The sequence below is a fragment of the Triticum urartu genome, chromosome 6A (assembly GCF_056163025.1).
Source record: "Triticum urartu cultivar PI428250 chromosome 6A, HENAU_Tu73, whole genome shotgun sequence".
In the NCBI taxonomy this organism is placed as follows: domain Eukaryota; kingdom Viridiplantae; phylum Streptophyta; class Magnoliopsida; order Poales; family Poaceae; genus Triticum; species Triticum urartu.
This window is the reverse complement of record NC_141878.1, coordinates 131,823,009-132,111,366: the sequence shown is the minus strand read 5'-3', so window position 1 is coordinate 132,111,366 and position 288,358 is coordinate 131,823,009. Positions and strand designations below refer to the sequence as shown.

Genomic DNA, 288,358 nt, shown 5'->3' with positions numbered 1-288,358 from the left:
TGGATGTCAAAACTGCATTCCTGAATGGATTTCTGGAAGAAGAGTTCTATATGATGCAACCAGAAGGTTTTGTCGATCCAAAGGGAGCTAACAAAGTGTGCAAGCTCCAGCGATCCATTTATGGACTGGTGCAAGCCTCTCGGAGTTGGAATAAACGCTTTGATAGTGTGATCAAAGCATTTGGTTTTATACAGACTTTTGGAGAAGCCTGTATTTACAAGAAAGTGAGTGGGAGCTCTGTAGCATTTCTGATATTATATGTGGATGACATATTACTAATTGGAAATGATATAGAATTTCTGGATAGCATAAAGGGATACTTGAATAAGAGTTTTTCAATGAAATACCTCGGTGAAGCTGCTTACATATTAGGCATTAAGATCTATAGAGATAGATCAAGACGGTTAATTGGACTTTCACAAAGCACATACCTTCACAAAGTTTTGAAGAAGTTCAAAATGGATCAAGCAAAGAAAGGGTTCTTGCCTGTGTTACAAGGTGTGAAGTTGAGTAAGACTCAATGCCCGACCACTGCAGAAGATAGAGAGAATATGAAAGATGTTCCCTATGCTTCAGCCATAGGCTCTATCATGTATGCAATGCTGTGTACCAGACCTGATGTGTGCCTTGCTATAAGTCTAGCAGGGAGGTACCAAAGTAATCCAGTTGTGGATCACTGGACAGCGGTCAAGAACATCCTGAAATACCTGAAAAGGACTAAGGATATGTTTCTCATATATGGAGGTGACAAAGAGCTAATCGTAAAAGGTTACGTTGATGCAAGCTTTGACACTGATCCGGACGATTCTAAATCGCAAACCGGATACATGTTTACATTAAACAGTGGAGCTGTCAGTTGGTGCAGTTCTAAACAAAGCGTTGTAGCGGGATCTACATGTGAAGCGGAGTACATAGCTACTTCGGAAGCAGGAAATGAAGGAGTCTGGATGAAGGAGTTCATATCCGATCTAGGTGTCATACCTAGTGCATCGGGTCCAATGAAAATCTTTTGTGACAATACTGGTGCAATTGCCTTGGCAAAGGAATCCAGATTTCACAAGAGAACCAAGCACATCAAAAGACGCTTCAATTCCATCCGGGATCTAGTCCAAGTGGGAGACATAGAGATTTTCCAGATACATACGGATCTGAATGTTGCAGACCCGTTGACTAAGCCTCTTCCACGAGCAAAACATGATCAGCACCGAGGCTCCATGGGTGTTAGAATCATTACTGTGAATCTAGATTATTAACTCTAGTGCAAGTGGGAGACTGAAGGAAATATTCCCTAGAGGCAATAATAAAGTTATTATTTATTTCCTTATATCATGATAAATGTTTATTATTCATGCTAGAATTGTATTAACCGGAAACATAATACATGTGTGAATACATAGACAAACAGAGTGTCACTAGTATGCCTCTACTTGACTAGCTCGTTAATCAAAGATGGTTATGTTTCCTAACCATGAACAAGGAGTTGTTATTTGATTAACGAGATCACATCACTAGGTGAATGATCTGATTGACATGACCCATTCCATTAGCTTAGCACCCGATCGTTTAGTATGTTGCTATTGCGTTCTTCATGACTTATACATGTTCCTCTGACTATGAGATTATGCAACTCCCGTTTGCCGGAGGAACACTTTGTGTGCTACCAAACGTCACAACGGAAATGGGTGATTATAAAGGTGCTCTACAGGTGTCTCCAAAGGTACATGTTGGGTTGGCGTATTTCGAGATTAGGATTTGTCACTCCGATTGTCGGAGAGGTATCTCTGGGCCCTCTCGGTAATGCACATCACATAAGCCTTGCAAGCATTGCAACTAATGAGTTAGTTGCGAGATGATGTATTACAAAACGAGTAAAGAGACTTGCTGGTAACGAGATTGAACTAGGTATTAAGATACCGACGATCGAATCTCGGGCAAGTAACATACCGATGACAAAGGGAACAACGTATGTTGTTATGCGGTCTGACCGATAAAGATCTTCGTAGAATATGTAGGAGCCAATATGAGCATCCAGGTTCCGCTATTGGTTATTGACCGGAGACGTGTCTCGGTCATGTCTACATTGTTCTCGAACCCGTAGGGTCCGCACGCTTAAGGTTTCGATGACAGTTATATTATGAGTTTATGAGTTTTGATGTACCGAAGTTAGTTCGGAGTCCCAGATGTGATCACGGACATGACGAGGAGTCTCGAAATGGTCGATACATAAAGATTGATATATTAGACGGCTATATTCGGACACCGGAAGTGTTCCGGGTGATTTCGGAGAAAACCGGAGAGCCGGAGGGTTACCGGAACCCCCCCGGGAGAAGTAATGGGCCATATGGGCCTTAGTGGAGAGAGAGAGGGGCTGCCAGAGGTGGGCCGCGTGCCTCCTCCCCCCTGGTCCGAATTGGACTAGGAGAGGGGGGCGGCGCCCCCCTTTCCCTCTCCCTCCCCACTTCTTTCCCCCTCCTAGTAGGAGTCCTACTCCTACTAGGAGGAGGACTCCTCCTGGCGCGCCTATAGGGGCCGGCCGACCTCCTCCCCTTGCTCCTTTATATACGGGGGCAAGGGGGCACCCCTAGACACAGAAGTTGATCTTCGTGATCGTTCCTTAGCCGTGTGCGGTGCCCCCTCCACCATATTCCACGTCGGTCATATTGTAGCGGTGCTTAGGCGAAGCCCTGCGACGGTAGAACATCAAGATCGTCACCACGCCGTCGTGCTGACGGAACTCCTCCCCGACGCTTTGCTGGATCGGAGCCCAGGGATCGTCATCGAGCTGAACATGTGCTAGAACTCGGAGGTCCCGTAGTTTCGGTGCTTGATCGGTCAGGCCGTGGAGACGTACGACTACATCAACCAAACGCTTTCGTTGTTGATCTAGAAGGGTACGTAGATCCCACTCTCCCCTCTCGTTGCTATGGATCACCATGATCTTGCGTGTGCGTAGGAATTTTTTTGAAATTACTACGTTCCCCAACACCTCCTATAGAAACCAGCATGACCAAGGAAACTTCTTATACCTTTGATATCTTTAGGACACGACATCTTTTCAATAGCATCTACTTTAGCTTTATCAACTTCAATACCTCTTTCAGAAATTTTATGCCCCAAGACAATACCTTCATTAACCATAAAGTGGCACTTCTCCCAATTCAAGACAAGATTAGTTTCTTCACATCTCTGCAAAACTCGAACAAGGTTGCTTAAGCAATCATCAAAAGAAGTTCTGTAAATAAAGAAATCATCCATGAAAACCTCAACAATCTTTTCACAAATCAAAGAATATAGCAGTCATACATCTTTGAAAGGTAACAGGTGCATTGCATAAGCCAAAAGGCATACGTCTATAATTAAAGGTACCGAAAGAGCAAGTAAAAGTGGTGTTTTCTTGGTCATCTTTTGACACAGGTATTTGAGAGAAACCAGAATAACCATCTAGAAAACAAAAATGTGTATGTTTGGATAGTCTTTCTAGCATTTGATCAATAAAAGGTAGAGGGTAATGATCTTTCTTAGTAGCTTTATTTAATTTGTGAAAATCAATTACCATTCTATAACCTGTAACAATTCTTTGTGGAATCAATTCATTCTTTTCATTAGGAACAACAGTAATACCTCCCTTCTTAGGGACACAATGAACAGGACTTACCCATTTACTATCAGCAATAGGATAAATTATACCTACCTCCAGAAGCTTTAGTATTTCATTTCTTACCACTTCTTTCATCTTAGGATTTAACCGTCGTTGGTGATCAACAAGTGGTTTAGCATCATGCTCCAAATTAATGTTGTGCTGACATAGAGTGAGACTAATGCCCTTAAGATCATCAAGAGTATATACAATAGCGGCACGGTGCTTTTTTTAGATTTTTCAATAATTTCTTTTCTTCATGCTCTGAAAGGTTAGCACTAATAATAAACAAGATATATCTTCTTTTCATCAATATAAGCATATTTCAAATTATCAGGTAATTGTTTGATCTCAAACACGGGATCACCCTTGGGTGGAGGGGGATCCCAAGGATTTCATTTGTGTTTCAAAACAGGCCCTTGATTAAAGAATATTTCATCTATTTCCCTTCTTTCATTCATAAACATATCATTTTCATGGTCTAGCAAATATTGTTCTAAAGGATCAGTAGGAGGCATGTCAATAGAATCAAGACCAATAATTTCGTCCTTACTAGGCAATTCTTTATCATGGGGTTGTCTACGGAATTTTGAGAAATTAAAATCATGAGACATATCCCCTAAACCAACAGTAACAATATCTTACTCGCAGTCTATCTTAGCATTAACAGTGTTCAAGAAAGGTCTACTAAATATAATGGGACAAAAATTATCTTGTGGGGAAACAAGAACAAGAAAATCAGTAGGGTATTTTATTTTCCCACACAAGACTTCAACATCTCTAACAATCCCAATTGGTGATATAGTATCTCTATTAGCAAGCTTAATAGTGACATCAATATCTTCTATCTCAGCAAGTGCAGTATCATTCATAATTTCTTTATATAAGGAATAAGGAATTGCACTCACACTAGCACCCACATCACATAAGCCATGATAACAATGATATCCTATTTTAACGGAAACAACAGGCATGCCAACAACAGGTCTATGTTTATCTTTCATATAGGGTTTGGCAATTCTAGCAGCTTCATCACAGAAATAAATAACATGCCCATCAATATTATCAATCAAGAGATCTTTAACCATAGCAATACTATGTTCAACTTTAATTTGTTCAGGGGGTGTAGGTGTTGTATTATAACTCTTACAAACCACAGTCGAAGCTTTAGTATGATCATTTATTCTAACAGGAAAAGGTGGTTTCTCAATATAAGCAGTAGGAACAATAGGATCAACATTATAAGTAATAGTTTCTTCTTCAACTTTAATAGGTTCTACTACTTTACCTTCAATGGGAGGATGGTATTTGAACCACTTCTCCTTAGGGAGATCAACATGAGTAGCAAATGATTCATAGAAAGAAGCTACTATTTTAGAGTCAAGTCCATATTTAGTGCTAAAATCACGAAAAGCAGCGGTATCCATAAAAGATTTAACACAATCAAACTTAAGGTTTATACCTGACTCCTTACCGTCGTCGAGTTCCCAATCTTCAGAGTTGTGTTTCATTCTTTCCAATAAATCCCACTTGAATTCAATATCCTTCTTCATAAAAGAACCAGTATAAGAAGTATCGAGCATGGATCGATCATTATGAGAAAGCCGAGCATAAAAGTTTTGAATAATAATTTCTCTTGAGAGCTCATGATTGGGGCATGAATATAACATTTGACTTAAGCCTCCCCCAAGCTTGAGCGATACTTTCTCCTTCATGAGGCCAAAAATTAGATATATAACTCCGATCACGATGAACCAAATGCATAGGATAAAACTTCTAATGAAATTCCAATTTCAATCGGTTGTAGTTCCATGATCCAATATCATCACATAGCCTATACCATGGCAATGCCTTTCCCGTCAATTATGAAGGGAAGACCTTCTTCTTGACAACATCCTCGGGCATACCTGCAAGCTTAAATAATCCACAAACTTCATCCACATAGATTAAGTGCATATCAGGATGTAATGTTCCATCTCCTGCATAAGGATTAGCTAGCAGTGTCTCTATCGTACCCGAAGGAATTTCAGAATAAATATTTTCAGTAGGTGCAGTAGGTTGAGGAGAAACTCTTTGATCTTCTCTCGAGGTGAAGATACCCCGAACAAGCCCCTCAAAGGATTATTTTCCATAGTAACAAGTGACAGTAAATTTCAGCACACTATATAAATGTTTCCTTACCAAATTCCACTTACCAAAGGCGCTTCCCTCCCCGGAAACGGCGCCAGAAAAGAGTCTCGATGACCCACAAGTATAGGGGGTCTATTGTAGTCCTTTCGATAAGTAAGAGTGTCGAACCCAACAAGGAGCAGAAGGAAATGGCAAGCAGTTTTCAGCAAGGTATTCTCTGCAAGCACTGGAATTATCAGTAACAGATAGTTGTGTGATAAGATAATTCGTAACGGGTAACAAGTAATAAAATTAAACAAGGTGCATCAAGGTGGCCCAATCCTTTTGTATCAAAGGACAAGCCTCGATGAACTCTTATATAAAGCAAAGCGCTCCCGAGGACACATGGGAATTGTTGTCAAGTTAGTTTTTATCATGCTCATATGATTCGCGTTCGTTACTTTGATAATTTGATATGTGGGTGGACCAGTGCTTGGGTGCTGCCCTTCCTTGGACAAGCCTCCCACTTATGATTAACCCCTCTTGAAAGCATCCGCAACTACGAAAGAAGAATTAAGATAAATCTAACCATAACATGAAACATATGGATCCAAATCAGCCCCTTACGAAGCAACACATAAACTAGGGTTTAAGATTCTGTCACTCTAGCAACCCATTATCTACTTATTACTACCCAATGCCTTCCCCTAGGCCCAAACAATGGTGAAGTGTCATGTAGTCGACGTTCACATAACACCACTAGAGGAAAGACAACGTACATCTCATCAAAATATCGAACGAATACCAAATTCACATGATTACTTATAACAAGACTTCTCCCATGTCCTCAGGAACAAACGTAACTAAACACAAAGCATATTAATGATCAAGATCATAGGAGTATTAATTATCATTAAGGATCTGAAAATATACTCTTCCACCGAATAAACCAACTAGCATCAACTACAAGGAGTAATCAACACTACTAGCAACCCACAGGTACCAATCTGAGGTTTTGAAACAAAGATCGGATACAAGAGATGAACTAGGGTTTGAGAGGAGATGGTGTTGGTGAAGATGTTGATGGAGATTGACCCCCTCCCGATGAGAGGGTCGTTGGTGATGATGATGGCTTCGATTTCCCCCTTCGGGAGGGATGTTTCCCTGGCAGAATAGCTCTACCGGAGCCCTAAATTGGTTCCGCCTAGGTTCCGCCTCGAGACGGCGACGCTTCATCCCGAAAGGTTCCTTCTAATTTCTTTTCAGGTCAAAATACACCATATTGCAGAAGATGGGCATCGGAGGCCTGCCAGTGGGCCCACAAGGACGGGGGGCGCGCCCTCCACCCTTGTGGCTGGCTGGTGGCCCCCCTCTAGTACTTTCTTCGCCCAATATTTTTTTATTCCAAAAATATTCTCCATGAAGTTTTAGGACTTTTGGAGTTGTGCAGAATAGGTCTCTAATATTTGCTCCGTTTCCAGTCCAGAATTCCAGCTGTCGGCATTCTCCCTCTTCATGTAAACCTTATAAAATATGAGAGAAAATGCATAAGTATTGCAATATAATGTTTAATAACAGACCATAATGCAATAAATATCAATATAAAAGCATGATGCAAAATGGACGTATCAGCCGCTACCTCCTGTTCTTCATTGGGAGGCCAGATCTGGAGCTCGTTCGGGGCTCTGGGGAGGGGATCTTCGGTATTTGTCATCATCAACCATCCTCCATCACCAATTTCATCATGCCACCGACGGGAGTGAGTAATTTATTCGTAGGCTTGCTGGATGGTGGTGGTTGGATGAGATTCATAATGTAATCGAGTTGGTTTTGTTAGGGCTTGATCCCTAGTATCCACTATGTTCTAAGATTGATGTTGTTATGACTTTGGTATGCTTAATGCTTGTCACTAGGGCCCGTTTTCCATGATTTCAGATATGAATGTTTATGTTTTCACCATTATATCTATGTTCTTGATTCGATCTTTCAAGTTATATGCACCTATTACGTGTTATGATCCGTAAACACCAAGATGACAATAATTGAGATACTTTCCGGTGTTGACCGTAGTTTGAGGAGTTCATGTATTCACTATGTGTTAATGCTTTGTTCCGGTTCTCTCCTAAAAGGAGGCCTTAATACCCCTTAGTTTCCTTATGGACCCCGCTACCATGGGAGGGTAGGATAAAAGATGTCATGGAAGTTCTTTTCCATAAGGACGTATGACTACTTACGGAATACATGCCTACATTATATTTATGAACTGGAGCTAGTTCTGTGTCACCCTAGGTTATGACTGTTACATGATTAATATTACCCAATGTTATCATCGATCCAATGCCCACGAGCTTTTCACATATTGATCTTTGTTGCATTACTATTGCTATTGCTACTGTTACAACTGCTACAAAACTGTTACTGTTGTTGCTCCAGATATTTAATCTCCAGGTGTGGTTGAATTGACAACTCAACTGCTAATAATACTTACAAATATTGTTTGGCTCACCTTGTGTCGAATCAATAAATTTGGGTTGAATACTCTACCCTCGAAAATTGTTGTGATCCCTTATACTTGTGGGTTATCACCATCTACCTCGTCACCGTCCGCCTCACCACTGTAATAACCATCGGCATTTCCTCCTACTACCTAACTACTCTGCCCTTGTTCATAACCATCATCTCCAGCATTTGACATAGATAACATCATCCTGTCACTGCTTTGGCCAGGGTCGCAACCACCCTCGCCTTCAAGTGCAATTACCTCCTTCACGACAGGAAGCACTAAGGCACAAGGGTTGCATCCCCTGCTTTCGCAACCTTATAACCAGCGCACCCACTGAGAGTCCCGCTCTATTGGCCTCAAATAGAAGGAAATGGTTGAACTTGACCGGGTCCACAATGCATGAACACCGACGGTGTGTGTTTCAGTATTAATCCCTAAACATGATGTCAACCATTCTTTCAATTGACCAACAAACCATGTTTGCAGGGCGGTCAGTGGCACCTCTATGTGCTCAAATTCACTCAGATCAAGTCCAATCTCATTTGTTTGGACAACACCAGGACCATAGTAAAATATGAACTTTATGATACGTCTCCAACGTATCTATAATTTTTTATTGCTCCATGCTATATTATCTACTGTTTTGGATGTTTATGGGATTTATTATACACTTTTATACCATTTTTGGGACTAACCTATTAACCCAGAGCCCAGTGCCAGTTTCTGTTTTTATCTTGTTTTAGAATATCGCAGAAAAGGGAAACCAAATGGAGTCCAATTGACCTGAAACTTCACGGAACTTATTTTTGGATCAGAAGCAACCAGGGAGACTTGGAGTCTATGTCAAGGAAGCTTCGAGGAGGCCACGAGGTAGGGGGCGCGCCCACCCCCCTAGGGCACGCCCTCCACCCTCGTGGGCCCCTCGTGGCCCCCCTAACATACTTCTTCCGCCTATATATATCTCCATATACCCTAAAAACATCCGAGAGCACAATAGATCGGGAGTTCCGCCGCCAGAAGCCTCCGTAGCCACCAAAAACCAATCTAGACCCGTTCCGGCACCCTGCCGGAGGGGGAATCCCTCTCTGGTGGACATCTTCATCATCCCGGTGCTCTCCATGACGAGGAGGGAGTAGTTCTCCCTCGGGGCTGAGGGTATGTACCAGTAGTTCTCCCCGGAAGGCATCCCCTCTTTCGTCTTCGTTCATCGGTAACTTTACTTGAAGCTATATTTTTATTCGCCACATGATATGTGTTTTTCTTGGAGCGTCATTTTATTTAGTTTTGCTTGCTATTTGAATAAAGTATCAAGATCTGAAAGTATTAAATGTTAGAGAGTCTTCACATAGTTGCATAATTATTCGACTACTCATTGAGCTTCACTTATATTTTTCGGAGTAGTTTGTCGTTTGCTCTAGTGCTTCACTTATATCTTCTTAGAGCATGGTGGTAGTTTTATTTTGAAGAAATAGATGAACTCTCATGCTTCACTCAGATTATTTTGAGAGTCTTAAATAGCATGGTAATTTTCTTAAATAATCCTAATATGCTAGGCATCCAAGAATAGTAAAAACTTTCATATAGAGTATTGAATACTAAGAGAAGTTTGATGCTTGATGATTGTTTTGAGATATGGAGGTAATAATATCAAAGTCGTGCTAGTTGAGTAGTTGTGAATTTGAGAAATGCTTGTGTTGAAGTTTGCAAGTCCCGTAGCATGCACGTATGGTAAACATTATGTAACAAATTTGAAACATGAGGTGTTATTTGATTGCCCTCCTTATGAGTGGCGGTCGGGGACGAGAGATGGTCTTTTCCTACCAATCTATCCCCCTAGGAGCATGCGCGTAGTGCCGAGGTTTTTGATGACTTGTAGATTTTTGCAATAAGTATGTGATTTCTTTATGACTAATGTTGAGTCCATGGATTATACGCGCTCTCACCCTTCCATCCTTGCTAGCCTCTTCGGTACCGTGCATTGTCCTTTCTCACATTGAGAGTTGGCGCAAACTTCGCCGGTGCATCCAAACCCCGTGATATGATATGCTCTTTCAAACATAAACCTCCTTATATCTTCCTCAAAATAGCCACCATACCTACCTATTATGGCATTTCCATAGCCATTCCGAGATATATTGCCATGAAACTTCCCACCACTCCATTCATCATGACACATTCATCATTGTCATATTTCTTAGCATGATCATGTAGTTGACATAGTATTTGTGGCAAAGCCAACATTCATAATTCTTTCATACATGTCACTCTTGATTCATTGCATATCCTGGTACACCGCCGGAGGCATTCATATAGAGTCATACTTTGTTCTAGTATCGAGTTGTATCATTGAGTTGCAAATAAATAGAAGTGTGATGATCATCATTTTCTAGAGCATTGTCCCAAGTGAGGAATATAAAAAAAAGAAAGGCCATAAAAAAGAGAAGGCCCCAAAAAAGAGAGAAAGGCCATAAAAAAAGGAAAAGGCCCAAATAAAAAAAATGAGAGAAAAAGAGAGAAGGGACAATGCTACTATCCTTTGCCACACTTGTGCTTCAAAGTAGCACCATAATCTTCATGATAGAGAGTCTCTTGTTTTGTCACTTCCATATACTAGTGGGAATTTTTCATTATAGAACTTGGCTTGTATATTCCAACAATGGGGCTCCTCAAGTGCCCTAGGTCTTCGTGAGCAAGCAAGTTGGATGCACACCCACTTAGTTTCTTTTCTTGAGCTTTCATACATTTATAGCTCTAGTGCATCCGTTGCATGGCAATCCCTACTCCTTGCATTAACATCAATCGATGGGCATCTCCATAGCCCATTGATTAGCCTCGTTGATGTGCGACTTTCTTCTTTTTTGTCTTCTCCACATAACCCCCTCATCATATTCTATTACACCCATAGTGCTATATCCACGGCTCGCGCTCATGTATTGCGTGAAGGTTTATGAGTTTGAGATTACTAAAGTATGAAACAATTGCTTGGCTTGTCATCGGGGTTGTGCATGATGAGAGCATTCTTGTGTGACAAAAATGGAGCATGACTAAACTATATGATTTTGTAGGGATGAACTTTCTTTGGCCATGTTATTTCGAGAGGACATAATTGCTTAGTTAGTATGCTTGAAGTATTATTATTTTTATGTCAATATGAACTTTTATCTTGAATCTTTCGGATCTGAATATTCATGCCACAATTAAGAAGAATCACACTGAAATTATGCCAAGTAGCACTCCGCATCAAAAATTCTGTTTTTATCATTTACCTACTCAAGGACGAGCAGGAGTTAAGCTTGGGGATGCTGATACGTCTCCAACGTATCTATAATTTTTGATTGCTACATGCTATATTATCAACTCTTTTGGATGTTTATGGGCTTTATTATACACTTTTATATCATTTTTGGGACTAACCTATTAACCCAGAGCCCAGTGCCAGTTTCTCTTTTTACCTTGTTTTAGAATATCACAGAAAAGGAAAACCAAACGAAGTCCAATTGACCTGAAACTTCACAGAACTTATTTTTGGATCAGAAGCAACCAGGGAGACTTGGAGTCTACGTCAAGGAAGCTTCGACGAGGCCACGAGGTAGGGGGTGTGCCCACCCCCTAGGGCGCGCCCTCCACCCTCGTGGGCCCCTTGTGCCCCCCCTGACGTACTTCTTCCGCCTATATATCTCCATATACCCTAAAAACATCCGAGAGCACAATAGATCGGGAGTTCCGCCGCCAAAAGCCTCTGTAGCCACCAAAAACCAATCTAGACCCGTTCCGGCACCCTGCCGGAGGGGGAATCCCTCTCCGGTGGCCATCTTCATCATCCCGGTGCTCTCCATGGCGACGAGGGAGTAGTTCTCCCTCGGGGATGATGGTATGTACCCGTAGCTATGTGTTTGATCTCTCTCTCTCTTGTGTTCTTGATTTGGCACGATCTTGATGTATCACGAGCTTTGCTATTATAGTTGGATCTTATGTTTCTCCTCCCCCTCATCTCTCTTGTAATGGATTGAGTTTCCCCTTTGAAGTTATCTTATCGAATTGAGTCTTTAAAGATTTGAGAACACTTGATGTATGTCTTGCCGTGCGTATCTGTGGTGACAATGGGATACCACGTGATTCACTTGATGTATGTTTTGGTGATCAACTTGTGGGTTCCGCCCATGAACCTATGCATAGGGGTTGGCACACGTTTTGGTCGTGATTCTCCGGTAGAAACTTTGGGGCACCATTTGAGGTTCTATGTGTTGGTTGAATAGATGAATCTGAGATTGTGTGATGCATATCGTATAATCATACCCACGGATACTTGAGGTGACATTGGAGTATCTAGGTGACATTAGGGTTTTGGTTGATTTGTCTCTTAAGGTGTTATTCTAGTACGAACTCTAGGGCTGTTTGTGACACTTATAGGAATACCCCAATGGATTGATTGGAAAGAATAACTTTGAGGTGGTTTCGTACCCTACCATAATCTCTTCGTTCGTTCTCCGCTATTAGTGACTTTGGAGTGACTCTTTGTTGCATGTTGAGGGATAGTTATGTGATCCAATTATGTTATTATTGTTGAGAGAACTTGTACTAGTTTAAGTATGAACACTAGGCCTTGTTTCAACGCATTGCAATACCGTTTACGCTCACTTTTATCATTAGTTACCTTGCTGTTTTTATAATTTCAGATTACAAATACCTTTATCTACCATCCATATACCACTTGTATCACCATCTCTTTGCCAAACTAGTGCACCTATACAATTTACCATTGTATTGGGTGTGTTGGGGACACAAGAGACTCTTTGTTATTTGGTTGCAGGGTTGCTTGAGAGAGACCATCTTCATCCTATGCCTCCTACGGATTGATAAACCTTAGGTCATCCACTTGAGGGAAATTTGCTACTGTCCTACAAACCTCTGCACTTGGAGGCCCAACAACGTCTACAAGAAGAAGGTTGTGTAGTAGACATCACTTCACTACATCAAACATCTCGGCTCACCTAAAAAATTATTCAACAGGGACAGATAACTGTTAAGCAGTGTGGCAAACTAAAAATATTCACACTCCTAAACATTTGACATCTAAATATATTACGGAATATTACTGGGGCAACTAAAAATATTCACACAACAAAATATATGACATCAAAATATATTATGGACTAGCAAGATGCCCGTGCATTGCACAGAACACCAAGATGCATTTATTTTACAAAACATCTGTTGTGATTGACCCATGCAGGAGTAATCCTATGTGTAAAAACTAACGATATCTCTACTCTTATAAAAAATCGAGTTGGTGATGATACCCGAGGTGGGGGAGACGTGAAAGAGAGATAAGGTGAGGAGGAGTGGGGCGTGGTGGTGGTTGATGGTCGGACTGAGCGGAGGCATGGGGATGGACGACGCCCGTAGCGGCCATCATGCCAGATTGTTCCAGAGGCTTTTTTTAAATTCTCAACAATGAGCTTGTGGGAGATAATTGTGAACGAGAGAAGGCCTTATCTGTAAATGTGGAGAGAGGTGCGGGTATATTTTTGTAAAATTGTCATAGTTTGTTTTCTATCCATCAGATATAGATCGGACGGTCTATATTGCATGATGGCAGGCACACCATCATCACCAACTCGATTTTTCATAAGAGTAGAGATATTACCAGAACAACTAAAAATATTCACACAACTTAATATTTCACATCTAAATACATTACGGATATTACTGGAGCAACTAAAAATATTCACACAACTAAATATTTGACATCTAAACATATTACCAAATACTATCGAAACAACTATGACACAGAAAATGTTTGTTGAATTTTACCCTTGATGCGTGCGAAGCAATGACGAACGACGGTCTTCAATCACCGGAGCCATAGCCGGAGGATCCACCTAGCTGCCGGAGCCTCTACCACCACCTCGACCACCATGACCTCCACCTCCACCACCCCCACGACTGTTAGGGCATTCCCCATACGTCTTTGTGTTTTGGTGATGATGACAACACTCTTTGTGGTCTAATCGTGTGCCAAGTTCTTCAGGTACTCTACGATTGGGTATAGGACGATTAGGCATTCCCTCCGGATGAAAAAGATCAAAGACGATGTACTCTGCATGTTTATTTCTTTGGTTGCAGGGAACCCGTACTATTAAGAGGGAATCCACATTGGAAGGTATTGGGTGAATCATTGCACGTACACATCTCTCTTCACCCACTGTTCCCTTCCGTTCGATTAGAGAGTGGTCCCCATTTCCTTCCTAACTAGTGGTTTAATCTCCAAGTAGTTTTACCGCCCATATGGGCGGTTGTACCACCTGTATAGTTAAACCGACACAACCACCACCCTAGGGGTGATACCCTGGGGTTGCCACTCCCAGGTACATGCGCAGCAGTTGTACCGCTGCCCCCGGGCAGTGGTACTGCCTCAGCTCTGAAAAACCTAGGGGGAGCTTCACGGGCGGTTGTATCGCTCCCCCGAGCGGTGGTACCACCTCAGCTCTGGAAAAACCTAGGGGAGCTTCACGGGCGGTGATGTATACTACACAACCTTCTTCTTGTAGACGCTGTTGGGCCTCCAAGTGCAGAGGTGTGTAGGACAGTAGCAAATTTCCCTCAAGTGGATGACCTAAGGTTTATCAATCCGTAGGAGGCGTAAGATGAAGATGGTCTCTCTCAAGCAACCCTACAACCAAATAACAAAGAGTCTCTTGTGTCCCCAACACACCCAATACAATGGTAAATTGTATAGGTGCACTAGTTCGGCGAAGAGATGGTGATACAAGTGCAATATGGATAGTAGATAATAGTTTTTGTAATCTGAAAATATAAAAACAGCAAGGTAACTAATGATAAAGTGAGCGTAAATGGTATTGCAATGATAGGAAATAAGGCCTAGGGTTCATACTTTCGCTAGTGTAAGTTCCCTCAACAATGATAACATAACTGGATCACATAACTATCCCTTAACATGCAACAAAGAGTCACTCCAAAGTCACTAATAGCGGAGAACGAACGAAGAGATTATGGTATGGTACGAAACCACCTCAAAGTTATTCTTTCCAATCAATCCGTTGGGCTATTCCTATAAGTGTCACAAACAGCCCTAGAGTTCGTACTAGAATAACACCTTAAGACACAAATCAACCAAAACCCTAATGTCACCTAGATACTCCAATGTCACCTCAAGTATCCGTGGGTATGATTATACGATATGCGTCACACAATCTCAGATTCATCTATTCAACCAACACAAAGGACCTCAAAGAGTGCCCCAAAGTTTCCACAGGAGAATCATGACGAAATCGTGTGCCAATCCCTATGCATAGGTCCCCAAGGTCACGGAACCCGCAAGTTGATCACCAAAACATACATCAAGTGAATCACGTGATATCCCATTGTCACCACAGATATCCATGGCAAGACATACATCAAGTGTTCTCAAATCTTTAAATACTCAATCCGATAGGATAACTTCAAAGGGGAAACTCAATTCATTACAAGAGAGTAGAGGGGGAAGAAACATCATAGGATCCAAATATAATAGCAAAGCTCGCGATACATCAAGATCGTATCACCTCAAGAACACGAGAGAGAGAGATCAAACACATAGCTACTGGTACATACCCTCAGTACCGAGGGAGAAATACTCCCTCCTCGTCATGGAGAGCACCGGGATGATGAAGATGGCCACCGGAGAGGGATTGCCCCCTCCGGCAGGGTGCTGGAACGGGTCTAGATTGGTTTTTGGTGGCTACGGAGGGTTCTGGCGGCGGAACTCCCGATCTATTGTGCTCACGGATGTTTTTAGGGTATATGGAGATATATAGGCGGAAGAAGTACGTCAGGGGGGCACGAGGGGCTCACGAGGGTGAAGGGCGCGCCTAGGGGGGTGGGCGCGCCCCCCTACCTCGTGACCTCCTCGCAGATCCCCCGACGTGCACTCCAAGTCTTCTGGGCTTCTTTCCTTCCAAAAATGAGTTCCGTGAAGTTTCAGGTCAATTAGACTCCGTTTGATTTTCCTTTTCTTTGAAACCCTAAAACAGGGTAAAAACAGAAACTGGCACTGGGCTCTGGGTTAATAGGTTAGTCCCAAAAATGATATAAAAGTGTATAATAAAGCCCATAAACATCCAAAACAGTAGATAATATAGCATGGAGCAATCAAAAATTATAGATACGTTGGAGATGTATCAGGCGGGTGTACCGCCCAACCACCGGACTTGGTTCTGTGATGGGGCGCTCCTTGGGCGGTGGTGGCCCAGTTGTCCCGGTTATGCTCTGCTAACCAGTACTACCAGTGTCCCGAGCAGTTCTACCGCTCTGGACTTAGTCACCTCCGGTTCTTGGGCTAGGCGGTAGTTTCTGTGCAACTACCGCTCGACCACCGCCAATAGGGGTGACTCCCTTATGTTTTAAGGTGGTAGGCAAGCGGTTAGTCTAGTTACTCGTTGTAAACCAGTACTACTGCTCATGCCTCCGGTTGTACCGCTTGTTAGGGTTTCTACAGCATACCCGTGAATCCTGGTTGTACCGAGATCATGAGCGGTTGTACCGCTACATCATAAAAACAGTTGTAACGGTTGGAAAATGGGGGTCCCTATATAAAGGGGGTTTCTTCCACCTACCTTCTTACCTCTTGCCTCTCTCTCTCCTCCATTAATGCCCTTCAAGCTTTCTTGCCCGATCTCTCCCCCTAGCCACTCAAACTTATTGATTTTCTAGGGATTAAAGGAGGAGACCTAGATCTACACTTCCACCAAAGGAAAGTTGATTCCCCCATACTTTCTTGTGTGGATTTTTATACTCTTGGGTGTTTGAGCACTCTAAACGGTTGATGTCACCTCGGAGCCACATCCCATTGTGGTGAAGCTTCATGGTATCGTCGGGAGCCTCCAATTCAGTTGTGGAGAGAGCCCCGACCTTGTTTGTAAAGGTCCGATTGCCACCTTCAAGGGTACCACTAGTGGAATCGTGGCTTCTCACATTGTGTGAGGGCGTGAGGAGAATACGGTGGCCCTAGTGGCTTCTTGGGGAGCATTGTGCTTCCACACCACTCCAACGGAGACGTACTTCCTCTCAAAGGGAAGGAACTTCGGTAACACATCCTCGTCTCCACCAGCTCCACTTGTGGTTATTTCTTACCTTTACTTTGTGCAAGCTTTACTTGTGTTTTATCTCCAGCTTTCCTTGTAGCCTATGTTGCTCGCATCATATAGGTAGCCCAACTAGTTGCATATCTAGACAACCTATTTGTTGCAAACCCTAATTTGTTAAGAAAGGCTAAAAATTGGTAGTTGCCTATCCACCCCCCTCTAGTCAACCATATCAATCCTTTCAATTGGTATCAGAGCCTATCTCTTTTTTAAGGGTTTCACCACCCGAAGAGTATGGTTGACACGGAGGAGGAAGTGCCCGAGGTCGTGGAGTTGACTTCGATCACAGGAGACAACTTAAATGAAGCCATGGATTCACTTAAGACGTCTATGATGAAGTCAAGTCCATGCTTAAAGAATTGCTTGAGGGGTTGAAAGCCACTCCCGATCCTTTGCTTGTGGTTAATCCCACCGCATCGGAGTCGGAGGCCAATTCTAGAAAGGAAGCGGCTAAAGGTAATCAAACTTGTTCCCCTCACAACAAGAATAGGACGGGAACCTTTGCCTCGGTTCCCCTCCCCCGGTCTATGGAGGACTGGTCCCCACGCCGCACATTAACGATCTTGGTCCTCCTCCTAAGCTTGTTAAGGGTGATTTCACTAATTGGGTTTTTCGCATCATGTCTCATTTGAACTCAACAAACCTGTGGAGAATCATTGAGCAAGGCTTCTACCCGCATGATCCAAACAACCTCACCCCAAGAGAAGAAGTGGACAATCAATACAATAACTCCGCCTTGTTCATCCTTTAAGATGCGGTCCCCCCTGAAGATCTATCTCACTTATGTCCCTTCACTCGTGTAAAGGATTGTTGGGAACACATCATATCTTTGTACAAGGGGAGCTCAAGCATCCAACGGTCCAACTTTGAAGTGGTCCTTGATGAGGTTGATGAATTCGTGATGCTAGAAGATGAGGATCCGCATGATCTCTACCGGAGGGTGACAACTCTTGCGGTTGCTCTCCAAGAGCATGGGAGCAAGGATATAGATGACAATTGGATCAAGCGCAAGTTTCTCAAGGCCATCATGCCATTCAACAAGGCCATGTCCTCCGTGATTCGTCAAAGGCCGGATTTCCACAATGCTCTTGCTCGTGTTCGGTCAAAGAAAAGCTCGCCCACTCTTGCCTTGAAGGCAAAGGCCATTTCAAAATAAGAATAGGATGAAGAAGAGGAGAGTTGCCCCGAGGACACCAAATATGCTTACCATGAGCACATGGCTCTTGCGTCAAGGAAATTTTGAGGCAACAAGAGGAACTCAAGGCCCAAATTCACCAAGAACAACTCAAGTGGCTCAAAGAACAAGAAACGAGTGAGGACTTGCTACAATTGCTGCAATGTGAGTCACTTTGTGGCAGAGTGCCCATATGAGAAGAGGGAAGACAATGATGGCAAACTCATTCGCAAAGACAAAGCCAAGTCTCTTCAAAGCAAGAACAACTTCACCAAGAAGATACCTCCAAAGGGCTTGGTGGCACATGAAGAGTAAGCCTCTGATGATGATGATGAAGACACAAGTGGTGAAGGAATGGCAATGGCAACCGTGGCCATTGCCACATCTTCCCCCGCCAAGGTGTCTCTCTTTGGCGCCCCCAACGAGGACACCTTCTCCAAGTGTCTCATGGCCAAAGGTATCAACAAGGTAACCTCAAACATCAAAACCACCATCACTAATACCCCTTCATTGTTAGATTGTGTTGATGATAGTGAGGTGGTGAATGTTGATGAAAATGGGTTTACCAAGTTCGTGAGTAAGCTCAAGGGTGAATCCAAGAAGCACTTTTGTTTCTATCTTGCAACAACTTAATGAGGCCAATGATATCATTGAGTCCCATGAGGATACTATCTACAAGTTGGAGGGGCATAGTCATGACTATGTCGATGAGATTGCAGATCTTTCCATTGCTCTAGAGGAAGAGCGTGGTCTTCGTTTGACTCTTGAGGAGTCACACAATGTTGATCATGCTAAATTGCAAAAAGATCTTGATCATGCTATTGTTCTTGCTCGTGTACTTAAATCTGAGAAAGTTGCACTTGGGTTTGGCCATGATAGACTCAAGTAAGAGTTTGATACACTTGACAAGGCTCACAAGGTCTTGAAGGGTGTTCATGCTTCTCTACAGGAGTCTCATGATCAACTCCAAGTGAAGCTAACCAAGGATATTTCCATGTGTCCTCTTTTCTTCCTAATTGATAATGCCCATGCTACTAACCCTTGTTGTGAGCATGTGCATCTTGTGAAGGAAAATGCCAAGTTGAAAGAGCAACTTGAGAAGGGCCTTGTGACTTGCATACAAGGAGAGAAGAACCTCAATGACCTTTTGAGTAATCAAATGGAAGTTGTCGGAAAAGAAGGACTTGGGTTTGTACCCAAGTCAAAGAAGAAGAAGCACAAGACCAAGCAACCTCTCCTGCTCAAGGAAACCTTTGTCAAGGCGGGTGAGGGTACTCATGAGAAGAAGAACAACAAGAATTCAGGTGGTAATGCCAAGATGGGCAAAACCGCCCTACCAACAAAGCCGGCGACTTTAACCCCTCTTATGTTTTGTGTCGTGCTAGTGATGGGCATGTTTATGCCAAATTTGTTGGTTCTTCTTATGAGTACATTGAATGGTATATTTGGGTTCCTAAGACCCTTGTTACAAACATCAAAGGACCCATTCAGAAATGGGTACCTAAATACAAGCATTGATCTCTTGTAGGAGTTTGCTTCCGGTGGGGTGTCATGGTTGCTTGATAGTGGAGCAACAAATCATATGACCGGGAGAAAGGACTTGGTGGTGGATGTGCATCCAATTCCATCTATGCCCAACCATGTCCAATTCGGCTATGCTTCAACATATAAGGTATTGGGACTTGGCAAGGTGGTCATTTCTCAAGATTTCTCTATTGAGAAGATCATGCTTGTTGAGTCCCTTGCATACAACTTGCTTTTCGTTCGTCAACTTGCACTTATGGGCTTTGTAACATTCTTTGATCTTGATACCGTGGCCCTCTTGTGGAGAAAGACTCTTAAAGTAGCCTTTGTTGGACATGTCGATAACAATCTCTATATGGTGAACTTTTCGGAGGAACCCACTAAAACCGTGGCGTGCCTAATGGCTAGAGTTGATGTGGATTGGCTTTGGCATCACTGACTAGCCCATGTCAATATGAGATCTTTGCAAAGTCTCCTCAAAGGGGATCACGTCCGTGGACTAAGAAATGTGAGTTTTGCCAAAGATCGTGCTTGCAGTGCTTGTATTGAAGGAAAGTTACATGAGACGGCTCACGGACCCTCCACTATCATCTACTCAAAGAGGCCCTTGGAGCTCCTTCAGATGGATCTCTTTGTTCCTCCACCCTTTGATAGTCTTGGTGGAAGAAATATTTCTTCGTGATTGTGGATGACTACTCAAGATATACATGGGTATACTTCTTCAAGAGGAAGAGTGAGACCCAACAAACTGTCATGAACTTTCCTAATGAAGCTCAACGTCAACATGAAGCAAAGATATTTATGATTAGAAGTGAGAAGGGAAATAGCTTCAATTTAACATTATCATTATCCACATCTTTTTTCTTTTGCATGTCACACAAATCAACAAAATTGTTTAGATGGGATGTGGCATCTTCACTAGGAAGGCTGGAAGATTGATCTTTCATAACAAGATTCAGCAAAGCGACATTAATTTCACAAGATTCCGCATTAGTACCGGGAGCAATTGGAGTACTAATAAAATCATTATTATTGGTGTTGGAAAAGTCACACAATTTGGTATTCTCTTGAGCCATCGTGACGACGCAAGCAATCCAACACACGAGCACACAAAAAGCAAACGAAGAAGACGAACAAAAGAGTGGCGAAGAAAAGGCAACTCTTTTCGAAAATCATTTTAGAGGTGGGCCAGAGGAAAACGAGAGGCGAATGGCGAATAATGTAATACAAGAGATGGGAGTTTATGATGTGTACTTGGTATGTCTTGACTTGGCATAGATCTCCCCGGCAATGGCGCCAGAAATTCTTCCTGCTACTTCTTGAGCTTGCGTTGGTTTTTCCCTTGAAGAGGAAAGGGTGATGTAGCAAAGTAGAGATAATATTTCCCTCAGTTTGAGAACCAAGGTATCAATCCAGTAGGAGACAACGCACAAGTCACCGAATACCTGCACAAACAATCAGACAACTTCCACCCAACGCAATAAAGGGGTTGTCAATCCCTTCACGGTTACATGCAAAAGTGAGATCTGATAGAGATAGATAAACGATAAAGTAAATATTTTTGGTATTTCTGGTTTATAGATCAGAGAGTGAAAGATTGCAAAAAGAGTAAATCGGAAACTAATATTGTAGATCGGAAACTTATATGATGGAAAATAGATCCTGGGGCCATAGGTTTCACTAGAGGCATCTCTCAAGATAGCAAATAATACGCTGGGTGAACAAATTATTACCGAGCAATTGATAGAAAAGCGCAAAGTTATGACGATATCTAAGGCAATGTAACATCCCAAATTTTCAATTTGGAATGTTATACACTAGATCATCATTGCATATCATATTTTATTGCATTCTGGTTGATCCTAGAAATTCTACGCAACTCAAGGACCCTTGGAGAGAGTTGGGGGTTTCGTTATTTTCATATTTGAGCTTTCTCAAATTTTGAAAATAGGATCATTTGATTTTATTTATTTTATCTTCAATTATTTCTATTACAAAAATATGAGAGAGGGAATAAAATGACTTCCCCAAAATAAATAAATATTGAGGATTTAATAAAAAAATCAAATAAGATTTTATTTTGGTTTTATTTGCTATTTTATTTTGTATTAGGAAAAAATGCGCGTTTTTTCAAAATTTCATTTAGGCCCCAAATAAATGTTCATCCTGTGCGGCTTGATTTTAGAAGCCGGGGAAAATTTATTTCGGGATTTTTGGAGTCCGTTTAGTATTCCTTTTGTTTTTTTCTAAGCGTAATTATTTTTTTTTTAAAAAGTCGAACCGCCTTACCGGGTCGTGTCCGACCTGGACTCCCGGCCCGGCCGGCTTTATAAGCCGGGGGAGCCCATCCCGAGACGCCCCAAACCCTAGCGCCGCCCCGCCCCTGACGCCGCCGCCGCCTCGCCTCGCGCGTCGCGCCGCCGCCCAGCCGCGCCGCCCCACGCCGCCGCCGAGCCGCCGCCCCACGCTGCCGCCAGAGCCGCCGCCTCGCCGGAGGTTGACCCCGCCCCGCCGGCGGTTTTCCTCGAGAAAACCGTTCGGTTTTCCGTCCATTTTTTTTTGGTTTTTTTAGATTCGTTTTTTTGATAGATCATTTTTTTCGGTTTAGTTATTTAGCGAGCGTTCGCTCGTTCGTTCGTTTTAATGAACGCGTTCATCATTTAGATCCAGATAACGAACGTTCGTTCGTTAATCTGTTCGTCGTTTTTCTTTTTCTCGGATTAAATCCGTGATTTTTCTGATCGCGATTCCTGATCTGATTTTCGTTTTAGTCTAACTTTTCGCTCGTTTATCGGAATCAGGCGATTCAAGAGCCTGGAGTTTCGTCTCGAAACCCTCTTTTCCGTTTAACCAACGCAAACAAGTTTTTGCCACTGTAAAAATTGCCCTAGATCCAGAATATTAATCGAAGCCTGTTTCTTTTGCCGTTTGTCTTTCGTTGTTTCGTTCGATTTGATTTCTTTTGCCAACCGGAGTTCTTAAGTTGAATTTTCCGGTTAGATCTCTTATTTGAGTTTTACCTGTGCATTAGTTTAGTACTTATTGTATGCTTGTTTGTTTGCAATAGAGTACCCAGAGTGCGTCGCTTGCTACTTCAAATCGCTAGGTTTTGCGGATCATCAGCAAGGCAAGTAACACTTTGATCATATCTCCTACTACCCAGTTTTATTGCATTAGACCAATCCTCACACATTGTATTGTTTAGGATCTAATTAAATTGTGGGTGGGAAGTAGTTGAGGTAGTACCTATTACCTGTTTATTTTCAAACCTTTGGGAGTTACTTCTACGTTTGCTTATTATGCCATGCTATGCTAGTAGACGTGGATTGGGTGAGTGTATCCATGACAGATGTGAGATTGTTAATTGATGGTTTATCTAAGGTGGCAACCTAAACACACATCTGGGTGGACTGAGGCACCTGGGTATTCCAGCGATTGCCTGTTTTCTTTTGGACAGCCACCCAGGCCCAATGGGATCATGAGATTATTCATGCTAGAAACTTCCGTGTGCAGCCACAAGCTACTATGGGCTCTAGCATAGTTGATTAAGTTGTGCGAACTCTTACAGTGTTAGACTAGCAGATGTAGGGGAAAATAGGTGTAACGGTCTACCCGATCATAAGGTGCTAGCGCTTCTGAAAGACTATGTCTCGGTCATCCGTTTCTCAAACACCATGTAGTGCGAGAAACCAAACGGAGGCGATCGAGTCTTGTGGGGAAAAGTGCGCAAACTTCTGCAGAGTGTATAAACCAATCATGGTTAGCCATGTCCCCGGTTATGGACATCTTGAGTATCTAGTACCTGGATTATCATGTGAATCTCATCATGTTACTCTAATTAATTTTGTTGGGTTTTGTTTAATGATGATGCTTAATTGGGATTGAGAATGCTGTCAACCGTTCTCAATGTTTAACAACTACCATGATAGTTAAATAAAATCTATTCCTTTGCAGTAGGGAAAAATTGGCTTTACGCAAAACTGTAACCATAGAGCTTCCGACCAGCCATACATGCATATAGTATAGACTATTTAATTCCATTACTCTCTATGTGTTACTTTGCCAGCATATTCCATGTGCTGACCAGTTTCGGGCTACAACGTTAATGTTGCAGATTTTTCAGACGACGATTAAGGTGCTTTTAGGTCGTGGTTCTATACTCAGTGATGCCGTTGGAGTTGATGGACTCACTTATCTTCCAAGCCTTCCGCTGTTATCGTTATTAGATGGCCTTAAGCCATATTTATTGTAATAAGTTCTCTTTTGAGACACTCGATGTAATAAGTGTGTGATTGCTACTCTGTTATAAATCCTTCAAGTACTGTGTGGTGTCAGCATTACTGATCCAGGGATGACACCTGAGCACAGAGATTGGACCGTTTGAGGTCTGGTCGCTATAGGCAATGATCATGAATACAGGCATCACGTCCGTGTCAAGTAGACCAAAATGATTCTGCATCTACTACTATTACTCCACACATCGACCGCTATCCAGCATGCATCTAGAGTATTAAGTTCATAAAGAACGGAGTAACGCATTAAGCAAGATGACATGATGTAGAGGAATTAACTCAAGCAATATGATGAAAACACCATCTTTTTATCCTGAATGGCCACAATACAATACGTTCCTTATTGCCCCTACTATCACTGGGAAAGGACACCACAAGATTGAACCCAAAGCTAAGCACTTCTCCCATTGCAAGAAAAACCAATCTAGTTGGCCAAACCAAACCGATAGTTCGAAAAGAATTACAAAGACACCAAATCATGCATATAAGAATTCAGAGGTGACTCAAATAATATTCATACATAAGCTGATCATAAATCCACAATACATCGGATCTCTACAAACACACCGCAAAAAGTATTACATCGAATAAATCTCCAAGAACATTGAGGAGAACATGGTATTGAGAATCAAAGAGAGAGAAGAAGCCATCTAGCTACTAGCTATGGACCTATAGGTCTGAGGTAAACTACTCATGCTTCATCGGAAGGGCAATAGAGTTGATGTAGAAGCCCTCCGTAATCGAATCCCCCTCTGGCAAGGTGCTGGAAAAGGTCCCTAGATGGGGTCTCATGGGTACAGAAGGTTGTGGCGGTGGAAACGTGTTTTCGTGGATGCCCTTGTTGGTTTGGGGATATATGGGAATATATAGGCACACGAATTAGGTCGGGAGGTGCACGAGGGGCCCACAAAGGTGGGGGGTGCGCCCTCCATCCTTGTGGCCGCCTCGTGGCTCCTCCGACTTCATCTCCAAGTCTCTTGGTTGTCTTCTGGTCCAAGAAAAATCATCGTGAAGGTTTTATTTTGTTTGGACTCCATTTGGTATTCCTTTTCTGTGAAACTCAAAAACAGGTAAAAAAATGAGGAACTGGCACTGGGCTCTAGGTTAATAGGTTAGTCCCAAAAATAATATAAAATAACACATTAATGCATATAAAACATCCAGAATAGATAATATAATAACATGGAACAATTAAAAATTATAGATACGTTGGAGACGTATCAAGCACCCCCAAGCTTAATTCCTGCCTGTCCTCGAGTAGGTAAATGATAAAAACTAAATTTTGATGTGGAATTCTACCTAACATATTTATCCATGTAATTTCTTTATTGTGGCATGAATGTTCAGATCCGTATGATTCAAAAAAAAGTTTAATATTGACATAAAAACAATATTCGAGCATACAAACAAGGTAATCATGTCTTCTAAAAATAACATGGCCAAATAAATCTTATCCCTACAAAATCATATAGTCTGGCTATGCTCCATCTTCAACACACAAAATATTTAAATCATGCACAACCCTGATGACAAGCCAGGCAATTGTTTCATACTTTTGATGTTCTCAAACTTTTTCAACTTTCACGCAATACATAAGCGTGAGCCATGGACATAGCACTATAGGTGGAATAGAAGGTGGTTGTGGAGAAGACAAAAAGAAGGAGGTAGTCTCACATCAACTAGGCGTATCAATGGCTATGGAGATGCCCATCAATAGATATCAATGTGAGTGAGTAGGGATTGCCATGCAATGGATGCACTAGAGCTATAAGTTTTTGGAAGCTCAAAACAAACTAAGTGGGTCTGCATCCAACTTGCTTGCTCATGAAGACCTAGGGCAATTTTAGGAAGCCCATCATTGGAATATACAAGACAAGTTCTATAATGAAAATCCCCACTAGTATATGAAAGTGACAATATAAGAGACTCTCTATCATGAAGATCATGGTGCTACACTGAATCACAAGTGTGGTAAAAAGATAGTAACATTGCCACTTCTCTCTTTTTCTCTCATTTTTTTATTTGGGCCTTCTCTCATTTTTTTGGCCTCTTTTTTTATCTTTTGTCCGGAGTCTCATCCCGACTTGTGGGGGAATCATAGTCTCCATCATCCTTTCCTCACATGGGACAATGCTCTAATAATGAAGATCATTACACTTTTATTTACTTACAGCTCAACAATTACAACTCGATACTTAGAACAAAATATGACTCTATATGAATGCCTCCGGTGGTGTACCGGGATGTGCATTGAATCAAGAGTGACATGTATGAAAGAATTATGAACGGGGGCTTTTCCACAAATACGATGTCAACTACATGATCATGCAAAGCAATATGAAAATGATGGAGCGTGTCATAATAAACGGAGCGGTGGAAGTTGCATGGAAATATATCTCGGAATGGCTATGGAAATGCCATAATAGGTAGTTATGGTGGCTGTTTTGAGGAAGGTATATGGTGGGTTTATGGCACCGCGAAAGTTGTGGGGTACTAGAGAGGCTAGCAATGGTGGAAGGGTGAGAGTGCGTATAATCCATGGACTCAACATTAGTCATAAATAACTCACATACTTATTACAAAAATCTATTAGTCATCGAAACGAAGTACTATGTGCATGATCCTAGGGGGATAGATTGGTAGGAAAATACCATCGCTTGTCCCCGACCGCCACTCATAAGGAAGCCAATCAATAAATAAATCATGCTCCGACTTCATCACATAACGATTCACCATACGTGCATGCTACTGGAAACACAAACTTTAACACAAGTATTTCTCAAATTCACAACTACTCACTAGCATGACTCTCATATCACTAGCTTTATATCTCAAAACAATCATAAGGAATCAAACATCTCATAGTATTCAATGCACTTTATATGTAAGTTTTTATTATATCCCTCTTGGATGCCTATCATGTTAGGACTAAATTTATAACCAAAGAAAATTACCATGTTGTTTAGAGACTCTCAAAATAATATAAGTGAAGCATGATAGCTCAACAATTTCTATAAAATAAAACCACCGCCGTGCTCTAAAAAGATATAAGTGAAGCACTAGAGCAAAATTGCCTAGTTCAAAAGATATAAGTGAAGCACATAGAGTATTCTAATAAATCACGATTCATGCGTGTCTCTCTCAAAAGGTGTGTACAGCAAGGATGATTGTGGAAAAACTAAAAAGCAAATACTCAAATCATACAAGACGCACCAAGCAAAACACATATCATGTGGTGAATAAAAATATAGCCTCAAGTAAAGTAACTAATAGACGAAGACGAAAGAGGGGATGCCTTCCGGGGCATCCCCAAGATTAGGCTCTTGGTTGTCCTTGAATATTACCTTGGGGTGCCTTGGGCATCCCCAAGCTTAGGCTCTTTCCACTCCTTATTACATAGTCCATCAAATCCTTGCCCAAAACTTGAAAACTTCACAACACAAAACTCAACGGAAAATCTCATAAGCTCCGTTAGTAAAAGAAAATAAATCACCACTTTTGGTACTGTTGTGAACTCATTATTTATTTATATTTGTGTAATATATACTGTATTCCAACTTTTCCATGGTTCATACCCCCCGATACTACCCATAGATTCATCAAAATAAGCAAACAACACATAGAGAACAAAATCTGTCAAAAACAGAACAGTCTGTAGTAATCTGGATATTTTGAATACTTATGTAACTCTAAAAATTCTGAAAAATAGGAAAACCTAGGAAATTTGTTTATTAATCTTATGCAAAAAGAATTGGTATTTTATCACGCTTCTGTTAAAAATGAGAATTGTTTTCCTGAGTGCAAAAGTTTCTGTTTTTCAGCAAGATCAAATCAACTATCACCGTAAGCTATCCCAAAGGTCTTACTTGGCGGAAACACTAATTAAAACATAAAAACACATCTAGCCAGAGGTTAGATGAATTATTTATTGCAAAACAGAACCTAAAAGCAAAAACAAAAATAAAATTGGGTTGCCTCCCAACAAGCGCTATTGTTTAACGCCCTTAGCTAGGCATAAAAACACGAATAGTGTTGGGATCTACGGTAGGGTGCATCGACTGCAAATTAAAATTTCCATGCGCAGAACAACCAAGAACATGCTACGGGAGATGGATCACAGTTCGTTACCACTAGACGCGCAGTGCCATGCAGCGGAAGAAGAGTTGGGGCAGCGCATCCGCGTGGATCGTCTCCTCCTCGTCTGATATCCCTCGTACAACCGGTGGTCGGTTCGCACGTACAGGTTCGCCGGAGCGGCACAAGTGCACCGCCTCTAACGGTATCTGTGCGTGTAGGAGGAACGTCGTGCGGCGGACTGCTAGGTCCGATCACACAACCGGCAGCGAGTGGATGTGTCTATTCGCAACACATGCAAACCCTAGTGACAGCGCCGAAGCGATCAACCTCGTGAGTGTGAGGCACCTCCACTATATATATAGGCGTCTGTCGCGGGCTCAACACTTGGGCCTCGCACGGACCCTAAAGCACATAAGTCTACTCGGCCACAATCCGAATACAGTTCGGATCACATCCGACCAGTGTCCTCGGATCCGACCTCGTAGGTTCCTTCCCATAAGCGCGCGACCCCTTAGGTTCAACTCGGCTTGGTCGTAGTTTGGATCAACTCTGAACTGCACGCTTGGTAGCGGCCTCTAGCAAGTGCTACCTCTTGAGCTTGCGTTGGTTTTCCCCGAAGAGGAAGGGATGATGCAGCAAAGTAGCGTAAGTATTTCCCTCAGTTTTTGAGAACCGGGGTATCAATCCAGTAGGAGGCCACGCTCAAGTCCCTTGTACCTGCACAAAATGATAGCTACTCGCAACCAACGCGATTAGGGGTTGTCAATCCCTTCACGGTCACTTACGAGAGTGAGATCTGATAGATATAATATTTTTGGTATTTTTGGTATAGAGATGCAAAGTAAAAAGTTAAAGCAAAGTAAAAAAGCAAAGCAAGATTAAAGTGATGGAGATTGATATGATGAGAATAGACCCGGGGGCCATAGGTTTCACTAGTGGCTTCTCTCAAGAGCATAAGTATTCTACGGTGGGTGAACAAATTACTGTTGAGCAATTGACAGAATTGAGCATAGTTATGAGAATATCTAGGCATGATCATGTATATAGGCATCACGTCCGTGACAAGTAGACCGAAACGATTCTGCATCTACTACTATTACTCCACTCATCGACCGCTATCCAGCATGCATCTAGAGTATTAAGTTAAAAACAGAGTAACGCCTTAAGCAAGATGACATGATGTAGAGAGATAAATTCATGCAATATGAAATAAACCCCATCTTGTTATCCTCGATGGCAACGATACAATACGTGCCTTGCTGCCCCTTCTATCACTGGGAAAGGACACCGCAAGATCGAACCCAAAGCTAAGCACTTCTCCCATGGCAAGAACTACCAATCTAGTTGGCCAAACCAAACGGATAATTCGAAGAGACTTGCAAAGATAACCAATCATACCTAAAAGAATTCAGAGAAGATTCAAACATTATTCATAGATAGACTTGATCATAAACCCACAATTCATCCGTCTCAATAAACACACCGCAAAAAGAAGATTACATCGAATAGATCTCCACAAGAGAGGGGGAGAACTTTGTATTGATATCCAAAAAGAGAGAAGAAGCCATCTAGCTACTAACTATGGACCCGAAGGTCTGAGGTAAAATACTCACACTTCATCGGAGGGGCTATGATGATGTAGAAGCCCTCCGTGATGACGGCCCTCCCGGCAGAGCTCCGGAACAGGCCCCAAGATGGGATCTCGTGGATACAGAAAGTTGCGGCGGTGGAATTAGGTTTTTGGCTCCGTCTCTGTTCGTTTGGGGGTACGTAGGTATATATAGGAGGAAGAAGTACGTCGGTGGAGCGTCGAGGGGCCCACGAGGCAGGGGGCGCACCCTAGGGGGGGTGCCCCCCACCCTCGTGACCGCCTCTCTGATGCCTTGGCGTAGGGTCCAAGTCTCATGGATCACGTTCGGTGAGAAAATCACGTTCCCGAAGGTCTTATTCCGTTTGGACTCCGTTTGATATTCCGTTTCTTCGAAACACTGAAATAGGCAAAAAACAGCAATTCTGGGCTGGGCCTCCGGTTAATAGGTTAGTCCCAAAAATTATATAAAAGTGGAAAAATAAAGCCCAATATAGTCCAAAATAGTAGATAATATAGCATGGAGCAATCAAAAATTATAGATACGTTGGAGACGTATCAGGCATCCCCAAGTTTAATTCCTGCTCGTCCTCGAGTAGGTAAATGATAAAAAGAGAATTTTTGATGCGGAGTGCTACTTGGCATAATTTCAATGCAAATATTCTTAATTGTGGTATGAATATTCAGATTAGGAAGATTCAAGACAAAAGTTCATATTGACATAAAGAAAAATAATACTTCAAGCAAACCAACAAAGCAATTATGTTTTCTCAAAGTAACATGGCCAAAGAAAGTTTATCCCTACAAAATCATATAGTTTAGTCATACTCCATTTTCTTCACACAAGAATGCTCTCATCATGCACAACCCCGGTGACAAGCCAAACAATTGTTTCATACCTTAATAATTTCAAACTCATAAACTTTCACGCAATACATGAGCGTGAGCCATGGATATAGCACTATGGGTGGAATAGAATATAATGGTGGGGGTTATGTGGAGAAGACAAAAAAGGAGAAAGTCTCACATCAACGAGGCTAATCAATGGGCTATGGAGATGCCCATCCATTGATGTTAATGCAAGGAGTAGGTATTGCCATGCAACGGATGCACTAGAGCTATAAATGTATGAAAGCTCAACAAAACAAACTAAGTGGGCGTGCATCCAACTTGCTTTCTCACGAAGACCTAGGGCACTTGAGTAGACACATTGTTGGAATATACAAGCCAAGTTCTTTAATGAATATTCCCACTAGTATATGAAAGTTATAACTCAAGAGACTCTCTATATGAAGAACATGGTGCTACTTTGAAGCACAAGTGTGGAAAAAGGAATAGTTGCATTGCCCCTTTTTATTTATTTTCTTTTTTTGGGCCTTCTTTTTTTTCTTTGGCCTTTCCTTTTTTGGGGACAATGCTCTATTAAATGATGATCATCACACTTTTATTTATTTACAACTCAATGATTATAACTCGATACTAGAACAAAGTATGACTCTATATGGATGCGTCCGGCGGTGTACTGGGATATGCAATGAATCAAGAGTGACAAGTATGAAAAAAATTATGAATGGTGGCTTTGCCACAAATACTATGTCAACTACATGATCATGCTAAGCAATATGACAATGATGGATGTTTCATGATAAACTGGATGGTGGAAAGTTGCATGGCAATATATCTCGGAATGGCTATGGAAATGCCATAATAGGTAGGTATGGTGGCTATTTTGAGGAAGATATAAGGAGGTTTATGTGTGAAAGAGCGTATCATATCATGGGGTTTGGATGCACCGGTGAAGTTTGCACCAACTCTCGATGTGAGAAAGGGCAATGCATGGTACCGTAGAGGCTAGCAATGATGGAAGGGTGAGAGTGCGTATAATCCATGGACTCAACATTAGTCATAAAGAACTCATATACTTATTGCAAAAATCTACAAGCCATCAAAAACAAAAGTATTACGCACATGCTCCTAGGGGATAGATTGGTAGGAAAAGACCATCGCTTGTCCCCGACCGCCACTCATAAGGAGGACAACCAAATAACACCTCATGTTTCAAATTTGTTGCATAACGTTTACCATACGTGCATGCTACGGGACTTGCAAACTTTAACTCAAGCACTTCTCAAATTCACAATTACTCTACTAGCATGACTTTGATGTTATTACCTCCATATCTCAAAACAATTATCAAGCATCCAAATTTTCTTAGTATTCAACACACTCAAAAGAAAGTTCCACAAATCTTGAATACCAAGCATGTCATTATTAAGCAAATTACCATGCTATTAAGACTCTCAAAATAATTTAAGTGAAGCATGAGAGATCAATATTTTCTTTAAAACAAATCCACCACCATTCTCGAAAAGATCTAAGTGAATCACATAGATCAAAATTATAATGCTCAAAAGATATAAGTGAAGCACATAGAGCAAAACTACTTAGCTCAAAAGATATAAGTGAAGCACATAGAGTATTCTATCAAATTTTAATTCATGTATGGCACTCTCAAAAGGTGTGTACAGCAAGGATGATTGTGGCATACTAAAAATGAAAGACACAAATAATACAAGACGCTCCAAGCAAAACACATATCATGTTGGTGAATAAAAATATAGCTCCAAGTAAATTACCGATGGAAGTGGACGAAAGAGGGGATGCCTTCCGGGGCATCCCCAAGCTTTGACTTTTTGGTGTCCTTGGATTATCTTGGGGGTGCCATGGGAATCCCCAAGATTAGGCTCTTGCCACTCCTTCTTCCATAATCCATCAAAAGAATTCACCCAAAACTTGAAAACTTCACAACACAAAACTTAAAGTAGAAAACTCGTGAGCTCCGTTAGCGAAAGAAAACAAAAGACCACTTCAAGGTACTGTATTTAACCCATCATTTATTTATATTGGTGTTAAACCTACTGTATTCCAACTTCTCTATGGATTATAAACTATTTTACTAACCATAGATTCATCAAAATAAGCAAACAACACACGAAAAACAGAATCTGTCAAAAACAGAACAGTCTGTAGTAATCTGTAGCTAGCACAAGATCTGGAACCCCAAAAATTATAAAATAAATTTCTGGACGTTAGGAATTTATCTATTAATCATCTTCAAAAAGAATTAACTAAATAGCACTCTTTAAATAAAAATGACAGCAGTTCTCGTGAGCGCTAAAGTTTCTGTTTTTTTACAGCAAGTTCAACGAGACTTTCCCCAAGTCTTCCCAACGGTTCTACTTGGCACAAACACTAATTAAACACAAAAAACACAACCAAAACAGAGGCTAGATAATTTATTTATTACTAAACAGGAGCAAAAAACAAGGAATAAAAATAAAATTGGGTTGCCTCCCAACAAGCGCTATCGTTTAACGCCCCTAGCTAAGCATAAAAGCGAGGATAGATCTAGGTATTGCCATCTTGATTCTTAATTTTTTTAGCGATGTTATGCTCGAATCCGGGAGGTTCCTTACATTTCCTTCATATTCAGAGATCTTGAGATCTAAAGAATCCAACCTCTTATTGCAAAGAGTAATCAACATATTCATGCGGTGAAGATTTCCGCTAACGCTCTTAAGAGGTTCAAGAGATTTTTGTAAAATCTTAGTTACTTTGCAAATTTTCTCAAAAACTTGCGTTTCCTCTTGGGTATGATGGGGCCCCTTTTGTTGAGGTAAAGCTCCTACTATACCTTCCATAATTTCATGTGCGATACTGGGATCAATTTCAATAAAATTGCCTTTGGCAACACAATCCAAAAGTTGTCTATGAGACATATTAAGTCCAACATAAAAATTGCGAAGCAAAATTCTGAAATTTACTTCTAGGGTGAATTTACGATAAGATTCCATCATTCTAAACCAAGCATCCTTTAAGTTTTCTCCTTGCTTTTTTTTGAAGTGAAGGACTTCAAATTCGGGGGACAAAGGAGCAGAAAGAGGACTAGCCATGACGACAAGCAAACAAACTAGCACACAAGCAGACAAGAGCAAACGGGCAAGAGAGGGAGGATAGAGAGAGAGAGGGCGAATAAAACGGCAAGGGTGAAGTGGGGGAGAGGAAAACGAGAGGAAAATGGCAAATAATGTAATGCGAGAGATAGGGATTGTCATGGGTACTTGGTATGTTGACTTTTTGCGTAGACTCCCCGGCAACGGCGCCAGAAATCCTTCTTGCTACCTCTTGAGCTTGCGTTGGTTTTCCCTGAAGAGGAAGGGATGATGCAGCAAAGTAGCGTAAGTATTTCCCTCAGTTTTTGAGAACCAAGGTATCAATCCAGTAGGAGGCCACACTCAAGTCCCTCGTACCTGCACAAAAAGATGGCTACTCACAACCAACGCGATTAGGGGTTGTCAATCCCTTCACGGTCACTTACGAGAGTGAGATCTGATAGATATAATATTTTTGGTATTTTTGGTATAGAGATGCAAAGTAAAAAGTTAAAGCAAAGTAAAAAGCAAAGCAAGATTAAAGTGATGGAGATTGATATGATGAGAATAGACCCGGGGGCCATAGGTTTCACTAGTGGCTTCTCTCAAGAGCATAAGTATTCTACGGTGGGTGAACAAATTACTGTTGAGCAATTGACAGAATTGAGCATAGTTATGAGAATATCTAGGCATGATCATGTATATAGGCATCACGTCCGTGACAAGTAGACCGAAACGATTCTGCATCTACTACTATTACTCCACTCATCGACCGCTATCCAGCATGCATCTAGAGTATTAAGTTAAAAACAGAGTAACGCCTTAAGCAAGATGACATGATGTAGAGAGATAAATTCATGCAATATGAAATAAACCCCATCTTGTTATCCTCGATGGCAACGATACAATACGTGCCTTGCTGCCCCTTCTATCACTGGGAAAGGACACCGCAAGATCGAACCCAAAGCTAAGCACTTCTCCCATGGCAAGAACTACCAATCTAGTTGGCCAAACCAAACGGATAATTTGAAGAGACTTGCAAAGATAAACAATCATACATAAAAGAATTCAGAGAAGATTCAAATATTATTCATAGATAGACTTGATCATAAACCCACAATTCATCGGTCTCAACAAACACACTGCAAAAAGAAGATTACATCGAATAGATCTCCACAAGAGAGGGGGAGAACTTTGTATTGATATCCAAAAAGAGAGAAGAAGCCATCTAGCTACTAACTATGGACCCGAAGGTCTGAGGTAAACTACTCACACTTCATCGGAGGGGCTATGATGATGTAGAAGCCCTCCGTGATGACGGCCCTCTCCGTCGGAGCTTCGGAACAGGCCCCAAGATGGGATCTCGTGGATACAGAAAGTTGCGGTGGTGGAATTAGGTTTTTGGCTCCGTCTCTGTTCGTTTGGGGGTACGTAGGTATATATAGGAGGAAGAAGTACGTCGGTGGAGCATCGAGGGGCCCACGAGGCAGGGGGCGCGCCCTGGGGGGGCGCCCCCCACCCTCGTGACCGCCTCTCTGATGCCTTGGCATAGGGTCCAAGTCTCCTGGATCACGTTCGGTGAGAAAATCACGTTCCCGAAGGTTTCATTCCGTTTGGACTCCGTTTGATATTCGTTTCTTTGAAACACTGAAATAGGCAAAAAAACAACAATTCTGGGCTGGGCCTCCGGTTAATAGGTTAGTCCCAAAAATAATATAAAAGTGGAAAATAAAGCCCAATATAGTCCAAAATAGTAGATAATAATGCATGGAGCAATCAAAAATTATAGATACGCTGGAGACGTATCAGCAAGGCATGCCGAACACCAAGCAGACTATGAAGCTGGTTAGCGAACCTATACATCATACTTCCATTCCTTTTGCCACACGATATATGTTGTCGAGCTCAAGGCGAGTCTGTCATCCTTGTGCTAGCCCAACCTCTTTCTCGTTCCAGTGATGCCGACCACTATCCGGATTATCTCATAATCCTTGTCGCATGGCCATGCTTATCCTGGTTGGATCACACGAGGGGCACAGAGTATATCTCTCCTGGTCGGAGGGGCAAATCCCATCTTGCTTGACCATGTCTCGTAGCATGGGTCTAGACAAGCCTGCAACCCACCTTTGTAACTACCCAGTCACGGAGTAGCGTTTGGTCGGCCCAAAGCAAGTCTGTCACCATCCCGAGTACATGCATCAGCTTAGGTCTTAGGACATAGAACATATGTTGTACTAGAGACTCACAGATGACATATCGCTGCGTCTCATAGTTGGGTCTGTCCGACTTGGACCTTATCTCGACTCGGATCTAACTACGTCGAATCCGACCAGATCCTTCCAAGTCCATATTATCCGGTTAGCATCCAATGCTCCATGGCTAGTGAGACCAAGCCATGGACCGTGTCATATGCTAGTCCAGTTGGCCGCGCGTCCACACAGCCCTTTTGACTAGGGACCTTTTAGGACAGTCATCATACAATGCATAGTCCCACAAACAAGTCACGTACTTGCTGATACACATCATTGATAATGTCCAAGGACTATCTTTATTCATAAACACATAGGAAATATCATCATACATGATTGCCTCTAGGGCATATCTCCAACAGTCTCCCACTTGCACTAGAGCCAATCAAATAGACATCGAATGCCCATAGCTCTAACGTGCCCCTCATGCTTGGGTTGTGGAAGCGGCTTAGTCAACGGATCCGCAACATTTGCATCCGTGTGAATTTTGCATAACTCTACATCACCACTCTTACGATTGTTCGTATCAGCTGATATTTTCGATCTATGTGTCTGACCTTGTGGTGATTCCTCGGCTCCTTGGCTTGTGCGATGGCACCAGAATTATCACAATAAAGGTCCAACAGTTTTACCGAGGCTGGGAAAATACCAAGATCATCCAGAAAGTTCCGAATCCAAACACCTTCCTTTGCAGCTTCACAAGCAGCAATGTATTCGGCTTCTGTAGTAGAATCGGCCACCGTATCTTGCTTGGAACTCATCCACCTCACTACTCCTCCGTTCATGACGTACAAGAATCCGGACTGTGATCGACAATCATCTCTGTCGGTTTGGAAACTAGCATCGGCGTAACCCCTTACGACGAGCTCTTCCTCACCTCCAGAAACTAGGAACATCGCTTTAGTCCTTTTCAGGTACTTCAAAATAGTCTTTACCGCTGCCCAGTGACTCCCACCTGGGTTGGCTTGGTATCTACTTGTTAGGCTTATTGCAAAAGCAACATTGGGCCGCGTACATATCATGGCATACATGATGGATCCGATTGCCGAGGCATATGGAATCCTACTCATCCTGCTTCGCTCATCAGATGTCGAAGGACTCTGAGTCTCACTTAGCCTTATACCATGTGAGAGTGGCAAGAACCCTATCTTTGCCTCACTTATGTTGAACCGCTTCAACACTTTATCTATGTACGTGCTCTGGCTTAAGCTGAGCAGCCTCCTTGATCTATTTATATAGATCTTAATGCCTAAAATGTACATTGCCTCACCAAGGTCCTTCATCGAAAACTTGCCATTCAATGACTCCTTGACCGAGTTCAGCATCGAAATATCATTTCCGATCAGTAGTATGTCATCCACATACAAGATCAAAAACACTATTGAGCTCCCACTTAACTTCTTGTATAAACAAGAGTCCTCTTCGCTTTTGATGAAGCCAAAACCAGTGACGACCTCATCAAAATGAATGTTCCAGCTCCGAGATGCTTGCCTCAACCCATAAATGGATCTCTTGAGCTTGCATACCTTACTAGTGCTAGTCGGATCGACAAAACCCTCGGGCTGTATCATATACATGTCCTCGATTAAATTTCCGTGAAGGAAGGCCATCTTGACATCCATCTACCATATCTCGTAATCGAAATATGCAGCTATAGCTAGTACGATCCTCACCTACTTTAGCATCGCTACCGGCGAGTAAGTCTCGTCGTAGTCAATTCCTTGAACTTGTCCATAACCCTTAGCGACAAGCCAAGCTTTGTGGATCTGAACATTTCCATCCACATCGGTTTTCTTCTTAAAGACCCATTTGCAACCAATGGTTGTTACGCCAGGCGGCGGATCAACCAAGTCCCAAACTTGATTCTCATCCATGGACTTTAACTCGGATCTCATGGCCTCCAGCCATGCCTCGGAATCTGGGCTCACCATCGCTTCCGCATATGTGGCCGGCTCGTCGCTTTCTAGCAACAATACATCACGCACTCTGCACAATCTTTCCGACCTCCGTGGTTCCGGTGCCGCTTCCACTACGGGTTCCCTGACTGACTCCGGTATGATCTCATCACTAGCCGAGCCATCCCCGAGTGGTCCTCGAATTTCTTCGAGTCGGACCGTCCTCCCACTGTCCTCCCGACTGAGAAACTCTTTCTCAAGGAAAACCTCGTTCCGAGCAACAAACACTTTGTTATCTTCCCGGTTGTAGAAGTTATATCCCAAGGTTTCCCTCGGATATCCCACGAATATGCATTTATTCGACTTGGGTGTAAGCTTGTCTGACATAAGTTTCTTGACAAATGCTTCACAACCCCAAATCTTTAGAAAAGACAAACTGGGACTCTTCCCGGTCCACATCTCATGTGGTGTCTTGTCTACGGATTTTGATGGTACCCTGTTAAGTGTGAAAGCTGCAGTTTCTAGAGCGTATCCCCAGAATGACAAGGGTAAATCTGACTTGCTCATCATAGATCGAACCATGTCCAACAAGGTGCGATTCCTCCGTTCTGATACACCATTTCTCTGTGGCGTACCCGGAGGTGTGAGCTGAGGTACTATACCTCTGCTTTTCAGATGATCATCAAACTCCTGGCTCATGTACTCACCTCCACGATCAGATCGTAGAAGTTTTATAGTCTTGCCGAGCTGATTCTCCACCTCGTTTTGAAACTCTTTGAACTTTTCAAAAGTCTCTGACTTGTGCCTCATCAAATAGATATATCCGTATCTACTCAAGTCGTCGGTAAAAGTCACAAAGTACTGATAGCCACCTCTGGCAGTTGTGCTCATTGGTCCACACACATCACTGTGTATCAGTTCCAACAACTCGGATGCCCTCTCACAACTCTTTGCGAAAGGAGACTTAGTCATCTTGCCGAGCAAGCATGATTCACATGTCTCGAACGACCCAAAGTCGGTCGAAGTTAGGAGTACATCATCATGGAGCTTCTTCATGCGTTTCAGACTAATGTGTCCAAGCCGGCAATGCCAGAAGTATGTCGGATTTATCTCATTGGGCTTATGCCTCTTGACATTCACGTTATAGACCGGTTCCTGTTCTAGATTCAATATAAATAACCCATCAACAATGGGTGCATAGCCGTGGAACATACCATTCAAATAAATCGAACAACCATTGTCCTTTAAATTGAATTCATAACCCTGACTCATCAAGCATGAGGCGGAAATAATGTTCCGACTAAGTGCAGGAATGTAATAACAATTATTCAATTCCAAAATAAATCCAGAAGGAAGCTGGAGATGCATCGTGCCGACCTCCAACGCAGCAACTCTTGCTTTGTTGCCGACCCTGATATCAATCTCCCCTTGTGCCACATGCCTAGTTCTTACCAGCCCCTACATCGAGTTGCAAATATGAACAACCGATCCGGTATCAAATACCCAAGAGCTACTAGGTATGTCAGCAAGGTAAACGTCTATAACATATGCAACAAGTGTACCTTTGCCTGAAGCAGCATTCCCGGCCTTCTTGCCATGCTCTGCAAGCCACTTGCTACAGTTCCTCTTCCAGTGACCAGTTTCCTTGCAATGATAGCAAATGGTCTTTGAGTCCGGTCCAGACTTCCGCGCAGCGGCGGAGGTTACCATCTCCGTGCCCTTTGCCTTAGCCTTCTTCTTAGACCAACTATTCTTGAACTTAGTCGATTTCTGCACCATCAACACTTGATGCGTGCCTTTCTTAATATCCTGCTCTACCACTTTGAGCATCCCATGCAATTCAGTGAGCTTCTTATCCATGCCATGCATATGATAGTTCGAGATGAACGTCCCATAGCTGGGCGGAAGAGAACCCAGAGCTGCATCAGTAGCCAGCTCATCCAAGAGCGGGAAGCCCAACCGATCCAAAGCTTGCACATATTCGATCATCTTGATCACATGCGGGCTCAATGGATCACCTTCCTTCAGCTTACAATCCATCAAGGATCCCCAGACGTTGAACCTTTCGGTCCTAGCCTGCACCTGAAACATGCTCTTGAGACTCTCGATCATATCGAAAGCCCCAACGTCTTTGAAATGATGCTGCAAATCGGGCTCCATACAAGCCAGCATGAGGCAGCTGATCTGGTTTGATTCATCAACGAGTTTCTCGTAGGAATTCTTGGTTGTGGTACTAGCATTATCGGCAGGTTCCTCTGGAAGCGGATCCTCTAGAACATGTTCCTTTTTATCATGCTTGAGAACAATTCTCAAATTTCTACACCAGGTAGTAAAGTTTGTTCCATTCAGTTTATCCTTTTCCAGAATTGATTTCAATGCAAAGTTGGGTTAAGCAGGTGGTGCCATTGATCTACAACAGAAAAATATGCAATCACTAAGCAATGGGTGTATGTAGAGTAATTCTAGCCTTAAACAGAAATACTCCCACTGAAGTCAGCATCCCTCTGCAAACTCCCAGTGATTCAGGATCCGACTAGCACATGCGACTAGTGAGCTTTAGCATCACTGCTAGACAGCATGCCTATCCGGTAAGCATCTTCTTGCTAATCGTATCTCTATACGACTCCTGTCGGTCAGGTAGGTATCTCATACCCCGGCTCCCGACCACTTTTGCCACAAGGCCCAAAACCGTTTTGATAGCCTTGTCATGTCAACCTAATGCAGTGCATGTCCGTGTCCGACAAGAACCCTTCAGTTCAAGGACACCTAGAAGCACCCCAATTTTATGAGCCCACTACTAGACGTACTTGACGTGCGAAGGTGCAACATCGGGGATGGCAATTCGCTTGATATTCATGAGTGATCTTTCTACCATTCTAACATGCATAGAAAACAAGGAAGCATAACAATCACAAATAAACACATATTGTGAAATAGTATGGCTTCTTCATGGATGTTCTTCCAGGTTGGCTCCGACTCTGATGACCATCTAGGAACTCCATCTTGTTTGTCACGCCGGGACGCCAAGCCACCAACCTGATCTCGATTATCCAACTACTACATCTAGTAATGAATTTTACATAGAGTCACAAGTCGACACGCAGGTCGTTATACAATATAATGACAACACTTTGGCTCCTGCCGGCTGACAAACATGACACACAGGTCATGTATAATTTACACACATGCATCACATACACATGAGCCACACTATTCACATCAAACCCTGCAAAATAAAGTTATGCACAGAATCGCACTCTACCGGTTTGAGTGATCGTGTACGAAATACAAGGCGCTACGCACACGGCGGTCCCAATCAACAGAAAACATAGCCACATTGATCCCGATGTGCAGTTGATCTCATCAACCGTGCACACAGCCAATCTTATAGTGACAACAGATCTCATCTATTGCCTCCACATATCTAATATGCATACGATCTGAATCCAAATCCTATAGCAGAGGCTCTGATACCACTGTTGGGATCTACGGTAGGGTGCGTCGACTGCAAATTAAAATTTCCTACACGTAGAACAACCAAGAACAAGCTACGGGAGATGGATCACGGTTCGTTACCACTAGATGCACAGTGCCGTGCAGCGGAAGAAGAGTTGGGGCAGCGCGTCCGCGTGGATCATCTCCTCCTCGTCCGATCTCCCTCGTACAACCAGTGGTCGGTTACCACATACAGGTTTGCCAGAGCGGCACAAGTGCACCGCCTCTAACAGTATCCGCGCGTCTAGGAGGAACGTCGTGCGGCGGAGTGCTAGGTCCGATCACACAACTGGCGGCGAGTGGAGGTGTCTATTCGCAACACATGCAAACCCTAGTGACAGCGCCAAAGCGATCAACCCCGTGAGTGTGCGGCACCTCCACTATATATATAGGCGTCCGTCGCGGGCTCAACACTTGGGCCTCGCACGGACCCTAAAGCCCATAAGTCTACTCGGCTACAATCCGAATATAGTTCGGATCACATCCGACCAGTTTCCTCGGATCCGACCTCGTAGGTTCCTTCCCTTAAGCGCGTGACCCCTTAGGTTCAACTCGGCTTGGTCGCAGTTCGGATCAACTCCGAACTGCACGGTTGGTAACGGCCTCTAGCAAGGCATGCCGAACACCAAGCAGACTATGAAGCTGGTTAGCGAACCTGTACATCATACTTCCATTACTTTTGCCACACGATATATGTTGTCGAGCTCAAGGCGAGTCTGTCATCCTTGTGCTAGCCCAACCTCTTTCTCGTTCCAGTGATGCCGACCACTATCTGGATTATCTCATAATCCTTGTCACATGGCCATGCTTATCCTGGTCAGATCACACGAGGGGCCTAGAGTATATCTCTCCTGGTCAGAGGGGCAAATCCCATCTTGCTCGACCATGTCTCGCAGCATGGGTCTGGACAAGGCTGAAACCTACCTTTGTAACTACCCAGTCACGGAGTAGCATTTGGTCGGCCCAAAGCAAGTCTGTCACCATCGCGAGTACATGTGTCAGCTCAGGTCTTAGGACATAGAACATATGTTGAGACTCACAGATGACATATCGCTGCGTCTCATAGTTGGGTCTATCCGACTTGGACCTTATCTCGACTCGGATCCGACTACGTCGAATCCGACCAGATCCTTCCAAGTCCATATTATCCGGTTAGCATCCAATGCTCCATGGCTAGTGAGACCAAGCCATCGACCGTGTCATATGCTAGTCTAGTTGGCTGCGCGTCCACACAGCCCTTTCGACTAGGGACCTTTTAGGACAGTCATCATACAATGCATAGTCCCACAAACAAGTCACGTACTTGCTGATACACATCATTGATAATGTCCAAGGACTATCTTTATTCATAAACACATAGGAAATATCATCATACATGATTGCCTCTAGGGCATATCTCCAACAAACAGATCTAGGTATTTTCATCTTTGGTATGCAATCCATAAGTAGCTCTCATAATAGATTCATAAGGAAATTTAATTTTGTTTATAGGAAAGTGTTCCATGCCCTTCCTTAACGGAAATTGAAATCTAATGTTTCCTTCTTTTATATCAATAATTGCACCAATCATTCTAAGGAAAGGTCTACCAAGAATAATTGGACATGTAGGATTGCAATCTATATCAAGAATAATAAAATCTATGGGCATATAATTCCTATTTGAAACAATAAGAACATCATTAATCCTTCCCGTAGGTTTCTTAATAGTGGGATCCGCAAGATGCAAATTTGAAGAACAATCATCAAATTCACGGAAACCTAACACATCACATAAAGCTTTTGGAATCATGGAAATGCTAGCACCCAAATCACACAAAGCATGACACTCATAATATTTAATTTTAATCTTAATAGTAGGTTCCACTCATCATAAAGTTTTCTAGGGATAGAAATTTCCAATTCAAGCATTTCTTCAAAAGATTGCATCATAATCAACGATATGTTTAGTAAAAGCTTTGTTTTGATTGTAAGCATGAGGAGAATTCAACATGGATTGCAACAAGGAAATACAATCTATTAAAGAACAATTATCATAATTAAATTCCTTGAAATCCAAAATAGTGGGTTCATTGCTACTTAAAGTTTTGACCTCTCCAATCCCACTTTTATCAATTTTTGCATCAAGATCTAAAAACTCCGAATCATTGGGACGCCTTTTAACTAAAGTTGACTCATCTCTAGTCCTATCTTTATCAAGATTTATATTGGAAAACAAAGATTCAATAGGAGTCACATCTATCACTTTAAGATCTTCATCATCATTTTCACGGAAACTAGAATAACATGTTTTTACAAACCAATCTCGCTTAGCACACGCATCTTAGCGGTTCTTTCTTTGCACTCATCAATGGAAATTCTCATAGATTTGAGAGACTCACTGATCTCATGCTTGGGTGGAATAGATCTAAGTTTCAAAGAATCAACATCAAGAGAAATTCTATCCACATTCCTAGCAAAATCATCAATCTTATGCAATTTTTCTTGAATCAAAGCATTGAAATTCTTTTGCGAACTCATAAAATATTTAACACTATTCTCAAAATCAGAGGGCATTTTATTATAATTTCCATAAGAATTATTGTAGAAATTACCATAATTTTTAAGGAGTTACTAGGAAACTGATGACCCACAAGTATAGGCGATCAATTGTAGCTCTTTTCGATAGTTAAGAGTGTCGAAACCAACGAGGAGCAGAAGGAAATGATAAGTAGTTTTCAGTAATATAATGTCTACAACTGCTGAAATTTGTAAGTAGCGAGTAGTTTGATAGCAAGATAATTTGTAACGAGCAAGTAACGATAATAGTAACAAGTATGCAGAAAGGTATCCCAATCCTTTTGGGGCAAATGACAAGCCAAAATGGTCTCTTATGATAAGCAAAGGTTCTTGAGGGTACACAGGAATTTCATCTAGTCACTTTCATCATGTTGGTTTGATTTGTGTTCACTACTTTGATAATTTGATATGTGGGTGGACCAGTGCTTAGGTGCTGTTCTTACTTGAACAAACCTCCTACTTATGATTAACCCCCCCCCCCCCCCCCGCGCAAGCATCCACAACTATGAGAAAAGTATTAAGAATAAATTCTAACCATAGCATTAAACTCTAGGATCCAATCGATCCCTTATGGAATAGCGCATAAACTGGGGTTTAAGTTTCTGTCACTCTCGCAACCCGCCATCTAATTACTACTACACAATGCATTCCCTTAGGCCCAAATATGGTGCAGTTTCATGTAGTCGACGTTCACATGACACCACTATGGGAATCACAACATACATACTATTAAAATATCGAACACATATCAAATTCACATGATTACTTGCAACATTATTTCTCCTGTGACCTCAAGAACAAAGGTAACTACTCACAAATAATAAACATGCTCATGATCAGAGGAGTATTAAATAGCATATTGGATCTGAACATATAATCTTCCACCAAATAAACCATATAGTAATCAACTACAAGATGTAATCAACACTACTAGTCACCCACAAGTGCCAATCAATAGTTCCGGTAACAAGATTGAACACAAGACATGAACTAGCGTTTGAGAGGAGATGGTGCTATTGAAGATGTTGATGGAGATTGTCCTCCCCAAGATGGGAGAGTTGTTGGTGATGATGATGACGATGATTTCCCCCTCCGGGAGGGAAGTTCCCCCGGCGGAATCGCTCCACCGGAGGGCAAAAGTGCTCCTGCCTAAGTTCCTCCTCAAGGCGGCAACGCTTCATCCCGAAATTCCTCCTCTTATTTTTTCTAGGTCAAAATGACTTATATACCAAAAGATGGGCATTGGAGGTGGGCCGAGGAGGACACAACCCACCAGGGCACGCTTGGGGGGCCTGGCGCGCCCAGGTGGGTTGTGCCCACCTGGTGGCCCCCTCTGGTAGTTATTGGCTCCAATATTTCTTATATATTCCATAAAAAATCTTCGTCAAGTTTCAGCCCATTTGGAGTTGTACAGAATAGGTAGCCTGACGTAGCTTTTCCAGGTCTAGATTTCCAGCTGCTGGAATTCTCCCTCTGTGTGTGCTTGCAAATTATGAGAGAAAAGGCATTAGAATTACTCCAAAAAGCATTATTATGGATAAAAACATTATAAATAACAGTAAGAAAACATGATGCAAAATGGACGTATCAACTCCCCCAAGCTTAGACCTCGCTTGTCCGCAAGCGAAAACCGAAATCGAAAAACATGTCCACATGCTTTGAGAGAGAGGTGTCGATAAAAACAAAATACGGACACAGAAGCATCATGTTGATTATCATAACAACAACAAAATTAAACATAGGACTTTATCACAGATCTTACATCATATACTTCCTATGAATAAGTAACAGTTCATCACATAATCAAAGTATAAAGCAAAAACTCTATTAAAAACCAACAAACTATGTTCTTAGTCAACTTTGCACCTACAATTCATCATCTTTTCAGGAAGAGTCACGTGCCGGAGCCTTTTAAGCAAGTCCACATACTCAACCATCATATAGTCTTCTATGATTGCTAACACTCACCTCGTACCCATGAGCAAAACGTCTGAACCAGACACATAGAAAGATAGGGGCTTATAGTTTCGCCTCCCAACATACTCACCTCAAGGGTGATGTCAACAATAATAACTCATGCCAACTATATTCAACTAGACATATGTGCCTAGATCTTACCTCACCACATGATGCCTGCCAAAAGAGAAAATAAAAAGGAATAGAGGGAAAACTTTGACTCTTTGCATAAAAATAAATACATAAAAGTAAATGATAGGCCCTTCGAAGAGGGAAGCAAAGGTTTCCATGCGCTTATTTGTTTGCATGCTCAATCCCTTAGTGCAAGAGAATGTCATGTTGTATTGCCCCTTAAGATGACAACCTTTATTATGCAGTCTGTCACTTTTATTCTTTGTCATCCAATTTCGTACAACGCTTAATTTTCACTTACACTAAATGATCTCACATATTTAGAAGAAATTTTTATTGCCTTTTTGCACCGATGACAACTTACTTGAGGGATCTTGCTCAATCCCTAGGTAGGTATGGTGGACACTTGAAAAAGATTTGGGTTCAAGGGTTTTTGGATGCACAAGTAGTATCTTTACTTAGTGTGGAATTTTTGGCTAGCAAAATAGGGGGCAAGCACCACATGTTGAAGGATCTATGACAATATGACTTCTATATGAATATAAACAAACATAAACAATTAAGTTGTCTTCCTTGTCCAACGTCAAATTTTTTGGCATATAATATTTTGATGAGGGGTCACAATCACAAAGGATTTCTAGGATAGTATATTTATATGTGAATCTTCTCTTCCCTTATTAATTCTTTCATGAGTTGCATCATTGACTAATGCTATGTTTGTCAATCTCTAATAAATTTTCTTACTTATACTTTTCCTTATGTGGTGCTATCACCTACCATAGGATTAGTATATAATCTTATTGATTTATTTCCTTTCTTTTATTTCCTTTCTTCCTTATTTCTTTTCTTTTCTTTATTTGCAACATAAAAGTAAAGAAATCAAAAACTCAAACTAAACTTTATTATATAACTTGCACACAATTACAATGATAGATAACTAAGCAAACTCTCAAATAAGAAAGGATCGAACTAAACTTTATTTCATCTAAAGCAAAAAGATCGAACTATGATAAGTAAAAGTAAAAAGACAGTGGGATGATACGATATCGGGGCACCTCCCCCAAGCTTGGCGGAAGCCAAGGGGAGTGCCCATACCCCCCGATACTCAGTTCTCCTTTGGTGGTGAAGAAGATGGTGGTGGTGATGAAGAAGAGTCCTCGTCCTCAGATTCCCATGGCAGTGATCCACCATCATAAGAGGAAGAGTGAGTCTCATGGGTCCTACAACTAGCAGCCAAACTCATACCTTTAAACATCGCCTCATATTCAAAGACTTGGTTTTGGAGGTCATGGATCTGGCTTTGGAGGAAGTTGATTTGCTCGTTGAAGGTGAAGATGATGTCCTTCATGGACTTGCCATCCACCTTGCGATCACGGGAGAGGTCTGTGATCATGAGGTGATTGGCATGGAGTCCACGCTCCACCATCCCCTTGCACCAGAAGACATCTTGCTCCAAAACTTCAATCCTAGCTTCCACAGTTCCCGTCCCCTTGGGGCAGGGCACATTGCGAAGGTGGAGCACCCCCTCATGCATCTCAATGACCTGAGGGTGCTGCACCACCTCCCGCAAATATGGGTTGATGACGTTCTTGAAGAACTTGTCCTTGGAGAGCTTGAAGCAGCCATGGTAGATGGGATCTGACAAAAAACAACAAGGAAAAAGAGAATATAGGATTTTCTTCGCGATATCGTGGTTAACAGGTTCGGGAAGTATATACAGATTTTTTTATCTTGGAGGACAAGTACATGGTAGAAAAACGGAGTACGGAAGGTGTCCCAGGTGGGCACAACCCACCTGGGCACGCCAAGCCCTAGTGTCTTGTGCCCACCAGGGGACATTTCCTGGAAGTTTCTTTATTTCCAAAATTCTGAAATATTCCAAAACTGATAAAAAATATTTTTGTGGATTTTTCAAAGTCCGTTTACTTACCGTATCACGTACCTCCTTATTTTCACGATTCTTGAGTGTTCTAGAAGGACTCTTTTATGTGTTCTTCCGGTGTCAAAGTTTGGATAATATTACTTTCAACATTAATGGGCGTACCTTAGATATAATGCTTTATTTGTTGTCCATTGACAACCTTCGGGTTAGTACCTTCGGAATTATTTATTTTGATGTCACCAAACCGGTAAACCTCCTCGATGACATATGGGCCTTCCCATTTTGAGAGGAGCTTTCCTACAAAAAATCTAAAACGAGAGTTGTACAAAAGAACATATTCTCCGACTTTAAACTCACGCTTTTGAATTCTTTTGTCAAGCCATCTTTTAACTTTCTCTTTGAATAACTTTGCATTTTCATATGCTTGGGTTCTCCATTCATCTAATGAGATTATATCAAATAACCTCTTTTCACCAGCAAGTTTGTAATCATAATTGAGTTCTTTAACTGCCCAATATGCTTTATGTTCTAACTCAAGAGGCAAATGACAAGCTTTTCCATAAACCATTTTATAAGGAGACATACCCATAGTATTTTTATATGCTGTTCTATAAGCCCAAAGTGCATCATCTAATTTCTTAGACCAATTCTTCCTAGACCTATTAACAGTCTTTTGCAAAATTAATTTGATTTCTCTATTGCTAAGTTCAACTTGACCACTAGACCGGGGATGATAGGGTGATGCAGTTCTATGATTAACATCATACTTAGCAAGCATTTTACGGAAAGCACCATGAATAAAGTGTGAACCACCATCAGTCATTAAATATCTAGGGACTCCAAACCTTGGGAAAATAACTTCCTTAAGCATTTTAATAGAGGTGTTGTGATCAGCACTACTGGTTGGGATAGCTTCTACCCATTTAGTAACTTCATCAACAACAACCAAAATATGTCTATACCCATTAGAGGAAGGAAAATGTCCCATGTAATCAAATCCCCAAACATCAAATGGTTCAACGGCAAGTGAATAATTCATAGGCATTTCTTGACACTTACCGATATTACCTATTCTTTGACATTCATCACACGATGAGACAAACTTATCGGAATCCTTGAAGAGAGTAGGCTAATAAAATCGAGATTGCAATACCTTGTGAGAAGTTCTATCTCCAGCATGATGCCCTCCATAAGCCTCGGAGTGACATTTCCGTAGGATTTATCCCTGTTTATGCTCAGGTACACAACGTCTAATAATACCATCTACTCCTTTATAAAGATGTGGGTCATCCCAAAAGTAATGCCTTAAATCATAGAAGAATTTTTTTCTTTTGTTGGTATGCAAATCTAGGAGGTAAATATTTAGCAACAATGTAATTAGCATAGTCAGCATACCAAGGAGTACCATTAGCAACATTTATTGCAGCTAACTGCTCATCAGGAAAACTATCATCAATAGGTAGTGGGTCATCAAGCACATTTTCAAGCCTACACAAGTTATCAGCTATGGGGTTCTCAGCTCCTTTTCTATCAATGATATGTAAATCAAATTCTTGTGACAAGAGAACCCAACGAATAAGTCTAGGCTTAGCATCTTTCTTTTCCATAAGATATTTAATAGCAACATGGTCTGTGTGAACAGCTACTTTGGAATCAACAATATAAGGTCTAAATTTATCACAAGCAAACACCACTACTAAGAATTCCTTTTCACTAGTAGCATAATTTCTTTGAGCACTATCTAGAGTTTTACTAGCATAATGAATAACATTCAATTTCTTGTCAACTCTTTGCCCTAGAACAACACCAACAACATAATCACTAGCATCACACATAATTTCAAAAGGCAAGTTCCAATCAGGTGGTTGAACAATAGGTGCAGAAATTAAGGCTTTCTTGAGTGTTTCAAATGCTTCAAGACAACCATCATCAAAAACAAAAGGAATATCCTTTTGCAAAATATTAGTAAGAGGCCTGGAAATTTTTGAAAAGTCTTTGATAAATATCCTATAGAAACCAGCATGACCTAGGAAACTACGAATACCTTTGATGTCCTTAGGACATGGCATTTTCTCAATTTCATCAACCTTAGCTTGATCCACTTCAATACCTCTTTCAGAAATTTTATGACCCAAGACAATGCCTTCATTAACCATAAGGTGACACTTCTCCCAATTCAAAACAAGATTTGTTTGTTCACATCTCTGCAAAACTCGGTCAAGATTGCTTAAACAATCATCAAAAGACTTCCCATAAATAGAAAATTCATCCATGAAAACCTCAATAATCTTTTCACAAAAGTCAAAGAATATAGCCAACATGCATCGTTGAAAGGTAGCAGGTGCATTACATAAACCGAAAGGCATACGTCTATAAGCATATGTTCCAAAAGGACAAGTAAAAGTAGTATTTTCTTGATCAGGTTGAGAAATAGGTATTTTTGAAAAGTCGGAATATCCATCAAGGAAGCAAAAGTGTGTGTTCTTAGATAATCTTTCAAGCATTTGATCAATAAAAGGCAAAGGGTAATGATCTTTTCTAGTTGCTTTGTTTAGTTTTCTATAGCCTGTAACAATTCTTTGTGGAATGAGTTCATTCTTATCATTAGGAACAATAGTTATACCTCCTTTCTTAGGGACACAATGAACATGACTTACCCATCTACTATCAGCTATAGGATAGATTATACATGCTTCCAGAAGTTTTAATATTTCCGTTCTTACCACCTCTTTCATCTTCGGATTTAACTGATGTTGGTGATCAACAACTGGTTTAGCATCAGGTTCCATATTAATTTTGTGCTGACATAGAGTGGGACTAATGCCATTTAAATCATCAAGAGTATATCCAATAGCATCCCGATGCTTCCTTAGAACTTTCAATAATCTTTCTTCTTCATGTTCTGAAAGGTTAGCACTGATAATAACATGATATATTTTCTTTTCATCAATATAAGCGTATTTCAAAGTGTCTGGCAATTGTTTTAACTCAACACAGGATCACCTTTAGGTGGAGGAGGGCTTCCAAGAGTTTCAATAGGCAAATTGTGTTTAAGCAGAGAAAATCTTATCTATTTCATTTCTTTCATGCATATGTAAATCATTTTCATGGTCTAGCAAATATTGCTCTAAAGGATCAATAGGTGGCACAACAATATAAGCAATACCAATTAATTCATCCTTACTAGGCAATTCTTTTTCATGAAGATTTCTACTAAACTTGGAAAAATTAAACTCATGAGACTCATCACCAAAGCTGACACCAACAGTTTGTTTCTTACAATCTATCTTAGCATTAACTGTATTCAAGAAAGGTCTACCAAAGAGAATGGGAAAAAGGTCATCTTGTGGGGAACCAAGAACAATAAAATCAGTAGGGTATTTTATTTTCCCACACAAGACTCCAACATCTCTAACAATCCCAATTGGTCATATGGTGTCTCTATTAGCAAGTTTAATAGTAACATTTATTTCTTCTAACTCAGCAGGTGCTATGTCTTTCATAATTTCTTGATATAAAGTGTAAGGGATAGAACTCACACTAGCACCCATGTCACATAAACCATGATAACCGTGATCTCCTATTTTAATTGAAATAACAGGCATGCCCACAATAGGTGTATGTTTATCTTTTCTATTAGGTTTAGCAGTTCTAGTAGCTTCTTCGCAGAAGTAAATAACATGCCCATCAATATCTTCTTCCAAGAGATATTTAACCATAGCAATGCTAGGTTCTACTTTGATTTGTTCATCAGGTTTAGGTGTTCTAACATAGCTTTTGTTAACCACAGTTGAAACTTTAGCATGTTCCTTTATCCTAACAGGAAAAGGTGGTTTTTCAATATAAGCAGAAGGAACAACTGGATCAACATTATAAAGTATAGTTTCTTCTTTAACTAGCACCGGTTCTTTAATTTCTTATTTAATAGGTGGGTGACATTTAAACCACTTCTCTTTAGGGAGTTCAACATGAGTAGCAAATGATTCACGAAAGGAGGCTACTATCTCAGAGTCAAGTCCATATTTAGTGCTAAACTTTTGAAAACAATCGATATCCATAAAAGATTTAACACAATCGTATTTAAGTTTAATACTTGACTCTTTACCTTCGTCAAGTTCCCAATCTTCAGAGTTGCATTTAATTCTTTCCAAAAGATTCCACCGGAATTCAATAGTCTTCTTCATAAAAGAACCAGCACAAGAAGTATCAAGCATGGTTTGATCATTACGAGAAAGCCGAGCATAAAAGTTCTGCATAATAATTTCTCTTGAGAGCTCATGATTGGGGCATGAATATAACATTGACTTAAGCCTCCCCCAAGCAAGAGCGATACTTTCTCCTTCACAAGGCCAAAAATTATATATATAATTCCGATCACGATGAACTAGATGCATAGGATAAATTTTTTGGTAGAACTCCAATTTCAAATGATTCCAATTCCATGATCCAATATCATCGCATAGCCTATACCATGCCAATGCTTTTCCCTTCAAAGATAAAGGGAAAACCTTTTCATAACTTTATCTTCGGGTAAACTTGCAAGCTTAAACATTCCACAAATTTGTTCTACATATATCAAGTGCATATCAGGATGTTCTGTTCCAGCTCTTGCATAAGGATTAGCTAGCAGTTGTTCTATCATACCCGAAGGAATTTCATATTCAATATTTTCAGTAGGTGCGTGGTTCCGGACGAGGTTAAGATACCCCAAACAAACCCCTCAAAGGATTGTTTTCCATAGTAACAAGTGACAATAAATTTCAGCACACTATATAAATGTTTCCTTACAGATTTCCACTTACCAAAGGTGCTTCACTCCCCGGCAACGGCGCCAAAAAATAGCCTTGATGACCCAAAAGTATAGGGGATCAATTGTAGCTCTTTTCGATAAGTAAGAGTGTCGAACCCAACAAGGAGCAGAAGGAAATGATAAGTAGTTTTTAGTAAGGTAATGTCTGCAAGTGCTGAAATTTGTAAGTAGCGAGTAGTTTGATAGCAAGATAATTTGTAACGAGCAAGTAAGGATATTAGTAAAAAGTATGCACCATGGTAGCCCAATTCTTTTGAGGCAAAGGAGAGGCCAAAACGGTCTCTTATGATAAGCAAAGCGTTCTTGAGGGTACACAGGAATTTCATCTAGTCACTTTCATCATGTTGGTTTGATTTGTGTTCACTACTTTGATAATTTGTTATGTGGGTGGACCGGTGCTTAGGTGTTGTTCTTACATGAACAAACCTCCTACTTATGATTAACCCTCTCGCAAGCATACGCAACAACGAGAAAAGTATTAAGAATAAATTCTAACCATAGAATTGAACTTTAGGATCCAATCGGTCCCTTACGGAATAGCGCATAAACTGGGGTTTAAGTTTCTTTCACTCTCACAACCTGGCATCTAATTGCTACTCCACAATGCGTTCCCTTAGGCTCAAATGTGGTGAAGTGTCATGTAGTCGATGTTCACATGACACCACTAAGGGAATCACAACATACATACTATCAAAATATTGAACACATATCAAATTCACATGATTACTTGCAACATGATTTCTCCCGTGACCTCCTGAACAAAGGTAACTACTCACAAATAATAAACATACTCATGATCAGAGGAGTATTAAATAGCATATTGGATCTGAACATATAATCTTCCACCAAATAAACCATATAGTAATCAACTACAAGATGTAATCAACACTACTAGTCACCCACAAGTACCAATCTATAGTTCTGGTTACAAGATTGAACACAAGAGATGAACTAGGGTTTGAGAGGAGATGGAGTTATTGAAGATGTTGATGGAGATTTCCCTCCCCAATATGGGAGAGTTGTTGGTGATGATGACGACGACGATTTCCCCCTCTGGGAGGGAAGTTCCCTCGGCGGAATCGCTCCGCCGGAGGGCAAAAGTGCTCCTACCCATGTTCCTCCTCGTGGCGGCGGCGCTTCATCCCGAAAGTCTTCCTCTTATTTTTGTTCTAGGTCAACATAACTTATATACCAAAAGATGGGCATCAGAGGTGGGCCGAGGAGGCCACAACCCACCAGGGCGCGCTTGGGGGGCCTGGCGCGCCCAGGTGGGTTGTGCCCACCTGGTGGCCCCCTCCGGTAGTTATTGGCTCCAAAATTTCTTATATATTCCATAAAAAATCTCCGTCAAGTTTCAGCTCATTTGGAGTTGTGCAGAATAGGTAGCCTGACGTAGCTTTTCCTGGTCCAGATTTTCAGCTGCCGGAATTCTCCCTCTTTTTGTGTTCCTTGCAAATTATGAGAGAAAAGGCATTAGAATTACTCCAAAAATCATTATTATGGATAAAAACATTATAAATAACGGTAAGAAAACATGATGCAAAATGGATGTATTAGAAACGACCTAGGATTAAAATTACCTCTATACACGATATTACCAAAATTGTTCCTACCAACAAAATTCACATCCAAAGATTCATTATTATTCTCAATCAAAGTAGACAAAGGCATATCATTAGGATCAATAGGAGCACTCTTGCTAGCAAATAATTTCATAAGCTCATCCATCATTCCACTCAAAACACTAATCTCTTCAATTGCATGCACTTTTTTACTAGTGGAAGATCTTTCGGTATGCCATTGAGAATAATTAACCTAATATTATCTAGGAGTTTAGTAGCTTCTTCTCAAGTAATTTCCATAAAAGTACCTCCCGCGGCTGAATCTAAAAGATTTCTAGAAGCAAAATTCAATCCAGCATAATTTTTTTGTATAATCATCCACAAATTCAAACCATGAGTAGGGCAATTTAGTATCATCAATTTCATCCTCTCCCAAGATTATGCAACATGATCATGATCAAGTTACTTAAAAGCCATAATATCGTTCCTAAGGGAGATGATCTTAGTGGGAGGAAAATACTTGGAAATAAAAGCATCTTTACACTTATTCCATGAATCAATACTATTTTTGGGCAAAGATGAAAACCAAGTTTTAGCATGATCTCGAAGCGAGAATGGAAATAGCTACAATTTAACAATATCATTATCCATATCTTTTTTCTTCTGCATGTCACACAAATCAACGAAATTGTTTAGATGGGATGCGACATCTTCACTAGGAAGGCCAGAAATTGATCTTTCATAACAAGATTCAGCAAAGCGACATTAATTTCACAAGATTCCGTATTAGTAGCGGGAGCAATCAGAGTACTAATAAAATCATTATTATTGGTGTTGGAAAAGTCACACAATTTGGTATTCTCTTGAGTAATCATGATGAAGCAAGCAATGCAACACACGAGCACACAAAAAGCAAACAAAGAAGACAAACGGAAGAGGGGCGAAGAAAAAGGAAAATCTTTCAGAAAATCGTTTTAGAAGTGAGGGAGAGGAAAACGAGAGGCGAATGGTGAATAATGTAATACAAGAGATGAGAGTTTGTGATGGGTACTTGGTATGTCTTGACTTGGTGTAGATCTTCCCGGCAACGGCGCTAGAAATTCTTCCTGCTGCTTCTTGAGCTTGTGTTGGTTTTTCCCTTGAAAAGGAAAGGGTGATTGTAGTGACCCGACCTCAAACGATCAAGTCTCTGTGCTTCAGTGTCATCCCTAGATCGGTAATGCTGACACACACAATACTCGAGGATTTATAACAGAGTAGCAATCACACACTTATTACATCAAATGTCTCAAAAGAGAACTTATTACAATAAATATGGCATAAGGCAATCTAATACGATAACAACGGAAGGCTTGGAAGATAAAGTGAGTCCATCAACTCCAATGGCATAGCTGAGCTGCACGGCAACGACCTAACGAACCTTACTCCTCGTCTGAAAAGTCTGCAACATAATACATTGCATCCCGAAAACGGGTCAACACATGGAATATGCTGGCAAAGTAACACAGTAGAGCGAGAACAGAATAATGCTATCACTACATGCATATTTGGCTGGTGGAAGCTCTATGGTTATGGTTTTTTGCGAAAAGCCAATTTTTCCCTACAACAAAGGAAAAGATTTTATTTAACTATCATGGTAGTTGAAACATCATTGAGAAGGTTCCTCCAACTCAATCCCTATTAAAGTAATTAACAACCCAACAATATTATTTTAGAGCGATGAGATACTTATGATACTCCAAGTACTAGATACTCAAAATGTCCATAACCGGGGACACGGCTAGCCATGATTAGTTTATACACTCTGTAGAGGTTTGCGCACTTTTCCCCACAAGACGCGATCTCCTCCATTGGATTTCTCACACTACATGGTGTTTGAGAAACGGATGACCGAGACACAGTCTTTCAGAAGCATTAACCCCTTACTCCGGGCAGACCATACCAACCTACATTCCTCTACCTACTGATCCACCTCTTCGGGAGCTTCACCCAACTTACTCAACTATGCTAGAGCCCATAATAGCTTGTGGCTGCACATGGAAGTTTCTAGCATGAAAATATCTCAGTTCCCTTTGAGCCTGGGTGGCGGACCATAGGATTATCACACGGGTACTCCAGGATATCCTAGGAAAACACTGGATTCCCCAGGTGCCCAACAAACAATCCACCCAGATGTGTATTCAAGTTGCCACCTTAAGTTGAACCATTAATTAACAATCTCACATCTGTCATGGATTTCACTCACCCAAACCATGTCTACAAGCATAGCATAGCAATATAAGCAATACATAGAAGTAACTCCCAAGGTTTGAATATAACAGGGCAATAGGTTCTACCTCATCAACTACTTCCCAACCCACATGTTAATCACATCTTAACCATGCAATGTTTGAGGATTGGATCTAATGCATAAAAACTGGGTGATAAAGGGATATGATCAAAGTGTTACTTGCCTTGCTGATGATCCGCAAAACCTAGGGACTCGTAGTAGCACGCTTCGCACTCCGGGTGTTCTATCGCAAAAAAACAATAGCATACATAAGCAATCAAGCAAAGAAGCATGGGTAAATCTCAAATAAGAAGAGCTAACCAGAAAGTTCAACTTAAGAACTCCGGTTTGCGAAAAGAATCAAATCAAACGGAGCAACGAAACTCAAACTATGAAAGAAACAAGATCCGTTAACTAGTCTGGACTAAGATCAAATTTTACGGTAGAAAAAGCTTGTTCAAGTTGGTTAAACAGAAAGAGGGTTTTGAGACGAAGATCTAGGCGCTTGAATCGCCTGATTCCGACAAACGAGCGAAAAGATAAACTAAAACAAAAATCGGATCAGAAATCGCAATTAAAATAATCACAGAAAAATCCGAGAAAAAGAAAATTGAAGAACAGGCTAACGAACGAGCGTTCGTTATCTATGGCTAACGAGTGAACAAGTTCGTTAGAACGAACGTACGGACGAACGTCCGCAAAGTAACTGAACCGAGAAAAATCGGCGAACCGATCTGTAAAAAAACGAACTAGGGTTTCTAACAAAAAAGGGATCGGTTTTCTAGAGAAAACCGGTGGCGGCAGCTACCTCGTCAGATCCGGCGAGGCGCGGGGCTCCGGCGGGGCTGGGTGGCATCAGCGGCGACGGCGGAGGGCGGTGACGCGGCAAGCGACGGCGCGAGGCAGCAAGCGGCGGCGGCGACGGCATGCGGCGGGCGAGACGGAGTGGTGGCAGTGGGGCGGGGCGGCATATAAAGGGGGGGTGGCGGGGCCGGCTTGGGGAAGGGCTAACTGGGGCGGCGGCGGACTCCCGGACTCCGGCGGAGTCTGGTGCGGGCACGGGCGCGCGAGGGAAGGCAGCGCGGCGCGGCGGGCCGGCCTGGCTCGGCTAGGCTTCGGCCGAGTCGAGCGCGGGAGTTTTTTTTATAAATAATTTTGCCGGAACCAAATAAATCCTAGAAAATAAAAAAAAATCTAAAAATGGCAAATCAAATTTTCACCGTCTAAATAAAATATTTAGAACAAGATGAACATTTTCTTGGCCCCTAAATGCAACTTTGAAAAATGTGCAATTTTTCTAATTCAAATAAAATAGCAATAAACTCCGGATAAAAATCAAATATTTGATTTTAATCTTTTCCCACCAATATTTCATTTCTTTTGGAGAAGTCATATTATCTCCTCTCGTATATTTTAATATGAAATATTTTCAGAGAGAAAAATAATTAAAACCAAAAATCTTCGTTTCAATATTTGATAAAACTCAAATATGAAAACATGGAAATCCCCAACTCTCTCCAAGGGTCCTTGAGTTGCTTAGGATTTTGAGGATCGCGGAGCGAGATGCAACAAAATATGATATGCAATGAATGATCTATGTATAACATTCCAAATTGAAAATTTGGGACGTTACAAACCTACCCCCCTTAAAATGAATCTCGCCCTCGAGATTCGGGTTGGCTAGAGAATAGGTGTGGGTGGTCTTTGCGAAGATCATCCTCTCGTTCCCAGGTGGCTTCGTCCTCGGTATGGTGGCTCCACTAAACTTCTTCAGCTGTGAAACCTTGCTGTGGGTGACTTGGCTGGCAAATTCAAGGATCCTGACGGGCTTCTCCTCATAGGTCAAATCACTGTCCAACTGAATCGCCTCCAAGGGTACTGTATCTCTTAACGGTATATCGGCCATCTCAGCATGACACTTCTTCAGCTGTGAAACATGAAATACATCATGAACTCCTGACAGTCCTTCAGGTAACTCCAACTTGAAAGCAACTTCCCCATACATTCCAAAATTCGATACGGTCCTACAAATCTCGGGGCTAACTTTCCCTTAACTCCAAAACGTTTCACTCCTCGCAGGGGTGACACTCGCAGATATGCTCTATCTCCAATTTCATAGGTTATTTCCTTGCGTTTCGAATCTGCATAAATCTTCTGCCTGGACTGAGCTATCTCTAGTCTATCTCTGATCAACTTAACTTTCTCTTCAGACTCTTTGATCAAATCTGGTCCAAACAATTGTCGGTCTCCGACTTCATCCCACATCAATGGTGTTCTGCACCTTTGTCCGTACAGGGCTTCGAACGGTGCCATCTTTAAACTGGCTTGGTAGCTATTGTTGTATGAGAACTCCGCATAGGGCAAATTTTCATCCCAACTAGATCCATAATCTAGCGCACAGGCCCTCAACATATCCTCCAGAATCTGGTTGACTCTCTCGGTCTGTCCATCTGTCTGCGGGTGGAATGCTGTACTGAACTCCAACGTTGTCCCCAAAGTTTGGTGCAGCCGATGCCAAAACTTTGAAGTAAATTGTGTCCCTCTATCTGATACGATGGTCCTCGGAACTCCATGCAGACATACGATCCTGGTCATATATATCTTGGCCAACTTTGCACTTGTATAGGTGGTTTTCACTGGGATAAAGTGAGCTACTTTGGTCAAGCGATCAACTACTACCCATATAGAATCATATCCTGATTTGGTTCTAGGTAATCCGGTGACAAAATCCATGCCAAGTTTATCCCACTTCCATTCGGGTATCGGCATAGGTTGTAACAATCCTGCTGGCTTTTGATGCTCAGCCTTCCCTCTCTGACATACATCACATACAACTACATACTCGGCAATATCCTTCTTCATACCAGTCCACCAGAAACGTTCCTTCAAATCCAAATACATCTTGGTGTTTCCGGGGTGTATCGAGTATGGTGATTCATGAGCCTCCTGAAGTATTAACTTCCTGATCTCTGTGTTATTGGGCACATAAACACGGTCCTCGAACCATAAGGTGTCGTGCTCATCCTCACGAAAACCTTTGGCCTTTCCTTCGTTCATTCTCTCTTTTATCTCGGAAACCTCTTTGTCATCCTTCTGAGCTTCTCGAATCTTTCCTAACAATGTAGACTGAACCTCCATTGTTGCAACAAAACCTCTAGGAACAATCTCCAATCGAAGTTCCCTGAGATCCTCTGCTAACTCCTTTGGCAATCCCGTGCTCACTAGGGTATTAGCATAACTCTTCTGGCTCAAGGCATCTGCTACGACATTGGCCTTGCTTGTATGATAGTGAAGCTTCATGTCATAATCCTTTATAAGCTCCAACCATCTCCTCTGCCTAAGGTTCAGCTCCTTCTGTGTGAAAATGTACTTCAAACTCTTATGATCCGTATACACATCACAATGATTTCCAATAAGGTAATGTCTCCATGTCTTCAACGCATGCACTATGCCAGCCAACTCCAAATCATCTGTAGCATAATTTAACTCGTGCGGTTTCAGTTGTCGCGAGGCATACGAAACAACTCTTCCGTCCTGCATAAGCACACTTCCAAGTCCTAGGCGAGAGGCGTCACAATACACTTGAAACTTCTTGCGTATATCTGGCAGAATCAGCATTGGGGCTGTAGTCAAACGTTTCTTTAACTCTTGAAAACTTGCTTCACATTGTTCTGTCCATTTAAATTTGGTATCCTTCTTCAATAACTCCGTCATTGGCTTCGCAATTTTGGAAAAATTCTCAATGAATCTACGATAGTATCCTGCGAGTCCAAGAAAACTGCGGATCTCGCTAACTGAAGTGGGTGCCAACCATTCAGTGACTGACTGAACCTTGGTAGGATCTACTACTACACCTTCTCCTGATATAACATGTCCAAGGAATCCAACTTCCTTCAGCCAAAACTCACATTTGCTGAACTTGGCATACAACTGATGTTCCCTGAGTTTCTCGAGAACTAAACGCAAATGCTCTTCGTGCTCCTCCTCGTTCTTCGAGTATACCATTATATCATCAATGAACACCACAATGAACTTATCCAAATATTCCATGAACACTTTGTTCATCATGCTCATGAAGTAGGCAGGGGCGTTAGTCAGTCCAAACGACATGACCGTATATTCATACAACCCATACTGTGTGGTGAATGCTGTCTTTGGTATGTCCTTCTCTCGTATCTTCAGCTGGTGATATCCAGATCGCAGATTGATCTTTGAAAACACCTTAGCTCCTTGCAGCTGATCGAACAAATCATTGATCATCGGCAGTGGGTATTTGTTCTTGATCGTCACCTCATTTAACGCTCAATAATCAACAGCCATTCTTAGAGACTTATCATTCTTCTCGACCAAAAGCACTGGGGCTCCCCATGGTGATGAGCTCCATCGAATGTAACCTTTCTCCAATAACTCCTTGATCTGTTTCTTAATCTCCTCCAGATCATTTGTGGGCATTCGGTATGGTCTCTTCGAGATAGGCCCGGTGCCTGGCAATAACTCTATCAAAAACTCGATGTCTCGATCCGGTAGCATGCCTGGTAACTCCTCTGGAAAAACATCCGGGTAATCCTTCACTACAGGCACTTCCTCCTGAACAACTCCCGTGAGGGTATTTAATTGGCTACTTCTTGGTGCATGCCTAGATACATACTTGATCCTTTTTCCCTCAGGGGTGGTGAGCCAAATGAACTTACTAACACACTCAATGCTTCCTCCATACTTTGACATCCAGTCCATTCCTAATATCACATCCAATCCTTGTGACTCCAAGATTATTAGGTCGGACGGAAAAACATGGCTACCAATGGTTAAGGGTATCTGGTCACACCATCGACTAGCCATATACTCTGCTCCAGGTGAACTCACTAACAGATGGGTCCTAAGGGTTTGGGTTGGTAGTTTTAAACTTATCCACGAATTCCCTTGATATGTATGAATGCGATGCACCAGTATCAAAAAGAACAAGGGCGGTAAAAGACTTAACCAAAAACTTACCAATAACCGCGTCTGGCTGCTCTTCAACCTCCTCCACGTTGACGTGGTTCACTTGTCCTTTGTTGAATGGATTGGGATTCTTTCCAGTGCTCCCATTGCCATTTCCATTCTTTGCTTCAGGGCACTCTGTGGCATAGTGTCCAGTCTTCTCATACTTGAAACAAGTAACGTGGCTTAGGTCTCTCTTCGCGGGTGTGGCTGGATTGGAGCGGTTCTGATTGTTGCTTGCTCCATTCCCATTCCCATTCCTTGGGCCATTATGATTATGGTTACTTCCTCCATTATGGGTGTGGCCTCCATGGTTATGAACAAGTCCTACCAAGTTCGGGGTTAGGCGAGGCTTCTGCTGAGCTCCTGAATTATACCTTCCTTGTCCATACTTCCTCTTACGGCTCTCAATTTGCTGCTGCTTCCCTTCAATCATAAGAGCCTTATCTACCAACTCTTGGTAGTTGTTGAATGTTGCCACCATCAACTGCATGCTCATCTCATCATTCAGCCCTTACATAAACTTCTCCTGCTTTGCAGCATCTGTGGCCACATCATCAGGGGCATAATGAGATAACTTGCTAAACTCATCCGCGTACTGAGCCACAGTATGGCTCCCCTAGCGTAAGTTGCGAAACTCATGCTTCTTCATACTCATAGATCCAGTTGAGACATGGGTTGTACGGAAAGCTTGCTGAAACTGATCCCATGTAACAGTGGCTATAGGGTAGGTGACAGTGTAATTCTCCCACCATGAGGCTGCTGGTCCATCCAACTGATGTGCGGCAAAATGCACCTTCTCAGCATCGGTACATCCTGCAGTGGTTAACTCCCTTCCAATCCTGCGGAGCCAATCATATGCTACTATGGGCTCGGTGCTACTGGAAAACACCGGCGGCTGCAACCTCAGAAAACGGGCTAAGTTATCAATTGGTGGTGGTGGCGGTGGATTGTTGTTGTTGTTATTGTTGTTGCCTTGGTTCTGAACTTACAACTGCATCAGGGTATTCTGCTGCTGGATCAACTGAGTGAGCTCCGGTGGGAAGGTAAATCCGGGGTCACGTCTCGGAGGCATCTGATGGGTTTAGAGGGGAGAGATTAGAATAGAATGAGGTCTAATGAGAAAACACTACCCATATGCACATGAGACAAACACAAACATTTCACTCAATCAATCAAGCAAGGGCATACAACCGATCTAACTATCGTTACAAAAGTGCTCGGACTATACTATTTACATGGTGCAATACTACTATTGATGTGGTGGTCTACTAAAAATATTCTTCGGTTGAATACTCCATGATGTCTGCTCCAGCTTTGTCTTGATAGTCATCATCGCTATTGTTGGGGTCTGAGTCGGTGTCGTCGATGATAATGTAGTCCTCCAGGCGAATCTCCTTGGGTTCTTCGTCTTCTCCTCCTGGTGCGGGGTCTCCCATGAATACTCCTAGCTTCCTTTCCAGATCGTCATTCTTATCCACTAGTATGACTATTTCCTCCTCATAATCTTCGCATGTAGCCTTGAATTCTTCCTCCAGTTCCATGATCCTTGTCATCGCCTTCTTCACATCTATCATTCCTGCGCACATCTGGTTCTCCTGGCGACGGATATGCTGGTTTAACTCCTGGATGAAAGCTGAAATTGATCTATCCTTTCTGGTACTGATCATTTCCCATTGCTCGTCTTGGCGCCCACAAATTTGATAGATAGTATCCTTAAGCTCCTTGTGATAAACTTCTCCAATGTGTCCCATGGTGATGTGAGCTGCCATACCCTTTCCAAGACTCCAGGTTGGTGCATCAAAGGAAAACTCTATGGGCTTAGTGACTGGCGTGAATGTCCTTCCTGGAACTTGAACTTGAATCATCCATCGCTCCTCTTCTGGTAAAGTGGCGTTGTAATTCCCGGTGAAGCTTGGTATTCCAATGTTCAGGTACCTAGTGACTTCCTTCAAGTGTTGTCCAAAAGGTGCTTCTTCATCCGGTTGTGCAAACTTGTTCCTTGCGTCTGCCATCCTAAAGAGTAGAAAATGGAGAGGAGTCAGAAATGAGAAGAAATAGTGATCTAGGGCTTTAGCTTAGTGGTCGTGTCCTACACTCAGCGTTTGCTCTGATACCATCTTGTAGCGACCCGACATCAAACGGTCACGTCTCTGTGCTTCAGTGTCATCCCTGGATCGGTATTGCTGACACACACAGTACTCAAGGATTTATAACAGAGTAGCAGTCACATACTTATTACATCGAATGTCTCAAAAGAGAACTTATTACAATAAATATGGCTTAAGGCCATCTAATACTATAACAGCGAAAGGCTTGGAAGATAAAGTGAGTCCATCAACTCCAACGGCATAGCTAAGCTGCACGGCAACGACCTAACAAACCTTACTCCTCGTCTAGAAAGTCTGCAACATAATACATTGTAGCCTGAAAACGGGTCAGCACATGGAATATGCTGGCAAAGTAACACAGTAGAGCGAGAACAGAATAATGCTATCACTACATGCATATTTGGCTGGTGGAAAGCTCTATGGTTATGGTTTTTGCAAAAATCCAATTTTTCCCTACAACAAAGGAAAATATTTTATTTAACTATCATGGTAGTTGAAACATCATTGAGAAGGTTCCTCCAACTCAATCCCTATTAAAGTAATTAACAACCCAACAATATTATTTTAGAGTGATGAGATACTTATGATACTCCAAGTACTAGATACTCAAAATGTCCATAACCGGGGACACGGCTAGCCATGATTAGTTTATACACTCTATAAAGGTTTGCGCATTTTTCCCCACAAGACCCGATCTCCTCCATTGGATTTCTCACACTACATGGTGTTTGAGAAACGGATGACCGAGACACAGTCTTTCAGAAGCATTAACCCCTTACTCCGGGAAGACCATACCAACCTACATCCCTCTACCTACCGATCCACCTCTTCGGGAGCTTCACGCAACTTACTCAACTATGCTAGAGCCCATAATAGCTTGTGGCTGCACATGGAAGTTTCTAGCATGAAAATATCTCAGTTCCCTTTGAGCCTGGGTGGCGGACCATAGGATTATCACACGGGTACTCCGGGATATCCTAGGAAAACACTGGATTCCCCAGGTGCCCAACAAATAATCCACCCAGATGTGTATTCAAGTTGCCACCTTAAGTTGAACCATTAATTAACAATCTCACATCTGTCATGGATTTCACTCACCCAAACCACGTCTACAAGCATAGCATAGCAATATAAGCAATACATAGAAGTAACTCCCAAGGTTTGAATATAACAGGGCAATATGTTCTACCTCATCAACTACTTCCCAACCCACATGTTAATCACATCTTAACCATGCAATGTTTGAGGATTGGATCTAATGCATAAAAATTGGGTGATAAAGGGATATGATCAAAGTGTTACTTGCCTTGCCGATGATCCGCAAAACCTAGGGACTCGTAGTAGCACGCTTCGCACTCCGGGTGTTCTATCGCAAACAAACAATAGCATACATAAGCAATCAAGCAAAGAAACATGGGTAAATCTCAAATAAGAAGAGCTAACCAGAATGTTCAACTTAAGAACTCCGGTTTGCGAAAAGAATCAAATCAAACGGAGCAACGAAACTCAAACTGTGAAAGAAACAAGATCCGTTTACTAGTCTAGACTAAGATCAAATTTTACACTAGCAAAAGCTTGTTCAAGTTGGTTAAACAGAAAGAGGGTTTCGAGAGAAGATCTAGGCGCTTGAATCGCCTGATTCCGACAAACGAGCGAAAAGATAAACTAAAACAAAAATCGGATCAGAAATCGCAATTGAAAATAATCACAGAAAAATCCGAGAAAAAGAAAACTGACGAATAGGCTAACGAACGAGCGTTCGTTGTCTGCGGCTAACGAGTGAACAAGTTCGTTAGAACGAACGTACGGACGAACATCCGCAAAGTAACTGAACCGAGAAAAATCGGCGAACCGATCTGTAAAAAAAATGAACTAGGGTTTCTAACAAAAAGGGATCGGTTTTCTAGAGAAAACCGGCGGCAGCAGCTATCTCGTCGGATCCAGCAGGGCGCGGGGCTCTGGCGGGGCTGGGTGGCATCAGCGGCGACGGTGGAGGGCGGCGGCGCTGGGCGGTGACGTGGCAGGCGGCGGCGGCGACGGCATGCGGCGGGCAGGACGGGGTGGTGGCAGCGGGGCGGGGCGGCATATAAAGGGGGGTGGCGGGGCCAGCTTGGGGAAGGGGTAACCGGGGCGGCGGCGGACTCCCGGATTCTGGCGGAGTCCGGTGCGGGCACGGGCACGCGAGGGAAGGTGGCGCGGCGCGGTGGGCCGGCCTGGCTCGGCTGGGCTTCGGCCGAGTCGGGCGCGGGAGTTCTTTTTATAAATAATTTCGCCGGAACCAAATAAATCCTAGAAAATAAAAAATCTAAAAATGGCAAATCAAATTTTCACCGTCTAAATAAAATATTTAGAACAAGATGAACATTTTCTTGGCCCCTAAATGCAACTTTGATTAAACGGAAAGCTTGTTCAAATTTTACAGTAGCAAAAGCTTGTTCAAGTTGGTTAAATGGAAAGAGGGTTTCGAGACGAAGATCTAGACGCTTGAATCGCCTAATTCCGACAAACGAGTGAAAAGATAAACTAAAACGAAAATCGGATCAGAAATTGCGATTGAAAATAATTGTGGAAAAATCCGAGAAAAAGAAAACTGACGAATAGGCTAACGAACGAGCGTTCGTTGTCTGCGGCTAACGAGTGAACATGTTCATTAGAACGAATGTACGGACGAACATCCGCAAAGTAATTGAACCGACAAAAACCGGCGAACCGATCTCTAAAAAAAACGAACTTGGGTTTCTAACAAAAAACCGGATCGGTTTCCTAGAGAAAACCGGCGGCAGCGGCTACCTTGTCGGATCCGGCGGGGCGTGGGGATCCGCTGGGGCTGGGTTGCAACGGCGGAGGGCGGCGACGCGGCAGGCGGCGGCGCGGGGCGGCAAGCGTCGGCAGGCGGCGTGGCAAGCGGCGCGGCTGCTGCTGCTGCGGCTGCGGGCGGCGGGCGGTACGGGGTGGTGGCGGCGAGGCGGGGCGGCATATAAAGGGGGGGCAGTGCCGGCTTGGGGAAGGGGTAACCAGGGCGGTGGCGGACTCCCGGACTCCGGCGGAGTCCGGTGCGGGCACGGGCGAGCGAGGGAAGGCGGCGCGGCGCGGCGAGCCGGCCTCGCTTGGCTGGGCTTCGGCCCAGTCGGGCGTGGGAGTTTTTTTATAAATAATTTTGCCGGAAGCAAATAAATCCTAGAAAATAAAATAAATATCTAAAAATGCCAAAACAAATTTTCACCGTCTAAATAAAATATTTAGAACAAGATGAACATTTTCTTGGCCCCTAAATGCAACTTTGAAAACCGTGCAATTTTTCTAATTCAAAGAAAATAGCAATAAACTCCGGATAAAACTCAAATGTTTGGTTTTAATCTTTGCCCACCAATATTTCATTTCTTTTGGAGAAGTCATATTATCTCCTCTCGTATATTTTTATATGAAATGTTTTCGGAGAGAAAAATAATTGAAACCAAAAATCCTCGTTTCAATATTTGATAAAACTCAAATATGAAAACAGGGAAATCGCCAACTCTCTCCGAGGGTCCTTGAGTTGCTTAGGATTTCGAGGATCGCAGAACGAGATGCAACAAAATATGATATGCAATGAATGATCTATGTATAACATTCCAAATTGAAAATTTGAGATGTTACAGTGATGCAGCAAAGTAGAGATATGTATTTCCCTCAGTTTGAGAACCAAGGTATCAATCCAGTAGGAGACAACACACAAGTCACCGAATACCTGCACAAACAATCAAACAACTTGCACCCAACACGATAAAGGGGTTGTCAATCCCTTCACGGTTTCTTGCAAAAGTGAGATCTAATAGAGATAGATAAATGATAAAGTAAATATTTTTGGTATTTTTGGTTTATAGATCGGAGAGTAAAAGATTGCAAAAATAGTAAATCGGAAACTAATATTGTAGATCGGAAACTTATATGATGGAAAATAGACCCGGGGCCATAGGTTTCACTAGAGGCTTCTCTCAAGATAGCAAATAATACGCTGAGTGAACAAATTATTGCCGAGCAATTGATAAAAAAGCGCAAAGTTATGACGATATCTAAGGCAATGATCATGAATATAGGCATCACGTCCATTTCAAGTAGACCGAAACGATTCTGCATCTACTACTATTACTCCACACATCGACCGCTATCCAGCATGCATCTAGAGTATTAAGTTCATAAAGAACTGAGTAACGCATTAAGCAAGATGACATGATGTAGAGGAATTAAGTCAAGCAATATGATGAAAACCCCATCTTTTATCCTCGATGGCAACAATACAATATGTGCCTTGCTGCCCCTACTGTCGTTGGGAAAGGACACCACATGATTGAACCCAAAGATAAGCACTTCTCCCATTGCAAGAAAAACCAATCTAGTTGGCCAAACCAAACCGATAGTTCGAAGAGAATTACAAAGATATCAAATCATGCATATAAGAATTTAGAGGAGACTCAAATAATATTCATAGATAAGCTGATCATAAATCCACAATTCCTCGGATCTCGAAAACACTCTGCAAAAAGTATTACATGGAATAGATCTCGAAGATTATCGAGGAGAACATGGTATTCAGAATCAAAGATAGAGAAGAAGCCATCTAGCTACTAGCTATGGACCAGTAGGTCTAAGGTAAACTACCCACGCTTCATCGGAAGGGCAATAGTGTTGATGTAGAAGCCCTCCGTGATCGAATCCCCCTCCGGCAAGGTGTCGGAAAAGGTCCCTAGATGGGATCTCACGGGTATAGAAGGTTGCGACGGTGGAAAAGTGTTTTCGTGGATGCCCCTATTGGTTTGGGGATATATGGGAATATATAGGCACAAGAATTAGGTTGGGAGGTGCACAAGGGGCTCACAAGGGTGGGGGCACGCCCTACCCCCTGGGCACACCCTCCATCCTTGTGGCCGCCTTGTGGCTCCTCTGACTTCATCTCCAAGTCTCCTGGTTGTCTTTTGGTCCAAGAAAAATCACCGTGAAGTTCTTATTTTTTTGGACTCTGTTTGGTATTCCTTTTCTGCGAAACTCAAAAATAAGGGGAAAATAGGAACTAGCACCGGGCTCTAGGTTAATAGGTTAGTCCCAAAAATAATAAAAATATCATATTAATGCAGGTAAAACATCCAAAACTGATAATATAATAGCATGGAACAACCAAAAATTATAGATACTTTGGAGACGTATCAACTGTGTCCTCAACAATTCCACCAGACTCATTGGGGACACATGTAACATGGAGTTTGATGAAAATAATGGCTCCCAAGTGGAGCAAAGTGGTCTTTGTGATATAGGTGATGAAACTCCTCCTCAAGCCATAAGAAGAATGGGGATTGGTCAAATACTCCCCATTGAGGAACACCTTGTGGCCGAAGGAGAAAGATAATTCTCTACTCAAGTGGAGCCATCACCAACACTAGACCCACACGCTTCTGAAGAAAAAAGTGAAGACCCTCAACCAAGTGAACAAGATCAAGGGCAATATCAACCTCATGATAATGGTGGTGCACCAAGTGATGCCCAAGATCAAGTTCATGATACCGAGCAAGCTCAAGATCAAGAGGCTTCTCAAGATCAAGGGCAAGCTCAAGATGGTGCTCAAGATGAACAAGATGATGATCCTAAAATGCCTATTGAGGAACTTCTGGAGCACTATGCTGCCAAGGTGGCTTCCAAGCTCGAGCATCAACAACATGTCATGGAGAAGGTGGTTGGAAGCTTGAGAAAAGGGGTAACTATTCATAAACAATTGTCAAACTTTTGTGAGCATCACGCGTTTGTTTCGTGTGTGTAACCACAAAAGGTACATGAAGTGCTCGATGATGAGGATTGGCTTGAAGCCATGCATGATGAACTCAACAACTTTGAGCGCGACCAAATTCGAGAATTAGTGCCAAGGCCAACGGAGGAACACAATGTCATTGGGACCAAATGGATCTTCAAGAACAAGCAAGATGCGTACGATGTGGTTGTTCGTAACAAGGCAAGATTAGTGGCACAAGGCTACTCCCAAGTCGAGGGTATCAACTAATGTGAAATATTTGCCCCTGGTGCACGTCTTCAATTGATTCACATGTTGCTTGCATATGCATCTCATCATGATTTTAAGTTGCAACAAATGGATGTGAAGAGTGCATTTCTTAATGGTCCTTTGAGTGAGTTGGTATATGTCAAACAACCTCTAGGATTTGAGGATCCCAAGCTCCCCAATCATGTATACAAGCTCAAAAAGGCGATCTATGGCCTTAAGCAAGCCCCACGTGCATGGTATGAGCTCCTTATCGAGTTGTTGCAAGATCGTGGGTTTGAAATTGGGAAAATTGATCCCACTCTTTTTACTAAGAGGGTCAAAGGGGATTTGTTCCTATGCCAACTATATGTTGATGATATTATTTTTGGTTCTCCTAACAAATATTTCAATGATGATTTCGCCGCACTAATGACCGTGAAGTTTGAGATGTCCATGATGGGAGAGTTGAAGTTCTTTCTTGGGTTCGAAGGAAAGCAAAGGAGAGAAGGAGCATTCATCAACCAAGCCAAGTATACCCAAGACATGCTCAAGCTATTCAAGCTAGATGATGTCAAGTCGGTCAAGTTTCCCATGCCCACCAAATGCAAGCTTGACAATGATCCCAATGGTAAAGGAGTGGATCAAAAGGTATATCGCTCCATGATTGGATCCTTGATTTACCTTTGTGCATCTAGACCGGATATCATGTTGACTGTGGGAATTTGTGCATGGTTTCAAGCCGCACCTAAGGAAAGCCACTATGTGGTGGTCTAGCAAATCTTTCGGTATTTGGCTCATACCCCAAACTTTGGCTTATGGTACCCCAAAGGAGCAAGCTTTGATTTCATGGGTTATTCGGACTCGGATTGGGCTGGAGATTCCATGGAGAGGAAGTCAACTTTCGGGGTGTGCCAATTGCTTGGTCGCTCTTTGGTGAGTTGGTCTTCGAAGAAGCAAAATTGTGTGTCTCTCTTCCACCGAGGCCGAGTATGTAGCCACCGCAAGTTACTGTGCACAATTGCTATGGATGAGGAAGACTTTAAAGGATTACGATGACTCTTGTGACAAAGTGCCTCTTCTATGTGACAATGAAAGTGCTATCAAAATATCTCACAATCCGGTGCAACATAGCAAGACGAAGCACATTGAGATTCGTCATCATTTCATTCGGGATCACATCAAGCGTGGAGATATTGAGATCATCTACATCAACACTCAAGAGCAACTAGCGGATATTTTCACCAAGCCTCTAGATGAAGCAAGATTTCATGAGTTAAGGCATGAGCTAAATATCATTGATTCGAGCAATGTGGCTTGAATCTAAGCACGTCCCACTACACTCATCTTTTTATCTTGTTCTAGATGTAGGCATGGACATAGGGGGAGTGCTGTTCTCTCAATGAACTCTTCCTCCCCCCCCCCCATCATGCATAAATTGATCAAATCTTCCACATTAGCCATTTTTATGGTACTTGTGCTTCAAAGATGAGTTTTGGTCATGGGTCAAGGTCAAAATCTTCGCAGTGTGATGTCAGTTGAACTACGTCGGTATGGGAAGGGATGGTGCAGCACATCTATGGTAGGTATTTCCCTTAGTTATGAAACCAAGGTATCAATCCAGTAGGAGAACCAAGCAACACTATGTAAGCGGTACCTACACACAAAGAACAAATACTTGCAACCCGACACGTATAAGGGGTTGTCAATCCCTTCTTCGGGTAACGGCACCATAAATTGTCAAGTTGACGGGATAAAATTGTGATAGATTGGATAAATAGATCTTGAATAAAATATGCAAATAAAATATATTTTTTGGGTTTTTGGAAAAATAGATCTAAAAATAAAGGCTAATAAAAATAGATCTCAAAGGCAAATAATAGATCGGAAAGAAAATATGATAAAGAATAGACCCGGGGGTCGTAGATTTCACTAGTGGCTTCTCTCGAGAAAAATAGCATACGGTGGGTAAACAAATTACTGTTGGGCAATTGATAGAACTTCAAATAATTACGATGATATCCAGGCAATGATCATTATATAGGCATCACGTCCAAGAATAGTAAACCGACTCCTACCTACATATATGATACGTCTCCGTCGTATCTACTTTTCCTAATGCTTTTCCGCTTGTTTTGGACTCTAATTTGTATGATTTGAATGAAACTAACCCGGACAGACGCTGTTTTCACCAGAACTACCATGGTGTTGTTTTTATGCAGAAAGAAAAGTTCTCGGATTGGAATGAAACTTTGTGAGGATTTTTTATACAATAAAAGAGAATTTCTGGAGGCAAGAACCACCAGAGTGGGGGCACCTTGGTGGGCACAACCCACCAGGGCACCCCCCTCCAAGCACGCCCAGGTGGTTGTCCCCACCTAGTGGCCCCGCAGACCTCAACCTTGATACTATAAAATCACATATTCGGAGAAAAAAATCAGGGAGAAAGAATTGTCGGGTTTCACAAGACGGAGCCGCCGCCACCTCCTGTTCTTCATCGGGAGGCCAGATCTGGAGTCCGTTTGGGGCTCCGAAGAGGGGGATCTTTGATCTTCGTCATCACCAACCCTTCTCCATTGCCAATTCCATGATGCTCCCCACCGAGAGTGAGTAATTCCTTCATAGGATCGCTGGCCGGTCAGGAGTTGGATGAGATTCCTCATGTAATCTAGTTAGATTTGTTAGGACTTGATCCCTAGTATCCATTATGTTCAGAGATTGATGTTGCTATGACTTTGCCATGCTTAATGCTTGTCACTTTGGGCCCAGGTGCCATGATTTCAGATCTGAAACTTTTATGTTATCACCATTATATCTATGTTCTAGATCCAATATTGCAAGTTATAGTCACCTACTACATGTTATGATCTGGCAACTCCGGAGTGATAGAAGTCGGGACACTTCCCGGTGATGACCGTAGTTTGAGGAGTTCATGTATTCGCTATATGTTAATGCTTTGTTTTGTTTCTCTATTAAAAGGAGGTCTTAATATCCGTTAGTTTCCAATAGGACCCCGCTGCCATGGGAGGGTAGGACAAAAGATGTCATGCAAGTTCTTTCCATAAGCATTTATGACTATTTACGGAATACATGCCTACATTATATTTATGAATTGGACCTAGTGCTGTATCGCCCTAGGTTATGACTGTTATATGATGAATATCATCCAACGAGTTCACTGATCCAATGCTTACGAATTTCTCTCATATTGTTCTTGCTAAGTTACTACTGCTATTGTTACTATTGCACTTGCTACAAAATCATTGCTATCACTGTTACGTTACTCTTGCTGTTGCTACTACTATCAAAACTATCATATTACTTTGCTACTGATTGAAGGAAATATGCCCTAGAGGCAATAATAAAGTTATTATTTATATTTCTTTATATCATGATAAATGTTTATTATTCATGCTAGAACTGTATTAACCGGAAACTTGATACATGTGTGGATACATAGACAAAACACAGTGTCCCTAGTAAGGCTCTACTAGACTAGCTCGTTAATCAAAGATGGTTAAGTTTCCTAACCATAGACATGTTTTGTCATTTGATGAACATGATCACATCATGAGGAGAATGATGTGATGGACAAGACCCATTCGTTAGCATAGCACAATGATCGTTAAGTTTTATTGCTATTGCTTTCTTCATGTCATATACATATTCCTTTGACTATGAGATTATGCGACTCCCGGATACCGGAGGAATACCTTGTGTGCTATCAAACATCACAACGTAACTGGGTGATTACAAAGATGCTCTACAGATATCTCCGAAGGTGTTTGTTGGGTTGGCATAGATCGAGATTAGGATTTGTCACTCCGAGTATCGGAGAGGTATCTCTGGGCCCTCTCGGTAATACACATCATGATAAGCCTTGCAAGCATTGTGACTAATGAGTTTGTTACGGGATGATGTATTACAGAACGAGTAAAGAGACTTGCCAGTAGCGAGATTGAACTAGGTATGAAGATATCGATGATCGGATCTCGGGCAAGTAACACACCGATAAATGATAACACACAAGTATAGGGGATCACAACAATTTTCGAGGGTAGAGTATTCAACCCAAATTTATAGATTCAACACAAGGGGAGCCAAAGAATATTTTAATGTATTAGCAGCTGAGTTGTCAATTCAACCGCACCTGGAGATTAATTATCTGCAGCAACGTGATCAGTACCAAAGTAATATGATAGTTTTGATAATAGTGACAGCAGTAACAGTAACGGTAACAGTGATAGCATTAGTTTTGTAGTAAGTGCAACAGTAACAATAGCAGTAGTAAGTTAGCAAGAACAATATAAGATAAATTTGTAGGCATTGGATCGGTGACTTGTTGGATGATATTCATCATGAGATAGTTATAACCTAGGGCGATACGACACTAGCTCCAGTTCATCAATATAATGTAGGCATGTATTCCGTAAATAGTCACACGTGCTTATGGAAAGAACTTGCATGACATCTTTTGTCCTACCCTCCCGTGGCAGCGGGGTCCATATTGGAAACTAAGGGATATTAAGGCCCCTTTTAACAAAGAACTGGAACAAAGCATTAACACACAGTGAATACATGAACTCCTCAAACTACGGTCATCACCGCGAGTGGTCCCGACTATTGTCACTTCGGGGTTGCCGGGTCATAACACGTAGTAGGTTACTATAACTTGTAAGATCAGATCTAGAACATGGATATAATGGTGATAACATAAACGGTTCAGATCTGAGATCATGGCACCCGGGCCCAAAGTGACAAGCATTAAGCTGGCAAAGTCATAGCAACATCAATCTTAGAACATAGTGGATACTAAGGATCAAGCTCTAACAAAACTAACTCGATTACATGATGAATCTCATCCAACTCCTCACCGACCAGCGAGCCTACCAAGGAATTACTCACTCCCGGTTGGTAGCATCATGCAATTGGCGATGGAGATGGGTTGGTGATGACGAAGAACGAAGACCCCCCTCTCCAAAGCCCCAAACGGACTCCAGATCTGGCCTCCCGGTGAAGAACAAGAGGTGACGGCGGCTCCGTCTCGTGGATCACAATAATTCTCTTCTCTCTCTTTCTCTCTTATTTTTTTTCTGGAAAAATAGGTATTTATGGAGTTGGAATCAAGGTCTGTAGGGCCACCAGGTGGTGTAACGCCCCGAGACCGTTGCGCCAGGTGTCTTCCAGTTTCCAGTTATTTGTTGTTGTTGCCTTGTCATTTGTTTGCATGTCATGCATTTCATATCATGTCACCATGTGCATCGCATTTGCATACATGTTCGTCTCATGCATCCGAGCATTTTCCCCGTTGTCCGTTTTGCAATCCGGCGCTCCTACGACCTTCGGCGCCTCCCGTTTGCCTCTTTTCGTGTGTGGGTGTTAAACATTCTCGGATTGGACCGAGATTTGCCAAGAGGCCTTGGTATACTACCGGTAGACCACCTGTCAAGTTTCGTGCCATTTGGACTTCATTTGATACTCCAACGGTTAACCAGGGTACCGTAAAAGCCTCGTGTGTGTTGCAGCCCAACATCCCTCCAAAGTGGCCCAAAACCTATCCAAACCTCCTCCTTCCTCTTGGTCGTTCGATCACGATCGCGTGGCCGAAAACCGCACCTCATTCGGACTCTTCCAGCTCCCTCTACCTATATATATGTGTCTCCCTTCGAATTTCTCGCGCGGATCAAACCCTAGTCTCCCTCCTCCTCGCGCCACCGGACATGTCCACTCCACCGCCGGACGCGTCCACCCCGCCGCCACATCACCCGGACCAATTGCGTGCTGCCACCTCAGCCTCGCCGTCGCTCTCCTCCAACCCGCGGCCGCCACCTGTCCTAGCCGGCACCCCCGTCACACCGGCCCACCGCGGCCTAGATCTAGCCCGCCGGGCCCGGATCCCACGCCGCCAACCACCCGCGCGCCGACCGGCTCCCTGCCGCGACTCGCCGATGATTCCCGTCACCGGCCGCCACCGTTGACTGCACGCCACCGCCACCCGTTCTTGCTTCGCCGCCCCGCTATGCCGCCGCCCTCGCCGGCGTCGCCCCACCTCACCGCACCAGGGCTGGGTCCCGCCGCCGCTTGGTTCGCCCTGGAGCCGCGCCGCCCCGTAGGTCCCCGCCGGCCTCCTCGCCTTCCGACGCGCGTCGGAGTCCGCCGACCTCGCCGTAGTTCGTCACCGGATCTGCCACCCCGGATCGGGACAAGATCCACCAGTCCTTCGAACCAAACGGCTCCTCCCCACGTCCCGGATATCCTCATCCCGCGTTGACTTTTCGCGGAGGTAAAATATCCACCATGTCCCCGAAGTTTCCAGATTCATGTGGCCATGTTCATCGCATCATAACTTCATCACCATTGCTCCGATTCGTGCGTGTGGCATATCAAATTGTTCGTCTCGATGTCTTCTTCATTTCATTCCATTGCGCCATGTTCATTTGAGTCCATCTTGATGCCCTAAATTCCGTTGCAAGAGTGCTATGTAATGTTAGTTCCTGATTCTTATCAGTTTATGAGCATTTGTCATTTTTGCCATGTTTAATGTGTGCCTCCTATGAGTATAAGCTCTACATATGTTTTGTTATATGCCATGCCATCTTATAGGGGTGTATGCCATGTATTTTTGTGATCAATGTGGTGACTAGCAAAAGCATGCAAAGTAGCTCTCGTGATGTTGCTGATTTCAGGGACTTAGAATTTCACTAAGTCCTTTTCCTACTGTTATTTTTATGCCATGTATTCATGTTGCTACAGAGTGATCCATGCCTCTTTTGAGCATGTTTAGTAAGGATGATTTTGAGATATTGTTATGTTCTTTCCATCCGTGTCTTTGTTTGCAATTATGGAGTGCCCTAGCATGACTCAATATTGCTCTACTTTTGCTATAAAATGTCCCTGGCAGATTGTTTACGTGTTAAGCAATTTTGCCGAGGTTGTTGTAGTTGTTCCTTGCATGCTATGAGAGTGTTCTTGCCATGGTTAGCTTATTAATCATGTCTTCTTGCTGGGTGTATGATTAGTTTGCCATGCAATGCCTTGTGGTGAGTGCATCGAGCTCGTTAACATGCCTACGTAACTCCCATTTTGCCATGTCCAGTTTTCTGCTAAGTCTGAGTCTGTTAACGAAACTTGCTATGTTTACATGGGTGCCATCATATCTTCTGATCCTTTTTGACTTATGGTCAGTAAGGGACTTTTGTTATATGCTTTGAGTACTATCATGCCATGCCTTGCTTTTCCATGATATGTTCCTGTAGCATGTTGTTATCTTGCTCTAAACATTGCTTCCTGATGTTAATTCCTGACATGTTAGTATTTTCACTAAGTCTGAGATGCTGTTATCTTTTGCGCTTTTGCCATGCTTGTTTGAACCTGCTATTGTGTGAATTAGCCGTAGCTCAGTGTTCATCTTTTGTCAAGCATCTTGAGTGGATCACTGCCATGTGCCTTGTTGCTATGTTAGAATGCATTAGCTTATTTTTCTTGATGCATTTAGATGGCATTGTGTTGTTAATCGCAGCTTTGTGCCATTATCGTTTTGCTTGCCATTTCCAAACCGTGCATCCGATTCCGGAGATCTTTATATCGATTTCGACCGAAATCAACTCATATTTCCAGCGGCACTCTTGGTTTGCCAAGTTGAGACCTGATTCAATCTTTTCCTTCCGGAGGTCGCATATGCATTGCATTTCACATCCCACATATCATGCCATGATTATGTGTTGGTTGTTTACTATGTTGTTTGCTTCTTTCCGGTGTTGCTTCTTCGGGTTGGTTCCGATAACGTCGCGTTTTTGAGGATTCGTTCGACTACGTCCATTTGTCTTCTTCATGGACTCGTTCTTCTTCCTTGCGGGATCTCAGGCAAGATGACCATACCCTCGAAATCACTGCTATCTTTGCTTGCTAGTTGCTCGCTCTATTGCTATGCCTATGCCGCGATACCTACCACATGCTTAATCATGCCTCCCATATTGCCATGTCAAACCTCTAACCCACCTTGTCCTAGCAAACCGTTGTTTGGCTATGTTACTGCTTTGCTCAGCCCCTCTTATAGCGTTGCTAGTTGCAGGTGAATATTGGAGTTTGTTCCATGTTGGAACATGATTATTGTTGGGATATCACAATATCTCTTATTTAATTAATGCATCTATATACTTGGTAAAGGGTGGAAGGCTCGGCCTTATGCCTGGTGTTTTGGTCCACTCTTGCCGCCCTAGTTTCCGTCATACCGGTGTTATGTTCCTTGATTTTGCGTTCCTTACGCGGTTGGGTTATAATGGGAACCCCTTGACAGTTCGCTTTGAATAAAACTCCTCCAGTAAGTCCCAACCTTGGTTTCACCATTTGCCACCTAGCCTTTTTCCCTAGGGTTCTGCAGACTCAAGGGTCATCTTTATTTTAACCCTCCCGGGCCAGTGCTTCTCTAAGTGTTGGTCCAACCTGAGCGATGTCCGGCGCCCCCTGGGAAACCAGGGTTTATGCCAACCTGACGTCTTGCTCATCCGGTGTGCCCTGAGAACGAGATATGTGCAGCTCCTATCGCTATTTGTCGGCACATATGGGTGGCTTTGCTGGTATTGTTTTACCATTGTCGAAATGTCTTATAACCGGGATTCCGAGCCTGATCGGGTCTTCCTGGGAGAAGGAATATCCTTCGTTGACCGTGAGAGCTTGTGATGGGCTAAGTTGGGACACTCCTGCAGGGATTTGAAATTTCGAAAGCCATGCCCGCGGTTATGGGCAGATGGTAATTCGTTAATGTCCGGTTGTAGAGAACCTGAAACTTAACTTAATTAAAATGGATCAACCGCGTGTGTAGCCATGATGGTCTCTTCTCGGCGGAGTCCGGGAAGTGAACACGGTGTTGGAGTTATGCTTTAACGTAAGTAGTTTCAGGATCACTTCTTGATCACTTCTAGTTCACAACCGTGCTATGTCTTCTCTTCTCACTCTCATTTACGTAAGTTAGCCACCATATATGCTAGTGCTTGCTGCAGCTCCACCTCACTACCTTTTCCTACCCATAAGCTAAATAGTCTTGATCACGAGGGTGTGAGATTGCTGAGTCCCCGTGACTCACAGGTTACTTCCAAAACCAGTTGCAGGTGCCGTTGATACCGTGCAGGTGACGCAACCGAGCTCAAGGAGGAGCCCGATGAAGATCGTGTTCATTGTGTTGTTTCGTTTCCAGTTGATTAGTAGTGGAGCCCAGTTGGGACGATCGGGGATCTGTAGCATTAGGGGTAGTCTTCTTTTATTTTGGTTCCATAGTCGGACCTTGATTGTATCTAGATGATGTAATGCTATATTTATGTATTGTGTGAAGTGGCGATTGTAAGCCAACTATGTACCTCTTTCTTATTCAGTACATGGGATGTGTAAAGATTACCCCTCTTGCGACATGCCTACTATGCGGTTATGCCTCTAAGTCGTGCTCCGACACGTGGGAGATATAGCCGCATCTTGGGTATTACAGGTGGGGACAACCCACCTGGGCGTGCCAGGAGGGGGCATGCCCTGGTGGGTTGTGCCCACCCAGGTGCCCCCCTCCGGTGGATCTTGGCTCCAGAAATTCTCTTTGTTTATATAAAAATTCCTCGCAAAGTTTCGTTCCGTTCCGAGAACTTTTATTTCTGCACAAAAACAACACCATGGTAGTTCTGCTGAAAACAGCGCCAGTCCGGGGTTAGTTTCATTCAAATCATGCAAATTAGAGTCCGAAACAAGAGGAAAAGCGTTAGGAAAAGTAGATACATTGGAGAAGTATCAACTCCCCCAAGCGTAAACCTTTGCTTGTCCTCAAGCAATTCAGTTGATAAACTGAAAGTGAAAAAGAAAAACTTTTACGAACTCTTTTGCTCTTGTTTGCATAAATAAGCTTAAACAGCACCCAGGTTTTCAACCAACATTATAACTAAGCATGCCGAAAATAACTCTTAAAAATTATATTAACTCATATCAATGACATAATCAGCTAGCGGGCAATAATAAGATATCTCAAACAGCAACATGTTGTCAAAACAACCATGATATAATTTGATAATAGTGGTATCTTGCTAGCCCTTTCTGAGACCGCAAAACATAAATGCAGAGCACCTCCAACGTTCAAGCAGCGACTAAACATTGTAATTCATGGTAGAAAAGATTCAGTCATGATGCACCCAACATTAGCTACACACAATGCATAAGCATGACAGCAGTGCTCTCAGGTTCTGGCGCTTATTTTAGAAGGTGACGACAAAACATAAAAGTAAATAGATAATCCCTTCGCAGAGGGAAGCAGTGATTTGTAGATGTGCCAGAGCTCAAGTTTTAAAACAGAGGTAAATGATATTTTGAGACATGCACCATTCTCATTTACTTCACGACCAACAGTTATGAATATCTTCCATGCTAAGCACGCTAGTGGCAGTTCCCAAGCGATAAAAGTAAAGGTTTTGACTCCATTGGGAGTCTTTGTTTGATTATTTGTAAGATTTTTCTCTTTGCAGTTTGGGACTAGGCATCCCTATTACCGCCCTTTTCTCGGGCGATGGCGAATGAATAAACACTCGACCTGAGAATTACCCGCTTAGCATGGAAGATAGCGACCACCTCCTGTCGTTCCATGAACAATCCAGGCACACAAAAATGATATTTATTAGAAGTTTTTAGAGGTGGCACATGCAAATTTACTTAGGACGGCAGGGTAATACCGCATATAGGTAGGTATGGTAGACTCATCTGTAATAACTTGGGTTCAAGGTTTTTGATGTACAAGGAGAATTCCCACTTAGTACAGGTGAATGCTAGCAATTAGATTTAGAAGCGGCCATCTAGAGAGCAACAACGGTCATGAACATGCATTATGCATAAGTAACATTGGATACTAGCATGAGTAAGATATGAGCACCATGAACATAAATATCATAGAGGCTATGTTGGTTTTGATTCAACTACATGCATGAACATGTGCCAAGTCAAGCCACTCGAACATTCAGAGGAGGATACCATATCATCAAACTACATCACAATCATTTTAACACAATGTTGATATTCAAGATAAATCATTATCCACTCCTAGCTACTTATGCATGGCATGAGAAACTATAATCTCTAATTGTCATTGCAAACATGTTTAATCATAGTGGGCTGAATCATGGATACTGGGTTAAACATATTTACACAAACATAACAAGTCGAGTTCATACTCGTTTCTCTCTGACACAGCCAGTTCATCGAATATCGTCATTATTGCCTTTCACTTGCACAACTGAACGATATGAAAATAATAATAGTGCAAGAGTGTCGTGGACTAAGCTGGAATCTGCAAATATTTCATTCAATAGGAGAAGACAAGGTAAAATGGGCTCTTTATTAGATCAACAATTATTCATATGAGAGCCACTCAACATTTTCATTGTGGTCTTCTCCTTGGTACAACTTGAATAAAAATAAAATAAATTCAGAGGAACACGCTGAAATATTTTTGGAGTTTTTGGTTTTCTTGAACAAGCAAATAAAAGGGAAAAACAAAAACGAGAAAACTATTTACACGGGAAAGCTCCCAACAAGCAAAAGAAGAACAAGGAAATCTTTTTGGGTTTTCTTTTTAATATTAACTAGCAGGGTGACCCGCACATTTGCGCGAGTAGATTTTTTGACATATATTTACAAATCTTTTTTAGACATTGAGAGTGTCTAATATTAAAGGTTTGATCAATATAATCATATAAAATACCATATCAAATGTTATATATAAATTAAATTATTGAAAAATATGTACTATTTCAAATGGAAAATCTAAAATATTTTAAATACTAAGAACTAATTTTGTGCAATTTGATACATTTATCTCAATCTATTTTTATCATACATCATTGGGTGACAATAACATCATTTGAGAACAAACACTTTCTGATATTTTTAGTGTTCTGTAAAGAAATTTTGATCAAGAACTAAATTTTAATATTATTGTTTTAAATATGATCTTAACTTTTTATAATTATATTTATGGTATAATTAATGGTATTTAGTTCAACATACTACTCTGTCAATATTGTTATCATACTCGTACTAATATTTCTACTGTGGTATGTACTCCTCTTTTACGTTGACATCATCTTTTACCGAACATTTGTTTTGGAAAATAATTGATCTTCATAGATTAGAAACACTTCTTGCATTCTTACTCCCGTGGAAGCCAACTTGGGTTTGATGTAGTTATTTTATGGTCATCTATCATATATTGATAATCCGGTGGCATAAATAATGACTGTGTTGAACTGCATTGCATACAAACATATTGTTTTGATATTGATCACCATCAAAGTTGATTTAATTAGCTGCCAATACACATCCATTTTTTTCTTTTGAACCTTTGTAATTAGGACTCATCGTATACTCAACATAGCAGATTATTTAAAAGATGTCAACAAATTTGATGGCTAGTATTTTCTCTATTCTCTCCACCCTGAGCTCATCGACCTCATTAGCTCCTTCATAACATATCTCATCGAGCTAATTGCTCCAGATAAACATGATATATGTCACCAGTGGGATTATATAGATGTGCCTACTATTTCTGGTGATAAACTTTGTATTTTATTTTGCATTTGAGTATGCACATGTGAAAATACATATATGTCTCTCTAACATACTTTCCTTATTTTTCTATAAAGAGAGATACAAACAATCAGGAGAGAGATACTTGCCTTTTTATACAGGGATAAAAAAGGGATTATGGGGAATTAGATGAAATACACCTTACATTGTGGAATTTTATCAAAAAACAAATACACCTTATATAAAGGAACGGAGGGAGTACTTACATAATTATATTGACATATTTAACATCCTAGTTTTATTGCATTCTCTCATATCCCTAATTTAGAAATAAAATCTAACTCAATTACCTTGCTCATCACTACATGCATGCATTGGTCTCCTTTAACAAAATAACTACTATGAATCAAATTTAGCTACCATCGGATAGTCACATTTTCTCTAGAGTCCCGCAGCTTTTCCCTGATGGTTGTATGGGTCACCCTCTCACTATCCTGGTTTTCCATAAATAAATTGCTAGATTGTTCGCTTGTCATTCCATTAACCTCCTTCTACTCATTTACTATTGCAAATTGCACACATCGAGCATACATGGTTCGGATAATATTCCCCAAGAGTTGAGGGACTTTTCCATTTTGGCTTATGTGTCCTTCTAGTATAATTATACAGTGTATGGTACACTTCATTATTTGCACTTTTCCCATTCGCAAAACATAATACATAAAAAAATAGTAACATGACAGGGTAAAGAGGGTATTTTGTAGTCAATATGATGCTGCTATTCATACATGTCCTACTTAGATATAGTGAATATGTTAGTGCTCAAAAGGTTTTAAACACTGACTGCATATTTAGGATGTGGTATTTTCTTATGCACCTTTATATATGCGTTCATGTGATCCATCACATTACTATTTTTTCATGAAGATACCTATTTTTAGAATCTATTAGTTTTTTTGTGAGAATGAAATATAAATTGTTGGTACCTAGATGTTCACACCCATGATTTATTATAACGTAGCATGCTATTGTATGCTACAGCAAAAGAATATATTATAGGGATACTTTTTTGTTAAACAAAGTATTTTGCTAATCTCTTTGTCCCACTCTTTATATATGTAAGTACGTACACATCTATTTTCAATCTGGGTAGAATGTTTTTTATAGTAATGGGTAGAGAAAGTTAGTTATCTCACGTGAAGCACTATTTTTGTTGGGAATCTCGTGTACGTTGAAGCACTACAGAAACAGGAGTCCGGACTACTTTCATTTTCACAGAAAAAGGAGTCATCAGGCTAGTCACCAGACTTCAGCACACACGTAGTCTAATTGCTATTTCCCCGAAAATAAATATCCTTTCTCTACAGTGCACGTGATTTAGGGCAGTTACATAGCTGCTTGTACGCTGATAGTAGAAGCAGAACACTGAGATTGATACTTAGATCTTTGATGCATACAATTTTTTTCTTGCAAGTTGATCGCGCCATAAACTTGAAAATTGTTCCGATAAAAACTTAATGCATACTTCTACTGCTGTTAAAAATTCAGCAACTTAACAATTCTTCAAATACCTAGACTGCATCGCGGCACAACAGAACATAGGGAGCAAGCTGATTGCTTGACAATAATTTGAATATAGATAAGGTGCATAGGGCTTCGACAACCACATACCTATGTTGAATACATCGGTGATGAAGGTGATGGGGTTGAGGACGAACTTATGCTGCTTTCGGGGCAAACAAATGGTGGATGTCTACATTTGGGTAATCTTCCGCGTTCCTTCCCCTAATGGACCATGGCTCAGATTTGCAAGCTAGCTCTCACACTGTCCGTAGTCCAGACAACAACATCTACTTCCTTGACTGTTATCCCGCACTCCCGCCTGTTATTCTTTCGCGTCTTAACAATGTCTATCATAAAGAGAGGTGTGCAATCCTTGCTTTACTGTCTCTTCTTTCCTTCTTTTTGCAAATTGATCTCAATTTTACCAAATTCTTATATTATAAGGTGAGCAGATCGCTCCAGTTCAATTGCATAAGAGATGTCAACTACATTTGATCGAAAAGCAAGTAAAATGTAAGAAACTAAAATTCCAAGTAGTGTAATATATATATATATGTGTGTGTGTGTGTGTGTGTGTGTGTGTGTGTGTGTGTGTGTGTGTGTGTGTGTGTGTGTGTGTGTGTGTGTGTGTGTGTGTGTGTGTGTGCTAACGGGCAAGAAGACTTGGATGTTTACACAGTGTGATTATTTGTACAACAATGTTCGAATTAACATGTCCAAAACCCTGCAGAACAAAAAACATTGAAAATTTGAACCCCTACAAATATCAATGGAGCATGAGAAAAGTAAATCAATTAACATGGTATCTTCAGAGTTAGGGCCATTCTCTGTAATCTGTAGCACTATAATAAAAGGAAGAAACCAATCCTCTGATGAATTATTTATGTTGGTCAAGATAGAGGTAAACTACTAAAATCAAATCCTTTGAATTAAAATCTATCTTTGGCTGGATATATTCAACAAAGAAAGGTATTTTACAGAAAAAACTGACCAGAGAGAGGATCAAAATTTCAGAATACATTGACCTTCCAGCTTTAGCGAGAGAACTAATAACTAAAAGAAAGAAGACATAGGAGAATTAGAGCCAAACAAATAAAGAGTGCAATACCTGCCTAGCCTCCTTCTATTCTTAGCACTTCGTCCTGACATCACAGATTGGTCTGGCCTATTACGGAAGGAAAACCAAGTCGACTTAGGGATTAATTAAGGGCTAACCTGCAACAGATTATACATTGTCGACTGCCTGGTTCACCACGTCGCTGATTACTGCAGTTCCTTCTTTCTCCATGTGCACTAATCTGTCAAGGAAGTGTTCGTTATGCCGTTATGGTCTGACCTGAGAATTTGTTGACGGCATGGAAATAGGAAACGTACTTGAGCGGCTGGACAGCAAGAGAACGGACATGCGGCAGCAACGTGCTTGACGGGAAGATGGAGCAATGGATGATATCGCCACGGCCATGTGACGTGAGGGAGAACTACATCCACATGGTTGACGAGGATATGTACAATGGATGAGATCGTGATGCGACAGAGAACTGCAAGGACGCCGCTAACTGGAAGAGGTAGCCATAAATTCGATCGTGGGAGGATCTTCTATTCAATCGTGGGAAGATCTGATTTCCTTTTCTTTGCAACGTTGGCTTGGTTTCCTGATTAATAAAGTAAAAAACGTGTTTATCCTGGACTCCTTCGAGTCGTACAAAGCACATGATGTGCGTGTGGACGTGCACATGAATAAATCGATATGCTTTGAACCTTTTCCATGATAATACATGTACGTGACAGACTTTCTATGTTCCCTTTTTTCCCTTATACTTCTCCTTGTCCTATACAGTAATACGGATTGTGCTTTGACCTTTTCCATCCTAGCACATGAACGTGACAGGCTTCCTATGTTCCCAAAAAAGGCATATACGCAATATTTGTATTTAACGTTGACATCTTTAAATCTTAGCCTTTAATCTTGGAAATTAATGGTTGACATAATGTAATAGATGTGGATGAACGTGAGGGCTTATTTGCCTTCTGTCTTAATTATGTAATATATATTACAACTAAGCATGCATAGAAAGTAAACTAACTAATTTTTTTGATTTTTCTAAAGTTTTTCAAACACACAATAAAGAAAGCAAGAAAAATAAAATTTAAACATGGATAATACAATGAAAAAGTATGAACACCGACAATGGGAATAAGTGGATATGAATGTAATGTCGGTGAGAAGCACGTACTCCCCCAAGCTTAGGATTTTGGACTAGCTTGGTAATCAATCAGTAGTCTAGATAGTAGTTGGCGTGGTAGCTCACGGAGGCTCTCGGTGCGGATGCCTCAGCTTGCCGTGCTGCCTCCACCGCCGCGTTGTGAGCTCGGGCCTCGCTCTCAAGAATAAAATATCTTCCCTTGCTGTGATAGTCAAAAAAAGTAAGCGCAGGCAAATATGTGTGCACAACAGATATTTGGTTAAACAACAGATTGTAAGTGAAGTTATGAATTTTTCCTTTGAGGATCTTATGACTTTTCAAAGCATTAAAGTCTAAATACTGTGTGGCTGGGATAGGGTCAAAGGGAAAAGGTGAAACATCCAACCATCGTGCTAAATGTGTGGCATATATTCCACCATAGAAATAGCCACTATTAGCGTTATGCTGCAGTCTGCGTGCAATAATCGCTCCAAGGTTATAACTCCTTTCACCGGTGAGAGAGGTGCGTATGACGCTCAAGTCTGGAGCACAAAGTGTACTACAGTCTTGTTTGCCTACTTTACATTTCCCATTAAATAATGCAAACTAGTAAATTGCAGGAAAATGAATGCTCTTTATTCTACCTTGTGTCACTCCCCTCGTCTCACCATAGCAAAGACTAGTCAAGAATGATTGGTACTCAGCCCTTGGCGGTTCGTCAAGCAAACCCCAGAATGGGAGTTTGCAGTGGTGAGCAAAACTCTCTAGTGAAATGGTAAATGGATTTTCATAGAGCGGGGATGGAACTTAAATCCTTTGACAAATGATTAAGTGAGAGTGTGGTGTTGTTCGCACTTATCTGAAATGTGGGGACCGAGACCGGCATTGTGAACATATTGCTCAAATTCCTCCTTAATGCCTACACGCATCATATAATCATTGCAAGGCCATAAGCATGTTTTGGTGGCTGCATCTCAAATGGAACTTTCACTTGGTTGGACATAAGACAAGCGAGCGGAGTTGTCACTTGAAGACGCCCCGAGGATCTCCTCCTCGAAGAACTCCTTCCAAATAGGTTCATCATGTTCGCGTACAATTTTCTGAAAAAAATTTAATGACAAAAATTTATCAACAAAACTTTATAAGATTGATAGCAACTTCTCATAGGGATACTTAGAGGCCATAGCAAGCATTCAAACTACTTAGAACTCTAAGAATTCAACATGCAAGCTCATCTACAGCAGCACCAAGAGTAGCTAATTATTCAAAATATAAACCACTAAAACAAAAACTAATTGGATAAACGGTGGAGTCACATACCAAGCAACAATCCTCCGAAACAGTTTCGGAAACGGAGCTTCGAGCAAAGAGATCGAAATCCGCGGGTTTGAGAGCAAGAACACGAGAGAGAGAGAGAGAGAGAGAGATAGCAATGGAGATTTTTTCTGGAGGTAAGTGATGATGTGGTGTGAAGGGATAAGTGAGGGGGCCCACATGGGGTCCACAACCCACTAGGGCGCACCTAGGGGTCCTGGTGCACCTAGGTGAGTTGTGCCCACCTGGTGCACCTCCCTCTGATGTTATTTGCACCAAAAATTCTTAAATATTCAGAAAAAATCGTATTAAATTTTCAGGGCATTCTGAGAACTTTTATTTTTTGGTCATTTTTTATTGCAGGGAAAATTCAGAAAACAGACAAAACATGGCATTTTGTTTTACTTAACTAATAAAAACAGGAAGCAAAGGGTAGGGACAGAAGGTAATGCTTACTAAATTCATCAACTTCATACCTCTCAAAAATGATCCATTAATAAGGTTGATCAGGTCTTATTAACAACCACTTTCGATTAGCATGAAACCGAAGAACTTTCGTATATCACTAAGTTACCACAACGGGGATATGAATGTCCCCAACAATAAGCATTTCATATTTCTTTTTGGAAGTACATAGAGGTATTTGAAAAATTCTAATAGTGATTGTCGGAGATTTTCAATAACATTAATACCATTCACTTGGAATTTTTTCTTCGGAAAGTGCACCGTATGCTCATTAGCATTGATATGAAATGTGACCTTGCTTTTATTGCCATCAATAACAACCCTTGCAGTATTCAAGAAGGGTCTACCAAGGATAAACGACATGTTGTCGTCCTCGGGCATCTCAAGTATAACAAAGTAAGTCAAAATAGTAACATTAGCAACAACAACGGGCACATCCTCACAAATACCGATAGGTATGGCAGTTGATTTGTCATCCACTTGCAAAGATATTTCAGTAGGTGTGAGTTTATTCAAATCAAGTCTTTTATATAAAGAGAAAGGCATAACACTAACACCAGCTCCTAAATCACATAAAGCAGTTTCACATAATTCTTTTTGATAGAGCAAGGTATAGTTGGTATTCCCGGATCTCCAAGTTTTTTAGGTACTCCATCCTTAAAAGTATAATTAGCAAGAATGGTGGAGATTTCAGCTTCCGGTATTTTTCTCTTATTAGTGATGATGTCTTTCATATACTTTGCATAAGGAGGCATTTTAAGGATATCAGTCAAGCGAGTATGCAAAAAGACTGGCCTCAGCATTTCAGCAAAGCATTCAAATTCTTCATCATCTTTCTTTTTAGTTAACTTAGGTGGAAAGGGCATAGGTTTTTGAACCCACAGTTCTCTTTCATTCCCGTGTTTTCTAGCAACGAAGTCTCTTTTATCATCTTTTATTTTTAGGTTTTGGGTTATCAAGATCAACTGGTGGTTCTATCTCACCATCATTGCCTAGTTCTTCATTATTTGTTTGACTAACCTCATCATTTAATTTTTCATTATCAGAAGGTGAGTGTTCACTACCAGGTTGAGTCTCAGCTTCAGATATAGAAACTTCGTTATCATTATCGGGAGGTTTCTCTACTTCAGGTTCACTAGAAGCATGCAAAGTCCTATCATTTTTCTTTTTCCTTTTCTTTCTAGAAGGACTAGGTGTAGTGTTGTTGTTCCTTTGTGAATCTTGTTCAATTCTTTTTGGGTGTCCCTTAGGATAAAGTGGTTCCTGGGTCATTTTACCTCCTCTAGTTGCAACTCTAACAGGAAAGTCATGTATATTATTATTCATTTCATCTAGCAACTCTCTTTGAGATTTAGCAACTTGTTCTAACTGAGTTTGTACCATAGAAGCATGCTTTCCAACACCTCTAACATCATTTGAGATTCTAAATAACAAGTCACTCAAGCGAGCAATCATATCAGAATTGTATTTCAATTGTTTCATAACATTTGCATTGAAGTGATCTTGTTTTCTAATATAGTTTTCAAACTCATAAAGGCATTGGCTAGGGTGCATATTATGAGGATTGTCATTTTCATTGAACTTCATTAGAGAATTTACATCTACCACCTTAGGAGGTGGTGGTGTATTAAGACCATGTATTTATTCAATAGGAGGTAAATTTTTATCATCCTCAGCTTTAATACATTTTTCCTTCATGGATTTGTTTGCCTCTTGCATATCTTCATGATTGAGATATAATATACCCCTCTTCTTCGGAGTGGATTTAGGCGGTGGTTCAGGAAGAGTCCAATCATCATAATTTTTCAATATGTTATTCAATAATTCTTCTACTTGACCAAGTGTTCGTTCCCTGAAAACACAACAAGCACAACTATCTAGGAAATCCCTAGAAGCATCGATTAGTCCATTATAGAAGATATCAAGTATTTCATTCTTCTTAAGAGGATGATTAGGCAAAGCATTAAGTAATTGGTAACGCCTCCCCCAAGCTTGTGGGAGACTCTCTTCTTTAATTTGCACAAAGTTAAATATTTCCTGCAAAGCGGCTTGTTTCTTATGAGCAGGGAAATATTTTTCAGAGAAGTAATAAATCATATTCTGGGAACTACACACACAACCAGGAGCGAGAGTATTTTACCAAGCTTTAGCATCACCCTTTAATGAGAAAGGAAATAATTTGAGAATAAAGTAATAACGAGTCTTCTCATCATGAGGTAAAAAGGGTGGCTATGCCATTCAACTTAGTAAGATGTGCCATAACAGTTTCAGTTTCGTAACCATGGAAAGGATCAGATTCAACCAAAGTAATTAACTCTGGGTCAACAGATAATTCATAATCCTTATCATCAATAAAGATAGGTCAAGTAGCAAACTTAGGATCATATTGCATTCTAGCATTCAGAGATTTTTCTTTATACTTGCATAGTAATTTCTCTAGATCATCTCTATCCTTACAAGCAAGAATATCTCTAGTTGTCTCCTCATTCATAACATAACCTTCCGGTACCTTAGGCAATTCATATCTAGGAAGGCTAGTTCTAGTAGCTGTTTTCGGAGGTTTAGTTACAAGTTCATCATCAGATTCAACAACATCATGTTGTGTTACTCTAGCAATTTGTTCATCAAGAAAATCACCAAATGGCACATAATTATCATCAAGCAAGGTACTAGCATCATCATAGGTATCATTCATAGCAGAAGTAGCATCATCAATAACTTGCGACATATCAGGATTAATAGCATGTGGTGGTATTGCAAGTTTAATTATAACCGAAGGTGAATCTAAAGCAGAACTGGATGGCAGTTCCTTACCTCCCCTCGTCTTCGAGGGATAAATCTTAGTCTTAGCATCGTTCAGATTCTTCATAGTGATAAATTGATAATAATCCCAAGTGACTCAACAAATATAGCTATGCTCCCCGGCAATGGCGCTAGAAAAAGGTCTGGATATCCCACAAGTATAGGGGATCGCAATAGTTTTTGAGGGTAGAGTATTCAACCCAAATTTATAGATTCGACACAAGGGGAGACAAAGAATATTTGAAGGTATTAGCAGCCGAGTTGTCAATTCAACCACACCTGGAGATTAATTATCTGCAGCAACGTGATTAGTAGCAAAGTAATATGATAGTTTTGTTAATAGTGACAACAATAATAGTAACGGTAATAGTGCTAGCAGTAGTTTTGTAGTAAGTGCAACAGTAACCGTAGCAGTAGTAACTTAGCAAGAACAATATAAGATAAATTCGTAGGCATTGTATCGGTGACTTGTTGGATGATATTCATCATGAGACAGTTATAACCTAGGGCGATATGGCACTAGCTCCAGTTCTTCAATATAATGTAGGCATGTATTCCGTAAATAGTCACACATGATTATGGAAAGAACTTGCATGAGATATTTTGTCCTATCCTCCCGTGGCAGCGGGGTCCATATTGGAAACTAAGGGATATTAAGGCCTCCTTTTAATAGAGAACTGGAACAAAGCTTTAACACACGATGAATACATGAACTCCTCAAACTACGGTCATCACCGGGAGTGGTCCCGACTATTGTCACTCCGGGGTTGCCGGATCATAACACGTAGTAGGTGACTATAAGTTGCAAGATCGAATCTAGAACATGGATATAATGGTGATAACATAAACAGTTAAGATCTGAAATCATGGCACCCGGGCCCAAAGTGACAAGCATTAAGCATGGCAAAGTCATAGCAACATCAATCTTAGAACATAGTGGATACTAGGGATCAAGCCCTAACAAAACTAACTCGATTACATGATGAATCTCATTCAACTCCTCACCGACCAGGAAGCTTACGAAGTAATTACTCACTCCCAGTGGGGAGCATCATGGAATTGGCGATGGAGAAGGATTGGTGATGACAAAGAACGAAGACCCGCCCCTCTCCGGAGCCCCAAAAGGACTCCAAATCTGGCCTCCCGATGAAGAAAAGGAGGTGAAGACGGTTACGTCTCGTGGATTGAGATAATTCTTTCTCTCTTTTTTCTGGAAAAATAGGCATTTATGGAGTTGGAATCAGGGCATGTGGGGCCACCAGGTGGGAACAACCCACCTGGGCGCGACAGGAGGGGGGCGCGCCCTAGTGGGTTGTGCCCACCCAGGTGCCCCCCTCCGGTGGATCTTGGCTCCAAAGATTCTCTTTATTTATATAAAAATTCCTCCCAAAGTTTCGTTCCAGTCCGAGAAATTTTATTTTTGCACAAAAACAACACCATGGTAGTTCTGCTGAAAACAACGTCAGTCCGGGGTTAATTTCATTCAAATCATGCAAACTAGAGTCCAAAACAAGAGGAAAAGTGTTAGGAAAAGTAGATACGTTGGAGACGTATCAATGACAAAGGGAATAACGTATGTTGTCATTACGGTACGACTGATAAAGATCTTCATAGAATATGTGGGAAACAATATGTGCATCCAGGTTTCACTGTTGGTTATTGACCGGAGAGGTGTCTCGATCATGTCTACATGGTTCTCGAACCCGTAGGGTCCGGACGCTTAACGTTCGATGACGATTTTGTATTATATGAGTTATGTGATTTGGTGACCGGATGTTATTCGGAGTCCCGAATGAGATCACGGACGTGACGAGGAGTCTCGAAATGGTTGAGAGGTAAAGATTCATATATAGGACGATAGTATTCGGACACCGGAAGTGTTCCGCGGGTACCGGGTACGTATCGGTTCACCGGAAGGCACTACAAAAAAAGACACATCCATGACATTTTGGGCCGAACGAATTTTTTCTGTCATGCTTATGACACTTCTATGACGATAATTGTGACAAAACCTGGTATCATCATAGACGTGGTGGGATCCTACTTCTATGACAAAAAACATGTCAGAAAAATGGGCTTTTCGTCCTGGCGGGCCGGAGACGCAACTACATGACATTCTTTGGGCTGTCCATGACGGAAAAAACCATGGTAGAAGCGAGGGCAAGGAAAATATCAGGGAGTTCCCGGTTATGGTGGGTGGTCGGGGGCCGAGCGATGCGCGTTTCTCTCGTACACATACGCGCGTGTGTGCGAGGCTTTGTGCTCTAACTAAACCCAAGCGAGGCGTTGGGCTCTAACTGCACCTGAGCGATTGCACTGGCTACGTTACTGAACCCTGATCGATCCTTGTTGTTAACTGAACCCGAGTGATTCCTTCGCTACTGCTGCTAACTGAAGCTGATCGATGCTGCCTCTGGATGAACAGTGAGCGTTGTTGGGGTGGGGGGCTTTGGATGAACAGTTGCCGGTGGGGGGTTTGATGAACAGGACCCCGTGGTAGTAGAGGCCGTTGCCGCTGGATGAACAGGACCCTGATCAAGCCGGTTGGGGGTGGATGAACAGGACCCCGTGGAGGGCTGGATGAACATGACCCGTGGAGGGCTGGTTGAACAGTAGCCGGTGGAGGGCTGGATGAACAGTAGCCCGTGGAGGGGTGGTTGAACAGGACCCCGTGGAGAGGGCTGGTTGAACAGTAGCCGGTAGTGGAGCGGTGGAGGCTGGATGAACAGGAGCCCGTGGATGAACAGTCGCAGGTGGAGGCTGGAGGAGGTCGACGGTGGATGAACAGTACCCCCGTGGAGGCTGGAGGAGGTCGACGGTGGAGATGAATAGTACCCCGTGGAGTCCCGTTTTGCGGTACGCCACACCCCTCCCGATGAACAGGACCCTCGTTTTGACAATAGCGCTCCAACACAAGTCCGTTTCCTCCGTTTTGCGATACGCCACACCTGTCCCGATCAACAGGACACCGTTTCGATGGTAGGAGGTCCAAGAGAAGTTTGTTTCCTCCGTTTTGCTGTACGCCAGACCCCTCCCGATGAACATGATCCCGTTTTGACCGTGGCCGGTCGAACACAAGGCCGTTTCCTCCGTGCGGTACGCCAGGCCTCGTTTCGATCAGCTGTTCCATCCAAGCCGGTTGGCTCCCGATGAACATGACGTATTCCGTTGCCTCCCAATGAACACGGCACATTACGTTGCCTCCCGATGAACACGATGACGCAGTTTCTCCGTTCCGACCTAGCCATGTACACGAGCCCTGGCCATACGTATGCGCGGGTAGGCGTTCGAGACCCCGCCCGTATGTACGTACATGGCCGTATTTACTTTCTTGCACCCTGGCCATTGTACGTATGTGTACACGATATTAACGGGACTGCGTGATATGCTACGTGCGCGCCTCTACTACGGCACATGCCCTTCCTGACACGGCCACGGTTCATCGCTGCAGCCTGCAGATAGACCGATCGACCAATATGTGCGTACACGTTCATGACCAGAATGACAACGCTACGTATGCTTCGACCAGGTGGGTCCCAACTATCAGGCACTTCCTTGTGTGCGAAGATGTAGCTAGTGAGTCCCAACAGTCAGGGGGCGAATCATTTTTTATGCCCATAATATGGACGCACTTCCTTGCGTGCGAAGATGTAGCTGGTGGGTCCCAGCAGTCAGGGGGAAATGTTTTTTTCATGAAATACGGTGGCCTGTCCGATGGGTCCCTGCTGTCAGGTGGAGGAATCATTATTTTCCGCGTAATAAGGATGAACTTCCTTGATGCGCCCGTCGACCCAGCTGTCAGCCTCTCCACTTCCAATGGAAGTCGTTCCTTGACCACATTAACCATGCCGCGTCGAGAGCACCAAGGTGGTGGACAACGGCGATGCCTAGGAAGGGGATGACACGGAGCCAGGGAAGACGCGACAGTGGATGCCCACGCAAAGAGGAGTACGAGGGTTCACTGGTTCGGCTTCGGTGTGTGGTTGTTGTCGCCACAGAATAACAGGGGATGTGGGTGAGTGGAGGGATGGCCTGGCCAGTGGTGGGAGTAGTAGGGGGTGGTGAGGCCTCCATGGCAGCACAACTGACCACAGGAGGCAGGAGCAGGCGACACGACCGGCGCTACTTTGGGCGGCTGGAGCAAGAAGACCAGAGGTTGAAGAAGCACTACGGCCGTTGGATGGACATCGTGCGATCACTCGAGCTAGAATCGTTCATATTGACTAAGTTGACAAAGCCGTCCATCCCCATCAACTTAGTAGGCCCACAAGTCAGCCTCCCACTATGCTGGGTCCCGGCTAGCAAGGAGAGTATTCATTTTTGTGCGTAATAAGGAGGAACTTCCTTGCGTGCGAAGATATAGCTGGTGGGTCCTAGATGTCAGCGGTGGGAACATTTTTTTGCGAAATACAGAGGCCCTTTCCGTGGGTCCCAGCTGTCAGGTGGATGAATCATTATTTTACGCGTAATAAGGATGCATTTCCTTGTGTGCGGCCGTGGACCCAGCTGTCAGCCTCTCCACGTACCGTCCACTTCCAATGGATGCCGTTCGTTGACCACATTGACCACGCTGCGCCGAGAGCACCAGGGAGGTGCACGATGGCGAGGCCTAGGAAGGGAACGACACGGAGCTGGGGAAGACGCGGCAGTGGATGCCCACACAAAGGGGAGTACGAGCGCTGACTGGTCGGCTGCGGGGTGAACCTGACGTCACTGGAAAAAAACAGGATGTGCGGGTGGGTAGAGGAATGGCCTGACGGTAGCACAACCGGCCAAGGGAGGAGGGAGTAGGCAGTCCCACCGGCATTGGTGTTGGCGGCTGGAGCAGGAAGATCAGAGATTGAAGAAGCACGGCGGCCGTTGGATGGACATCCAATAGTCACTGCTCTGTGTTGACTAAGTTGACAAAGCCTTGCGTATGCGTCAATTTTTTTAGGACAACGTCATCATGAACCTAGTAGGCCCAGAAGTCAGCCTCCAAATCTGTGGAAAACAGCATACAACCCATTAGCCATTATTTTCAATAGTTTACAACCCATTTTCTAATTCTTAAGGATATTTGAAGCCCATATTCTTTTTATTAACATTACAGACCATATATTCTCGGCACTGCTAAAAAATTCAACAAAATTTTTCATATTTCGGTGGGGTCCAAACTCTTTTAATCATGAAATTTTGAGTCACGTTAAAAATAATTTTTAAAAAATTATATCAAAATAAAATGCAAAAAACAATTCTCCGCAAAAAAATGAATGAAATTTAAAATCTTAACTAGCAAGATGCCCGTGCGTTGCACGAAACATGAAGATGCATTTGTATGAGTAGTTTATCTCGTGGGAGAAAAGACGACATTTTAATGTAATTGCCAGTTGGCTTTGGTTTTTATATGAGTAGAGAGTAGAGAAATCCAGAAAAAATGATATTTTAATGTAATTGCCGGTTGGCTTTGGTTTAAAAGTTTACAACCCATTTCTTACAACTTATAGCCCATTTTCTGGGGAAGCCCATTTCTTACTACTTACATCCCTCCCCGTATTGAAAGATTTGTAGCCCATCAGGGCTGAGAAAAGCAAGTAGGCCTCGGTTTTGGTATTCTCCAAAAAAAGAACTATGATAACCATTTTCAGAAAGAAAAAAGATATCAACTCGGCTCGTCATGTGCTTAAATAAAAGCGTAAGTGTGGGCTAGACGGGCCACAGCCCCCGAACAGCGTGCAGTTGAGCTCCGTCTCTGAAACTAAAACAACTGGGTGAGCTGCTGGGTCCCTGGTGTTATCCGCTCATTGTGTAATTTTCTTGTTTATTGACTACATTGACAATGGCGTGGGACCTAGTTGTCAAACAATTAGGAGGAAGTATTTTTTTGGCTTGTAATAACGAGGCACCTGCTTGCGTAATGCAATGACCCTGGTGGGTCCCTATTGTCAGCCTCTCCACGTACAGTCATCTCCCGATTCCTCTTGGTTGTTGACCATGTTGACAACGCCAGACGGCGGCGGGCACAGCGAGCAAACCAAGGCGGATAACAATGGCAAGGCCTCGGACGGGAACATACAGCGGCCGTGGAAGATGCGACAGTGTAGTGGCAGGTGGAGGGGAGTCCGAGGGCAACAACATGCAACTCAAGGTTACAAATGGTACAAAAAGCCCAAGGATTAATTGTTCATGAATATTTTAGATAAAACCCAGGTTGAACATGGCAGTAACATCTAACCCAACCACTCTTTTTCGCAGTCACAAACAAATGGATCGGTCTGATCTATAAAATCAACATCATGTGCAAAAAATATATTTCAGGATGACTACAACTTATTGTAAATAGAAGCCGAGCACGCTTAGAAGCCCATTTGTCCACCTGAAACTTCTTTTTTTGCTGTTCAATGTGTCTGTAACACACCGGGTGTAACTTGCCATATTTGTACTCCGACTCTTGCTATTTTCGGCTTTAAGTTATGAGATTCCCTTCGTGGTTGGGTTTTGTCTTTGTTTTGCATTTTGTTCATGTCATGCTTTTCATATCATGTCATCATGTGCATCGCATTTGCATATGTGCTCGTCTCATGCATCCGAGCATTTTCCCTGTTGTCCGTTTGTAATCTGACACTCTCACCCGCACCCGTTGCACCTCTCAGACCTTGTTTCGTAGGTGGCCAAAAAGTGTTCTCGAAATGTGTCGTGGAATTGTCAAACTGTCGTGGAATTGTCATGGCAGATGTCCTAGGGAAAGGACTTAGTCGTAGGGCCATCGCAACTAGGAAGCTTAAAGGGGTTAACCGGGACAAAGGACACGAGAGGTTTCATACTAGTTCGACCCCTTACGATGAAGGTAAAAGCCTACGTCTAGTTGTGTTGGTATTGCTAGAGGTTCGATCACCAAGAGGCTTAACTTGCCGGCATGGATATCGATCTCTTGTTTCTTGCCCTAAGCCACCACCGGGTCGTCCCCTTATATACACGGGTTGATGCCTGGTGGTCTACAGAGTCCCGACCGGCTCATAATCGTGTCCGGCTCGGTGACTTCTTTTACATGCCTTTATTTACAAGTCTTTCCTTACATATGGCGGTTCACAATACCGGGTCTTAATCCACCTCCAGGCCTTTGGGCCTTCTATAAGATTTGACAAACTATCGTCTTTAAGGTTTACTGGGCTTTTTGTGTAACCTGCCATTGGGGCTGACCCAGCCCCTCCTGGGCGGGTCATAACTAATAGTTATATCCCCAACATTAGGCCCCAGGCTGACTTTGAACTTCGTTCTTTGTCAATCTTCAACACTTAAACAAAATTCATCTTCTTATCCTCGCAGAAGTTCTTGTAACCCGCCATGACGTCATCTCTTGAAAACGCAAAGAACTTTTATGATGTCATCTCCCAACGGATCTTCATCTTTAATGTCTTCCGAGAATCGAGGCGTCTGTGTAGTTGGATAACCATTATTCGGCTATCCCTCGATTTTCACACCCGTCTGTTCACATTTTCCTTATAAATAGGCACGATTCGGGCTTCCTCATTCTTCTCTCTCTCTCTCTCCGTCCTATTCCTCTCGCAACCCTCCTGCTGCTCAAGCCTCACCGCCGTCGCACTTCTCCTTCGTCTCCGTCGACCTTGGCCGCTGCATCAACCCGAATTGGTCCAGAGAAACGGCGACGACCTCCGCAGAAGACCTGCGACGGTAAGTGTTCTTCCTTTCGTTTCTCAGATCTGCATTAGGGTTTCCAGGCTCTTGCGTGTTCTTCATGGTTCATCGTAGTTCTTCGCAATTCTTCCACCGCAGTTCTTCTTGATCCAAAAAGATATGTATGCTTGTGCGATAGTGGTTTTGTGCCTAATCTTGATACCCACAGATCTCTTTCTCTGGTTCAAAGTCCTCATTAGAACTTACGGACTCCTCTGCACCAAACTTTTTAGGTCTAGAATTTTTTTGGATTTTGAATAACCATTTGATCTGGAATAATACTAAGTAATTTAGGAAACTTGTTTGTCTCAACACTTAGCGAAATTTGTAGCTAAATTTGCTTTCTTCAAATATCTGCAGTCATGGCGGCTTACTGTGCCGACTTACTTTTCCTTATATGACATTAGCTCTTAATTAAGCCGCCATTACTTATTTGCATCATCATCACTTAACTATTAATATCACCATTGAATTGAACCGGCATGTTGTATTTCTTTTCAGTTCGTCTTTGAACATCATGTCGTCCAAAGCACCAACCATCTGTAACTGGGTTCCCTCAACCGTAACTGAGGAACATCTGAAAGAGTTCTTCACCATAGGATTTCTGCCAGGAAAAGACGTCATGTCTTACTGTGCCCCTAACCCGGACGAAGAACGACCCAATCCTAGGGCAGGTGAGGTGATTGTTTTTACTGACCATATGAACCGTGGCTTCTCACCGCCCGGCTCAAAGTTCTTCAGAGAGGTCCTCCACTTTTTCAAACTCCACCCTCAAGATATTGGGCCCAATTCCATATCTAACATCTGTAACTTCCAAGTGCTCTGTGAGGTGTATCTTCAACAAGAGCCGACCGCGGAGCTGTTTAGAGAATACTTTTATCTGAACTGGCAGAACGAGTGCACCAACGGCCTTAGCTAAGAGCTTGGAGTCATCTCAATTCAACGCCGGCAGGGCACTGTCTTCCCCCTCATAGTCTTGTTGAGTCATCCAAAAGACTAGAATCAGACTTGGTTTTACTGCCAAGACATTTCACCGGCGAATGAGAGGCCACTGCCGGGTTATCGCCCTGAACGTCTTGACTCCAAGTTCGCGCTTCTTGACATGCTCACTGCCGCTGAACGCAGAAGGCTGATACCATCCATCAAAAGGATTAATGCTCTGTTAGGGAACGGGTTAACTGGAGTTGATCTGACCCACTGCTGGATCTCATGGCGGGTCATCCCTCTAAGCCGTCGTCAAAGCTGATGTATGAGTATGGTGGAGGCCCGGATGACTCTCTTCGTCACAGCCCCGCTCAATTAATAGAAGAAGATATTGTTTCAATGTCAACACTTCTGGTGAACGGGAAATACGAAGATTGCAGTATTGTCAGGTTAAACCCCTTCTGCAAGCTTAACCCGGTGCCAGAAGTAAGAATATTCTGATCTCTTCTCCTTTATATTTTTCCCAGCCGTATTGTTTAATACTTGCCTGACCTTTTCATCGTGTTTTTACCTGTCTGCAGGCCAACTCTGACTTCTGGAAAGTTAAATATGACCACGAGGCTGCCAAGAAAGCGAGAGCCGCAGCCATAAACACCAAGAAGATGACCCGGAGGTCGAAAAAGAAGAAGAAGAACACTGCTGAAGATTGGATGAAGCTTGACGATACATCTGAGTCGGAGGTAGCCCTTGATTCCCTTGGCCAATTTTTTAATAATCTTATTAACACTAATCATTACCAGGATGACACTGGGCCAGTCAGGCCGTGGAAGAAGAGGTAACTATCATTTCCTCCGACTCCGAGCCCTTGCCAAGACAAAAAATTCGACGAGTGATCCGTAAAGTAAGGTTTTCTAACCCTTTAGCTCACTTGGATCCCAACTTTATTTTGAAAAAGCAACAACATGAGAGCAGCCGTCAAGCCCGGACCGAAGACGAACCGGTTGTTGTTCTTCAACAAACTCCTCAGAAGCGCCGGAATGAGGTTTACTTCTTTTGTCCTTAACTCTGTTTAATGGATCCTTTCCCTTGCATTACTTTAACTTTATTTTATCTTTTCAGGAGGTGTCTCGCTCTTCTGGCGACTCATCACAGACTCAATTTCCGGCCTTCAAGACTGCCCTTGGGTAATAAAAAATCCTCCTTCTTTCCGGGTTGTTCAAATTGTATTTTTATACTGACAGTCCTGCAACATTTCTCTTAGTGGCCAAGCTAAGTCCAAGAAGGCAAAGGCAGCTAAACCGGCGGAAGACCCGCCAATGCTTGCATCTGACCCGGCCAGGCCATCTTCTCCTCCATTAACTGACGCTCCAGAAGACCCGCCTGTCGATGCAGAAGCAAATCCTCCTGAGCCGTCGTTTGATGAAAGCACTATGAACCCTTCCGCAATTGGACCATCAAGCTCAGCCAACCCGCCATCACTGTCTGCACAAGATGTTTTGATCACCAGGAGCCATTTTTATTGAACCGGGGAATCCAACCGTGCTGGCTCGCCACATGGTGAAACAAGAGGCATTGGAGAGGCAGAAAGTGCGCTTTGACGTTGCCAATTATGATCATCTAAATGCCAATGATATTTTATCCGGCTATCTCATCCATGTGCACTCCAGTCGCGACTCTGAGATCGAAATGGTCAAACAGTTGTAGTTGAAATACGAGGTATGTTCTTCCAGCTTATCTATATTCCTCCAGCCCCAAGTCTTTAGATTATGAGAGAACCAGAATGATCTATAGACTTTATAATATAGGCCAAGACCTTTACCTTTGAAACTTTTCTTGAATTCACTAAAATAGAACAAAGCTTCACCCGTAGTCCCCAAGGGCCGGTTCCTTTTGATCATAAATGAGCCGGTACTTTAAATTATTTTGTACCATATTCAAAGGACTTAATACTCCGGCTTAACTTTGAGAAACTTGCTGAACTGCATACATTAGCCCCCAAGTGCCAAGTGATGTTACTTTGTAAAGTACTTGGGACTTAAAGTATGTCTTTAGAGTCATAAAAATTTGTTTTGGCATACATTAGCCCCCAAGTGTTAAGTGTTTTTTTGTAAAGTACTTGAGACTTGAATCTTGATTTTTGAACTTTAAGCAAAATCTTGACTCATCTGAATGTTTTTTGCAGAATGCCTTATCTGAACTGAACTCGCAATTGACTGATGCGAAGACCCGGCTAGCGAGTCAGGATGCAGAAATCAAATCTGGTAACTCCAAACTACAAATAAGTCTCTCTGAGACAGAAAATTTAAGGACCAGCTTCACCTCCAAGAAGAAAACCTGAGCAGAGGAAAAAACGCTTCTGACACAACGTGCCGAAAAGGCCGAAGCAACCCTTGAAGAGGTTTCAACAGAACTAAACAGTTTAAAGGGCCGGGTGTCTCAAATGGTGGCTGCCATCTTTGGTAAGCCGTCTGTCTTTAATCTTGTGCACTTTTTACTAATCCAGAATATAAGCCGCCAGCTGACTTTGTGTATAAAATACGTGCAGGCCCACGAAGCAAAAACCTGAGCCAAGATCCTTTAATTAAACTGAAGGCAATGTATACCTTAGTAGAACAACTGTATATTGGCGCACAACGGGCACTTGCCGCCATCTCTCCTGCCAATCAAGGACCCAACCGGCTCAGCGACGTCTTGAAGAAACTGTCAATCCTGCCTGCCAGATTTCAAGAAGTGAAGCGCTCCTGTGCGCGAGCCGGAGGTTTGACTGCCCTGAGCGCTCCAAGGCTTGGGTGCCAGATCTAGACCCGGCGGATGTGGCTAGAGGCTATCCCACCGTGAAGGAAGACAGATCTCCCTTTGACCAGGATGACTTCATGGCTTGCGTGCGCGGAGTCCGACCTCAGGCAACTACCCTTGGAGATGACACCAACATCGAAAAATACCAACCGGATTTTGATGTTGAAAATAAGAAGATGGCGACTCTCTCGTACAAGGTGACAGATTTGATCCCGCCTGTAAGAGAAAATACATTTGCCCCGGAAGTTGACCCGGCCGGCCTGATCGACGAAGAAGCCGAATTTGTCGCCGTGAATGGTTTTGACTGGTCAAAACCCAGTTTCCAGCCAACAGAGGGCGGTGAACCGGCGAGGGAGGAGCAATAATCATCTTCATGGGTTTATAAAAACCTTGTAATAGTTTAGCTGTGAGAACACTATGCTTTGCTTATGCCCTCGTGCATAAAACACTTATATGTGATTCTGTGTTTCCTGATGTCAATATGTGCATCATACTTATGGTTGTCCCTGTAATATTTCAGCTCTGTTCCTGTAGATACAAGGGAAAAGACTGGCTTGGCAGCTTAGTACCGAACGGGTTAGAACACCCGGCTTACAGCCAATATGTTTACCATAATAAAAAACAGAAACAGAAAAAAGAGAACAAGGCTGAAACTAACCCGTTGGTTAATGTAGCAGGCAATTGCGTATAAACAATAACCATACGTGTACCTTTGATCCTTAGACCACCGGTTTAAATGACCCGGGTAATGAAGTTGATAACTCAATTTTTTTGAGAAGTCAATGCTTCTGAGTACTCAATGATCATCATACCTTGGTGGCTTTGTTGTCAAATAGTCCAGCTGGCGAAGAAGACGAGGCTAATTATTTGTAATATTGAGACAACAAAAAATTAAAAGGCAAACAACAGATAATAATTATAATTTAACCTTGTATTGAAAAGGTTGGGGGATTCTGATTCGAATATGATCAGTAAACTAGACCAAAGGGGTTAAGCTAAGGTTCGAATATGACCATATAGCCCCCAGTGGCTTTGGCGTTGCGCCGATCAAGAGGGTACCGACAACTATGTTCTCTTTGGTTCGAATACGACCTATGTTTGAACAGGAAGCCCCCAAATGACCTTGAGAGGTTTTTAACGACCCTGATTCGAATACGATCCAAGTCGGACACAAAAGGGGTTAAGCTATGATTCGGATACGATCAAGAAGCCCCCAAGTGAGTTTGGCCTTGAGCCGATCAAGAGGGTTACGACAGTTATGTTCTCTTTGGTTCGAATACGACCTTTGTTTGAATAGGAAGCCCCCAAGTGACCATGATATTGCAGCTAGATTCGAATACGATCATAAGCTGGACCAAAAAAGGTTAGAATTGATTCAAATATGATCAGCTCCTTAATAGTCAGTTGATAATAAAACATAACAAAGATATGTAATCTTTTGAAAAGAAAAGAGACTAATGGTCCTGCTTTATTACTTTTCATGGTATATACAATGTTAAAGTATGTACATGATGAGAGCCGGTGGCTCAGGTGTAGTATGGCCGAAGTTGAGCAATGTTCCACGGCCGGCGGGTCTCCTCCTCCGACTTACGTGAGTCTTTGTGCTCTCGAATGTCAATGAGGTAATATGACCCGTTGTTTAAGTTCTTGCTGACCACAAAGGGTCCTTCCCAAGGTGGGGATAACTTGTGTGCATCTGATAGATCCTGGATGAGCCGGAGCACCAGGTCGCCTTCCTGAAAAGTTCTGGACTTAACCCGACGGCTGTGATAACGGCACATGTCATGTTGATAAATTGCTGATCGAGCCGCTGCTAAGTCTCTTTCTTCATCTAACAAGTCGAGTGCATCCTGTCTGGCTTGTTCATTATTAGCTTCAACATAAGCCACCACGCGCGGCGAGTCATGACGGATGTCACTAGGCAACACTGCTTCTGCTCCATACACCATGAAAAAAGGTGTGTAACCTGTAGACCTGTTAGGTGTGGTGTTGATAGTCCACAGTAGCGAGGGTAATTCCTCTACCCAACAACCTGGTGTTCGCTGTAAGGGAACCATAAGCCGGGGTTTGAGACCTTTTAAAATTTCCTGATTTGCTCTCTCAGCTTGACCATTAGATTGAGGATGAGCTACGGAATAAACATCAAGCCGAATATGTTCACGTTGACAAAACTCCTCCATAGCCCCTTGGGATAAATTAGTGCCATTGTCAGTGATAATGCTGTGTGGAAAACCAAAATGGAAGATCACCTTTTTCATGAACTGAATCGCCGTGGCCGCGTCACACTTACTTACTGGCCCTGCCTCAACCCACTTAGTGAATTTATCAACTGCCACCAAGAGATGTGTCTTTTTATCCTTAGACCTTTGAAAGGTCCCACCATGTCAAGCCCCCAGACCGCAAACGACCAAGTGATTGGAATCATCCGGAGCTCTTGAGCCGGCACATGTGCTCGTCGTGTGAACTTTTGACATCCATCACATCTGCTGACCAAATCCTCTGCATCAGCGTGAGCCGTCAACCAGAAAAAACCATGACGAAAAGCCTTGGCCACCAGAGATTTTGACCCGGCGTGATGACCACAATCGCCTTCATGGATCTCACGAAGTATTTCTTGGCCTTCTTCGAGGGAAACACACCGCTGAAACGCTCCAGAGACGCTGCGATGGTATAGTTCTCCATCTGAAATCATCATTGACTTAGACCGCCGGGTTATCTGTCGAGCCAGAGTCTCATTCGCTGGCAACTCTCCCCGGGTCATGTAAGCCAATAACGACACTGTCCAATCTGGGATGACATGAAGAGCCGCCACCAACTGCGCCTCCGGGTCAGGAATGGCTAAATCTTCTTCTGTGGGAAACTTGATAGACGGGTTATGAAAAACATCCAAAAAGGTGTTAGGTGGTACCGGCTTACGCTAAGAACCCAACCGGCTTAAAGCATCAGCCGCTTCATTCTTCCTACGGTCAATGTGCTCCACCTGATAACCTTTAAAATGCCCTGCAACATCATCAACCTCCTGGCGATAAGCCGCCATGAGAGGATCCTTGGAATCCCACTTGCCTGACACCTGTTGAGCCACTAAATCTAAGTCACCAAGACATCTGACCCAACTCAAACTCATCTCTTTTGCCACTCGAAGACCATGGAGCAAGGCTTCATAGTCCGCTGCATTGTTAGTGCAAGGAAACATCAGCCATAACACATAACAAAATTTGTCACCTCGAGGAGAGGTTAAAACAACTCCAACCCCCGAGCCTTCCAACTGTCTGGACCCATCAAAATGAATAGTCCAGTATGTGTTGTCTGGTTTCTCTTCTGGCATCTGCATCTCCGTCCAGTCATTAATGAAGTCAACCAGTGCTTGAGATTTGATCGCAGTACGTGGTACATACTTCAACCCATGAGACCCAAGCTCAATGGCCCACTTGGCGACTCGTCCCGTGGCTTCTCTGTTTTGAATGATGTCTCCCAAAGGAGCAGAGCTGACCACAGTGATTGGATGACCCTGAAAATAATGTTTAAGCTTCCGGCTTGCCATAAACACCCCATATACGAGCTTCTGCCAATGTGGATATCGTTGCTTGGATTCAATTAACACCTCACTGACGTAGTAAACCGGCCGTTGAACTGGATGTTCCTTGTCAGCCTCCTTGCGCTCCACCACAATAGCCACACTAACAGCTCGTGAGTTGGCGGCCACGTATAACAACAGCGACTCTTTCTCAACTGGAGCAGCAAGGATTGGCGGCTCGGCAAGCTGTGTCTTTAGATCTTCAAAAGCAGAGTTTGCAGCATCGCTCCAAACAAAATCATCTGTTTTCTTCATCATCTGATACAAAGGCATTGCCTTCTCTCCTAACCGGCTTATGAACCGGCTCAAAGCAGCAACACGACCTACCAGCCGTTGAACGTCATTGATGCATGTTGGTTTGGCTAGGGATGTAATTGCCTTGATTTTCTCCGGGTTAGCTTCAATATCTCGGTTGGACACCAAAAAAACCCAAGAGCTTGCTAGCTGTGACTCCAAAACACATTTAGCCGGGTTAAGCATCATTTTGTAGACCTAGAGATTATCAAAGGTATCTTTCAGATCCGCAACCAAGGTTTCCTCTTTCCTGGATTTTACCACTATATCATCCACATAGGCATGAACATTACGTCCAATCTGATTATGAAGACAATTCTGCACACACCGTTGATAAGTCGCCAGGGTACTCTTAAGCCCAAAAGGCGTAGATACATAGCAGAAAGCTCCAAAGGGAGTGATAAAAGTCGTCTTCTCCTGATCTTTGACCGCCATCTTGATCTAATGGTAACCTGAATAAGCATCCAAGAAACTCAAACATGCACAACCCGCCGTAGCATCGATGATCTGATCAATATGGGGGAGGGCAAAAGGATCAGCTGGACAAGCCTTGTTCAGATCGGTGTAATCCACACACATACGCCAGGTGCCATTCTTTTTTAGTACAAGCACTGGGTTGGCTAACCACTCTGGGTGAAAGACTTTTATGATGAACCCGGCCGCCAAGAGCCGGGCCACCTTTTCTCCAATGGCCTTGCGCCTTTCTTCATTGAACCGTTGGAGAAACTGTCTGACATGTTTAAACTTTGGATCAATATTGAGAGTGTGCTCAGCGAGTTCCCTTGGGACACCCGGCATGTCTGAAGGTTTCCATGAAAAGATGTCTCGGTTCTCACGGATGAACTCGATGAGCGCGTTTTCCTATTTTGGATCCAAGTTTGCACTGATGATGAACTGCTTGGATGAGTCGCCAGGCACAAAGTCAACCATCTTGGTGTCATCAGCTGATTTGAATTTCAACACCGGCTCATGCTCTATTGTTGGTTTCTTTAATGACGTCATGTCTGCCGGGTCAACATGATCCTTGTAAAACTTTAACTCCTCTGTTGCACAAACAGATTCAGCATAGGCAGCATCACCTTCTTCACACTCGAAAGCTATTTTCCGGCTCCCATGTACTGTGATGGTGCCCTTATAGCCCGGCATCTTGAGCTGCAAATATACATAACACGGCCGAGCCATGAACTTGGCATAAGCCGGCCGTCCAAACAGAGCATGATATGGACTTTTGATCTTCACCACCTCAAAGGTTAATTTTTCTGCTCTCAAATCATACTCATCCCCAAAGGCTACTTCCAGTTCAATCTTACCCACTGGGTACGCCGACTTGCCAGGAACCACACTGTGAAAAACAGTGTTGGATTGTTTAAGACTCTTATCAGTCAACCCCATCCGGTGGAACATCTCATAGTAGAGGATATTGATGCCGTTGCCTCCATCCATGAGTACCTTGGTGAATTTGTATCCACCAACCTGAGGCGTCACTACCAAAGCCAAGTGACACGGATTATCGACCCGGGGTGGGTGATCCTCTCTGCTCCACATAATAGGCTGCTCTGACCAATGTAAGTAACGTGGAATCGCCGGCTCAACGGCATTTAGGGCCCTCTTGTGAAGCTTCTGGTCCCTCTTACATAAACTAGTGGTGAATACATGGTATTGCCCACTATTTAGTTGTTTTGGGTTGCTCTGATATCCGGACTGTTGCTGCTGATTACCTTGGCCGGGTTGTGTATTGTATCCTCCTTGGTTACCAGGATGGCTCTGACCGTGAAATCCTCCTCCACCTGAACCGGCGCCCGGGCCTTGGAAACCGACTCCACCTGAACCGCCACCTGGGCCGTGTGTCGGTGTCAAAACCGGTGGATCTCGGGTAGGGGGTCCTGGACAGTGCGTCTAAGGCCGATGGTAACAGGAGGCAGGGGACACGATGTTTTACCCAGGTTCGGGCCCTCTTGATGGAGGTAAAACCCTACGTCCTGCTTGATTTATTCTTAATGATATGAGTATTACAAGAGTTGATCTACCATGAGATCGGAGAGGCTAAACCCTAGAAGCTAGCCTATGGTATGATTGTCTATTGTCCTACGGACTAAAACCCTCCAGTTTATATAGACACCGGAAAGGGCTAGGGTTACACAAGGTCGGTTACAAAGGAGGAGATATACATATTCGTATTGCCTAGCTTGCCTTCCACGCCAAGTAGAGTCCCATCCGGACATGAGACGAAGTCTTCAATCTTGTATCTTCATAGTCTAACAGTCCGGCCAAAGGATATAGTCCGGCTGTCCGCAGACCCCCTAATCCAGGACTCCCACAGTAGCCCCTGAACCAGGCTTCAATGACGATGAGTCCGGTGCGCAGTATTGTCTTCGGCATTGCAAGGCGGGTTCCTCCTCCGAATACACCATGGAAAAATTTGAATACAAGGATAGTGTCCGACCCTGCAAAATAAGTTCCGCATACCATCGTAGAGAGAATAATATTTCCACAAATCTAATCTGCTGACTTGTTTTGGCAACATGACATTATGCCATGGCCCGGTGATTATTCGAACCATTTCCTTTAACTAGCCCCGCACATAACGCGAGGCAGTTTTTTGACACGTCTTGTCAAAGCAGAGATCGTGTCCCCCTTATTATGGGATTCTCATCAATGCAGGCGTGGGTAACCCAACCGCGCCTAGGACTCCTAGATTTTAGGCAAGTCCCAAACGGCCACGAGGAGGACGCTTGATATTCACCCTCTTTATAAAGGTTCAAGATTTTTACTTTTTTTTCTCCCGTGATCAATCGAATCCTTCCCCACCTTGAGTTCTAACACCCAAAGCCCAGGTCAGGTGCTTCGGACCTTCAATCATGTCCGGATCCAGCCTCCAGGGCCGGTGGATGCCCTCCTCCGTCACGGAAGAGGATATCAAGAAGTTGAGGGAGGCAAGATACTTGACCGCCGAAGTCTCGCATCGGCTGCCCGCCCGAGGGCAGGTCGTCCCTACTCCCGAACCCAACGAAGACGTCATGTTCATCTCCCACTTCCTCCGAGGACTAGGCCTCACTCTGGATCCCTTCGTAAGGGGTTTGATGTTCTATGACGGGCTTGATTTGCACGATCTAGCCCCGGATTCCTTTCTCCACATCTCGACATTTATTGTCGTATGTGAGGCCTTCCTCCGCATTACCCCTCACTTCGGCCTGTGGCTCAAGACCTTTGATGTGAAGCCGAAGACGGTCGAAGGGCAGTATGTAGCATGCGGAGGTGCATTAATAAGCAAGATTGCCGGGGCTCCGTGGCCAAAAGGTTCCTTTCCAGAGGTGTCCGGATTATGGCAAAGGGAGTGGTTCTACATCACCGCTCCCAGAACTGCCAAGTGGGTAGCTCCCCCCGCCTTTCGCTCGGGCCCTCCACCACAACTAATGTCATGGATCAGCAGGGGGCTGAGCTGGGGTCCAGCCAAGGACGTGCCCATACTGCAGAGCCGCATCTAGGATCTCTTCGAGGGAGATTTTAGTTTGGTTATGGTAGTGCAAGTCATGCTGGTTCGTCAAGTCCAGCCTTGCAAACGCCATCCCCTTCGTTTATGGGAATTCAACCCAGAAGGACCACACGCTATTCAGAATTTCCTCGGCCTGACGCACGAGGAGATGTACAAGTCGTTCTTTGGACCCCAGATAGAGTGTCCGGACACCTCCGAGGATGTGGGCCTGAGCAGCAACCGTACCGCGGCCCAAGTAAGTAACCCTCTAGCCGAACACACTGTCTTTCTTTTATCAGGACATCATTCTAAAGGATCGCTCTTTGACCAGGACTGGATAGCAAAGGCGAAGATGATCCAGTGTTCGGCTCCCCTTCCCGAAGGCTTGGACAATCCGGTGCTGGAAAAGATGCTCGAGCCAGCACCTTGCCTGGTGCCCGCAAAGGAAGATGAAGGGGGGGAGCAAAGAGGGCCAAAGTGGGCCTCCACCGCTATATGTTCCAACCGAGGGAACGTGCGCCTCCGTGAGGGAGGATAGCCAAGAGAAGGATTCTGACATTCCTTCGCCCCGGGGGAGGAAGAGGACTACCTCTGATGATCCAGAAACCATGGTTTCCAAACAGGAGAAGAAAACTCCACCAGAGGATCTCGTCTCGGAGGGTGCTTTTGCCGCACAAAGTTCGTACGGGGATCGGCCCTCTAACGGGTCGTAAGTGATCAAAATTTACTTAATAGTAGAGATATTCTACCTTACTTCCGAGGAAAATAACCGAAGCATTTATCTTGCAGGTCGGATCTTAGCCCTTCTCAACAGAGCTCGTCTTCAGGGGACCTTCTTCTGGAGATGATGGAGAGCGAAATGCCTCCCCCGGACTCCCCCGCTCAAGAAGCGGACGACCTTGAAGTATCGTCACAGAGGGCCTCTCCGGATCCGGTGAGGCCAGAAGATAATCCCATAGTCACCCGAAGTCCCCAACATCCAGCTCTTGAAGAGGGTAGACAAAAGAGTCTGGCGCCGTCTGGTATGCGGCCGGACACACAGAGGGATCGGTTGAAGTGAGCGACCATCTCGGAAGAACACCGTATGTTAATGGGTACAGTGATGGAAAGGATCTCGTCCGCTGAAAGAGGGTTGCATGACGGCTTTATGAGTCTACTAACGGGCTTTGAGGTACGTAAAATGATATACCTTTGTGATGGTACCGCACATTTTTAGGTGTGCCCGGTGTAGATAGTAGCCCCTGAGACTCTGGTTGTCACCAAGAACGGTGGCAAATAGAGGATCGTAGTCCTAGGAAATAACCATACCGCCTTTATGTGCAGGTGGTGGAAGCTCCGGTGGCTAGCCGGACTCATGAGTTTGCCGAACTAAAGCGGCAACTGGATGCGGCGGATGCCGACATCGAGCTTGTTAACAAGTGGCTTGATGGGGCACAGGGTAAGTGATATTTTCTGGTGAATGTCACACAGTAAGAGCAGCGTGATGCCAGTATCTTTAATATGTTGTGACTGCAGATGGAGCTACCACCGTGGAGACCCTTCGGGCGGAACTTGCCCGAGCCAAAGAACAAGCAAGGAGTAGTAACACGGCTGCTTTGAAGGCGGCCGAAGAGTTAAGAGCCGAGAAGGCCGCGCATTGCGAGAGCAAAGAGAAAATGGCCAAGATGGCTATAGAGTTAAAAGATACTGCTGACCGTTGTCAGGTCCTTGAAGAAGAAAACCGAACGAAGGCGACAGACCTTGAAAAGGCCACGATGGCGACCAAAGACACCGGCTCTGCCATGAGAGCGAAGAAGGAGGAGCTGCGTGAAGCCAGTGATATTGTGGCTGGGAAGCCCTTTTTGCTGCGGAGGAAGTTCGGAGATCCGCGGTACACCCCTCTGGATCGGCTGTGGAGTTCGGCAGACGCATATCTGTATTTAACGGCGAGTGCTGTTGATGCGGCCGAATACTTCCAAGATCGAACAGATCGTGAAGTGGACAAGCTATTCTGGTCGTAGTTTAACGTTCCAGAGCGTCCGCTTCCACTAACTGATCAGCTTGCCGAATGGGCCGAACTCAATAGATTGTCCGGACTTGTCATGAGGTCCGTCGTAGATCATCTATGTCCGGAAAAACAGAAGCCAAACAGCTATTTCAGCTTAGTGCAGCAGTTCCTTGGTGCGGTACCTCGCATCAATGCGATGAAGAGGTCGGCGTCCATAGAAGGCTCGCGAATGGCCTTTGCCCGTGTCAAAGCATACTGGGCGGAAATGGATGCTACCACTGTTGCGGCGCAAGGTTCGGCCATAGGCCGAATGGCTGCCAAGCACTATTTTGAATAAGTTCTTGAGGATGCTCGTTTGATAGAGGCCCAGTGCTCGAAGAATATTATGTTTGAGTGACATGTATTCCCATTGTAAAAACAATGTTTTATTAATTTTATCAAGCCTGTATTTATACTTTTGCCCGAAAGTATTGTGATGCCTCCTGTGCGGCCGTTTTATGTATACATGTGTATAACCTGAAAGACTGCAGTCGTCGGCTTCAGCCCCCACGCATATAATGCGGGGGTGTTCGCAGATGGCGCGCATTCACACTTAATCCAACGTCTTGGTCCTACTAAGGAGGTGAGAGCGCAGCGAACTAGGCAACCGGACTATAATGCATTAGCACTTTCACTTAGCCATAGGAGTTTGACAGTGGGGCTACTATATAGCCCCTGGTGGCGCCGCACTCACCCGAGTTCGGGGTGCGTTCATGCCCGACAGGGAAACGACCCTTTGTTAAGGCGGAGGAATTCTAGGATTCCGATAGGTCATCGAGTGGTTGACCAGTCTCGCGCTATATCATGACAGTCAGTTTTCGGCTTTCTCTACTAAGGTGCTCGTCCGGATGAACCAGGGCACAATCGCAGTAGTTCTCCTGGTGCCACCTTAGCCGATAGAGCGGAATGTAAGGCAGCAAAACACAGGAGTCGGGCAAACCCAACATTTGACCCAAGACATGATTCAGAGCTGATGCATATAAGGCCAAACTCGCGACGCCGAACACTCCCTAAGGTATTCGGTCTTTATGGTGTAAACCGGGGCTAAATAGTGCCCTTTGTAAGAAGCCCCTAATGTCCAGGTACGTGCATTGTTCTGACGTGGCCACATGCCAAGACGTCAGCATCCTTCTCAATTGTACTGAGAATCCGAGGGATGTGTATCAACAAGAGACAGTAAAAAATGTTGACGCAGGGTCTTAATCTAAAAAGAATCCTTGGAACGGGTCCCTGCTGCACGTCTGCGCCTGTGTCTCCGTTGTGCCGTATCGTGGACAGGTGTAGCACGATTGTCATCTGTAAAAGAGAGGAACTTAGGTGAAAAGTTGTCGTGCAAAAAGGTAGGTTTAATGAAACCATCTACAGTTCAAGATGAGTAAAAATTGCCACTTGTCTGCGTGCGTTGAGCCCCTTGTATTTGTAATAGGGGTGTGGCAATCAAACCTGTATGAATTTCATATAGCTGCGCCAGACTCGTCTAACCGTGTCCGTGGTCTTGACAACCTATCGAATGCTTTATTTGGTGAGGCCGTTTTAGTGTGCGGCTGCCAAGGCAGCCGCACTCTCTTCGGTGCGCAGGGATCGCTCAATATTTCCATTTACTGTAATGATGCCACGTGGACCGGGCATCTTAAGTGTGAGGGAAGCGTAATGCGGTATTGCATCAAAGCGAGCGAAAGCTTCGCGTCCAAGTAGTGCTTGATAGCCACCTTGGAACGGAGCAATGTGGAAGGTTAAATTTTTGCTAGGAAGTTATCGGGGAAGCCGAATATAACCTCTAGTAGCAGGGAGCCCGTGCAATGAGCCCCTGGGCCTGGCATTACTCCTCTAAAGGTAGTATTGTTGTGGCGAATTTTCGTTGGGTCTATCCCCATTTTGCGGATTGTGTCCTGATATATTAGGTTTAAGCTGCTGCCGCCGTCCATCAGGACTCGTGTGAAGTGGTATCCGTCAATTATTGGATCTAATACCAAGGCAGCCCACCCTGCGTTCCGGATACTTGCTGAGTAATCCTGATGGTCGAAGGTGATCGGTTGAGACGGCCAGTGGCAGAACGCCGCAGTGATAGGCCCTTGGGCATGTTTGAGTGGGAGTGCCGCTTTGGTTCTCCCCTTTATCACGTGTAACACGTTTACTGTTTTGAGTTCTGGTGGAAATTTCTTCTGTTCCCCAGTGTTTTGCTTGCGAGGCTCATGCTCGTCTTCGCTTGGTGTATCCTGCCCCTTATGTTCGGCGTTGAGCTTGCCGGACAGCTTGAAGACCCAACATTCTCTGTGGGTATGATTTGCAGGTTTATCGGGGGTGCTATGGATCTGACATATTTGGTCCAGAATTTTGTTTAAGCTGGACAGTTCATCTCTGGCGCCCTTAGAGGGCGGCTTTTGCTGACCTGGCCGAGAGCTTCTGAACCCGGCGTTTACCTCCGTGCTCTTCGGGTTGTCTTCTTTATTTCGGCGCTTATTATTTTTGCTGCGTCGTGATTTCTCATTTACATCTCTAACTTCGGATGTACTTGGGTCGCTGGTGCTGCATCGGGCTAGCCAGCTGTCCTCGCCCACACAAAAGCGGGTCATGAGGCTTGTTAATGATGCCATTGTTCTCGGCTTTTCTTAGCCGAGGTGCCTGGCAAGCCATTCATCTCGGACGCTATGCTTAAAGGCTGCCAAGGCCTCAATGTCCAGACAGTCGACTATTTGGTTCTTTTTAGTAAGAAACCTGTTCCAAAGCTTTCGGGCTGACTCTCCGGGCTGTTGAGTTATATGACTTAGATCGTCTGCATCCGGTGGTCGGACATATGTCCCTTGAAAATTTTCCTGAAAGGCATCTTCGAGCTCTTCCCAGCTTCCAATGGAGCTTTTGGGGAGGCTTTTAAGCCAGTGCCGGGCTGGCCCTTTGAGCTTGAGGGGTAAATACTTGATGGCGTGGAGATCATCCCCTCGAGCCATATGGATATGGAGGATATAGTCCTCAATCCAGACCCCAGGGTCTGTTGTTCCATCGTATGCCTCTATGTTTACGGGTTTGAATCCCTCTGGAAATTCATGGTCCAGCACCTCATCGGTGAAACATAGGGGGTGTGCGGCACCCCTGTATCTGGGTGTACCGTGGTGTTCGGATGTTTGTTGTATTGCATCGTATGCTGGAGCGCGCTTGCGTGATCCATAAATGGATCTGGTTGCGCCGTCCTTTTGATGCGAGCCCTTGCGTGGGTCGCGCATTGGCTTATGTGCGGCGTTATTCGCCGCTTTATGTTGGCCGTGAGGTCGTCTATCTGGCCGGATGGCCATTTTAATTTTTGGTTGCGGGGGATCTAAGGCCTCCTCATCGAATTCAGGTAGCAACTTCCGCTTCGGGTAGCTCTTGGTGTGGCGATTACTGCCGTACTTCGCTGCTGTTTTGAGTACTTCACTCCATTTTATTTTGAGTGTGTCTTGTGCAGCCTTGAGCCTTTGCTTCTGTTTTTTCAGACTCCTTGCCGTGGCAACAAGCCTTTGATGGGCGTTATGTTGCTCCTGGCGCATGTCTGGTGTGATGTTGTCCGGACTGTTATCTTCGACGGGGTTGGGTTGTTCGGCTTGATTTTTCGTGTTACCATGGTCGGGCAATGGTTCACCCTGCTCTAACGCTGGGTCTATGTGATTGTTATTTCTGTCGAGGCGGTATTTGGGGCGGTGTTTACGCCGCCGCTTTGACTGCTGCTTGAGGGAACCACCCGTTGCTGCGTCCTTCCGTTCCTCGTCGTTATTTTCTTTGGGTGTGTCCACCATGTATACGTCATGTGATGAAGTGGGCGTCCAGTGCCCTATGGGCAGTGGTTCCTCTTCGACTCCTGCATCGTCGTCCATACCGTCGATGTCTTCAGAGTCGAAGTCGAGCATGTCGGTTAAATCATCGACGGTGGCTACTAAGTGGGTGGTGGGTGGGCGGCGAATTTCTTCGTCATCCGCATCCCAATCCTGCCAGACGTAGTTCGGCCAGGATCCTCCTGACAAGGAGAGAGATCTTAATGAGTTCAGTATGTCGCCAAAGGGCGAGTGCTGGAAAATATCCGCGGAGGTAGACTCCATGATCGGCGCCCAATCGGATCCGATAGGGACGGGCGCAGGCGGTTCGAAGTCCATGGCCAGAGAAGGATTCGGCAGTTTGGTAACACGGCTCTCGTGAAGGGTAAGGTCGATATTCGGCTCTACCGCCGCTGAGGGTACGGCCTCCGTGACGGGGTCTATCCACCCGTCCATGGATGGCGCAACTGGCTCCGAATTGAGGCTCGGAGCGGCTGCCAGTGCGATCTCCTGAATACGGTCCAATGGTAGAGCTAAATCGTACTCATCGTGACCGTGCGGCGCGCCAGGCAGGGGCTCGAATCCATCGAAGATCAAGTCTCCGCGGATATCGACCGTGTAGTTTAAGCTTCCAAACCTGACATGATGGCCAGGGGTGTAACTTTCGATCTGCTCCAGATGGCCAAGCAAGTTGGCCCGCAGTGCGAAGCCGCCGAACACAAAGGTCTGTCCTGGGAGAAAAGTCTCACCCTGGACTACATCGCTATTGATGATCGTAGGAGCCATCAAGCCTAACAGTGACGACACAAAGGAACTCTCAATGAAAGCACCAATGTCGGTGTCAAAACCATCGGATCTCGGGTAGGGGGTCCCGAACTGTGCGTCTAAGGCCGATGGTAACAGGAGGCAGGGGACATGATGTTTTATCCAGGTTCGGGCCCTCTTGATGGAGGTAAAACCCTATGTCTTGCTTGATTTATTCTTGATGATATGAGTATTACAAGAGTTGATCTACCACAAGATCGGAGAGGCTAAACCCTAGAAGCTAGCCTATGGTATGATTGTCTGTTGTCCTACGGACTAAAACCCTCCGGTTTATATAGACACCGGAAAGGGCTAGGGTTACACAAGGTCGGTTACAAAGGAGGAGATATACATATCCGTATTGCCTAGCTTGCCTTCCACGCCAAGTAGAGTCCCATCCGGAGAGGAGACGAAGTCTTCAACTTTGTATCTTCATAGTCTAACAGTCCAGCCAAAGGATATAGTCCGGCTGTCCGCAGACCCCCTAATCCAGGACTCCCACACCGTAACCTCCATCAAACGCGTTTGAATTTTTAAACACCTTCATGATCGTACAATCTTTCCACAGGTGGGTGGCTGGCTTCTCCCGGGTGCCGTACCTTGGACAAGGTTCATTCAATAGTTGCTCAAGGGTGGGACCTGACCCGCCCTACCGAGGGGGTTGTCTACCCTTGCACCGTTGATTTCCGCCCTATGCATTGGTGTTAGCAACAAACTCATCAGCCTTACGTTTATTACCTCCTTGATTTGTCGGGTTATGCTGGTGACCCTTGCCGTTGTCGTTCTTCTTTCCCTTGGCTATCTTTTCTTCGTCAGACACTGGGTCTTTGGTACTATCAAAATCAGCATACTTGACGAGAGCCGCCATCAACTGGCCCATGTCATTATAGTCATGCTTGAGCCGCCCCAACTTCTGCTTCAGAGGTTCAAAACGACAATTTTTCTCCAACATCAAAACTGCTGAGCTGGCATCCATCTTATCAGACGAATGTATTATCTCCTTGACCCCGCGCACCCAATGGGTTGTAGACTCATTGTCCTCTTGCTTACAATTAGTTAGGTCCATAATTGACATAGGCTACTTACACATGTCTTTGAAGTTCTGGATGAATCAGGCCTTTAACTCCGCCCATGAGCCGATAGAATTAGGCGGCAACCCCTTCAACCAAGTACAAGCTGTCCCATCCAACATCATAGTGAAATACTTGGCCATTGCTGCGTCGTTGACCTCCAACAACTCCATAGCCATCTCATAGCTCTCAATCCAAGCCCCGGGTTGTAAGTTAGCCGTGTAATTAGGCACCTTACGAGGCCTCTTAAAGTCCTTTGGCAAACGCTCATTACGTATGGTCGACACCAAGCAAGGGACGCCTACGGTTCTTGTGGCCACTCCTGCCTCGAACGAGGTTGCTGGATAAGCCAGAAAAGTTTGTTGAACCACCTGATCTGATGCCAGTTGAACTACTCGTTCCGCCTCTTGTCGAATCCTCTCCTGATCCACCAAGTTAAGGGCTCCGGCCCGCACCGACTCATGCTTGTGTGGCCGGTTGCGGCGTTGAACATTGCTTGACATGTCTGTGGATTCCATATGCCTACTGTAGCTCGGGCTCCGGCTTGCGCGAGGAGTTGAATGGATCACGTCTCGACTGTAGGAGTATGCATCCTGCTATGCTAGAGCTGTTTGAAGAAGTTCTCTTACCCTCCGCGTTTCGACCGCCGCCGGTGAGTCACCTTCCATTGGGAGAGCCGCCAAATGAGCCGACTCTGCGATGAGGTTTTCCAAGGGGTTGGAGAAGTGACCTGGCGGTGTTGGTACGTAGTGAGGCGGAGCGGTAACGATACGAGGTGGTTCCATGGCACGCGGATGGACCGGCGCGCCGGGTGTCGTGATCCGGTGTGCCTCCGGCGGGTTGCTTCCCCCAGCTCCGGGTGCATGGAATAGGTTCCTAGGATCAAGCGTCAGAGGTAGACGTGACTGAGTTTTCTGATGCCTTGTCCTCATGACCTCGTTTGACGCGTTCAGATCCACCGAGAGCCGGAAGGTCTCTGCTTGAAGCTGTTGAGCACACACGTCCAGAGCCGCCCGTTCCGCTGCCATCCTGACTTCCTCTATGGCCAGATTTTCCTTAGCTTGCACCATATCTTCACGTACGCGTGCCACCTCTGCGTCATGCTGGGCTTTATCCGCCGGCTCTACTACAGCAGTCAACAGAGTCGTTATTTTATCTGTGAGGTCCATTAGAATCTGAGCCGAGGGGCGCGTGGGGTCTCCTGACCCGGCTGCGGCCGACCCGGTAGCTGTCGCCGCCGCTCCGGTAGCTGTCGCCGCCGCTCCTGTGGAGTTCTGCCCGGGCTGTGTCCCTGCCATAAAGACTCCGGTCCAATTCAGCGGCTCAAGGGGGTCCGGAATACTGCTGCCATTGGAACAGCCCCCGAGCATGCCATCCTGCAGCTGGTACAAAGAGTCTGTCTCGCCCGTTGATGATGCAGTGTTAGAACAGATGGCCGTCTCACCGCCCTCCACCGATCCTTCAGAGTATTCACCGCCGTGGACGCAGCCTACAAAGGCATGCTTCATGACAGATTGAACACGGGTGGTCCTTGCGCGCTGAGCCATTTCGATGAGGTTGGTGTGGATGTCCGGCTCAGGGCCTGACTCGCCGATCCGGCCGATGAAGACGTGAATTCCGCTGAAGGGGACCCGGTACCCGTACTCAATCAAGACGGCCTCGGGGCCCCAGCCTTTGTCGTCGATGTAGAGCTTGCCACGACGACTCTTGGTCATCCGGCCCACAGCGTATCCCTTGAGCCCTTCGAAGTTGCCCTTCAAGAACTCAAATCCATCATGCGCTAGCCCCACGGTGGGCGCCAACTGTTGTGGAAATATCACGGCAGATGTCCTAGTGTGAGGGCTTAGTCGTGAGGCCAATGCATCTATGTGGTAGCTTGAGAGGGGTTGAGTGGAATCGAGAGATGCAACGCAAGACAAGGGTTTAGACAGCTTCGGGCCCCGGGAAACATCATTCGGTAACAACCCTACGTGCTGTTTGAGGCTATCTCTCATTATGATCATTAGGAAGTCGCCGTAAACTGGCTCTCCCAGTTAACCCTAACCCTTTAAGATTGTTTCTTCTTCCTTGTGCCTCTTTGGGGAGCCTTGCCCCTCCTTATATATGTTGAAGGGGCGGGTGACATGTAGAGTCCTACTCGGACTTAAGACTTAACTATTATGACTTCTCCACTTGGGCTTCTTAACATCTTGGGCTCCATAACGTCTCGGGCTTCATAACGTCTCGGGCTTCATAACTCCTGGCAACCCAGTTACCACTACCTGCCGGGAGTTAACTGGTGCCGGTTTAAGATGGTCTCCCGAGAGTTAACTGGTGCCGGTTTAAGATGGTCTGCCGGTTTAAGAATAGCTGCTGAGTTATCATCTGACTTAACTCATGTCTAAACTGTCAGCCGGTTTAACAACCTGCCGGTTTACCATATGGGTTAACACCAACCGGTTTACCACCTGCCGGTTTACCAAGTCCCAGTCGGGTTATAACTCCGGCCGGATCATATCGTGGGGTATATCCCCGACAGAATGAGATGAAACTTGGCGAGCGGTCTTATTAAAGTGTAGACAGAGCGCCTGTCAAGTTTCGTCGCATTCGAAGCTCGTTTGATAGCCCAACCGTTAAGCTTATAGCGGCATCGTCGCCCGTCTAACGTCGGACCTTTTCGGTCTCCGGAAACCGTACCGGGCTGCTTTTATCCCCTCTCCTCTCAGCCCACTAGCCCACATACCTAACCCCTCCTCTACAGACCGACCTCCACGTCATCCAGCGCCTCTCCCCACGCCCCAGCGTCGCCGCGGCCCGCCAGGCCCGTGGGAGGCCCGTCCCGGGCCGCAACGGGCCAGAGCCGTCCGCGCGCCTGCCCCGCTGCCCGTCTCCGCGCCTCCCGCACCGTGCCCCCACCGCCAGCGAGCTCCGCCGCCGCGCGCCGCCCCGCCTTCGCTCACCCGCGCCTCGCACGCCGCCACCCAGCGCCACCCCTGGCTCCCCGTCGTCTCCCCTCGGCCAGATCCGGCGCCAGGAGGTCAGATCCAGCCCCGCGTCGTGCCGCCTCCTCTCCGGCAGGAACCGGCGCCCTTCGCCAGATCCAACCTCCCCCCTCGTCCCCGGCGACTTCCCTGACCTCCTCCACAGCCGCACCTCACCGGAGAAGCCCCCCACGCCGGAGTTGACCTCGGTTCGTGCGCCATCGAAGAACCCTAGATCTCGGAGGGTATATTTCTGCAAACTCCCTAACTTTCTGGTGCCATGTTCATCCTGCCATAACTTCTTGTGTGTTGCTCCGTTTTGTGCGTGTAATATGTCGAAATGTTCATCATGAGATGATCTGCATTTTGTTCCATTGTGGCATGCTTGCTTGAGTCCATCTTGATGCCCAAATCATTGATGCAAGAGTGCTATAAAATGTTAGCTCCTGTTACTTAGCAGATTATGATGATTTGTCATTTTTGTCACATTTGTTGTGTGATTCATGTGGACATGAGCTCTACATGTGTTTTGATATATGCCATGCCATCTTTACAGGGGTGTTTTCCATGTATTTTAGTGATCTATGTGGTGACTATCACAGGCATGCAAAGTAGCCTTCGTGATATTGCTGATTTCAGGGACTTAGGACTTTGCTAAGTCCTTTTCCTGTTGTTATTTTCATGCCATGTAAACTAGATGCTACAGTGAGATACATGCTTGTTTTCAGTTGCTTCAGTAAGGATGATTTGGAAGTATGGTTATGCTCTATCCATCCATGCCCCGGTTTGCAATTATGGAGTGCGCTAGCATGTATTAATCTTGCTCTACTTTTGCTATAAAATGTTCCTGGCAGATTGTTTACATGTTAATCAATTTTGCCATGGTTGTTGTAGTTGACCCATGCATGCTATGAACTTGCTCTTGTCATGGTTAGCTTCATGAACATGTCTTCGTGCTGATTCTATGCTTATATTTTCATGCAATTCCTTGTGTGGAGTGAATCGAGCTCGCAAAGATGCCTTCATAATTCTGTTTATGCCATGCTCAGTTTTCTGCCAAGTCTGAATATGTATATAAAACTTGCTATGTTTACATGGGTGCCATCATATCTTCTGTGCCTTTTTGGCTCATGGTTAGTAAGGGACTTTTGTTCTATGCATTTAGTAGATTCATTCCATGACTTTGTTTGCTATGATATGTTCCTATAGCATGTTGTTTGCTTGCTCTAAACATTGCTTCCTGATGTTATTTTCTGGCATGTTAGTATTTTCACTAAGTCTGTGAAGCCGGTATCTTTTGCACTTTTGCCATGCTTGTTTGAACATGTTCTTGTGTAATTTAGCCATAGCTCACTGTTCATGTTTTGTCAAGCATCTGGAGTAGATCACTGCCATGTGCTTTGTTGTAATGTTGGAGTGCAGTAGCTTAGTTTCTTGTTGCATTCTAGATGGCATCGTGCTGTTAATCGCATAATTGTGCCATTCTTGTTTTGCTTGCCATTTGCAAACCGTGCATCCGTTTCCGGCGATCTTTATATCAATTTCGACCGAAATCATCTCATCTTTCCAGAGGCACACTTGGTTTGCCAAGTTGATGCCTTGTTCATCCTTTTCCTTCCGGAGCACGCATATGCATTACATATCACATCCCGCATGTCATGCCATGTTTTTGCATCATGTTGTTTGTGCATTGCACCGTGATTGATTGTTGGTCCTTTGCTTGTGTTCTTGCCTTGGGTAGAGCCGGGAGACGAGTACGTGATCGAGGAACCTGTTGACTACGCTTACGAGGATCAAGCTTTCGTCAACTCTGAGAACTTTGCATTCAAGATGACCATACCCTCGAAATCACTTCTATCTTTGCTTGCTAGTTGTTCGCTCTATTGTTATGCCATGATACCTACCACCTGCTATATCATGCCTCCCATATAGCCATGTCAAGCCTCTAACCCACCTTTCCTAGCAAACCGTTGTTTGGCTATGTTACCGCTTTGCTCAGCCCCTCTTATAGCGTTGCTAGTTGCAGGTGAAGATGAAGTTTGTTCCATGTTGGAACATGGATATTGTTGGGATATCATTATTATATCTTGTTACTTTAATGCATCTATATACTTGGTAAAGGGTGGAAGGCTCAGCCTTATGCCTGGTGTTTTGTTCCACTCTTGCCGCCCTAGTTTCCATCATACCGGTGTTATGTTCCTTGATTTTGCATTCCTTACGCGGTTGGGTGATAATGGGAACCCCTTGACAGTTTGCCTTGAATAAAACTCCTCCAGCAAGGCCCAACCTTGGTTTTACCATTTGTCACCTAAGCCTTTTCCCTTGGGTTCCATGGACTCAAGGGTCGTCTTTATTTTAAACCCCTGGGCCAGTGCTCCTCTGAGTGTTGGTCCAAACTAGAGCACCATGCGGGACCGTCCCTTGGCAACTTGGGTTATGTTGGTACCTGTACGCTTAGCTTATCCGGTGTGCCCTGAGAACGAGATATGTGCAGCTCCTATCGGGATTTGTCGGCACAGTCGGGTGGTCTTGATGGTCTTGTTTTACCATTGTCGAAATGTCTTGTAACCGGGATTTCGAGTCTGATCGGATTGTCATGGGAGAAGGAATATCCTTCATTGACCGTGAGAGCTTGTGATGGGCTAAGTTGGGACACCCCTGCAGGGTTTTGAACTTTCGAAGGCCGTGCCCACGGTTATGGGCATATGGGAATTTTTTTAATGTCCGGTTGTAGAGATATTGAAACTTTACTTAATTAAAATGAATCAACCGCGTGTGTAGCCGTGATGGTCTCTTTTCGGCGGAGTCCAGGAAGAGAACACGGTCTCGTGTTATGGTTGAACGTAAGTAGCTTCAGGATCACTTCTTGATCACTTTTAGCTTCTTGACCGTGCTTTGCTTCTCTTCTCGCTCTCTTTTGTGTAAGTTAGCCACCATATATGCTAGTGCTTGCTGCAGCTCCACCTCACTACCCTTTCCCCCCTTAAGCTTAAATAGTCTTAATCTCACGGGTATGAGATTATTGAGTCCCCGTGACTCACAGATAGTTCCAAACAGATGCAGGTGCCAATGATGCCAGTGCAGGGGATGCTACCGAACTTAAGTGGGAGTTCGACGAGGATTCGGGCCGTTACTATGTTTCGTTTTCCAGGTGATGAGTAGAGGAGCCCAGTTGGGGCGATCGGGGATCTAGAAACTGGGGTTGTCTTTCTTTATTTTGGTTCCGTAGTCGGACCTTGATTGTATTCTGGATGATGTATGATATATTATTGTATTGTGTGAAGTGGCGATTGTAAGCCGACTCTTTATCCCTTTCTTATTCAGTACATGGGATGTGTAAAGATTACCCCTCTTGCAACATGCCTACCATGCGGTTATGCCTCTAAGTCGTGCCCCGACACGTGGGAGATATAGCTGCATCGTGGGTGTTACAAGTTGGTAATCAGAGCCTTCCCCGACTTAGGAGCCCTCTGCTTGATTGAATTGCTGACGTTGTTGAGTCTAGGAGATAATGTTTTGAGTCATAGGATTATATATATCAAAGAGTAGGATTCTTTTTACTCCTCAGTCCCTTTGTCGCTCTGGTGAGGCCTCCTGATGTAGAGTTTTGACTCTTCTCTCCTCAGATTTCACGATTTTTTTAGGATCATGCGGGTATCTTGGAATCATTTCGATGGTTTTGTGACGAGAACATTGTTCTTGGTGCCTCCTGACATTTAGGGGTTGTGGTAGTGTCCCGGGGAGTTGAGCTCCAAGGTGTTGTCGTCACAATTTTATTGTTGCAGTTCTGGAATACCCGAGTTCGCTAACATCGAAAATCTCCTTTATGCAGTTGTAGGTGAGATAACCTCGATGCCACCCAGTACTGGAGCAGGAGTTCGGGAGTATTGTCATAACTCGTATAACGGATCCTTTTCGAAGGTTGAGGTAAATGATTTCCGAAGGTTTCTTGGTTATGTGTTGAAGGATGGATACAGCTGGATGTAGGATTTGCTAGTTTTGGGTGAGATATTATGCTTCCCCTGTATCCCCAACACCTGATTGCATAACCAGAAAGTTTCAGGAGTTTTATAGATGGGAATTCAAGTAGCTCTAGTATTTATTCCCGCATATATTTGGTTTGTAATTGGGTAATCCTTACCACTTATTTCTTCATATCCGTACCTTGTTGATTTATTCATCTACCTTATCTAAGTGGCTTCTCAACTTTATGGAAGTGTGATGATTTACTTTGGAATTCATTCGTTCATTCTTGTTTGAATGTTAAGGCTATATGTTGCAATTTTGATTCATTGATTAAGCTTGAATATATGTCTTTCAAGATTCTAACGGATGTCAACCTCTTCAGGATGGCTCCTCCAACGCGTCAGAATCCGGACCACAATGATGGGGAACAGTCGAACCCTCCGCCACCACCTCCACCTCCGGAGGCATGGCAAGCTATCATGGCAACCACCAACGCCAACACTCAGATGCTTTTGCAACTCTTGCAAGAGCGCAACCAAGGGAAAGGCAACCAAGGAAATCAAGGCCAAGGCAACAACCAACCTCAGTTTGCTACCCTCAATCAGTTCCTCACAAACCAGCCGAAGTCCTTCAGTAACTGTGTCGAGGCCACAGACGCCGATGACTGGCTCATGGATATCTGCAAACATTTTGAGTGTGGCAATGTCAGGCCTGAGGACTTTGTCAAGTTTGCTTCATTTCAACACAAGGATCAAGCTGCTAAGTGGTATCAACAATACAAAGATTCCAGGGGAGGTCGTGTGATTACCTGGGATGATTTCCGCTGAGACTTCAAAGCTCACCACATTCCACAAAGTGTTGCTGAGAGTAAGCGTGAGGAGTTCGGCAATCTCAAGCAAGGCAGCATGTATGTGTATCAATACAATATCTTGTTTCAGAGGCTCTCTCGCTTCGCTAAACAAGACGTCCCTGATGAGAAGATCATGATTTATCAATTCAGAGGTGGCCTCAGAGAAGATCTGCAATTAGCTCTCGTGCTTTTTGAGCCGACTAAGTATGATGAATTTCTACAACATGGCACTAAAGCAAGAAGCTGCTCAGCTCAAGTGTGATGCATCTAAGAAGAGAGTCAGGGATGCAGTTCAATCTTCTTCTTCATCTCAAGTTGCAGCTAAGCAATAGAAGTTTTGGTTGCCTCCTCCTCCTCCGTTTCGTCAGCCCTACCAGCAAAAGAGTAAAGGTGGAAATGGATCTTCCCACCCACCCAACCCAGGCTATCAGAACAAAGCTCAGTCTCATACTCCAAGATCAAGTGCTCCTTATCACCGTCCGCTCTCAGAGGTTACTTGCAACCAGTGTCAGCAGAAAGGGCACTATGCAAACAAATGCTTCAATCAAAGGCGCCTTCTGCCTCCTCCTCTTGTGAGATCTGCTAGCAATGTTGTGCTCAAGCATAATCCCCAGCATGCCAAGGTCAACATGATGAACGCAGCTCAGGCAGAGGATTCTTCAAAAGTGATCATGGGTAACTTTCCAGTTAACTCTATTCCTGCAAAAGTTCTTTTTGACACTGGTGCATCGCATTATTTCTTGTCAAGATCATTTGTTTCAAACCATGACTTCATTTCGGAAATGTTGGGTAAATCCATGGGAGTGGTTTCTTCGGGCAAGTCTATGAGTGCTACGACGATGATCCCGGATGCTTCCATCAAGATGGGTGACTATAAGTTTCTGTCTTCTCCAATGGTTCTTGGTGACTCGGATATTGATCTAATTCTCGGCATGGACTGGCTTTCTAAGAACAAGGCTCAACTTAATTGTGCTGCCAGGTAGATTAAATTGACACACTCGTATGAGGATGTGATCATCTATGACGCTCGTGATGATACCATTCGACTGTTTTCTCTCAATGAGAAGGGCGAGTTCAATGCCATCTCTCAGATTCCAGTCGTTTGTGAATATCAAGATGTCTTTCCAGAAGAGCTTCTGGGAGTGCCTCCTCACCGGCTAGTGGAATTCGTTATCGATCTTGAGCCTGGCACGGAACCAGTTTGCAAACGTCCTTACAAGCTTGGACTAGAAGAGTTGAAGGAATTGAAGAAACAACTCGATGAACAAGAGCACTTGGGTCTGATCAGATTGAGTTCATCTCCATGGGGTTGTGGTGTTCTTTTTGCCAAGAAGAAGGATGGAACGGAACGACTCTGCATCGACTACCGTCCATTGAACAAGAAGACAATAAAGAACAAGTACCCACTTCCCAACATCAATGAGCTTTTCGAGCAACTTAAAAGTGCCCAAGTATTCTCCAAGCTTGACCTCCGTATGGGTTATCGTCAGATTCGCATTCATGAACAAGATATCCCCAAAAGAACATTCAGAACAAGCTATGGTTCTTATGAATATATTGTCATGACTTTCAGCCTTGTCAATGCTCCTCCAATGTTCTCTCGCATGATGAACTTCATCTTCAACCCTTACACAAATGATTTCGTCCTGGTGTATCTCGATGATATTTTGGTCTTTTCCAAGAATAAGGAGGATCATGCCAAGCATTTGAGATTGGTACTCGACAAACACAGAGAGCATCAATTCTATGAGAAGTTTTCAAAGTGCGAGTTCTGGCTTGATGAGGTTCTCTACCTTGGCCATATCATCTCATCCAAGGGCATTGCTGTTAATCCTGAGAAGGTGTCTACAATTGTGAATTGGGAACCGCCTCAGAATGTCAAGCAGCTCCGCAGTTTTCTTGGGCTTGCAAGCTATTGTCGAAGATTCGTTGAGAATTTCTCTAAGATTGCAAAGCCTCTCTCCAACCTCCTCTAGAAGCACGTCAAGTATGTCTGGATGCCTGAATGTGACATCGCTTTCAACACCCTCAAAGAGAAGTTAGTCACAGCTCCTGTCTTGACTCCTCCTGATGAATCCAAACTATTCGAAGTTTTCTGTGATGCCTCCCTGCAAGGTCTCGGTGCTGTGTTAATGCAAGAGAAGAAAGTTGTGGCTTATACCTTTTGCCATTTGAAGCCCAACGAAAATAACTACCCCACTCATGACCTCGAGTTGGCGACAGTTGTCCATGCTCTATTAACATGGAGACATCTCTTGTTCGGAAGGAAAGTGGACATCTTCACTGATCATAAGAGCCTCATGTACATCTTCACTCAGCCCAATCTCAACCTCTGGCAGACTAGTTGGGTCGAAATGATTTAAGAATACCATCCGAGTATCGAATATACTCTAGGCAAGGCCAATGTCATTGCAGAAACTTTGAGCAGGAAGGCTTACTACAACAGTTTGATTCTCAAGCCCTTCCAACCGGACCTTTGTGAAGCTTTCCGCAAACTGAACCTCCAAGTTGTTCCTCAAGGCTTTCTTGCCAATCTCCAAGTCTCTCCTACTTTGGAAGATCAAATTCGAGAGGCACAACTTCTTGATGCCATGGTGAAGAATGTGAAAAATGGGATTTCCAAGAGCCAACCCAGGTACAAGTGATATCGCATTGATGACAAAGATACTCTTTCCTTCGAGGATCGAATTGTGGTTCCTAGAGGCAATCTAAGGAAAGTCATTATGAACTAGGCTCACAATTCCCTCCTATCCATTCATCCTGGAAGTACGAAGATGTACCATGACCTCAAGCAGTCATATTGGTGGACTCGAATGAAGCGAGAAATTGCTCAGTTCGTGAACGAATGTGATGTCTGCAGAAGAGTGAAGGCAGAACACCAATGGCCAGCTGGTCTCCTCCAACCTCTTGCCATTCCAGAATGGAAGTTTGACCATATTGAGATGGACTTTGTGACTGGATTTCCCAAGTCCAAGCGTGGAAATGATGCTATCTTTGTTGTCATCGACAAGCTTACAAAAGTGGCTCATTTCCTTCCAATCAAAGAATCTATCACAGCAGCTCAGTTGGCAGAACTATACACCTCCAGGATTATCTCTTTGCACGGCATTCGATAGTTGACATCTTCAGATCGTGGAAGCATATTTACTTCTAAGTTCTGGGATTCTTTTCAGAAGGCCATGGGCACTAGCATTCGCTTTAGCACAGCCTTCCATCCTCAAACTAGTGGCCAAGTCGAGCGAGTCAATCAAATCCTTGAAGATATGCTTAGGGCTTGTGTCATTTCCTTCGGTATGATGTGGGAAGATTGTCTTCCATATGCCGAGTTCTCCTACAACAATAGTTTCCAAGCGAGTTCGGGCAAGGCCCCATTCGAGTTTCTCTATGGCAGAAAGTGCCGTACTCCTCTTAATTGGCAGAGACTGGTGAACGCCAACTTCTTGGCAATGACTTAATCACAGAAGCTGGAGAAATGTGTAAAGTCATCCGTGAAAATCTCAAAGCCGCGCAATCGCGCCAGAAGAGTTACTATGATAGCAAGCATCGTGACTTGGCTTTCGAGATCAGAGACCATGTCTACCTCCATGTCTCTCCAACGAAAGGTACTCGTCTCTTCGGTATCAAAGGGAAGCTTGCCCCTAGATACGTGGGTCCTTTCAAGATCATTGGCAAAAGAGGCGATCTCACCTATCAACTTGAGCTTCCATCCAACTTCGCAAACGTGCACGACGTGTTTCACGTGTCTCAGCTTCGCAAGTGCTTCAAGACTCCTGAGCGCACCATCAACTTCGAAGAGATTGATATCCAAGAATACCTGTCTTATCATGAGCATCCCGTTGCTATTCTTGAAGAAACCGAGCGCAAGACTCGCAACAAGTCTATCAAATTCCTGAAAGTGAAGTGGTCACACCATTCCGACCGAGAAGCCACCTGGGAACGCGAGGACCACCTCCATTCCGAATATTCGGAGTTCTTTCAGTCCTAGATCTCGGGACGAGATCCTTTCATAGTGGTGGAGTGTTGTAACACCCTGGGTGTAACTTGCCATATTTGTACTCCGACTCTTGCCATTTTCGGCTTTAAGTTATGAGATTCCCTTCATGGTTGGGTTTTGTCTTCGTTTTGCATTTTGTTCATGTCATGCTTTTCATATCAAGTCATCATGTGCATCGCATTTGCATATGTGTTCGTCTCATGCATTCGAGCATTTTCCCCGTTGTCCGTTTTGTAATCCGACACTCTCACCCGCACCCGTTGCAACTCTCAGACCTCGTTTCGTAGGTGGCCGAAAAGTGTTCTCGGAATGAGATGAAACTTGGCGATCGGTCTTATTATAGTGTAGACAGAGCGCCTGTCAAGTTTCGTCGCATTCGGAGCTCGTTTGATAGCCCAACCGTTAAGCTTATAGAGGCATTGTCGCCCGTCTAACGTCGGACATTTTCGGTCTCCGGAAACCATACCGGGCTGCTTTTCTCCCCTCTCCTCTCAGCCCACTAGCCCACCTACCTAACCCCCTCCGCTCCGGACCGTCCGATCGAGATTGAACATCTCCGAAACGGAGCTAATTCCCTAACCCTAGCCCCCCTTTCCTATTTAAGCACCTCCCCTTGCTAGATTTGGAAGGCTAGCTTCTCCTACCTCTAGCCTCCCACCTTCCTCCTCGGAATCTGCGCGTAGCGGCTCCACCTCCGCCACTTGGTGCCGCCCGAGCGGGTAGCCGCCACCTGCACTGCCGCCCGTGGCCAATCCGTGGCCTCCACGTTGCCCAACGCCTCCCTCCACGCCCCAGCGCCGCCGCGGCCCGCCAGGCCCGCGAGAGGTCCGCCCCAGGCCCGAGCCACCCGTGCACCTGCCCCGCCGCCCGTCTCCACGCCCCCGCCGCCGCGCACCGCCCCGCCTTCCCTCGCCCGCGCCTCTCACGCCGCAGCCCAACGCCACCCCTGGCTCCCCGCCATCTCCGCTCGGCCAGATCCGGCGCCAGGAGGCCGGATCCAGCCCCGCGCCGCACCGCCTCCTCTCTCCGGCGAGAACCGGCGCCCCTCGCCGGATCCAACCTCCCCCATCGTCCCCGGCGACTTTCCCGACCTCCTCCGCAGCCGCACCTCGCCGGAGAAGCCCCCCCTCTCACCGGAGTTGACCTCGGTTCGTGCGCCACCGAAGAACCCTAGATCTCGGAGGGTATATTTCCGCTAAGTCCCTAACTTTCTGGTGCCATGTTCATCCTGCCATAACTTCTTGTGTGTTGCTCCATTTTGCGCGTGTAATATCTTGTAATGTTCATCATGAGATACTCTGAATTTTGTTCCATTGTGGCATGCTTGTTTGAGTCCATCTTGTTGCCCAAATCATTGATGCAAGAGTGCTATAAAATGTTAGCTCCTGTTACTTAGCAGATTATGATGATTTGTCATTTTTGTCACATTTGTTGTGTGATTCATGTGGACATGAGCTCTACATGTGTTTTGATATATGCCATGCCATCTTTACAGGGGTGTTTGCCATGTATTTTAGTGATCTATGTGGTGACTAGCACATGCATGCAAAGTAGCCTTCGTGATATTGCTGATTTCAGGGACTTAGGGTTTTGCTAAGTCATTTTCCTGTTGTTATTTTTATGCCATGTAAACTAGATGCTACAGTGAGATACATGCTTGTTTTGAGTTGCTTCAGTAAGGATGATTTGGACATATGGTTATGCTCTATCCATCCATGCCCCTGTTTGCAATTACGGAGTGACCTAGCATGTCTAAATCTTGCTCTACTTTTTCTATAAAATGTTCCTGGCAGATTGTTTACATGTTAATCAATTTTGCCATGGTTGTTGTAGTTGACCCATGCATGCTATGAACTTGCTCTTGCCATGGTTAGCTTCATGAACATGTCTTCTTGCTGATGCTATGCTTATCTTTTCATGCAATGCCTTGTGTTGAGTGAATCGAGCTCGCAAAGATGCCTTCATAATCTGTGTATAAAACTTGCTATGTTTACATGGGTGCCATCATATCTTCTGTGCCTTTTTGGCTCATGGTCACTAAGGGACTTTTGTTCTATGCATTTAGTAGATTCATGCCATGCCTTTGTTTGCTATGATATGTTCCTGTAGCATGTTGTTTACTTGCTCTAAACATTGCTTCCTGGTGTTATTTTCTGGCATGTTCGTATTTTCACCAAGTCTGTGAAGCTTATATCTTTTGCACTTTGGCCATGCTTGTTTGAACATGTTCTTTTGTGATTTAGCCGTAGCTCAGTGTTCATGTTTTGTCAAGCATCTAGAGTAGATCACTTCCATGTGCTTTGTTGTTATGTTGGAGTGCAGTAGCTTAGTTGCTTGTTGCATTCTAGATGGCATCGTGTTGTTAATCGCATAATTGTGCCATTCTTGTTTTGCTTGCCATTTGCAAACCGTGCATCCGTTTCCAACGATCTTTATATCGATTTCGACCAAAATCATCTCATCTTTCCAATGGGACACTTGGTTTGCCAAGTTGATGCATTGTTCATCATTTTCCTTCCGGAGCACACATATGCATTGCATATCACATCCCGCATGTCATGCCATGTTTTTGCATCATGTTGTTTGTGCATTGCACCGTGATTGATTGTTGGTCCTTTGCTTGTGTACTTGCCTTGGGTAGAGCCAGGAGACGAGTACGTGATTGAGGGACCTGTTGAGTTTGCTTACGAGGATCAACCTTTCGTTAACTCTGAGAACTTTGCAGGCAAGATGACCATACCCTGGAAATCACTTCTATCTTTGCTTGTTAGTTGTTCGCCCTATTGCTATGCCGCGATACCTACCACTTGCTATATCATTCCTCCCATATTGCCATGTCAAGCCTCTAACCCACCTTTCCTAGCAAACCATTGTTTGGCTATGTTACCGCTTTGCTTAGCCCCTCTTATAGCGTTGCTAGTTGCAGGTGAAAATGAAGTTTGTTCCATGTTGGAACATGGATATTGTTGGGATATCATTATTATATCTTGTTTCCTTTAATGCATCTATATACTTGGTAAAGGGTGGAAGGCCCGGCGTTATGCCTGGTGTTTTGTTCCACTCTCGCCGCCCTAGTTTCCGTCATACCGGTGTTATGTTCCTTGATTTTGCGTTCCTTACGCGGTTGGGTGATAATGGGAACCCCTTGACAGTTCGCCTTGGATAAAACTCCTCCAGCAAGGCCCAACCTTGGTTTTACCATTTGCCACCTAAGCCTTTCCCTTGGGTTCCGCGGACTCAAGGGTCATTGAGGGAGTCCTGGATTAGGGGGTCTCCGGACAGCCAGACTATATCCTTTGGCCGGACTGTTGGACCATGAAGATACAAGATTGAAGACTTCATCTCGTGTCCGGATGGGACTTTACTTGGCGTGGAAGGCAAGCTAGGCAATACGGATATGTATATCTCCTCCTTTGTAACCGACATTGTGTAACCCTAGCCCCCTCCGGTGTCTAGATAAACCGGAGGGTTTTAGTCCGTAGGACAACAGACAATCATACCATAGGCTAACTTCTAGGGTTTAGCCTCTCTGATCTCGTGGTAGATCTACTCTTGTAATACTCATATCATCAAGAACAATCAAGCAGGACGTAGGGTTTTACCTCTATCAAGAGGGCCCGAACCTGGGTAAAACATCATGTCCCCTGCCTCTTGTTACCATCCGCCTTAGACGCATAGTTCGGGACCCCCTACCCGAGATCCGCCGGTTTTGACACCGACATTGGTGCTTTCATTGAGAGTTCCACTATGTCGCCAGCATAATGCTTGATGGCTCCTTTGATCATCGCTAGCGATGCGGTCCAGGGTGAGGCTTTCCTCCCCGGACAGATCTTCATATTCGGCGGCTTTGCACTGTGGGCCAATTCGCTTGGCCAGCTGGAGCAGATTGAGAGCTACGCCCCTGGCCATCAGGTCAGATTTGGAAACTTGAACTACATGGCCGACATCCGCGGAGACTTGATCTTTGACGGATTCGAACCCATGTCGGACGCGCCGTATAGTCTTGACGAGCATGACGTAACTCTGACGTTGGACAGTATTCGGGAGATCGCATCCGCGGCAACTCCGTCCATCAATCCAGAGCAAGTCACACCATCCGAGAGCGGAGGGATGGACCCCGCTATGGAGGCCGCACTCTCAGTGGCGATAGAGCCGAATACTGACTTCACCCCCTATGAGAGCCGTGTCGCCAAACCACTGGATTCATCTATGGCCATGGACTCCGAGCCGCTTATATCCGTGCCCGTCGAATCCGACCGGGCGCCGATCATGGAGTTCACCTCCGCGGACATCTTTCAGCACTCACCATTCGGGGATGTGCTAAATTCTTTAAGGTCTCTCTCCCTGTCAGGAGAACCTTGGCCGAACTATGTCCGGCTAGAATGGGATGCGGGCGACGAGGAAATTCACTGCCCACCCACCACCTACTTAGTAGCCACTGTCGACGACTTAACCGACATGCTCAACTTCGGCTCTGAAGACTTCGATGGTATGGACGACGAAGCCGGAGACGAACAGGATCCACCACCCTCAGGGCACTGGACCACCACCTCATCATATGATATATACATGGTGGACACCCCCAAAGAAGCAAATGGCGATGAGAAGACGGAGGATGACCCCTCCAAGAAGCAACCCAAGCGCTGACGTCAGCGGCGCCACTCTAAGCCCCGCCATAGCAAGAACAGCGATAATAATAGTCCACGCGACTCTGTAAGAGACGACAACTGCACCACCCCGGTGGTAGAAAACGATCAAGATGCAAACTGCAAACATAGTGCGGATCTGGCATCTGAACACGATGACGCCAAAGATAAGCCTCATGAATCCCTGTCTAGGGAAGAAAGTAGTCCGGAAGAAGATGCACCCATCATCCCAGAAACACACTTGGAACAAGAGAACCTCCGCAGAAGGCTTACTGCCACAGTGAGAAGCCTGAAGAAATAGAAGCAAAGGCTCAAGGTCGCACAAGATACGCTCAACAGCAAGTGGAACAAAATAACAAAGTATGGTGGAAGTTACCACCCAAAAAGCTACCCAAAGCGCAAGCTATTACCGGAATTCGATGATGAGGCCTTAGAGCCCATACAGCCGAAAAATGATACGGCCAACCGGCCGGATCCACCACCCCGCGAATGCGATAGAGCGGCTAACAAAGTCACGCATAAGTCAACACACGATCTACGTGAAAACTTCCGTCAAAAATCCGGTGCGACCAGATCTATCTACGGATCTAGGAAGCGCGCTACGGTACACAACCAACACCGAATACTACAACCGTCTGAACACCATGGTGCATCCCAATACAGGGGTGCCGCACACCCCTTATGTTTCACTGATGAGGTGCTGGATCATGAATTCCCAGAAGGATTCAAACCGGTGAACATAGAGGCGTACGACAGAACCACAGACCCTGGAGTCTGGATAGAGGACTTCATCCTCCACATCCATATGGCTCGTGGAGACGATCTCCATGCCATTAAATACTTGCCCCTCAAGCTTAAAGGGCCAGCTAGGCACTGGCTGAAAAGCCTCCCCGAAAACTCAATCGGAAGTTGGGAGGAGCTCGAGGACGCTTTCTGGGCCAATTTTCAAGGGACTTATGTCCGACCTCCGGATGCAGACTATTTAAGTCATATAATCCAACAGTCCGGAGTGTCTGCTCGAAAGCTTTGGAATAGGTTTCTCACTAAGAAGAACCAAATTGTTGACTGTCCGGACGCTGAAGCCTTAGCAGCTTTCAAACACAGCGTCTGAGATGAATGGCTCGCCAGACACCTCGGTCAAGAAAAACTGAGAACAATGGCAGCCTTAACAAGCCTCATGACCCGCTTTTGTGCGGGTGAGGATAGCTGGTTGGCCCATAGCAGCACCAGCGACCCAAGCACATCCGAAGTCAGGGATGGCAATGGTAAACCACGACGCAACAAAAACAAGCATCGAAATAAAGAAGGTAGCCCAGATAACACGGCGGTAAACGCCGGATTGAGGGGCTCTCGACCAGGTCAGTGGAAAAAGCCTTTCAAAGGCAGCTGAGAAGGACAGTCTGGCCTAAACAAAATTCTTGACAAACTCTGTCAGATTCACGGCACCCTAGACAAACCTGCAAATTATACTGACAGAGAATGTTGGGTCTTCAAGTAGGCCGGTAAGCTAAACGCCGAACACAAAGGGGAAGAGACACCAAGCGAAGATGAGGATGAACCTCGCCAGCAAAGCATCGGAGGACAGAAAAAGTTCCCACCAGAGGTCAAAATAATAAATGTGATCCAGGTGACACAGGGGAGAAGCAATCATGCATCCCGATGCACACGCGCCATAAAGCCCGTCACCCCTAGGCTCAACCCCTGGTTGGCCTGCCCGATCACTTTTGATCGTAGGGATCACAATACAAATATCGGGCACGAAGGACTGATGGCCTTGGTGTTAGACCCAATAATAAACGGGTACCATTTCACAAGGGTCCTAATGGACGGTGGCAGTGATCTAAATCTGATATATCAGGACACAGTTCGCAAAATGGGGATAGACCCGACACAAATAAGACGCAGTAATACTACCTTCAAGGGAGTAATACCAGGCCAAAAGGCCCACTTCACGGGCTCTCTACTACTAGAGGTGGTATTCGGTTCTCCCGATAACTTCCGAAGTGAAACGTTAACTTTTCACATCGCTCCATTTCGAAGTGATTTTCAAGCACTACTCGGAAGGGCGGCTTTCACTCCTTTTAACGCAATATCGCATTATGCTTTTCTCAAGCTCAAGAGCCCGGTCCACGAGGCGTCATTACAATTAGCGGAAATACCAACCGTTCTTCATGTATGAAAGAGGACGCGACGGCTTTAACAGCCGCACACTAGACGGCCTCACCGACCAGAAAAATGGCAGGTCATCACGACCACGGACACGGTTAGACGAGTCCGGCGTTCCATCATACATGCGTGAGATCGGTTTTCGAACCCTCATAACACGATACCAGGGGCTTCCCACGTGTAATCAGGGCCAGCCCAGCTCAACTAGGCTTCTCTGGAATTCTGATAATTCATTATTCTTTTCGGCATGACAACTTTCACCTAAGTTCTTTCTTTTTGTAGGTTACAATTGTGCTACACCCGTCCAGGACTCGGCACAACAGAGACACAGGCGCAGACGTGCAGCAGGGACCCACCCAAAGGTTTCTTTTTAGATTAAGGCCCTGCATAAACTTTTTTTACTGTCTCTTGTTGCTCACATCCTCCAGATACTCCACACAACCGAGAAGGATGTCGGCGTTATTGGCATGTGGCCACGCCAGGATTTTGCACATACCCAGACACATGGTGTTTCTTATAAAGGGCATTGTTTAGCCCGGTATATGTTATAAATACCAAACACCTTAGGGAGTGTTCGGCGTCGCGAGTTTGGACCTATATGCATCAGCTCCGAATCATGTCTTTGGTCAAATGTTGGGTTTGCCCGGCTCTCACGTTTTGGTACCTTACGTTCCATTATATCGGCTAAGGTAGCACTGGGAGAACTACTGCGATTGTGCCATGGTTCATCCGGATGAGCACCTCAGTAGAGAAAGCCGAAAACTGACTGTCATGATATAGCGAGAGACTGGTCAACCACTCGATGACTAATCGGAATCTCCGAGATTCCTCCGCATTAACGAAGGGCCGTGATACGTCTCCAACGTATCTATAATTTTTGATTGCTCCATGCTATGTTATATACTGTTTTGGGCAATATTGGGCTTTATTATCCACTTTTATATTATTTTTGGGACTAACCTATTTACCGCAGGCCCAGCCTAGATTTGTTGTTTTTTTTGCCTATTTCAGTGTTTCGAAGAAAAGGAATATCAAACGGAGTTGAAATTGAACGAAATCAACAGGAGAAGTTTTTTAGGAAGGAAAGGTACCAGATGGACTTGGACCCCACGTCAGGAGAGAAGGGAGGTGCCCACGAGGGTGGGGAACGCGCCCACCCCCCTAGGGCGCGCCCCCTGCCTCGTGGGGCCCCCGAAGCTCTACCGACGTACTTCCTGCACCCATATATACCTACATGTCCTAAAACTTCCAGAACAGACAATAGATCGGGAGTTCCCCCGCCAGAAGCCTCCGTAGCCACCGAAAACCAATCTAGACCCGTTCTGGCACCCTGCCGGAGGGGGCAATCCCTCTCTGGTGGCCATCTTCATCATCCCGGTGCTCTCCATGACGAGGAGGGAGTAGTTCTCCATCGGGGATGAGGGTATGTACCAGGAGCTATGTGTGTGATCTCTCTCTCTCTCTCTCTCGTGTTCTTGAGGTGGTACGATCTTGATGTATCGTGAGCTTTGCTATTATAGTTGGATCCTATGATGTTTTCTCCCGCATCTACTCTCTTGTAATGGATTGAGTTTCCCCTTTGAAGTTATCTTATCGGATTGAGTCTTTAAAGATTTGAGAACACTTGATGTATGTCTTGCCGTGCATATCTGTGGTGACAATGGGATACCACGTGATTCACTTGATGTATGTTTTGGTGATCAACATGCGGGTTCCGCCCATGAACCTATGCATAGGGGTTGGCACACGTTTTCGTCATGATTCTCCGGTAGGAACTTTGGGGCACTCTTTGAGGTTCTATGTGTTGGTTGAATAGATGAATCTGAGATTGTGTGATGCATATCGTATAATCATACCCACGGATACTTGAGGTGACATTGGAGTATCTAGGTGACATTAGGGTTTTGGTTGATTTGTGTCTTAAGGTGTTATTCTAGTACAAACTCTAGGGCTGTTTGTGACACTTATAGGAATAGCCCAACGGATTGATTGGAAAGAATAACTTTGAGGTGGTTTCGTAACCTACCATAATCTCTTCGTTCATTCTCCGCTATTAGTGACTTTGGAGTGACTCTTTGTTGCATGTTGAGGGATAGTTACGTGATCCAATTATGTTAGTATTGTTGAGGGAACTTGCACTAGCGAAAGTATGAACCCTAGGCCTTGTTTCAACGCATTGCAATACCATTTACGCTCACTTTTATCAATAGTTACCTTGCTGTTTTTATAATTTCAGATTACAAATACCTCTATCTACTATCCATATTGCACTTGTATCACCAGCTCTTCGCCGAACTAGTGCACCTATACAATTTACCATTGTATTGGGTGTGTTGGGGACACAAGAGACTCTTTGTTATTTGGTTGCAGGGTTGCTTGAGAGAGACCATCTTCATCCTACGCCTCCTACGGATTGATAAACCTTAGGTTATCCACTTGAGGGAAATTTGCTACTGTCCTACAAACCTCTGCACTTGGAGGCCCAACAACGTCTACAAGAAGAAGGTTGTGTAGTAGACATCAAGCTCTTTTGTGGCGCCGTTGCCGGGGAGGTGAGTGCTTGAAGGTATATCTTTAGATCTTTCAATCGAGTCTTTTAGTTTCTTTTTTATCACTAGTTTAGTATATAAAATAAAACTACAAAAAGATGGAATTAAGTTTGCCTCATACGCTTCATCTTTTTAATATCTTTCGTGAGTATGATGGAAAGGAAAATTGTGCCAAAGTGTTAGAAGAAGAATGCATTAAAATGTTTGGCACTAAATATTTGAATGATGAGCATGATTGCAATGTTGTTAGTATGAATTCCTCGAATATCCATGATGCTAATGATATGCAAAGCCACAAGCTTGGGGAAGCTATGTTTGATGAAGATGATATTTTTTTTGTCCCCCAAGTTTTGATGAGCAAATTTATTATGATGAAAGCATGCCTCCTATCTATGATGATTATTGTGATGACACGTATGCTTTAAATAGTAATGATAACCATGAAACTTGTCATCTTGATCTTAATTTTCAATCACATGATAATTATTTTGTTGAGTTTGATCCCACTATTATTCATGAGAAGAATTTTGCTTGTGTGGAGAGTAATAAAATTTCTATTCTTGTAGATCATGAAAAGAATGCTTTATGTGATAACTATATTGTTGAATTCATTCATGATGCTACTGAAAATTATTATGAGGGAGGAATATATGCTTGTAGGAATTGCAATAATATCAAGTTTCCTCTCTATGTGCTTAAAGTTTTGAAGTTATGCTTGTTTTACCTGCCTATGCTAGTTGATTATTGTTCCCACAAGTTGTTTGCTCACAAAATCCCTATGCATAGGAAGTATGTTAGACTTAAATGTGCTAGTCATATTCTTCATGATGCTCTCTTTATGTTTCAATTCTTATCTTTTATGTGAGCATCATTGAAATCATCATGCCTAGCTAGGGGCATTAAACGATAGCGCTGGTTGGGAGGCAACCCAATTTTATTTTTATTCCTTGCTTTTGCTCCTGTTTAGTAATAAATAATTCATCTAGCCTCGGTTTAGATATAGTTTTATGCTTTTAATTAGTGTTTGTGCCAAGTAGATCCGTTGGGAAGACTTGGGGAAAGTCTTTGCGTCATGCTGTAAAAAACAGAAACTTTAGCGCTCATGAGAATTGCTGCTATTTTTATTTGGAGAGTGCTATTTATTTAATTATTTTTTAAGATGATTAATAGATAAATTACTCAGGTCCATCAATTTATTTGAGAATTTTATGAGTTCCAGAAGTATATGTTTGATCCAGATTACTACATACTGTTCTGTTTTTGGCAGATTCTGTTTTTCATGTGTTGTTTACTTATTTTGATGAATCTACGGCTAGTAAAATAGTTTATAAACCATAGATAAGTTGGAATACAGTAGGTTTAACACCAATATAAATCAATAATGAGTTCATTACAGTACCTTGAAGTGGTGTTTTGTTTTCTTTTGCTAACAGAGCTCACGAGTTTTCTACTTTAAGTTTTGTGTTGTGAAGTTTTCAAGTTTTGGGTAAGGATTCGATGGAATATGGAACACATCCCGACCTTGTGTCAGATTAATCAAATTCAGACGGGATAAAATATTTTGCCATGACAAAAGTCGGGCGCCAATCAAATCCCGCCTGAACGAAATATTCGGCGGGGATGAACTAAGCACTTGCGCAATAGTATTACTCTTATCGCGAGCAATGGCGTATAAGGCTGGGTATTGATCTCGGAGACTGGCATTGCCTAGCCATATGTCTTCCTAGAAACGAACCTCTGACCCATCCTTTATCGCGAAAGACCCAAAGCGAAAAAGATGTTTATTTGTCACCATTAGGCCAGCCCAAAAGTGTGAGTCACCAGGTTTCCAATAAGCCTGAGACACCGCCTTTTGGCCTACATACTTGTTGCACAATATGGTTTGCCAAACACCATCCTCAGTAAGAAGTTTGAACAACCATTTACTAAGTAGGGCCTCATTCTTGACCTGCAGGTCATGAATTCCAAGGCCACCTTGGTCTTTCGGCCTACAAACCACGCTCCATTTTGCTAGCCTATATTTTTTATATTCACCGTCTCCCTGCCAAAAGAATCTGGATCTAAAATAGTCCAATCTTTGGAGGACCCCTTTTGGGAGTTGGAAGAAAGAAAGCATATAGAGAACCATATTTGTGAGGACAGAGTTAACTAAAACCAACCGTCCTCCAACTGAGAGCAACTTGCCTTTCCAACTGCTCAGTCGTTTCCCTAGATGCTCCTCAACATGCTTCCACTCCGCAATGGTGAGACGCCGATAGTGAGCTGTTATTCCCAGATATTTAATTGGGAATTGACCATGTGCACAACCAAACAGGTCAGCGTAATCTGCAGCCGCCTCAACGGCTTCTCCAAAGTAGAATAGTTCACTTTTATGGAAGTTAATTTTGAGACCCGACATTTGATCAAATTCTCAAAGCAAGAGTTTCAGGTTTCGAGCCTTGTCCAGGTCATGTTCCATAAAAAGAATTGTGTCATCGGCATACTGCAGAATAGAGAGACCACCATCCACAAGGTGTGGCAGTACTCCTGCAATCTGGTCATCCTGCTTGGCGCGCTCAATTAGAATAGCCAACATGTCAACAACAATGTTAAATAACATTGGGGACATGGGGTCACCCTGCCGTAGTCCTTTTTTATCTGAAAGTAATGGCCTAAATCATCATTGACTTTGATGGCCACACTACCTCCAGTTACAAAATTTTGGATCCATTGGCGCCATTTATCAGAGAAACCTTTCATTCTTAGGGCCTGTTGGAGGAAAGACCATTTGACCTTGTCATAGGCCTTTTCAAAGTCGATTTTAAATACTACTCCACTCATGTTTTTCCGGTGCATCTCATGAATGGTCTCATGCAAAATTACTATACCATCGAGTATATTCCTTCCTTGCATGAACGCCGTTTGAGATGGCCAGATAACATGGTCAACTACCAAGTTTAACCTATTCGTAGCCACTTTGGTAAAGATCTTCAAGCTAACATTAAGGAGGCATATGGGTCTGAACTGCTGGATCTGTTCGGCCTCCTTAATCTTTGTCAACAAGACAATCTCGCCAAAGTTAAGTCTAAATAGGTCTATTCGGTCGGCATGAAGACAATTAAACAACTCCAAAAGGTCAGTCTTGATGATATCCTAGAAATTCTGATACAATTCTGCAGGGAAACCATCTGGGCCTGGAGCTTTGTTATGTTCCATTTGGAACACCGCCGCTCTCACCTCCTCTTCTGAGAATGGTGCCGTTAGGATATCATTTTCTTCTGCCGTGACTTGTGGAATATCATCTGTTCGGGTCTCGTCAAGGGTGAAGTTCCCCTCAGCTGGCGCGCCGAACAAAGATTTATAGTATTGGTGATATACTTTTTGAGCTCCTCCTGACCTTCGATCAGCCCCTCATCTTGTTGGAGACTGTAAATACATTTCTTCCTATGTCGCCCATTGGAGATCAATTGGAAGTATCTTGTATTACTATCACCCATCAATATTAGATCAGCTTTGGATCTCTGGTAGTATTTGATCTCCTCTTCTCGCAAAAGACGGGCGACCTTTCTCATTATATTGATTTTTTAATTCAATCTCTTGTTGAGATAAGGTGCGTGTCTCTGCAATCTTGTCGAGGTCGTCTATAATGGTAGAGAGCCGTTGTTTTTCTTTTTTATATATCCCATTGGTGTGTTTCGCCCATCCAGTGAGGTGTTGCCTCATGGCCCTTATTTTAAAGTTCCATCTATGAATAGGTGTGTGACCAATGGCGGGCTTCTCCCAAACATTCTTGATTATGTCTACAAATCCATCCCGATGCAGCCATACCAATTCAAATTTGAAAGGGCGGCGGGCTGCTGGGTTCGTAGAGTTAGAATCCAGAATGATGGGTGCATGATCCGATAATGCCTCGATACGCTCTAGGGCTCGCACGGTTACCATAGGAAATTTTAGTTCCCATTCGGTGTCCACGAGTACCCTATCGAGCTTCTCGTCTGTCAGCACAGATCGGTTATTAGCTCAGGTGAACTGCCGCCCGACACACTGACCTCCCGAAGATCCAAACTGTCTATCACATCATTGAATAGGAAGGGCCAATGAGTGTCGAAGCAGTCATTATTTTTCTCTTGTTGGTACCTAAGGATATTAAACTCCCCTCCAATAATCACTGGATACAGGTTATCCTTATCCAGGTTCACCAATTCACGAAGGAAAGCCGATTTGTGTTCATCTTGGGCAGCCCCATAGACTGCGACCAGGCTCCATGTAAGATTATCAGCTCTGTTTCGTAAGTGAAATTTGATATGCAATTCACCTGTCGAAAAAGCCAACAAGTCCATGGTCGTGGTTTGTATCCCAAGAAGGATTCCTCCAGACCTTCCATGAGCTGGTAGACTATGCGATGTGTAGTCGAAACCACCTGATAGGTTGTCGAGGACATTTGGCCGGAAGTCACATTTACCAGCCTCGGAAATTGCCACAAAGTCCAACCCATGTTCACGTACACAATCAATGACGTGTTTATGTTTCGCCAAGTCTGAGAGACCTCTGCTATTCCAAAACATGCCTCTCATGTGGAAACTCGGGTCGATGTGGAACATTTTGCCTTCTTGGGCGGTTTTTGTTTCTTTTTCAAGGAATGCAATTCAGATTTCCGCGAAGACGCCGTGAAGTCACAAAACATGGACCCAGGTCTTGCATCATCTAAACCAACATCGGTAACCTCACCAACCAAGTGGGAGATAAGCGAAGCATCATATTTGGCATCCGTTTCATCTTCCTCCTCGGTTTCAGGGTTAGGTGGGGTGCTATTACACTTTGGAGAAACCTTTAAACGGTCAATCTCCATATGTTTAAGTGCCCCAACCGACATATTAATTTCATTGTCATTTCTCCCCATAGATATACCAACATTATTTAAGCTAGAGGAAATGCGAGTATTCAAAAATGAAAGAAAAGATTGAGGAGACGAGGTACCTGGTGAGGGGTCCAAATTCCTCGAGGCCTGTCGACGCATTGCCTTTACAAATGAATGTTCATCGGTCGGAGAGGAACCATCCGCGGAGACGGTGTGACGGTAACTACGTCGAAGGGGTGAAGCTGCCCTCCAGACATAGTACACATCGGTGTCTTATGTTGAGATGTTGGTGTTGATTGTTGCGAGCTCGACGGCATCTGAACTGTCCCAAAGGTCGGTGAAGAGGGATGCGCCGCAAGTCCCACTGAAACGACCGCAAGGGGTGTCGTGGCTGATCCACTCGGACGATCCGCAGCTAGGCCAAGGGGGACCATGGTAACCGGAGCAGGAGCTGAATAAGTCTGGATGGATGGCGTCGTTGAACATTGTGCATGCACCGAAGCAGCTGCTGTAGCTTGCACGGGTGACGGCGCACCCGCACCCACGCCCGGCTGCACAAGCACCGAGGCAGGAGCAGCCGCATGCACAGCATGCAGTACCCCACCTCCCACGGCAGGGTGCACAGGTGAGGCGTGCACATGATTAGCAGGAGCCTCTGCATAAGACTGCTTGGGCGCACATGCAGCCACGGGCCCCGCATCAGCCCTATCCACGGCTTGCTGTCCGGGCGCCATAGGAGCCACTGCATGGCCAAGTGTAGGCATAGCTTCTGTCCTTTGCATGGGCGCAATAGAAGCCGTTGCATGGCCCGGTGCGGACATATTTGAGGCCCTGTGCATGGACACAATATTTGCACAGTCAACTGACGCCTGCACCTGAAGCGAAGAAGGCCTCAGATCATTATGCACCAAACTTCCTTTGGTTGGAACTGTAGCATTCTGAAAGCCCGCATGAGTAGTCTGCATGGGAACATTGGAACCTGTGTGAGCTCCAGACACTGCATTTTCACCAACGGACTGGACACTTTTTGTTCTCTTGTTCGCATCCCTATCTGGCATATCTTCATCCCCGTTAGCACCGTCATTATGTCCATCATCATGGTTTTCCCAAATCCGCGGCATGAAGTCAGCATCGGGGACAAAATCATCCTCCAGTACAAACCGAAACGCATATCCATTAAGCATGACGTAAACATCAGAGGAGACCGAGGCTTCATCCGACCCATGCTTTTTGCTAAAAATATCCAAGGAATGAACAACCACCTGGAAAGTTTATGAGTTTGAGATTACTAAAGTATGAAACAATTGCTTGGCTTGTCATCAGGGTTGTGCATGATGAGAGCATTCTTGTGTGATGAAAATGAAACATGACTAAACTATATGATTTTGTAGGGATGAACTTTCTTTGGCCATGTAATTTTGAGAAGACATAATTGCTTAGTTAGTATGCTTGAAGTATTATCATTTTGATGTCAATATGAACTTTTGTCTTGAATCTTTCGGATCTGAATATTCATACCACAATTAAGAAGAATTGCATTGAAATTATGCCAATTAGCATTCCACATCAAAAATTCTTTCTTTTATCATTTACCTACTCGAGGACGAGCAGGAATTAAGCTTTGGGATGCTTGATACGTCTCCAACGTATCTATAATTTTTGATTGCTCCATGCTATGTTATCTACTATTTTGGGCAATATTGGGCTTTATTATCCAATTTTATATTATTTTTGGGACTAACCTATTAACCAGAGGCCCAGCCCAGATCTGCCTTTTTTGCCTATTTCAGTGTTTCGAAGAAAAGGAATATCAAACGGAGTCGAAACGGAACGAAATCAACTGGAGAAGTTATTTTTGGAAGGAAAGCTACCGGATGGACTTGGACCCCACGTCTGGAGAGAAGGGAGGTGCCCACGACGGTGGGGGCGCGCCCACCCCCTTAGGGTGCGCCCCTGCCTCGTGGGCCCCCCGAAGCTCCACCGATGTACTTCCTACACCCATCTATACCTAGGTATCCTAAAACTTCCAGAACAGACAATAGATCGGGAGTTCCGCCGCCAGAAGCCTCTGTAGCCACCGAAAACCAATCTAGACCCGTTCCGGCACCCTGCCGGAGGGGGCAATCCCTCTCCGGTGGCCATCTTCATCATCCCGGTGCTCTCCATGACGAGGAGGGAGTAGTTCTCCCTCGGGGCTGAGGGTATGTACCAGTAACTATGTGTTTGATCTCTCTCTCTCTCTCGTGTTCTTGAGGTGGTACGGTCTTGATGTATCGCGAACTTTGCTATTATAGTTGGATCCTCTGATGTTTTCTCCCGCCTCTACTCTCTTGTAATGGATTGAGTTTCCCCTTTGAAGTTATCTTATCTGATTGAGTCTTTAAAGATTTGAGAACACTTGATGTATGTCTTGCCGTGCGCATCCGTGGTGAACATGGGATACCACGTGATTCACCTGATGTATGTTTTGGTGATCAACTTGCGGGTTCCGCCCATGAACCTATGCATAGGGGTTGGCACACGTTTTCGTCGTGATTCTCCGGTAGGAACTTTGGGGCACTCTTTGAGGTTCTATGTGTTGGTTGAATAGATGAATCTGAGATTGTGTGATGCATATCGTATAATCATACCCACGGATACTTGAGGTGACATTGGAGTATCTAGGTGACATTAGGGTTTTGGTTGATTTGTGTCTTAAGGTGTTATTCTAGTACGAACTCTAGGGCTGTTTGTGACACTTATAGGAATAGCCCAACGGATTGATTGGAAAGAATAACTTTGAGGTGGTTTCGTACCCTACCATAATCTCTTTGTTCGTTCTACGCTATTAGTGACTTGGGAGTGACTCTTTGTTGCATGTTGAGGGATAGTTACGTGATCCAATTATGTTAGTGTTGTTGAGGGAACTTGCACTAGCGGAAGTATGAACCCTAGGCCTTGTTTCAACGCATTGCAATACCGTTTACGCTCACTTTTATCAATAGTTACCTTGCTGTTTTTATGATTTCAGATTACAAATACCTTTATCTACTATCCATATTGCACTTCTATCACCATCTCTTCGTCGAACTAGTGCACCTATACAATTTACCATTGTATTGGGTGTGTTGGGGACACAAGGGACTCTTTGTTATTTGGTTGTAGGGTTGCTTGAGAGAGACCATCTTCATCCTATGCCTCCTACGGATTGATAAACCTTAGGTCATCCACTTAGGGAAATTTTCTACTGTCCTACAAACCTCTGCACTTTGAGGCCCAACAACGTCTACAAGAAGAAGGTTGTGTAGTAGACATCAGGCCGTTTCCCGGTCATGTACGTACGCGCACCGTATTTGGATGAGTGCAGAAGTACCAGGGGCTATATAGTAGCCCCACTGTCAAACTCCTATGGCTAAGTGAAAGTGTTAAAGCAATATAGTCCGATTGCCTCGTTAGCTACGCTATCACCTCCTTAACGTACCAAGACGTTGGATCAAGTGTGGATATGCATCTTTTGCAAACACCTCCGCATTATATGCGTGGGGGCGGAAGCTGACGACTGCAAACTTTCAGGTTATATACATATATACATAAACGTCCGCACATGAGGCATCATAGTACTTTCGGGCAAAATTATAAATACAACCTTGATTAATTCAGAGAAACATTGTTTGTACAATGGACTACATGTCACTAGAAAATAATATTCTTCGAGCACTGGGCCTCTATCAAACGAGCACCTTCAAGGAGTTCTTCAAAGTAGTGCTTGGCAGCAACTCGGCCTATAGCCGAACCCTATGCCGCAACAGTGGTGGCGTCCATCTCCGCCAAGTATGTTTTGACACGGGCAAGGGCCATCCGTGCACCTTCTATGCACGTTGATCTCTTTACAGCATCGATGCATGGCACAGCCTCAAGGAATTGTTGCACTAAGCTAAAGTAGCTACCCGTCCTTGGCCCTCCCGGCCACAGGTGATCCACAATGGACCTCATGGCAAGGACAAACAACCTACGGAGCTTGGCCCAACCGGTCAATAGCTCATTCAGCAGCAACGGACGGACTAGAGCGTGAAACTGCGACCAGAACAGCTTTTCCACTTCGGGACCTTTCTGATCCTTGAAGTACTCGGCCGCGTCAGCAGCATTTGCAGCCAAATCCATGTACGCGTCCGCAGAACTACATAGCCAGACCAGAGGAGCATATTTCGGATCTCCGAACTTAATCCGCAACAAGAAGGGCTTCCCAGACACGATATCTGCAGCCTGATTCAGCTCCTCCTTCGTCACTCTAATTTTGGAGCGGGCTTCCTTGGCGGCCACCCGGGCCTTTGTAACGCCCCGAGACCGATGTGCCAGGTGTCGTTCAGTTATTCGCTGGTGTTGCCTTGTCATTACTTGCGTGTCATGCATTGCATATCATGTCATCATGTGCATTCCATTCGCATACGTGTTCGTCTCATGGCCCGAGCATTTTCCCCGTTGTCCGTTTTGCAATCCGGCGTTCCGTTCTCCTCCGGTGGTCATTTCTACCTTTATTTCTTGTGTGGGGATTAAACATTTCCGGATTGGACCGAGACTTGTCAAGCGGCCTTGGTTTACTACCGGTAGACCGCCTGTCAAGTTCCGTATCATTTGGACTTCGTTTGATACTCCAACGGTTAACCGAGGGACCGAGAAGGCCTCGTGTGTGTTGCAGCCCAACACCCTTCCATTTTGGCCCAAAACCCACCTAACTCTGCTCCATCATCTCGGTCATTTGATCACGATCGCGTGGCCGAAAACCGGACCTCATTTGGAGCTTCCTAGCTCCCTCTACCTCTATAAATAGACCCCTTCATTTTCGTTTTCGGATCTTTTCCCTGAAACCCTAAAACTCCTCCCTCAGCACTGCCGGACATGTCCACTCCGCTGCCGGACGCGTCCGCCGCCTCCCGCCACGTCGCTCCGGCTAATAGCAGGCCGCCACATCATCACATCGCCTCCCTCACCCAATCGGCGCCCGCCACCTCAGCCTGCGCGCCGCCCCACTTTGCCGTGGCCCGCCGAGCCCATCTGAGACCCGCGCAGGCCCGGATCCCCGCCACCTCGCTCGCTTCAGGTTCCGCTCGAGGGGAGGAGCCCCTCGATGATGCAGCTCGTCGCCGGGGCCCGCTGTGTCGCCGCCGCTGATCTCTCAGGCGAGAGCCTCGCCGTCTGGCCTTCTTCCCGTCCTCCCCGTGCTCTCTCTCATGTCCTCTCTGTCTCTTCTTCGCAGGGCAACCCCGCCATGTAGCCTCGGGTCGCCTAGTACACCGTCCTCCGCCGCCGAGGGCCGGATCCACCAGTTCCCGGCCTGATCTGCCCGTTCCGTCGTCCCTGACCTCCACCCTCGCCGGCCCTGTCGTGCGCCGCCGCCATGACCGCTCGGGAGCGAGCAGAGGAGCCGCTCGCTCCCCTTGCCCGTTGACCTCACCCCCGCGCGGGCCAGCGCCCCGCCTTCGGCCCAGCTCCAGCCGGCCTCCCTCGGCCTGCCTCTCCCTTCCTTCCTGGGCTGAGCCCACTTGGGTGAGGCCACCGCCCCCTCCTTTTTTTTCTCTCTCTCGTTGGGCCAGCCAGTTTCGGCCCAGCTCTATATTTTTTTCTGCCTGAACGCTTTTCCTATTTATCCAGAGATCGCCAGTTTTGCAGAATAGTCCCCCTAGTTCATGCATTTAATAACTCACTAACCGTGCATCGGATTAAAGTGTTTTACATATGAAACTTGCTCATAATTTTGTGTAGATTAATAATATCCAACTTTCATCTATGTTTGAAATGTTAAAAAATGTTGTTTGAATTAATTTGCTCCTATGCCATGTTAAAATGATTTAATTCATAACTAAATAACCGTAACTCCGATTTTAATAATATTTATATGTAATTGGGGTAGAAAAATGCCTAGTTTAACATGGTGCACTCATCTTGCATGTTTAACAACTCTAAAATAATGTTTAGGGCAGAACAGTACCAAACCTAATATATGCATATGAGGAGTTTCCGGAATTGTTGTTCGTTGCTTCCGGCCTCATTTAACCTTGACTAGATAGGTAGTTTACATTTGCTTCACCCTCTTGCCATGTTAATCAACATTTAATATTGTTGGGGTACATAAACGAGAGAGAACTAAATAATTGATGTGGTGTTTTGTCAATATGCATCCCGATGCATATTGAGCTCCACTTAATTTGTAGGATTGTTTGTGCACTTTGCCATGCCATGCATACTTAAACCGGACATGCATCATACTTGATTGTGCATCCTGCCATGTTCATGTCGTGGTTGTTTACTATGTTGTTTGCTTCTTTCCGGTGTTGCTTCTTCGGGTTGGTTCCCTTAACGTCGAGTTTGTGAGGATCCGTTCGTCTACGTCCGTTTATCTTCTTCATCGACTCGTTCTTCTTCCTTGCGGGATTTCAGGCAAGATGATCATACCCTCGAAATCACTACTATCTTTGCTATGCTAGTTTGCTCGCTCTTTTGCTATGCCAATGCTATGATGCCTACCATTCGCTTGTCAACCTCCCAAATTTCCATGTCAAACCCTTAGCCCCCCATGTCCTAGCAAACCATTGATTGGCTATGTTACCGCTTTGCTCAGCCCCTCTTATAGCGTTACTAGTTGCAGGTGAAGATTGGAGGCGTTCCTTGTTGGGAAATTTATTTACTTGTTGGGATATCACAATATATCTTATTTAATTAATGCATCTATATACTTGGTAAAGGGTGGAAGGCTCGGCCTTATGCCTGGTGTTTTGTTCCACTCTTGCCGTCCTAGTTTCCGTCATATCGGTGTTATGTTCCCGGATTTTGCGTCCCTTACACGGTTGGGCTATAATGGGAACCCCTTCACAGTTCGCCTTAAGTAAAGCTTCTCCAGCAATGCCCAACATTGGTTTTACCATTTGCCACCTAGCCTTTTTCTTTTCCCTTGGGGGTCGCGCGCCCAAGGGTCATCATTATTTTACCCCCCCCCCCGGGCCAGTGCTCCTCTGAGTGTTGCTCCAACCTGTCAGCTGCCGGTGGCCACCAGGGGCAACTCTGGGCTGGCTTGCCCGTACGTAGGACAATCTGAGTGTGCCCTGAGAAAGAGATATGTGCAGCTCCTATTGGGATTTGTCGGCACATTCGGGCGGTGTTGCTGGTTTAGTTTTACCCTGTAGAAATGTCCTGTTGTACCGGGATACCGAGTCTGATCGGAATGTCTCGGGTGGAGGTCTATTCCTTCGTTGACCGTGAGAGCTTGTGATGGGATAAGTTGGGACAGCCCTGCAGGGATTGGAACTTTCGAAAGCCGTGCCCGCGGTTATGGGCAGATGGGAATTTGTTAATATCCGGTTGTAGATAACTTGAACCTTAACTTAATTAAATTGAATCAACAGCGTGTGTTACCGTGATGGTCTCTTTCCGGCGGAGTCCGGGAAGTGAACACGGTGTTGGAGTTATGCTTGACGTAGGTTGTTTAGGATCACTTCTTGATCATACTTTCTCGATCGTGCTTTGCCTTCTCTTCTCGCTCTCATTTGCGTATGTTAGCCACCATATATGCTAGTCGCTTGCTGCAACTCCACCTCATACCTTTACCTTACCCATACGCTTAAATAGTCTTGATCGCGAGGGTGCGAGATTGCTGAGTCCCTGTGGCTCACAGATACTTCCAAAACCATCTTGCAGGTGTCGATGAGACTGTGCAGATGACGCAACCAAGCTCAGGAGGAGCTCGATGAAGATCTTGTCCTTTGTGTTGTTTCGTTCTAGTTGATCACTAGTGGAGCCCAGTTGGGGTCGATCGGGGACCTTTGTCGCATTTGGGGTTCTTCTTTTATTTTGGCTCCGTAGTCGGGCCTTGATTGTATTTGGATGATGTAATGCTTTATTCATGTAATTGTGTGAAGTGGCGATTGTAAGCCAACTATGTATCTCTTTCCCTTATGTATTACATGGGATGTGTGAAGATTACCTCACTTGCGACATTGCTTTCAATGCGGTTATGCCTCTAAGTCGTGCTTCGACACGTGGGAGATATAGCCGCATCGAGGGTGTTATAAGTTGGTATCAGAGCCTTCCCCGACCTTAGGAGCCCCATTGCTTGATCGTTATTAGCGGCCGAGTTGTGTGTAGAAAAATGTTTTGAGTCATTTAGGAATTATATATCGGAGAGTTTAGGAATTCTTTTTACTTCCCAGTCTCCTCATCGCTCCGGTAAGGCATCCTGACGTAGAGTTTTGACTCTTCTCTTCTCAAATTTCACTAATTTTTTTTAGGATCACGCGGGTATCTTGGAATCGTTCCGATGGTTTTATGATGAGAACATTGTCTTGGTGCCTCCTGTCAGGGGTTTTGTGGAAGTGTCCCGGGGAGTTGAGCTCTGAGGTGTTGTCGTCATAATTTTATCGTTGCAGTTCTGGAATACCTGAGTTTAGTACGCCGACATCGAAAATCTCTTTTATGCAGTTCGTTGGTGAGATAACCTCAACGCCACCCAGTACTGGGGCGGGAGTTCGGGAGTATCGCCATAACTTGTATAACGGATGCTTTTCGAAGGTTGAGGTAGATGATTTCCAAAGGTTTCTTGGTTATGTGTTGAAGGATGGATACAGCTGGATGTAGGATTTGCTAGTTTGGGTGAGATATTATGCTTCCCCTGTATCCCCAACACCTGATTGCATAACCGGAAAATTTCGGGAGTTTCATAGGTGGGAATTCAAGTAGCTCTTAGGATATCTTTCCGACAGATGTATGGTATGAAATTGGGGTTCGACGTCTAGTGGTCCGCCTATTCACGGTCGGTTTTACAGTGGTCTCGTTGTGTCTTAAAGAGTCCTTGGCTATGCCGACTCGGGGACGCTTCGTATGTCATGTGCACTGCCTTGTACATGATGGTGCTGTACGATCGAGCCCGTGTAGGCCCCACCACGAAAACTTCGGGCGAAATCTTTATCATATGTTTGTTCTGGCTGATTCTGCAAGCCAATCCTTTGTTTTGTTTTGAGTTGTGGTATTCGAGTTGCTTCGAAGTCAAATGTTGATTCCATACCTTTTCCAAGTGGTGTTCTCATACTTCTATGTGAATACTAATCCGTCATGATAATGGAGATTGTCATGTCAATCCTTTTCACCGATGTGCTTCTCCTCAAGTGGATCCGTTCACTTCAACATTCACAAGTTCAAGTATCAGTTCTTCTCAACGGTGTTCATTTCATCCATTTCAAGTTGCATTTGTTTTTCCCACCCTCCCACCCTTTTTATTCAAGGACTCAGATTTCGTAATCAAGTGTCCATCCTATTCATGTGAAGTCTCTCCATTCTTTCCGTCAATATTCTTATCCGGGGATTCTCATGAAGATTCTAACGGAGCATCTAGTTCGTCATTCTTCATTCTTTTCATCTCCGGTGGTTTCAAGTCAAGTTTTGTTGATCATATTCTTTTTCCTCGTTTCAAATACCTTCTCATACCGGTGCACCTCTTAATCATCCACTCCTTGCTATTCATTTGTTTCGGAGTGCTGAAGATATCTCGAGGTTGTTATCTCATTCAAGTCATTTAATTCAACCGGTGCTTTCTCTCTTTTAAATCTTTTCAACGGTGCTTATTTTGAGTGGGCCCTAACCCACAGGTCTTTTCCCAGGATCTTACCTCACTCTTCTATTTTCCCGGAGCTATCCTCAGAAATTTCCTTTCGAAGTTTGACGTAAGAATGAGTTATCATCAGTCAAATGCCATCTCCTAGATCGTTCAAATTATTTTCATCATGGACTCAATCTCTTCACTTTTGATTCTTCCGGAGTGCCTAAATAAGTCATGATGGCATTTCTCGTCGTCATTCTCAGTTTGGAAGACCGAAGAAGATTCTTCTTTCAACCTTGCTCCATTCTCTTCAAGTTTCATCATTCGAGATTGTTGCAATCCTCTCATAATTGTTTTCGATTGTCAGAATTCTTTCTCACCCATCCGGAGTAATTCAAGTGTCTTCTTAGTTTGATTATCCGGAGTTCATCAAATAAGATTTATCCATTCCAGTTTTCACTTATCTTTCTCCAAATCTTACTGGCGCATCATTCAAGTATTCTCTTATCAGCTCGTGATCGCTACATTCTCATATATCTAAATTCTCTCAAGCACCTTCGTTCATTTGCTAATTCTTACCGGTGATGCACCCCTACTTCGATCGTTTTCAATTCTTACGGTGGGTTCGTTCAAGATTTCTTCTTCTTTCTTATCATATCAATTTATTCGTTGTTTCTATCCTACTGATGGTTCGTTGAAGATTTTCTCGAGTTTATGCGATATCTCTCTTAATCCTTTCTACGAGAATGAGTAGTGTGCCAAATCCGTTGATTGTCATCAATTTAAATTGGTGATGGATAAGCATAATGTAATTCTTATTCTTGTTTCATCCTAATGATTCCGGAGGCTCATCAAAATTCTTGGTCTCAATTGTTTATCTTATTTTTTTTCCCGGAGTTCCTACCTCTCGCAATTATATCACCACGGAGATTCATCTAAATCTTTGCAAGTCTTCACCTTGTGTTGCCATCTTCTCTTGCCTTTCGTTTGAGCATCCTTTTGTTTACCGGAGTACTTCATCAAGGTTCTACATGTTGGTTCATCAAGGATTTAATTCCTTCTCAAAGTTTTCATCGAGATTCTTTTAAGAAGCTCAAGCATTCTTCATCGTGCAATCTGGAGTGCAATTCTTTAACCGTTCCATTCGAGGTCGTATTATGTCATTCTTGATAATTTGAATTCATGTTTCATGATTCACATGTTGTCATGAATGAGATATTTTAAATCCATCAATCTCGTCATTGGAATTATCTCGGGTTATATTTCACCTAAAGCCTTCCCTAAGGATTGTTGCTACTTATGGTGCTCATATATGATCCAAGTTTTTCATCTACCCTCCTGGTGAAATAAGTTTCTCGTCTCCTTGTCGATATCAATCCAATATATCGTTTCCGTTAGTGGCAGATTTTCACCTCTTGGTTTTGAGATGTTTTCCATAAGCCCACTTCAAGCCTATCTTTTCGTTGTTGGTGTTCCAACAACTCAGTTCGACCCTTCTCCTAAGGATGCCTTCTCAACCTCTTTTGGCAGTAGTTGGAATTTTCTCCTCATTTCTCCTATTCCAATTATCTTTATTCTATTCTTTCGTTCCGGAGGCATTGTGATGTCGCTCTTTCAAACCTATCAACTCGTTTCTCTAAGATCATGTTCTTTTCATGATTGTCCATTTAACCGGAGTGTCGTGCCCTCTTTTCAAGTTCTATCTCCTTATCAAGTTCTTATTCAATTATTTTCATTTCAACCGGAGTGCTGCCCGAATTTGGACTTCCTTGATCCCCTTCTTTAACCGGAGTGTTTTCAATATATATCTTGCCCTTCAACCCCAAGGTTTTTTCGCAATGTTCTTTGTCCCTCTTTTCTAACGGAGTGTTTTCAACTTCGTTCATCTTCGTTGTATTCTTTTCTCGAAATGGCTTAACCTTTTTCAAGGTTCTTTGGTTTCACTCGTTTGTCAAAGAAGCAATTTGTTTTACCTCTTCTCTTTCTCTTCCATTTTTCCCTCCGGTGCCATTCTAGATCTCGGGACGAGATCCTCTCGTAGTGGTGGAGTGTTGTAACGCCCCGAGACCGATGTGCCAGGTGTCGTTCAGTTATTCGCTGGTGTTGCCTTGTCGTTGCTTGTGTGTCATGCATTGCATATCATGTCATCATGTGCATTCCATTCGCATACGTGTTCGTCTCATGGCCCGAGCATTTTCCCCGTTGTCCATTTTGCAATCCGGCGTTCCGTTCTCCTCCGGTGGTCATTTCTACCTTTCTTTCTTGTGTGGGGATTAAACATTTCCGGATTGGACCGAGACTTGTCAAGTGGCCTTGGTTTACTACCGGTAGACCGCCTGTCAAGTTCCGTATCATTTGGACTTCGTTTGATACTCCAACGGTTAACCGAGGGACCGAGAAGGTCTCGTGTGTGTTGCAGCCCAACACCCTTCCATTTTGGCCCAAAACCCACCTAACTCTGCTCCATCATCTCGGTCGTTCAATCACGATCGCGTGGCCTAAAACCGCACCTCATTTGGAGCTTCCTAGCTCCCTCTACCTCTATAAATAGACCCCTTCATTTTTGTTTTCGGATCTTTTCCCTGAAACCCTAAAACTCCTCCCTCAGCGCCGCCGGACATGTCCACTCCGCCGCCGGACGCGTCCGCCGCCTCCCGCCACGTCGCTCCGGCCAATAGCAGGCCGCCACATCATCACATCGCCGCCCTCACCCAATCGGCGCCTGCCACCTCAGCCTGCGTGCCGCCCCACTTCGCCGTGGCCCGCCGAACCCATCTGAGACCCGCGCAGGCCCGGATCCCCGCCACCGCGCTCGCTTCAGGTTCCGCTCGAGGGGAGGATCCCCTCGATGATGCAGCTCGTCGCCGGGTCCCGCTGTGTCGCCGCCGCTGATCTCTCAGGCGAGAGCCTCGCCGTCTGGCCTTCTTCCCGTCCTCCCCGTGCTCTCTCTCATGTCCTTTCTCTCTCTTCTTCGCAGGGCAACCCCGCCATGTAGCCTCGGGTCGCCTAGTACACCGTCCTCCGCCGCCGAGGGCCGGATCCACCAGTTCCCGGCCTGATCTGCCCGTTCCGTCGTCCCTGACCTCCACCCTAGCCGGCCCTGTCGTGCGCCGCCGCCATGACCGCTCGGGAGCGAGCAGAGGAGCCGCTCGCTCCCCTTGCCCGTTGACCTCACCCCCGCGTGGGCCAGCGCCCCGCCTTCGGCCTAGCTCCAGCCGGCCTCCCTCGGCCTGCCTCTCCCTCCCTTCCTGGGCCGAGCCCACTTGGGTGAGGCCACCGCCCCTCCTTTTTTTTCTCTCTCTCGTTGGGCCGGCCAGTTTCGGCCCAGCTCTATATTTTTTTCTGCCTGAACGTTTTTCCTATTTATCCAGAGATCGCCAGTTTTGCAGAATAGTCCCCCTAGTTCATGCATTTAATAACTCACTAACCGTGCATCGGATTAAAATGTTTTACATATGAAACTTGCTCAGAATTTTGTGTAGATTAATAATATCCAACTTTCATCTATGTTTGAAATGTTAAAAAATGTTGTTTGCATTAATTTGCTCCTATGCCATGTTAAAATGATTTAATTCATAACTAAATAACCGTAACTCCGATTTTAATAATCTTTATATGTAATTGGGGTAGAAAATGCCTAGTTTAATATGGTGCACTCATCTTGCATGTTTAACAACTCTAAAATAATGTTTAGGGCAGAACAGTACCAAACCTAATATATGCATATGAGGAGTTTCCGAAATTGTTGTTCGTTGCTTCCGACCTCATTTAACCTTGACTAGATAGGTAGTTTACATTTGCTTCACCCTCTTGCCATGTTAATCAACATTTAATATTGTTGGGGTACATAAACGAGAGAGAACTAAATAATTGATGTGGTGTTTTGTCAATATGCATCCCGATGCATATTGAGCTCCACTTAATTTGTAGGATTGTTTGTGCACTTTGCCATGCCATGCATACTTAAACCGGACATGCATCATACTTGATTGTGCATCCTGCCATGTTCATGTCATGGTTGTTTACTATGTTGTTTGCTTCTTTCCGGTGTTGCTTCTTCGGGTTGGTTCCGTTAACGTCGAGTTTGTGAGGATCCGTTCGTCTACGTCCGTTTATCTTCTTCATGGACTCGTTCTTCTTCCTTGCGGGATTTCAGGCAAGATGATCATACCGTCGAAATCACTACTATCTTTGCTATGCTAGTTTGCTCGCTCTTTTGCTATGCCAATGCTACGATGCCTACCATTTGCTTGTCAGCCTCCCAAATTGCCATGTCAAACCCTTAACCCCCCATGTCCTAGCAAACCGTTGATTGGCTATGTTACCGCTTTGCTCAGCCCCTCTTATAGTGTTACTAGTTGCAGGTGAAGATTGGAGGCGTTCCTTGTTGGGACATTTATTTACTTGTTGGGATATCACAATATATCTTATTTAATTAATGCACCTATATACTTGGTAAAGGGTGGAAGGCTCGGCCTTATGCCTGGTGTTTTGTTCCACTCTTTCCGCCCTAGTTTCCGTCATATCGGTGTTATGTTCCCGGATTTTGCGTCCCTTACGCGGTTGGGCTATAATGGGAACCCCTTGAGAGTTTGCCTTAAGTAAAGCTTCTCCAGCAATGCCCAACATTGGTTTTACCATTTGCCACCTAGCCTTTTTCTTTTCCCTTGGGGGTCGCGCGCCCAAGGGTCATCATTATTTTACCCCCCCCCCCCCGGGCCAGTGCTCCTCTGAGTGTTGGTCCAACCTGTCAGCTGTCGGTGGCCACCAGGGGCAACTCTGGGCTGGCTTGCCCGTACCTAGGACAATCTGAGTGTGCCTGAGAAAGAGATATGTGCAGCTCCTATCGGGATTTGTCGGCACATTCGGGCGGTGTTGCTGGTTTAGTTTTACCCTGTCGAAATGTCTTGTTGTACCGGGATACCGAGTCTGATCGGAATGTCTCGGGTGGAGGTCTATTCCTTCGTTGACCGTGAGAGCTTGTGATGGGCTAAGTTGGGACACCCCTGCAGGGATTGGAACTTTCGAAAGCCGTGCCCGCGGTTGTGGGCAGATGGGAATTTGTTAATATCCGGTTGTAGATAACTTGAACCTTAACTTAATTAAATTGAATCAACAGCATGTGTTACCGTGATGGTCTCTTTCCGGCGGAGTCCGGGAAGTGAACACGGTGTTGGAGTTATGCTTGACGTAGGTTGTTTAGGATCACTTCTTGATCATACTTTCTTGATCGTGCTTTGCCTTCTCTTCTTGCTCTCATTTGCGTATGTTAGCCACCATATATGCTAGTCGCTTGCTGCAACTCCACCTCATACCTTTACCTTACCCATACGCTTAAATAGTCTTGATCGCGAGGGTGCGAGATTGCTGAGTCCCTGTGGCTCACAGATACTTCCAAAACCAGCTTGCAGGTGTCGATGAGACCGTGCAGATGACGCAACCAAGCTCAGGAGGAGCTCGATGAAGATCTTGTCCTTTGTGTTGTTTCGTTCTAGTTGATCACTAGTGGAGCCCAGTTGGGGTCGATCGGGGACCTTTGTCGCATTTGGGGTTCTTCTTTTATTTTGGCTCCGTAGTCGGGCCTTGATTGTATTTGGATGATGTAATGCTTTATTCATGTAATTGTGTGAAGTGGCGATTGTAAGCCAACTATGTATCTCTTTCCCTTATGTATTACATGGGATGTGTGAAGATTACCTCACTTGCGACATTGCTTTCAATGCGGTTATGCCTCTAAGTCGTGCTTCGACACGTGGGAGATATAGCCGCATCGAGGGTGTTATAGCCTTCTCCTGGTCCGTCGCCTTCGCCCGGTCTTCTTCTTCTAGAAGCCGGTAACGGTCAGCAGCATCTTTTAACTCTACACATCCATCTTGGCTATTTTTTTCCTTGCTCTCGCAATGCACGGCCTGTTCGGCCCTTAACTCTTCGGCCGCCTTTAAAGCGGCCGCATTGCTACTCCTTACTTGCTCCTTGGCTCGGGCAAGCTCCGCCCGAAGGGTCTCTGTCGGTGTCAAAACCGGCGGATCTCGGGTAGGGGGTCCCGAACTGTGCGTCTAGGCCGGATCGTAACAGGAGGCAGGGGACACGAAGTTTTACCTAGGTTCGGGCCCTCTCGATGGAGGTAAAACCCTACGTCCTGCTTGATTAATATTGATGGTATGGGTATTACAAGAGTTGATCTACCACGAGATCAGAGAGGCTAAACCCTAAAAGCTAGCCTATGGTATGATTGTTGATGTGTATGTTGTCCTATGGACTAAAACCCTCTGGTTTATATAGACACCGGATAGGGTTAGGGTTACATAGAGTCGGTTACAATGGTAGGAGATCTGAACATCCGTATCACCAAGCTTGCCTTCCACGCCAAGGAAAGTCCCTTCCGGACATGGGACGGAGTCTTCAATCTTGTATCTTCATAGTCCAGGAGTCTGGCTTGAAGGTATAGTTCGGCTATCCGAACACCCCCTAATCCAGGACTCCCTCAGTAGCCCCTGAACCAGGCTTCAATGACGACGAGTCCGGCGCGCAAATTGTCTTCGGCATTGCAAGGCGGGTTCCTCCTCCAAATACTTCATAGAAGATCTTGAACACAAAGATAGTGTCTGGCTCTGCAAAATAAGTTTCCACATATTGCCATAGAGAGGATAATAATATTGACACAAATCTAATCTACTGACGTATTCCGTGGTGCGACACGCCACAGCCAAGCCTTTATCCATTTAATTATCCCACCTCAGTGCGTTGTGCGAGGCGGTTTCCTTGGCACGTCTTGTTTAAGCAGAGACCGTGCCCCCTCATTTCGGGATTCTCATCAATGCGGGCGTGGGTAACCCAACCGCGCCTTTGATTACGACGCTTGGAGATAAGCAAGTTTTATCAGGCTGGTGGGGACACATAATCGCGTACGCCCATATAAGGGGATAAGGATCCACCTTTTCACCCACGCCTTCTTCCTCCTCTGCCTATCCATTCTTGCGCACTCGAGCTCCAGCGCCCAAGTCCGCACTACCACCTCGACCTTCTCCAGTCATGTCCGGAGCGGGAGGCAAGTGGATGGTCTCCTCCGTCACGGAGGGACACATAAAAAAGCTGAGGAAGGCCGGATATCTGGCCAGCGACATCGCGCACCGACTCCCCGAAAAGGGGCAGCTCATACCCACTCCTAGGCCCCATGAGAGGGTGGTATTTCTCCCCCATTTCCTCCGCGGACTGGGCTTCCCTCTGCATCCATTTGTCCAGGGGCTCATGTTCTACTACGGCCTGGATTTCCACGATCTGGCCCCGAACTTCGTCCTCAACATCTCGGCATTTATCATCGTGTGCGAGGCTTTCCTCCGCATCCGCCCCCATTTCGGCTTATGGCTAAAGACCTTCAACGTCAAGCCGAAGGTGGTGCGCGACAGACAGGCGGAGTGCGACGGCGCCATGGTTGGCAAGATGGCCAACGTCCTGTGGCTCGAGGGCTCCTTTGTGGAGACCTTGAAGGGGTGGCAGTCGGGGTGGTTCTACATCACCGAGCCGTGCGACCCCGAATGGGTCGCACCCCCCGAGTTTCGGTCCGGACCCCCTACGCGGCTCACCTCCTGGAAGGAGACCGGCCTATCGTGGGGTAAAAAAGGAGAGCTGACCGGACTCCAAACATGCATCCAAACCCTGGTGGACAAGAAGCTCAAGCTTGTCAATGTAGTCCAGGTTATGCTCATCCGCCTGATCCTCCCGTGTCAACGACGGGCCTTCAACCTTTAGGAGTTCGACCCAGCGCAGCATCAAACTCTTAACAGGCTCTTCGACACGATGTACGAAGATGCCTAGAGGATGCTTTTCAAGGGCGCCGAGGCTCCTGCATCCGCTGCCGAGGATCGCGGATTCAGTGCTCAGCACCACGCTCTGGCGGTAAGCTGTTTTTGTCTTTTTACAAGGTACTAGTTTTTCACAGTTTGACTCTATGCGGGGTCTAAGCTCCCTTATCTTTGATAGGATTGGGAGGTGCGTCCGGATAGATCAACTATCCAGCTCCTTCGCCCGAAGGCCCGGCGGACGCTCGCTTGGCGAAGTTGCTAGTTCCGGCGCCCTATGTGGTGCCGGAGAAGAAGGCCACGAAAAGGGCCACGGGGACTCGAAAGAGTGCCCGACACCAGGAGGTGTCGGACTCGTCACCCGACAGTCCCTAAGCGCCTTCCTCTCGTGAAGACGAGGAGGAAGAAGAAGAGACCTCTCCCCCTCCAGCGGGAGGAGAGAAGAAAAGGAAGGCCGCCCTCTTTGAGGAGGCCGGAGGGTCCAAGAAGGGGAAAACCCTTCCTCCGGACTGCTCCACCGACGTCGACAACGACGAAGAGGAGTGGCAACCCAGGGCCAAGCCCCTGGCGAAATCGTAAGTATCCGGATACCGGAGCGACTCATAGTATTTGTTTATTGCACAGCTTTCCCTTACGTCGAATGTGTTTATGCAGCCCACCTAAAGACCGGCTTGACACATCGTCGAGCGGCTCACTGGATCCGTCGGAGGTAAACTCGCTTCTGACGGCTTCATCCACCCGCCCTGTGGACGACACCGAAGTGTTGTCCCAACAGGTTCCAAGCCGGGAGGAGGTGGTCCTGGAGGTGCCGCAATGCGACCTCCCAGACTCCAGGAGTAAAGGGGATGAAACCCCCCAGGGCTCCAAGTCCGGCTTAAGGCCAGACACAGCTCCGGAATCTTCAAGGGTTCCAGAGTCCGGCGGGCGACCTCCTTCCAAGAGGAGCAAGCCTGCCGTGCCGGTGACCTCCGTCCAACCGGAGGCGCCGGACAATATGTTGGAGGCGCTCCAAGGTGCCTCCATCGACGAGGGGCACCGCACTATTATGAGTGCGGTGATCCAGAAGGTTCAGTCCGCCAAAACCGGACTGACTGAAGCTTGTACAAGCCTTTTAACAGGCTTTGAGGTAAGTAAAGAATGTTCAAATAATGTTACCGCATAGACAGTAGCCCCTGATGCTCTGTTGGGCGTTCGGGAAGAAAAGCCGAATAGAGGATCAAAGAATTCATAGGAGTCTAACAAAAGGAGTCAATATGCGTATGCAGGCTTCTCTGCTAGCGTCCGCCGCACTGACTGCAGAAGTTGACGTGCTGAAGCAGAGTCCCAAGAAGTCCGAGCAAGAGCTCGGGCGTGCCAAGAAGCAGCTCGAGGAGAAGGAAGGTAAGAAATACCCTGTTTGAATATGTATATAAAAAAGGTGCAATTGCAAAAAATGATAGGATTGACATGCCTATTGTAGGGCCACGTCTGAGGTGGCGACCCTTAAGCAAGCGCTGCTTGAGGCCGAGAAGAGTGCGGCTGTGGAGCGCACCGAGCGGGAGAGGTACGAGGCTGAGGTTGGCAAGGTGCGACAAGAGCTCCAGGTTCTCATGAAGAAACATGAGAGTTTGGAGCTTGACTCGAACACGCGAGCGTCCGAGCTCGCGGCAGCTATAGAGAATGCCAAGTCTGCCAAGGCCGAGTCCCAGAGGACCCTCCAGGAGTTGGATGAGGTGAAGAAGATTGCGGCGGGTAAGGCATTCTTTATGCAAAGCAAACACATAAACGTTAGTTACCTGTTACTTACCCGAATCCGGAGCTCTCCAGGAGCATTCGCAGATCTTCCCCGGAGTGTTCTGATGCCACCGCATTCTATCGAGCCGAGGAGGGCGGCTCGACGGAGAAGGTGTTCTGGTCGCAGTACGTTGAGGCCGGACACCCCGTGCCACTGAGGGACGAGCTGAAGCAACTGGTCGAGCTCCACAAGGCGGCCGAACAGGCCACGAAGGGCCTCCTAGTTCGGCTGTGGCCTGGAGGGGCCCTGCCTGGGAGCTATTTTGGGCTGGTGCGGCGGCTGGTGGAGGCCTGTCTGAGGCTTGAAGACATCAAGCGCTCCGTCTGCATCGAAGGTGCCCGTAGGGCCCTTGCCCGTGCTAAGGTGCACTGGGGCAAGCTGGATGCGGAGAAGCTTGTGAAGGACGGGCCACCGCCGGGGAAAGAGCATCGCAAGCCCGAGAATTATTATAAGGATGTTCTGAAGGGTGCCCGCCTTGTTGCGGATGAATGTACCAAGGATGTATTTTTTGAATAAAACCCGCTCGTGTTATCCTGTGCGCTGAAAACTTATTCATATGCGCTAAGCAATGCTGCTTGAATTTAAAATATTACCTTATGTGCGGCTTTTTTTCAATACTGAGAGATGGCGAGTCGTCGGCTTCTGCCCCCTTGCCGCTAGTGCTGGGGTGTTCGGGGATAAACCTGGGCGCTCTTTTTCCCATATTTGGCTCCTTCGAGGGAGACGCTCAGCCCAACGAACGAGGCAATCAGACTATAATGCGTGAACACTCTCACTTAGCCATAGAATTCTATAGTTTTAAATTTCGGCGAAGCCCCTAGTATTCGGAAGACCGAGTTCGGGGCGCTATCCACGCCTTGGCCGGACAGAGCAGACTCCTTGCCCTAAGCGGCATAAGTCTTTAAGGACTCGAAAAGACCTCTTGAACAGCGACCAGCTCTCGCCTCATCATGACGGTCAGTTTTAGCTTTCTCCACTGAGGTGCTCGGCCCAGCTCAACTAGGGCACAATCGCAGTGGTTCTCCTAGTGCTACCTTAGCCGATATAGCGGAACGTAAGGCACCAAAACATAGGAGCCGGACAAACCCAACTATTGACCCAAGACATGATTCGGAGCCGGTGCATATAATGCTATAAGTTCGGGGTGCCGCACTTGTGAAAGTGTTCGGACTTCTTACACCATGTTGAGGGGTATTGAAGCCCCTGGCGTATTTTGGCCGTACCAAGGTGTACGGGTGCAACATGTCATTAAGGAAAAAAAGGTAATGCAAAAAATAGACAAAAGCTATGCATTGTTCATTAAAATGGCTGCGATCAAAGCAGAACGATACAAGTAATGTGATAAAAGAAAAGTTGGACTATTTAACATGTCTGCTCCAGGGGCAAGCTGCGAAATAGTATGCGAAACAGGTATACTGCTCGTGATAGAGACCACCTGTGATTTCTGTAATGCGGCATGGCTTGTCTGCTTCCTCGTTCTTGCATCGTTTGTGCAGTAGTTGAACTGCCGAACAGGCCATCCGGAGAGTAGAGTCCTGAAAGTAAGAGAAAAGTAAAAAATCGGCAGCCCCTGGTGCGGTTTAAGCCGTGTTTTGGGCGTGCCGTGATGGTGCCCCTCCCCCTATGCCCAGGGTATCTCCAGAGCGTAGTTATGGACGCGAAGTACTGGCGTCGCCTTTTTGCGAGGGTTGGGGTCGGGGCTGAATTGCTACGCTTGCTCGGAACGTGCCAGGCGGTCTTGTTGTAGGTTACTTCGGGCGTGCTTGACGGTGTCCGGTCGTTGAATGGCCGGACTGGAGAACTGCCTGGAAAGGCTGCTTTGTACTTCCGCTGCGAGGGCCGCCGTGTGCTCCTCCGTACGGAGGGAGCGTTCGGTGTTTCCATTGACCGTAATTACTCCTCTAGGGCCTGGCATCTTGAGCTTAAGGTATGCGTAGTGCGGGACCGCATTGAACTTGGCAAATGTGGTTCGCCCGAGCAGTGCATGATAACCACTGTGGAACGGGACTATGTCGAAGATTAACTCCTCGCTTCGGAAATTATCCGGAGATCCGAAGACCACTTCAAGTGTGACTGAGCCTGTGCAGCTGGCCTCTACACCTGGTATTACGCCTTTAAAGGTCGTTTTGGTGGGCTTAATCCTCGAGGGATCTATGCCCATTTTCCGCACTGTATCCTGGTAAAGCAGGTTCAGGCTACTGCCGCCGTCCATAAGGACTCTAGTGAGATGAAATCCGTCAATAATTGGGTTGAGAACCAGTGCAGCGAATCCGCCATGACGGATGCTAGTGGGATGGTCTCTTCGATCAAAGGTGATCGGGCAGGAGGACCATGGGTTGAACTTTGGAGCGACTGGCTCTACCGTGTATACGTCCCTTAACGCGCGCTTCCGCTCCCTCTTGGTGACGTGGGTGGCGTATATCATGTTCACCGTCCGCACTTGTGGGGGAAAACCCTTCTATCTATTGTTGTTCGGCGGCCGGGGCTCCTGGTCGTCATCGCTATGCAACCCCTTGTCTTCATTGTCGCCGCTTAATCTGCCTGCCTGCTTGAACACCCAACAGTCCCTGTTGGTGTGATTGGTTGGCTTTTCGGGGGTGCCATGTATTTGGCACAAGTGATCGAGTATTCGGTCCAAGCTGGACGGGCCCCTAGGATTCCTTTTGAATGACTTTTTCCATTAACCGGATTTAGAGCCTCTGAATCCAGCATTAACTATCATATCCTTAGCATTGTCGTCGTTGATGCGGCGCTTCTGGTGGTTACGACGCGACCTACCACTAATGTCCCTGGTGTCCGAACGACTAGGGTTCTTGGTCATGTTGTGGCTACGAGCAAGCCAGCTGTCTTCTCCCGCGCAAAAGCGGGTCATGAGTGCCATGAGTGCTGCCATACATTTCGGCTTCTCCTATCCTAGGTGCCGGGCAAGCCACTCATCGTGGATATTATGCTTGAAGGCTGCTAAGGCCTCTGCGTCCGGACAGTCGAGTATTTGATTTTTCTTTGTTAGGAACCATGTCCAGAATTGCCTGGCCGATTCGTCTGGCTGCCGAATTACGTGGCTTAGGTCGTCAGCGTATGGGGGTCGCACATAAGTGCCCTGGAAATTGTCGAGGAATGCGGCTTCCAGGCCCTCCCAACACCTGATTGACCCTGTTGGCAGGCTGTGAAGCCACTGTCGGGCTGGTCCTTTAAGCTTGAGTGGGAGGTATTTGATGGCGTGGAAATCATCGCTGCGGGCCATGTGGATATGAAGGAGATAATCCTCGACCATACCGCGGGGTCTGTTCATCCATCATATGATTCGATGTTTACGGGTTTGAAACCCTCGAGGATTTGATGATCCATTATTTCGTCTGTGAAGCACAATGGGTGTGCGGCGGCTCTGTATTGGGCGATATCATGACATAGCTCCAATGAGCTTTGTCTACTGTGTTCGGCCCTGCCGAATTTGTAGCCGGCGTGACGGTTGTTGTCTCGAGCCGTGGGGTGCCTACACGATCCGTAGATCGATCTTGTTTGTCTTGTCTTGTCCTCCAACATGTCTCGTAAGTCCGGCGCGTATTCCCGTGCCTTGGTATGGGGTGCGGCTTGGGTGGAGGGCCATGAGGCCTCTCTGTCGCGGCCACGAGGTGGCCTGTCGGCCGTGTCGAGTGCTTCCTCCTCTATCGGGGTAGTAACCTACGCTTTGGGTAGCACTTGGAGGGGCGTTCAGGTTTATGCTCTTCGGCCGCAAGGACTTCAGTCCATCTATTGACTAGCCGATCTTGATCAGCTTTAAGCTGTTGCTGTTTTTTCTTGAGGCTTCTTGCCGTGGCCATAAGCCTGCGTTGAAAACGCTCTTGTTCGACGGGATCCTCTGGCACGGCGAATTCGTCATCGTCGAGGCTTGCCTCGTCTTCGGAGGGAGGCATACAATTATCATCCTCGACCTCTCTGTCGGCCGCTCTTTCATGAGGGCTGGTTTCTCCATCCTCCTGTGCTAAATCTTGCTCGGGGGGATGTTCTTCGGCGCTTTCCGGGGTATTATTATCTCCCGTGCTGGAATTGCCGTTTTTGTGTTGGCGGGATTTTGCTGTTTCTTGGAGGGGTCATCCTCTGCTGTTCCGTCGCCCTCTCCCTCTTTTGGGGTGTCCACCATGTATATGTCATATGACGAGGTGGCTTTCCAGGGCCTAGTAGGTGCTGGTTCTTCATCATCCCCTTCATCGGCATCCATACCGTCGATGTCTTCGGAGTCAAAGTCGAGCATGTCGGTTAAGTTGTCAAAAGTGGCTACAAAGTGGGTGGTGGGTGGGCTTTGAATTTCTTCATCGTCCGAATCCCAACCTTGCTGACCGTAATCCGGCCAGGGATCTCCTGATAAAGAGAGAGACTTCAGTGACTTCAGGATATCGCCGAAAGGCGAGTGCTGAAAGACGTCTGCGGTCGTGAACTCCATGATCGGCGTCCAATTGGATTCGCTCGACAGGGGCGTGGAGAGTTCGGAGTCCGGAGAAGAATCCGGCTCCATGGAGTCATGAGTCTTGCAGGGTATGGGGCTGGTGTTCGGCTCAACCGCCGTTGGGATCTCAGACCCTGAGGCAGCGTCCAACCGCCCGTCCTCGATTGGCGCGGCCGGCTCCAAACTAGGGGTCGGAGCCGACGCGGGTGCAGCCTCCAGGGCACTGCTCGGCGGCAGAGCTAGATCATGCTCGTCGTGACAGTGCGGCGCACTCGGAAGTGGTTCGAATCCGTCAAAGATCAAGTCCCCGCGGATGTCTGCCGTGTAGTTTAAACTTCCGAATCTGACCTGACGGCCAGGGGCGTAGCTTTCGATCTACTCTAGATGGCCAAGTGAATCGGCCCGCAGTGCGAAGCCGCCAAAGACGAAGATCTGTCCGGGGAGAAAGGTCTCACCCTGGACTGCATCGCCATTGATGATCGTAGGAGCCATCGGGCCTGACGGCGACGGCACAGAGGAACTCTCAATGAAAGCACCAATGTCGGTGTCAAAACCGGCGGATCTCGGGTAGGGGGTCCCGAACTGTGCGTCTAGGCCGGATGGTAACAGGAGGCAGGGGACACGAAGTTTTACCCAGGTTCGGGCCCTCTCGATGGAGGTAAAACCCTACGTCCTGCTTGATTAATATTGATGGTATGTGTATTACAAGAGTTGATCTACCGCGAGATCAGAGAGGCTAAACCCTAGAAGCTAGCCTATGGTATGATTGTTGATGTGTATGTTGTCCTACGGACTAAAACCCTCCGGTTTATATAGACACCAGATAGGGTTAGGGTTACATAGAGTCGGTTACAATGGTAGGAGATCTGAACATCCGTATCGCCAAGCTTGCCTTCCACGCCAAGGAAAGTCCCTTCCGGACACGGGACGGAGTCTTCAATCTTGTATCTTCATAGTCCAAGAGTCCGGCTTGAAGGTATAGTTCGGCTATCCGAACACCCCCTAATCCAGGACTCCCTCGGTCTCCACGGTGGCAGCTCCATCTGTAGTCACAACATATTAACGATACTGGGATAATGCTACTCTTATTACGTGACGATCACCAAAAAAATCACTCACCCCGTGCCTTGTCAAGCCGCTTGTTAACAAGCACGAGGTTGGCATCTGCCACATCTAGTTGCCGCTTTAGTTCGGCAAAACCATCAGTCCGGCTAACCACCGGAGCTTCAACCACCTGCACATAAAGGCGATCTGGTTCTTACCTGGGACTATGATCCTCTGTTTGCCGCCGTTCCCGATGACAACCAGAGTCTCAGGGCCTACTATCTGCATGGGCATACCTAACATATGCGGTACTGTTAAAGGCATACATTGTTTCACGTACCTCGAAGCCTTTCGGCAGACTCATAAAAGCTTCGTGCAAACCGCTTTCAGCAGATGAAATCCTTTCAATCACCGTACCCATTAGCGTACAATGCGCTTCCGAGACGACAGCTTGCCCCAAAAGATCCTTCAGCGCGTACGACCGCACACTTTACGGACCCTTGTTGTCGCTCCCCTCGGGAGCCGGATACTGGGGATGCCGAGCAGCCAAAGGGTTATTCTCTGGCCCTAGTGGATCTAGAGATACCCTTCGCGACGACACTTCAAGGTCGCCCGCTTCTTGAGTTGGGGAGTCCGGGGGAGGCGTTTCGCTCTCCATGATCTCGGGAAGAAGATCCCCCGAAGATGAACTCTGTCGAGAAGGGCTGCGATCTGGACTACAATTTATAAGCATCGATTATTGTCTTTGGAAGTAAGATAGGATATCTTAAGTATTAAGTACTTTTTGATTACTTACAGCTCGGTAGAGGGCTGATCCCCATGCGGACATTGTGCGGCCAGAATACCCTCTGAGGCAGGACCCTCTGGCGGAGACTTCTTCTCCCGTTTGGAAACCTTAGCTTCCGGATCTTCAGAGGTATTCCTCTTCCTTCCCCGGGGAGAGAGAATGTTAGATTCTTCCCCTTGGTTATCCTCCCTCGCGGAGGCGCTCATTCCCTCGATTGGAATATATAGTGATGGAGGCCCACTTTCGCCCTCCTTATTCCCCCCCCTTCATCTTCCTTTGAGGGCACTAGACAAGGTGCCGGCTCGAGCATCTTTTCCAGCACCGGATTGTCCAATCCCTCAGGAAGGAGAGCCGAACACCGGATCAGCTTCGCCTTGGTTACCCAGTCCTGGTCAAAGAGCAATTCTTCAGAATGATGTCATGATAAATAAAAGGACAGTGTGTTTGGCCATGGGATTACTTACTTGGGCAGTGGGGCAGTTGTAGCTTAGGCCCACGTCCTCCTGGTGTCCGGACAATGTATTTGGGGTCCGAAGAACGATTTGTACATCTCCTCATGCGTCATGTCGAGGAAATGCTGAATAGCGCGTGGTCCTTCGGGGTTGAATTCCCACATACGGAGGGGTCGGCGTTTGCAAGGGTGGACTCGACGAACCAGCATAACTTGCATTACCATAAACAGACTGAAATCTCCCTCGAAGAGATCTCGGATACGGCTCTGCAGTATTGGCACGTCCTTGGCTGGACCCTAGCTCAGCCCCCTGCTGATCCATGACATCAGTTGTGGTGGGGGGCCCGAGCAAAAGGCGGGGGCAGCTACCCATTTGGCACTTCTGGGAGCTGTGATGTAGAACCACTCCCGCTGCCACAATCCGGACACCTCTTGAAAGGAACCCTTTGGCCATGGAGCGTCAGCAATTTTGCTTATTAAAGCACCTCCACACGCTGCATACTGCCCCTCGACCATCTTCGGCTTTACATCGAAGGTCTTGAGCCACAGGACGAAGTGAGGGGTAATGCGGAGGAAGGCCTCACATACAACGATAAATGACGAGATGTGAAGAAGGGAATCTGGGGCCAGATCATGAAAATCTAGCCCGTAATAGAACATAGGACCCCTAACAAAGGGATCCAGAGCGAGGCCTAGTCCTCGGAGGAAGTGGGAGACGAACACGACGCTCTCGTTGGGTTCGGGAGTAGGGACAACCTGCCCTCGGGCAGGCAGCCTATGCGAAATTTCGGCGGTCAGATATCTGGCCTCCCTCAACTTCTTGAGGTCCTCCTCTGTGACGGAGGAAGGCATCCACCAGCCTTGAAGGCTGGATCCGGACATGATTGAAGGTCTGAAGCGCCTGACCTGAGCTTTGGGTGTTAGAACTCGAGGCGGGGGAAAGATTCGATTGAGCGCGGGAGGGGAGAAGAAAAAGCCATGTTCCGTTATAAAGAGGGTGAATATCAGGCGTCCCCCAAGTGGCCGTTCGAGACTTACCTAAGATCTAGGAGTCATACCAACAGGCACGGTTGGGTTACCCACATTTGTATTGATGAGAATCCCGTGATAAGGGGAACACAATCTCTGCTTTGATAAGACGTGTCAAGAAACCGCCTCGCGTTATGTGCGGGGCTGGTTAAAGAAAAACGGTTCAAATAATGATCGGGCCGTGGCGTGATGTCATGCTGTCAAAACGTGTCAGCAGATTAGATTTGTGGAAATATTATTCTCTCTACGGTGGTGTCTGGAACTTATTTTGCAGGGTCGGACACTATCCTTGTATTCAAACTCTTCCGTGGTATATTCGGAGGAGGAAACCGCCTTGCAATGCCGAAGACAACACTGCGTGCCGGACTCGTCGTCATTGAAGCCTGGTTCAGGGGCTACTGAGGGAGTCCTGGATTAGGGGGTCTCCGGACAGCCGGAGTATATCCTTTGGCCGGACTGTTGGACCATGAAGATACAAGATTGAAGACCTCATCTCGTGTCCGGATGGGACTTTACTTGGCGTGGAAGGCAAGCTAGGCAATACGGATAAGTATATCTCGTCCTTTGTAACCGACCTTGTGTAACCCTAGCCCCCTCCGGTGTCTATATAAACCAAAGGGTTTTAGTCCGTAGGACAACAGACAATCATACCATAGGCTAACTTCTAGGGTTTAGCCTCTCTGATCTCATGGTAGATCTACTCTTGTAGTACTCATATCATCAAGAACAATCAAGCAGGATGTAGGGTTTTACCTCTATCAAGAGGGCCCGAGCCTGGGTAAAACATCGTGTCCCCTGCCTCCTGTTACCATCCGCCTTAGACGCACAGTTCGGGACCCCCTACCCGAGATCCACCGGTTTTGACACCTACAGTCATCTTTATTTTAAACCCCCGGGCCAGTGCTCCTCTGAGTGTTGGTCCAAACTAGAGCACCGTGTGGGACTGTCCCTTGGCAACTTGGGTTATGTTGGTACCTGTACGCTTAGCTTATCCGATGTGCCCTGAGAACGACATATGTGCAGCTCCTATCGGGATTTGTCGACATAGTCGGGTGGTCTTGCTGGGCTTGTTTTACCATTGTCGAAATGTCTTGCAACCGGGATTCTGAGTCTGATCGGATCGTCCTGGGAGAAGGAATATCCTTCGTTGACCGTGAGAGCTTGTGATGGGCTAAGTTGGGACACCCCTGGAGGGTTTTGAACTTTCGAAAGCCATGCCCGCGGCTATGGGCAGATGGGAATTTGTTAATGTCCGGTTGTAGAGAACTTGAAACTTAACTTAATTAAAATGAATCAACCGTGTGTGTAGCCATGATGGTCTCTTTTCGGCGGAGACCGGGAAGAGAACACGGTCTCCTGTTATGCTTGAACGTAAGTAGCTTCAGGATCACTTCTTGATCACTTTTATCTTCTCGACCGTGCTTTACTTCTCTTCTCGCTCTCTTTTGCATAAGTTAGCCACCATATATGCTAGTGCTTGCTGCAGCTCCACCTCACTACCCTTTCCCCCCCTTAAGCTTAAATACTCTTGATCTCGCGGTTGTGAGATTGATGAGTCCCCGCGACTTACAGATACTTCCAAACAGATGCAGGTGCCGATGATGCTAGTGCAGGGGACGCTACCGAACTCAAGTGGGAGTTCGATGAGGATTCGGGCCGTTACTATGTTTCGTTTCCGGATGATCAGTAGAGGAGCACAGTTGGGGCGATCGGGGATCTAGCAATTGGGGTTGTCTTTCTTTATTTTGGTTCCGTAGTCGGACCTTGATTGTATTCCAGATGATGTATGATATATTATTGTATTGTGTGAAGTGGCGATTGTTAGCCGACTCTTTATCCCTTTCTTATTCAGTACATGGGATGTGTAAAGATTACTCCTCTTGCGACATGCCTACCATGCGGCTATGCCTCTAAGTCATGCCCCGACACGTGGGAGATATAGCCGCAACGTGGGTGTTACAGTGTCCGTCCGTGAGAAATCTCCTGCGGTAAAACTTAAGCCTCATGGACAATAGTAACCTCACATTCAACAGGAATAATGTGACAGAGCTTCTATTTGCCTGGTTGGATGCATATCCTTCCATCGTTATTGTCCTCAAATGAATGTCATGAGAATTGAGAAAATCTTGGTGCTTATTACGCCACCAATTGGTTATACGTTTTTCTCCATGTGGTTGCAGTACCTAAGTAGACATGAAGATTTGAAAACAGTTAAGGTCTGAAAAACGAGTATGTCGAAAGAGCAACAGTTGAACGATTAATTCTAGTACAATATATACGGTCTTTCAATGTGCATGAAATCACCACCTTTATATATAAATTCTCCAGATCGTCTAGTAGATGGCACCGGGCGAAGGTGGCGGTGTGGAGAGAGGAGGAAAATTGCGAGATGGACAATGGTGGTGTGGGCACGAATTCTTGGTGTGTTCATGGTATGGAACTTTTGTGGTAATGGTAAAACTCAAGCTGCTGGAGTTTTCCGAATTCAGGGGATGTCAACCAAGTGTCCAGCGCGCCGGGTATGGATAGCAGGTAGCGTGTCGGGATGTAGAGGCGTTGAACGAGGCCCTGTTGGTGAGAGGAGACGATGGCTCTAAGGAGATCAAATTCAGGAAGGACAGATATCTGACGACAATCGAGATTGAGGAGCGATGTGCGCCATAGAGGGTGCCACCGAGTTGAGAGGACTTGTGTGCGGTAGCAATCCTTGGTGGGGAGAAGCGAGATGATTTCCTCAAGGATGACGTCTGGGAGCTCGCTGATGTGGTCCACTGGAGACTAGGGGCTCACCGCTTCTCCCCACGCTGCCAGGTGCGGGATCTACAACCGGCTTCGCTGAGGGCATCATGGATTATGGGGTCCTCAGATGTCCAGGCTGTGTAGCATGGGCCGAACTGATGGGCCATGAACATACAAGATAGAAGGCCTTCCCCCGTGTCTGGGTGGGACTCTCCTTTGCATGGATAGCAAGCTTGACGTTCAGATATGTAGTTTCCTTTCTTTGTAAACCGACTCTGTACAACCCAAGGCCCCTCCGGTGTCTATATAAAGTGGAGGGTTTAGTCCGTAGAGGCCAAGAAAAATCACATATGCTAGACAACTAGGGTTTAGCCATTACGATCTCGAGGTAGATCAACTCTTGTAAGCCCTTGCTACCTCTTGAGCTTGCGTTGGTTTTTCCCTTGAAGACCAAAGGGTGATGCAGCAAAGTAGTGTAAGTATTTCCCTTAGTTTTGAGAACCAAGGTATCAATCCAGTAGGAGGTAACACGCAAGTCTCTAGTACCTGCACAAACAAACAAGAACCTCGCAACCAACGTGATAAAGGGGTTGTCAATCCATTCACGAACACTTACGAAAGTGAGATCTGATAGAGATAATAAGATAAATATTTTTGGTATTTTTATTTTATAGATTGGGAAGTAAAAAACTATGGAAATAGCAAATAGATAGGAAAATAATACGATGGAAGATACACCCGGGGGCCATAGGTTTCACCAGTGGCTTCTCTCAAGATAGGGATAATCTACGGTGGATGAACGAATTACTCTCGAGCAATTGATAGAAAAGCAAATAATTATGAGAATGTCTAGGCATGATCATGTATATAGGCATCATGTCCGTGACAAGTAGACCGAAATGAGTCTGCATCTACTACTATTACTCCACACATCGACCGCTGCTACCTCTTGAGCACTGCGTTGGATTTCCTTGAAGAGGAAAGGATGATGCAGCAAAGTAACATAAGTATTTCCCTCAGTTTTTGAGAACCAAGGTATCAATCCAGTAGGAGGCTACACGCAAGTCCCTCGTACCTGCACAAAGCAAATAACTCCTCGCAACCAATGCAATAAGGGGTTGTCAACCCCTTCACGGTCACTTACGAGAGTGAGATCTAATAGATATGATAATATAATATTTTTGGTATTTTTGTGATAATGATGCAAAGTAAAATAAAAGCAAAGTAAAAAGCAAAGGAAATAACTAAATATTGGAAGATTAATATGATGAAGATAGACCCGGGGGCTATAGGTTTCACTAGTGGCTTCTCTCAAGAGCATAAGTATTTTACAGTGGGTGAACGAATTACTGTTGAGCAATTGACAGAATTGAGCATAGTTATGAGAATATCTAGGTATGATCATGTATATAGGCATCACGTCCGAGACAAGTAGACCGACTCCTGCCTGCATCTACTACTATTACTCCACTCATCGACCGCTATCTAGCATGCATCTAGAGTATTAAGTTCATGAAAATAGAGTAACGCCTTAAGCAAGATGACATGATGTAGAGGGATAAATTCATGCAATATGATAAAAACACCATCTTGTTATCCTCGATGGCAACAATACAATATGTGCCTTGCTGCCCCTACTGTCACTGGGAAAGGACACCGCAAGATTGAACCCAAAGCTAAGCACTTCTCCCATTGCAAGAAAGATCAATCTAGTAGGCCAAACCAAACTGATAATTCGAAGAGACTTGCAAAGATAACCAATCATACATAAAAGAATTCAGAGAAGATTCAAATATTGTCCATAGATAATCTTGATCATAAATGCACAATTCATCGGTCTCAACAAACACACCGCAAAAAGAAGATTACATCGAATGGATCTCCACAAGAGAGGGGGAGAACATTGTATTGAGATCCAAAAAGAGAGAAGAAGCCATCTAGCTAATAACTATGGACCCGAAGGTCTGAGGTAAACTACTCACACTTCATCGGAGAGGCTATGGTGTTGATGTAGAAGCCCTCCGTGATCGATGCCCCCTTCGGCGGAGCTCCGGAACAGGCCCCAAGATGGGATCTCGTGGATACAGAAAGTTATGGCGGATGAATTAGTGTTTTGGCTACGTATCCGATCGTTTAGGGGTACGTAGGTATATATAGGAGGAAGGAGTACGTCGGTGGAGCAACAGGGGGCCCACGAGGGTGGAGGGTGCGCCTAGGGGGGTAGGCGCGCCCCCTACCTCATGGCCTCCTCCTTTATTTCTTGACGTAGGGTCCAAGTCTCCTGGATCATGTTCGGTGAGAAAATCACGTTCCCGAAGGTTTCATTGCGTTTGGACTTCGTTTGATATTCCTTTTCTTCGAAACCCTAAAATAGGCAAAAAAAACAGCAATTCTGGACTGGGCCTCCGGTTAATAGGTTAGTCCCAAAAATAATATAAAAGTGGATAATAAGGCCCAATAATGTCCAAAACAGTAGATAATATAGCATGGAGCAATCAAAAATTATAGATACGTTGGAGACGTATCAAGCATCCCCAATCTTAATTCCTGCTCCTCCTCGAGTAGGTAAATGGTAAAAAGGATAATTTTTTAATGTGAAGTGCTACTTGGCATAATTTTAATTTAATTCTTCTTAATTGTGGTATGAATATTCAGATCCGAAAGACTCAAGATAAAAGTTTAATATTGACATAAAAATAATAATACTTCAAGCATACTAACAGAGCAATCATGTCTTCTCAAAATAACATTGTAACACCCCGGATGTAACTTTCCCTATTTGTACTCCAACTCTTGCCGTTTCCGGCGTTAAGTTATTTTATTTCCTCGGGTTCGGGTTTTTGTCTCCGTGTGTTGTTGTCGTTGTCATGCATCTCATATCATGTCATCATGCGCATTGCATTTGCATACGTGTTCGTCTCATACATTCGAGCATTTTTCCCCGTTGTCCGTTTTGCATTCCGGCGCTTCGTTCTCCTCCGGTGGTCATTTCTAGATTTCTTTCGTGTGTGGGGATTAAACATTTCCGGATTGGACCGAGACTTGCCAAGCGGCCTTGGTTTACTACCGGTAGACCGCCTGTCAAGTTTCGTACCATTTGGACTTCATTTGGTACTCCAACGGTTAACCGAGGGACCGAAAAGGCCTCGTGTGTGTTGCAGCCCAACACCCCTCCAATTTGGCCCAAAACCCACCAAACTCTGCTCCATGTCCTAGAGCGTTCGATCACGATCGCGTGGCCGAAAACCGCACCTCATTTGGACTCTCCTAGCCCCCTCTATGCCTATAAATAGCCACCCCTCCGTTTTCGGATCTTCTTCCTCCCCGAAACCCTAAAAAAAACTGCAGCTCCGCGCGCCGGACGTGTCCACGCCGCGCCGGACGTGTCCACCGCCCGCCGCCACCTCACTCCAGCCTATAGGAGCTCGCCATGTCATCCCCGCCGTCGCTCCAGGCCAATCGGGTGCCGCCAGCTCACCCGGCCGGCTCTCTCTCTCCGCCGCGGCCCGCGGGGCCCGAGGCCGGCCCGCGCGGGCCCATCTCCTCGCGCCGCCGCCCGGGAGGCACCGCCTTCGTCCTCCAGTGGCACCGACGCCCGCCGCCCTGCTCTGCCACCGCGCCGGCGCCGCCCGCCACCGATGCCGGCACCGGCCACCGTCGCGGCTGCCACCGGCGTCCGTCGCCCCGTCCACCGGCGCCGGCCACCGCCCTCGCCCGTGCCGCCCCGCGCCTTCGCCCCGGCCGCCGCACTCCACTGCCCTCCCCTCGTCGCCAGCCTTCGCTCCGGCCACCGTGCTCCTCTGTTCCGGCGAAGTCTCCGGCGTGCCTCGGTTTCCGTGCCGTGAACAGTAAACCCTAGATCCAGATCTGCGGTTGTTTTTTTTCACTAAGTCCCGGATATTTTTAGTTCATATGCTCATGTTCGCGGCCGCGTAACTTTGCATCCGTAGCTCCGATTTGGGCATATAGCATATCAAAATGTTCATCTCAGAGAGTACATCATTTCATACCTTTGCATCATTTTCATTTGAGTTCATCTTGATGCCCAAAATGATGTTAGAAGAGGGCTACTTGAGTTAATTGTCAGATCTGTTACTCCGTTTAGCACTTTTGTCATTTTTGCCATGATTATTGTGTGCATGATATTCCCGTGAGTTCTTCATATGTTTTGTTAAGGGTTTTGTCATCTATCCAGAGGTGCAACCCATGTATTTTTAGGATGTGTGTGGTGACTTGTGCAAGCTTGCAAAGTGGTGCACTTGCTAATTCTGTTTTCAGGGACTTAGTAATTTCACTAAGTCCTGGGATTGTTTATCTCATGATGCCATATGTTCGTGTTGTTTCCTAGTGATCCGTGCCTCTTTTGAGGATGATCAGTAAGGGAGTTTTGTTAATCTTGTAGTGCTCTATCCATCCATGTCTTTGTTTGCAATTATGGAGCACCCTAGCTTGAGTCAATCGGGCTCTACTTTTGCTTCGTTGTGCATCTGGGCAGATCTTCAACTTGTTTGCGATATTGCCGATGTTATTGTAGTTGATCCGTGCATGCTATGCCATTGTTATTGCCATTTCTATCTTGTATTTTGTGCCTTCTTTATGGATGTATACTTGTATTGCCATGACTTGCACCGTGGTGAGTGCATCGAGCTCGTAAACATGCCTTCGTGAGTTATGTTTCAGCATGTCCCAGTTTTCACCAAGTCTGAAAACTGATTATGTTTTTGCTATGTTCGTGTGCTTGTTAGTATATTTTGTGATCCCTTTTGGCTCAAGGTCACTAAGGGACTTTTGTTAAGATTGTTGAGTAGCTCCATGCCATGTCTTTGTTTGTCATGTTCAGGTCCTATAGCATGTTGTTTTGTTGCTCCGAAGAGGGCTATATGATCTGAAATTCCAGACAAGTGTTAATTTCACTAAGTATGAGATCTGTTTACCATTTGCGTTTTTTCCATGCTTGTTTGAACCTCCTAATGGATGAATTGGCCGTAGCTCAGTGATAGACTTTTGTTAAGCATATTGTGTGCATCCCTGCCATGCATTTTTTTGTCATGTTTGGGTGTTGTAGCATGTTCATCTCATTGCATTTAGATACCTACTTGCTGTAAATCGCATACCGGTGTCATTTTTGAATCGCTTGCCATTTCCAAACCGTAACTCCGATTCCGGCGTTCTTTATATCGTTTTCAAGTGATTTCATCTCATCTTTCCAGTGGCACCTTTGGAATTCCATGTTGAGGCCAGGTTCATGCATTTCCTGTCATATCTTGCATTTTGCATCCCGCATCGCATCCCGCATAGCATATCATCTTTGCATCGTGTTGATTGAGCTTGCACGTGGTTGATTGTGTCCTTGTTGCTTGTTTGTCTTGTTTGGGTAGAGCCGGGAGACGAGTTCGCTAACGAGGAGCCCGTTGAGTTTGCTCTTGAGGATCCAGTCAACTCTGACAACTGTGCAGGCAAGATGATCATACCCTCGAAATCACTACTATCTTTGCTATGCTAGTTTGCTCGCTCTTTAACTATGCCATTGCTATGATGCCTACCACTTGCTTGAAAGCCTCCTAAATTTCCATGTCTAACCTCTAACCCACCATTGTCCTAGCAAACCGTTGATTGGCTATGTTACCGCTTTGCTCAGCCCCTCTTATAGCGTTGTTAGTTGCAGGTGAAGATTGGAGGCCGTTCCTTGTTGGAACATCTTTTATTTACTTGTTGGGATATCATTATATTGCTATGTTATCTTAACTACATCTATATACTTGGTAAAGGGTGGAAGGCTCGGCCTCTCGCCTAGTGTTTTGTTCCACTCTTGCCTCCCTAGTTTCCGTCATATCGGTGTTATGTTCTCGGATTTTGCGTTCCTTACGCGGTTGGGTTATAATGGGAACCCCTTGATATTTCGCCTTGATTAAAGCTTTTCCAGCAATGCCCAACATTGGTTTTACCATTCGCCACCTAGCCTTTTCTTTCCCTTGGGTTCTGCAGACTCAAGGGTCATCTTATGTTAACCCCCCCGGGCCAGTGCTCCTCTGAGTGTTGGTCCACCTGTCAGCTACCGGTGGCCACCAGGGGCAACTCTGGGCTGGCCTACCCGTACCTAGGACAATCTGAGTGTGCCCTGAGAAAGAGATATGTGCAGCTCCTATCGGGATTTGTCGGCACATTCGGGCGGTGTTGCTGGTCTTGTTTTAACCTGTCGAAGTGTCTTGAGTTACAGAGATACCGAGTCTGATCGGAACGTCTTGTGAGGAGGTCTATTCCTTCGTTGACCGTGAGAGCTTGTCATGGGCTAAGTTGGGACTCCCCTGCAGGGATTGAACTTTCGAAAGCCGTGCCCGCGGTTATGGGCAGATGGGAATTTGTTAATGTCCGGTTATAGATAACTTGAACCTTAATTTAATTAAAATGAATCAACTGAGTGTGTTGCCGTGATGGCCTCTTCTCGGTGGAGTTCGGGAAGTGGACACGGTGTTGGAGTAATGTTTGCGCAGGTTGTTCTCTAGCTTCTCGCTCGTGCTTTGCCTCCTCTTCTCGCTCTCTTTTGCGAATAAGTTAGCCACCATACTTGCTAGTCGCTTGCTGCAGCTCCACTCATATTTTACCTTGCCATACCTATAAGCTTAAATAGTCTTGATCGCGAGGGTGCGGGATTGCTGAGTCCCTGTGGCTCACAGATTACTATTACACCAGATGCAGGGCCTGATGATTCCGCTCCAGGAGACACGTATGAGCTCAAGTGGGAGTTCGACGAAGACTCTCAACGATACTGTGTTTCCTTTCCCGATGATCAGTAGTGGTGCCCAGTTGGGGGTGATTGGGACCGAGTCGCATGTTGGGTTCTCTTTTATTTTGGCGCCGTAGTCGGGCCATGAGTGTTTGGATGATGTAATGTTATTTATGTACTTGATTGACGTGGTGAGTGTAATCCAACTATGTTATCTCCCCTTTTATTATTACATTACATGGGATGTTGTGAAGATTGCCTAACTTGCGACATATGCCTTCAATGCGATTATATCTCTAAGTCGTGCCTCGACACGTGGGAGCTATAGTCGCATCGAGGGTGTTATAAGTTGGTAATCAGAGCCTTCCCCGACCTTAGGAGCCCCATTGCTTGATCGTTTTTAGCGGCCGAGTTGTGTCTAGAAAAATGTTTTGAGTCTTTAGGAAATATATATGTAAGAGTTTAGGAATTCTTTTTACTTCCCAGTCTCCTCATCGCTCTGGTAAGGCATCCTGACGTAGAGTTTTGACTCTTCTCTTCTCAAATTTCACTAAAAAAAAATTTTAGGATCACGCGGGTATCTTGGAATCGTTCCGATGGTTTTATGATGAGAACATTGTCTTGGTGCCTCCTATCAGGGGTTTAGTGGAAGTGTCCTGGGGAGTTGAGCTTTGAGGTGTTGTCATCATAATTTTATCGTTGCAGTTCTGGAATACCTGAGTTTAGTACGCCGACATCGAATACCTCTTTTATGCAGTTCGTTGGTGAGATAACCTCGATGCCACCCAGTACTGGGGCGGGAGTTCGGGAGTATCGCCATAACTTGTATAACGGATGCTTTTTGAAGGTTGAGGTAGATGGTTTCCGAAGGTTTCTTGGTTATGTGTTGAAGGATGGATACAGCTGGATGTAGGATTTGCTAGTTTGGGTGAGATATTATGCTTCCCCTGTATCCCCAACACCTGATTGCATAACCGGAAAGGTTCGGAAGTTTCATAGGTGGGAATTCTAGTAGCTCTAGTTTTTCTTCCACGGATATTGGTTTGAGATTGGGATTTCTTACCGATTATTCGTTCTTGATCCGTACCTTGTTGATTTTTTTCTCTACCTTAATTCTACGTGGCTTCTCAATTTATGGATATGTGACCATTTCAAGAGGAATGCATTCGTTCATTTTGTTCAGATGTGAAGACTATATGTTGCAATTTTCATTCCGTTGGATTCAGCTTCAATATTTATCTGTCAATGTGCTAATGGTGGTCAACCTCTTCAGGATGGCTCCTCCAACGCGCACGACTCCGAATCCTGATCCGCCACCACCCCCACCTCCTCCAGAGGCATGGCAAGCTGTGATGGCCGCAACCAATGCAAACACACAGCTGATCATGCAAATTCTCCAAGAGCGCAATCAAGGCATTCAAGGGAATCAAGGCAGCAATCAGAGTCACTTTGCTACACTCAACCAGTTCCTTGCTAATGGGCCAAAGACTTTCAGCAATTGTGTTGAGGCAACCGATGCTGACGATTGGCTTGTGGATCTGTGCAAGCATTTGGAGTGCAGTAACGTCAGGCCTGAGGACTTTGTCAAGTTCGCTTCCTTCCAACTCAAAGATCAAGCTGCAAAATGGTTCCAGCAGTACAAGGACTCCAGAGGTGGACGTGTTATCACTTGGGATGATTTCCGTCGAGATTTCTGAGCTCATCATATTTCGCAGAGCGTGGTTGAAAGCAAGCGTGAGGAATTCCGCAATCTGAAGAAAGGCTCTTTGTCTGTCTATGACTACAAGAAGTTGTTCCAAAAGCTTGCCCGCTTTGCCAAGCAGGACATCCCTGATGAGAAGAGCATGATATACCAGTTCAGGGGTGGTCTCAGAGAAGATATTCAGCTCACTCTTGTTCTCTTCGAGCCCTTGAGATATGACGAGTTCTACAACATGGCACTGAAGCAAGAGGCTGCTCAGTTGAGGTGTGATGCTTCCAAGAAGTGAGTCAGAGATGCTACTCCTTCTTCCTCTACTCAAGTGGCCAAGCAGCAGAAGTTTTGGCTTCCTCCTCCTCCGTTCCGTCAGCCGTATCAGCAGAAGAGCAAAGGTGGCAGTGGTTCTTCCCACCCACCCAACCCTGGCTTTCAGAACAAGACTTCGTCTCAAGCTCCAAGATCGAGTGCTCCGTATCACCGTCCACTTTCAGAGGTCACGTGCAACAAGTGCCAACAGAAGGGTCACTATGCCAACAAGTGTCTCAACCAGAGGCGTCTTCCTCCTCCTCCTCCTGTCAGATCGGCAAGTACAGCTGTGGTCAAGCATAACCCCAAGCATGCCAAGGTCAATTTGATGAATGCAGCTCAGGCAGAGGACTCGTCAGATGTGATCATGGGTAACCTTCCTGTTAATGATATTCCTGCAAAAGTTCTTTTTGACACTGGTGCATCACATTGCTTCATCTCGAGACCGTTTACAAATAGGCATGAATTGGTTTCACAAGTTTTGCCTAGTCCTTTAGCAGTTGTTTCTCCCGGTAAGCGCATGCATGCTAACTCCATCGTTCCGGATGTTTCTATCACTTTGGGTGACTACAAGTTTCTATCTTCTCCAACGGTTCTCGGTGACTCGAATATTGATCTTATTCTCGGGATGGATTGGCTTTCTAAGCACAAGGCTCAGCTTGATTGTGCAGCCAGGCAGATTTAATTGACTCATTCGTCTGAGGATGTTATTGTCTTTGCCGCTTGGGATAATACTATCCGTCTGTTTTCTCTCAATGAGAAGGGTGAATTGGATGCCATCTCGCAAATTCCATTCATTTGCGAATATCAAGACGTCTTTCCAGAAGAGCTTCCAGGAATGCCTCTGCACCGGCCAGTTGAATTCGTTATTGAACTTGAGCCCGGCACGGAACCTGTGTGCAAACGTCCTTACAAGCTCGGACCTGAAGAGTTGAAGGAGCTGAAGAAGCAACTCGATGAGCAAGAAAGAATGGGTCTCATCCGGCCTAGTTCTTCTCCGTGGGGTTGTGGTGTTCTTTTTGTGAAGAAGAAGGATGGAACAGACCGACTTTGTGTTGATTACCGTCCAGTGAACAAGAAGACCATCAAGAACAAATACCCACTTCCCAACATCAATGAGCTGTTTGAACAACTCAAAGGTGCCCAAGTATTCTCCAAGCTTGATCTCCGTATGGGTTATCACCAGATTCGCATTCGTGAAGCCAAGACAGCATTCAGAACAAGCTTTGGTTCATATGAATACTCTGTCATGTCTTTTGGCCTCGCCAACGCTCCTCCGACGTTCTCTCGCATGATGAACTTCATCTTCATCGCCTACACCAATGACTTCGTTTTGGTCTATCTCGACGACATTCTGGTTTTCTCCAAGAACAAGGAAGATCATGCCAAGCACTTGCGTTTGGTTCTCGATAAGCTCAGGGAACATCAGTTCTACGCCAAGTTCTCCAAGAGTGAATTTTGGCTCGATGAGGTTCTTTATCTTGGTCATATCATCTCTGCCAAGGGCATTGCCGTGAATCCTGAGAAGGTGTCTGCAATTGTGAATTGGGAACCTCCTCAGAACGTGAAGCAACTCCGCAGTTTTCTCGGTCTCGCAAGCTATTGCCGAAGATTCGTTGAAAACTTTTCTAAGATCGCGAAGCCTCTCTCAAATCTTCTACAGAAGCACGTCAAGTACGTTTGGTCTCCGAAGTGTGATCTTGCTTTCAACACTTTGAAAGAGAAATTGATCACTACTCCAGTTGTAACTCCACCTGATGAATCCAAGCCGTACGAGGTCTTTTGTGATGCCTCTCTCCAAGGTCTTGGCGCAGTATTGATGCAAGAGAAGAAAGTTGTTGCTTATACATCTCGCCAGTTGAAGCCTAATGAGAAGAACTACCCCACTCATGATCTCGAGTTGGCGGCAGTTGTGCGTGCTCTTTTGACTTGGAGACATCTTCTATTGGGAAGAAAAGTGGACATTTTCACTGATCACAAGAGTCTCAAGTACATCTTCACTCAGCCTAATCTCAACCTCAGGCAAACTCGTTTGGTCGAAATGATTCAAGAGTATAATCCGAGTATCGAGTATACTCCAGGCAACGCCAATGTGATTGCTGACGCTTTGAGCAGGAAGGCATACTGCAACAGTCTTATTCTTAAGCCTTATCAACCCGAGCTTTGTGAAGCTTTCCGCAAACTTAATCTGCAAGTTGTTCCTCAAGGTTTCCTCGCCAACCTTCAAGTCTCTCCTACCTTAGAAGACCAGATTCGCCAAGCCCGGCTTCTTGATGCTATGGTGAAAAAGGTGAAGATTGGGATTGCCAAGAGTCAGTCCAAGTACAAGTGCTACTGCCTTGATGACAAGGACACTCTCTTCTTCGAGGATCGTATTGTTGTGCCCAAAGGTGACCTCCGTAAAGTGATCATGAACGAGGCTCACAATTCTCTCCTCTCCATCCACCCTGGGAGCACGAAGATGTAGCAGGACCTTAAGCAAGCTTATTGGTGGACTCGAATGAAGCGCGAGATCGCTCAATTCGTGAATGAATGTGATGTCTGCAGAAGAGTGAAGGCAGAACACCAAAGGCCAGCAGGTCTCCTCCAACCTCTTGCCATTCTAGAATGGAAGTTTGACCACATTGAAATGGACTTCGTGACTGGGTTTCCAAAGTCCAAGCGTGGCAATGATGCTATATTCGTTGTCATCGACAAAATCACCAAAGTGGCTCATTTTCTGCCTATCAAAGAGTCGATCACTACAGCTCAATTGGCGGAACTCTATACCTCTCGTATTGTCTCTCTGCACGGTATTCCTCAAGTGATCTCTTCAGACCGTGGCAGCATCTTTACCTCGAAGTTTTGGGATTCTTTTCAGAAGGCCATGGGCACGAACATCCGCTTCAGCACAGCTTTCCATCCTCAAACAAGCGGTCAAGTCGAGCGTGTCAACCAGATTCTTGAAGATATGCTCAGGGCTTGTGTGATCTCCTTCGGCATGAAGTGGGAGGATTGTCTTCCTTATGCTGAATTCTCCTATAACAACAGTTTTCAAGCAAGTTCGGGCAAGGCCCCTTTTGAAATTTTGTATGGCAGGAAGTGCCGTACCCCTCTCAACTGGTTTGAAACCGGTGAACGTCAGCTTTTGGGTAATGACTTAATCACAGAAGCAGAAGAAATGTGCAAAGTCATTCGTGATAACCTCAAAGCAGCCCAATCCCGCCAGAAGAGCTACTATGATAGTAAGCACCGTGATTTGGCTTTCGAGATCGGAGATCATGTTTACCTCCGTGTCTCTCCTATGAAAGGTACTCATCACTTCCGTATCAAAGGGAAGCTTGCCCCTAGATACGTGGGACCTTTCAAGATTGTCAGCAAGAGAGGCGACCTCGCCTATCAACTCGAGCTTCCTTCAAACTTTGCAAATGTTCATGACGTGTTCCATGTCTCTCAGCTTCGAAAGTGCTTCAAGACTCCTGACCGCACCGTCAACTTCGAGGACATTGAGCTCCAAGAAGATCTCTCTTATCGTGACCACCCAGTTGCCATTCTTGAAGAGACTGAACGCAAGACTCGCAACAAGTCAATCAAATTTCTCAAAGTCAAGTGGTCACACCATTCCGACCGTGAAGCTACCTGGGAACGCGAGGATCACCTCCGTTCTGAGTACCCGACGTTCTTTCAGTCCTAGATCTCGGGACGAGATCCTTTCGTAGTGGTGGAGTGTTGTAACACCCCGGATGTAACTTTCCCTATTTGTACTCCAACTCTTGCCGTTTCCGGCGTTAAGTTATTTTATTTCCTCGGGTTCGGGTTTTTGTCTCCGTGTGTTGTTGTCGTTGTCATGCTAGTGTGCTCCATAATTGCAAACAAAGACATTTATGGATATAGAACTACAAGATTAACAAAACTCCCTTACTGATCAATCTCAAAAGAGGCACGGATCACCCCGGATGTAACTTTGCATCTGTAGCTCCGATTTGGGCATATAGCATATCAAAATGTTCATATCAGAGAGTACATCATTTCATACCTTTGCATCATTTTCATTTGAGTTCATCTTGATGCCCAAAATGATGTTAGAAGAGGGCTACTTGAGTTAATTGTCAGATCTGTTACTCCGTTTAGCACTTTTGTCATTTTTGCCATGATTATTGTGTGCATGATATTCCCGTGAGTTCTTCATATGTTTTGTTAAGGGTTTTGTCATCTATCCAGAGGTGCAACCCATGTATTTTTAGGATGTGTGTGGTGACTTGTGCAAGCTTGCAAAGTGGTGCACTTGCTAATTCTGTTTTCAGGGACTTAGTAATTTCACTAAGTCCTGGGATTGTTTATCTCATGATGCCATATGTTCGTGTTGTTTCCTAGTGATCCGTGCCTCTTTTGAGATTGATCAGTAAGGGAGTTTTGTTAATCTTGTAGTTCTATATCCATAAATGTCTTTGTTTGCAATTATGGAGCACACTAGCTTGAGTCAATCGAGCTCTACTTTTGCTTCGTTGTGAATCTGGGCAGATCGTCAACTTGTTTGCGATTTTGCCGATGTTATTGTAGTTGATCCGTGCATGCTATGCCATTGTTCTTGCCATTTATAGATTGTATTTTGTGCCTTCTTTATGGATGTATACTTGTCTTGCCATGACTTGCACCGTGGTGAGTGCATCAAGCTCGTCAACATGCCTTCGTGAGTTATGTTTCAGCCTGTCCCAGTTTTCACTAAGTCTGAAAACTGATTATGTTTTTGCTATGTTCGTGTGCTTGTTAGTATATTTTGTGATCCCTTTTGGCTCAAGGTCACTAAGGGACTTTTGTTAAGCTTGTTGAGTAGCTCCATGCCATGTCTTTATTTGTAATTTTCAGGTCCTGTAGCATGTTGTTTTGTTGCTCTGAAGAGGGCTATATGATCTGAAATTCCAGACAAGTGTTAATTTCACTAAGTCTGAGATCTGTTTACCATTTGCGTTTTTGCCATGCTTGTTTGGACCTCCTAATGGATGAATTGGCCGTAGCTCAGTGCTAGACTTTTGTTAAGCATCTTGTGTGAATCTCTTCCATGCATTTTGTTGTCATGTTTGGGTGCTGTAGCATGTTCATCTCGTTGCATTTAGATGCCTACTTGCTGTAAATCGCAGACCGGTGTCATTTTTGAATCGCTTGCCATTTCCAAACCGTAACTCCGATTCCGGCGTTCTTTATATCGTTTTCAAGCGATTTCATCTCATCTTTCCAGTAGCACCCTTGGAATTCCAAGTTGAGGCCAGGTTCATGCATTTCCTGTCATATATTGCATTTTGCATCCCGCGTCGCATCCCGCATAGCATATCATCTTTGCATCGTGTTGATTGAGTTTGCACGTGGTTGATTGTGTCCTTGTTGCTTGTTTGTCTTGTTTGGGTAGAGCCGGGAGACGAGTTCGCTAACGAGGAGCCCGTTGAGTTTGCTCTTGAGGATCAAGTCAAATCTCACAACTGTGCAGGCAAGATGATCATACCCTCGAAATCACTACTATCTTTGCTATGCTAGTCCGTTCGCTCTTTTGCTATGCCATTGCTACGATGCCTACCACTTGCTTGAAAGCCTCCTAAATTGCCATGTCTAACCTCTAACCCACCATTGTCCTAGAAAACCGTTGATTGGCTATGTTACCGCTTTGCTCAGCCCCTCTTATAACGTTGTTAGTTGCAGGTGAAGATTGGAGGTCGTTCCTTGTTGGAACATCTTTTATTTACTTGTTGGGATATCATTGTATTGCTATGTTATCTTAACTGCATCTATATACTTGGTAAAGGGTGGAAGGCTCGGCCTCTCGCCTAGTGTTTTGTTCCACTCTTGCCGCCCTAGTTTCCATCATATCGGTGTTATGTTCCCGGATTTTGCGTTCCTTACGCGGTTGGGTTATAATGGGAACCCCTTGATATTTCGCCTTGATTAAAGCTTTTCCAGCAATGCCCAACATTGGTTTTACCATTCGCCACCTAGCCTTTTCTTTCCCTTGGGTTCTGCAGACTCAAGGGTCATCTTATGTTAACCCCCGGGCCAGTGCTCCTCTGAGTGTTGGTCCACCTGTCAGCTACCGGTGGCCACCAGGGGCAACTCTGGGCTGGCCTACCCGTACCTAGGACAATCTGAGTGTGCCCTGAGAAAGAGATATGTGCAGCTCCTATCGGGATTTGTCGGCACATTCGGGCGGTGTTGCTGGTCTTGTTTTAACCTATCGAAGTGTCTTGAGTTACCGAGATACCGAGTCTGATCGGAACGTCTTGTGAGGAGGTCTATTCCTTCGTTGACCGTGAGAGCTTGTCATGGGCTAAGTTGGGACTCCCCTTCAGGGATTGAACTTTCGAAAGCCGTGCCCGCGGTTATGGGCAGATGGGAATTTGTTAATGTTCGGTTGTAGATAACTTGAACCTTAATTTAATTAAAATGAATCAACTGAGTGTGTTGCCATGATGGCCTCTTCTCGGCGGAGTCCGGGAAGTGGACACGGTGTTGGAGTAATGTTTGCACAGGTTGTTCTCTAGCTTCTCGCTCGTGCTTTGCCTCCTCTTCTCGCTCTCTTTTGCGAATAAGTTAGCCACCATACTTGCTAGTCGCTTGCTGCAGCTCCACTCATATTTTACCTTGCCATACCTATAAGCTTAAATAGTCTTGATCGCGAGGGTGCGAGATTGCTGAGTCCCTGTGGCTCACAGATTACTATTACACCAGATGCAGGGCCTAATGATTCCGCTCCAGGAGACGCGTATGAGCTCAAGTGGGAGTTCGACGAAGACTCTCAACGATACTATGTTTCCTTTCCCGATGATCAGTAGTGGTGCCCAGTTGGGGGTGATTGGGACCGAGTCGCATGTTAGGTTCTCTTTTATTTTGGCGCCGTAGTCGGGCCATGAGTGTTTGGATGATGTAATGTTATTTATGTACTTGATTGACGTGGCGAGTGTAAGCCAACTATGTTATCTCCCCTTTTATTATTACATTACATGGGATGTTGTGAAGATTGCCTAACTTGCGACATATGCCTTCAATGCGATTATATCTCTAAGTCGTGCCTCAACACGTGGGAGCTATAGTCTCATCGAGGGTGTTATAAACATGGCCAAAGAAAGTTATGCCTACAAAATCATATAGTCTGGCTATGCTCTATCTTCATCACACAAAGTATTTAAATCATGCACAACCCCGATGACAAGCCAAGCAATTGTTTCATACTTTTGACATTCTCAAACTTTTTTAATCTTCACGCAATACATGAGCATGAGCCATGGATATAGCACTATATGTGGAATATAATGGTGGTTGTGGAGAAGACAAAAAAGGAGAAGATAGTCTCACATCAACTAGGCATATCAACGGGCTATGGAGATGCCCATCAATAGATATCAATGTGAGTGAGTAGGGATTGGCATGCAACGGATGCACTCGAGTTATAAGTATATGAAAGCTCAACAAAAGGAACTAAGTGGGTGTGCATCCAACTCGCTTGCTCACAAAGACCTAGGGCATTTTCAGGAAGCCCATCATTGGAATATACAAGCCAAGTTCTACATTGTAAAATTCCCACTAGTATATGAAAGTGACGAAATGAGAGACTCTCTAATATGAAGATCATGGTGCTACTTTGAAGCACAAGTGTGGTAAAAGGGTAGTAACATTGTCCCTTATCTCTTTTTCTCTCATTTTTTGGGGGCCTTTTCTATTTTCTTTATGGCCTCTTTTCTTTCCCCTTTTTTATTTTATTTTTCGTCCGGAGTCTCATCCCGACTTGTGGGGGAATCATAGTCTCCATCATCCTTTCCTCACTGGGACAATGCTCTAATAATGATGATCATCACACTTGTATTTTCTTACAACTCAACAATTACAACTCGATACTTAGAACAAAATATGACTCTATATGAATGCCTCCGGCGGTGTACCGAGATATGCAATGAATCAAGAGTGACATGTATGAAAGAATTATGAATGGTGGCTTTGCCACAAATACGATGTCAACTACATGATCATGCTAAGCAATATGACAATGATGGAGTGTGTCATAATAAACGGAACGGTGGAAATTTGCATGGCAATATATCTCGTAATGGCTATGAAAATGCCATAATAGGTAGGTATGGTGGCTGTTTTGAGGAAGGTATATGGTGGGTGTATGATACGGCGAAAGGTGTGCGGTGTTTAGAGAGGCTAGCAATGGTGGAAGGAAGAAAAGTGCGTATAATCCATGGACTCAACATTAGTCATAAAGAACTCATATGCTTATTGAAAAAATCTACAAGTTATCAAAGCAAAGTATTATGCGCATGATCCTAGGGGGGTATATTGGTAGGAAAAGACCATCGCTCGTCCCCGACCGCCACTCATAAGGAAGACAATCAAAAAATAAATCATGCTCCTACTTCATCACATAGCAGTTCACCATATGTGCATGCTACGGGAATCACAAACTTTAACACAAGTATTTCTCAAATCCACAAGTACTCAACTAGCACAACTTTAATATCACCATCTTCATATCTCAAAACAATTATCAAGCATCAAACTTCTCATAGCATTCAACACACTCATAAGAAAGTTTTTACTATTCTTGAATACCAAGCATATTGGATTATCTAAGCAAATTACCATGCTATTTAAGACTCTCAAAATAATCTAAGTGAAGCATGAGATATCAATAGTTTCAATAAAACAATTCCACCACCGTGCTCTAAAAGACTTAAGTGGAGTACTAGAGCAAAACTATATAACTCAAATGATATAAGCGAAGCACATAGAGTATTCTAACAAATTCCAAATCATGTATGGCTCTCTCAAAAGGTGTGTACAGCAAGGATGATTGTGTTAAACTAAAAAATAAAGACTCAAATAATACAAGATGCTCCAAGCAAAACACATATCATGTGGTGAATAAAAATATAGCTCCAAGTAAAGTTACCGCTGGAAGTAGACCAAAGAGGGGATGCCTTCCGGGGCATCCCCAAGATTTGGATTTTAGGTGTCCTTAGATTATCTTGGGGGTGCCATGGACATCCCCAATATTAGTCTCTTGCCACTCCTTGTTCCATAATCCATCAAATCTTTACCCAAAACATGAAAACTTCATAACACAAGACTTAAAGTAGAAAATCTCGTGAGCTCCGTTAGCGAAAGAAAACAAAAGACAACTTCAAGGTACTGTAATGAACTCATTCTTTATTTATATTGGTGTTAAACCTACTGTATTCCAACTTCTCTATGGTTTATTAACTATTTTACTAGCCATAGATTCATCAAAATAAGCAAACGACACACGAAAAACAGAATCTGTCAAAAACAGAATAGTCTGTAGTAATCTGTAGCTAGCGCAAGATCTGGAGCCCAAACAATTCTAAAATAAATTGCTGGACGTGAGTAATTTATCTATTAATCATATTCAAAAAGAATTAACTAAATATCACTTTCCAAATAAAAATGGCAGCAGTTCTCGTGAGCGCTATAGTTTCTGTTTTTTACAGCAATATTAACAAGACTTTCCCCAAGTCTTCCCAACGGTTCTACTTGGCACAAACACTAATTAAACATAAAAAACACAACCAAAGATAGAGGATAGGTAAATTATTTATTACTAAACAGGAGCAAAAAGCAAGAAATAAAAATAAAATTGGGTTGCCTCCCAACAAGCGCTATCGTTTAACGCCCCTAGCTAGGCATAAAAAGCAAGGATAGATCTAGGTATTGCCATAATAGTAAGATAGATCATTAAAACTCATTTCATATTCTCTACGTTCAGCAGCAAGTTTTCTTTGAGGCAAGAAAAAGTAATCAAATGGGCTAAATTTAATGGGACAAAAGTCCCCAAGATCAACCTTGGGAGGTATAGGTTCCTCCTTTGGTCCTTCGTATTGCACAACCAATTCATCATCATAAGCATTCTTTTGACAGAACCTTGTGAGCCTATATTCAAGAGAATATCCTAGTTCATTATTTCGAATGGCCGAATCATCTTTAAGTTCAGAAATTCTATCAACTAAAACATTGGTAGGAACCCTTTTTGTAAGATTTTCATTGAAAGCAACATAGTCTAGAGATTGAAAACACATTATTTCTTCTTGATCAAAAAGGATAGCCTCTATGGGAGGACGGCAAGCGTCCACCCTATAATGTGCAAAGATTTCTTTGGCCTCTTTTATTATGAATCTAAACTCATGAGCCAAAAAGATAGTAGCGGCACGCTTAACAGAAGAATGCTCAATATTAGAAAATTCTAGGAAAATCCTTTGTATGCAAGGATGCATGTGCATGAATTGTCTTTCAAGTTCAACTACAAGAATGGCAATAGCATCCGCAAGACTACTAGTTCTATCAAGGATAGAACTACCAATAGAAGGTAAAGCACCGACACAAGTAAAGAAATCTTGAATAACCCCTTTTCCAATAATATTACCACTACCAACACGGAATTTTTTTTGTAGGTAAGATGGGGGGTTCTTTAGCAGGAGCATCAGAATTTTTCATGATATTATTATTGTCCATATCGACAATAATTTCCCCAATTTCAGGCATAATGGCAGAAAGTGCAAAATGCAAAAAGAGGCAAATAGAGAAAGACAGGGAGGATAGAGAGAGAAAGGGTGAATAAAACGGCAAGGGTGAAGTGGGGGAGAGGAAAACGAGAGGCAAATGGCAAATAATGTAATGTGGGAGATAAGGGTTGTGATGGGTACTTGGTATGTTGTCTTTTGCGTAGACTCTCCAGCAACAGTGCTAGAAATCTTCTTGCTATCTCTTGAGCACTGCGTTGGATTTCCTTGAAGACGAAAGGATGATGCAGCAAAGTAATGTAAGTATTTCCCTCAGTTTTTGAGAACCAAGGTATCAATCTAGTAGGAGGCTACGCGCAAGTCCCTCGTACCTGCACAAAGCAAATAACTCCTCGCAACCAACGCGATAAGGGGTTGTCAATCCCTTCACGGTCACTTACGAGAGTGAGATCTGATAGATATGATAAGATAATATTTTTGGTATTTTTGTGATAAAGATGCAAAGTAAAATAAAAGCAAAGGAAATAACTAAGTATTGAAAGATTAATATGATGAAGATAGACCGGGGGCCATATGTTTCACTAGTGGCTTATCTCAAGAGCATAAGTATTTTATGGTGGGTGAACAAATTACTGTTGAGCAATTGACAGAATTGAGCATAGTTATGAGAATATCTAGGTATGATCATGTATATAGGCATCATGTCCGAGACAAGTAGACCAACTCCTTCCTGCGTCTACTACTATTACTCCACTCATCGACCGCTATCCAGCATGCATCTAGAGTATTAAGTTCATGAAAACAAAGTAACGCCTTAAGCAAGATGGCATGATGTAGCGGGATAAATTCATGCAATATGATAAAAACCCCATCTTGTTATCCTCGATGGCAACAATACAATACGTGCCTTGCTGCCCCTACTGTCACTGGGAAAGGACACCGCAAGATTGAACCCAAAGCTAAGCACTTATCCCATTGCAAGAAAGATCAATCTAGTAGGCCAAACCAAACTGATAATTCGAAGAGACTGGCAAAGATAACCAATCATACATAAAAGAATTCAGAGAAGATTCAAATATTGTTCATAGATAATCTTGATCATAAACCCACAATTCATCGGTCTATACAAACACACCGCAAAAAGAAGATTACATCAAATAGATCTCCACAAGAGAGGGGGAGAACATTGTATTGAGATCCAAAAAGAGAGAAGAAGCCATCTAGCTAATAACTATGGACCTGAAGGTCTGAGGCAAACTACTCACACTTCATCGGAGAGGCTATGGTGTTGATGTAGAAGCCCTCCGTGATCGATGCCCCCTCCGGCGGAGCTCCGGAACAGGCCCCAAGATGGGATCTCGTGGATACAGAAAGTTACGGCGGTGGAATTAGGGTTTTGGCTCCGTATCTGATCGTTTGGGGGGTACGTAGGTATATATAGGAGGAAGGAGTACGTCGGTGGAGCAACAGGGGGCCCACGAGGGTGGAGGGCGCGCCTGGGAGGGTAGGCGCGCCCCCTACTTCGTGGCCTCCTCCTTTATTTCTTGACATAGGTTCCAAGTCTCCTGGATCATGTTCGGTGAGAAAATCACGTTCCCGAAGGTTTCATTCCGTTTGGACTCCGTTTGATATTCCTTTTCTTTGAAACCCTAAAATAGGCAAAAAAACAACAATTCTGGGCTGGGCCTCCGGTTAATAGGTTAGTCCCAAAAATAATATAAAAGTGGATAATAAAGCCCAATAATGTCCAAAACAGTAGATAATATAGCATGGAGCAATCAAAAATTATAGATACATTGGAGACGTATCAACCGCTATCCAGCATGCATCTAGAGTATTAGGTTCATAAGAACAGAGTAACGCATTAGGCAAGATGACATGATGTAGAGGGATAAACTCAAGCAATATGATATAAACCTCATCTTTTTATCCTCGATGGCAACAATACAATACGTGCCTTGCTGCCCCTGCTGTCACCGGGAAAGGACACTGCAAGATTGAACCCAAAGCTAAGTACTTCTCCCATTGCAATAAAGATCAATCTAGTAGGCCAAACCAAACTAATAATTCGAAGTGAATTGCAAAGATATTAAATCATGCATAAAAGAATTCAAAGGAGAATCAAATATTGTTCATAGATAATCCTGATCATAAACCCACAATTCATCAGATCTTGACAAACATACCGCAAAAAGAATTACATCTGATAGATCTCCAAGAGAATCGAGGAGAATGTTGTATTTAGATCCAAAGAGAGAGAAGAAGCCATCTAGATAATAACTATGGACCCGAAGGTCTATGTTAAACTACTCACACATCATCGGAGAGGCTGTGGTATTGATGTAGAAGCCCTCCGTGATCGATTCCCCCTCCGGAGGGGAAAATGCCCCAAGATGGGATCTCACCGGTACAGAAGGTTGCAGCGGTGGAAATAGGGTTTCGTGGTGCTCCTGGATGTTTTCGGGGTATATGGGTATATATAGGAGGAAGAAGTACGTTGGTGGAGTTGCGAGGGGCCCATGAGGGTGGGGGCATGCCCTCCTGCCTCGTGGCCTCCTCGCTTCTTTCTTGTCGTCCACTCCAAGTCTTCTGGATCATGTTTGTTCCAAAAATAACTCTCCCGAAGGTTTCATTCCATTTTTGGATTCTGTTTGATATTCCTTTTCTGCGGAACACTAAAATAGGCAAAAAATAACAATTTGCACTGGGCCTTCGGTTAGTAGGTTAGTCCCAAAAATAATAAAAAAGGTATATTAAAGCCCATTAGACATCCAAAACAGATAATATAATAGCATGGAACAATAAAAAATTATAGATATGTCGGAGACGTATCACCCCTATACTCATCAAATACAATCAAGCAGGACGTAGGGTTTTACCTCCATTAAGAGGGCCCGAACCTGGGTAAAGACCGTGCCTCCCTTATCTCCTGTTACCTTCTATCCTCAGACGCACAGTTCGGGACCCCCATTCCAAGATCAGCCGGTTTTGACACCGACATTGGTTCTTTCATTGAGAGTTCCACTATGTTGTCAATAGCAGAATCGATGGCTCGCCTTGTCATTAACGAAAACATTACCTCTGGAGAAACCCTAGTTCTGGGACAACTCCTCCAGCTCGGCGGTTTCACCATGGGCGCCTGTGCGGCCTTTAATCCAGGGGCGGCCCTTGAGATTGGCAAACATCATCTTCACATCGGCCTTGAACACCCCGAAAAGATGTATCCAACAGATGTCTCGTTCTTAAACAAGCTTCTCGATCGCATTGCGGCCCTAGGATTAGCAAATGACTACGATCGGATCAGGCTTAAACCCGATCAGAGGGAAATCGGGTCCCCGCCGGTCACCCATCTAGTAGGGGTCACAAGCCGATAACACTTCTCCCCCTAAGTTAAGAACAAGCTATGTTTGGATTTCCAAGTCCTACGAGCCGGAAACCCATCTTCGAGAAAAGACTTCATGTCCTCTGAACATAGAACCGGGCACTGAGCCCGAAGACCGCCAAAATGCTCCGGACACTAGACCGGTGACCTCGCAAATTCTTCAAACCCCTGATGCAATAATGGGCCAGGGTGGTCCGAATTTTTGCCCGCCCAACCACCACAAGCAATATTCCCCAAGAAACTCAGGTCCTCTAGACATATGCGGCCTAATGTACGTGCGTCAGCGACCCGAGGAAACAGTCCACCACTTTTGGGCCAGGTTCCTCCTTGTTAAAAACAAGATCAATGATTGCTGCGACGACAATGCGGTTTCAATATTTTGCCGCAATTGTACGGACAAGGGAATCCTTAACACTCTCAATCGCCGCCGCATACTGCGCTTTGCAGATCTGGCACACATCATACAGAAATACAGTGCAATGGAAAGCACCTGGAAGGCACACACAGCTCAATGGGAACCTCTTGCCTTCAAGCAACCCACCGGACGGACAAAAAGGATACACCCTTATGGGGCACCTGATCAACATCCCATCAACAAAAAAGTGAAGCCCTTTACGGGATGCAGAACTGTCCTTGACGGCCTGCTTGATACACCTTGTCAGATACACACAACGCCGAGTACCGAACCAACACATAGCCTTCGGGCATGTTGGGTACTCCAGCAGGTGGCTAAGAGCGATGAGGCCATCCTCACTAGCATTCCTTCAAAGAGGCACTCTTTGGAAGATGCTGATCTCGATGTTTTTATGTTCTTCAAGACCTTTTCTTCCAACAACCAGTGCATGAGGGCATTGCGCGACCTTGCCGAAGTCAACTAGGTAGCCGCAGTAAATCGTTGGAATGACACGGCTATAACCTTCACCGCCGATGATGAGCCAAGGTCCAGATCAGTCCGAGCACCAGCCGCTTTGGTCCTAAACCCAATAGTAGACGGCTTTCGGCTCACCAAAGTGCTCATGGACGGCGGTAGCGGATTAAACCTCATCTATGAAGATACGCTTCAAAAAATGCAGATGGACAAACGTCACATTGAGCAAAGTGGCACCACTTTTCGAGGCATCATCCCCAGTTGAGAAGCAATAAGCTCGGGGAGGATCAAACTCAACGTCGTATTCGGCACGCCAGAGAACTGTAGGTCCGAAGAGTTGCTCTTCCACGTGGCACCTTTCCACAGCAGATATCACGCCCTGTTAGGGCGAGAAGCATTCATACACTTTCTAGCCATACCCCATTACGGGTACATGAAGCTCAAAATGCCAGGGCCCAACGGAGTTATCACTATCGCCAGTGATCCGAATATAGCACTCCGCACCGAAAACAAGACCGCATCCCTAGCCCTCGAGGCGCTATCCGAGGCCCTCGCGGCTGAGGAATTGACCACTCTGCATTCTACAATGGACAAGGACGCCGTAATCCTCGACAAGAGGCCCAAATCCACTTCTTTTAAACCAGCAGATGAGATAGTCAAATTTGAAGTACACCCAACTGATCCTAATAAAACAACAGCCATTGGAGCACAGTTGGATCCAACGATCAACACCGCATTAAGAACGTTTCTGCGCGAAAATTGGGACATCTTCGCCTAGCATCCTTCAGACATGCCAGGAATCCCAACCAGACTGGCCGAACACAGCCTCAATATAATAAAAGGCTTTAAACCAGTCAAGCAAACATTGCGGCAATTTTCCGAACCCAAGCGACAAGCCATGGGGGAGGAACTAGCCAAATTACTTGACGCCGGGTTCATCAGAGAGATTAAGCACCCGGACTGGCTAGCAAACCTGGTCATGGTGCCAAAGAAGGACAAATCCTAGCGCCTTTGTGTTGATTTCAAAGACCTCAACAAAGCCTGCCCTAAGGACCCCTTCCCACTGCCCCACATCGACCAAATAATTGATGCAACTACAGGACACGATTCACTGTGCTTCCTTGATGCATACTCCGGATACCATCAAATTAAGATGAGGGAATCCGATCAAGGCGCAACGACATTCATCACTCCGTATGGGCCTTTCTGCTTCAATACTATGCCCTTTGGACTCAAGAACGCTGGTGCCACCTACCAACGCATGATTCAAACATGCCTGGAAAAACAAATTGGCAAAATGGAGGCATATGTAGATGATGTAGTCATCAAAACTAAACATGTCGAATCATTGGTGGACGACTTGTGCCTCACATTCGACAACCTCCGAACATATGACATATGGCTCAATCCGAAGAAATGAGTTTTCGGCGTCCCTGCCAGAAAGCTACTCGGGTTCTTTATTTCCAATAGAGGAATCGAAGCAAATCAAGCCAAAATTCGAGCCTTGTCACAATTGGCGACACCAACAGACCTAAAGCAGGTCCAAAAGCTAGCTGGGTGCATGGCAGCCTTGAGCCGCTTTATCTCCAGATTGGGAGAAAAGGCACTGCCGCTTTATCGCCTACTCTGATGTATCGATCACTTCGAGTGGACGGATGCGGCAACAGCCGGGTTGGAAGAAATAAAAACTTTGTTAGCAAACAACCCAATCCTGGCCGCACCAAACGTCGGTGAACCTATGCTACAGTGCATATTAGCAACTCACCAGGTGGTGAGCGTTGTGCTCGTTGTCGAACGGGAGGAAGAGGGACATAAATTTCCACTCCAAAAACCAGTATACTATGTATCGGCGGTCCTTACACCATGCAAATCCTGATACCCGCATTATCAAAAGATAGCGTATGCGGCCTTCATGGCATCTCAAAAGCTGCGACACTACTTTCAAGAATGCTCGATCAGGGTGGCCTCTGAAGTGCCACTCAATGACATAATAAACAATCAAGACACCACCGGCCGCATTGCCAAATGGGCTATTGAGCTCTTACCATTTGAAATAACATACAAGCCACGCCGAGCTATTAAATCTCAGGTATTGGCCAACTTTGTCGCCGAATGGACGGAAGCCGAACTCCCTAAGGAGTACACCACATACTCCAACTGGGTGATGTACTTCGACTGCTCCAAAATGTTAGTCGGATTGGGGGCCGGTGTCACCCTCACATCCCCTACAGGGGATACAGTCCGTTATGTATTACAAATCATGTATATGGACTCCAATAACACGGCCGAATATGAAGCGCCCCTACATGGACTCCGGATGGGCAATTCCATGGGCATACAACGCCTTGAGTTGTGCGGGGATTCGAACCTCACGATATCTCAGATAAATGGAGAAATTGACGTAAAAGATCCAAAGATGGCGGCCTACCGCAACGCCGTACTTCGAATATAAGCTCGGTTTGAGGGCCTCAAGTTTCATCACGTGGCTCGAGATAGTAATCAAGCAGCACACATCCTCACTCGAATGGCGCTAAACGCGACCCCGTCCCGCCTAACACCTTTTTGGAAAGGCTTTTTAAGGCATCTGTAGTATGGCAAGACGAGAGCGGAAATACCAGTCCGACGCCGATCACACCCCCAGACGCCGAACATGATTCGGATATCATCGGGAGCTCGGGCACTGAGCCAAGCCTTCCGCTCATGTAATCATGGTGGTTATTGCTCCATGGACCGAACCCTTATTGGCGTACCTTAATAAGAAGGAACTCCCTAATGATCAGAACGAGTCCCATCGCATAGTTCGATGCTCCAAGGCCTACAAAGTTCACGAAGGCGAGCTCTACATGAAAAGCACTACTGGAGTTCTCCAAAGATGAATCTCCGTAGAGGAGGGGCAGCAGCTCTTGGCTGAAATACACGTTGGCCTCGGCGGCCACCACGCCGCAGCTCGGGCCCCCGTAAGCAAAGCCTTCCATACAGGCTTCTTCTGGCCTATAGCCCGAGCAGATGCACAGGCCCTTGTGCAGCATTGTGTAGGATGACAGCTCTTCGCTAATCAAAGCCATATGCCGCCCACTGCCCTAAAAACTATCCCCATTACCTAGCCTTTTGCGGTCTGGGTGCTAGACATGGTCGGACCCCTCAAAGGGGGAAGCCATAAGAAGAAATACTTACTGGTCATGGTGGATAAATTCACTAAGTGGATAGAGGCCAAACCACTAAAAATAGCTGAAGCCGGACCGGTGATATATTTTATATCTGGCGTCGTACACCATTATGGTGTCCCGCATAGCATTATTACTAACAACGGCTCTAACTTCACAACCGATGGGGTAAAAAATTGGTGTGCTAACCTGGGCATCAAGCTCGATTATGCCTCCGTATATCACCCTCAAACAAACGGTCAAGTCGAGTGGGCCAATGGCCTGATAATGAGCAGCATCAAACCCAGACTAGCGCGATCCACAAAGGAGTCAGATAAACACTGGGTCGAGGAACTCAATTACGTACTCTGGGGGCTGCGAACCACGCCCAACCGCACGACCGGATACACACCATTCTTAATGGTGTACGTCGTAGAGGCTATCTTGCCCTGCAACATTATTCATGATTCGCCTCGAGTGCGTATGTATGAAGAGAGAGAGAGGCCGATCTCGATCGGTAGGACGACCTAGATGGCCTGGAGGAGGAGCGTGATGTTGCAAAAGCTCATTCCGCATTCTACCAACAACATGCTCGAAGATACCAAAGTAGAGAAGTGCGGGCAAAGACATACAACGTCGGTGAGCTTGTTTTATGCCTCCCAGAGAAGAAAAAGGACAAACTCAAACCAAAATGGGAAGTTCCCTTCATTATAGATGAAGTTCTGATGGGAGGAGCCTACCGCCTTCGCAACACATCGGATAATCGCTTAGAGCCAAACCCTTGCAACGCTGCCTGACTCTGAAGATTCTACGCATAAGTACATCCATGCTTTTTATTTCATTCCTTTTTTTCTTTCTTCTGTCAACTTTTCTCTTTTCCATTTTTATATGTTTCCCATGGTGAGTTCGGATAGGTGGAACACTTGCGGGGTACACATCCTTAAATGTATACACCCTCGCCACGACTGGCGGCTTCCATAAATAGAAACTTATTATTATACCAAGCATAAATCTCACAATATATGTGTCGTTTATGGATACATATCCTTTCTTGCCATTATATGCACCTCAATGACTTAAGTTTTTGCCAAGCTGGGTTGCCTCGCTCCTATGCTTATGCCCTATGTTCCCGATTGTTCGGCTAGGGCATAAAGGTAGCACCTCTGCAATTCTTACAACTGGGTCATCCGGACATGTACCTCAGACTGGTGAAGCCGAAAGCTAGCGTTCTTAAGGGAATAATTGGTCGGCACTAAAACGACAGATTGCAATCATCTTCAAGCACTTTGAGACGGTTTTTCCGTACTACAGACCACATGCCCCGACACGCGTCTTCATAATATGCCGACCCAAGGAAAGGAACCTTTAACGGAACTATTTTCCTTGGAAGATGTGTCTTACATATGTAATATAACATACATCCCGAACTCGAATTTTTTGTCTGTTTGAGCACAATGGCTGGGTTGCCTGGTTCCCGGAAGGATACTTCCTTCTGTCCTCCATACCCGAAAACACTCTGCCATTTTTGGTCTGGAGGGTAAAGCCGAAAGTCTGCGATGACAAAATCATTTCACATGTTCAGATCAAACCAAAGGTTGATCATAACTGTACATTGATACATTAAGTTAAAAAACCTATTCCTTCTCTATGTCATCTATAAGGTTGTCTAATCTACAGTCTTCCTATGAATATTTCGCGGCGATCATTACTTGATCATAAAAAAATAAAGGGATTTCCTTCCCATCTGGTCCCTGTGGTCCCACCCGAGCCATATGGTTTGGATCCAGTTTCGAGTAGTGTGTCTGCACCATGGCCTAGGCTTCTCGTGCACCCTCACGACAGGCAGACGTCTTCCATAGCTCGAACCGGCGTCGGGCACCTTTGAACAAGTTTTTCAGGCCATCCATGCATTCTGGAGGTGTATCAGATGGCCATAACGCCTTCACCATACTTTCATGGCTCTCCGGGCCCGAGCATGCACGGCGGACAACTCCTTTAGCATGTCGCCTTGAAAACCGGACACCTCCTCCTCCGGTCGACCAGTTAACAAACCTGGCGCAATAAATTCATGACATTCTGCATTATGGACCAAACATGAGTACCTCAGTTGGTTCCGAATAAGAGAGGATGACATACCGAACATGCCGCCCTTCAGCTTCTCATTTTCCTTCTGAGTGGCTAATAGCTGAGCCTTCAAGCTCTCTATCTCTTCGGATGGTTTGTCCTTTTACTCTGCAAGTTTTTTCTCCCTAGACGCACCCATTGTGGTGTTTTTCAATTCCACTAGTTCGGCGGTGACTGCACTCAATTGCGTCTGGCTTGTGTTCAGCTCCCGAGCCAGCATAGTGTTCTTTTCTTGCAAAACCGCCAAAATTCATTGATCCTTAAATTAGTTTGCTTCACTGTTTCAAGTCTCGGGGGCTACTGGGATATGACCATGCAAAATTGTGTCAAATTTTACCTGTATGCTCTTTGAGAACAACTGAATAACCCTGGCAAGGTCGTCTCGAGCGGCCCGGATATACGCATGTGTTCAACTCAGTGCTATGAATTCTTGTTCAGACAAGGCAGCAGCATGCATGGCTTCCCTTAATCGACAATGATTCATCACGCTCTCCACTTCGGAATTCGTGACTGACACATCATCTGAATCCTCTTGAGGAGGCAGAATGGGCGTTGCATCGGCCTGCGTCCTAGCCGACGAGTCCGGCATCAGATTGGTGGACATTTGGCTAATCGGGAGTTTTCCCACCGTTTGTCGCGTACTCCTCCTAAAAGATTAAAAGATAGAAAGGGAAGGCCCTTAACAATCTGGACTCATGTCTAGGCATGCATTAAAGTATGCATACCTCTTGGAAGACTGTGAGGTCTTCAAGGTCCCTTTGCGTTTTGAACGACGGCCTTGTACCGGGGCCGTCCTCGAGGAGATACGGTCCCTGGAGTGCCGATCCTGTTAAAATCCGGATCAGTACAACGGGCAAAGATACAGATAAAGATCTCTTCTTAGGAAGTCTCTAGATACTCATGATGCAAAATGGTAAAGGCGAGGTAGTCGGCGGTGATGGCCACTTTCGAACCGTCAAAACTCGCCTGATAGAATACCCCATCGTCGAATTCTATATATATCCGGATCCTTGCAAAAGCCAGGATCCTCATCACGATTATGATCCTCCGGCTGGGGAGCAGGACAGTGGACGTCCTCGATCATCCTCCTCCGTGACTAGTTGGTGGCAACAAAAAGTAAATTCATTTAGTATCTACAATGCAATAAAATAAGCACAGACGATCGAGATCTTACCCATTCAATACGGGTGTACATGGAATAAGCCTCCCGACAGTTTAACCGGAGAAAGTCTTCTTTTTCGCCCTTGTACAGATCGGCCAAAATTAAAGCCAGTTTGGCTGGGGTATCCAGACCCTGCCATCTGTAACGGGACGCGTCGTCTTCTCTGTTGTAACACCATAAGGGAGTTACTCTGGACTGGAGAGGCCGCACACACCTCTTTACTATAATCGCCATAAACTCAACTATTGAGAGTTCGTAATAGGCGAGCAGCCTGACCTTACTGACCAACCTCTGTATCTCCGCATGGTCCTCTTCTTTGGGACTTTGGGGACGCTAGTTCAGGCCCTTCTTTAGAGGAGCACTGGAAAATTCAGGGAGGCCGCGCCTGACTGGATCCGGCAGCGGAACATCGTCTATATATAACCACTCCGAAGACCACTGTGGGTATGCTTCCTTAGGTGTTCCTACAGGGTATCCGGACCCGGCATAACGCCATACTTCGGCGCCGCCCACTTCAAATATGGAACCCCCTTCGTGGCGGGGGATGAGGCAGAACAATTTCCTCCATGATCCAAAATGGGCCTCGATGCCTAGGAATAGCTCGCGGAGGGCAACAAAGCCTGAGATGTGTAGAATCAAACCTGGGGTGAGATTGTGCAGCTGGATGCCGTAAAACTCCAATAACCGCTGGAGGAAGGGATGGATTGGAAATCCCAGGCCCCACAATAGAAACGGGACAAAGCACACCCTCTCCTCCTTATTTGGGTTGGGGAAGTTCTCAGCCATAACGTCATTACCTATTGAATATAATCCCGCTCGAACAGGAACTAGATCTGCGACGGGGAGGTAGCCTTGTGTCTGGAGCCGGCTTAGTTGAAGATGAGGCACGGAGCAGCTCTGCCAATCACCCTCTTGAGGGCCATGGGGACGCGAGGAGGAGCCTGGGGCGCTGGTCATGATGGAAGGCTTTGTTTGTGGCTAGACTTGGACCGTTTCCCTACTGCGCGATGTGAGATGGCATTTGGATATATATATATCTCTCCTTATATAGATGCCATCCGAGCGTGGTGAAGGTCTTATTCACGAGAAAACATGGACCGTTTGTATTCACGCGGCGCACGAAAATCGAAGCGTCGATAGGGGGAAATCGTAAAATACATCAGGGTCATCGCCGGATTGTCACTGGTCCGGATTATAATGAAGAACCCGCCTTGCAAAGCCAAAGACATTGGCCAAAGTATTACATCTTCATTGAAGGGAAGTTCGGGGGCTACGGAGGGAGTCCTGGATTATGGGGTCATCAGATGTCCGGGCTGTGTAGCATGGGCCGGACTAATGAGCCATGAAGATACAAGATAGAAGGCCTTCCCCCGTGTCCGGGTGGGACTCTCCTTTGCGTGGATGGCAAGCTTGACGTTCGGATATGTAGTTACCTTTCTGTGTAAACCGACTCTGTACAACCCAAGGTCCCTTCGGTGTCTATATAAACCGAAGGGTTTAGTCCGTAGAGGCTAAAAATCACATAGGCTAGACATCTAGGGTTTAGCCATTATGATCTCGAGGTAGATCAACTCTTGTAACCCCTATACTCATCCAATACAATCAAGAAGGACGTAGGGTTTTACCTCCATTAAGAGGGCCCAAACCAGGGTAAACACCGTGCCTCCCTTATCTCCTATTACCTTTGATCCTCAGACGCACAGTTCGGGACCCCCTACCCGAGATCGGCCGGTTTTGACACCGACGGTGGCCGCTGGTGGGAGCCTCATCTTCTTGGCGCTGGGGCCAGCCGACTCCATTTTCCTTGTGGGTGTCGCGCCGAGCTCACGAGTTTGAGCAGAGTAGCCAGAGACGAGCCTAGTGGCAGTGCGAGTGGGGAAGAAGGACGGTCGGGGTTTTCTGTAAGAAGAGGAGCACACATTTTCTGTATGAGTGAGGAAGAAGGTGAGCGGGGGTTTTCTGGACAACTGAGGAAGATGGGGAGCGGGGGGAATTGGGGGCGACGGAAGCGGGAGAGTCAAGTGAGCTGCACTATAAGTGGAGGTCAAGAGGAAGGAGGGTTTTTCTGGGATCGCCCCCTCTTCAAGAAATATGGGCTTCTCCTCGCAAAAAAAACAAAAACAAATAGGCTTTAAGATGGATAGGCTTTTGTATTGGCCCAGTCGGTTGCCCGTGTTTCGTACTGGAGGGCCTTAACACTAGAGGCAGCCCATTAGAGACACTCTCCAGCTCTCCAGCTTATTGCCCATTCGAAAGAAAAAAAGAGACACCTCCAGCTTATGGCTACTCATCGGTAACCTTTTTCAACTTGGCATCCACCAAATTAGAGGATGTGGTACTAGATGCAGACACTCACACTGCTCGCGTAGCGCGGCAAAGTGAGGTGTCAAATAACAAGCCTACAATATACTTACTAGATTGTGAAGGTTCACAGGCTAGTCAACATTCACATTAAACTAAGCTTCAGAAGATACGGTATGCATACTAACATTCAGAAGAACAAAAGTTCAGCATGTTTATGCATCTCAATGATTCACCATACTATAACCAACACAAAGTTGTGAGAAGGTGTGGAAATAAAGAAAATCGGTCGATGCTTCTCTGAGCAAAGGGCCTCCCTGCGCACGCATTAATTTCCTATGCATGCCTGTTTCTTCTCAATGTTGCGAGCACTTTGAGCATATTGGCAACTCCACAGCTAGCTAGCTGCCTCATCTTGCAATTGATGCTGACACATTTGCAGCAAACACATGAGGCAATAGAGATGACTCAACATGAGTCCATATTGTGCAGTTCACCTGAAATCATCTTCATTGTCCTGAATCTGAAAAGATAGAAAAACAATAGCTATACTTAAACGGTGTTGCAAAACAGTAGCACATATCAATATCTCGGCATGAGAAAACACGATCATCTGGACGAAGGGGATACTGACCTGCCTGAGGAAGATTATATATAATTTCATAAGTCCTTAGTTGATTTCCACCTTCGGCTGGACTGGTTGTTTTCTCCTCCACACATGACAAGATCGTTCCGCACTGCAATCAGCAAGTCAATGTACGAATAAGGTTATTTCATCTTGAGGTGGTCATTGTACCTAGTTACGAATGTAGGATTACCTAGAGCACCATGAGGTTAGCTGACAGCAGGTAGATGCAGCCGTATAAATTTTGTGAGGTGCTACCAAAATTGAGGTTTGTATCCATTCCCATTATGAGAATTCTTCTTGAAGTTGTTAGAATGTGACGGCTTGTTCTTTGCATCAAACTTTCCTTTCCCCTGAGATTTGTTCTTGTTGTTTTGGGGCTGGTTGGGCTGGAAGTTCTTCTCGTGTACCATGTGGGCACTAAAAGCTCCCTCGGCGACCCGAGAACGTGTGTCTTTTGCTCTCGCCTTCTCTTCAAAATCAAGAGTGTTGATGAGATCCGAAACGGAAAACTCATGTATTTTGTTTTTCAGAGAAGTAGCAACATTATTCCACAAAGGTGGAAGCTTGGCAATGATGGTCCCAGCAACAAATTTGTCCGGCAACACACATAAAGTACTCAAGTTCCTTAGTGAGTGATTGTATCTCATGAGTCTGCTGAACAACACAGCGCTCATCAGTCATCTTGTAGTCACAGAATTGCTCCATGACGTACAACTCGTTGCCAGCGCCCGAGGCCCCAAACGTGGCCTCAAGCGTAGCCCACATGTATTTGCCGCTGTCAAACGACATATATGAATCCACAATGGAATCGTCAAGAACACTCAGCAGGGCGGCTCTGAAGCGGGTATCCATGTTCTCAAAAGCTTCCTGCTATGTAGGATTAAGATCACCCTCAGGCTTACCCTTAGTGGCGTCGTAACAGTACATGATCTGAAACCAATATACTTCTCTTGTGCGCCACCTTTTATATTGCACCCCCTTAAAGTAGGCGGCTTCAAAAGCGCAGCAAAACCACTCGGAGTAAATTGCCTATAATCAGGTTTTTGGATTGGATTGTTGAATATATGAGCAATTTACTATGAGATTTATTCCAAATCAACAATAAATAGATCATGACGATAATTGCAAAGATCAAAGTAATGATGCAGACTAAACTAGGAGGACAAAATCACATACTGTACAGCGGGAGAAGAACCGCTGTGGTTGATGTTGTCACTAATGTCGTTGATGAAGAGGTTACTGAGGTCGGGGAAGAAGGCTGTCGTTGACGAAGTCGTCACTGGCAGCAGTCACAGGAGTGTGCTCCCCAAAAACCTGATCGCTCCTCTCCCATACAGGATCATGAAAGGCGGGGTTCGGAGGACTGTTGTCCCTTCTCGCGGTGCATGCCAGAAGGAGGGATGGAGAAGAATTGTGTGGCGGCGCTAAGATCTGGAACGGTGTGAAACCATATGATACAGCGGCGGCTAGGGTAGAGCCTGTCAGGTCGGTCGTGCAAGTAAGACCAAGTACAATAGTACTCCCTCCGTCTCGGTTTACAGGGCATGCACTTTGTTCTAGGTTGAGAATTTAACTAGTTATATATGTAATATATGTGATGAAAAATATATGTTTAGAAACTTCATTCGCTTAAGAATCCAATGATATACTTTTGGTGACATATAACACATATTTAGTTAGTCAAATGGATGATATGGAATACGTGCACGCCCTCTAATCTGAGACGAAGGGAGTAGGCCTTTGGCCCAAACACCACGTCCAAGTCAATAATAGCCCCACTATCCAAAAGAATCAGAAACGGCTGAGTAATTTAGGCATCCGTTAATTATTAATTAATGACTTAATAAATTTTCCGACCAACAAAAATATAGACCACGTGCATAGCTTTTGTCCTTGGACAGGCTCATTCCCGAAGAGCGCCCGTGTAGGTTTTTTATTATCATTCTCATGCAAATGCTAGAATAGATCACATTATAAAGTGGTGCAACTCACACTCACCTAGCAGTATGGGACTAAACTTTAGTCCCACTCACACCACACTTAGAGCATGGTTAATAGTATAGCCAACATCTGGCTATATGAAGTTGACACATCATCTAGAACCAACCTAATAGCCTGCTAGTACAATAGTTAGTCCCTTTAGTATAATACTATATCATTAGTAATGGCCCCACCTTTTGTCTCACAAAGTATGTTGGAGCACCTGCTACAACCGGCTACAAGTTTACAACCCTCTTCTCTTCTCTCTCCTCTTCTCTCTCCTTCAACTAAGCACAAATACTATATTGAAATCCTTATAGCCTGCTTATGTCATCTAATTGTAGTACTTGCTATAAAGTTACTCTCCACTGTGTAGTCTGAAATGCTAGGCGTGGAGTGGGAGGTGCCCTCAGTCGGCGCGCTGCTTCAACGACGGAAGCAGTGAGAGGTCGTGTCGCCCTAACTTGCCATCCATGTGGAGCAACGGGCTCAGCTGGCGCCTCGCGGGAAGCGCGTGTGGGATGGGGAGGGGTTTTTGGTGGGCCAAGAAGGTGAGAAGCCAACTTGGGGTCGGTACGGGAGGGGAAATATCATGTGCTCCCATACTCACTAGTTTCATGCATATGACACTAGTCTACTTGTTCCTCGTAAGCAAGAAATATCATGAGCATGTTACCAGTTCTCATTAACTACTTGCCACATAAGAAAATTTTAAACATCTACCTCTAATAATGGGTTGGTCGTGTTTAAACATCTACCTCTACTAATAGTATAGCACATATCCGGACCAACCATTTTCTTGCCCGACACCACACTTAGAGCATGGTTAATAGTATGCAAGAAATATCATGAGCATGTTACCACTTCTCATTAACTACTTGCCACATAAGCAATTTTTTCTTGGAGTGCACTAAGTTACTCCCACTATAGCTAGATGTACAAAGTGCAGGCTATGTAGAGGGCGTAGTAAGCAAGCTTCTCATCATTCTGCGAGTTGACATGACACATCAAAGTAGTAGTTTTTTTTCAAAATGTACATCAAAGTACCAGTGTAGTAGTCTCCAAAAAGGGCCGACCATTTCCATGGCTACCATCCCATCCCGTGCTCCGTCATTGAGTATGTGCACGATTCATGTACCATTCAAGAAAAAAACTACGTACGTTCCATTGAAGAAAAAAAATTAAAAACAAACACGCCACCGCGTCATGGTCGAACTTTGATTTGTCCACGCGTGGTTCCCGACCCTCTTCTAAGTGAACAACTACCAAACGCATCAAATTATCACGTGAGCTGCCTCTTCATCCAGAAATGAGCTCCACCATGTAGCCCCGCGCGTGTGTTAGGGAATGAGGCACAGAGTATGTGCGTCCGTGCATGCAATTTTTCTCTTCGTGCATGTACTCCTTTTTTGTGGGTGATTTGTGCACGTACTCGGCCTACGTTGGTGACCGTTGGTGAGTCTCACCTTTCTCTACATCTCAACATGTACATCTGCATCTATGTCTACACTACATCTACATCTACATCTACCTCTACTGTAGTACACCAAGTTTTAAACATTAGACCAGCCATTTTCTTGCATGACACGACTAGCCCATATTGCTTCTTGCTCCTCGTCTCTCTCAAAGAGCGTCCGGCAGGCGATTTTGCTGTCGATTGAGGTTGGTTCGCTCACACTCGGTCCCACATGTTATAAATCTAAAAAGAATACTCTGACCAACGGACCATTGAAAGAAGTATATTTTTCACCCTCAAATGTAAGTTGATGGACAAATAACCCCTCAAAGTCAATTTTGGTATGGTTTTTACCCTCAAATCTCTAAAACCAGGTATATCACCACCTTGAGCGGTTTTAGTGTTCACATGTTAGAGTTTAGGCGGTTTTGATTGTTGACTAGGAATTGACTAATTATTTACACTAATGAAATGGCAACGACACCGTCGGAAGCCGTGAATGTCGTCGGAGATGTACCCAATGGACCGCGACCTTCCCTACGAGGAGAGAAGATCATGCGGGTGCCTTTCAAGCTCAAGGGGTCGTCAGGCTACCTCGTCGGCTCGTCGCCTGCCTACCTCTGGTCCTCCCAAAGCCTCTATCATTGTTGCGCAGCTCACGGTGGCGCTCATTTGCAGGTGGGCGCTGCTAGCTAGGAGACATAGTTGAGTTAATCAAGCCCTACTTGAAAATCAATTGTGTCCTTGGCCTAAGCTCCGCCACTACTAGAAGAAAACTCCTGCAGAGGAGGTCGATGAGAGGCAGCACCGTGCTACCTACATTGGTTGTTTGATTCATAGGATAGAATGCTATAAGATTTTTCCCCATGTAATCATGTGTTAATTGGCAATCTAGCATCCACCCAACTTTTTTATCACTTCCTTTGTTTTTCCTATATCAAACACTCTGGGTTTTTTAGGGGAACATTGTGTCAATGCTATGTGATTCAAGTGGACATGCCACTCCAATATTTATTTTTCTTTACAAAGAGAGTACTTGTTGCTGCTATTCATTTAGTAGTACTAGGTTAGTAGGTGACCTTGCGCTTGGCTCTTCTCCTCTTCCGGAAGTCAAAAAATAATGATGGTACTACAGTAGTACTTCTGGCAATCTGACACCAAATGAACTGTTGCACGTCCACCACTTGTAAGCAAAAGTTTCTCCTCGTGCTGCGAGCCACCGCGCATGCGTTAGCGAGGGAGCTCGTCGTTCTGCGAGTTGACGGAACACATCAAAGTTATATAGTACTCTCTCCAAAAAGGGCCGACCATGTCCATGGCTACCATCCCATGCTCCGTCATTGAGTACGTGCACTATTCACATGCCATCGAGGAGAAAAAATATTGCGGTGCACAACCAAAGATGACCTTATTCACCTCCTTCTTGGTCACGGTGCACAACCAAAGATGACATTATTCACCTGGACGGAGGGAGTAATATAAAATATTATGAGTGCAGACGCTCTACCGCGAGGTTCCTTGCTCCTTCTCGGTAGTCGAGAATCTATGAGGATAGAATCTATGAAGTGAGTGTTTGGTTCAAGCCACACCTTAGTCAAGCCACACTTGGACCCCACATGCCATACACACAAAAAATAAGGCAAGATTCCCTTAGGCTTGCCAACTTGTGGCTCTCATTTTGATGAACTAACCTTAGGCAAGCTTGGCAAAAATGTGTGGCAAAGTGTGGCAATGCTAGGCTTAGAACCAAACAGACCCTAACCTTAGGCAAGTGTGGCAACATTGTATGGCAAAGTGTAGCATGGTTAGGCCTAGAACCAAACAGCCCCTTAATGTTTATTTGCTAATTAATAGCATTGCATGCAATGAACTAACCACTGCATGTCATGTTTGGTAGTATCGAGTCATTGAAAACATGCACGCACACATCCCTTATTGGTTGATATGTCAAGAAACAAGAATGTTTATTTGCTAATTAATAGCATTACAGGCACGCCCGACGACAAAGAAGGAGCAAGGAACCTCATGGTTGAGCGTCTGCACTCATAATATTTTATATTATTCAGTGATATAAAATCAACCAATCATCTCCACGGTAGACCGGAAGAGTACGAAATGCGGCAGCCCAGTGTAGTTACATCATACTACATGGCTAACCCACGCTGCCACCATATTTCTTGGCCTCCGTGCGACACCTTGCTCTAGTAATCCAGCAGCCCGTATCGCTTCTCGCTCCTAGTCTCTCTCAAAGTGCGGCAGGCTGGTGTGTTTGTTGTCTATTGAAGTCGGTTAACTCAGCACATGTTAGCGACATGCCAAGCGCATTCTAAAAAAATATTGTACTCTATTTTTATGCCAAGAAGAGGAAGTGCTTTGACCGACAGACCAAACGAGACAGGCGTGTCGTGCCATGAGTGGGTCCAGTTTCTCGTTTTGAACTTGTTTGGTGTAGTAGTAACACTTGGTTTTGACTATTGATAAGATTTTATATAGGGCCTAATGTATTCTTCGAGGATGCCTTTGACTATTGATAAGATTTTATATAATTTGAAAATTATATCATTCGAAGATCCTTTCACGTTCCGTTTTCAAAAAAATATCCTTCACCTACAAATTTAACTGTATGCTTTGAGCAACTTGCATGTCCTATACTGCTCATGTTTGGATACTCTAACTTAGCTAGAGGTCAGACTAACTCATGACTAACCCTGAACTAACTGTAGCCAAAGAGGTGTTTGGGTGATAGGGTTAGATTGATAATAAATGCACTTGATGGAGAGAGAAAAGTGATTTTTCAGTGGGCCCAATGAGAACTATCTCCAATTAGCACCTCTTGGGTGGGATAGTTTTTTTGGTGGGTTCGGTGCAACTTGCCCCAATTTAACCCTCATGCTTGGATACTTTAGGGCTATTTGAGCCCCAACTAGCTCAAACTAACTCTAACCCACGGATCCAAATAGGGCCAAAGTTAGTCTCAGAAAACGCACTAAGCCCTATTTACATGGACAGACGGAGTACATGATACTAGCAAACGCTCACCATTAATAGTAGTTCATTGGTTGGTTTTGATTTTTGATTCAGTTGTTGTGTTGCTACCGTCCAATATTCGTGTGTGGTTGTTTCTAGAGTAAAAAAAGGAGGTACTAGTACTTACTGTGGGACAGGTGAAGTGATGGTTGCTTCGCCCGAGCAACTTATTACTCTAGGAATATGGGAGTACCAGCAGATTCAACAAACAGAGAAATGATGGTTGCTTCGTCCGAGAAACTTACTGTGGCGAAGGTGGGGCTCTGTGATTTGACTGCTCACTAGTCATTACTATGCGGCGCAACGACCGGGGTGAATCTTTCCCTACAGTTGTGCACTCAATATTGCTGCATGGCAAGTGGAGCCGGATGAAGGATGTCCCACATGTCGGCGAAATGAAGTTGAATTGTCTCTGGCATTGCTATCAATCCTTCAGGATTTGTTTATATGTACGCATAATTTTAATGAAATTGTACTGTGATGCTATGAAGGTTTCAACTTTGGTTCCCGCAGGAAAAAAAGGTTTCAACTTAGGATCCATGTGTCCTCTTGCCTCAAGATTATCTCGTTACAACATTCCATCAAGTACAAATGAAACTACCATGGCTGCTAATGCATCTCAATGGTTCGCAGATCAGCGCCAATATTCACATCACAACTGAAGACAAAGTTGGGAGAAGGTGTACAAATAAAGAAAAAAAATATAATTGATCGATGTTGTTAGTAGGCATGGCTCCATTTTCTGGGCACAGTGTTCATTGGTTGGCGGCTAGTTTCACCCAACTCTGTAGCCAAAAAAGAGGTGTATGGAGGACACCACAATCCGATCATTTTTTGCAGCTACACTAAAATCGAGCTGACCATCCCTGTTTGCAAAAATATCCAGTCAGTGTGAATTACAATAATACTGGAACTAAATGATGAAACATAACACACACAAATAGAAGCCGATCACCTCTTCGATCTCTCTTTAGGACTAACTACTTGTTGGAGAAGATTAGGCACGGAGTTGGATGAGGAGGATAGCAAAACCAACCTCCCTTTCTGCAGTCCCACAAAAATGTAAAAACGTTGCCCGTGTGACATTTTGGCGGAACTGCACAAAACACTCTTAAGAAAAAAGTGATTTGTGCAGTTCACCAAAAGGTCGCAATAGCAACGAGGTGAAATGGACAACCCTGTTTGCAAAAGTAGGTAGAAAGGAAACAATTACTGCACAATAACACGAGTTGAAGACACATATGCTGACAAAACAGAAGCATATTCCATGTAATAAGGGAAAGATAGCAGCATGGTGGTTTATCAAAAATGGTTTGAGGATGAGATTGCAAGATGGGAAGTACGCCAGCTGAGATACGTTTTAAGCAAACAACTAAAGAAGATCCACATGCAGGATTTTCCACATGCAGCAACGTGGGAAGATGGGCAGTGGAGCAAGGCTGGATGAAGCTGTACCTGAGGGTCCTTGGGATGAAACTAGGAGGGCGCCGGCGGCCGGGATCTGCCCATACTGCGGCAGCGAGCATGTGGCGAAGGCCCTGCCACGCCGGAGCTTGGTCAGAGAGAACAGCGGGTACCGCAGATCGGGAAGTGCTGCCTCAACACTATCGAACAGAGAAATGATGCACATCCTCCCTTTCCGCCGGTGGACGGGATGCGGCCGGATCACTGATCAACGGTGAGAGAGAGAGAGAGGCCGCCGCCGCCTTGTGTGAGATGGTGTGACGAGAGACAAACCCCGGCAGGCAGGCTCCGTTGTATATAGTGGAGCGTATATTTCCATTTTACCCACGACAATCGTTTTATATTATGTACGTGCCATTGAGGAATATATAACTTTATTTAATACTAACGCGTCAAGTCGAACTTTGTTCTGCCTACGCATGGTACACGACCCTCCTTCTAGTAAACAACCGCTACACGTCAAATTATCACGTGGGTTTCCTTTTCGTATAGAAACAAACTCCACCGTGTACCCGCGCGGGTGTGGCCGGGAACGAGACATGAGTACGTGCATCCTGCGTGCACCACATCTTTAGGTGCGGGTACGTACGTGGGTGGGTGTGAGAGAGATGGTTTGTGCGAAACAGAGGCAATGTGTCGATGATATCTCGAACAAAAAAACGTAACATATGCAATGTCTGTGAAACAGAGTCATGAATATACCATATATAGAGGGAGCGATCCACGAGAAGAGAGTGGAGGGATCATCGGCGTGAGATATCGATAGAATCGAAAACAGGGATGAAGTGTGTGGCTGCGCAATCGATAAAGAGTGCCATCGAATTTGTGTTTGCCCACATCAAAGATACAGGGCGGCTGGCCTACTGGACTTTGAGAGGGCAGAGGTGCAATTTTTCTCTGTGGCATGGATACCTACCTACAACGTCCGAATATCGGTGTGTGGGGGGAAGGGAGCAGAGACCTAACTATAGAGAGGTAGATCGACTAGTATATGTGTGGAGAAGGAGAGAGACCTAGCTATGTATTGAGGGAGATCAATCGACATCCATGCATATGTGTAGCGGAGGAATAAGGTTGGGAGAAAAACAAAGGTAGAGTGTCGAAGGTTTGGTGGTGGAGTGGCGTCTCACAAATAGTGGGAGAGGCCTGCTAGACAAACGGAGGGTACGAGTGCAATATCAATAAGACAGGGCCAGAGATGTCTGTCTGTCTATGCATGTGCGTGTGAGATACGGGTTGGGAGGTATGCAAGGATGATGAGAGGAGACGATATGGTTGTAAGCATACGTAGCTACATAGGAAGATCAACCGTCGTGTGTTCGAGAAAGGGAGAGACATAACTAGTGAGGTAAGTCTATCGCTGCGTGGGGAAAAAGAATTATAGTTGACCTAGCTATATGTAGGGAGATCAGTACATATACATGCATGCATGTGTTAGAAGCAAATAAGGTCCAGAGAGACAGATAGGGGGAGAGGGGTGCGGCTAGGAGGTGGTGCGAGAGGCCTACTATGTCGAGGGGGAGGAGTGTGCGAGTATGAGATCGGTGAAAAGAGGGGTGGGAGTGTGCACTTGCGTGGAACCGTATTGGACATAGGAGGGGCATGGACAGTGAGAAGAGAAGAGGGGAAGTATGTGTTTGTGGCAGGCACACTTGGCTAGAAAGGTATATCGACCGGTGTGTGCCGTAAAGAAGGAATCGGGGGGCCTACACACATCGCGGGTGAACGACCTAAAGAGAAATAACGAACGTGTGCGATGGAGGGGACGCTAAGGGAGGGTGAGAGGGGGCGGGCGTGTGCATGCACGATAGAAAGTTAGTGCCAGCTAGCTACAGAGAGAAGAGGATCATGAAGGTTTAAAAGACAAACAGAGATCATAATTCACTATAAAAAAGTGGATATGGATACTTGAAGAAGATATCATAATGAAGAACATTGATTATAATTTGGGCTAATGTGTGGCTTTTGCAGCTCAGGGCAAAATATACTTGTCCTAATGTAGGGGGCGGGGTACTATTCTTTGTATGATAAACACGGTGTACGTATGGAACATGGTTTAGATTATGAATAAATAGTTAGTACATCAAATGTACTATTATTTGGAATCAACATCAAGTGTATTCAAAAAATTGAATTCGAGTTCATATAGTACACATAGTTCATATCTATCTCAATAGTAATCATGTGGTGTGTTGTTAAGGTAATACACGAATGATGGTTGAAGTTGGCAACAATCATGATTGTAGATTCTTATTGAAATAGAGAAACGAATTCAAATTTAGTTCGAATTGCAGCGGTAGTATAGACATTTGGAATGCACTAAAATCTTGGTATGAGTAGGTTACATGCATTATACACCCAGCGAAAAAATTTAATTGGATATAACCTGGATTCATACTCTGTTTTGAATATCATCTGTATAGTAAAATGGGACAAGACTCTCTCTTTGTGTGGTGTGAATAGTTTAATTTTTTTTCGTTTTTTTCGTTGTGGGAAGTGTGAATTGATTTGGTACGTACAAGTACAATATTACACATTAGGCTTATCCCTAAAATTCAACCCGCGCCTTGTTATATCCTGAAAATTCAGATATTGTGCTCCCAAAACTGGCGCCTTCACAACCCGCGCCTAGCTATCCCGAAATTACAACACGCGCGAAAACTCCCTCCAGCTACCAAATCCCGACACGCGAAATCCCCCTTCTAACCCTGAGCCAAAAGCGCCGCTAGTTCAAATTAGTGGGGGTAATTTTGTAACACACCCTACATTTTGGACAAGCGCGTCCCTAAGTCATGGTTCCCCCTCCCATCGCCTCCTTTTCCCATTCGAAATCCCAGGCCGCCATAACCTCTCTGCTCCAGCCGCGAAACCCTACCCTCCTCCATCCGCCACCTCACCGCAGCCCAGCCGGAGCCTCTTCCCCGATGACGTCGTCCACGGCAACAGATCGACGTCCCTCATCCACCTCCTCGTATGAGGATCTGCCGTCCATCTCGTCGTCCCGCCGATTCAGCCGCCCCCATCCCCACAGCACCGCCTTAACCAGCTCCACCGGAACCGTAGCATCCTCACCGACTCCATGGATGAAGCCGAGGCCTACTCGGTGCCACCAAAGAGGTTGTACACTCATGGCATCACACTTTCTCCTTAACCCAACCTCCGGGCGCTGACGGTGCTCCATCCCGCACCCCCATGAGGCGGCTACCTCGAAGCCGGCGTCGTAGGCAACACATCCACGGCGGCTCTCCCCCAGTGCGAGGCCCCTTCGGTGGCGGCGGCCATACTAGCCAGATCTGCTGCTGCTACAGCTCTCGCTCGCTCACGCTACTGCTAGTGCTCTGGCTCTCGCTCGCTCGCGCAGCTGCTGCTGCTCTGGCTCTCTCTCGCTCGCTCATGCTGCCGCTGCTCCGGCTCTCTCCCGCTTGCTCGCGCTGCTGCTGCTCCGGCTCTCACTCGCTCGCACTGCTGCTCCTGCTCTCCCCCTCGCTCGTGCCGCTGCTCTACTCTGATTTAGCTACACTGCAGTTGATTGAATCGACTTGTGGGTCAGTCAATTTTCAGGGGGTGGGGGGCTCGTCGGAGTTAAGGAAGAACCACCCGCAACGGGGAGGGGGGCTCGCCGGAGAGGTACCTCACTATCTATCTTAGGGTTCAGGGTGGGGGCGGTGGTCGTCGGTGGTGGTGGGGCGCCGGCGTGTTGATCGCCGGAGAAAAAGCTTGGCGCGGGGGGGGGGGGGGCTAGAGGGATGGCGGCGGTGGCAGCGGACTGGCGGTGGGGAGTTGTTTCAGGGCGGTGAGGCGGCGACAGACCGGCGGTGGGGAGTTGTTTTGGGGCGGCGAGGCGGCACGGGGGGCGACGGTTCGGCCGGTGGTAGCTGGCGGCTCAGGGGGGTGCAAGTTGAAGATGAACTACAGGCCCTCCCTAAACTACATATGAAGTGCCTCTCTACTACCAATGCGTTCAGTTTCGACAGTAACATTCAGTTTCCATAGTAAATTTTAGTTTCGATAGTTAAGTTCAGACTCAACAATTTTTACCTCATCTGTTGTAGTCAGGTGGTTTTTGGTGGTAATGTATTTTACATCATCTATAGGAGATGCTATTAGAATCCCACTTGAGATTAACGATGTCTGTCTTGTGCTACTTCAGCCTCGACGTCTTACGGCTCACCGGAGCTGCTCCATCGACGTTACGATCCATCACAACAGAGTAGTGCCCTGGACACCGTCTACAGATTCCTCAGATCTTCCTCCACACCTCCGACAGCCACCTTTGCCTCAACTTCTTCAGCAACCAACCCAATGATGCTGAGCTCGACACGGCTACGGCAAAGAGGTTGTACACTTGTCGCATCACTTATTACTCTACATTCATGTCGATCCATTAGGGCTATTTTGGTTGAACAAAAAAGCATAGCAATAGGAAATTTTCCTATGGCACTCTACTATTCAATTATTCATTCATTTTGTTGAAATGAATGGAGCAAAACATCCACATGGACCTGCTTTTAAAAATTCTATGCATGAAAACAAGACCAAGTGCATTAGTGGCAGAATAACATTCTAACTATACACGCTGGTTTCACTTTATTTTGGCCATGTTTCTTTGCATTCCTCCGCTCCTCCAATTCCTGTGAACCAAACACCCAAGTTGACAGAAATCATGTGTTCACAAATGCTCTGTTTCCCATGTGCATTCCTAACCTATTCCGGTGTTTTTCCTCCTATCCCTGCATTTTTAGAATCATGCAAGACAAATGAGCCCTTACAGAATTATTTTAGTTACAGGTAGGTGTCGAAGAAAACTTTGTGTGGTTTGTCCTGCTCCTGCCGCGACGTCGTCCACCTCACCCGAGTTGCTGCATCGACAGAAGAATCCACCAAACAAGACATCACGACTCCTGACCATCTTTCGCCGCCTCAGATCTCCTTCCCAGCCGCCGGCACCCACCGCAATGACATCACCATCATCGACTCGGCAGATGAACCTGAGGAGTACATGGGTCCACAAGAGAGGTCGCACTCTTTTTTTTCTCCATTATGTTATGCATTGCTTAATATTATCTGCTACTTTATTGTCTTGTTCACCTCTTAGACTCCAAGTTAGGTCCAAATTGATGTTCAAACTTGAGTTCTAAATTAGTTGTGGGGCACATATCGAGGCAGCAATGAATAGTATCTCTGTCTAATATCTGGTTCACCTAGGGTATGCCTATGTTGTTCATCTTGGGTGGGAAACAAATAGTAAAACAATCATCATCTGTTTTTATTAAATTAAAGCAATCATCAGCCTGCTATCATTATTTTTGGATCCATCCACTAGTTGTTACCATTACTCTAGTTTTCTGCATGCTCTCCTTACATAATCTCACTATAATTTTTTGTATGCATGTCAGATATTGTACACAGTCATGCTGAAGATGTAGAGAAAATAGAAGAGTTTTGCACGGCAATACAATATCATGCAGACATCGCTCCATGGTGGGTTCAATGGCGAACCCTCCCCCCTCTCCAGATTGTAATCCACAGGAAGATATTTGTTCTGAGGCGGATTCAGACGGAGCTGACCACTCCTATTTACCCCCAAGGTGTTTTCTCTAACTTGGCATGATGATGTTAGTCATATCATGCATATGTTGCCTTGAAGTGCCTACTTTCGACATCATATATGTCATCTTCTTAGCTTAGATATGTTCTGTAATGCCAGATGTTTAGTTTCAATATCAGATATGGGAATTATGCAGTCTCATGTCTTTTAGCCAGCCATAATATATGTGAAATGTGCAATGCCATCTTGTTTAACCAGGAATCATATATTTGAATGATATCTTGCCCATCCTTTTCTTCATTACATTTCCATTTGTCAACAATGCTTGTACATTAAACTACCCTTCCAGTGAATCAGCCATTTGAGTGGGTGATGGAAAAATGTATAGTGAAAACAAGGCCTTCAGAGCAGACAGTGCTACCTGTCGTGGTTCTAAGTCTGACAGTAATGTAGGAGGTTAGGTATGGAGAGGCAAGATCTTAGCTATGGAGAAGTTGTAAGCACACGAGGTTTACGAGTTCAGGCCCTTCTCAGAGGAAGTAATAGCCCTATGTCTCGGAGCCAGGAGGCGGTCAACTGGATTATGCGTGTATGAATTACAGGGGTGCGAACCCTTTACACTGAGGAGGGGGGTGGCTTATATAGAGTTCGCCGGACCCCTCCGACCCTCAGTTGTGCAGGGCTTTAAATACATTAAGGTCGGGCGTTACTAGTAACGCCCCTAATAAAGTGCTATGATGACCATAAAAGCTACTTAATAACCGACCGTTAGCGTGCGGAGTGCCTGTAGGTCTCCTAGCCGTCGAGTGGTTTGGTCTTGGTCGAGTGATTGCTTCTTGGTCGAGTGTCTTCGAGTCTGTCGAGTGGAACACCTCCAAGTCGATTGAAAGGTGATTTCTTCTAGAGATGTCCTTGGGTAGGGCAATTGGGACAGGTCCATGACCCTACCCTAGGTACATAGCTTCATCATTAGCCCCCGAATGGATCGAGGTTTGAGTGGGGAAGGGGTTGAGCACTTCTCCGACTCATTTTTCATGTCATGAGCATATCTTGTTTCGGATCAATGAACCTGAGTGATGACAGTAACTTCCTTTTCAGTCGCCTTGATCCATTCTTAGTTTTTTGTCAAGTGAGTTTCTTTACTTGAAAGGCTCCGAGTGACGGTGCGGAGGAGATCTTCGGTCTGACAGGTTGTTCTGCTGCCCACAGATTTCGCGGGATCCGAATTTTGGGAAGCGCGCGGGACGGGGGAGGCCGCAGTAATCGGATGGGATAGGGCGGAGCCGCCTCGATCCCCGCACCACCTTTTTCGCCACGTATCGCACGCGCGATTGTTACGGGATTTGACAGGACCGCCCGGGCCTACCAGTCAGCCACTCGGAAGCGGCCTCATATAAGGTGTCGGACCGGGGTCTCTCGAACAGTGCGTCCCCATTATCTCTTCTCCTCTTCAGGCTCCTTTGCCGCGCTCGCTCTCGCCCCAGCGCCACCGCTCCGTACGAGTCTCACCGGCGACGATGGGGAAGGAGAAGACGGCGGCTCTGGAGCGGGCGAAGAAGGCGACGGCAAAGGCGAAGGGGAAGGCGACCAGTCGGGGTGGATCTTCCTCGCGAACCGGCCTGCCGAAGGGCTGGATCCAGGGCGACTGGATCCGCTCGACGATCACCCAAGAGGATCTTGACGACCTAGCCGAAGGAGGGCTGATCCCCCACGAATCGGCGCGGCTTCCGGGGAAGGAATCCGAGCCGCAACCTCGGGAGGGTGAGCGCGTTCTCCTTGCCACCCACGTCGACCATGGATTTTCCTTGCCTCCTCACCCTTTCTTTCGGGGATTTCTGAACTTCTTTGGGGCACAAGTCCACCACTTCACTCCCAACACAATCGTTTATCTCCCCGCTTTCGTTTCTTTGTGTGAGAATTACCTGGGTTGTCGGCCTCACTGGGGTCTTTTCAAGCACATTTTCACTTGTCGCTCTTAGACGGTGAAAAAGGCCAATCCGAGTGATGAGAGAACTCAAGTAATTCAGATGTGTGGGGGTCTTGGTGTTCTGATGAGAGGGAAAAGTTCCTTTCCGGCCATGATTCTTCCTGACTCGGTTCGCGGATGGCAGTCGACCTGGTTTTATTGCAAAGACCAGTCGCCGCCAGGTCAGTCGACTGGCCTCCCTCCTTTTACCATGGACCGAGTGAGGAAACCCTCCTCTTTGAAGGTGCTCCTGGAGGAGAAGGCGCAGGTGAGGGTGCTGGTCGAGCGAGTGGTCCAGCTTATCCATGACGGGGTCACCGGTATGGATCTCTTGGAGGTCTTCCTTCAGCAGCGCATTCAGCCTCTTCAAGCCCGAGACCATCCGATGTGGATGTATTCGGGTCTTGATGACTCCACTCGGATTCACCCAGAGGAGGTCGATGACGACACACTGGAGAAGTGGCTGTCGGGCATGATCGGAAACAAGGACAACCCCAGGGGAGCCAGGAGAGTTCCTCCATTCGACCAGTCCCACGTACCAGAGAAGGTCCGATTCCGAGCTTTTGATTGTAATCTGAATTCACTCACGCAGCTGTCTATACCGCGTCGACTGACTTTACTCTTCCTGCTATCTTTCAGGCCCTTATCGAAATGTATTCAATGCCCAACGGAGAGCAAGAGCAAGATCTGGAAGGAGAGGCGAGCGGCGGCGACAGTGGCGAATGGACTTCTGACGGCGAAGGCGACAAAGAAAGCGATGACTCAAGTGACGAAGAAGAACTCGAGTCGCCTCCTCGCAGGGAGAGGCGATCTAAGCTTGACCAAGAACGACCGAGCGCCCGCGAAAAGGCGACTGCTTAGGCCGGTCAGTCTTCAAAGCGTCCTCGGATCTCTTCACCAACCCCGACCGAAAAAACGCCAAAGCATCCCAAAGTTGCAGAGCCGAAGTCTCGGAAGGCGTTGCCAAAGATTAAGATTGACATCCCCATCGATTCTGCGTGAGTGTCTCCCTTTGTATTCACTCGACGCCCCGTGCTGTTTGTTTTTCTTGTTTTAACCAGACGAACTTTGGAACTGACAGCGCTGCTACTTCCGGGACCTCAGCTTACAGGGACGAGGATGAGGTAATGGAGGATGTGGTCACTTGCAATCTGGGTATGATTTCTGCCATTCTGTCTTTATTTGGTCGACTCAACTGCAATGTGCACCATTGGGTGATGTGATTTTGGCGATTGAACTTTGCACAGCTCCCAACATTATCGACCTCCCCGATGATGATGAAGAGCCCGAGAGGCCTTTGACGAGGAAGAATAGGCAAGCTCCTGCTAGCAAGGTGCCACAGTCGACACCGAGGGCAGAACCAGTCGTTCAGGACACTGGCGACGCCAATCGTGGTTCTGTTACCTTCGCCGTGCCACTGTCGAGTGCCTTGCCTTCTTCGTCGACTGCTCAGGCCCCTGTCGACCCACCTTTAGTTTTTGGGACACATCATGTCCCAGAGGACGAAGCAAATGCTGGCAAGGAAGCCATACGCCAGGCGGGCATCATGATGGAGAAGATGAAGACGGTGCGGGACGCCAGTCAGGCCGCCTATGATGCCAGCTCGGCTCTCCAAAGCAACGTTCAAGTTAGTTGGGCACCGCTTGTTCTGTTAGGATATGCTATCTGAAGACTCTTTCCGAAAATCTTTGCATCTGTACACCCACTAGGTGTGTCGATTGAATTTTGAACTAGTGGGGGCACGCTGAGTGCACCCACTGGGTGTAGTCTCCAAGACTACGGTGGACTGCTGGCAGTCAACTGTACTCTTTGTATTTTGTCGAGTGTAAACCGAACTCATAGTTTGTCTCTTCCACTCGGTCTGGTCGAGTGGGATCAGAACCGGTGGGGGCACACCAAGTGCACCCATAGGGTGTAGTCCCCGAGACCGCGGTTGACTGCTGGCAGTCGACTATGGTTTGAGTTCTTTCTCTCCCCCTTTTTTTTACTCCCTACACTCGACTCCGGCGGGCCGGTCGAGTGGGTGTAGTCCCCGAGACTATGGTGGACTGCGGGCAGTCGACCGTAGTCTTAGTGCTTATTGTCTTTGTCGTTTTTCGCTATAAAATAACTTCTCCTCTTTAATTGCAGAAATCTTGTGATCTTGGAGCTCGCTTTGCTGACTTGGAGAAACAGCAGATCCAACTGAACCTTGACTTGGAGATGGCCAAGACAGAGCTGCAAAAGGCCAAGGACGGCACCAATGGTAAGACGAGTTTGTCGACTGGTTTGTCTTAGGCTTGAGTACCCTTCTGCTCTTTCTGAATCAAGCATCATTTCTTTGCAGAAAAACTGAGAGAAGCTCTGGCGAAGAAGGATCAGGATTTGGCTGCTGCTCGAAAGGAAGCTGACGACAGAACCGCTCTGGCTGAATAGAAACTGGCTTCGGTCAGCCAGTTGGAAGAAGAGAATACCAAGATGAAATCTGCTCTGAACGAAGCCAACAAGGAGTGCACGCGCTTGAAGAAGGAAAATCTCAATCTGTACGAGAAGATGGAAGGCATCGCTCGCAGGAGGGACGATCTGGAGAGCTATCTGAGGAGCCTTGCCAAGAAGTTGTTCATCAAGCTTGAACGTACACATTTTGTTCCGACTGATTTTTTTGTCGACTCAGCGTACGAAAATTGACTTATCTTTGGATCGTGAATGCAGAGTTTTGCCAGAACTTCGAGGAGGAGACTGGGCGGATTGAGCTAGGTTTGGACCCAATCAATTCTCCCATGAAAGATGAAACTGCCATGAATCTGCTCCGACTGGAATCCCGCATCGACGGTGTTGTGGACTACTTGGCTCGACTGAAGGTCACCACATCACGGATCGACCCGGCACTTTGGCCAGAGGCCACATTCAAGAATGATCTTGAGTCCCTGATGACTCGACTTAACGAGATCCCTGACCGAGTGCAGGAGTGGAAGAAATCTTCTACCCGGTGTGGTGCTGATATGGCTGTCTTTGGTTCGTGTCCATTGCAAGGAGGTGCGACAAGATAAGCTAGCAGCAATCAAGGTCGCTAACACCCAGAAGCATGACTTCCGATCTTTTATGGAGACTTTCATCGCTGCAGCCACTCGGATCGCCGACGGCGTCGACCTAGACGAGTTCGTCGAGCCTGCTAGTCCTCCTCCCGCGGAGTGAACAAACTTTTATGCCTCACCTTAAATTTGCCTCGGAATGCCGAGTGGTTTTTGTAACCGTTAAACTCTGTCGGGCTGAATGCCCGAGCACTTCGATCTGTGGTTCGGAACCTTTAGGATTTATCTGAACTTGGTTTATCGTTGAATATCTTCATGAATCCCCCGTCGAGTGGAACTCGTTCTTCATTCGAGACAACTTTTGTATTTGTGGCGCAGCTCCGAAGGAGAAGGAAGCAGTCAACCTGCATGTCTTCGTCCTTGCGGGTCGGCGATGGAGCGCGCATTGTATTTGTGGCGAAGCTCCCCAGGAGAAGGTGGCAGTAGTCCTGCACCTCGTCGTCCTTGCGGAGTGGGATGGAGCACACGTTGTATTTGTGGCGAAGCTCCCAAGGAGAAGGTGGCAGTCGACCTGCACCTCGTTACTACAGAGCGGGATGGAGCGCACGTTGTATTTGTGGCGAAGCTCCCAAGGAGAAGGTGGCAGTCGACCTGCACCTCGTTACTGCATAGAGGGATGGAGCACACGTTGTATTTGTGGCGAAGCTCCCAAGGAGAAGGTGGCAGTCGACCTGCACCTCGTTACTGCAGAGTGGGATGGAGCGCATGTTGTATTTGTGGTGAAGCTCCCAAGGAGAAGGTGGCAGTCGACCTGCACCTCGTCGTCCTTGAGGATTCAGATGTGTTTCGTACTTAGGCGAGTACTGGACTGCAGCTAAGCCCCCGAGTGGGAGGCTGGCTCACCACTCGGTAGGATTTTCAAATACTTAGGCGAGTACTGGACTGCAGCTAAGCCCCCGAGCGGGAGGGTCGCTCACCACTCGGTAGGATTTTCAAATACTTAGGCAAGTACTGGACTGCAGCTAAGCCCCCGAGCGGGAGGGTCGCTCACCACTCGGTAGGATTTTCAAATACTTAGGCGAGTATTGGACTACAGCTAAGCCCCCGAGTGGGAGGCTGGCTCACCACTCGGTAGGATTTTCAAATACTTAGGCGAGTACTGGACTGCAGCTAAGCCCCCGAGCGGGAGGGTCGCTCACCACTCGGTGGGATTTTCAAATACTTAGGCGAGTACTGGACTGCAGCTAAGCCCCCGAGTGGGAGGCTGGCTCACCACTCGGTAGGATTTTCAAATACTTAGGCGAGTACTGGACTGCAGCTAAGCCCCTGAGTGGGAGGGTCGCTCACCACTCGGTAGGATTTTCAAATACTTAGGCGAGTACTGGACTGCAGCTAAGCCCCCGAGTGGGAGGCTGGCTCACCACTCGGTAGGATTTTCAAATACTTAGGCGCGTACTGGACTGCAGCTAAGCCCCCGAGTGGGAGGGTCGCTCACCACTCGCTAGGATTTTCAAATACTTAGGCGAGTACTGGACTGCAGCTAAGCCCCCGAGTGGGAGGCTCGCTCACCACTCGATAGGATTTTCAAATACTTAGGCGAAACGGGTTCGCAGCTAAGCCCTCGAGTGGAAGGCTGGCTCACCACTCGGTAGGGAATTATTTTTACAAACTTAGGCGAAACGGATTTGCAGCTAAGCCACCCACTGGGGGATTTCTCACGCAAACAAAAACAATAACAATCACAGGGAAAATTATAACGCTCTTGTCTTTGCTAAATAAACTACAGGAGTTTCTCTTATTACATCTCATCCGAGTGAGAATTCAAGTATAAAAGGGGCGGAGTAGCTCCGCATTCCAGGCTCGTGGCTCATCAATCTGGCGATCGACATTATAGAGGTGGTAGGCTCCATTGTGGAGGACTCTGGTGACTATGAAGGGGCCTTCCCAAGTAGGAGCGAGTTTGTGTGGTTTCTGCTGATCCACTCGGAGGACTAAGTCTCCTTCTTGGAAGGCTCGACTCTTCACATTTCTGGCATGGAATCGACACAAGTCTTGCTGATAGATGGTCAATCGGATCATAGCCATTTCTCTTTCTTCTTCCACGAGGTCGACTGCGTCCTGCCGGGCTTGTTCTGCTTCATCTTCAGAGTAGATCTCGACGGGGGGCGTTGTGAAGCAGGTCACTCGGCAAGACTACTTCGGCTCCGTAGACCAGAAAGAATGGGGTTCTTCTGGTCGATCGGTTTGGGGTTGTCCTCAATCCCCAAAGGACCGATGGAAGCTCGTCGACCCATGCACCTGCTCCGTGCTTGAGATCGCGCATCAATCGAGGTTTCAGTCCTTTGAGAATTAGGCCGTTTGCTCTTCCCTCTTGTCCATTCGACTGGGGGTGAGCGACCGAAGCGTAGTCCACTCATGTGCCCTGAGAGGCGCAAAAGGTCCTGAATTTGTCGGAATCGAAGTTTAACCCATTGTCAGTGATGATGCTGTGCGGAACTCCATATGTGGATATCAACTCTCTAATGAAACCGATAGTAGTGCAAGCATCAAGATTCTTGATAGGCTTAGCTTCAATCCATTTGGTCAACTTGTCGACTGCTACTAGCACATGAGTGAAGCCGCTCTTGCCTGTTCTCAGCGGTCCAACCATGTCCAGCCCCCAAACAGCGAAGGGCCAGACGAGTGGAATGGTTTTCAGGGCTGACGCGGGCTTGTGCAACATATTGGAGTAATACTGACATCCTTCACATTTGTCGACTATCTCTTTTGCCATTTCATTGGCCCTTGGCCAGTAGAATCCCGCTCGGTATGCTTTGGCCACAATGGTCCGAGAGGACGCATGATGAGCACAGGTCCCCGAGTGGATATCATCGAGGATCATCTGACCTTCTTCTGGTGTTATACACTTCTGACTGACTCCAGTCGTGCTTTCTCTATACAACTGTCCCTTTATGACTATAAAGGCCTTGGATCGACTGATGATCTGTCGAGCCTCTTCCTCGTCCTCTGGGAGTTCTTTCCTTAGGATGTACGCGATGTACGGTATTGTCCAGTCGGGAGTGATGATCAAGACTTCCATGACCAGGTCGACCATAGCTGGAACTTCAACTTCAGTCGGATCCGTGGCACTTTTTGGCTGCGAGGCTTCTTCAGTGAAGGGATCCTCCTGAACTGATGGTGTGTGGATGTGTTCCAAAAACACATTGCTGGGAATGGCTTCTCTTTTGGAACCTATTTTTGCCAAATCATCAGTTGCTTGATTTTTTCAGTCGGGGTATGTGATGAAGCTCTAACCCCTCGAATTTCTTCTCCAGCTTTCTCACTGCATTGCAATAACCGGTCATGGCTGGACTTCTGACGTCCCACTCCTTCATCACCTGGTTAACCACCAAATCTGAGTCGCCATAGACCATGAGGCGCCGGACGCCGAGTGAAATGGCCATGCGCAACCCATATAAAAGTGCTTCATATTCTGCCTCGTTATTGGAAGAATCAAAGTGGATTTGAAGAACATATCTGAGCTTATCTCCACGGGGGGAGACCAACACCACCCCGGCACCGGAACCATTCAGCATTTTGGAACCGTCGAAGAACATGGTCCAATGCTCCGAGTGAACCTGAGTCGGCAGTTGCTGTTCAATCCACTCGGCGACGAAATCTGCTATTGCCTGGGACTTGATAGCTTTCTTTGCCTCAAACTTGATATCTAGAGGAAGGAGTTCAATCGCCCATTTTGCCACTCAACCAGTTGCATCTCTGTTATGCAGGATCTCTGACAATGGAGCGTCGCTGACGACTGTAATGGAATGATCAGAGAAGTAGTGAGCAACTTTCTTTGTGGTCATATAAATCCCATATACAAGCTTCTGATAATGAGGATATCTTTGCTTCGACGGGGTCAAAACTTCAGAAATATAATATACTGGGTGCTGAACTTTGAAGGCTTTTCCTTCTTCTTCCCGCTCGACCATAAGTACCGTACTGATGACTTGTCCCGTGGCTGCGATGTAAAGCAGCAAAGACTCCTTGCTGATTGGGGCAGCAAGCACCGGCTGGGTGGAGAGCAGAGCTTTGAGCTCTGCAAACGCTGCATCAGCTTCGGGAGTCCACTCGAACTTGTCGGACTTCTTCATCAATCAGTAAAGAGGCAATGCCTTTTCACTGAGACAAGATATGAATCGACTTAAAGCGGCCAAGCAACTAGTAAGCTTCTGGATGTCGTGCACTCGCACAGGACTTTTCATTCGGAGTATAGTACTGACTTTTTCTGGATTAGCGTCGATTCCCCGTTCAGAAACGAGAAAACCGAGTAATTTTCCGCCAGGAACTCCGAATGTGCACTTTGATGGATTAAGCTTGATATCATACCTCCTGAGGTTGGCAAAGGTTTCAGCAAGGTCAGTCAGCAGGTCAGAACCCTTCTGTGACTTGACCACAATATCATCCATGTATGCTTCCACATTCCGACTGATTTGAGTGAGAAAACACTTCTGAATCATCCTCATGAATGTGGCCCCGGCATTCTTGAGGCCGAACGGCATGGTAACATAACAGAAGCACCCAAATGGAGTGATGAAAGTTGTTTTGATCTCGTCAGGTCCATACAGACGGATCTGATGGTACCCGGAATAGGCGTCTAAAAAATACAGTCGCTCACATCCCGCAGTCGAGTCGGCTATCTGGTCGATGCGGGGGAGAGGAAAATGATCTTTCGGGCAGGCCCGATTGCTATGTTTAAAGTCAATGCACATGCGAAGTGACTTGTCCTTCTTGGGGACCATGACAACGTTGGCGAGCCACTCGGAGTTGTAGATTTCTCGGATGAACTCCGCTGCTAAGAGCCGAGCCACCTCCTCGCCAATAGCCTTTCTCTTCTGGACGGTGGACCATCGGAGATGTTCTTTGATAGTTTTTATTTTTGAGTCGACTCATAGGTGATGCTCAGCCAGCTCCCTGGGAACACCTGGCATGTCAGAAGGCTTCCATGCGAAAATGTCCCAGTTCTCACGGAGGAACTAGATGAGCGCTTCTTCCTATTTGGAGTCGAGTGTTGTTGAGATATGAGTTGGAGCAGCGCTGGGATCGGTCGGGTGGATGTGAGCTGTCTTCGTTTCGCCAGACGACTAAAAAGCTGATTCTGTAGCGGGCTTCTTGGCTTGCAACAAATCACTCGGGTCTGCAGTCTTCTGGTATTCCTGCAGCTCCACCACTGCCATCTGAGCATCAGCGATCTTTGAACCTTTCTGAAAACATTCTTCTGCTTTCTTCCTATTGCCCGTAATAGTGATCACACCTTTGGGGCCAGGCATCTTCAATTTGAGATACACATAACATGGTCGGGCCATGAAGCGTGCATAAGCCGTCCTGCCCAAAATAGCGTGATAGGCACTCTGGAAGTCTATAACTTCAAACGTCAACTTTTCTTTGCGGTAATTCTTGGAATCACCGAAAACCACATCAAGAGCAATCTGGCCGAGTGATTCAGCCTTCTTCCCATGAATGACTCCATGGAAACTCATGTTGCTGGTACATAGTCTGGACATCGGAATGCCCATCCCTTTCAATGTCTCAGCATATAGTATGTTCAAACCACTGCCACCATCCATCAAGACTTTGGTCAGTCGAGTGCCTTCAACAACTAGGTTGACCACCAAAGCTTGCCTCCCAGGGGTGTCAATGTGCGTTGGGTGATCGGACCGGTCGAATGTGATGGCAGTCTGAGACCACTTCAGATAACTGGGTATCGCCGGAGCAACCATATTCACCTCTCGGTTGATAACTTTCAGTCGACTTTTGCTTTCAACATCAGCAAAAATCATTAGGGTGGAATTGACCTGGCGGTATCCATCGTCACTATCTTCCTTGTCCTCAGCTTTGTCCGAGTCCTTTTCCTTATCTTTGGGTTGCTTGCCCTGGAACTGCTGGATCAAGAGTCGACACTGTCGAGTGGTATGTTTCGGGTAAATGAAATTACCCTCTTCATCTTTCTTGGTGTGGATGTGACATGGCAAATCCAACACATCATTTCCGTCCTGGTCTTTAACTTTCTTGGGGTTCCAAGGTCCTTTGGGTTTCCCCTTAAACTTTCCTTGAGTTACGGCCAAGGCTTCCCCGGGAGCAGCTGGCTCGGCTTTCCGCTTCTGTTTCTGATTGGAATTTCCTCCTCCGGTTTCTTGAGCGACTGACTTGAGCTTGCCGCTCCTGAGTCGATCCTCAACTTCACCATTAGCGAACTTGGTGGAAATCTCCATCATCCAATTCAGGGACATGTCTCCGGTTCGACCAAATTTCAGATTCAGTTCTCTTTACTTGACACCTTCTTTGAAGGCACAGACTGCTTGGTGGTCAGGCACATTCTCTACTATATGATGTAACGTGATCCATCTCTGGATGTAATCCCTCAAAGTTTCATTCGGCTTCTGCACGCAAGACCGCAGTTTCGTCAGCCCTGCTGGTCGCTTGCATGTTCCTTCAAATATGGTGACAAACACTCGGGCTAGATCTTCCCAAGTGTAAATGCTGCTGGGTGCTAACTGATTCAGCCACGCTCTAGCCGAGCCCTCCAACATGAGAGGCAGGTGCTTCATGGCCACTTCATCGTTGCCGCCGCCAATCTAGACGGCCACTCGGTAGTCTTCAAGCCAAGTATCGGGTTTGGACTCACTAGTGAACTTACTGACTCCAGTCGCCAACATGAAGTTGGGAGGAATCACAGCGGCCCTGATGGCTCTACTAAAGCACTCTGGCCCCGAAACATGTACTCTGTTGCTGGTAGGTGCATCTCTGTCGTGACCTTCTCGGTGAGCCCTATTACTGTCGACCAAACCTTGAACAAGAATGGATCTCACATCAAAGCCTGGTTCCCTGAGGTCGACCGGAATCCTTCGCCCAACACTATGAGGGCGCCTGTCATCTTACTGTCGAGGCGCATACGACCCGCTCCTCGGGGGAGGGGTGGGCACTCGACGTCGATCGTCACGATCGAATCAGTGATCATACTGCTCACGGTTCCCGTATTGATTATGCCGGTCCCCACGTCCCTCACGCCTCGGGGGCGATCTTGGGCTATGAGCCGACTGGACTATGTCTGCAGCAACGGATCTGCTATGAATCCTGTTCCGCGACTGAGAAACAACGGAATTCTGGTCTCCTGCTGCCCGGAGTAACACTCTGATCTGCAGCAAGCCTCTGCCAGCCTCCGACTGGGAAGGCTGAATCGACTCTGCTATACGGGCTGCAGCTGCTAAATTCTGAATCGGAGTTCGATATACCTGCGGGGGCGGAAAGAGCTGACGTCGACTGGATTCTTGAACCCATTGTCGCGCACGCTCGTCGAGTGCTCGCTGGAGGTTCTCTAGTCGAGTGCGCTCAGCCAAGTTTGCCAGGCGCGCGTCCTCCAAGGCATGAGCCTCGGGGGTTTCTCCAACGATAGGAGTGTGCAGTGCATCCATGTTCCGGCGACGCAGTTCTTCTCTCTGCAGCGACGTGAGAGGCTCGGGGAGATATTCCTCATGGGGACGCGACGGGTCGCCTCCACCTGCGCCTCCGTTGGTGCGGGGAAAACCGGGAGGACTGGGCGGTCCATCGACCATCAGAACCTCCGCCGCCGGATCACTACTGTCGCACTCGGATGCGGTCTCTGCGGAGCCAGTCGACAGATCGAACAGGCCGTAGAGGGATTCATCGGGATCGATCGCCGCGACTTGAGGGGTGACCGACTAGCGTGCCACCGCGTGTCTCACCCACCGCTGAAGTCTCGACCGACCGGAGCGCTTGCGCCGGCGGGAAATAGGGAGGGAGGACAACACAGGAACCGACCAGGAGGGGGTCGACGGTTGCCGCAAGAGAACGTCGCGGACGCACGCGCTAAAGTGCGTTGACCCGCGGACAGGGAGTGCGTCCACGTCGAGCGGAGCCTCCTGAAGCCAAGCGGAGTCGTCGGCGATGAACGTGAGCCTGCCAAGACGGATCTCGTGGCCCTCCACCAAAACTCAGCCAGAAACCATGATGATTTGGATCGGAAAATATCGCAACTCCTCCAACAAATCGCTAAAACACCTGCCCCATGGTGGGCCCCAACTGTCGTGGTTCTATGTCCGACAGTAATGTAGGAGGGTAGATATGGAGAGGCAAGATCTTAGCTATGGAGAAGTTGTAAGCACACGAGGTTTACGAGTTCAGGCCCTTCTCGGAGGAAGTAATAGCCCTACGTCTCGGAGCCCGGAGGTGGTCGACTGGATTATGCGTGTATGAATTACAGGGGTGCGAATGCTTTACACTGAGGAGGGGGTGGCTTATATAGAGTTCGTCGGACCCCTCCGGCCCTCAGTTGTGCAGGGTTTTAAATAAATTAAGGTCGGGCGTTGCTGGTAACGCCCCTAATAAAGTGCTATGATGACCATAAAAGCTACTTAATAACCGACTATTAGCGTGCGGAGTGCCTTTAGGTCTCCTAGCCGTCGAGTGGTTTGGTCTTGGTCGAGTAATTGCTTCTTGGTCGAGTGTCTTCGAGTCTGTTGAGTGGAACACCTCCAAGTCGATTGAAAGGTTATTTCTTCTAGAGATGTCCTTGGGTAGGGCAGTTGGGACAGGTCCATGACCCTACCCTAGGTACATAGCTTCATCACTACCTGTCGAAGCAGATCTCTTGCTGGGCCCTGATAGCTCCTCAGAGATGGATTCAGAGACAGATGACCAGTCCTATTCCCCCACCGAGGTATATGCTCTAATTGGCACGGTTATACTGCTCATATCATGCATATGGTGTCTTGCATTGCATAGTTTAGACATCATACACACAATATTCAACACCATGTTCTTAGTTCAGACATCATATATGCGAATGCCCTCTGCTTAGCATATAAAGCATAGATGTGAATTAAATCATGCGATCCTGATTACTTAGATAACATGTATGTGAATTATGTCATGCGATCCTGTTTAGTTAGTCATCATATCTTTGAATTATGTTATGCTATGCTATCCAGTTTAGATAGACATCATATATGTGAAATTATGTCATGCTATCCAGTTTAGTTAAACAATATACATGTCAACTATTTCATGCCCTCCTTTTTCCACACTATCTATTGCAATTGTCTCTCATACAATGTCCGTATATTCAACTATGTTTTCTGTTTATCAGCCATTAGAATTGGAGCAGGTGATGGCAGTATCTAGCGGAGTAAACACACGATCTTCAAATAAAACAGTGCTACCACTTGGTGGAGATAGCACCCTGATTGTACATGTACGAGTAACAGCCTATGACGCCTGGATAATTAAGCTACAGTAATCCCACGCTAATGATGCCACATCACCTCAATTACTGTTGCTAATCACGCGTTAGTTCAAAACCGATACAAATTCAAATTTTTAAAAAATGGCAACCAACAAAAGTTTTCAAATATTAAAACTAAAATGTCCGGGTTGTGCCAAATAATGAATAGGTAATTATGGTGGAAGAACCAAACTTTTATAAAATGTTTAAATGTTCTAAAATGCATAAAACGTGGCAAGAACAATTATTTAATTGCTTTTAAAATAATAATCAATTACAAACTAATTAGTTTTAGGTGCAAAGTTAATTGAAGAAGTAGCATATTTATTAATACAATTTTAGGTACAACTTTTGTATTTTAAAAAACTAAAATTTAATTAAAACAAAAAGAAAAGAAAGTAAACAAAAGATAAAAGAAGGGGGAAAACAAGGGCCACCCCCCCCCCCACTGGGCCACGGCCTAGCTAACCGGTCCAATTTCCCCTGGCCTATAACCACCTCACCCCTGTAACCTAACCCTAACCGGTCCATCCCCCCCCCCCCCACGATCCACCTCTCCTCTTCCCCCCGGTCTGGATTGGGATTGGCCCCGATCCCGTCAACCCGTCGCCCGAACCCCCACCGACGCCGTGCCGCCGCCCGAAGGCCTCCCATCGCCGGAGCCACCACACCGGCCCGCCTCCCGTCTCCTCCCGCACGGCGCCTGCCCCCTTGACCCGTACTGGCTCGACCCCACGGCGCCCCAAGCCCAGACGTCGCGTCGTCGCCGCTCATCGTCGTCTCCGTCCTCCTCCTCGCCCCCCCCCCCCCCCCCCCCCCCCCCCGCCCCCACTACCCGTGCCCTACAACCATGGTGAGGCCCAGGGCCTCCCCCATCTCATCCTCTCCCCATTGTGTCGTCCGTCGCCCGCATTCGCCGAGCCCGTGAGGCGGAGCTCGTGCTCCGGGTCGCACTTGACACCCTGCGCCTTGCCCTCTCCTTCCCTCGCGCCCGCTCGTGCCCGCAACCACGCACCCCTGCTAGCTGCGGCCAGCGCCGACCTTCGCCAAGCCGCTCGCCCGCGGCGAACGCATTCCCCACCGGCGCGCCCTCCATGGCTAGGGCCCCGGCGTCCCCCACCGGCGACTGCCCGCCTTGCCACGGCATCGCCCTCCTCTGCATGCTCCGTCACCCCTGCTCCCACTCCCCCACGCGCCGCCCTGCACACACCGCCGCCCTGCTTCGGCTTCCCTCGCCGCGCTCCGCCTCCCCACGCTGGCCACTCGCCGCGGCCTGCATCATCACGCCCGCACCGGCCACGGCCGCTGCCGCTATGCTCGACGGAGCGCCCGTTCGGGCGACGCCGCGCTCGGCGCTCGCGCCCATCGGGCGCCCAGAGCCTCGCCCGTTAGCCCACGCACAGCACCCGCTATCGCCCCCTGTGACAATGACGAGGGGGCCCCGCCCCAGAACATTTTAAAGAAAAAAATATAAAGGAAAATAAAATTAAAATGGATAAATAAAATTAATAATTAATTAATTAAGTTAATTAATCTAATTAACTAGTTAGTTTAATTAAACAGTAATTAGATTAGCTAAATCCTAATTAACCTAAACAGAGTATGACAGGTGGGTCCCACACGTCAGTTTGACCCAGTCAACGCCATGTTAACTGCTGATGTCAGCAAACACTATTCTGGATAATGTTGATTTAAATAATTAAATAAATCCTAAAAATGATTTAAATCTTTTAAAAATTAATATAAAATAAACCTTAGCTCGGATGGAAAAACTGTGTACATGAAAGTTGCTCAGAACGACGAGACGAATCCGGATACACAACCCGTTCGTCCGCCACACATACCTAGCATAGCGAACACGCAACTTTCCCCCTCCGGTTCATCTGTCCGAAAACACGAAACACCGGGGATACTTTCCCGGATGTTTCCCCCTTCGCCGGTATCACCTATCCCTACGTTAGGTCACCCCTAGCACCGCACATTGAAATGCCATGCATCGTCACGCATATGTTTGCTATTTATTTATTATTTCTCCCCCTCTTCTCTCGCTAGACACCGAGACCAACGCCGCTGCTACCCAGTACGACTACGGTTGTTGACGACCCCTCCTTCTTGCGAGAGCAACCAGGCAGGCCCCCCCTTGATCACCAGATATCGCCTACTCTTCTCTCTACTACTTGCATTAGAGTAGTGTAGCATGTTACTGCTTTCCGTTAATCCTATTCTGATGCATAGCCTGTCATTGTTGCTACAACTGTTGATACCTTACCTGCAATCCTAAATGCTTAGTATAGGATGCTAGATTATCATCAGTGGCCCTACATTCTTGTCAGTCTACCATGCTATACTATCGGGCCGTGATCCCGTCGGGTGTTGATCACGGGTAAATACATACATATATACATACTATACAGGTGGTGACTAAAGTCGGGTCGGCTCGTTGAGTACCCGCAAGTGATTCTGATGTGGGGGCTGAAGGGGCAGGTGGCTCCATCCAGGTAGTGGTGGGCCTGACTTCTCAATAGCCCCAACTGTTACTTTGAGGCGGAGCAACAGGGCAGGTTGAGACCACCTAGGAGAGAGGTGGGCCTGGCCCTGGTCGGCGTTCGCGGTTACTTCAAAATAACACGCTTAACGAGATCTGGGTATCTGATCTGAGTCTGGCTACTGGCCTATACGCACTAACCAACTACGCGGGAATAGTTATGGGCACTTGACGTCGTGGTATCAGCTGAAGCCTTCGTGATGTCAGCGATTGAGCGGCGCGCGCCGGATTGGACCGTAAGCCTGCTCTTGTATTAAGGGGGCTAGGTCTGCTTCCGGCCGCCCTCGCAACGTGCAGGTGTGCAATGGGCGATGGGCCAAGACCCCTGCACATTGGATTTAGACCAGCGTGCCGACCTCTCTGTTGTGCCTAGGTAGGGCTGCAACGTGTTGATCTTCCAAGGCCGGGCATGACCCAGGAAAGTGTGTCCGGACAAAGGGGGTCGAGCGTGTTGGGAAATGTGATGCACCCTTGTAGGGAAGTTAATCTATTCGAATAGCCGTGATCTTCGGTAACAGGACGACTTGGAGTTGTACCTTGACCTTATGACAACTAGAACCGGTTACTTAATAAAACACACCCTTCCAAGTGCCAGATACAACTCGGTGATCGCCCTCTAATAGGGCGACGAGGGGAGGATCATCGGTTAGGGTTATGGTGTGCGATGTTACTTGGTGAACTTACCATCTACTCTCTTCTACATGCTGCAAGATGGAGGTGGCCAGGAGCGTAGTCTTCGATAGGACTAGCTATCCCCCTCTTATTCTGGCATTCTGCTGTTCAGTCCACATATATTACCCCTTTTTCCATTTGATACCAATGCACTCATATGTAGTGTAGCTCCTTGCTTGCGAGTACTTTGGATGATTACTCACGGTTGCTTTGCTCCCCCTTTTCCCCTTTCCTATACCCGATTGCTGCGACCAGACGATGGAGCCCAGGAGCCAGACGCCACCGTTGACAAGGACTCCTACTACACTGGAGGTGCCTACTACTACGTGCAGCCCGCTGACAACGACCAGGAGTAGTTTAGGAGGATCCCAGGCAGGAGGCCTGCGCCTCTTTTGATCTGTATCCCAGTTTGTGCTAGCCTTCTTAAGGCAAAATTGTTTAACTTATGTCTGTACTCAGATATTGTTGCTTCCGCTGACTCGTCTATGATCAAGCTCTTGTATTCGAGCCCTCGAGGCCCCTGGCTTGTAATATGATGCTTGCATGACTTATTTTATTTGTAGAGTTGTGTTGTGATATCTTCCTGTGAGTCCCTGATCTTGATCATACACGTTTGCGTGCATGATTAGTGTATGATTGAATCGGGGGCGTCACAAGTTGGTACCAGAGCCGACTGCCTGTAGGAATCCCCCTTCCACACTCCTTGGCCAAAGTCGAGTCTAGTCAATGAAAAACTTTTACTAACATGGTTGTGTGGCTTACAGGCCCACCTCGCCATTGGGTGGTAGTAGGATCTTTTATTCCTCGACCTATACTCTGGGACTCTAATCTCTCTTCTATTCAGGTTAAATTATTTGCTAACTCTAACTCTATATTCTCGTAAATACTTTCTCCCGGAGAGCCCCTCGGTCCGAACGATCGCTTGCTTCACCAGAAGATTCCGAAGACACTCTACGATGTTCTCTCGAGACTATGTGCCATCGCTTTTACAATTCCCTATCACCGATGTATCCTTATGGATAACTACCTACATTTGTCGTTCATACATTCATCCCCAGTTGATCTTGTTATTACAAGATACACCTAAATTCTCTCTATTGTTCCGAGAATACTTGTGCATACTGCCTTGAAGTTCCTTGTCACTTGAATACCCCTATAAACTATTCCTCACACACACTGAGGATTTGTTTCTCCCCAGTTGTTCATGTGTTTCACCAAAGTCTTTGAAATTCTATTCGATCTTCCAAAAATCCTCAGCAGCTTATTGCTCTTGAAATTCTTGCTTGCTTGCATTATGGTTAATCCCATAAGTATAGTAATCTTATTGGCATCCTTTGATACTATCATTTTGAGCCCATTGATTCAATAGTGCAAATGCTCGCAATCCTCAACCAGATCCTAGAATTCATCCTTCCGGCTCAAACGCCATTTTAAGCATGAGATGGATCTCGACCAATCAAATTGCCATCGAATGTACCCCTAAGACTATTAAACTTATCCATCCCTAATCAGAGCATTGCTTCTGCTCCCTTGTCTTGGAATTCATAAGTCCTTTGCATTGGGCTTTGAGTTAGTCAGTTGTTTCTATAATCTGATCTCCTTGCTTTCTTTCTTCCTCTGGTTGAGTACCGATGCTCAGATCGGGTCCCTTGTGGACCACCAGACCCTTTGTCGGATTTTATCCAACAACGTCCTTCATATTCAATAAGCTTGTGAGCCTTTCCTTGGATACATAATGCCTTTGGTAAATTGTATCCTCTGCTTTCTCAAGCATGCTCTACTATCGAGCTTGTGTTATTTACTCCGAAGTTTGTAGTATATGTTTCTAAGAAACCCCGATGGGTTGAACCTATGCCTTCCTTGATCTGTGTGAACTCGAAAAGTTTTCACGGGTCATACTCCTCTAGTAATTCACCAGGTAGGTTTTCACACTCAAATCATTATTAATATGAGCAGTGAATGAAAGGTTAGGCATTGAAGAAGTGGGAGTCGACCTTGAATCTTTGTGTTCATGCCCATGGACATGATGTAGAACTTATCATGGACGCTGCTCGTAAAAATAATTACCCCCTTATTATAAGTTCATCTTGTATCTGTGATTTGATCATTTATGATTGTGGTTCCGACCATATTATATTCCTTTGATTCCATTTCTTAGACAAGTTAAAGCGCTTGTCTTCTATAAATAAATACACCCCACTTCAACCTTTAATTTGATATGCCTTCGAGTATTATCCTCTTGGTATCTTGAGAATAGCATGCCATCGCACTACATCTTATGAATTTGTGCTAGAGTAATACCTTTCCCTATCATACTCACTCCACGAGTTCTGGGTTATCGTCAACCGAGAACGCCGAATAGTGGATCGAGTCTGCATTGCAATTCAATAACTCTAAGTAATTTTCATTGCTTATGAGTTCAATTGTCCTTCAAGTCATTCCTAGCCTGATCGTCTATATCCTTATCATGCAATCTTTTAACTATGCTACCCGGTCCTTCTTCCCGGAGCACAACTTTTGACGATGAGCTAAGCTTACGTCGATCTTTCTTGCCATATCATTTCACCTTGAACAGCAATCTTGATTTTGAGTTTTGTCGTACCCATGCTTCCAATAACCTTTTGCTTCATAATTCCTTTGACTTGATGTCATCGCCGATCGATTACATCTTCATGAAATCTCTCGAGAAATGTGTCGTGAACATCATCAACATCCTGAGCTCTTCCAAGATATATGTTGAATTCTTGATGAGAAATACCATCCTCGCCCCTCTATGGTTTGTGTTATCATTGACCACTTTATTCCTTCCGTTGAACACAAACTTATTGGTGTTTTGTGTTATACCTTGAGATCCTTGCTATCCAGCATTTGTTCTTCTTTACCTTGGAGTATTACCATCTTTTATGTCGAGAATGTCATGAGAATTTCACCACATCTTAAGAATTCTTGATACAAGTGATACTTCTTGCCATCTTTGTTCATTCCTTGGTCCCCGTGTTGTTCCTAACCGGAAAACCGACAATTGAACTATGATGTGCAGATTTAAAACTTCTAGCAACCCTATTGCTTTGAAGTTAATGGTTGACATTTCATTCTTAGACCATTGGTTATCAAATCATCATTCTATCATTGATCATGCTACCTAAGCCCATATCTCGGGTGTGCTTTTCAACCAATGTTTAATTGTGTATGTTTTTCCTCTAGCATACATCATTATATCATTTGGTATGACAAATGTTATCTCCTTGTTCACATAAGTGTGGAAATCCATCTTTTGAAAATCTCAATGAGTTGTCGCTGAATTAATCGACCACCTCCTCGCCTCTCCTTGATTTAATGATGAACTCTTGTTTCGGGACTTGCCTCCATAGTTCATTTCCCGAAAATCTTACAATGCCATCTCATCAATTTGTGTCACACCTTTTCCTTCTCAGGCATCCTAAGTCTGAGGTATCCTGACACCAATCAGATCTAAATCTCGGTCAGATATGATGGTTGGAACATATTTCCAAGAGTTATATATGTTGGTCTTGATACGGCCCGATAAGGTGATGTCATGCCTAGCACACCTGGCTGAATGAACTAGTTTCCTTTTTAGTAAGGTTGGAGATTCTTCCATGAGGAAATCGTAGGACTTATTCTATAAGTTGTCCCTGATGGATGTTTTGTGTGTCAAAAATCTGACCCTTACTTGATGACCATGTCAATGCTATCTCGAAGCATGTCTGTGGTACTCCGATTTTCAACAAAAACATTTGAAGCCCAAAGCTAAATGTTTCTTGCTCAATTACCCCAAACACCGTTGTATGGGTAATGTCATGATATTTCTCTCCCCTTTCCTAAAGGGTTTTCTATGTTATATCCTATCATGGATATCATGCTCTGCTTGCCCTTGGGAAGGATATACCCCTGAAATATGTGTTTAAACACATTTTTCCTTTCCATTGTTCTATTTAATCTGATAATCATATTTTCCTTTCCATTGTTTGGTTTAACCTTTCTTGTGATCTATATGATCTAAGCAGTAATATTCTCCTGCTTATGTAAACACCTCGGTGTACAATCTTGTCAGCAAGACCCTGTTACTATTGTTGATGACATTCCGGTAGCCACCGATGGACGAGAACTTTGCCTATTGGTCCGCCTCATTCAACGAGCAGGAAAATGGTTCTCTTCGTCCCTCGCCCTTGGTACCGAAGTTGTTGCCGACATAACTGACAGGCTATCCTCTGACATGCCTTGCTATCATGACCATGCAAAATGTCACCGCTCCTCCTAATTTTAACCCACATGGTGGGCCCATAACCCACAGGTCCTAGGATCAAAACTTGACTCTCCTATACACCCCCTATTTCCAAAGTTATTCCTCACGCTTGGCTACGTATGTAATTCACTAGCCACCTTCCATGTGATCATCAATTCTGGTATTAAATACAATAATTATTCACGTTGCTCTAAAACCCTTTCACACCTTGTTATAGGCAACGAACGATTGCCTATTCGCTTGAAATTTCTAATTGCGCCTTTTTACCTTACTCTCGATAACTTTCTTGAATTTCAACGTGAGAGATATTCACTAAGATAGCCCCCAAGTACCTAACGTGTGTTGAGCTCCGTCCTTCCTGAGTCTTTCCCCCTTATCTTTTCGTAAGTTCGATGGAGATCCTGAAGATAGGACGACAACTTCATCATGAGGCATCAAGGTAGAGAAATAAAGATGTCAATGTAATGGATCGGCTTCTTCGAGAAGAGCAACGAAGACCGAGAAGTCTCAATAGAATTTCGTAGCCAGAACGTTCCCCCTTACTTCACCTCTTAAATATCGGGACGAGATTTCTTGTAGTAGAGGAGAATTGTGACGCCCGGATAATTAAGCTAAAGTAATCCCATGCTAATGATGCCACATCACCTCAATTACTGTTGCTAATCGCGCGTTAGTTCAAAACCGATACAAATTCAAATTTAAAAAGATGGCAACCAACAGAAGTTTTCAAATATTAAAACTAAAATGTCCGGGTTGTGCCAGATAATGAATAGGTAATTATGGTAGAAGAACCAAACTTTTATAAAATGTTTAAATGTTCTAAAATGCATAAAACGTGGCAAGAACAATTATTTAATTGCTTTTAAAATAATAATCAATTACAAACTAATTAGTTTTAGGTGCAAAGTTAATTGAAGAAGTAGCATATTTATTAACACAATTTTAGGTACAACTTTTGTATTTTAAAAAACTAAAATTTAATTAAAACAAAAAGAAAAGTAAGTAAACAAAAGATAAAAGAAGGGGGGAAACAAGGGCCAACCCCCCCCCCCCCCCCCACTGGGCCATGGCCCAGCTAACCGGTCCAATTTCCCCTGGCCTATAACCACCCCACCCTCGTAACCTAACCCTAATCGGTCCATTCCCCCCCCCCCACATGATCCACCTCTCCTCTTCCCCCCGGTCTGGATTGGGATTGGCCCCGATGCCGTCACCCCGTCGCCAGAACCCCCACCGACGCCGTGCCGCCGCCCGAAGGCCTCCCGTCGCCGGAGCCACCACGCCGGCCTGCCTCCCATCTCCTCCCGCACGGCGCCTGCCCCCTCGACCCATACTGGATCGGGGGCTCGACCCCGCAGCGCCCCAAGCCCAGACGTCGCGCCGTCGCCGCTCGCCGTCGCCTCCGTCCTCCTCCTCGCCCCCCCCATCCACTGCCCGTGCCCTACAACCACGCTGAGGCCCAGGGCCTCCCCCCTCGCGTCCTCTCCCCATTGTGTCGTTCGTCGCCCGCATTCGCCATGCACGCGCGCCCTCGCGCGACCACGGCCGCACCCACATCGTCGAGCCTGTGTGGCGGAGCTCATGCTTCGGGCCGCACTTGACACCCTGCACCCTACCCTCTCCTTCCCTCGCGCCCGCAACCGCGCACCCCTGCTAGCTGCGGCCAGCACCGGCTTTCGCCAAGCCGCTCACCTGCGATGAACGCATTCCCCGCCGACGCGCCCTCCATGGATAGGGCCCCGGCGTCCCCCACCGGCGATCGCCCGCCTGGCCACGGCCTCGCCCTCCTCTACACGCTCCGTCACCCCTGCTCCCAGTCCGCCACGCGCTGCCCTGCACACACCGCCGCCCCGCTCCGGCTTCCCTCGCCGCGCTCCACCTCCCCACGCTGGCCGCTCACCACGGCCTGCATTTCCGCGCCCGCACCGGCCACGGCCGTCGCCGCTATGCTCGCCAGCGCGCCCGTTCGGGCGACGCCGCACCCGGCGCTCGCGCCCATTGGGCGCCCACGGCCTCGCCCGTTAGCCCACGCACCGCACCCGCTATCGCCCCATGTGCCAATAACGAGGGGGCCCTGACCCAGAACGTTTTAAATAAAAAAAAGAAAAGAAAACAAAATTGGAAAAATAAAATTAATTAATTAAGTTAATTAATCTAATTAACTAGTTAGTTTAATTAAACAGTAATTAGATTAGCTAAATCCTAATTAACCTAAACAGAGTATGATAGGTGGGTCCCACACGTCAGTTTGACCCAGTCAACGCCATGTTAACTGCTGACGTCATGCTGATGTCAGCAAACACTATTCTAGATAATGTTGATTTAAATAATTAAATAAATCCTAAAAATGATTTAAATCTTTTAAAAATTAATATAAAATAAACCGTAGCTTGGATGGAAAAACTTTGTACGTGAAAGTTTATCAGAACGACGAGACGAATCCAGATACTCAACCCGTTCGTCCGCCACACATCCCTAGCATAGCGAACACACAACTTTCCCCCTCCGGTTCATCTGTCCGAAAACGCGAAACACTAGGGATACTTTCCCAGATGTTTCCCCCTTCGCCGGTATCACCTATCCCTACGTTAGGTCACCCCTAGCACCGCACATTGACATGTCATGCTTCGTCACGCGTATGTTTGCTATTTATTTATTGTTTCTCCCCCCTCTTCTCTCGCTAGAAACCGAGACCGACGCCGCTGCTACCCAGTACGACTACGGTGTTGACGACCCCTCCTACTTGCCAGAGCAACCAGGCAAGCCCCCCCCCCCTTGATCACCAAATATCGCCTACTCTTCTCTCTACTACTTGCATTAGAGTAGTGTAGCATGTTACTACTTTCCGTTAATCCTATTCTGATGCATAGCCTGTCATTGTTGCTACAACTGTTGATACCATACCTGGAATCCTAAATGCTTAGTATAGGATTCTAGATTATCATCAGTGGCCCTACATTCTTGTCAGTCTGCCATGATATACTATCGGGCCGTGACCACGTCGGGTATTGATCACGGGTAAATACATACATATATACATACTATATAGGTGGTGACTAAAGTTGGGTCGGCTCATTGAGTACCCGCAAGTGATTCTGATGTGGGGGCTGAAGGGGCAGGTGGCTCCATCCAGGTAGTGGTGGGCCTGACTTCTCGACAGCCCCGACTATTACTTTGAGGCGGAGCGACAGGGTAGGTTGAGACCACCTAGGAGAGAGGTGGGCCTGGCCCTGGTCGGCGTTCGCGGTTACTTCAAAATAACACGCTTAACGAGATCTGGGTATCTGATCTGAGTCTGGCTACTGGCCTATATGCACTAACCAACTACGCGGGAACAGTTATGGGCACTTGACGTCGTGGTATCAGCCGAAGCCGTCGTGATGTCAGCGACTGAGCGGCGCGCGCCAGATTGGACCGTAAGCCTGCTCTTGTATTAAGGGGGCTAGGTCTGCTTCCAGCCGCCCTCGCAACGTGTAGGTGTGCAATGGGCGATGGGCCCAGACCCCTGCGCATTGGATTTAGACCAGCGTGCTGACCTCTCTGTTGTGCCTAGGTAGGGCTGCGACGTGTCGATCTTCCGAGGCCGGGCATGACCCAGGAAAGTGTGTCCGGACAAAGGGGATCGAGCATGTTGGGAAATGTGGTGCACCCCTGCAGGAAAGTTAATCTATTCGAATAGCCGTGATCTTCGGTAACAGGATGACTTGGAGTTGTACCTTGACCTTATGACAACTAGAACTGGTTACTTAATAAAACACACCCTTCCAAGTGCCAGATACAACCCGGGCGACGAGGGGAGGATCATCGGTTAGGGTTATGTTGTGCGATGTTAACTTGGTGAACTTACCATCTACTCTCTTCTACATGCTGCAAGATGGAGGTGGCCAGAAGCGTAGTCTTCAATAGGACTAGCTATGCCCCTCTTATTCCGGCATTCTGCAGTTCAGTCCACATATGTTACCCCTTTTGCCATTTGATACCAATGCATTCATATGTAGTGTAGCTCCTTGCTTGCGAGTACTTTGGATGAGTACTCATGGTTGCTTTGCTCCCCCTTTTCCCCTTTCCTATACCCGATTGCTGCGACCAGACGATGGAGCCCAGGAGCCAGACGCCACCGTTGACGACGACTCCTACTACACTGGAGGTGCCTACTACTACGTGCAGCCCGCTGACGACGACCAGGAGTAGTTTAGGAGGATCCCAGGCAGGAGGCCTGCGCCTCTTTCGATCCGTATCCCAGTTAGTGCTAGCCTTCTTAAGGCAAAATTGTTTAACTTATTTTTATACTCAGATATTGTTGCTTCCGCTGACTCGTCTATGATCAAGCTCTTGTATTCGAGCCCTTGAGGCCCCTGGCTTGTAATATGATGCTTGTATGACTTATTTTATTTGTAGAGTTGTGTTGTGATATCTTCCTATGAGTCCCTGATCTTGATCGTACACGTTTGCGTGCATGATTAGTGTATGATTGAATCGGGGGCATCACACAGCCCTACCACACATAACCCACACATAACCCACACATAGTACCTTATTAAGCAATGGTAAAGGAACTAATGCAGATAAGGTTCAGGATAGTGAGACATCCTTGTTGGTCTCCAACAAAGCTGATAAAATAGCAAAGGAAAACTATCTTGAAGACAGTGAGACAACCCCAAAGTCCTGTATTGGTTTACTGTTCGAGTTATTGGCCACTACCGCTTGCACAAGCTATTCAAACTCACTGTCTGAATTAGTTCGGTTTCTTGAGTCTCAACTACAAGCTGAAAGACATCGATCAGCTGTGCTGCAACAAGAAGCAGAAGGACTGCAGAAGTCCCTGGTGCATTCAGATGCATACTTTCTGGTGCAACAACAAGCATTGGAGGATTTTACCGCCAAACAGGACAAAGCTAATAAGCTTGCTAAGCTTATTGCCAACATGGTGGATACCCAGGATAACGTTTCTTGAGCTCTTCTGAAGTTGTTTCACTTATGGACTTGTTTTGCTGCCGCGTTTATTTGCACTGGTGGCCAATTTTGACGGCCAGTGTATGTAATATGCTGTTTGTTCCCTATATTTGCACTGGTGGCGAACTTTGATGCCCAGTGGATGTAATATGTGTAATAGCTGTAATAGTCTAGCGTTAGTTGCTTGCTTATTTATTTCCTTATTGTCTTATTTAGTAGTTTGCTTGTAGTCAGTGCAGTTCTTTTTTCGCATTTTTCTAGTCGCCACAATAACCTATTTTTGCTAACTAGGCCACAATAATCATCATGGCAACACATGGATTTTGTAACCATGGGCCTCCTGCGGGCCATAGGATCCATGGGCCTTCTACGGGCCGTAGGATCCATGGGCCTTCTATGGGTCGTATGATCCATGGGCCTTCTATGGGCCTGATACGTCTCCAATGTATCTATAATTTATGAAGTATTCATGTTGTTATTTTATAAATCTTGGGTGTTTTACAATCATTTTATAGCAATTTTATATCATTTTTTGGGACTAACCTATTAACCCGGTGCCCAGTGCCAGTTGCTGTTTTTTTGCTTGTTTTCTACATCATAGGAAATCAATATCAAACGGAGTCCAAACACCGCGAAACTCCACGGAATTTTTCTATGGGCTAGAAGACTTCCATTCGGCCAAACAAGCACATGGGGGTGCCCCGAGGGGGGCACAACCCACCAAGGCACGCCAGCGCCCCCTGGCGCGCCCAGATGGGTTGTGCCCACCTCGGTGGCCTCCTGTACCCCTTATTTGCACTATAAATTCCTAAATATTCCGAAACCCCTCGGGGTTTACCTAGATCAGAAGTTCCGCCACCACAAGGCTCCGTAGCCGCCGAAAACCAATCTAGACCCGTTTCGGCACCCAGCCCGAGGGGGGAATCATCTCCGGTGGCCATCTTCATCATCCCGGCCGCCACCATGATGAGGAGGGAGTACTCCACCCTCGGGGCTGAGGGTTTGTACCAGTAGCTATGTGTTTAATCTCTCTCTCTCGTGATCTATATCATGGGATTTGTTAATATAGTCGGATCATATGATGTTTCTCCCCTCTGTACTCTTGTTGTGACAAATTGAGTCTTTACCCTTTGAAGTTTTGTCTTGTCGGATTGAATATTCAGAGATGAGAACACATGATGTATGTTTGCGGTATGAATACTTGAGGTGACAATTGGGGTATCATATTGATTCACTTGATATGTGTCTTGGTATTCAACTTGCGGATTCCCGTGGTGATATTGAGGGTAATCTATGCATAGGGGTTGATGCACGTTTTTATTATCTTTTCTCCGATAGAAACTTTGGGGTCTCTTTGTAGTTATTTGTGTGGATTGAGTATTATGAATATGAATTTGCTTTGGTGCTACTTTAGTATGAACTCTTGATTAGATCGATCGGAAAGAATAGCTTGCGTTATTTTAATACGAACTCTAGGATAGATCGAACAGAAAGAATAGCTTTGAGGTGGTTTCGTACCCTACAAACAATTTCTACCTTTTGTTCTCCACTAATAGAAACTCAGGAGTGATTCTTCGTTTCACTTTGAAGGATAATCATATGATCCAACTATGTTAGCATTGTTGAGAGGTTGCACTAGTGAAAGTACGAACCCTAGGCCTCATTTTTAAGCATTGCAACACTGTTTTTGTGCTCATTTACTAATTGCTATCTTGCTGTTTTTATTTATTCATATTATAAAAATATATTTCTACCATTCATATTACAGTTTTATCACTATCTCTTCGCCTAACTAGTGCACCTATACAATTTGCCATTGTATTGGGTGTGCTAGGGACACAAGAGATTTCTTGTATTTGGTTGCAGGGTCGTTTGAGAGAGACCATCTTCATCCTACACCTCTCACGGATTGATAAACCTTAGGTCATCTACTTGAGGGAAAATTGCTACTGTCCTAAAAACCTCTGCGCTTGGAGGCCCAACACATGTCTACAAGAATAAAGTTGTGTAGTAGACATCAAGCTCTTTTCTGGCGCCGTTGCCGGGGAGGTTAGGTAAGCGGCACTCACATCCCGTCAACGAAGCTCTTTTCTGGCGCCGTTACCGGGGAGGTGAGTTCTTGAAGGTATATCTTTATATCTTGCAATTGAATCTTTTAGTTTCTTGTTTATCACTAGTTTGGTTTATAAAAGAAAACTACATAAAAATGGAATTTAGGTTGCATCATATTATTGATCATCTTTATAATATCTTTATTGAAAATGATGCTCGGAAAATTGTTCTCAATTGTTAGAAGAAGAAGTCAATAAAATGCTTGGCACAAAATATTTGAATGATGAGCATGATTGCAATGTTGTTAGTGTGAATTCTTTGAATATCCAAAATGCTAATGATGATTGCACACACTACAAAAAATACACTTCCATGATGATTAGTGTTTGTCACAGTAGATCGCATTTTCTGTCATGCATGTACATCCATGATTATTTTATGACAGAATCAAGATAGTCATGGTCGGGGCTGTTAATGGGTTATCGGATCCAAAACCGACCCGATAACTTAACGGCGTTCCGTTATGGTGGATGCCACGTGTCGGCACCCTTGACGAAAGAACTTCTGTGACGCGGGATTTATCGTCATGGAAGTGGACACTTCCGTGATGATAATTTTTGTAAAATCATCATTGGCTGGAGGAAACACGTGTCGGCTCATCGTTGGGACAGATGTCATCCACTCATTGGACAGAAGGCGCCTATGATACGTCGACACGTGGCACGGCCCAACAGAGGCCCATTCCTGTGAAAAGGCCGGCCCGTTTGACTTGGTCAAAAGGTGGCGGGCCGGCCCATGTAAAGCTTGTTAACGGCATGTTCGCATATAGCCCATTTACAGCCCGCTAACCCAAGGCCCATTACGCCCTATCTGAATTAGGCCCAGTAGCATCATCTGGGCCACCCAATATGATTCCAGCCCGTTTTCACTTCTGGCCCATGTATGGCCCATGACGTCTTTCGGCCCATATGAGGCCCTATGTAACTCTTGGCCTATTAACGGCCCGTGGTGAAACTGGCCCGTAATGAATAGTGTATCACTTTACACCCATTAACGGCCCGTGGTGAAACTGGCCCGTAATAAACAGTGTATCAATTTATACCCATTAACGGCCCGTTATTCCGTTGGGCCGTTTCCAACCCATGTTATCTTTCGGCCTTCTCAGAGCCCATTTATTCTTGGGCTCATGTCCAGCATTCGTTTACTTACGGCCCATAACTATCATTTTCTGCTTGTGGGCCAAATTCAGCCTGTGGTTACAGTCGGCCCGTTTGTGGTCCGTTAATACGTTGGGCCATTTTCATAGCGTCATCAAATACGGCCTATTAACGATGGCCCGTTATGGTCGGCCCATGAACGGACGATTCCAACTCTAGCCCGTTTACGGCCATAATGCGGTCTGTTTGGCCCATGTTTGGCCAATCGATCATACGGCCCGTATAAGGCCCATTGATGATACGGCCCGCAGAAGGCCCATTGTTTCTACGGCCCGTAGAAGGCCCATTGTTTCTACGGCCTGTAGAAGGCCCACTATTTCTACGGCCAGTAGGAGGCCCAGTGTCACTACAGTAAATATTAGCCCATGGTTATTGTGGCCTAGTTTTAAAAAATAGGTTATTGCGGCCACTAGCTAACCGCGGAAAAAGAACTGCAATGACTACAAACAAACAAATAAACAAGACAACATGGGAATAAATAAGCAAGCAACTAACGCTAGGCTATCACGGCTATTACACATATTACATCCACTGGGCATCAAAGTTCGCCACCAGTGCAAATATAGGGAACAAAGCAGCATATCATATACACTGGTTGTCAAAGTTGGCGACCAGTGCAAATAAACGCCGCAGCAAAACAAATCCAGAACTGAAACCACTTCAGAAGATCTCAAGAAACAATATCCTGGGTACCCATAATGCGGGCAAGATGCTTAGCAAGCTTATTAACTTTCTCTTGTTTGGCGCTTAAATCCTCCAGCGCTTGCTGTTGCACCAGAAAATATGCATCTGAATTCTGTAGGGACTTCCTCAGTCCTTCAGCTTCCTGTCGCAGCACATCTGATCGATGTCTTTCAACTTGAAGTTGAGACTCAAGAAGATGAACTAATTTAGGCAGCAAGTTCGAAGAGCTTGTGCCAGCAGTAGTGGCCAGTAACTCAAACACTACATCAAGACTGGACTTTTGGGTTCCCTCACTGTCGTCAAGATAGTTTTTATCAGCTTTCTTGGAGACCAACAGGGATGTCTCACTATCTTGGACCTTATTTGCATTACTTCATTTACCATTGGATAACGCGGTACTGTTCTCCAATATTTTGTCCGCATTCTAAAAGAGAAACAAGTAGACACATCACATGTTTACCATGTTGTATATGAAACTCATTTTGGTAAATGAGTTCAGTAGTAAAGTGGACAGGATAACAGCATGAAACAAACATATATCTATGTACCATGGTCACTTTATGGTCTATATCGTTCTAGTTTTTGTTGCCAAGTCAAGATAGAGACACAGTTCAAATAATATTTGTTCAAGACAAAGCAGAATAGACAGAATATAAGTGTGGGTAACTATAGAGAAATAACAACACTTGTAATGTGCATGACATGAGAACATAACTGTTTATTCAATTGAAATTGAAATCAACATAGAGCAGGTTACAACAGCAAACGAGTTAAAGAAACAGGTTTAAAACATACATGTTGCACCATTGGAGTTTCAATTCCATCCTTCAAATTTGAAAATAGTTGGTATGAGTAAATACAGTAATGCAAGAGCAAAGGCGTATGAACCATAGCTACAGAACCTGACCTGAGAACAAATCTTCTTCTCCTTTAAGCGGTGAGTTGGGATTTGGAGTGGTGGTCCTCGTGCTTTGGGCACTGCAGTTCCCTTACTAACTGCTCGTGTTTGGGTGCTCTGTGGTGGAGACGGTGCTGTGTCAACTGGAATTGGGTTACTATCTGCCGGGGTTGGGGTTAGAAGGGATGCAGCTGGTTCTCTGTCCAACTGGGTAGGGGTACAATCTGCGAGAGTCTGGGTTATGTGTGGTGGATCTGGTCCTTGGGCAAGTACAACCGTGATTCTATCTGCATCAACTGGTAGCACTATCTTTTCTGAAGACCGTGTTGTTACTCCCTTAGATACTGCCATCACGCTCTCCAATTCAAATGGCTGATAAACAAGAAAAGTAATTGAAAGTATAGACATTGTATGATAGACATGTGCAATGGATAGTGGGGAATAAAAGGGGGGCATGAAATAATTCATATTTATGTTGTCTAACCAAACAGGATAGCATGACACAATTTCACATATATGATGGCTAACTAAACAGGATAACATGACAAAATTTCACATTATGATGGCTAACTAAAAAAGATGGAAAGACATAGTTCAAAATATGAGACTATGTAAACAGGATGACATGACATAACTATATAATGTGTTTATTAAATAGGTTGGCATGCCATAATTCACATACATTCACGGATAGAATGCCATAATTCAAAATACGATGATTGTAAACACTAAACAGGATGAGATGATATAACTATATGATGTCTTTATTAAATGGGTTGCCATGCCATAATTCAGATAGATGATGTGTATGTACTATGTAAACATGATGGCATGATATAATTCAAATATATGATTTATATAGTAAGCAAGTAAGCAGATGGCAATCCATATATGATGTAAAAACTAAGCAATGCAAGACAACATGCAAGACATGGGTAACTTATAACCCTGCCAAGTTTGAGCATAGACCTCAAGGGGGAAATAGGACTGGTGATCAGTCTCTGAATCCTCCTCTGAGGAGCTCTCTGTAACCAGCAAGATGTCTGCTTCAGCAGGTAGCATTGTCTGCTCTAAATACCTTGTTTTCACTCCAGATACTTCCATCACCGCTTCAAATGGCTGATGCACAGGAAGAGAAGTTGAATATACAAACGTTGTCGAAAAATGAAACACGTAATACAAAAAAATGATAGCATGATATAATTCACATACATGATGATTGGCTAAACAGCATGGCATTGCATAATTCACATATATAATGCCTTTGCAACAAGATAGCATTGTATAATTCACATCTATAATGTCTTGCAACAAGATGGCAATGCATAATTCACATATATGGTAATTAGACACTGAACAGGTGGCATTCACACAAATCATGTCTAAACTAATCAAATGACATAGCAATGCGAGACACCATACGTATGATGAGCAACATAACCCTGCCAAGTTAGAGCATACACCTCGGGGGGAATAGGACTGGTCATCTGTCTCTGAATCCTCCTCTGAGGAGCTATCTATAACCAACGAGATATGTGCTTCGTCAAGCATAGTCTGCTCTGAAGACCTTGTTTTCACTCCAGAATTTGCCATCACCGTGTCAAATGGCTGATGCACACGAAGAGTAGTTGAATGTACTAACATTGTTGACAAATGTAATATGTAACGGAAAAAAAGGATGGCCTGATATAATTTACATATAAGATGACTGGATAAGCAGGATGGCATTGCAAAATTCACATATATGATGCCTGGCTAAACAAGATGGCGTTGCATAATTCACATAAACGATGAATAAACTAAACATATGGCATTCACACAAAGGATGTCTAAACTAAGACGATGACATATTTGATGTATAAAGTAAGCATGCAAGACACCATATGCATGATATAACCAACATCGGCATGCCAAGTTAGAGCAAAGACCTCAGGGGGTAAATAGGAGTTGTCTTCTCCTTCTGAATCCCCCTCAGAACAGATATCTTCCTCTTGATTACAATCCGAAATGCGTGGAGGGGGGGCTGCCTTTGCGCCCACCATGGAGCGACGTCTGCATGAAATTTTATTGCCATGCGAGGCTCGTCTCTTTTGCTCTACATGTTCAGTTCCATTGTTTACAATAACTGTCATGCATAGGAATAAAACATAGTGAGATTACGTAAGGAGTGCATGCAGAAATCCAGAGTGATGATAGCAACCTGTGGATAGACCCAAAACCAATAATAGCAGGCAAATAATGGCTTTAGTTAAAAAATATAGATAATGGCTTCTTTACTGTTTGTTTCCCACCCAACATGAAACTCGTAGTAGACACCGGAGATTAACCAGATAGTAGATAGATACTATTGATAGCGGCCCCGATATGTACCCCAAAACCATTTAAAAACTCAAGTTTGACCATTAGTTTGGAGCTAACTCAGAGTCTAATCGGTGAACAGGACGATAAAGTAGCATGTAATATTAAGCGATGCATAACGTAAGAACACACGAAAGAGTGCGACCTCTCTTGCGGACCCGTGTAGTCCTCGAGGTCATCTGCTCGGTTGACGATGGTAATGCAGTTTTCATGGCTGCCAGTGGCGGGGAAGAAGATCTGAGGCGGCGAAAGACAGTTTGGAGGCTGGATCCCTGCTGTGCTGGACCCTTCTGTCGTTGGAGCAGCTGAGCTGGGGTGGACGACGGCGCAGCACGAGCGGGACAAACCACGCAAGGTTTTCTTTGACAACTATCTGTAAGAGAAGTAATTCTGTAAGGGCTCGTTTGAATTGGAGGATTCCAACAATGCAGGGATAGGAAATAGACAGGAATAGCATAGGAATGCACGTGCAAAACAGAGAATTTAAAAACACAGGATTTCTGCCAATCTGGGTGTTTGATTCACAACAATTGGAAGATCACAGGATGCAACGAAGCATGGTGAGATTAAGTCAAACCACAAGAAAATGTACGGTTATAATGCTATTATGCTACTATCTCTTAGTCTTGTGCTTCATGAATAGGTATTTGAAAAGGAGGACAAGTGAAAATTAAAATTCCTACGTTTTTTCTTTCAAGGAGACACTAAAGGAACAAATCAGTGTGCTCAGTGGACAATATATATATAACATGTAGAGTAAAAAAGAGATGCAACAAGTGTACAACCTCTTTGGCGAAGCCATGTCGATCTCAGTATGATTGGGTTGGCCGGTGAGGATGCTCCGGCTGACTTTGCTGTCGGAGGAGGGGAAGAAGATATTAGGCATCTGGAGATGGAGCCCGAGGTACTGCTTCGTTGTGATGGAGGGTTTCGTCGTTGGAGCAGCTCCGGTGAGTTGTACGATGCCGAGGCTGAAGCAGGACAAGAGAGACATGAACAACGTTAACCTGAGTGGAATTCTAATAGCATCTCCAATACCTGACGTAAAATACATAACCACAAAGGGCTAGATGTAAAATACATCAGCCGCTCATCTCTGAACTTAACTGTCGAAACTGAACTTAACTGTCGAAACTGAACTTAACTATCGAAACTGAATTTTGTTGTCGAAACTGAATTTTGCTGTCGAAACTGAACGCACTAGCAAGGTGAGCCTACACGTCGGTCGACTGAATTTTTCATCTCCGGTCAGTCGGTTTTGCAGTCGTTGGATACGAAATCAAGTGCCTGCGGTTCATCTTCAACCTCCACCCCCCTGAGCCACCAGCCACCACCGGCCAAACAGTAGCCCCCCGCCGCTCGTGGCCGGCGGTGCGCCGCCCCGCCCGCCCCAAAAACACTCCCCACCGCCGGTCCGCCGCCGCCTCGGCCATCCCTCTACCCCCCCCCCCCCCCCGTGCCGAGCTTTTTCTCCGGTGATCCCCACGCCACCGCCCCGCCAACGCCCTGCCACCGCCGGCGACCACCGCCCCCACCTGAACCCTAAGATAGATAGTGGGGTACCTCTCCGGCGAGCCCCCCTCCCCGCTGCGGCTGGTTCTTCTTTCATCCCGGCGAGCACCCCCCCCCCACCCCCTGAAAATCGACTGACCCAAAAGTCGAGTCAGTCGACTGAAGTGTAGCTAAATCGGAGCAGCATCGCAAGCAAGAGCAAGAGCGAGAGCAGCAGCGTGAGCAAGAGCAATAGCAAGAGCAGACCAGGCAGGGGACCGGGAGCAAGAGCAGAGCAGCAGCACGAGCGAGAGCTAAAGCAGCAGCAGCTCCTACCGATGTGGATGTCACCGCCGAGGGAGCGACGACGTGGAGGAAGTGGCCGGCGACACTGCCGTGGATGGATCCGCGCCGTGTCGGCTCGGGACCGAGCGCCGGCAGCACCGTGAGATCGAATCAAGAAGAAAATGCGGCGATTAGTGTAGAACCTCTTTGGTGGCGCCGATTAGGCCGTAACTTCATCCGAGGAAACGGTGATGATGATGCTCTTCCGGTGGTGCAGGTGAAGGGCGGTGTGGGAATGAAGGTGGTGCGAAAGACGAGGGGAACATCGGGGCAGCTCCTTGGAGTGGAGGACGGGGTGGCTGAACCGGCAGTACGATGAGATCGACGACGGATCCTCATCCGGTACGGTGGATGAGGGACGTCGAGGTGTTGCTGTGGACGACGTCGTCGGGGAAGAGGCTTCGGCTGGGTGGTGGACGGAGCAGGGTGTGGGGTTTCATCGCGGGTTTTCACGGCCTCGGTGTATGAATGGGTGGGCGGATGGGATGGCAGTGGGGAACCATGGCTTAGAGACGCGCTTGTCCGAAATGTGGGGTAAGTTACGAAAGTACCCCCATCGATTTGAGGCGGTTCTTTCGGTGTAGGGGTACCACGGGCATTTTGCGTGTCGGGATTTCATGGGAGGTGGGAGTTTTTGCGCGTTTTGTAATTTCAGAATAGCAAGGCGCGGGTTGAGATGGAGGGAGTTGTCGGAGCACAATGAGACAAAGATATATCCTAAATATTTCGGGCTAACAAGGCGCGGGTTGAAATTTTCAGACAAGCCTAACGTGTACTGTACCAAATCAATGCGCACTACAAATTTCATTCAAAACTTTGAATTCATGTTATGTTCAATTAAAATATTTCGCTACGTGTATAATGCATGCAACCTACTACTCAAATGAACGTTTTAGTGCATTCCAAACGTATATACTACCGCTTCAATATGAACTAAATTTGAATTTGTTTCTCTATTTGAATAAGATCTACAGTAATGATTGTTGTGAAGTCAAAGCATTTGAATTCGTTTCTCTGTTTTAATAAGATCTACAATCATCATTATTGTCAAGCTAAACCATCGTTTGTGTATTATCTTCACAGCACACCACATGGTTGGTCTCGAGTTACATATGAACTATGTGTACTATATGAACTCGAACTAGATTTTTTGAATCCACTTTATTTTGATTTCAAATCACATTACATTTCTAGCTCTATCTAGATCTTCATAATCTAAACCATGTCTCATATGTATAATGTGTTTATCACATTATGTATGGTGCCCCGCCCCCTATGCCTACAAGTATTTAGATGTGAGTTGCAGACACCACACATTACCACAAATTCAAATAAAATGTGAGAATGTTCGATATATAGTATTGTTTAGATTGTTCGATATTTAGTTGTAAGCTGCAAACGCCACACATTATCACAAATTCAAATAAATGTGAGATTGTTTGATGTATAGTATGGTTTAGATTGTTTGTCATTTAGCTGTGAGTTGCAAACGCCATGCATTATCACATTATGGTATAACATGTGCATAGCACGTGTATCACCGCTATATTCATGCATGCAATGTTTAAAACACTATGATCTCCTATTCAAATATATGAATCTGCTTTGATATCAAATTATGATCTTTGTTAGTCTCTTACACCCACACAATCCTCTAACCTTTGTAGCTACCACTAACTTTCTCTCGTGCATGCACACGCCCTCCTCGCCCTCCCCCTCCCTCGGCATTCTATACACCGGGCACATTCATTTTTTTTCTTTAGTTCGTTCTCCCAGAGTCTCCACAACTCCTTTCCAACACACACCGATCGATAAACCTCTCCAGCGATGCCTGCCTACAACATACACACACCTTCAATCTCCTCCTTTATGTGTCCTTGCCTCGTGTCTCTCATACGGTCAGACACACGTGTAAACTCTCGCCCCTCTTTTCATCGATCTCACAACCGCACACTCCTCCCCCTATCTAGCTAGTAGTTGGGCCTCTCGCATCACCTCCTAGCTCCATTCTCTCTGTCTATCCGTCTCGCTAGGCCTTATTTGCCTCTAACAAATGGACGTACACCGACCGATCTCTCGCTATACATATAGCTAGCTAGGTCCTTATAACTCGTTTTTACCCACACGTCAATCGATCTACCTCATTAGTTGTGTCTCTCCCTTCCTCTGACAAACAAAAATTGATCTACCGATCTAGTTAGGTTTGCTTACCAAACACATGGTTTCCCTTCATCATCCATGGATGCATCACACCAGATCTGTCACGCACAGGCACACACATCAACACATCCCCACTCTTATTGATAATATTGCAGTTCCACCCTCAATTTGTCTAGTAGGCCTCTCCCACCATCTTCGAGAAGCAACTCCATCACCCATCCAGCACTCAACCCCTCTCCCTCCCTCTCCCTCCCTCTCTCTCTCTCTCCTCTCTCTCTCTGTGTCCCATCATATTTCCCGTCCTTCAGTTATGTATGGATGTCGACCGATCTCCCTCAAGACATAGTTAGATCTCTCCTTCTCAACACATATATGATTCATTCTACCTCTATAGTTAGGCCTCTGCCTACCCCTCCCCCCACCCCCTCCCCCCACACACACCAATACATCGAGCGCTCTAGTCATGTCTCCCTGCCACACACAAACTTGACATGTGCCCTCTAACGTTTCGGTAGGCCAGTCACCCTATATCTTTGACTTGCACACACACACAATTTCGATGGCTCTCTTCATCGATCTCGCACCCACCAACTTGATCCTCTCTTTGACTCTATTGATAGCTATGACCCCTCCCTCTCTTCTCGTGGATTGCCCGACCCTCTATGTATGATATGGATAGGCCTCCATTTCACACACATTTCATGCAAAATTTTGTTTAAGATGTCATCGACACATATTCCCACAAATAATTCACGAAATCAACCCCCACCCCACCCCCCACCCCCCACCCCAAAACAAAAAACACTCACGAACGCAGTTTGTATCTCTCACACACACCCACGTAGGTGGGGGACGTGCACGAAGAGAAGAGGTTCATGCACAGCGCACGTACTCCCGTCTTTTTCCCAACCACACCCGCGTGGGTACATGGTGGAACTCATTTCTGTACGAAAAAGGCAGCCCAAGTGGTAATTTGGCACGTGTACTGGTTGTCCACTTGGTGGAGGGAGGATCGTCTACCACGGGTGAACAAACAAATTGCGACTTGACGTGTTATGTTAAAAAAAGAGGCAAACCATGTGGGGCCTACCTTAGAGGCAAGGCTCTATACACTGGAGTACTTTTGATGTGTCCCGTCAACTCGCAGAACGAAAGCTTGCTTAGTATGCCGTCTCCCATGTTCCTAAATATAAGTATTTGTAGAGATTTCACCATGAACCACATGCGGATGTATATAGATGCATTTTAAGTGTAGATTCATTCATTTTGTTCTGTATGTAGTGGAATCTCTACAAAGACTTATCTACTAGTAATAGCTATCCCCACTACTAGGAATTCTCTATCCTCTCCTTGAGCCACATCATCAAAATTGATGTAGCCGTTAGATGAAGTAAATCAATCCATAATAGCTGTCTGATCTAGACGTTGAGAGGCTCCGCACTAAGCCACATGCAAGCATGCAGAAATACCATGGCACATGCATGTGAGTGGGTTTTAAATCACATCAACATGTCTGCATGCAATCATGCACCAGTAGCATGCATGTAAGTGAGCTTTTAAGTCCCATTAACATGTCAAAAAGAAATATATAATCCCATTATGAAGTAAGAGTTGGCTGATATTTTTTCCTTACGTGGGATGATCTAAATGATGATGGGAGTTCATTTAGTTTGACTACCACATTTGTCATGCGGTTATAGAGTTTTTTTAGTTCTATGAAATCGATAATTTTGCGCAGAGAGATATACCGCTGTTCCGCGGCAACACGCGGGGACTCATCTAGTAATATTTAGGAACGGAGGGAGTACTATGTAAAGAGTTAGGTGCCGCACGGTGATAGTGTGAGGTGGGCCATGTAATCACTGAGCCTGCGTGTTTTCACTGCTCTTGCACGCCTCCGCTGTAAGAATGGAGAAAATTGTAATCTAGTAGTAGTACCTCCTTTCGCCGAAAGCGTGGGACATCCAGCAGTCCTACCACCTCAGTAATAAAGATCAATGAGCCGTCAAATCACATAAACCCAGCAGTAAGTTGGACGGACGAAGCAACCATCACTCTTGCGCCAGTGAGAGGTCGCGCCCGCTTTGCCCGGGCATGAATGCGGCACCGATTCTTTGGAGCGGCGCTGACCGTTTCAGGCGGGAAGCGCGCGTGGGCGATGGAGGGGCTTTGGGTGGGCCAGGCTAGTCAGTAGCGGGCGTGGCAGATGTCCGCATGTCCCTACCGGACACACCCGGAAACAAGAGGATGCACCGACTCTCGTGGCTAAAATCGTACACTACACAACATCTCTCTGTAGGAGTAGGTCGATCTGTCGCTCTCTCTAACACACACACACACGTTGTTAAACACACACACACACCTTGGTCCCGTTGCACCTTCTAATGTGACTTATTACACCTAGACGGAGGGAGTAGTAAGTATACGAGATACGGTGGCACACTAACTTAAGTCGGATACAAGTGCCCAAAATTTGTGTGCATGTTATGATAAGGATTCACTTAAAATAGTACGTGAGCAAACAGAGGGATCAATTGGACAGTGTTCCCGAGCAGTAGCGAGATGTGTGAGGTAAGAAACATCGCTGGCGCTTCTAATTTTTCTTATTAATTTGTTTGTTTCACCCTCTGACTAGTGGGACCCAACGTACTACGTGGAGAGAGGTAAGGTGACTAAGGCTGCATTATTTCTGCACCAGTGTGGATAGTCTTACCACCAAAGCCACATGACACGATTATGATTGAAATCCCAATGACTCCCACACACACAAAAAACATGGCATGCTTGTAACACGAATGCAGGAATGTATAAAAGGTTATTTCCCTCTCGTTGAACATAACAGGAGGGTTGTGTAGCTGGTTAGCCTGTTCGCTCATCAAACTTGAGGTCTCGGGTTCGATAACTACACTTGAGCATAATTTGTGCCAGGAGGATTCTTTGACTGGTCAAAATGTTTTCTAGGGTTTGCACGCTTCACACTCTCTCCAGTATATATATACACGCTGGAGCCTCAGCGCTTGTAGTTGCTCTCTTCACACTCTCTCGCCCTCTCTCGCTGGAGCCTCAGCGCTTGTAGTTGCTCTCTTCACACTCTCTCGCCCTCTCCAGATCTAAAGAAGACTTCGTTGGCCTCTCTCTCCCCTCACTGCAGCTCAAAGAGCCAGCAGGATCCGTCCGCCGGGAAGGGAAGGAGGCTTAACACTGTCGCCGTCGGCGAGGGACCACCAGCGCAGCTGTTCACTTTCCACCAAGTAGCGGCGCGGGAGGGCCTCCGACCCCTTCTTCTTCGCCGTCGTCCCGTCGCCCACCGAACCACGCCCCAAGAACCTTAAGGTATAATTTACTTACTCCACATGCATTGCTCTAGCTGCATGTATACCATGAATCTAGGACGTGGTTCAAAGAGGAAAGGAGTGGGGGAAAGTAGTGGGAAAAGTTGTATATAGCATGAATCTAGGACGTGGTTCAAAGAGGAAATGAAGGGGGAAAGTTGTATAGCATGAATCTAGGACGTGGTTCAAAGAGGAAAGGAATGGGGGAAAGTTGTATCGCATAAATCTAGGACATGGTTCAAAGAGGAAAGGAAGGGGCGAAAGTACTAGTTCAAAAAGGAAAGGAAGGGACAAGGCTGTAGAGTTTGAGCAGGACTAGATTTGTTGCGCTCACATAGGGAAAGGTGTCTAAAGATAACAAAACTGGGACCAACACAAATATGCTCCTTGGTTGTTTGTTCTTTGTTGCAACAGACTATGCATGACCACAGTACATCGGTAGATGCACATGGTGCTGGTGCGTCCACTGTCCCGTGCAACTCATTAGCTGTTGTTAATCTAAGGCCCTGTTTGGTTAAAAACTCCCTAGTCCCTACCTGCTTAGTTCCAGGGACTAAACATGGACTAGAGGTTATTAAATGACATGCTAAAAGACCATGTTACCCCTAGTAATGAACTAATAGAGACAAGGTGCGATGCATGGCAAGGGCAACTGTTGGAAAAAGTCCCAAAAAGACTCCCTCGGGGTCTTCTTTCTTTAGTCCCAAATGCCCACTTTTAGTCCCTAAAAGTCCCTCTTGTTTGGTTTAGATGGGACTGACACGGAGTTTCTTTAGTCCCTACATCAAAATGTCCCTGTAAACAAACACCCTCTAATAATGCCGCTAGAAAATTGACGCAATGCCATAGTTAAAAGCAAATTACATGTTTAACAAATTTTATTGTTAATATTAATCAATGCCACCCTTTGAGAAATGCTACTGTCTTGCTTTCTTTTCCGATTAGATAAGGTAGATGCTTCTTTGTGTTGGCTTCTGTGTCATCCACCGTTATTGACCACTAATTGTTTCCTTTGCACCTCTGTGTAAACAGGGTTATCTACTTCACCTCGTTGCCATTGTGACCTTTTGTTGCACTGCACAAAACACTTCTGTTTTAAGAGTGTTTTGTGCAGTTCAACCAAAATGTCACACCGACAACGTTGCTTGATTGCTTGATCTTAGTGGAACTGCACAACAGGAGATCTTACTTCCTATCCGTTAAGGCGAATTTGGTTCAGATCTTCTTCTTGTGAGTTGTTTGAATTCCGCATCATGAGAGGTCAGTACTAGCCTACTTTCACATGATTCTGCAGTGTGCTTTCATATGTTGTGCTACTTGTACGATAATGTTGCTTGATTTTAGTGAACTGCACAAATGCAGACAAGACTTCCAATCTGTATGTGCACCGTAATATCCCATTGAGGTAAGATAAGGATATTTCACAACTGTTGGCCTGTATTTTGCCACTTTCATCAGAAAATTAAGTTTAGTACTATACTTGTGCTCCCTAATTGACATGCCAAATCTTACATTTAAGGCAAAGCTTGTCTGTTATTGAACCAAGTGCAGAAGGGGAAGAACAAGCAGAAGAAAAACAAAAATCAACTCCCGGTGCTGTAATGAAGCACTGGAACTGTGATGACACAAGTAATGATATAGTTTTGCATCTTAATTTATTGCTATGGCTGGAACGAGCAATTGTTTTGACACTGATTTGATGCCACTCTTAATGTAATACGTAATTATCTCTACTTGTGCAAACATGGATCTTTTTTGAAGATACCATATATTTTAGTGGAACTGCACAAGAAGATGTTGGAAACATTAAACTAATCGAGGAGTATATAGTAAGCATGGCCACCACCGTAGATAGCTGAAGGAAATATGCCCTAGAGGCAATAATAAAGTTATTATTTATTTCCTTATAATGATGATAAAAGTTTATTATTCATGCTAGAATTATATTAACCGGAAACATAATACATGTGTCAATACATAGACAAACAAAGTGTCACTAGTATGCCTCTACTTGACTAGCTCGTTAATCAAAGATGGTTATGTTTCCTAACCATGAACAATGAGTTGTTATTTGATTAACGGGATCACACCATTAAGAGAATGATCTGATTGACATGACCCATTCCATTAGCTTAGCACCCGATCGTTTAGTATGTTGTTATTGCTTTCTTCATGACTTATACAAGTTCCTATAACTATGAGATTATGCAACTCCCGTTTACCGGAGGAACACTTTGGGCACTACCAAACGTCACAACGTAACTGGGTGATTATAAAGGAGTACTACAGGTGTCTCCAAAGGTACATGTTGGGTTGGCGTATTTCGAGATTAGGTTTTGTCACTCCGATTGTCGGAGAGGTATCTCTGGGCCCTCTCGGTAATGCACATCACATAAGCCTTGCAAGCATTGCAACTAATGAGTTAGTTGCGAGATGATGTATTACAGAACGAGTAAAGAGACTTGCCGGTAATGAGATTGAACTAGTTATTGGATACCGACGATCGAATCTCGGGCAAGTAACATACCGATGACAAAGGGAACAACGTATGTTGTTATGCGGTCTGACCGATAAAGATCTTCGTAGAATATGTAGGAGCCAATATGGGCATCCAGGTCCCGCTATTGGTTATTGACCGGAGACGTGTCTCGGTCATGTCTACATTGTTCTCGAACCCGTAGGGTCCGCACGCTTAAGGTTACGATGACAGTTATATTATGAGTTTATGCATTTTGATGTACCGAAGGTTGTTCGGAGTCCCGGATGTGATCACGGACATGACGAGGAGTCTCGAAATGGTCGAGACGTAAAGATTGATATATTGGAAGCCTATGTTTGGATATCGGAAGTGTTCCGGGTGAAATCGGGATTTTACCGGAGTACCGGGAAGGTTACCGGAACCCCTCGGGAGCTAAATGGGCCATGATGGGCCTTAGTGGAAAAGAGAAGAGGCAGCCCTACATGGGCTGCGTGCCTTCCCCTTCCCCTAGTCCTATTAGGACTAGGAGAGGTGGCCGGCCCCCTCTCTCTCTTTTCCCCCTCCGCGAATCCTATTCCAACTAGGATTGGGGGGGAATCCTACTCCCAGAGGGAGTAGGACTCTCCTGGCGCGCCACACCTTGGCCGGCCAGCCTCCCCCCCTCTAGTCCTTTATATACTGAGGCAGAGGCACCCTAGAACACACAAGTTGATCCACGTGATCTATTCCTTAGCCGTGTGCGGTGCCCCCAGCCACCATATTCCTCGATAATACTGTAGCGGAGTTTAGGCGAAGCCCTGCTGCTGTAGTACATCAAGATCGTCACCACATCGTCGTGCTGACGGAACTCTTCCCCGACACTTTGCTGGATCGGAGTCCGGGGATCGTCATCGAGTTGTACGTGTGCTCGAACTCGGAGGTGCCGTAGTTTCGGTGCTTGATTGGTTGGATCGTGAAGACGTACGACTACTTCCTCTACGTTGTGTCATCGCTTCCGCAGTCGGTCTGCGTGGGTACGTAGACAACACTCTCCCCTCTCGTTGCTATGCATCACCATGATCTTGTGTGTGCGTAGGAAAATTTTTGAAATTACTACAAAACCCAACAGTGGCATCCGAGCCTAGGTTATTTATGTTGATGTTATATGCACGAGTAGAACACAAGTGAGTTGTGGGCGATATAAGTCATACTGCCTACCAGCATGTCATACTTTGGTTCGGCGGCATTGTTGGACGAGACGACCCGGACCAACATTACGCGTACGCTTACGCAAGACTTGTTCCCCCGACGTGCTTTGCACATAGGTGGCTTGCGGGCGACTGTCTCTCCAACTTTAGTTGAACCAAGTATGGCTACGCCCGGTCCTTGCGAAGGTTAAAACGGAGTCTATTTGACAAACTATTGTTGTGGTTTTGATGCGTAGGTGAGATTGGTTCTTGCTTAAGCCCGTAGCAGCCACGTAAAACTTGCAACAACAAAGTAGAGGACGTCTAACTTGTTTTTGCAGGGAATGTTGTGATGTGATATGGTCAAGAAATGATGCTGAATTTTATTGTATGAGATGATCATGTTTTGTAACTGAGTTATCGGCAACTGGCAGGAGCCTTATGGTTGTCGTTTTATTGTATGCAATGCAATCGCGATGTAATGCTTTACTTTATTACTAAGCGGTAGTGATAGTCGTGGAAGCATAAGATTGGCGAGACGACAACGATGCTACGATGGAGATCAAGGTGTCGCGCCGGTGACGATGGTGATCACGACGGTGCTTCGAAGATGGAGATCACAAGCACAAGATGATGATGGCCATATCATATCACTTATATTGATTGCATGTGATGTTTATCTTTTATGCATCTTATCTTGCTTTGATTGACGGTAGCATTATAAGATGATCTCTCACTAAATTATCAAGAAGTGTTCTCCCTGAGTATGCACCGTTGCCAAAGTTCGTCGTGCCCAGACACGACGTGATGATCGGGTGTGATAAGCTCTACGTCCATCTACAACGGGTGCAAGCCAGTTTTTGCACACGCAGAATACTCAGGTTAAACTTGACGAGCCTAGCATATGCAGATATGGCCTCGGAACACGGAGACCGAAAGGTCGAGCGTGAATCATATAGTAGATATGATCAACATAACGATGTTCACCATTGAAAACTACTCCATCTCACGTGATGATCGGTTATGGTTTAGTTGATTTGGATCACGTGATCACTTAGAAGATTAGAGGGATGTCTATCTAAGTGGGAGTTCTTAAGTAATATGATTAATTGAACTTAAATTTATCATGAACTTAGTCCCTGATAGTATCTTGCTTGTTTATGTTGATTGTAGATAGATGGCTCGTGCTGTTGTTCCATTGAATTTTAATGCGTTCCTTGAGAAAGCAAAGTTGAAAGATGATGGTAGCAATTACACGGACTGGGTCCGTAACTTGAGGATTATCCTCATTGCTGCACAGAAGAATTACGTCCTGGAAGCACCGCTGGGTGCCAGGCCTGCTGCTGGAGCAACACCAGATGTTATGAACGTCTGGCAGAGCAAAGCTGATGACTACTCGATAGTTCAGTGTGCCATGCTTTACGGCTTAGAATCGGGACTTCAACGACGTTTTGAACGTCATGGAGCATATGAGATGTTTCAGGAGTTGAAGTTAATATTTCAAGCAAATGCCCGAATTGAGAGATATGAAGTCTCCAATAAGTTCTATAGCTGCAAGATGGTGGAGAACAGTTCTGTCAGTGAGCATATACTCAAAATGTCTGGGTATAATGATCACTTGATTCAATTGGGAGTTAATCATCCAGATGATTGCATCATTGACAGAATTCTCCAATCACTGCCACCAAGCTACAAGAGCTTCGTGATGAACTATAATATGCAAGGGATGAACAAGACTATTCCCGAGCTCTTCGCAATGCTGAAAGCTGCGGAGGAAGAAATCAAGAAGGAGCATCAAGTGTTGATGGTCAACAAGACCACTAGTTTCAAGAAAAAGGGCAAAGGGAAGAAGAAGGGGAACTTCAAGAAGAACAGCAAACAAGTTGCTGCTCAGGAGAAGAAACCCAAGTCTGGACCTAAGCCTGAAACTGAGTGCTTCTACTGCAAGCAGACTGGTCAGTGGAAGCGGAACTGCCCCAAGTATTTGGTGGATAAGAAGGATGGCAAGGTGAACAAAGGTATATGTGATATACATGTTATTGATGTGTACCTTACTAGAGCTCGCAGTAGCACCTGGGTATTTGATACTGGTTCTGTTGCTAATATTTGCAACTCGAAACAGGGACTACGGAATAAGCGGGCACTGGCAAAGGACGAGGTGACGATGCGCGTGGGAAACGGTTCCAAAGTCGATGTGATCGCGGTCGGCACGCTACCTCTACATCTACCTTCGGGATTAATATTAGACCTAAATAATTGTTATTTGGTGCCAGCGTTGAGCATGAACATTATATCTGGATCTTGTTTGATGCGAGACGGTTATTCATTTAAATCAGAGAATAATGGTTGTTCTATTTATATGAGTAATATCTTTTATGGTCATGCACCTTTGAAAAGTGGTCTATTTTTGATGAATCTCGATAGTAGTGATACACATATTCATAATGTTGAAGCCAAAAGATTCAGAGTTAATAATGAAAGTGCAACTTATTTGTGGCACTGTCGTTTAGGTCATATCGGTGTAAAGCGCATGAAGAAACTCCATACTGATGGACTTTTGGAACCACTTGATTATGAATCACTTGGTACTTGCGAACCGTGCCTCATGGGCAAGATGACAAAAACACCGTTCCCCGGTACTATGGAGAGAGCAACAGATTTGTTGGAGATCATACATACAGATGTATGTGGTCCAATGAATATTGAGGCTCGTGGCGGATATCGTTATTTTCTCACCTTCACAGATGACTTAAGCAGATATGGGTATATCTACTTAATGAAACACAAGTCTGAAACATTCGAAAAGTTCAAAGAATTTCAGAGTGAAGTTGAAAATCATCGTAACAAGAAAATAAAGTTTCTACGATCTGATCATGGAGGAGAATATTTGAGTTATGAGTTTGGTGTACATTTGAAAAATTGTGGAATAGTTTCGCAACTCACGCCACCCGGAACACCACAGCGTAATGGTGTGTCCGAATGTCATAATCGTACTTTACTAGACATGGTGCGATCTATGATGTCTCTTACTGATTTACCGCTATCGTTTTGGGGATACGCTCTAGAGACGGCCGCATTCACGTTAAATAGGGCACCATCAAAATCCGTTGAGACGACGCCTTATGAACTGTGGTTTGGCAAGAAGCCAAAGTTGTCGTTTCTTAAAGTTTGGGGCTGCGATGCTTATTTGAAAAAGCTTCAACCTGATAAGCTCGAACCCAAATCGGAGAAATGTGTCTTCATAGGATACCCAAAGGAGACTGTTGGGTACACCTTCTATCACAGATCCGAAGGCAAGACATTCGTTGCTAAAAATGGATCCTTTCTAGAGAAGGAGTTTCTCTCGAAAGAAGTGAGTGGGAGGAAAGTAGAACTTGACGAGGTAACTGTACCTGCTCCTTTATTGGAAAGTAGTACATCACAGAAAATTGTTTCTGCGACACCTACACCAATAAGTGAGGAAGCTAATGATGATAGTCATGAAACTTCAGATCAAGATACTACTGAACCTCGTAGATCAACCAGAGTAAGATCCGCGCCAGAGTGGTACGGTAATCCTGTTCTGGAAATCATGCTACTAGATCATGATGAACCTACGAACTATGAAGAAGCGATGGTGAGCCCAGATTCCGCAAAGTGGCTTGAAGCCATGAAATTTGAGATGGGGTCCATGTATGAGAACAAAGTATGGACTTTGGTTGACTTGTCCGATGATCGGCAAGCAATTGAGAATAAATGGGTCTTTAAGAAGAAGACTGACGCTGATGGTAATTTTACTGTCTACAAAGCTCGACTTGCCGCGAAAGGTTTTCGGCAAGTTCAAGGGATTGACTACGATGAGACCTTCTCACCCGTAGCGATGCTTAAGTCCGTCCGAATCATGTTAGCAATTGCCACATTTTATGATTATGAAATTTGCCAAATGGATGTCAAAACTGCATTCCTGAATGGATTTCTGGAAGAAGAGTTGTATATGATGCAACCAGAAGGTTTTGTCGATTCAAAAGGAGCTAACAAAGTGTGCAAGCTCCAGCGATCCATTTATGGACTGGTGCAAGCCTTTCGGAGTTGGAATAAACGCTTTGATAGTGTGATCAAAGCATTTGGTTTTATACAGACTTTCGGAGAAGCCTGTATTTACAAGAAAGTGAGTGGGAGCTCTGTAGCATTTCTAATATTATATGTGGATGACATATTACTAATTGGAAATGATATAGAATTTCTGGATAGCATAAAGGGATACTTGAATAAGAGTTTTTCAATGAAAGACCTCGGTGAAGCTGCTTACATATTAGGCATAAAGATCTACAGAGATAGATCAAAACGCTTAATTGGACTTTCACAAACAACATACCTTGACAAAATTTTGAAGAAGTTCAAAATGGATCAAGCAAAGAAAGGATTCTTGCCTGTGTTACAAGGTGTGAAATATAGTAAGACTCAATGCCCGACCACTGCAGAAGATAGAGAGAATATGAAAGATGTTCCCTATGCATCAGCCATAGGATCTATCATGTATGCAATGCTGTGTACCAGACCCGATGTGTGCCTTGCTATAAGTCTAGCAGGGAGGTACCAAAGTAATCCAGGAGTGGATCACTGGACAGCGGTCAAGAACATCCTGAAATACCTGAAAAGGACTAAGGATATGTTTCTCGTATATGGAGGTGACAAAGAGCTCATCGTAAAAGGTTACGTTGATGCAAGCTTTGACACTGATACGGACGATTCTAAATCGCAAACCGGATACGTGTTTACATTAAACGGTGGAGCTGTGAGTTGGTGCAGTTCTAAACAAAGCGTCGTAGCGGGATCTACATGTGAAGCGGAGTACATAGCTGCTTCGGAAGCAGTGAACGAAGGAGTCTGGATGAAGGAGTTCATATCCGATCTAGGTGTCATACCTAGTGCATCGGGTCCAATGAAAATCTTTTGTGACAATACTGGTGCAATTGCCTTGGCAAAGGAATCCAGATTTCACAAGAGAACCAAGCACATCAAGAGACGCTTCAATTCCATCCGGGATCTAGTCCAGGTGGGAGACATAGAGATTTGCAAGATACATACGGATTTGAATGATGCAGACCCATTGACTAAGCCTCTTCCACGAGCAAAACATGATCAGCACCAAGGCTCCATGGGTGTTAGAATCATTACGGTGTAATCCAGATTATTGACTCTAGTGCAAGTGGGAGACTGAAGGAAATATGCCCTAGAGGCAATAATAAAGTTATTATTTATTTCCTTATAATCATGATAAAAGTTTATTATTCATGCTAGAATTGTATTAACCGGAAACATAATACATGTGTGAATACATAGACAAACAAAGTGTCACTAGTATGCCTCTACTTGACTAGCTCGTTAATCAAAGATGGTTTTGTTTCCTAACCATGAACAATGAGTTGTTATTTGATTAACGGGATCACATCATTAAGAGAATGATCTGATTGACATGACCCATTCCATTAGCTTAGCACCCGATCGTTTAGTATGTTGCTATTGCTTTCTTCATGACTTATACATGTTCCTATAACTATGAGATTATGCAACTCCCGTTTACCGGAGGAACACTTTGGGTACTACCAAACGTCACAACGTAACTGGTTGATTATAAAGGAGTACTACAGGTGTCTCCAAAGGTACATGTTGGGTTGGCGTATTTCGAGATTAGGTTTTGTCACTCCGATTGTCGGAGAGGTATCTCTGGGCCCTCTCGGTAATGCACATCACATAAGCCTTGCAAGCATTGCAACTAATGAGTTAGTTGCGAGATGATGTATTACAGAACGAGTAAAGAGACTTGCCGGTAACGAGATTGAACTAGGTATTGGATACCGATGATCGAATCTCGGGCAAGTAACATACCGATGACAAAGGGAACAACGTATGTTGTTATGCGGTCTGACCGATAAAGATCTTCGTAGAATATGTAGGAGCCAATATGGGCATCCAGGTCCCGCTATTGGTTATTGACCGGAGACGTGTCTCGGTCATGTCTACATTGTTCTCGAACCCGTAGGGTCCGCACGCTTAAGGTTACGATGACAGTTATATTATGAGTTTATGCATTTTGATGTACCGAAGGTTGTTCGGAGTCCCGGATGTGATCACGGACATGACGAGGAGTCTCGAAATGGTCGAGACGTAAAGATTGATATATTGGAAGCCTATGTTTGGATATCGGAAGTGTTCCGGGTGAAATCGGGATTTTACCGGAGTACCGGGAAGGTTACCGGAACCCCCCGGGAGCTAAATGGGCCATGATGGGCCTTAGTGGAAAAGAGAAGAGGCAGCCCTACATGGGCTGCGCGCCTCCCCCTTCCCCTAGTCCTATTAGGACTAGGAGAGGTGGCCGGCCCCCTCTCTCTCTTTTCCCCCTCCACGAATCCTATTCCAACTAGGATTGGGGGGGGGGGATCCTACTCCCAGAGGGAGTAGGACTCTCCTGGCGCGCCACACCTTGGCCGGCCAGACTCCCCCCCTCTAGTCCTTTATATACTGCGGCAGAGGCACCCTAGAACACACAAGTTGATCCACGTGATCTATTCCTTAGCCGTGTGCGGTGCCCCCAGCCACCATATTCCTCGATAATACTGTAGCGGAGTTTAGGCGAAGCCCTGCTGCTGTAGTACATCAATATCGTCACCACACCGTCGTGCTGACGGAACTCTTCCCCGACACTTAGCTGGATCGGCGTCCGGGGATCGTCATCGAGCTGTACGTGTGCTCGAACTCGGAGGTGTCGTAGTTTCGGTGCTTGATCGGTTGGATCGTGAAGACGTACGACTACTTCCTCTACGTTGTGTCATCGCTTCCGCAGTCGGTCTGCGTGGGTACGTAGACAACACTCTCCCCTCTCGTTGCTATGCATCACCATGATCTTGCGTGTGCGTAGGAAATTTTTTGAAATTACTACGAAACCCAACAATAGCAACAGATGGTTCCGGATAAGTGCTTCATCTGTATGCTCTACACAATAAGCCTCCTGACAAAGGTTGGTACTCGCCCACTGATTTCATCCATATGATTGAGCTTTGTAATCTCATTGGTGTTGTGCTACTGTTTAGATACTGTCATGAAAAAGTGGTATTGCCTTGAGAAGTGCTTCATCTGTGTTGTTTCAAATATTTCCTTTCCTTTTTTGAGCAAACAGGGATGCTAGCATTTAGTAGTCCTCTTGTGTTTGCACAACAGGATCATCTTCCTCTGAAGAAGAATATGGAGTACGTGAAGTGACTAGTTCCGATTATGCCAGGATGAAGAATCCCTGTCTATCTTCTCATTAGAAGGAGCAGGTGAAGGATGGTTACATTACTCCCCACAAGACCAAACTAACTTCAGCTCAGAAGGATTGACAAATCTCCATTTTTTTGCTGTGATGCGCGAGTACAATGTTGTTCTAGGATTCTTTCTGGTGAGTTCCATTTTTCTAAAAGTGTGCTCTACATGGACCATGTATGTGCCTGTTGAAACTATCAATTCATAGTACAGTTCGCTTTATACTAATCACTTTTTTGTATTTGTGCAAACAGGGGTGTTCAGCTTGATTTCAATGGGAACTGCACAAAATGTTCATGAATACATCGAATCATTCATTTCCACCACAAGAAAGAAGGTGCCGATAATTTCAAGGCGTTGCAACATATAAGGGCGAAATCATACAAGCTACGCGCGAATTTGGTTGATTTTGGTGGAACTGCACAAAAAGAATAGTTGTTTTATTTAGCACGAGGTGCCATGTCAATGTCCAAAGTGATGGCAAACCCTGCCCATTACACAATCGTAGGCATTTGATATTTTGGAATGGGACAACCTTGTCAAATTTTGCTCATTCATTTTAGCAAGACATGCGTTTGATATTTTTGAATGGGACGCCCTTTGCTGTCAGTAGCGTCGATCAATTTTTCTTTATTCTTTAGTTGTGAAGTAAATATTGCCTCTGACATGTGAGTCATTGAGATGCATAATCATCGATTGTTTTGAATGTTCTCTACGAATTGCCAGGCCTGTGTGTTTGATTGCAATGTACAGAAACACTAAAAAGCTACTCAAACTCTTTGTACTCCTTCTGTTCCTTTTTACTTTACACATTGTGAAAGTGCATACTTTTTTGTATAAGATTGGTCAAAGTAGAGATACTTTGACTGCAGACAAAACTTGTATGCAGACTAGAAAGAACCGGAGGGAGTACATGTGAAACCGCTGCAAACGAGGTGATCACCCTGGGAATAATGCTAGTACGTATTGTTTTGCATGTTCATCCAATGCCAGTGATACAGGAATTCGAACTAATCAAAATAAATTCATTCATACACGGTCGGATTTCATATAAACATGCCGGACTTCATTACATTTCATACATTCTTCAACTACAAAGGGGTGCGCTGGAGGTATAATTAATTAACCGAAGCTACCCACCTGTGTCCCGCTGAGCCGAACAGAAGCTTCAGTGACTTAACTGCAGGTGCAGTTGCGTAACTGACATGTGGCATGTTGGGCCCACGTGTCAGTCAGCCAACTGCACCAGCAGTTAAGTAGAAGCAGCGTTCTTCTCCAGCGCAGCTCTCCGACTCCAAGTCGCCGCCAAGAAGCTAATCGGCCGTCAATGGTCAACCCGCCTAGCTTGGCTTCAACCGGAGGGTAGCAGCGGTGGCCTTACTTGGACCCGAGCAGCGGTGACCTACCGTGTTCTACTCATCCTCGTTTTTTGTGTGGCGCGGCCTCGTTGGCAGTGGGGCAGGGCCTGGGCGGAGCCGGTGATGTCCTCTGTCTCGTTGCCGGCAGGGTGGGGCCTCGGCTGAGCCGGCGATGTCCTCTACCTCGTTGTTGGCGGGGTGGGGCCTCGGCGGAGTCGGCGATGTCCTCTGCCTCGTTGTTGGTGCCGCGGGGCCTCGGCGGAGCAGGGCCTCGTCGACGCCAATGGAGCGGGGACTCGTCAGAGCTGGCATTGTCCTCTGCCTCGTCTTCGGTCTCGCCAAACAGCGCCTCGCCCACTTCATCGCCCTCTCTGCTAGCCTCTTTGTAGGCGGCCGTAGCCTCCGCCACCTGCATGTGGTACCGCCAGCGCTCGAGGCGGCCCTTGCGGGCGGAGTGGTACGACTCGAGCAGCGCCTCCTGCTCCGCCCGCTCTGCGGCGATCTGCTCCTCCACCTGCAGGTGCTCCTGGAGGAGATGGTGGTTGTAGGCGGCGACGGCCTGCGCCTCCCAGAACTGTTCCTCATGCATCTGCCTCACCCTGTCCATATATTGGGCACGGGCCTCGCCGATGGTCATGGTGCAATGCACCGGCGAGGATGGCGCGGAGGAGGGGGTTGGCGCCGGATCGTCGACTACCATGTTCTCCATTGGGACGTCATCGTCCTCCGGCTGCCTGCCGGCCAGCCGGTCGGCAGCAATGGCTGCCATCTCCTTGTGGTCTGTTGTCTGCCCGTCCCGAAGAGCGCTGGAGCGCGAGGAAGCCATGGTGGGCAGTAGTGGTGTGGACAGGAGAAAGGGAACGGATGTGGATGACTGCGGCTATGGCCGACGCAGCAGTTTATATAGCAATGGTGGGCGGGCGAAGGGACGGACGTGTGGCGCCGGAGTAGCCGCCTCGGCAACCTGTATCATTAATGTGGGCGGCATATGGATGGACGGACGGCACTTGTGTCGTTTGAAGGCGGAGCAATCGCCTGCACCAGAAAGTGGGGTGGGCGGCGCTGACTGTTTCGGGCGGAAAGCGCGCGCGGGCGAGGAGATGCTTTACTTGGAGAGGATGACAATGGGGACCCACCAGGTCCATAGCCTCACGTACGCAAGTGCCTCCATATTATATATATATATATAACTATAATTTATTTTGCTTCCTCATGGTTTCCTGACATCACGGTCCCACACCATTGTCAACCTATGTAGTACTCCCTCCTTTCCGGTTTATAGGGCTTATCTCAAAATTTTAGTTTTTCCATTTTATAAGACTCAATTTGGTTGTTCCCCATCACATGTTTAGACTTCAAGGTGCATTAAATCATTGCATGCAAGTATTAAGAGAAAACTGACCAATGCATGCACTTTATGCATGCATGCATTGTAATTAATGCATTCGTAAACATAATTTTTTAAGGAAAACAAGAGCATTAATTGGGTGCTTTTGCAAACTACAAAAAATATTCCACCACTCATCATCTACCTTGGTTGGTGAGATTTTTGAATTGAGCCTTATAAACCGGAAAGGAGGGAGTAGTCAATAAACGAGAGAATTGCACAAGAAGCGGCCAACAGCTGGGAACAAGCAGCTCGAGCAGTATTTGTGTTTTTGAGGTGTGAGCACTGCAGAGTTTTTCGATGTTTAGCCCAGATATCAATTTTTCTCCTATGAACAACAACGAAAACATCGTTGCAGGTATTAACTGGGCGGGCTGTGGCCCGTCTAGCCAAGGCCAGATATCCAGCCCAGATATTAATTTTTTTCAAGCTGAAAATGGCTAGCCCAACTATACTTTTTTAGGAATACCCAGGTAAGGTCAAGTTGTTATTCTCTGCCCCGCTGGGCTGCAAATCTTTCCTAGGAGGGATGCATTAGGCTTAACAAGAAAATGGGCTTTAAGAAATAATAAATGGGATGTAATTATAAAAACTGGGCAGTAACTATAAAAAATGCACCAAACACATGATTACTTTATAAAAAAAAATTGGATATTGAAAATTTTAATTTCATTAATTGTTGCGAGCGCAATGTTTCGTTGGATTTTTACGTAATATAAATTTATATTGAAATTGTATTTAATCTGACTAGAAATTTCGGGATAAAAATATTTCGGATCCCATCAAAATGTGGGGAATTTTATTGAATTCAGTTTTGAACGGTTGGTTGAAATGGGTTGTACTTTTAACAAACTGTAAATGGGCTATAGTAAATTCCATTAAAATTCAAAAATGGGCTACACATTCTTACAAATCTCAAATGGGCTATAAGTTCTCTGCCACACACTTCTGGCCTTACTAAGTTGATGCGTCCCCTAAAAAAATAGAGTTGACGCGTATGCAAGGCTTTGTCAACTTATAGTCAACACATGGTTCTAGCAGAAGTGGCCGTTGGATGTCCATCCAACGGATGTCGTGCTTCTTCTTCAATCTCGGATATTCTAGCTTCACCCGCCCAAAAAATGATTCCTCCCCCTGACATCTGGGGCGCACCATTTCGGAAGCTGACCTGTGGGCCTACTAAATTGACGTACCAAGGGCTTTGTCAACTTAGTCAATATAAACGATTCTAGCCGCAGTGACCGTACGATGTCCATCCAACGGCCGTCGTGCTTCTTCAACCTCTGGTCTTCTTGCTCCAGCCGCCCAAAGCAGCGCCGGTCGTGCCGCCTGCTCCTGCCTCCTGTGGCCGGCTGTGCTACCGCGGAGGCCTCACCGTCCCCTACTACTCCCACCGCTGGCCAGGCCATCCCTCCACTCACCCACACCCCCTGTTATTCTGCAGCGACGGCAGCGTAGCCGAACCGGTGAACCCTCATACTCCTCTCCGCGTGTGCATCCACTGCCGCGTCTTCCCCGGCTCCACGTCGTCCCCTTCCTAGGCCTCGCCGTCGTCCACCGCCCAGGTGCTCTCGGCGCGGCATGGTCAACGTGGTCAAGGAACGACTTCCATCAGACGTGGACTGTACGTGGAGAGGCTGACAGCTTGGTCCACGGCAGCCGCAAGGAAGTGCCTCCTTATTACGCGCAAAATAATTATTCCTCCACCTGACAGCGGGGACCCACCGGACGGGCCATCGTATTTCGCGAAAAAATGATTCACCCCCTGACTGCTGGGGCCCACGAGCTACATCTTCGCACGCAAGGAAGTGCGTCCGGGAAAAAAACGATTCGCCCCCTGACTGCTGGGGACCCACCAGCTACATCTTCGCACGCAAGGAAGTGCGTCCAAAAAAAATGATTCGCCCCCCGAATGCTGGGACCCACCAGCTACACCTTCGCACGCAAGGAAGTGCGTCCGGCAAAAAACGATTCGCCCCGCTGACTGCTGGGACCCCGCAGCTACACCTTCGCACGCAAGGAAGTGCGTCCGGGCAAAAAAAACGATTCACCCCCTGACTGCTGGGACCCACCAGCTACATCTTCGCAGGCAAGGAAGTGCCTCACAGTCGGGACCCACCTGGTCGAAGCATACGTAGCGTTGTCATTCTGGTCGCGAACGTGTACGTACATACTGGTCGATGTAGAGGCGTGCACATGTCGTAGTAGAGGCACGCACGTGTCGTAGTAGAGGCACGCACGTAGCATGTACACGTATGTACAGCGGCCAGGGTGCAAGAAAGAAAATACCGCCACGTATGTGTACATACGGGCAGGGTCTCAAACACCTACTCGCGCATACGTACGTCTAGGGCTCGTGTACATGGCTGGGTCGGAACGGAGAAATAGCGTCGTCATCGTGTTCATGGGGAGGCAACGGAATGTGTCGTGTTCATGGGGAGGCAACGAAGTGCGTCGTGTTCATCGGGAGGCAACGGAATGCGTCGTGTTCATCGGGAGGCAACGGAACGCGTGGGAGCCAACCGGCTGGGTCAGAACGGAATGCGTGGTCGTGTTCATCGGGAGGGCTTTGACGGAATAGGCGATGGAAATGAGGCCTGGCGTACCGCAGAACGGAGGAAACGGACCTCCTACGGTCGAAACGGGGGTCGTGTTGATCGGGAGGGGTGTGGCGTACCGCACAACGGAGGAAACGGACCTCCTACGGTCGAAACGGGGGTCCTGTTGATCGGGAGGGGTGTGGCGTACCGCGAAACGGACCTCCTACGGTCGAAACGGGGGTCCTGTTCATCGGGAGGGGTGTGGCGTACCGCAAAACGGGACTCCACGGGATACTGTTCATCTCCACCGTCGACCTCCTCCAGCCTCCACGGGCTACCGTTGACCTCCTCCAGCCTCCACGGGCTCCTGTTCATCCAGCCTCCATCGGGCGCTACTCCACCGGTTACTATTCAACCACCCCTCCACCATCTACTGTTCATCTAGCCCTCCACACCATGGGGTCCTTTTCAACCACCCCTTCACGGGCACCCCTCCACCGTCTACTTTTCATCCAGCCCTCCACACCACGGGGTCCTGTTCATCCAGAGGCAACACCACCGCTCACTGTTCATCCAACCCCCCCCCCCCCCGCAACGCTCACTGTTCATCCAATCGATCGGCTTTAGTTAGCAGCAGTAGCGAAGGAATCGCTCGATCGGGTTCAGTTAACAGCCATCGATCGATCACTCGGGTTCAGTAACACGTAGCCTGCAGTGCAATCGCTCGGGTTCAGTTAGAGCCCAACGCCTCGCTCGGGTTCAGTTAGAGCCAACGCCTCGCACACACGCACGTACGTGTACGAGAGAAACGCGCATCGCTCGGCCCCCGACCTCCCACCGTAACCGGGAACTCCCCAAAATTTTCCTCGCCCTCCCTTCTACCACGGTTTTTTCCGTCATGGACGGCCCAAAGAATGTCATGCAGCTGCGTCTCCGGCCCGCCCAGGACGAAAAGCCCATTTTCTGTCATGATTTTTTGTCATAGAAGTAGGAGCCCACCACATCTATGATGATACCAGGTTTTGTCACAATTATCGTCATAGAAGTGTCATATGTATGACAGAAAAAAATCCGTTCGGCCCAAAATGTCACGGATGTGTCTTTTTTTGTAGTGACAAGTCATGAAAAAAAATGTTTCTTATAAGCATGTCACTTTTTGTGGAGTGAATTGGGAGTGCAATTGTGCACCAAAAATGGAAGATAGATTTTGTAAGAAGCATAAATATTTAGAAACAAAAAAGTTGCAAGAGAGGCTAGATGATTGTGCTGAAAGATTTAATTTTTTCGCCATCCTTGTGAGCTTTGCAATGAACATGGTCATTTGAATCTCCAATGCAAATTCTTTCATGATCAAATCGTGTCCAAAAATTGTGATAACTTTATTACCCTTGAGCATCATAAAGAGTTTAGTCTTCTTTGGGGGTATGAATAAATGAAACATATAACTAAGGGTATTCCAAAATTTAATCTCGAGAGATTTCTTGATTTGGACCTAGAGGAAATTTATATGTTTTGTGCGGTAAATTGCATTGAGAATCCTTATATTGCCAACTATCTAAAGTCAAGAGAACAAATAGAATATGAAGAGAGTACTCATGAAAGGGAAAATATTTCCCAAAACCCTCCTAGTGTTCATTATGATGAATCAGGTAATGAGGAGGAGCTTCCTATCCAGCCAATCTCATCAATAAGAAGCTTGAAAATATCAATTAAACCCACACATGATGTGGTGAAGAAGAAGAAAAGAGGTAAAAAGGTATCTCTCCCAAATAATGTTGCTCCTATTATTGTTCTGCCTCATGAAAATGAATCAAAAATAATTTTGGAAGATGATGCACTTGATGATGATTTTGTTATGCCTATTGCTTGTTGTGATGATTATGATTGGGAAGATAATGATACTTCTTATAATATTGGAAATATTTTTGGCACCAAATTGGGAAATTATGAGGATAGAAATTGTTATACCGCTGGTGCCATTCATACTATTAATGATCAGAATGATTATGCTTATGATATGCCAAGCCACAAGCTTGGGGATGATATGTTTGATGAGAATGACATGTTTGAGAATTTATTTTCCGCAATTAATGTTTTTCCCAAGCTTGGGGAGGCTATGTTTAATGAAGATGATCTTTTTAGTCCCCCTACTTTGATTGATCAAACTTATTTTGATGATAGCATGCCTCCCATTTATGATGATTACATTGATAAAAGTGGGTTTGGAAGAGTGTCAACTCTAGGTAGTAGTGATCCCACTATTTTGGAGGGTGTTGAATCTTATTACAATATTGATGAAAGTGGATTTGGAGAGATCATGACTTTATTTAGTGATACATCCACTGTTTTGGAAGAGGTTTCAATTGACTATGGCAATAAAGTTGTTATCTATGATGATCATTATGATGACATGTATGCCATAGAGAGCAATAAATTTTCTATGCTTATGGATCATGAAGAGAATGCTTTATGTAATGGTTATATTGATGAATCTATTCATGATGCTACTGAAAATTATTATGAGAGAAGAACTTATGATGCATGATGTTCTCTTCATGTTTCAATTCTTATCTTTTATGTGAGCATCATTGAAATCATCATGCCTAGCTTAAAAGGCATTAAAAAGCGCTTGTTGGGAGGCAACCCAACACTTTTACTTACTGTTTTTGTGTGTTAACATGATTATGCTACTGTATTTATCATCTTTTATAGTTGTGTTTCAATAAAGTGCCAAGTAAAGCCTTTGGGATCATGTTGGGTGATAGTTGGTTTGACCCTGCTGAAAAACTGAAACTTTTGCGCTCACGAAAATAGGTCTCATTTTTAACAGAAGAGCGCTATTGAGTTGATTCTTTTTGAAGAAGTTTAATATAAAAATTTCTCACATGTTCATAATTGTTTCATAATTTTGGGAGTAGTAGAAGTATGGTAGTTATACATATCATTACAGACTGTTCTGTTTTTGACAGATTCTGTTTTCAATGCATAGTTTGCTTGTTTTCTGGTTTCTATGGCTTATATTGCTCAATATAAATTGTGGAAATTATATGCTACAATAGTACTTGTGTGTAAACAATTATGAATCCTGTCTTTGACAGTACCAAAGTGAAATGGTTTGCTCTTTATCATACTAACCTATCTCACAAAGTTCTGTTAAGTTTTGTGTGATTGAAGTTTTCAAGTTTTGGGTGAGATATCGATATGAGGAGAATAAAGAGTGATAAGACCCTAAGATTTGGGATTCCCAAGTCACCCCAAGTTAATATCTAAGGAATATCCAAGCAACTAAGCTTGGGGATGCCCAGGAAGGCATCCCCTCTTTCGTCTCCAACATTATCGGTAAACTCACTTGGAGCTATGTTTTTATTCGACACATGATATGAGTTTTACTTGGAGTGTCAATTTATTTTGTTAGTATTTGCTTCATGTTATTTAGAATAATGTTTTTCATCTTCTATTTCAATAAAAGTGGCATTGATAGCCTTTTCCATGCTTATCTTGCAAGTATACTTGTTGCTGTTTGAAAACAGAAAGTTTATCGATGTTCGAAAAATTCCCGAGGAAAGTAAGAATGTGATAAAATTTTGTAACTTTTTGCAAAATGGGCTCTAATAATTTTTCTTTGGTGTGGTAGAATTTAATAATGTTTGGAGTTAGGGAAGTATTGATACTCTTCCATTCTTTACAGACTGTACTGTTTTGGCAGATTGCTGTTATGTTTGCACCGTTTGCATATGCTTGCTTGTTTAATGAATCTATTTGAGGATAGGAGTATTAATTATGCAGAGGCATTTAGTATGCAATGTTTAATAATAATTTTAGTGATTTTCTACAGTAGAGAATGATAAGTTTTTTTGCATTGGTTTATACTAACTTATCTCACGTGTTCTTGTTGAGTTTTGTGTGGATGAAGTTTTTGAGATTTAGGAAAACCGTGATATGAGAAGAATTAAGGAGACACAAAAGCTCAAGCTTGGGGATTCCCAAGGAATCCCAAGATAATATTTCAGTAAGTGTCAAGCATCTAAGCTTGGGGATGCCCCAGTAGGCATCCCACCTTTCCTCTTCAACAATTATCGGTTAGTATCGATTGAGCCTAAGTTTTTGCTTCTTCACATGAGTTGTGCTATGCTTGGAATGTCATTTGATTTTGTTTTTCTTGCTTTTTTAATAAATTACTTAGATCTGAAAGTTCTTAATAAGAGAGAGTCCTCAAATAGCTACCTATTTACTTAACTACTCATTTGATCTTCACTTATATCTTTTTGGAGTAGCTTGTCATTTACAATTGTGCTTCACTTATATCCTGTGAGTAAATTGTTGAATAAATTGAATGTCATGAAGTTGAAATCATATCATGCCTAGTGGTAGCTTCACATTGGGTTTAGAAAGTGAAATCTTTTGAGGCTTAACAATCACAATATTGGCCATACAAGCAATCACGAATAATTAGTATAAGGAAGAGAACTTACACATATAAATACACTATCATGGAAATCTTTTGTGATTGTGAGCACCCATCAAAATATTATATGCCAAAATTGTTGACGTTGGACAAGGAAGACAACGTAATCATTTATGTTTTCTCATATTCAAATAGAAGTCATATTGTCATAGATCCTTCAACATGTGGTGCTTGCCCCCCATCTTTGCTAGCCAAAAATTTCGCACCAAGTAGAGATACTACTTGTGCATCCAAAAACTCATAAACCCAAATTTTATTTTCAAGAGTCCACCATACCTACCTAAGGATTGAGCAAGATCCTTCAAGTAAGTTGTCATCGGTGCAATAAGGCAATAAAAATTGCTTCTAAAAGTGTGAGATCATTTAGTGTAAGAGAAAATTGAGCGTTGTACGAACTTGGATGGCAAAGAATAAAAGCGACAGACTGCATAATAAAGGTTGCCATCTTAAGGGGCAATACAACGTGAAGTTCTCTTGCACTAAGGGATTGAGCATACAAACAAATAAGCGCATGGCAACCTCTGCCGCCCTTTGCGAAGGGCCTATCTTTTACTTTTATGCAAAGAGTCAAAGTTTTACTCTCTATTCCTTTTTATTTTTCTCCTTTGGCAAGCATCATGTGGTGAGGAAAGATCTAGGCACATATGTCCAGTTGAATATGGGTATCATGAGTTATTATTGTTGACATCACCCTTGAGGTCAATACGTTGGGAGGCAAAACAATAAGCCCCTATCTTTCTATGTGTGCGGTTGAAACGTTTTGCTCATGTGTATGCGGTGAGTGTTAGCAATCATAGAAGACTATATGATAGTTGAGTATGTGGAGCTCTTACTTAAACTCTGTTGAATAAGTTGAATTGCAATTGCTTGGTGACTAAGAACATAGGTTGTTGAGTTTCAAGAGAGTTCATTGTTTGAACCTTAACATGTGAATTGGTTGCCACTATAACATGAGAAGTTTTATAAGAAAGAATTGTTGTTATGATGCTTGGAAAAGTGATTTAAATTATAATTGATCAAACTTATGCACTTTGCTAGCATTCACACTTCATAAATTATTTCTTTTATCATTTACCTACTTGAGGACGAGTAGGAATTAAGCTTGGGGATGCTGATACGTCTCCAACGTATCTATAATTTATGAAGTATTCATGTTGTTATTTTATAAATCTTGGGTGTTTTACAATCATTTTATAGCAATTTTATATCATTTTTTGGGACTAACCTATTGACCCGGTGCCCAGTGCCAGTTGCTGTTTTTTTGCTTGTTTTTTACATCGCAGGAAATCAATATCAAATAGAGTCCAAACACCGCGAAACTCCACGGAGATTTTTTATGGGCCCAAAGACTTCAATTAGGCCAAAGAAGCACCTGAGGGGTGCCTCGAGGGGGGCACAACCCACCAGGGTGCGCCAGGGCCCCTTGGCACGCCCAGGTGGGTTGTGCCCACCTCGGTGGCCTCCCGTACCCCTTCTTTGCACTATAAATTCCCAAATATTCCGAAACCCCTTGGGGTTAACCTAGATCAGAAGTTCCGCCGCCGCAAGGCTCCGTAGCCACCGAAACCAATCTAAACCCGTTCCGGCACCCTGTCGGAGGGGGGAATCATCTCCGGTGGCCATCTTCATCATCCTGGCGGCCACCACGATGAGGAGGGAGTAGTCCAGCCTCAGGGCTGAGGGTTTGTACCAGTAGCTATGTGTTTAATCTCTCTCTCTCATGAGCTATATCATGGACTTTGTTAATATAGTCGGATCATATGATGTTTCTCCCCTCTATAGTCTTGTTGTGATGAATTGAGTCTTTACCCTTTGAACTTTTGTCTTGTCGGATTGAATATTCAGAGATGAGAACACATGATGTATGTCTTGCGGTATGAATACTTGAGGTGACAATTGGGGTATCATATTGATTCACTTGATATGTGTCTTGGTATTCAACTCGCGGATTTCCGCGGTGATATTGGGGTAATCTATGCATAGGGGTTGATGCACGTTTTTATTATCTTTTCCCTGATAGAAACTTTGGGGTCTCTTCATAGTTATTTGTGTGGATTGAGTATTATGAATATCAATTTGCTTTGGTGTTACTTTAGTACGAACTCTTGATTAGATCGATCGGAAAGAATAGCTTGCGTTATTTTAGTACGAACTCTAGGGTAGATCAAACGGAAAGAATAGCTTTGAGGTGGTTTCGTACCCTACAAACAATTTCTATCTTTTCTTCTCCGCTAATAGGAACTCGGGAGTGATTCTTCATTGCACTTCGAGGGATAATCATATGATCCAACTATGTTAGCATTGTTGAGAGGTTGCACTAGTGAAAGTACAGACCCTAGGCCTCATTTTTAAGCATTGCAACACCGTTTTTGTGCCCGTTTACTAATTGCTACCTTGCTGTTTTTATTTATTCAGATTATAAAAATATATTTCTACCATCCATATTACACTTTTATCACCAGCTCTTCGCCGAACTAGTGCACCTATACAATTTGCCATTGTATTGGGTGTGTTGGGGACACAAGAGATTTCTTGTATTTGGTTGCAGGGTCATTTGAGAGAGACCATCTTCATCCTACACCTCTCATGGATTGATAAACCTTAGGTCATCCACTTGAGGGAAAATTGCTACTTTCCTACAAAACTCTATGCTTGGAGGCCCAACACGTGTCTACAAGAATAATGTTGCGTAGTAGACATCACGGCCATATGATCCATGGGCCTTCTACGGGCCGTATGATCCATGGGACTTCTATGGGCCGTAGGATCCATGGGCCTTCTACTGGGCGTATAATCATTTTGCCAAACATGGGTCGTACTATTCGTGGACCATAATGGGCCGTTAGTAGGCCGTGTTCGATAACGCTATGAAAACATCCCAACGAGTTAACGGACCACAAACGGGCCGAATGTAACCACAGGCTGAATTTGGCCCACAAATGGAACAGGCTAGTCATGGACCATAACTAACCGAATTCTAGAAATGAGCCCAAGAATAAATGGGCCCTTAGAAGGCCAAAAGGTAACACGGGCTGGAAACGACCGACAGAATAATGTGCAGTTAATGGGTATAAAGCGATATAATGTTCATTATGGGCCAGTTTCGTCTCGGGCCTTTAATGGGCCCAGAGTTACAAAGGGCCTCATATGGGCCGAAAGACATCATGAGCCATACATGGGCCGGAAGTTACAATGAGCTGGAATCATATTGGATGGCCTAGATGAAGCTACTGGGATTAATTCTGATAGGCCGTAACGGGCCATAAATGGGCTATATACGAACATGTCGTTAACAGGCTTTCTATCGTGGAATTGTCATGGAAGATGTCCTAGCAACAGGACTTAGTCGTGGAGCCATCGCAATAGGGTTAGCTTAAAGGGGTTAAACGGGAAAAAAGACACAAGGAGTTTATACTGGTTTGGCCCCTTGCGGTGAAGGTAAAGGCCTAATCCAGTTTGAGGTGGTATTGCTTATGCCTCGATTACCAAGGAGCGAATACGCTTGACCTAGCTTTCGATTTGTTGTCTCTTGCCCTAAACCACCGCAGGGTTGTCCCTTTATATACTCAGGTTGACGCCCTGCAGCTTACAGAGTCCCGGCCGGTTCATAACAACGTGTCCGGCTCGGTGACCAAATAGACATGCCTTACAATATAAGTCATACATATATGGCAGTTTACACTTATGGTCCTTAAACTGCCTTTGGGCCTTGGGCTCTTAGTGAGCCGTCTTCATGAACCACCATCTTCAATACCTTCATGGGCTTCATGATGATGAACCGCCGTTGGTATAATCCGACCCCTCCTGGGCGGGTCATACCTAATAGTTATATCCCCAACATTAGTCCCCAGGTTGATTTGAACTTGTTCATGTCAATCTTCAACACTTAGGAAAAATCCTTCTTCACCTGTTCCCGCACGATATTGTAACCCGCCGTGACATCATCTCCTAGAATTTCGGAGACCCGCCATGATGTCATCTATTATTAATTTTGCACAATACCCAACATATCTTAACGGATCCTTATCTTTAATAACCATCCCGAAAATCGAGGCGTTTGCGTCATCACATATCCATTTTGGTCCCCTTGATTCCCGCGCATGTCATTTATCCTTCCATCCTTCTAAATAGGGCCATGGGTCCCTTTCTTTTCTCCTCCCTTGCCTCTTCCTCCTCTTCTTCTTCCTCACATCTCCGCGACACACCTGCACGCCTGAGCACTACCGCCGCCGAACTCGTCAGCTTCCTCGACTCCGGCCGCTGCATCTCATGAACGAGACTAGAGCAGCCGTGACATTTCTACATTGTTCAGTGGATAAGTGACTCTCCTTTCTCCATCACAGGTCTTCCATTAGGGTTTCTCGAAGTTCTTCAGAGTTCATCCTTGTTCTTTGTTGCAACTGATGACTTTGATCCAAACTTAGCACTTCTCCCGCACGGCGGCAGCCGTGATACTTGTTTCTGTTATTAGATCATCTCCTTCGCGTAAGAAAAACCCATCTGAACATATGAACTGCTCGAGCACTGTATTTTAGGTCATAAATATTTTCCATTATCCCAAGTGTCCCAGATCCGAAATCCTATCATTAATCTATGAAACTTGTTTGCCTCAACACTTAGTAGAATTTGCTCTTGACAAATCTTGAATACCATTGCTATCATGGCGGCTTACACCACCGGTCTATAATTATCCATACATCCTTAGGCCCCACTTAAGCCGCCAATCTGAATACATACTGTAGCGTTTACTTCCAGCTTAATGAATCAACTTAAACCGGCTATTTTTTCTCTCTTTCAGGCTTCTTCCTTCACAATGCCGCCGAAGACAGTCACCTCATGTAATTGGGTTCCCTCAATTGTTACTGAGAACATGCTCAAAGACTTTGTCAACATCGGCTATTTACCAGCAAAAGATATCGTGCATTGGCGCGCCCCCAAACCAAGCGAAGAAAGACCTCACCCAAAGGATGATGAAGTCATCATTTTTACTAATCACATGAATCGAGGCTTCTCACCGCCCGGATCAAAAAAATTCCGAGACGTTCTGCACTTCCTTCAACTCCATCCTCAAGACATCGGACCCAATTCCATGTCAAACATTTGCAATTTTCAAGTTTTCTGTGAAGTATACCTTCAAGAGGAACCCATCTTTGAACTCTTTAGGGAATATTTTTATTTGAATTGCCAAAACAAGTTTACGAACGGGCTCAGCTTGGAACTTGGTGCAATCTCAATTAAACGAAGAAGAGGTGCTATCTTCCCCTATGCTTGCTTGCCAAGTCACCCCAAAGATTGGAACCAGACATGGTTTTACTGCAAAGATACCTCTGCGACTGATGAGAATCCACTGCTGGGTTATCGTGTCCAGCGTCTTAACCCAAAGCATCATCTTCTCGAAAAACTTACCGGTGCCGAACGTGCAAAACTTGCCCCTTCCATTGCAAAGGTCAAGGCTCTGCTAGGAAACGGGTTAACTAGCATTGACTTGGTTCGGTGCTGGGTTTCATGGAGGATCATACCCTTGAGTCGCCGGCCCGGTTTAATGTGTACTTACACAGGTGGTATAAAAGATCCACTGTGCCACAGTTCCGTGCAATTAAATGATGAGGCCATCAATGAAATGACAAAGACCCTTCTGAATGAAGATCCAGAAGACTGCAGCAAAGTCGGTTTGAACCCTTTCTACACACTTAACCCGCCACCGGATGTGAATCTCTAAATTACTTACTTTTACCTCATCATTCACATAGTCTATTAACTCAACCTTGATGACTATCAGAGGCTAAATCTGATTTTTGGAAAAAGCAATATGACCATGAAGCTACCAAAAAGGCCAGGGCTGCCAAGAAAGCCGCCAAGAAAATAGTCCAGAAAAGCAAGAAGAAATTAACTGCTTCCGAGATGCTTGGGCTGGATGACAGTTCTGAGTCGGAGGTAGCCCTTGATTCCCTTGGCGCATTTTTTAACCATCTTATTGACACTGATTATCATCAGGATGACACGGGGACCAGCCAAGCAGTTGAAGAAGAGGTAACTACCATTTCATCCGACTCGGAGCCTTTGCCAAGATAGAAAATTCGACGGCTAACCCGGAAAGTAAGCTTTTCACACCCCTTGGCTCATTTGGATCCTCGCTTTCTTTTGAAGCGGCAGTAGCATGAGAGCCGGTGACAAACTCGGACCAGCGGAGGTGAAGAGTTATCGTCCGGCTTACCAAATACTCCATCTCCACGGAAACGTCAAAATGAGGTGTTTCCAAACTTAAACTCTTTTTACCCACTGGCGGGTCTCATTCGCCAGCCACTTAATCTTTTTGATTCAAACTATCAGGAGGTTTCTCGCTCGTCCTCCGGCGACTCATCTCAAACCCAGCTGCCGACTTTCAAGAATGCCCTTGAGTAACATCACTTTTATTCTCTATCTCCTTATGTTCTTATACTTGTACTGATCAAAGCCTAGCAAGAAGGCAAAGGTGACCAAGCCGGTTGAAGATCCTAAAGTCCATGAACCGGAGCAGCAAGTCCCAGCATTAGACATTTCTGAAAAACAACCAGAAGAACTTGCCCATGATGCCCCGTCAGAAACTCCTGATCTCTCCCATGACCACACAAATATCAATGTTTTGAACACTGAATCATCAAGCCCACTTAAACCGTCAGAAGAGCATAATGAAGATGTTATGATCACTGGCAGCAGCTTCAAAGAACCGGGGCAGCCTACCGTCTTGGCCAAGCACTCCGCCAAAGAAGAATTCATTAAAAAGCGGAAAGTGAGATTCGACATTACTGATTATTCTCAACTAAGCGTCAGTGAAGTATTCTCTGGTTATCTCAGCCAAGTTCATACTAGCCGTGACCTTGAGATTAACATGGTGAAGCAGATGCACCAGAAATATGAGGTATGAATTCTGGCTTAAATATATTATGCATATCTTGTCAGCCCCCAAGTCTACTGTGTATAATAGAATTGAATATGTTGTAGACTTTAGAATAGCAATGAGTATAAAGCATCTTTGATAAAAAAAACCCTTCAAAAAAGTCGTGTTTCACTTAAACTAGATTTTAATGATCAACATTGCATCTGTAGCCCCCAAGGGCCGATTTAATCAGCATGAATGAACCGGTACTTATCATTGTTTAAAGATCAAAACTTACTCATGTAGCCCCCATGAACCGGTTGTGGTTGTCTGCGGCACTGCCGGGTCATCATAAAGTAGTAATGAAATATGAGAAAATATGCATTAGCCCCCAAGTGCTAAGTACTGTTGCTTGCAAAGTGCTTGGGACTTAGTCATATAAGCCATTGTATGAAGAATTCTTTGGTAGGAATTAGCCCCCAAGTGCCAAGTGTTGTTGCTTGCAAAAGGCTTGGGACTTATAT

At 45.2% G+C, this 288,358-nt stretch overlaps 1 long non-coding RNA gene across 1 annotated transcript; it reads right to left on the bottom strand.

Annotated features, from left to right (window-relative positions):
- Positions 1 to 84,540: 84,540 nt before the first annotated feature.
- Positions 84,541 to 85,975, bottom strand: LOC125517425 (uncharacterized). The gene is made up of 2 exons (XR_007287593.2): positions 85,361 to 85,975; positions 84,541 to 85,284 (listed from the first exon to the last, which is right to left on the bottom strand). It is a non-coding gene; the product is annotated as an uncharacterized LOC125517425 (long non-coding RNA).
- Positions 85,976 to 288,358: the final 202,383 nt, after the last annotated feature.